The sequence below is a fragment of the Hippocampus zosterae genome, chromosome 9, assembly GCF_025434085.1.
Source record: "Hippocampus zosterae strain Florida chromosome 9, ASM2543408v3, whole genome shotgun sequence".
In the NCBI taxonomy this organism is placed as follows: domain Eukaryota; kingdom Metazoa; phylum Chordata; class Actinopteri; order Syngnathiformes; family Syngnathidae; genus Hippocampus; species Hippocampus zosterae.
Genome location: NC_067459.1, coordinates 23012737 through 23220870, shown reverse-complemented (window position 1 = coordinate 23220870; position 208134 = coordinate 23012737). Strand labels below are relative to the sequence as shown.

General features: G+C 46.4%; 10 protein-coding genes, 1 long non-coding RNA gene and 1 pseudogene across 21 annotated transcripts; 8 read left to right on the top strand and 4 right to left on the bottom strand.

Moving 5' to 3' along the window:
* Positions 1 to 850: 850 nt before the first annotated feature.
* On the bottom strand, positions 851 to 41888 carry LOC127608115 (uncharacterized). Its single transcript, XR_007964182.1, has 2 exons — positions 41667 to 41888; positions 851 to 1272 (listed from the first exon to the last, which is right to left on the bottom strand). It is a non-coding gene; the product is annotated as an uncharacterized LOC127608115 (long non-coding RNA).
* On the bottom strand, positions 2103 to 3059 carry LOC127608111 (transcription factor HES-2-like). The gene is made up of 2 exons (XM_052077026.1): positions 2893 to 3059; positions 2103 to 2808 (listed from the first exon to the last, which is right to left on the bottom strand). The coding sequence occupies exons 1-2, from the start codon at positions 2941 to 2943 to the stop codon at positions 2488 to 2490; spliced, it is 372 nt and encodes a 123-aa protein (XP_051932986.1). The 5' UTR covers positions 2944 to 3059; the 3' UTR covers positions 2103 to 2487.
* LOC127608112 (transcription factor HES-5-like) lies at positions 6291 to 8040 on the top strand (annotated as a pseudogene).
* LOC127608110 (transcription factor HES-5-like) lies at positions 12635 to 14515 on the bottom strand. Its single transcript, XM_052077025.1, has 2 exons — positions 14282 to 14515; positions 12635 to 13349 (listed from the first exon to the last, which is right to left on the bottom strand). The coding sequence occupies exons 1-2, from the start codon at positions 14330 to 14332 to the stop codon at positions 13020 to 13022; spliced, it is 381 nt and encodes a 126-aa protein (XP_051932985.1). The 5' UTR covers positions 14333 to 14515; the 3' UTR covers positions 12635 to 13019.
* Positions 17038 to 29198, top strand: pank4 (pantothenate kinase 4 (inactive)). Of its 2 annotated transcripts, XM_052076963.1 has the most exons (19): positions 17038 to 17205; positions 17770 to 17852; positions 18326 to 18534; positions 18706 to 18889; positions 19167 to 19259; positions 19928 to 20081; positions 20163 to 20344; positions 20429 to 20510; positions 21860 to 21960; positions 23254 to 23409; positions 23607 to 23719; positions 23806 to 23893; positions 23996 to 24147; positions 24861 to 24916; positions 25004 to 25053; positions 25153 to 25257; positions 25589 to 25689; positions 25768 to 25836; positions 26730 to 29198. In XM_052076963.1, the coding sequence occupies exons 1-19, from the start codon at positions 17076 to 17078 to the stop codon at positions 26962 to 26964; spliced, it is 2343 nt and encodes a 780-aa protein (XP_051932923.1). In that variant the 5' UTR covers positions 17038 to 17075; the 3' UTR covers positions 26965 to 29198. The 2 variants fall into 2 exon arrangements, with proteins under 2 accessions (XP_051932923.1, XP_051932922.1); XM_052076962.1 differs by having other exon boundaries at positions 20163 to 20510.
* draxina (dorsal inhibitory axon guidance protein a) lies at positions 32476 to 42202 on the top strand. The gene is made up of 7 exons (XM_052077014.1): positions 32476 to 32887; positions 39096 to 39508; positions 40017 to 40186; positions 40338 to 40458; positions 40551 to 40643; positions 40711 to 40800; positions 40983 to 42202. Exons 2-7 carry the CDS (start codon positions 39121 to 39123, stop codon positions 41093 to 41095), a joined length of 975 nt encoding a protein of 324 aa, XP_051932974.1. The 5' UTR covers positions 32476 to 32887; positions 39096 to 39120; the 3' UTR covers positions 41096 to 42202.
* A 1391-nt stretch (positions 42203 to 43593) lies between these two features.
* agtrap (angiotensin II receptor-associated protein) lies at positions 43594 to 49695 on the top strand. 2 transcript variants are annotated; one of them, XM_052077020.1, is made up of 5 exons: positions 43594 to 43798; positions 44591 to 44625; positions 44806 to 44914; positions 45528 to 45738; positions 47179 to 48082. In XM_052077020.1, exons 1-5 carry the CDS (start codon positions 43661 to 43663, stop codon positions 47250 to 47252), a joined length of 567 nt encoding a protein of 188 aa, XP_051932980.1. In that variant the 5' UTR covers positions 43594 to 43660; the 3' UTR covers positions 47253 to 48082. The 2 variants fall into 2 exon arrangements, with proteins under 2 accessions (XP_051932980.1, XP_051932979.1); XM_052077019.1 differs by lacking the exon at positions 47179 to 48082 and adding an exon at positions 49002 to 49695 and having other exon boundaries at positions 43596 to 43798.
* A 1152-nt stretch (positions 49696 to 50847) lies between these two features.
* Positions 50848 to 68114, bottom strand: rnf207a (ring finger protein 207a). Of its 2 annotated transcripts, none has more exons than XM_052076982.1 (18): positions 67723 to 68114; positions 65558 to 65748; positions 60758 to 60890; positions 60496 to 60640; positions 60145 to 60226; positions 59932 to 60007; positions 59442 to 59567; positions 59054 to 59100; positions 58128 to 58200; positions 57334 to 57402; positions 57143 to 57211; positions 56456 to 56562; positions 53892 to 54069; positions 53586 to 53771; positions 53436 to 53487; positions 53233 to 53350; positions 53016 to 53111; positions 50848 to 52868 (listed from the first exon to the last, which is right to left on the bottom strand). In XM_052076982.1, exons 2-18 carry the CDS (start codon positions 65746 to 65748, stop codon positions 52811 to 52813), a joined length of 1806 nt encoding a protein of 601 aa, XP_051932942.1. In that variant the 5' UTR covers positions 67723 to 68114; the 3' UTR covers positions 50848 to 52810. The 2 variants fall into 2 exon arrangements, with proteins under 2 accessions (XP_051932942.1, XP_051932940.1); XM_052076980.1 differs by having other exon boundaries at positions 67829 to 68112.
* Positions 61456 to 63811, top strand: zpr1 (ZPR1 zinc finger). The gene has a single exon (XM_052076993.1). The coding sequence runs from the start codon at positions 61577 to 61579 to the stop codon at positions 62912 to 62914; it is 1338 nt and encodes a 445-aa protein (XP_051932953.1). The 5' UTR covers positions 61456 to 61576; the 3' UTR covers positions 62915 to 63811.
* Positions 68115 to 68785: 671 nt separating the features above from the next.
* rpl22 (ribosomal protein L22) lies at positions 68786 to 70788 on the top strand. 2 transcript variants are annotated; one of them, XM_052077023.1, is made up of 4 exons: positions 68786 to 68890; positions 69212 to 69325; positions 69986 to 70110; positions 70602 to 70788. In XM_052077023.1, exons 1-4 carry the CDS (start codon positions 68822 to 68824, stop codon positions 70741 to 70743), a joined length of 450 nt encoding a protein of 149 aa, XP_051932983.1. In that variant the 5' UTR covers positions 68786 to 68821; the 3' UTR covers positions 70744 to 70788. The 2 variants fall into 2 exon arrangements, with proteins under 2 accessions (XP_051932983.1, XP_051932984.1); XM_052077024.1 differs by having other exon boundaries at positions 68851 to 68890; positions 69215 to 69325.
* Positions 70789 to 71459: 671 nt separating this feature from the next.
* chd5 (chromodomain helicase DNA binding protein 5) lies at positions 71460 to 103890 on the top strand. Of its 2 annotated transcripts, none has more exons than XM_052076947.1 (39): positions 71460 to 72110; positions 77707 to 77864; positions 80195 to 80410; positions 81303 to 81421; positions 82583 to 82818; positions 82939 to 83051; positions 83139 to 83268; positions 83385 to 83551; positions 84432 to 84653; positions 85338 to 85550; positions 85923 to 86134; positions 87056 to 87187; positions 87261 to 87372; positions 87440 to 87631; positions 88585 to 88785; positions 88864 to 89001; positions 89526 to 89647; positions 89840 to 90013; positions 90711 to 90852; positions 90935 to 91066; positions 91979 to 92096; positions 92261 to 92385; positions 92471 to 92720; positions 93559 to 93731; positions 93818 to 93992; positions 94585 to 94671; positions 94927 to 95015; positions 95383 to 95516; positions 95803 to 95947; positions 96422 to 96581; positions 97140 to 97210; positions 97306 to 97552; positions 97659 to 97808; positions 97915 to 98023; positions 98100 to 98232; positions 99462 to 99657; positions 99901 to 100064; positions 100160 to 100286; positions 101810 to 103890. In XM_052076947.1, exons 1-39 carry the CDS (start codon positions 72044 to 72046, stop codon positions 101926 to 101928), a joined length of 5970 nt encoding a protein of 1989 aa, XP_051932907.1. In that variant the 5' UTR covers positions 71460 to 72043; the 3' UTR covers positions 101929 to 103890. The 2 variants fall into 2 exon arrangements, with proteins under 2 accessions (XP_051932907.1, XP_051932909.1); XM_052076949.1 differs by having other exon boundaries at positions 71461 to 72110; positions 94606 to 94671.
* Positions 103891 to 104333: 443 nt separating this feature from the next.
* arhgef10la (Rho guanine nucleotide exchange factor (GEF) 10-like a) lies at positions 104334 to 207800 on the top strand. 6 transcript variants are annotated; one of them, XM_052076951.1, is made up of 27 exons: positions 104334 to 104757; positions 115010 to 115258; positions 117126 to 117153; positions 122556 to 122650; positions 123193 to 123264; positions 123348 to 123478; positions 125030 to 125125; positions 127530 to 127638; positions 128198 to 128298; positions 128408 to 128485; positions 131338 to 131517; positions 133563 to 133679; positions 136555 to 136647; positions 136847 to 137017; positions 140326 to 140483; positions 142122 to 142294; positions 146374 to 146489; positions 148415 to 148542; positions 161483 to 161583; positions 169983 to 170104; positions 186133 to 186219; positions 193717 to 193925; positions 194003 to 194160; positions 197593 to 197735; positions 201729 to 201900; positions 204308 to 204430; positions 205054 to 207800. In XM_052076951.1, exons 2-27 carry the CDS (start codon positions 115012 to 115014, stop codon positions 205584 to 205586), a joined length of 3741 nt encoding a protein of 1246 aa, XP_051932911.1. In that variant the 5' UTR covers positions 104334 to 104757; positions 115010 to 115011; the 3' UTR covers positions 205587 to 207800. The 6 variants fall into 6 exon arrangements, with proteins under 6 accessions (XP_051932911.1, XP_051932910.1, XP_051932913.1 ...); XM_052076950.1 differs by having other exon boundaries at positions 115006 to 115258; XM_052076952.1 differs by having other exon boundaries at positions 104335 to 104757; positions 115006 to 115258; positions 140338 to 140483.
* Positions 207801 to 208134: the final 334 nt, after the last annotated feature.

Below are 208134 nucleotides of genomic sequence, written 5' to 3'. Positions count from 1 at the left end.
GGAGACAGCTGGGATAGGCTCCAGCACCCCCCCGCGACCCTAGTGAGGATCAAGCGGTACGGAAGATGAGATGAGATGAGATGTACAAGTGTGCCGTACTAAGAATTATTCATTCATTCATTCATTCATCTTCCTAACCGCTTGATCCTCACTAGGGTCGCGGGGGGTGCTGGAGCCTATCCCAGCTGTCTTCGGGCAGTAGGCGGGGGACACCCTGAATCGGTTGCCAGCCAATCACAGGGCACACAGAGACGAACAACCATCCACGCTCACACTCACACCTAGGGACAATTTAGAGTGTTCAATCAGCCTGCCACGCATGTTTTTGGAATGTGGGAGGAAACCGGAGCACCCGGAGAAAACCCACGCAGGCCCGGGGAGAACATGCAAACTCCACACAGGGAGGCCGGAGCTGGAATCGAACCCGGTACCTCTGCACTGTGAAGCCGACGTGCTAACCACTGGACTACCGGGCCGCCTTACTAAGAATTAAAAAAAAAAAAAAAAAAAAGAGACAGATTTTAATCAGCTGTTAGCCTTTGGTTCTGTTCTGTGTTCACTCATGCGGCAACAAACCCACATGGCTGGAGTCACTCGGACCTCAAGGCAGATTCAGAAAGAGGCTCTTGCCAGAATTAGTCAGACCAGTGACTCCAGATGACTTTTGTAGGAGGAAATGTCAAACACTCATTATTCTTTTTTCTTATTATATTAGCATAGGATCACCAAATATGTACATTATAAGAGTCATGTTGATACTTTTTTTCCAGTAATTTAGCTGTTTACCTTTTTAGTAATATATACTTATTTATTTGATAGAATTGAAAAGATGATGAAAAACGTCCACACATTTCAGCATCTATACGGTTATCGGTGTGCCTTGCAGAACAAAAATGTACCGTATAGAGCGGACATTCTGTTTGATTTTTTCATTTACCCGACAATGAAAACAAAAACTAACTATATACAGTATATATGTATTATATTATATAATAGGCGTCCCGGTAGTCCAGTGGTTAGCACGTGGGCTTCACAGTGCAGAGGTACCAGGTTCGATTCCAGCTCCGGCCTCCCTGTGTGGAGTTTGCATGTTCTCCCCGGGCCTGCGTGGGTTTTCTCCGGGTGCTCCGGTTTCCTCCCACATTCCAAAAACATGCGTGGCAGGCTGATTGAACACTCTAAATTGTCCCTAGGTGTGAGTGTGAGTGCGCATGGTTGTTCGTTTCTGTGTGCCCTGCGATTGGCTGGCAACCGATTCAGGGTGTCCCCCGCCTACTGCCCGAAGACGGCTGGGATAGGCTCCAGCACCCCCCACGACCCTAGTGAGGATCAAGCGGCTCGGAAGATGAATGAATGAATGTATATTATATGAGACTTCTGCTTTGCTGAAACCATCAATTTAGATTTTCATCTGTTTAGATATTACTTGTATGAAAAATGACATTAATGACCACAATGTTTTCATATTCGAATGCTTTTTAAAATTTTATCATTGCTGAATAAGCCATATTGATTTTGGCAACAAGTGATGATGCATCACAACGACAATAACAAGTCACATTGCACGCACGGCAAATACAAGAAAAGGAGTCTTCAAAAAAAAAGAAAAGAAAAAGACCCCCAAACTCAAATTTGTTCCAATGCAACTAAGACATTGCAACAGATTTTTCAACTCTAAGCTTTGATCGTGAAAATGGCAGGTGACTTATTGACCTTAAAACAGATCAGAACTTCATGTCCACACAAAGGATACAATCAACAGAGCATGACAAATGATAAGTATGTCACCTCTAAACAACAGTGAGAGCGTCATCAGAAAGTAGCATGCGTTATTCTCACTTTCCATAAAAAAATAAATACATGAAAATCATACAGTTCATACAACATGCGTGACAACAGCATTATTGCCATTGTTCCCATAGGACGTTAATCAACAGTGGGGTAATCATTATGATCAATAACTTCTTGAATCAGAGACAAATTTCCATGACAAAAGAAGAACCCCCCCCTCCCCCACAAAAATACAATAGTATTCATGCAACATGCATGACAAAACATTGACACTGAATGTTTTGCTTTTTTTTTTTCCTCTGTAGGAAAAGTCCTCCAGCAAAATCTTAAGATCAAAATGATCAGAAATAACATCAGCATCATCTAAAAATATTTCTGTTTTAGAAATGAATAAAGATGATTGCAAAAGCAATCAGACCCTTCATGCAACATACATGACAAGATGAAATTATCCCAAAAGATATCACTCAGAAAGAAAAATGATCAGTGCCAATCAGCGAAACGGACTGCTCAATAATATCACAAATTAACATAATCTGTCACTATTTCCATAAATGAAAAGGAGCCAATTGCAAATACAACCAGATGTGATTCATGCATCGTGCATGACAAAAGTTATTCCGCCGATATTTCCCATAGGAAATAAAACAAGTTGAGGTCGTGACGTCAGAGCAGCTGACGTCAGTCGGTCTGTGTCTACCATGGCCTCCAGAGGGCGCTGTGGGTCGAGCGCTCCTCCTCGCTGACGGTGCTGCGACCCGGAGAGCTGAGAGGAGACAAGTCCTCTTCTCTGCTCTTCTCCTCGCAGGAAGATCCGAGCTGCCTGAAGCGCGTCCCGACTGTGGGGACGGACCGGAGTCTCCCGAGGACGCAAACGGTCATCTCCAGAATGTCCGCCTTGTCCATCTTGGCGTCGTTGTGCTGCCGGAGGAACTCGGCAGCCAGGAGAGACTTGAGCTGCTCGATGCTGCTGTTGATTCGCTCTCGCCGGAACTTCTCCACCAGAGGCTTTCGGACCTGCGCCGGGGAACAAACGTGGGATGAGGACGCTTGTCGAAGACGACGACCGTGACCATGATGGGACGATGAAGATGAACGTACCTTGTGTGTGAGAGTCAGGTGAGCGTCTTGCAGGGAGATCGCAGGTGCCATGGCTGGATGTGCGTGCTGGCCGCGCTCAAGTTGCTCTCTGCTGGCTTCGTGCCTCCTACTTGTAGTGCCACATCTCCATATCAATGCCGGCCTCCGCGCTTTCCCACACTGGGAGGGGGCCAATCAGAGAGTGGCGTGGGTGGGAGTGGAGGGGGTGTGGGGGCAATAGTTACATCTCAGGGGAGCAGCTGGACAACTGCGCAACGCAAAGAAGGCTTTATGAGGGTCTTCGAGGGGTCTGGTGGGAAAGTGCTGACCCTGGAAGGAGCACATCTGCTTCGTGCAGGCACACGTCATTAGCATTCTTTTAGGGGGGGGGGGGGGCTATGAGCTAATCGGATCATCGAAGCGCTGCATTCAAATGTCATTTTGGCCTCCGTGGTCAACGTGATGTGTTCACGTGTCTATTGCGAGTCAGCGTTGCATTCAAATGTCATCTAACAGCAAGGTGAGAAGATCACCTCCAATTTGGTTTTCAAAAAGGACACAAAAGAGTTTTTAGGAAAACTAAAGTATGGGAAAATATCGTATGCTTCAATGTGAAGCATATCACGACTGTTGAGGCGTTTTGATGAATGACGTCCAACATTCCAGCGTCTCCTTCACTTGTTGGCCATGAAACACGGCGGTGGGAACCGCTTGCAAAGGCCAAAGGTCAAAGTTGACTCCACGCGCCAAACGCTCCCGGTGAAGTGACGGCGGGCGTGAAAGGGGCTCTCTTGATGCGCTGCATAATGGCACACGCTCGCATTGTTGCTGGTGTGGGAAAGCGCAGCGGAGTCTCTCTCAGAGCCCATGCGGGACAATTGAAGCTGACCTTTGACCTGTCGCGATGTGATCGCGCAATTATGAGCATAAGTTACCACTTTGTGATGCATAAACTTCAATGTTGAGCATTGTTCGTATTTAATGTGACACAGTGTTGTTATTGGGGGGGGGGGAAAATTAATCAATGGATCTTTTGAAAGCTGTAGTATTGGAAATTATAATTCTATTTTATATTCATTGTTTTTTTTTAATACTTTAACAGAATTACACATTTTACCATATGAGCTTTCGTTGGTGTTGATGATGATGTCCAACATTCCGGCATCATGTGTCGAATCAAAGTTGCAAACTCCTCCTCACATATTGCCGGCGAAGCGCGTCGGCGGGAAGAGCTCGTGTGCCCGGAGGTCAAAGTTCACTCCACACACTTGTATTGTTCCGGTGTGGGAAAGCGCAGCAGAGCTTCTCACCGAGCGACTGAGGGACAATTGAAGCTGACCTTTGACCCGTGGCTATGTGATCACACAATCAGGATCCAACTGGATCACAAAGGCTGCAACTCGTTATTATTTTCATATTCATACAATCGTATGATTCTTTTTTTTTCATTTTTGATTTTCCATCCCTTTATTCTAACTCATTACAGTATTTTAAATTGACGGTGCAGATTTTCATTCAGCGCCCGGTTTGCTCCGGAACACGTTTGGAAAACAGGCAACGGTGTTGATCGCTGCCTTCCAAGTTAAAAGCAGATTTTTTCAAATGTTTTATTTTGTCTTCAGATATGACGTGACGAGTGTGTGAAAGTGCAGCGCGAGGGCAAGGAGGGCGCCACCCGCGGGCCGTTATACTCCAAACTCCAAAGGGATTTGGCACACTTCATAAATCGGCTGCCACCGTTGGCCAATGGCGCCCTTTCCCTCCAGATGTCACCTTCTGTACACGTGTGTGTGTGTGTGGGGGGGGGGGGGGGCGTCTCCTCACAGCAGTCACCATCATATGCCAACAAGTTGCCCTCATAAACACACGTTTGTCCGTCGAGGCATCCTGGCTCGCGTGTTTTGTGGTGCATATCTAATGAGGCACACTTGCATTGTTTTTAAGTGTGGGAACCGGAGGAGGTGTGGTGGGTGCTCGTCCCTGAGGAAGCCCCCCCTGGGACAAACGTTTCTTTTCTGTGCAACCCCGGAGACGCGGCTTAACACACACGCTGAAGTCCATTTGTGTGACACGGGCACTGATTAGCATCTCGGTATTGTGTTCAGAGGAATCAGTCGCAAAGTGGTGGCATTTTACTTCCTGTTTCAAAATAAAAGAAATTTTGAAAAGAGTAAATAGGACAAATGCAACACAACTACATTGATTTTTTTTCAGTGTTTCTTGTCATGAGTGGTGCTGTCCACTGTTTGCATGCCATCCCCCTTAACATCATCATGGCGTGTGCCGGGTCAAAGTCATTGTTGGGGTCACCACTTTCCCACACACACGTGCACACACACACACACACACACACACACACACACACACACGCACACACACACGCACACACACGCACACACGCAAGACACCATCTGGAGAGAAAGGGCAGTGGCCGCCGGTCACAGCTGTTTGCTGAAGTGTGCCAAATCCCTCTGGAATTTGGAAGTAGCGGCCTGCGGGTGGCGCTGTCGCGCAGCACTTACACAAACTCACACGTCATCCCTTAAAGTGTCACACGTCAGAGGCTGATAACCGACAATGTCAAATTTAAGAGCAATTTAATCATAGTCTAAAAGAAAAAAAAAGTCTTCATTATGAATGTATTTTGTACTATACGTGATTGTGGACACACAAAAATAATTATAATAAGGCAAACAAAGGTTCAGCGTGAGTAAAACTCAAAGTAAGACACCAAACCTCCCCATAGCATGAAGCTTGACGAGAGGTACATGACAACTGAAAGCAACTGGTCTCATCATTGAGTAATTTCCTCTGTATTGATTTTTGTTTTAGTTCGTTAATTTATTTGATTTTTTTACCAATATTGTCATATTGTTGTTGCTCACGATGGCGCAATCACATCGCGGCAGGTCAAAGGTCAGCTTCAATTGTCCCGCATGGGCTCTGAGAGAGACTCCGCTGCGCTTTCCCACACCAGCAACAATGCCAGCGTGTGCCATTATGCAGCGCATCAGAGAGCCCCTTTCACGCCGTCACTTCACGCCGTCACTTCACGCCGTCACTTCACCAGGAATGTTGGACGTCATTCATCAAAACAAAGGATATCTTATCTTATCTTATATGCTTCACATTGAAGCATACGATATTTTCCCATACTTCAGTTTTCCCAAAAAACTCTTTTGTGTCCTTTTTGAAAACCAAATTGGAGGTGATCTTCTCACCTTGCTGCTAGATGACATTTGAATGCTACGCTGACTCGCAATAGACACGTGAACACATCACGCTGACCACGGAGGCCAAAATGACATTTGAATGCGGCGCTTGGATGACCGATTAGCTCAACGGACATTTCGATTTGACACTTTCACACTGGTTACATTTCCGAAAGGATTTTGGTCATGGCGCACATAGCCCCCGCCCCCCCTGAAAAGAATGCTAATGACGTGTGCCTGCACGAAGCAGATGTGCTCCTTCCAGGGTCAGCACTTTCCCACCAGACCCCTCGAAGACCCTCACAAAGCCTTCCTTGCGTTGCGCAGTGGTCCAGCTGCTCCCCTGAGATGTAACTATTGCCCCCACCCCCCCTCCACACCCCCCCACGCCACTCTCTGATTGGCCGCCTCCCAGTGTGGGAAAGCGCGGGGCCCGCATTGATATGGAGATGTGGCACTACAAGTAGGAGGCACGAAGCCAGCAGAGAGCAACTTGAGCGCGGCCAGCACGCACATCCAGCCATGGCACCTGCGATCTCCCTGCAAGACGCTCACCAGACTCTCACACACAAGGTACGTTCATCTTCATCGTCCCATCATCGTCACGGTCGTCGTTGTCTTCGACAAGCGTCCTCATCCCACGTTTGTTCCCCGGCGCAGGTCCGAAAGCCTCTGGTGGAGAAGTTCCGGTGAGAGCGAATCAACAGCAGCATCGAGCAGCTCAAGTCTCTCCTGGCTGCCGAGTTCCTCCGGCAGCACAACGACGCCAAGATGGACAAGGCGGACATTCTGGAGATGACTGTTTGCGTCCTCGGGAGACTCCGGTCCGTCCCCACAGTCGGGACGCGCTTCAGGCAGCTCGGATCTTCCTGCGAGGAGAAGAGCAGAGAAGAGGACTTGTCTCCTCTCAGCTCTTCGGGTCGCAGCACCGTCAGCGAGGAGGAGCGCTCGACCCACAGCGCCCTCTGGAGGCCATGGTAGACACAGACCGACTGACGTCAGCTGCTCTGACGTCACGACCTCAACTTGTTTTATTTCCTATGGGAAATATCGGCGGAATAACTTTTGTCATGCACAATGCATGAGTCACATCTGATTGCATTTGCAATTGGTTCTTTCTCTTTCTTTTAAAAGAAATGGTGACAGATTATTTTAATTTGTGACGTTATTGATCATACTGGTCTTTTTTTTTGTTTTTTGATTTTGCTGGTCTATGTCCTATAAAAACAACCAGAATAATATTGTCTTGTGAGACGTGTGCATAGTCTGATTGCTTTGGCAGTCATTATTAATCATTTTAAAGCTTTTTCATATATTTTTATATGATGATAGTGTTCGTTCCTTGTGTTTTTGATCATATTGATCTCAACTATTTGCTCCTCCTTTGGATAAAATACAACATTTTGTCATGCACGTTGCATGGATCACATAGGATTGAATTTGTATTTCATATCATTCATTTTGTTAGGTGATGGATATCATCATGCTGATCTTGATTGTCATTATTTTTTATGTATAGGTAACTTTTCCTATGGAGACAAAAGTAATACTTAATGATCTTTTCATATATTTTATATGATAATGATGTGACTTCTTGCTGGATGACTTTTCCTTTGGAAACAAAAGCAATCATGTCTTATCATAACATTCCATCATGCATGTTGCATGGAGATTATGATTGCGTTAGAAATTGAAGTTGTGATTGTTGCTTGATCTTTTCATACATTGTTGGATGTGAAGACAATTATGTTTTTAATGCAATGCAAATGATCATATTGGTCTCTTTTGTCCACTCATTGGAAAATAGTTCTATGGCACGTGACCGTGTCTTTGTTTTGTTTGAACCAATAGTGTTCCGATTTTTGTCTGTTGTAAAGACAAATGTGATTGCGGCTGATTGTGTGACAGCACTTTGCAGAGTTGACCCTTTGCCAATAAACAAATACGTCATTGTAAACACTTCGTGTTGTGATCTGATTTTATATTACAGCTTTACTGCATAGTGTTTTCTTTTTTTTATGGCTTCTAAATTATAACTTCCTCATCCATCATTATATCCAACCATTTTCAATTCAGATCTGTAATTTTAAAAAATGTTAATTTAACGTTTAAATCATTATTATTATTATATTCAGAAAAAGGGAGCGAAATTCAATGCAGTACATTCGTCAATGCCGGAATAAAAAAGAAGGAACGTACCAGCCCGGAAGATACAAATAGACGCACACAACACCGCAAAGCTAGCGCTACGGCTACGAGAATGCTTACAAGCAAAAAAAAATTAAATAGTTAAACGCCGTTTCCACATAACATAATAGCGTTATTAATATTTCGCATAAAGCTTGTTTTAAACATCCAAGTGACAAGAGACTCCCTACTTTAATTATTCGGTGTTCTTCAGTGTAATTCTGTGCTAAACTACACCAGAAGTATCTTTCCAATATTGCGCATGCGCACAGTGACATGAATAGAATAATTTTATTTTCAATTTCATTATAATTATTTTGCCTCTGTAGTATGTGGTAAGTAAACCCTATGCACTCAGAATATTATTATTGCTCATTTAATTTCCCTTGTATTTTATATATTTTTTCTTTTTTTTTACAAAACCTAATTTAATTACAATTTTATCTGATTATAAATGGAAGTGTTGCCTCAGGGCGGGAATCCAGCATAAAAAAACACAACAAACAAATCTCGTGAGTGACCTAAATATGTCCTGTAGTGGTGTTGTTAACCTTAATCTATTTTTTGCCACTTATGACCCATCAAAACAATTTAAATTATCCCCCCAAATTAAAATGATCTCTCATTATAATTCAATAATGTTGTACAGGTGTACCAAATCTTTTGGCCGGTTGGTGTATAAACCGTGTCTAACGTCAACCAGTCAACACTGTTGTAAGCAGTTCTTATTTTGTTTGTCATCTCTGCTCCGTCTTTGCAGATGTTCATCTTTCCCTCCACCCTGCACATTTCCCACCACATGACTGGACATGCTCAAGTGCCGTCAACACCCCCCCGCGCACCCCTTCCCCTTCCACACAGGGCGCTGGGAGCCTCGGTGACACACGACTTCCCACACTGCTGAAAGGCGGCCAGCATAATAGAAGTGTGTCTACTCCCACAAAAGCCTCGGCTCGATTCCCAGGCCTAGCCAGGAGGCCACTTGACTCAACCGCCATCTGCCCGCTGCCCGACCATCCGCTTGTGGGAAACACACGACGGACGCAAGATACACTCACACACACACGCGCGCGTGCGGTCTTATAGCTATGTTACCACAGCAACAGTTAACACAAGACGGAAAGATGGAAGAAGAAGGGTTGCAGGTAAAATAAGGGAGAGGACAGAGGGAAGGGAAGAAGAAGGCGGGATGAATGGATGGGTAAAAGACGAGCAAATTCAAGACGAAAAATGGATGGATAGATGATAGATAGAACAGGCATGAAAGGCGATAGGTGGAAGAAAAGAAAGAAGGATGGAAGAATGGTGAAAAAAATGACGATGTTGATGATCATGGAGAAACGTAAGAAAGTTTGAAGATGAGAAAGGATAGATGGAAGCTAGCCAGAACAAAGGAAAGAATGAGGGATGGCTGGGTGGGAGAAGGAAGAAATAAAGGAGGCAGCATCAAAAAGAAATGGGGGAAGGAAGGGAGAAAGTATGAATAGAAAAAAGAAGGAAAAGGCCTCATCAAAAAGAAACGATGACAAATTAGTGATGTCATCATTTATTTGACTCAAAATCGTTTGATGCCTTATTTAGAATGAACATTTCTGAGTCAATACTTCTACTATTGGAAAAAAATAGCAAAGCATCCTTTCACAAATATATTTATGAATGTTTGCTCGTGAGACTCCGTCGCACGTTTCTGTCACACGCTCGGGTCTCATCTGGGCGTCTCATCGAGTGGGGGTGTGGCGCGTATGGGTCGTGCACACCCAACATTTTCCCACTGACCTTCCAGGAAGCAGTGAGCAGCCCACCTGCTCTGTTTGACACGCCATTCTTGCCATTGTCTCCCCCCCCCATCCCCCCCCCCCCCAACCCCACCATTGACTCGCACCCCTGACCGCAGTACACTGGCCTCTGATTGGCTGCCGAGGAACATAAATGAGACACGCTCTACCGATCCATCTCGTCACGACCATTTGGATTCCAAAGCATAACACATCATGTCTCAATATGCAGATCTCCAACTTCAGGACAGCATCAAGGAGCAGCTCTTTAGGTGAGGCGCTATATATATTTTCGTTTGTTTATTTTTATCTTTATGAAGTCTGACTGGGAGAATTGAAAAATGTAAATCTACAATATTTTGGTTTCCTGGGCTGATTGTATTTTGGGTTTTTTTTGGGTACCTTTTTGTGTTCCTATTTAGGGAACTAAAGTATTAGGAACAACCATTTGTTTCTAATATTTTGATTCCTTTATGTAGAGACACAGGTACGTAAAAATATTGGGAACAAGTGCAATCTTTCGAAATGTTTATGTAGCTAAATAAGGGAATCAAAATATGAGGAACAGCTAAAACTACATCTGACTGTGCACTGTTCCAAAAACGTGTTGCCTTATTTAGGGACACGAGTGAGTCAAAACATTAGGGACAACCTCCAGTTGGATACAGTTAAGCGTTTTAAAAAAAATATTTTGTCCCAATAATTTGTTACGAATGAAGGTCGAAATATTAGGAAAAGTTGTAATTGCATCCAAGCGAGGGATGTTCCCGACATTTTGACATTGGCATGGAGCTACATGGCGGAATCAGATGATGAAAACGTTTTTTTCTTCTCTTCTTCAGGTGCAAGCTGCACACGCTGGAGAAGAAATGCAACGGCGGCGTGGAGAAACTGCGCACCCTGCTGGAGGAGCTGGTACTGCGGCCTGGCCTTCCCTTGGCCGAGCTGCTGGAGAAGAGCAAGTGCTTCCTGACGCTGAGGAGGACGCTGCTCTCCCACCAGGGTTACTCCAAACCCACCCGGGAACTCCTGCGACTTTTTCCTGACGCGGACGAGGATCTAGCACCGCTTTGCTGCTAGCCTCTTGCCCATTATCGACTTCACAGAGACTCATCGCACGTTTTGTTCGCCTCATTCAAGCGGTTTTGGAGGTGGAGAGGCTGTTGGTGGTGGACCTTTGTTGACTTTGCTGCTATTTTTTTTTTCACACAAAGTGTCTTATGGTTGTGTTTCTCTGCAACCTCTCAACTATTTTCACTTTTTTTTTTTAAGGCTGCAAATGTTTTTTTTTAGATTGCCTTCGGAGCAGAATGTGCGGCCGAGCACATTTTCCATATATGTCCTGCCTTGTTTCAAGGGCTCACCTACATTATATACCTTTTATTTTCTTTAAAAGGGACTCTACTTGTTTGGTGTATGCACATGTTGTACGCTTTCACTTTGTTTTGTGTTATATCAGATTGTTTTTTTTTTTAATGAAAGAATAAATATTGCAAATTGCACAATGTATTTGCGCCTCACTTGTTTCACATCGACGTCGAAGGGCAATGTCGGTTTTCGGGGCTTTGGGAGGAAGTCAGACCTGGAGAACGTGCAGAAGCCACAGGAAGTCGAGAGTCAAACCCAGAATTTGAGAACTGTGAGAGTAAGTCTGCCATGCTGTCCCATAGTCAGAAAGTAGGAAAAACACAATTCATTTCTTGCAAAGTTGTCAGCACTCCCATTTGTGAGCGCACTAAAGTTAATACTGTAATACTAAAATAGCAATTATGGAAAAAGGACAAAATCCAACAATTAGCATTGACCCCGCCTTTAATGACAAGCCTGAGGATGTGTCTTTTCTGCAGCTCGGTCAGATGGAGAGTAGATTTTAAAATTCTGTTACTGGTCTATAAATCAATGATGGCTTAAGTTCCGAATACCTCCATGAAATGTTCATAAAATGCAGCAGTTTGTCACTCTGTGAAGCACGTTGCGTTAAATTGTGTATGACATGGATCATATAAATAAAACTGTCCATCCATCCATCCATCCATCTTCTACCGCTTATCCGGGGCCAGGTCGCGGGGGCAACAGCTTTAGCAGGGAAGTCCAGACTTCCCTCTCCCTAGCTACTTCTTCCAGCTCTCCCCGGGGGATCCCGAGGCGTTCCCATGCCAGCTGGGTGACATAGTCTCTCCAGCGTGTCCTGGGTCTTCCTCGGGGTCTCCTCCCGGTGGGACATGCCCGGAACACCTCACCGGGGAGGCGTTCAGGAGGCATCCGAATCAGATGCCCAAGCCACTTCATCTGGCTCCTCTCGATGTGGTGGAGAAGCGGCTCGACTCGGAGCCCCTCCCGGATGACCGAGCTTCTCACCTTATCTCTAAGGGAGAGTCCGGACACCCTGCGGAGAAAACTGATTTCGGCCGCTTGTATCCGGGTCTGTCCTGGACCTGTATTTCCATTTTGCACCTGTGCGCCGCAGAGGCTGCGGGGCAGCTTATTTGACAGATGCTTAATTACAAGTAGCCACGAGGTGACAATAAAAGGCTAAAAAGGTTAATAACCAGTGATTAAAATAATAATAAAGCACCAGAGAAGCATATGTTGTTTTTTCATGATTGCTTTAATGCGAATGCCTTGGTTTGAAAGCAATACATTCATGGTGACGCCTTCACGGAAGGTGTGTCATTCATCCTCTTGCACAGAACCTAAAACACGCATGGATATCGGAAACATGTTCAACATGTAAGGCGATTGCTCCTTCATAGAAGGAAAACTACAAATATACCATTCGACGGTGTAAAAGCGATTCATATCCTGTATATGCACTCCCAGTGGGAATAGCTCCATTTCCTCCGCAACATTATCACTTGAATGCCAATCATGTTTTTTCAACAAAACAACAACAACAACGCAAAAGTTCTTTCGCAGAGCAACGTATAAGCCTTCACAAAAGGCGAGTTGAAACTTGAGCCCAAGTCAAGACGGTCTACCAGGGCCTCCAGGGGGCGCTCTTGGCCGAGCTCTTATCCTTGCCGGGAGAAGTCGCGTCCTCCTCTGGAGGCGGCAGCTGCCCCAAGTGCGTCCCTGCTCGCTCATCGGACAGGAATTGCGCCGCCTCTCTGGCGCAATTGGCATAACCGCGACGGACGCACTGCAGTCTCCTGAGGAAGCAAACGGTCATCTCCAGGACGTCGGCCTTCTCCATCTTGGAGTCGGGCTGCTGCTGGAGGAACTCGGGAGCCAGGAGGGTCTTGAGCTGCTCGATGCTACTGTTGATCCGCTCTCGCCGTAACTTCTCCACCAGAGGCTTTCGGATCTGCACGGAGAACAAACGAGGATGAGGATTGTGGAATTTTCAAACGTTTTAATGAAAAAAATTAAATTATATATATATATATATATATATATATATATATATATATATATATATATATATATATATAATTTTATATGTATATATATATATACATATATATATATATATATATTTAACCACATTAAAATACAGGAGGTGGTTATATACTAGCCTCAACTCGTGTGTTTGTCAAACACAAGAAGTATATCACTGTCACGGTTCTGTTTTCGGTCTGGCCAGCAGGTGGCATGAGCGGACTTCTGTGCACACCTGCTGTTAATCTATGATTAGTAGACTCTGTATTTAAGGTACCAATGGTTTTGTAAGTATGGATTTTGTTTTGTGATTTGGCTTTCGCTTGCGTGTATTTGATACATTTTTTTTTGGTTTGTCTTTGCGGTCCTTATTTTCCTCCCTTACCTTTTGTGCAAGAGCTTTTTGTTATTTGTTTTCGCACCCGCTGGTCCTTGTTTTGACCAGCGCTTTAAGTAAGCTTTTTGTCGGTGCAATTTTTGTATTAAAACTTATTTTTGCTACGGAGACCTTGTTGATGTCTACACTTTGGGATCCAAACTTAATTCCCCTTATCCGAAACGTAACAATCACATATTCTTCATTATTGAAATATAATGAGTAGTGCACACGTGTGGAAACGATGGATAGAACCCCCCCCCCTGAAACATTCCCAAAGAAATAATTGTACTTTAAACTTGATACCATTAAAAAAAAGGATGATATGCAAAGCCATTCAATATCCTTGATGTCCAGTTGTCAGTGTTCGTCCACAGTATTAGACAATTCGCGATACTTGTACATGAACCTTGTACGAGATATCAAGGACCTGGAATAAATGCTGTGTGTGATGATGAAGGCGATGATGCTGATGACCGTACCTTGTGAGTGAGAGTCAGGTGAGCATCTTGGAGAGAGATTGTAGGTGCCATGACTGAGTTTTGCGTGTGCTGTCCATGCACAAAGTGGTCTCGCCCGGCTTCCCGCCTCCTACTTATAGTCCCGCGTCTCCATATTAATGTGGGATTCTGCACTTTCTCACACTGGCAACCAATCAGAAAGAAGCACAGGGAGACAATAGGCACATCTCGGGGGAGCAGCTGGACCAAGGGAGAGGAGGCGGAGGCGGGCTAGGGGTGGGGGGGTTAATGGGGATCTGTGGGAAAGTGGTGCTCCAGAGTGCACTTCTGTTGCCATCAAAGACTTGGATGAGGCAGGCTACGTACACTGCAACAGGGAGTGATCCTTTGAGATGAATGAATGAATGGATCTTTGTTCTTCTGTCTATGCCAGCTACATACAGTGACTGAATAGCATGTCTGCCTCATAGTTGAGATTCAAATCTCAGCCTGGGCCGTCCTATGTGGCGGTACATGAAGAAGCAGTATTTTATTTTTTTTAATTGATAGATTCTGAAGTGAAATGAGGCGGCCCGGTAGTCCAGTGGTTAGCACGTGGGCTTCACAGTGCAGAGGTACCGGGTTCGATTCCAGCTCCGGCCTCCCTGTGTGGAGTTTGCATGTTCTCCCCGGGCCTGCGTGGGTTTTCTCCGGGTGCTCCGGTTTCCTCCCACATTCCAAAAATATGCATGGCAGGCTGATTGAACACTCTAAATTGTCCCTAGGTGGGAGTGTGAGTGCGAATGGTTGTTCGTCTCTGTGTGCCCTGCGATTGGCTGGCAACCGATTGTAAAATGTGTAAAATGTGTAATTTAAGTGACAGAAGTAATATTTCGAATGCAGCCATTGATATGGATTCAGGCTGTTGTGAAAAATGTGGAGAATTTGCGGGATGTGAAATGGTTCTCAAGATCCTGAACTTTGATTGATTTCATGCGATGAAGCGCAGTGAGCGGCGGCCGTCTTTTTCGTGGTACTTTGTAAATGAGGGGGTGAATACAAACAACGTAAACAGTCGCCGGGATTGTTGGCCACATCCTGGGAATCTCGGTCACCTCTGCATTCCTGTTGGCCCTTGCAAGGAAAAAAAAAGGGGTGGAAAAAGCCAAAGCTGGGGAGGTCCCATTGACGAGCAGTGGGGGTGAAGCCGTAAAGCGAGTCTGTGTCATCCATGTGATGTGCAAGCAGACACACTTCTTTTGTCCCGCACAAGTACGTTGAATGGAAGCCAGTGTGGGAAAGCCGAGGAAAGAGACTCACAGCCCCGTATGCACAATAGACAAAATGGATGGGGGGGGGCAGCTGCGGGGTCTCTTTAGATGTTTACATCAAGCGGCTCATTCATTATAATCCGCATTCCCAGCCGACACATATTTGAATACTCTTTTGCTTTGTATTTATTGGAGAAAAAAAAACAAATAAATAAAAGGAACCGACAAGGGGCAACCATCATTTCCACAAGTTGAGGGGCGTTCCTCCGATTTATCATTGATCATATTGACTCCGACTTGACTGGAAAAATAGACTGTTTGGCTTCTTCAAAAATGATGGATAAAAAAAGACGAAACAACTCCGTGGGCGGCGTGACTTCACCCATCCAAAGAATGAGATGATGAGGTGTTTTTTTTTTCTTCAGCCATACACATTACATTTTTTGAACAGGCAGAGAGAGAGAGAGAGAAAGAAAAAACAGCGCGCGTGTAAAAAGGCAATCATACAACCTGAGCAAAGTCTCTATTTTCAATGGAATCATTATTCTGGCTAAATTCCATGTCCACAAGTCGAAATGTAGTCGTTCAAAATCGCTTTTCCGATTTTTTTGAAGCGGAAACTAAGCGGTACCCGATTTCAATTATGGATTCGAAACGTGAAAAAAAAGGGTTCTTTCGATGCATGTCTATTATCGACGTGTAGACGTCGCGTCATTCAAAAGGCAGCGTCGCTTGCTGCGTTTTTTTTTTTTTTTACGGAAGATGTCAGATGGAAGATGGCACGCTGCCTCCTCTCATCCAACTCGCGTGCCGTTTTCCGTGTGTTTGTGTGTGTGTGTGTGTTTGTGTCCCGTCACTGTCGTGGTGTGAATTTCGGCAGTACTTACATGAAATAAAAATAGACCCTGATATAAAACGAATGACATATTAATATGTACGGGTCTTTTATGTAGCTTCAACTTTTTTTCAATACAAATGATGCACTTTACTCCTCGCCCCCTACCCCTTTGCTAAACACTGCTACCCTCTAGTGCTCAATAGCATTAATGATGAAGTGTCAGATGCAGTTTTAAAATCTAATCAGAATGCCAACAGAAATGTCCAAATATGATATGGCAAATACGCTGTGAAGCTTCATGAGAAAACTTCAACTCAAAATATAAAGTAATTACTGTAATCAGTAAAGTATCGTGATAACAACAGCAACGTTCGCTTTAATTCAGTGAAGTAGAAGAAGAAGAAGTAGTTGAACGAGAGTTAATCGATTACACAGTGGTCATCTATTTTGTAATATATTTGCATATTTGCCCCTTGAATAAAATACCGTACATTAGATATCAATTTAAATTCCAAAGTCGTAAATATTTGCTCAAGCCACGTTGGTTTAACTTGATTGAAAAACTTATTCGTCAATATTAAATATTTTTGATGCGAATTTAATATTTAATATTTTGATACGAATTTTGATCAGAATGCGTGTACTGGACCCTGCCCACCAAACCATACGCGCTCGCTGATTGGCCCAGCGGACGCACGCCTGGTGACTCGTCAGCACGTCGACGACTATGGCGGAATGTAGCCAAGCTGACAGCGGCGACGCGAGCCGCCACCACACCATGGATAAAAGCATCATTTTACCTCCAGACGAAATATTCCGCAATTTGGAGAACGCCAAGCGCTTCGCCATAGACATAGGTACCTGACGTTTCCTTTCACCGTAACACCATTCGACTCAAAACTGAAACAAAACAGAAAATGATGTTGCGTTCATGGACCGAGGGCAAAAGTGAAAGTCAGCGTGACAACAGGCTGCTTTAGTCGGAACCCTCTCCCGAGTTGACGTTCAGAAGCTTCTTTTGAGTCTAATCACAAACACGCCGAATTTGTCAAGCACTGTAAGCAACCTCGACGAGCGCGGAGGTTAGCAGCTGAAGCTAGTAGCTGGGATGTTTTATGTTTCCGATTCCGTTTATTTCAGAATCATCTTTATTGGCCAAGTATGTAGAACACACAAGGAATTTGTCTCCGGTATCGGGAATTTCTCCATTGCGAGACTAATAAAGGTTTTCTTATCTTATAACACGCTGCATTAGTATCATCGTAAACAAGGACATGACAAATAGGTATGGATGGACATTTCGTAATGTAAGTGAACCGTAGTGCGGTGGTACCACCCAGTGACAATTGAGACAATGTGCAAAGCATTTGAGCACATTCTTTAGCTAATTGCATGAATCTCTACTTTTGACCTCTTTACAGGTGGATCGCTCACCAAACTCGCCTACTATTCAACTGTTCAGCACAAAGTGGCCAAAGTTCGCTCCTTCGACCACTCTGCCAAGGCAATTATTGTTTTTGTCCCCCCCGTCCAACTTTATTCGCGTTGACCCCGTTTTTGCCTCCGGAGTTGACTTCGTTGTTGTTGTGGATTCCACAAAGTCCTGGTCATGTATTTAATAGTATCTAGAATGTACTATTACTGCTGTATACATGGCAAGTCATTGTTTGACTCATTTAACCAAGTTATGTACCTGGTATGTTAAAATGCTGCTTAAAGATTTGTCTGAACAGTGAACCACAAAAGTGGACCGTGGAACGATTTATTTCTACTTTGAAATAGTTCTTTGAAAAACCCAATACATTGGATGTGGACCCAAACTTCCACTGCTTCAACTTTATTTATCCACTACAAGGAGTTTCTCATTTCCACATGCTTTCTACAATAACATAGTTGCAATGACAACATGATCCCGTTGTGAACAGAACAAGGCTTTAGGAATACCGATGCTGACATTTGTGTTTGTTTGTCTCCCAGGAGGCAGCCGGCGACAAACTGTACGAGATTTCGGTTCAAGAGGAGGTGACGGCGCGCTTGCACTTCATCAAATTTGAGAATGCCTACATCGAAACTTGCTTGGACTTTATCAAAGACCACCTGGTCAACACCGACACGAAAGTCATCAAGGCCACGGGTGGCGGGGCACACAAATTCAAAGAACTGCTGGAAAGGAAACTGAGACTCAAGTGAGTACATTGATGGCAAATGTGTTCACACGCGTGCGCGAGCGCGCACACACACACACACTCACACTTTTTTGGCCTCTATTGTAATTTCCTGTTCTACACTCCTCATGCTGCACTTCTCTTGTGTGGTAGCTTCATGAAAAATGACAAAGTGTTTGTTTGTGTTGTGAGAGTGGACAAGGAGGACGAGATGACGTGTTTGATCAAGGGCTGCAATTTTGTGCTGAGGAACATTCCTCACGAGGCCTTCGTATATGCCAAGCACGCCGACTCCGAATTCCGCTTCCAGACCACCCAGCCAGACATCTTCCCCTACCTGCTCGTCAACATCGGTTCCGGGGTCTCCATCGTCAAGGTACGAACGCTTAACAAACACCAGTGTACAGTGTCAAGCGCCTTCGGGCTCACATTGCGAACGTCACATGAAGAAAGCCAGAAAACGGGTAAGCCGTGAGATTCGCAAATGAAAGCCCGAGCGCAACCTGATGGCAGTGGACAGCAGAGAGCGCTAAAGGACAAAATTGAAGCACCTTCAGATTGATGAACACGGATGTTTTAATGTTCTTCATTCTTATTCCCTAAACACAATGCACTGCAACGTGTCATTTCTTGCTCTCTTATTTTACTGACAGGTGGAATCGGAGGACAAATTTGAGCGTATCGGCGGAAGCTCGATAGGTGGAGGGACATTCTGGGGACTTGGGGCTTTACTCACCAAAACAAAGGTATTTATTTTTATTTAATTTTTTTTAAACTGTCATGCAATTGTAAAATGAAACCGACCGCTTACCCATGACAGCATATAGCAGTCTAAGCTAACACAGCAGTCTACATTTCTACTAAGAACTCCTTGACACAAACGCATGGGCACAAATTCACAACATTCCAAATGAAAGGTTTTCTTTTTTTTGTTTTGTTTTTTTGACAAAAAAAAGGGGTAATACACACTAGATAACACTGTTGATTACAAGCGTAGGACAGCTAACTGGTTGCTGGCTAGCTAGCTACGTCAATGTTTCATTCTACGTCGTCACTCAGGGCTCCTTCTTGGATAGTTTGACTCAAATTCACAACGGCGAACTCAATCAAGTCTTTCACAAATAGCGAACGACTGCTCACAGGTTAGACTACGACTGACAAGCACGGCAAATAACCAGTAGAGCTAAGCGAATGTAGCATTCGATAGCTTGACTCCAATTCAAAGTGCTTCATTCTCAAAAAGACAACACACATTATCTCCAACTTTCATGAACACTGAAACAATCGGTCAAAGGTACTTGGACACCACTGCCGTTGTGTCAGTCTGCTCAGAATTAGTTGGCTTACTTCAGAGGTATTAGCGAGACCATCATCGCCCCGCTGTATTTTGTGTTTGCTTGCCCGCCCCCCGCAGAGGTTTGACGAGCTGCTCCAACTGGCCTCGAAGGGGCAACACACCAGCGTGGACATGCTGGTCAAAGACATTTACGGAGGATCCTACGGCTCTCTAGGCCTCACTGGCGACTTGATTGCCAGCAGCTTTGGGAAGTCCGCCACGGCGGACAAAGGTGAAGCGCAGAGTTTACCCTTTTTGCTCTGCGATGCCGTGGGCAGCGAGTGTAGCTCTGGTTTTGTGTGGTACCTTTCAGAGTTCTCCAAAGAAGACATGGCAAAGAGTTTGTTGCACATGATCAGCAACGACATCGGGCAGCTGGCCTGCCTGTACGCCAAACTCCACCAGCTGTCGCGGGTCTACTTTGGGGGCTTTTTTATTCGGGGGCATCCGGTTACCATGCACACCATCACCTACAGCATCAACTTCTTCACCAAGGCAATGCTGACGTCAAGCCCGAAGACAGATGTCCACATTGCAGTTGTGAGCCACATTTACAATGAAACATTTTTGTGTGTGCAGGGTGAGGTGCAGGCCTTATTCCTGAGACATGAAGGCTATCTGGGAGCCATTGGGGCTTTTCTCAAAGGAGCGGAGGAAGACAGTAAGAGCGTTAGATTAATTTTCACACAAAATATTTCTCTCATATCGGCCCGGTAGTCCAGTGGTTAGCACGTCGGCTTCACAGTGCAGAGGTACCGGGTTCGATTCCAGCTCCGGCCTCCCTGTGTGGAGTTTGCATGTTCTCCCCGGGCCTGCGTGGGTTTTCTCCGGGTGCTCCGGTTTCCTCCCACATTCCAAAAACATGCGTGGCAGGCTGATTGAACACTCTAAAATTGTCCCTAGGTGTGAGTGTGGGCGTGGATGGTTTTTCGTCTGTGTGCCCTGCGATTGGCTGGCAACCAATTCAGGGTGTCCCCCGCCTACTGCCCGGAGACGGCTGGGATAGGCTCCAGCACCCCCCGCGACCCTAGTGAGGATCAAGCGGTACGGAAGATGAATGAATGAATGAATGAATATTTCTCTCATTTTTTTTAGCAATACTTGAACTACAGGCATTGTTTTTTTTAAGCACTCTACATTCCCACTCAGGCGTAAAAAAAAAAAAATTCTGCACAAAAATCTAGCAGATGCTTGCAAAAGTTTAGTCAAGTGTGTCTTATTTATTTTTTACAATAGTAGTGAGAATAATTGTGTGGCATTTCATTAATGCTTTAATTTTTTTAAATGCACACATATGCCCTGCGATTGGCTGGCAACCGATTCAGGGTGTCCCCCGCCTACTGCCCGGAGACAGCTGGGATAGGCTCCAGCACCCCCCGCGACCCTAGTGAGGATCAAGCGGTACGGAAGATGAATGAATGAATGAATGAATATTTCTCTCATTTTTTTTAGCAATACTTGAACTACAGGCATTGTTTTTTTTAAGCACTCTACATTCCCACTCAGGCGTAAAAAAAAAAAAATTCTGCACAAAAATCTAGCAGATGCTTGCAAAAGTTTAGTCAAGTGTGTCTTATTTATTTTTTACAATAGTAGTGAGAATAATTGTGTGGCATTTCATTAATGCTTTAATTTTTTTAAATGCACACATATGCCCTGCGATTGGCTGGCAACCGATTCAGGGTGTCCCCCGCCTACTGCCCGAGGACAGCTGGGATAGGCTCCAGCACCCCCCGCGACCCTAGTGAGGATCAAGCGGCTCGGAAGATGAATGAATGAATGAAATGCACACATAAACATAATTGTTGTACCCCTCAGAGAGAGAGAGAGAATCAAAATTCTGATCCTGTGTTCTTATTTGCTGGACTTTATCCCCCCACAGTGAGATTGTGTACATAATGCATCTTTAATTTGCCTTACTGTATTGTTACTTGTCTCGTGACTATGACATTCAGATCGCATGCCGTATACAGTACTGCTACAGATGTACGCTGTGTATGTTTGATGCAGATCCAAACCAGTATAGCTGGGGGGAGAATTACGCGGGAAGCTCCGGCCTGATGAGTATTTCTCCGGAAATGAATCCCATGCAACGCGCGCGAAGCGGAACGGTGAGCCTTCCTATACGAGTCAAACATCACAATCACCATCTCTGTTCTTTTCTTTACATGACTTCCTTGTAATCATTACGCGTCATCTTTGATTGACTCTCTTGTGAAATCGCATCTGTCCTCATCATCTTCTTTTGATTTTTTTTTTTTTCTGTCTCGCTAATCTTCAGTTCCCCGTAAGTACCTCCGACCAGCCTCCCTCACCTTTATATGCTGCTGACTCACCTCCTTGCACATTTTCTTGTGCGCCGGGTTTGAGTTTTGCACAAGACAAAGTTGCATCTGTCACATTTTCTTTTTTTGCTTTGTTGGTATTTAATACTAAGTGCCGCATGGAAGTTGTCAACAAGCATCGAGAGATAACATTTTAACATTTTTCTTTGGCTGCTGTTCTAATTTCTAAAACGTGATGAAACATAAATCTATATTTCACAAAACCTTTATTAACCGTGCAGGTACTGTTTTGTTTTGCATTTCACTATTCAGCGCTGTCTTACTAGCACAAAAAGACGTGAACCATAGTGTAATAAAACTACACTCAAGTAAAACTACTCATCTTTTAAGAGCAGCCTGGCAGACTTTTCGTAGACGGGGAAGAGGAAGGCGTTTACAAAGCGATTCTGACGCCTCATGTTTTTTTGTATTGTTATGTTAATTAGGTTTAAAATTTAAATCTGATTTTTTTTCCCCTCAAAAATCTCATATCTGATCAGAAAAACACATTTTGGAGAATTTTTTTAATCCATATGGGTTTTTTTTTGTCCCCCGGTTTTATTTTGCATCAACTTCCACAGAGATTATGAAAAATGAGGGGGGAAAAATCCATATTCGTGTAATGTGAAATAACAGCTTTCTCTTAGATTTTGAGGACCACAATGGAAATAAGCACTTGGGCTTGACTGTGTAACCTCGGTGATGCCTGACTGAGGGAAATTTTATTGTGCTGTCTTCTGTGCTTCGATCGATCGGTCGGTCGGTCAGTCATTCATGTTTTTGCAAAACATGAATGCAGACACGATCCTTAATAACTTCACATGTTAAATGTTGAGCAATTGAACATCCTCATTGGAAAAGTCACTAATTTGGCAACACTTTTGCTCGATTTTTTTTTAAAGTAAGCCTTTGCTATGTTTCGATAACTCTCGTTTATGGCTTTATAATTGTCATCATACTTGCAATCAATTAGTGATGCCAAACCAGAATGTTTATTTTATTTATTATTGTTATTATTATTTTTTTTTTTCGGGAATAGTTTGGTTGCCTTTGCATGATCTTGTCCGTGCCGTATCGCAGTTCGACATGCTGGAGATGGACCGTCTGGAGAGGCAGCTGGTGAATCTCCATCTGCTGCAGGACCCGTCTTCCTACATCCCTGACACGGTGGACCTCACCGAGGACGCCCCGGCCCGCGAATACTGGCTGGACTGCTTTGAGGAGGCCCTCGATGGCGTGAGATGACACTTCCAACACAACACACAACAGCATATTTCTGCCTTGAGTTCCACTTTAAGCTTGGCGACTTTTTTTGCTATGATCTCCACCCATGGTGGGTGGGTCTGGAACACATCCCCCCGCTATTCAACGGCCTGTCACTGTAAAGGCACGCCATCTTGACACGTGACGACTCTCCTAATTGTTCCGTGCAGGTGGTGAAGCGAGCAGTGGCCAGCCAGCCCGACATGGCCGAGTCGGTGGAGCGGGCCGAGAAATTCCGTCACAAATACAGACACAAGCTTCAGACTTTGCGCCACCAACCTTTGTGAGACACTCCGACACCTAATTTGAATGCTTGCCGTATGTATGCTTCATCCACGGCTAACGTAGCTTTCTTTCGTCATCACCCAGCGCTTACGGGTCCCTCACGGTCCGAAGTCTGCTGGACACGAGGGAGCACTGTTTAAACGAGTTCAATTTTCCAGATCCCTACTCCAAGGTTGAACTTCAGTCTGCCCACCGCAAATGTTTGTTCTCTTGCACTCATACGTGTTTAATTTTTCAACTCGTCCCGGTCTCTTTTATATGTGTGTGCTTTCAGATCAAACAGAAGGAGAACGACAGCGCGCTCAAGTACTACCAGAAGGCCGTCAGGTCTCTTGAGGAGCTGAGCTGGGAGCAGAGACAGTTTGCGCTCGTCCGGGGCGTCCTGGCCGGGAATGTCTTCGACTGGGGAGCCAAAGCCGTCTCTGAGTGAGTACGCTGCCGATGAGGGGCCAGCACCGCAATGAATTTTCTAATTTAGAAACACGTTAGAAGTTTTGGGATGGTGTTTTATGGGGTGCTGGAACGGATCAATGGCATTTCCACTCATTTCAATGGGTCAAAATGATTTGAGGTTCAAATGGTTTTATACAACTTTTTCGAAATGGTATTTTTTTGCTTTATTATAAAGTGAGCGGGCGGCCCGGTAGTCCAGTGGTTAGCACGTGGGCTTCACAGTGCAGAGGTACCGGGTTCGATTCCAGCTCCGGCCTCCCTGTGTGGAGTTTGCATGTTCTCCCCGGGCCTGCTTGGGTTTTCTCCGGGTGCTCCGGTTTCCTCCCACATTCCAAAAACATGCGTGGCAGGCTGATTGAACGCTCTAAATTGTCCCTAGGTGTGAGTGTGAGCGTGGATGGTTGTTCGTCTCTGTGTGCCCTGCGATTGGTTGGCAACCGATTCAGGGTGTCCCCCACCTACTGCCCGGAGACAGCTGGGATAGGCTCCAGCACCCCCCGCGACCCTAGTGAGGATCAAGCGGTTAGGAAGATGAATGAATGAATTATAAAGTGTGCGTGTGTGTGGATTTGGTATTTTGGTTTACTCGCAGGGGTCACCAACCAGATTTTCGACTGTGCAGGTGTACCTAATCAAGTGTCCAATGAATGATTTGAAGAGTCCTCTTTCCTCTTTCTCATGTGTAGCGTCCTGGACTCAGACCCCGAGTTTGGCTTCGAGGAGGCAAAGAGGCAGCTGGAAGGTAGTAATGTGATCAGAAAAAAAAACAACAAGCTGGTACGCGGCATCAAAATTCTTTTTTTTTTTTCTCATCATGTTCTTCCTTCAGAGCGGCCCTGGCTCGTGGATTCGTACGACCAATGGCTCCAGAGACTGAAGGTCACTTGTTGATCGTAACACACCTCGCCGTCATATTTCTTCTGTCCTGTTTGCTGTTGCTCGCTCGGCAATGAGTGCTTGAATGGTTGTGTCTTACAGGGGCGTCCTCACAAGTGTGCCTTGTTTTTCGTAGATAATAGCGGCGTAGACATCATTCTAGGAGTGATGCCTTTTGTCAGGGAGCTCCTCTCTCGGGGAACGGAGGTAAGACCGAGACCTGGGGCCCCTCGCGTACGCTGCCCCGGACAAAAGCATTGGGACCCCCCCCCCCCCCCCCCCCCGAACTACTGTTTTGGCTAGCGTAAATATATGCGGCGGATAAATGACAATTGGGCTCAGTAGAATATAAAATACAATATCAAATGAATTAAAGAAAAAAAAAAGTTTAAAAATTGTTCAATTCTTTTGACTGTAATTAATGATGTCAATACTCGTCTATGTTTTTATGAAACCCAGATAACCATTCCCATTTTATTTTTCTAGTCAAATGACCTCACATTCTATTCGCAACTGTTTATTGTTTTCCTTTCTGTAGGTGGTGCTGGCGAGCAACTCTGGTCCGGCCCTGAACGATGTCACAAATGGGGAGCTGCAGATTTTGACCGAGAGGATCGCCGCTATGGATCCGGTCATTCAGTGAGTGCCGACCAAGACGCCGGTAAACTCATCATCTGGTCACTTTGAGATCATCAGCCAGCGTGTGAACTTGTGCAGGGCGGGGCTAAAGGACGACAGGTTGACCTTGATTCAGAGCGGTTCCAGTTCTCCCTGCCTGGATCTCAGGTAGGAAGCGATGACCATCACAGCCCAACTCACCTTACTCAGCCCCGTGCTGTATTGCTGCTCAAATGAACGCACATTCTCATAATCTTTTTTTGGGGGGTGGCAAATCCCCCAAATTTCACATTTTCAGCGACCAAATTCCCTCATCAATTCAGACATTTTATTCAATTCATGTTATTAAATCCCAAATATTCATTCATGCATTCATCTTCCGAGCCGCTTGATCCTCACTAGGGTCGCGGGGGGTGCTGGAGCCTATCCCAGCTGTCTTCGGGCAGTAGGCGGGGGACACCCTGAATCGGTTGCCAGCCAATCGCAGGGCACACAGAAACGAACAACCATTCGCAACAACACTCACACCTAGGGACAATTTAGAGTGTTCAATCAGCCTGCCACGCATGTTTTTGGAATGTGGGAGGAAACCGGAGCACCCGGAGAAAACCCACGCAGGCCCGGGGAGAACATGCAAACTCCACACGGGGTGGCCGGAGCTGGAATCGAACCCGGTACCTCTGCACTGTGAAGCCGACGTGCTAACCACTGGGCTACCGGGCCGCCCCTAAATCCCAAATAACAGTTGTTATAATCTTGACTAACAAATAAGCCAAATTTATTTGCATGACATTACGTATCCACACTGGAAATGTCAAAATGTCAACATCATCCATCCTTTAATTTGCTTAACTGAACTGTCCAGTGCACAAACCCAAATAAGCTCACCACTGTTAACATTAAGATGCACCCCAAACTTCCGTTTTTAACATTCTTGACTGCCTTGCAAGCTAAAAAATAAAAATGGTTTATGGATGGATCTATTAACATGCCCCCAGCGATGGACGCAGCCTCACTGTGGTGTACACGTGACGACTCGTTTTGTCGTGTGTCCCATCCAGCCGCCTGGACAAAGTTTTGGCCATGGTGGTGCGCGAGCGTCACACCGACCTGGTGATCATTGAGGGTATGGGCCGGGCCATCCACACCAATTACTACGCGACGCTCAGCTGCGAGAGCCTCAAGATGGCCGTCATCAAGAACTCCTGGCTGGCCGATCGCCTCGGCGGTAAACTCTTTAGCGTGGTCTTCAAGTACGAGGTGCCGGCCGGGGGGGCCCACGCCAATGCTGTGTGAGTGCGCGGATGCTTTTGTGGACTGAACATCGTGAATGTAAGGAGGATGAGTGAATGTTTTACAGGCGCAGGGAAGTATTACATTTCCTGTATTTCACAAGCGTCATTGTTTCGGTTCATTTAGTTCACTCGGCTGGATTTAAGCTCTGGGTCCAAGTGACCAATTTCAATTTATTGCCCGACATCATATTTATTTTTCAGACTATTTATTCACAATAAGCTACCAGGACATGGGACCGCGCCCTCTCGTGAATAGTAAACGTCCGCAAATAGTAGATAGACTCACAAAAGGGGTTTGCAATTGCGTATAGATGCCACAAAATCGGAGTAAAGTAGTTTCAACCATGAGGATCATAAAGCATCAACACTATGCTGCTTCAGGCATTGCGGTTGGCAACCTGATGTACTCAAAGAGCCACTCAGCCATCTCCCACAGAAAAAAATTAATAAAACCACCTTATATTTTCTGCCATGTTCAAAGAGCTCATTAATTCTTGGTGCCGGTGTTGCACATTGGCACTGCTTGTGACGCATATTTTGAACAACGTAAAAAAAAAAAGAATAATAAAATAAATAACATTCCAAATTACATTTGAAAAACAAAAGACGGTTTAATTTGATTTGAAACGCTGATTTATTTTTTCCCAAATCACAGAGGCACTGCAGGAGGACAAAAGAGTCACAGGACGGCTCTGGAGTCGCAGGTTGCAGACCCCTGTTCTAGCATGTACACAATCATTAGCCCATGTTACATAAATTAATGTATTCAGTATTTCAGATATCAAACAAAAACAAACCAGCTGCTGGTGTGGTCAATTATTTTCATATTTGACTTAATGGTGGATGTTTTTTTAACAGGTTTATTTACGCTTGCATCAGCAGACATCTGATATGAATTAATTTTTTGAAACACATTTGGACTAGGCCCGATTCAGATTTGAATTAATTGGATTCAGTGCGTTTATTTCTCTAAACGCTCCCATGACTTTATCCCATTTGTGTCACTTGAAAGTAAAGTAGAGGAAATTGTGTCATGTCAACCTTGCGGCGTAAATCCAGCGTTAGTGGCACTCAGGATTTGGGAAGTTCCACTGAAGCCACCAGTCCTTTTTTTTTCTGCCCCGTGTATTTCTTACTCAAAAGTGCAGTTTATGTGCCTTGGGGCTGATGGAAAGAAAGTATTTTAACTTCCGTGAAGGCTCCATAGACACGCGTATTACTGCACTCCACTGTAAAACTGTCAAGCAGTGGTTCTCAAACTGCCTGAGGGATCCGCAATAAACTTTTGTTGCATTGTTTAAAAAAAAATAAATGTTTAAGTGCACGTGGGGACTGGCGTGCCCCCGGCAAAAAATGAGCACACCAAATCAGTTACTCCTCTTGCCCTTAGCTTTAGGCTCAGTAAAAGATCTAATGTGATTTTGACACAATGGTTATAAAAAGTCTACACACCGCAGGTTTTAGTGACACAACAAAATGGCACAAAGAAAAATCCTGTAGTTTCCCCCACCACCGCTGCCATGAGTACGACCTGTAATCTGTACCATTGAATGAATTCGTGGGGGTGTATGATTTGAAGATATGATCACAATCTGACAGATTTGAAATGTTTTGCAAAGAAGAGTTGGCAAATATTTCCCACATCAAGATGCACCACCCTCATGAAGCCCAAAAAGACAATGCGCTGAAGGTGATGCAACAATTGATTCTTGATTTTCCCTTCAAAATATTTCTTATTTCATTTGATGGTGTCTACCTCACATCTTTGGTGGAAAGAGCTTGAAAATGGTTTATTTTGATTTGTCAGACCACAAAAACTGACAAATGAAAAGGGTTGTGGAGACTTTTTATATTCCATGTGTAATTTGCGTTGAGATTATGAAGGGCTCCTTGGCAAAATGCAGTCTTGAGAACCCCCGGCTGTCAAATGACTCTTGTAAGCACAACAGCCAAGTGCGATATTAGCCATCTCCTCCACAAGGTGGCGGTGTTGTGCCGTGATGAAACAAATTCCTGCTCATCGAGATCACACTCTCGTGTTGATGATATTGGACAGGGAGCTTCCATTCGTTCATTCAGGTGAGAAAGAACAATTTAAGGTGTTTTAAGTAGTGAATTGTGTTTCTCATTTCAGTGCACCTGTACAGTTTTTTTGTGTGTTCTAATCATGTATAGAAAGCACATTTGCGTCATTATTATTCTTCCGATTCACTTTTCTTGAAAAACAATTACCCCCCCCCCAAAAAAAAAATTCTGCTGTGTTTTCATTTGTGAAAGTGGATCACGACTGAGGCCGCCCGCGCACATGATCTGCCGGCTGTATTAAAGCTTGACAAGCCCATATCAGGCGCTTGATGCCTGCTGAGAAGCTGCGGGCTGCAAACGTACGAAGAGGCCCACGGGGGGTCTTCTCTGTAGTTCGTCTTGGTCCACACGCACGCGTACACAAATTCTGCCCGACACTGGCACCGCCGATTTGAACCAAAATTACCCATCACAAGCTGGTGAGTACACTATTAATGTGGTTTATTCTATACTGTTCCCAACTCATCTTTTACACCTGTCATAATGTAGTACAAAGCTTAAAAACATGACCGATGATATTGACTTGCCACTCCTGACCATATGTCATCAATAGGTGAGTGAAGTTATTTAGTTTTATCATGCAGTGGTTAACGTCAGGATACCTACCACTGGAAAAAAAAAATGCCGTAAACCGTACCATTTGCTATTTTTTTGTGCCTGGGCCAAAGCAACACGTTGCGATCTTGTGGCATTTTGGTGCCGAGAACTTTGTGGAAGTGAATTAAGGAGTTTCATTGTCGTGATTTCCTGCCAAGTTGGTGTCCAATCACTTTGTCGAGCAGCTTCATGTCGTCGTCAGGAGAACTTTGTCAAAATGAGTTGAGGAACTTCATGGCGCATTTTGGCGCCATCTTGTGGCTTCTGTAGACATTGATACACTTTAGTTTTTTTCCAATTACTAATTTTATAATAATAATACATTTTATTTATAAGCGCCTTTCAAGACACCCAAGGGCACTTTACAATAACAAAAAACACAAAACAATACGGGTTGAGCAGCGGCCGCCAAAACGCGCTAGCGTTCACTCAACCTGAAAGTCAGAAAGAAACCACAAGGGAGGGAGAGGGGGAGATTTTGTATTAACGTAGGCTTTGGCACCATCTTATGGCACCTAAGGGCCTTGCAGGCAGAGCAGAAAATCGAACTGCTGAGTTTTCTAGGCAGAACGTGCGTGAAACACACCCAAACGTAGCTAACAGGCTTCCATTTCAGAGGCGCCGCTATACTTATTTAGGGCGGCGTTTGATGCATACTAAAGCTCGACAGAGACAAATTTATTTATTAGACAGAGCAAATTGGTTTCCTTCCCCGCGACTTGTGCAAATTTGCGCTTGTGCCTTGTGGCGCGCTGCATTTCAAAGGAGCGGCGCTGTTGACAGTTGAGTCTTGAATTGTGTGGCGGCACGCGCAAATGAATTTCAAATGAAAATGTACTCCCGATCCGATTGCCGCCTTATTAAAAGGGGTAAGCGGCCGATGGGCTTATGAGAACATAAAAAAAAAAACTGACAAAGAACCCCCTCGAGTGACTACGCGCATACACACATGCAATGTCACCATTGCTACACTTCACCAGAGTGACACGCCGCACTTATCTGTCGCAAGCAGGCCGCGTTACACTCAGCTTTAAGTATTTAAATCAAATTAGCTTGTTTGAATAATACTAAGAACTCTTTCTTTCCGTCAGACATTTTCACAGACCCTTTTGGAAATGCCAAACATTTCCCTCCAGATGTGTGAGCAGCGTACATTTGGTGGCTTGCCGGCATTTGTATTGCTCACAGCACGGCGGTGAGTGAGCGCGCATGCTGGATGTCTACTTCCCACTGTGACGCTTTCACCTTCATCTCAAATGAGAGATGCTCGCAGCTACATCCGGCGTGAAGTGCTCGTCTCCCTGCATCACGGAGATGTGTTTGTCCCTGTGTGCTGAAATGAGATCGTCACTCCGCATTTAGTTTTAGGTGAACATCACTGCATCTCTGCACCCATTCTAAAGCTGTCGGTCATCTCCCTGCATTCGTTTTAGGACGCTCACCTCTCCAGTGTCATTGTCTCTTTGCATCCTCTCCAATAGAATCATCTCTCTGCATCCAGAATTTTGGGTGCTCTTCTCTGCATCCATTTTCACTCTGAATCCAGTCTGGTGCAGTCGTTTAACCGACTCGAGTGCAATGCGATTGGCATTCAGCATCCACCGTGTGACTCTCATGTCTGCATTCACTGCAATGAGCACGTCTCTCTGCATCGAGTCTGAGTTGATCTCTCTGCGTCCACTTTGAGATGCTCGTCTCTCTGTATCCTCCCTGATGTCATGGTCTTTATCATCACTCTGCATTTGCTCAGGATGGAGACGTGCTGGTGCGGTATGAGGTGATCGTCTCTCTCTCTGGATCTACATCTACTCTGATGTCATCATTTTTCCGTATCCAGCATTATGCTTTCAACACACCACATCGTCTGCTCTTTGCATCGAGTATAAGATGATCATTTCCATGCATCCGGAATTAGGCGCTCTTCTCTGCATCCAGTTTGAGTTGATTGGCACCCTGAATTATCGATGAGGTGTGCTTCTTTCCAGAGCTACTCTAATATGATCATCTCTCTGCATCCACACCAAAGCACTTATCTTTGCCACACGTCTGTTTTGCGTCCACCGACATACAACTTTCTTTCCGCATTCACCCTAATCATCACTCTGTCTGCAAAGTATGCCTGTCTCCAGTGAAATACTTTTATCGCTTTGCATCAACTGGGATGCTCTTGTCTCTCTACAAGCATGTATGAGCTCTCGTATCTCTGTATCCAACGTGATAATACAGCATCACTGTGCGTCTACTGGGATGTCTCAGCATCCACGACGAGACGCTCTCTTCTGTGCATTCACGCGATGCTGTCATCTCTCAGCATCCACTGGGAGATCACAATGGAAAACTCTTGCTTTTATTCTATCATGAGGTGAGAGAGGAAACAATCAGAAGAGCAAATAAACGTTTTCACGTTTGTAGGGCGGTTGGCTACTTCCTGGTTTACAATATGTATTTTTTTTATCAAAATGCAGATGGTACAACAGTAGTAAATAAGAAGCGATCGTAGCAACCAATACAAATACAATATTTTTAAAAAACTGTCAAAGTAGCGTTCAAGAAATTACAGAAGGTATGATTAGGGGACTAGCTTTTGTAGGGCGGTTGGCTACTTCCTGGTTTACAATATGTATTTTTTTTTATCAAAATGCAGATGGTACAACAGTAGTAAATAAGAAGCGATCGTAGCAACCAATACAAATACAATATTTAAAAAAAACTGTCAAAGTAGCGTTCAAGAAATTACAGAAGGTATGATTAGGGGACTAGCTTTTGTAGGGCGGTTGGCTACTTCCTGGTTTACAATATGTATTTTTTTTTTTTTATCAAAATGCAGATGGTACAACAGTAGTAAATAAGAAGCGATCGTAGCAACCAATACAAATACAATATTTAAAAAAAACTGTCAAAGTAGCGTTCAAGAAATTACAGAAGGTATGATTAGGGGACTAGCTTTGCTCACTGAAATGTCTCCCATGTGACGTCATTTTCTATCGTCCCCACTACGGCAGCGCAATCGATACGCCCCAAGTCAATCGCGGCCAGGCCCCTCCTCTTTTCCGGGCGTGGACGATGACGTCAACACGGCCTGCCATTTCTCGCCGTGTGACTCTCTTACTGCCTGCGGTCTATACGAGAAGCCGCGGCAGTGTGGATGCGCGCCGGTAGCAGCACGGTACAGCACCAGCCAAGGTTTCCCGCCGCCCGCAGCGACGTCACCAGCACGCAGCTGCTCCAAACAACAAACGCAGGTGAGCCACTCTTTTTTTGTTTTACCTTTTTGGTGTGTTTCTTGTGAAATAGCTCAATTATTGTTCCAGTAGCCGTTGACACTCATTTAAACGGAGCTTTTTGTGTGCTCATTTGGTTCTCTTTTTCTGTCGAGTGTAAAGTTTTTAGTTCTCAGATTTCCCCCTCTGGTGCCTAACTCTTGTTTAGAAACAACCTGATGATCAGTTGCACTTCGAGCTAGGAATGATGAAATATTACCGTCTGATAAATTACAGCGTATCATATCAGGGTAGAGTAGTGGGGCGAAGGGACAATAGCGACAATAATTGACTTGATTATAAATGCTTTGGGGGGCAGGGGGGATAGGTTTCTTTTCCTTAACTCTCCCTCCCCCCAAAAAACGTGAATATGCCCTCTCCGTGAAAAAAGGGACTAACTCACACACAAAATACATAGACTCTCTGTACGGGTATATAAAAACATATTTGCTGTACAAATCTACAAATGGGTTCGTCTGCAGTGAATCCAAAAACGTTTCTTTCCCATTTTGACTATGCGGGCATCCACTGTAAGTAGAATCTAATTCATCTCCTTACCAATGAATATCAACTTTATGCACAGAAAATAAGTTTGTAACAATTTTGGACTAGTTGCTGATGTTCTTTTTGTTTTTAATCTGAAAAATGTCGACTTTATGTTTCAGTGTATTTTAAGAACTACAAACTGACCGTTGTATCATAAAACACAATCATTTTCAGTTCACTCTTCACAAATTCACCTGTTTGTTTCTTATTTCCTGATTTTGTACCGTCGCTATAATGCTCTAAGATGCCACAAGATGGCGCCAAAGCTTGGCTAATAGGAAAGTCGTAATTGGTCTCAAGGAAGTACGGTGAAGTGATGCATCTGGAATGAAGGACAAACGTGTGTAGGGGAGGAGCTAAGTCATACCTGGCTTGGTCAGATTTTTTTCTGTGTGGCATTTTCTCGAATATTTGAAGAAAACCTTTCCTCTGGGTACGCCAGCTTCCTCCCACGTTCCCAAATAATTGCCACCCCTTTCAGAAAACCAATTCCTGAATTCCCAATTTGGAATTGAGGACTGCATACTGGGTGGTGTGGCCTTCAGCTTCACACCCAATGAGCTTTTTTTTTCTCCTCTCACTTGGTTGATTGTAGTATCTGTGTTGAACAGGTGTTCCAATTTCACAGGCAGCTAAGCGCAAAGTATGTTGCTGGGTTTTTTTTGTGGGTCGGGGGGGGATCTTCCACTGACATGTTCCGTTTAAAGGCGGCAGCCTTTGATTCCCTCCTCATCTTCTTTCTTCCTCCTCCATCTCCATCCTTTTGTCTATTTGCCGCTCTTGGCTCTGCGGGGAGCCACTGGCGTGTTGGAACTCTCCTCGATCGGGTGGGTGTCTGGAGGATGTTCACCCGCTGTGCATGCGTGCGCACGAGGTCCTGGCGAGCGCTCGATAAGGGCCCCATGTGGAGATTTTGCCGATGCAAACGCAAGGCTCCGCATCTCGGACTCGCCCCCGCATTTGGTTCTTCTCAGGTTCCGCTGCGACTCGTTTATGGACAGATGGAGCATCCTCCTCATTTTTTTTCTGTTTCTGCTCAATTAACAACCAATCCGCACTTATGAGCTGCTAAAATGAATGTGAAAAAGCTGCTGTTGTATCTGCGAAGGCGTTGAAGCCACGGGTGGTTCGCACTGCCGACCGACTCTTGAGTCAGGATGCTATTTGGAGATTCTATAACGGCATCAGCAATGCATCTTGTTAGGTTCATTGAGGACTTATCTTCGAAATTCCTAAAGCCTCGTTGGAGGACTTCATTATTTGCAATCAGCGTGCATAACAAAGTGTAAATGGAGGACTTCATTATTTGCAATCAGCGTGCATAACCAAGTGTAAATGGTCTTCAATGCTTCTATGTGCTCCGTTTAATGATGATTTGGCTGTTTCAAAAAAAAAAAATCATGAAAGTGATTTTGACGTGTCTCACAAAATGTGCCTTGCGATTGGCTGGCAACCAGTTCAGTCTTTCCTGCGCCTATAGATTCATAAAAAAAAAGTAACACGACACCTCATAAAAACAAAACTAAAATGAAGCAATTTTGGAACAAATAAAAACCAACAAAACTGTTCAATAGATGAATCAAAACTATGAACAAATTGAAATCTAAAATTAAAAAATACCGAACTATTCCCTAAACTAGACCTGATCCCAGAAGAGTCGTAAGAACCGATCGATGTCGAGCAGAAAATCAAACTGCTGGACGTGCAGGGCTCAAACAACCAATTGGGGGTGGGGGGTGGTGGGGGGGCTGTGGGAATTGGTTGACAACCCCTCCCGGTTGTACAGCAGTCATCAGCAGAGTGACTGTGGCCTCCGATATCGGGGGAGGGTCTCGAGGGGTGAGGCGTGCTCTTTGCGTCTGCATCCTTTTGTCTGCCGCATCCTTTGGGTTGCTATGAGAGATCCGGAGAAGAGGAGCGGCAGATGGCGGCTGGAGGGTTGCCGTCACAGCAGGTGTTTTTTTTTTTGTTTGTTCTTTTTTTTTAAATCCGTCTCGCCTCATCTTGTCTTCTTGCTCTTCTGTATGTTTTTGTGGTCCCCCTGAGCCACATCAATTTCTTGCAATTTCTTGCAAGATTAACCATCACTTCACACGTTTTTCAATCTGATGCTGGCATCCCGAGAGGGGGAAAATAAAACGCTTCAAGCAAATGTGTGCTGTTTTACCGTCTGTGCGCGGTGATCTAACGCTCAATTTGCAAGATTTCATGATGTTGAGAGCCGGCCGTGCACACTTTCCACCTGGGTCATAAAGAGGGGTGCTTAAATGCAGGTTTTGATGACATCTGTGTTGGGAGAGCCTAACTGGGCCGGGGAGGGTGAGTGACTGTAACGCTGATGTGAAAGCGGGTGCGAGAATGAAAGTCATCAGTTCCACACCAGCGCCCTGGCCCGGCATCCCCGTAACAGATGCTCAACCAACTGCCGAGCGCACGTGAGACGCGCTCCTGGAAAACCACCAGACGCGACTGCATCTTTGCTTGATTCGTATTCATGCGAAGCGCATTGAAAAAGGATGAGGAAAGCTCAAAATGTGGCGCGGCTTCGATGAACGGTCGTAACTTGCGATAATGACAGCAACAAATCCGCCGGAGAAATTTGTGTCACCTTTTATTTTGCTCTCATTGAGGCGCCAAGCTGACGTTAAGCCCTTTTTTTTTTTTTTTTTTTTGCAAATAGACCTTTTTTTTTTACCGGGAGGCCATTTAAAAATAGTGCCATTTATTAAAAGAATGACAGTCTCAATGAGGCTGATGAAAACACACTGGAGAAAAAAAAATCGTGTGTTGAATTTAATTCATTTTATTTCGTCAAATGCTTGCATGAAGTAAAGTCATCCATACATCTGCTTAAAAAAAGTGCTTCCGGATGCACCAAAAAAAAAAAAGCCACGCTTGAAATAACGCAGGAAATCTGCTCTTTTGGATTGTACGATTGTTCTGGTGATTTATAAAAGTCTTTCAGCCAAATGTAGTCCTTGTAATTTTGGAAAATTAATTCCCTCTCGGAGCCCAGCCGACTGGACATGAGTAGAAACGTCTCTGATGAGGAGACCCACAAAAAAAGTGTCAGGACGCCATATCGGGTAAGGACACTGGAAGTCTGCCGTTTTCTTTCGAAGAAAGCATCGTAGGACCATGTTACCAAGTCATTTCCGGGGATTTTTTTTCTTTCAGCCTCCAAAGGTCATTTCACTTGGTAACATGAGATTTGGCAAGCATGTCTTTCAATGAGCAGACCCACAAACATATCTCGAGAAGCCATCCCTGACAAGAACCAGGAAGTCAGCCATTTTGGGAAGAAATTGACCATATGCAGGGTCCCTTCAAACTACCCCTTGAGATTTTGTCCAATTACTGCCCAATTGTTTCTGTGCTCGACCGAAATTGCAAAATTAACCGAGTTTTGGCCACTGTGTGAAATTTGATTACTTGCCATAAAACACAAAAACAAATCTAATAAGTCTGCTCCGTGAGGTCAACAATCTCGTCTGTGATGAAGGCTGCAAACAATTGTAAAAAAAAAAAACAGCTGCCGCTTCAGCCTCTCGCTGTCATGCAAGCAGCTCCGATTCCCTGAGGTCAGATGTTGCAGTTCCCTGAGCTGCACTTGTAACCCGGGCATCCCCCAACATCCTTTGCTCTTGACATCCCCCACCACCCACACACACACCCACACACACACTCATGGGCTGCCGAGCAACTGATAAGTCACTGCTAAAGATTTCCTACTTGATGTGTTAGCATAATGAACCTCCTGCCCAACATGTAGACGTGTGTGCATGAAAGCGTGTATACACACACACACACACACACGCACAGAAGTCATCATGAGTAGATCAATACTTGCACCGCATTGATTTTTCTGCACTGCCATTCATCTTTTAACGCAGTGAAGACAGCCGCGACGACTGTGTGGGAGTTCTTACGCCCATTTGTATACGTGGATAATATGTCTGCATCCGATGCAGTTGGACACCGCTTCAAACTACAATGGTAAAAATAATCAAAACAATGAGTATATGCAGCGGAGCAATGGCGGTTTATTATTTTATGATGCTAACTTGAAAATTAGGGAGATGCAGAAAATCTAAATTTATGACACAATGAGGAAGTGTACATTTTTTTCAAGGAAGCATTTTCTAATCGTAGGTGAATCTTTTTTTTTTTTTTTTTTAAAGACTTATACTAATGAGACCATAGTTGAATGTTTTGTAATAAATCTGATGAGAATAAAGTCAGACTTTGGGAGAAAGATATATATATATATATATATATATATATATATATATGGTCGTAAAAGTCAACATTTAAAAACGTTATTCTCACTGAAAGTGAACAAACGAGCTAGCTGGCTCGATTTGGCTAACATTATCTCATGTTTGCATGTTTCTTTGCAAACATCCTGCAAAAAAAAAAAACCCCAGCTGTCTTTATGCTTGTTTTTATTGAAAACTATATCCACAATTTCTAAATCCTCCAAAAAATTCATTCTGCATGGCAGCCCACATTTAATTTTTTTTTTCTTGGATCCCGCTCCTACTCATTGCCATCAAATCCCTTTTGCGTGGCTCTCTTCTGTGAATTCCAAACAGCTCTGAGGAAGTAAACAGTTTCGATTAAATGGCACTTGACTCTGGATGGATAGTGGTGCAGATTAAAGGGAAAATAGAGCACATCCGTTGTTTTCCTTTGAGACAAAGCAATGCAACCATTTTCTGGCCCATTCGGGTTCAGTCATACCTCACTGAAGTGTTGACTCTGGTAATGAAAACCTGGCGAGCTCCGTTAAAGGACGTGTGCGATGACCCCTTTTATGTCATTTTGCCAGGAAGTCATTTGTGGGAGGAAGCGCAAGTATGTGGCCGCCTCAGTCTGACTGCCCCCCGGGTCCGCTCGAGATAAATGTGAGACAAACACCTTGAGGACAAGGTGATGAATAATGGCCGGGACGTTGTGTTCTCTGCCAAAGCCGAGACTGGGAGTTAATGTTTGGATTTTGAGGATTTTTTTTTTCCTTTTTGGGCCGGCTTATCCTCCAAAGTTCTCGGCCATCCTGCAAGCAGCAATGCCAAGATAGATTGCCTGCTCAGTTACGAATAGCATAGTAGCCCAGGTCATGATGAAACCTTTTCAAAAAATAAGGGCGGGCGGGGAAAGACGTTTTTAGCTAGCAGATGGCATTTTTTGATGAAAGGAACTCACTTGACATTTATGAAGTTGGTCAAAACAAAACATCTGCAATGTAGTCGTAATTTTCCAATCATAAAACATTTTATTTCTAAGAATAAACTTTAAATGGTCCTATTTGAAAAATAAATTATTTTTTACATGAACGTATTTTTAAATTTTAATTATTAGATATCTTTGTGTATATATGAGGATAGTTGGTACAGATAATGAATATGCCATTTTTTGGTACAGATTGTAACTCCACTGTGGTCTGTCATTTATTTGGGTGTAATTCCACAGTTGACCACTAGATGACCACTAGACACTTTTACGTCTGGCATTGTGTAAATATGAAAGACGAGCAGGAAGCTTTTCAACTCTGCCTAAATTTTGAAATAGAAATTTGAATGTCGAAACCTCTACACCACTTTTGGGAGTTGTCACAGTTTTTGCTGTTTGCTGCTCTCAACAGGTGGCGCTGTTGTTTTCGAGAGGTGATGGCGCACTCCTTGCTCCTGACGCTCGTGCTTCTTTCGACGGTGGTGTCTTTTGCCATCGCCGACGGACCATCCGGCATCCCTCGCGGAAAGAGGAGGCGCAACTCTGGTGGACGATCACAGCACCCCCTGCGGGCCGCAACGGGCTACAGCGACCAGTGGGTGCCACGGAAGATCCGGGGCGGCGGGCGGGCGCATCACCCGGCCCGGCTTGAGGTCGACGGAGTGAGCTTGGAGGGTCTGCGCCCGGTACGGGTGGACATGGGGCCAGGTCGAGCCGGCCTGAGTGAGAACCGCTTGATTGGCACGCGCAAAGGAAGGGGACACGGCGAACGGTCGCAGCTCAGGAGACACGGGGGCAAACGGGACAAGGGACGACATGGACAAGGTGCGTCTTGGCGGCACATTCAAAAGGTTTTTTTTTTTTCCCAAGTAGTTTTTGTGGCTCAAGTCAGATCTTTCTCAGTAAGATTTTGGGAAAAAAAAAACAATTCTCACAGGGTTCTTTTTGGATGTAGGGAGAGAATATAGTCTGGGGGGAAAATTGCAACTTTATGGACGCAGGACAGATATTTTATGCGTAGAAAGTCCTCGACCAGTGAAAATATTTGTTTCAAGAAAAAAAGAAATCAGCCATGACGTTTATTCGTCTCCATTTTGAACATTTTTGATTGTTCACAGGGCCAAAATTCATGATTTCACTCTAATAAAGCAGAACATTGTATGGTGCTGGTTTTTGACATTTATTTTTCTTTTTTTTTTATTAAACTTAAAATGTAATTGAAATTGAAATAATTTTTTTTTATTAAGAAATTAATTTCTAGTTAACGAAAAAATATTCCAACAACACGCGGAAGCACATCAAGAGTGAATCTCCCGTTTCTGTTTTTTCACAGAGCCCCTGCCAAGCCTCGTAGTGGACGAGCCCCCTCCTTCTCTGCCCTCTTCTTGGGCCCTTCCTGGAGATGGCCCCTCCCCCAGCCCCTTTGGCTCTGGCTCTTCCATGGTTGTCACGGTGACCGACGAGCATCCCCCAACGCTACCCCCGGCCTCCAGCAAACCACAGGTGACTCGAAAAGAATCGTCAAAAGGTTGAGACATTATCGAGATGACATTATGAGAGACATAATGTGTTTTGGAATGTGGGAGGAAACTGGAGTACCATAATAAAACATCTCCCGTCGGTCGCGTATTGACGAGCCGCCGTCTCTTCTCAGCGGCCCGGACGAGGTAAAAAGCAAGGCGAGGTGATGCCCACGCTGGACATGGCGCTCTTCGACTGGACGGACTACGAAGACATGAAGCCCGCGGACGCTTGGCCGTCCTCCGGGAAGAAAGGTCTGGCTCCGAAATCTAACCGCTTGTTCCGATCCTGAATAGTTTTGGAGGAGAAAAAAAAAAAAGTCTCTTATCGTCACGTCCCTCCATAGACAAAAGACGAAGTAAAAACCTCAGCAGCGGGAACGCGACGGCGGATGCTGACGACATCGAAGCGTGCGACCACCATTTGGACTGCCTCGCCGGTCAGTCTCCATCGTCGATCTCGACTCGCTCGTGAAATGTCTTGAAATGTTGATTTTTTTCAAAAAGGTTCCTGTTGCGACCTGAGACAACACGAGTGCAAAGCTCACAACCGAGGCCTGAACAACAAGTGCTATGACGACTGCATGTGTGAGGAAGGTGAGGATGTACTTCACTTCCGGTTTCCTAATTTCCTGCATGCTCATCTCCCGTAACCGCCAGTTAGCCAAGTCTTGTTTCCTCACTTCCTGTCATCCATCTTGCTGCTCGCGGCCCACCGTTTTATCTTCATTCATACACAAACAATTTCCCAAACGGGACTTGTGGTCGTAACCTCGCAGGCTTCCGTTGCTACGCTAAATTCCATCGCAAGCGACGGGTGACGAGGAGGCGGGGCCGCTGTGTGGCGCCCGAGTCGGTCAGCGGTGACCAAGGAGGCTTCATCACCATCTGAGGAGGACGAGAGGAAGGAGTGCTTGTGGAAGACGGCAACCGTGAGCACTCAGACACGGCTGAGCGTATTTTTAAAGGGGCGGACATTTTGAAGGACAATGGAATGCTAAACCCATAACACCCCAAACCTTATCCTAATCCGACGCGAACTCTCAACCTACCCTGACCCTCACCCTCCATCTCTACTCTCCCCACGACCCAAACCAAACCGTCCCTAATCGTCCCGAACCTCCGCGCGTGAGTGTTTATTTCCCAATTCTTATTTTTTTTTTTACAAATAAATACTATTATCCAGGCGGCCCGGTAGTCCCGTGGTTAGCACGTCGGCTTCACAGTGCAGAGGTACCGGGTTCGATTCCAGCTCCGGCCTCCCTGTGTGGAGTTTGCATGTTCTCCCCGGGCCTGCGTGGGTTTTCTCCGGGTGCTCCGGTTTCCTCCCACATTCCAAAAACATGCGTGGCAGGCTGATTGAACACTCTAAATTGTCCCTAGGTGTGAGTGTGAGTGCGAATGGTTGTTCGTTTCTGTGTGCCCTGCGATTGGCTGGCAACTGATTCAGGGTGTCCCCCCACCTACTGCCCGAAGACAGCTGGGATAGGCTCCAGCAACCCCCCGTGACCCTAGTGAGGATTAAGCGGCTCGGAGGATGAATGAATGAATGAATACTATTATCCTGTCTCCACGTCATCTTTTTTTTACACATCATGAATAAATTTAAGGTATTGAAAATAGCATGAGAAGGCTTGTCAGGAATAATACCTATTTGAACGATTCGCTGTTTGGTTACTCAAGCAGGATGGTTTATTTAATTTTTTAATTTTTTTTGGTTTCCCGTTCGGATTCATTTTAGAAATGTGAAGATTTTGCGCAACAACACACACACACACACACACACACACACACACTCATTACAAGGTGATTCCTCATCCCAAATAGGATATGTAAATACAAAGGTGCAACAGATTTTCTGTTTCGTCTTTAAGTCGTGACTCTTCCGCTCTTTGATCTATTGCGGATGTATTTATTTTCAGTATTGTGCTTTAACAGGATTTGCATTCAATATTAAACTGTTTGTCGTGTAACAAACGAGCGGCACTGAAAATGCCAACCTTGCTTCTCTTTCTAAAGCGTTGACTATTTATCCCCTTAGCAACTATCATTAAAAAAAAAAAAGATTTATTTGTGTGCATGCGCAAGATTGTTTGTCACATTTCAACATTCTTAACTGTGGCAAAAAAAATAAGTGAAAACAGTAAAAATAAAACAACATTTTTATCATACAATAAAGTTGCACCCCGCCTCCTGCCCGAAGACAGCCGGGATAAGCTCCGGCACGTCCGTGACCCTCGTGAGGATAAAGCGGGTTAGAAAATGGATGGATGAATAAAGTAAAACGATTCTTGACAAATTGGAGCGTGAACAGGAAGTTGGTCATTGTCATGCTAGGCATTAGCCATGATATCGCTACATGCTATTTATGTTAGCTTCACTTTGGTCAAATTCATTGATGTAACTGATATTTAAGTTGTCATCAAAACCTAATACTCCACCAAAAAGTTCATTTTTACAGTGCATGATGCCCACAGTTGAGTTGAGTTGAGACTTCCCTCTCCCCAGCCACTTCTACCAGCTCTTCCCGGGGATCCCGAGGCGTTCCCAGGCCAGCTGACATAGTCTCTCTCCAGCGTGTCTTGGGTCGTCCCCGGGGTCTCATCCCTGCGGGACATGCCCGGAACACCTCACCAGGAAGGCGTTCAGGAGGCATCCTAATCAGATGCCCGAGCCACCTCATCTGGCTCCTCTAGAGATGGAGGAGAAGCGGCTCGACTCTGAGCCCCTCTCGGATGACCGAGCTTCTCACCTTATCTCCAAGGGAGAGCCCGGACACCCAGCGGAGAAAACTCATTTCGCCCGCTTGTATCCGGGATCTCGTTCTTTTGGTCACGACCCATAGCTCGTGAGGGTTGGACTCCGCCAAGGCTGCCCTTCGTCGCCGATTCTGTTTATAACCTTTATGGACAGAATTTCTAGGCGCAGCCGAAGCATTAAGGGGGGCTGATTTGGTGGCCTCAGTATTGCATCTCTGCTTTTTGCAGATGATGTGGTACTGTTGGCTCCTTCAAGCGGGGCTCTCCAACTTTCACTGGAGCGTTTCGCAGCCCAGGGTGAAGCGGTTGGGATGAAAATCGGCACCTACAAATCTGAAACAATGGTCCTGAGTTGGAAAAGGATGGCGTGCTCTCTCTGGAGGAGATCTTGCCCCGAGTGGAGGAGTTGAAGTATCTTGGGGTCTTCTGTGCAGCGTCTTCTGTGATGCGGACTTTGTATTGTCTGTCGAGGTAAAGAAGCAGCTGAGCCAAAGGGCGTAGCTCTCAATTTACCGGTCAATCTACGTTCATAAAACTCTTTTCATAAAATATTTCCTTTTTTAATTATATCGGGGAAAAGAAGTGTTAGATTTTTTTAAATGGAGGCGGAGTGGTGGTGGTGGGGGGGGGGGGCGGATGCAGAAGAGGGTAGTGAGGCTGTGCGTGAGTCACATGGGAAACAGTCAGGGTGCCGTCACATGGTTTGTGTTTGCAAGCCGAGGCTAACAAAGAAAAAGACAAAGTTTGCGTGCTGTGCTGTTCTTGATTTAAAAGTGCCAGACAGCTTTGAGCCCCGCTTGCTTCCTGTTATGGAAATTCCTGCCATCAATCTAAAGGTGAGCCTGCTTTATTTGATTTTTGTTTCAACTCTTGTTTTCATGTCCCGTGACGCCTTTTGAAACTTCCGTGCACCTTAAAAAAAAAACAAAAAAAACACGAGCATTGCCAAACAGTATTTTGAATCCCAATGTGTCCAAATGGACGTGACGAGAAGACGACAAATGCCTGCCGAGAGATTCTTGAGGGCACCTTGGCCGTCGTCGCTCATGTCACTGCCCCGCATTAGTCACTTAGGACAAGGCTTGCAAACTGTGGCTTGGGGGCCCAAATGTGAACCTTTGAGGGTGTCAACTGAATCCCACTAATACTAAAGTTAGGGTAATATTTGTCATTGTTTTAGTTGAGTGTATATTTTTTTTAATTGATTTTTTTTTTGTTTGTTTGTTTGTTAGAGGCACCTCAATTCGCAAAATGATTTTTTTAAATTGTAGATTTGTTCTAATTTTATATAGGTATTTTTATTGTTTTATTTATTTTATTCATCATCATAAACATATTAGTCATTTATTTTATTTTTGTTTTCTAACCCCAAATGTATTTTTGTGGATATTTTTTTTCACCACCAGGTATTGTTCGAAAGTCATAAAAAAAAGTTTTTTCCCATGTTTCAGTGTTAATATGTCATCATAATTGTTCAAGCTGCATTTCATATCATCTTTATTGTTAACATTATTTGTTTTGTATTTTCCTTGAGATTACGAATAGCTTTTTACGGAATGATTTAAAACGTCTCTTTATGACTACGTTTCGAATTGTGGCGTCACCGTTCTGATGTGTTTGTCTGTCAGGCCATCGTTCTGGTGCACTGGCTGCTTACAGTCTGGTGAGTGAACACGTTTTTCTTCACCAACTTGAGGAATTTCTCCCCTTGTCCACCTCTAATAGGTCACCAAGCACACACACACACACACACACACACACACTCACACACGCATATCAGCGCACACGCACGATTGCGTTCATTGGGTGTTCCAAGTGTACTTGTGCATGTGTGCGTGTCCAGGGGCTGCATGGCGTGGCTGCCCACCTCGTTCGCCTGGGGCAACTTTAGCGTCCTGGCTGTGGGGGTGTGGGCCGTCGCTCACAGGGACTCCATTGACGCCGTGCTGATGGTGAGTGTGACAGTCGAACCTCAAAACTAATCAGGATGTTATAACGCTCGGTTCTTGTCACCATTTTCAATTATAATGGCCGCCAACTAGCTTCGAGGTAGGATTAGGGACAAGGCTTGTGTTTGCACTTGTAGTCCGGTTGGGGTTAGCACACAGGTGTCAAAGTCAAGGCCCGGGGGCCAGATCCGGCCCCCGCCACATCATTTTATTTGGTCCGCGAAAGCAAATCACGCGCGTCAACTTGCATGATCGAAATATCAAATTGTCATGTAAATAACGCTGAGATGTTTTTCCCCCTCTTTACACCAACTTGAATAATAATTGGATAAATTATGATAAATCAACTGGACTAAGTAATCCATTAATTAGTTTTTTGCAAGTCATAATGCGATGAGACGATGAAACATTTTTGGTGGTTTTCACGATCATAACGGCCCTCCCATGGGGAGACGCTACTCCAAAGTGGCCCTTGACAAAAAACGAGTTCGGCACCTCTGGGTTAGCACATAGCGGGAGGGGTAATGTTTGGAACCGTATTAGGATTGCGAGCTGAGGGTGAGTGGTTTAGGGTTGGGATCACAGTTGACGGTTTTCTCTTTGTGGTCCCGCCCAGTTTCTGATCGGGATGGCCGTGACCATCTTGACGGACATCATCCACTTTGGCATCTACTACTCGCTGAGCGAAATGGCGTCGGAAAAGGGGCGAGACGTGTTCCGCTTCAGCGCCGGCATGGCCATCCTCAGCCTGCTGCTCAAGCCCGCTTCCTGCTTCTTCGTCTACCAGATGTACCGCGAGCGAGGGGGGGATTACAACGTCAACTTTGGTGAGTTTGGAGGCGGCTTCTGCTTCGGCGTACTTTACCCGCGTGAATTTTTTGCTGCCTCTACCGTTGCACGGCGAGAGAGTGTTTGTGTTGGAAATCTCTGCGCTCTTGTCATGCTGTTTGTTTTAAGCTAACACGCTTCATTATTTCCAGTCACAAGATAAATGCCACGAAATATCCGAGGCGCACCACGTGAAGCCACTTTGTTACCGCAGCGACTCGGTTTTTAATGCAAAACAGGGCCGGAAATTGTTTAGCTTCCATGCGTCCTTGCTGGAAAAGCGGCCTAAGTGGACTGGAGACTGGAGTGGGCCCGGCAGACTTTTCAATGTGGCTGATTTCACCGCGTCTTGATGTTTTATGCTAACGTCACCCGGCAGGGGCACACAGCGGGTTTGGGATTTTTATGAGCCGCGCGGCGACTGATGTGTCACTTAATTGGAGCCCCGCCGCATCCATGAAGCGTTGCGAAGTTAACCACCCCCCCTTTCCCCCGCAGGTCAAAACGCTTTTAACGGGCTCGCGATCACTTCAAATCTGACGTCAGGTTTCGCAAGAGTAGCAAGAGTGACATGTACTGCTGAGCCATTCCGATGCATTTGTTGCTCAATATAGGATGTGGATGTGAAACTATTTTTTTTTCGGTTTCAAGGTAATACCCAGGGTTTTAAAAAAATATTTAGTAGACCAGCACATTGGAGAAGTGGTTTGCACATCTGACTTACAGTACAGAGGTCGAGGGTTCGAATCCGGGCTGTGGCCTTCCTGTGTTGCGCGGGTTTTCTTAGAGTACTCCGGTTGTAAAATATCTTCATTGAAATATCTCGAACGGCAGTAATTAATAGACTTCTGAAGTACATTCAAATGTAAGTATGAATCGTTAATACTTAATGATAAATACTAATTAACCTTGAAATATGTATTAAAGCGTACAGAACTTAATAGGAAGCAAATGTATTTTCTTACATTACAATGAAATTCAACGTCATGAATACCTCAATACGAAAAAAAAAACCCTTGACATTTTTAGGTTTAAAAAGGAAAACTTGTATTAATTTTTAATACAAATATGAAAACATCTAGAAATACAAAAAAAAACATGACTGAAAAAACTAAAAATATTGATTTCATCAGATAACACCAGCATCACTGACACACTAAAAGCAAAAAAAAAACAAAAAAGAAATCCCTCTCCCAATATTTCATTTTCAGTGATTGAAAATCCTTTTTTTTGGTTTTTTTTTTAATTAATGCATGCTTTAAAAAAAAACGTTGGTGTGGTGGTGGTCTCTTCCCCGAATGGTTTATTGTGGAAGCTTTCATAAATGTCCTTCCTCGCATGCCCCTTTGACCCCGCGTGTGTCTCGTCCGGGAACGTTCTCATGTCCTCCTTTGTCTCCTTCCCTCCCGCCCCCCCTCTTTTTACCTTTGACCTCTCAGACTTAGAGACCTCAGTGGACAGCCGCTGCACAACGGACAGTGCGGACAGTGCATTTATTGGCCGCCGCTATTGACCGCCCCACCTTGACCCCGCCCCCGCCCCCCCCTCCTCCCTCGCCCAAACCCTTTCTCTCTCTGCCAATCATCTGCCTTCCATTCCCCTCTGCACAGGAAGTGAGCTCATGAACAGGGAAGGACAAAGAGAGCACTTTTTTTTCTCTCTTTGTCATTTTTTTCTATTTATAAGTGTGTGTGTGTATGTGTGTGTGTGTGTGCGTGTGTATCCCTTCACACCTTGTTCTCTCATGTATTATTCAAGATTATTCACGTTTTTTTGTTTTTCTTTCAAGATACAAGCTGTCATTGGCTTTGCAGTTTGTGGAATTCCAAAAAGGAGGCCACAAGCTTTTTTAATCCAGTTCACAGTTGAAGGGTGCTGTCAAACTTAACGTCAAACAAAAGTTAATCACACCATGTGGATTTAATATAAATAAATTGCTTTCTATTAAAAAAAAAAAAAAGGTCTGTTGAGCCTCATGCTATCGAGTAGTGCAAAACGCCATCAACGGGCTAATGAATGGCAGTGGCGTTGCAGCGTTATAACTCTCGAAGCAATATTCGAACGCAAGTGGTGGAGACACACGTAGGCAGAATATATTTATATGTGTGAGAGAGATGTTTGATTCATAATTGTCTATTTTATATTTATTGTGATGCCGTTTGCATATTCATTCATTCATTCATCTTCCGAGCCGCTTGATCCTCACTAGGGTCGCGGGGGGTGCCGGAGCCTATCCCAGCTGTCTTCGGGCAGTAGGCGGGGGACACCCTGAATCGGTTGCCAGCCAATCGCAGGGCACACAGAAACGAACAACCATTCGCACTCACACTCACACCTAGGGACAATTCAGAGTGTTCAATCAGCCTGTCACGCATGTTTTTGGAATGTGGGAGGAAACCGGAGCACCCGGAGAAAACCCACGCAGGCCCGGGGAGAACATGCAAACTCCACACAGGGAGGCCGGAGCTGGAATCGAACCGGAGCTGGAATCGAACCCGGTACCTCTGCACTGTGCTAACCACTGGACTACCGGGCCGCCGCCGTTTGCATATTTCCTGTATTATATTGTCCCCATGTAGTCGTGGCACGCAGAGTAGAAGGAGCGACACAGTGTCCGTTGAATTAAAGCAACAACAACAACAAAAAGTGGCAACAACTGTTCAATCCTTTGCACTTTTTCTGATGATGTCATTACTTTCTGCTTTTATGAGCTAAAATATGAAAGGATGCTATTTTTGTTTTGGGGGTGGGGCAGGTGGGTGGAACACATCAATGGCATTTCCATTCATATAAATGTGGATAGATGATTTGGGTTGTTTTGGGTCGCAAGCGTAGACGGTGGACAGATAAACTCATATGTCAAGGTACCACCGATCGTAATCTAACTCCACTGTGAAAAGTTGCTGATTGAAGGGGTGTCCGGCTTTGTACATATTGGAATAAATCTTATGAATGTGTCGCACTGTCTACAAGTGATGATTTCAAATAAAAGAACGGGCGAGAAATGGCATCTCTATATATAAAAAAAAAGAAAAGAAAACGTGGACAATGTGACAATTGTCATTTTATATATATATATATATAAATTTTTTTTTTCTGTGTGTGTGAGATTTTTTTTTCATGATGCCAACACAGAAGTAATCCAATCCCAATAACAAAAAGCTGCGCTGATTCCACAAGAACGCTGACCAATCCTCCACTCGGTGACAGCGTGTGCCTTCATTGTCTTGTCATGGTGGGCGTGTCCCCCGCTTGCCCGCAGGTTTCCCCTCCATGAGCCGAAACCGAGACGCGTACCAATCCATCGACCCTCAACAGGACGCCTCCACCAGCGCCGCCAACCCCTTCAACCAGGCGCAGGACACCAAGGCACCGCGAGCCTACTGATGCCCCGCGCAGCTAGCGCCACCTGCAAAGCGGGCGGTGCAAGTGCAGCGTGACCGGCCACCTGTCTGCTGTGTTCTAGCGTGTCATTGCTGTCATTATTTTGGAAGCATTTTTCGTGTCAATATTGTATATTGTCTGCTGCGTTTGTTAAAAAGAAAAGTTTATTGTATATGTTGGGCGCTTGATAGTTTGTTGGGCGTGCGCACGCACACACACACACATATTATATTTTCTTGATGTGCTGCTCGTTGGGTTTTTGGTTTTGCACCGGTTCTCCCCAGCCCTGTTCTTTGGGTCTCCCAATCAACTCCCTCCAGCTACTCATGCCTTGTCCAGGTGTGCCTCATTGCCACATCAGTTAGCTTGTATTTAATTGCATGGCTTCATTCAGCCTTTGTCAGTTTGTTATTTGTGTTTCGTAACGTGAAGTTTGTTTTCTGCCGCGATGGTGTTTTGGGTCTTTGTTACTTTGAGCCTTGTTCATTTGGTCAATTTTTGTATTTTCTTCCACGTTGCACACACCTTACTTGTCATTGCTGTGTTTGAACATAAACTCTTTAGGAAGATTACCTCTGCTTGCTGCTGTTCATTTATTTCATATACATTATACAATAAACAGTAAAACAAAGACGTTAGAAAGCACCGAACAGTAAAACCAAGAACAAATCTAAGTCATGCTGAGTTGAATGCCAAAGAATACAAGTTTTGAGGAGGGATTTGAAGATGGGCAGCGAGGAGGCTTGCCGAATGTTCAGTGGGAGGTCATTCCAGAGAGAGGGACCAGCAACAGAAAAGTTTCGATCCTCTCTGAGCCTCAGGTTAGTTCTTGGTACTTCTAAGACTGGTCCATAGACCTGAGGCACTGGGCAGGTATGTAGGTATTTATGGGTACAAATGTTAGCTTTTTATTTTAGCATGAGTGATTCCGAAGGGTTTTTAAAATATATATATATATTGCTAACAAACAATTAATCAAACCATACACAAAACCAGAAAAGAACAGGCAAGATCTGCCCAGATACTCGAATCGGCAAGGATCTCATTGGTTGAATTGATTATTGACTCTCGTGTAAAAGACACTCAAGATTCATTGGGGAAATGGAGGACAAAGATGTGTGTGTGGGGGGGGGGGGGGGGGGGGTGGAAAGGCGCCAAGGATGATTAAGAGCGACCTCGCACCTGTGACTATCCCTCCCCCCCATGCGTCAAGGGCGCACGCAGCCGGTGGCTAATTGAGGCAGGATGCAATAACAGGAAGTTAATTTGTTACGGCGGCCGTGACCGTCCCGAGATGTTGTCATGAGGCGTTCAGGTAAGACTCGTTTTTTAACAATATCGTGGTTCAAACAGTACACGTAAATGACATGCTGATTTTTGATTGTTTGATTTTTGTTTTGATACAAGCAGCAAGTTAAACCGCTAAAGTGGCCTGGATATTGCCGTTTGAGTAAAAAAAAAAAAAAAGAAAAAAGAAAAATATATTCTCAATGTCCAGTTTTAGCGTTTGCTTTTTTAGATGCACATAAAGTAAAAGAGCGGAAATGACACAAATGTTTCCCTTTGTTTTTTTGTTGTTGTTCCAAAATAGTAAAATGACAAAAATGGGTACAAACGCTAGCCTTTGGTTTTTATATGAGCATCAAAAAATGTTTTGTCATTGTCATTATGAGCCTCAATTATTTTTATATGAGCATAAAGTACAACAATAATAAAACAGAATACATATGCTAGGGTTTTATTTAGGATATAAGCACAACATCAAAGAATACAAACTAGATACAAATGTGAGCTCAACCTATGCAAGCCTCACACAGTAATAAATAAAAACATTGAATTTTCCACAACACAAAATAACGTCCAAAACTTTTGGGGGGGTAAATTTCACAGCGTGAGTTGAAAACTTGCCAGCACGGTCATCCAAAATCATATTTATCATGACTAATTGTAAAATTGGAGGGAACAAAAGACGAAATAAAACTCGAGAATCACACTGGTCACCTCATCCAACTGAAAACAAAAAATCATGAGCCAAATTTGTCATTTTTGATGTGAAAAATATCAATGTGCTTCAAAATGTGTTTTCCGAAAACTTTGAAATGTGACTCAGGCAAAGTCTGCTATTGGGCAAACGTAAGCTGCTAATTAAAAAATAAAAGGCTGCTCATTAAACGATCATATGTGTGTTGTTCCTTCTCACTCTCTTCTATTTGCTTTCATTGTCTTCTTCTTTCTTTGCTGACCCAAATTCCCTTCGGTGAAGATGATTAAACATTCATTTTATCTTCCTCCTCCATCTTTAATGCTCAATTACGGCTGTGGAAAACTGGCTGCGTGGCTTCTCGCTCGCCCCGAAACTCCGAAATGTGCAGCCCCAAAATAAACTTGGCGTGGCAAAACCTTCCGAGTGGGAGAATAATAACGAGCGAGTCGGTGGGTGATGAACGACCGCGGGGGAAGCAGGGGGAGGCGGCGTGCAGGAACAGGGTCGTTTGTTACCAGCTTGTCACAAATGTTTTTTTAATGAATGCGCACGTCGGACCTTCTCGGCACTTCCCTCAGGCCAAATCTGCAAGTGATATTTCCACAACTTTCTCAGCCGTCAATGAAATGTAAATAAGCCTTTCCCCTAGTGTTCGTCAACACCTCATTATTATCCACAGCAGCCTGCGCGCTAGTGGGTGCTTGCGCCTTTCGTTTCTTTCGACACAATTATGAAATGAACGAGGGAAGATGATGAGGGACGGGCCGTTATTTGTTTTGAATTGAAATGAACGTTGAAGGTTTGGCATTCAAATTTGTTTGATTATGGCAATTTTGTGTGGGTTTTGTTCGGGTACTCCGGTTTCCTCCCACATTTCTAAAAATACGCACGGCGGGTTAACAAAACACTACAAAATTGTCCCGAGGTAGGAGTGTGAGCGCAAATGGTCGTTCATCTATGTGTGCCCCCCCGCCCCCCACCCCAAAGACAGCTGGGGTAGGCTCTAGCAAACCCGCCACCCTCATATCGATAAGTGGATTAGAAAAACGGATGGACGGGTGTATTTGTTGAGCACCTTAAGCATAAAAGCAGACATGCTGTCATCCCCCAAATCTTTGAAAATTCAACATGAGCAGCATTCAGCCCGTAAGCGACACAAATTTTCACGTCAATCATGAGCAACCCCACACAAAAAGCCTGTGTAAACATTTTTTTGTTGCCATTTTTTTTGCTTGAAGCAGCCATTTTAGGGCTATTCAAATACAAACATACCCCACAGCTTGTTACACTTACCAAATACAAATTTAGTAGGCACGTCTATCCTTGGTAGACCCACAAAAAGAGTCACAAAAAGCCATGCGTGAAAACACTCAGCAGGTTTAATTTTTTTTGTTTTCAGGTTAATTCCAGATCTTGTATGTCAACGACCTCCCCCAAGGCGGAGTTGCGGGCAGCTTTAATTTCTATCCGTGTGATTTCTCACGGGGGATCGTGAGGGTCCACGTGGTGACCCTGTGGAGCGCCAACTCGTTCACAGCGACAATGACGTGTGGCCCCCGTGATGGCGACGTGACCTCGGCCACTTAGTACGGTTTCTCACCTACTGACAGCCCAGCCCCCCCCCCCCCCCCCCTTCCCTCCTGCTCGGAGAATGTCACGTCCGCTATGTGGCGAAGCTCCAGGTTTGGTACGGGGTGAAGCCACTAGAGCACGAGCGGGCGGTTGCTCTTGTCTTGTTCGAGGAGGCGCGTCTGCTTGTCGCTATCGGCAACAAGAAAAGAAAGCCCGACGCGTCATCTGAAATTATTTTCTGGACCCCCCCCCCCCCCCCCCCCACCCCCAAGTTACATTGCTGGGATGCGGGGGAACCTCGGTTTGGGAAACACGGTCGTACATCTAGGGACTTACCCGTCTTGACTCTCCGCTTCCATTGTTGTGTTATCTTCGTAAATCTTCAGCATGGTTTCGGTGCGGTCATCACGGCGCTCTTTGGTCTCCTGGAGCCTACAAAAAAAAAAAATGGACCGGGATATGTGGACGGAAGTAAAAACACGTTTAAAAAGTGGGTGGAACGGAGACGAACGAGAAAACGAATCCAATCGACCCCGGCGGCGCGAGGCACCACCTGGGTTCTAGTCTCTCTTTGACCTTGGCGATGGACAAGATGTAGGGGCTGATCTGCCTGGCGATGGTGGTCAGGTAGGAGTTCTCCTGCTTCAGCTGCATCAGGTCGTGAAGCTGGGCTGCGGGGGTCCGAACGAAACCGATAAAGCGGCGCACGCGTACGGACCAGATTCCAGCTTGAAAGTGCGTTGCCAGAAGACACACCTTCATAGATCTCCTGCTCATTGGTGACCCTCTGGAAGGTCTCCTCCCAGATCTGTGGGGGGGGGGAAACCGCAAGTGTGATATTTATTTTGATTTTTATTTATTTTTTGGTGGGCATCACCGTTTGAAAAGACGCAAGAGAGGAAAGACCTCTTCAAACATGGTCCTCATGGTCTCCACCGTGGCGTGCTGGGAGGCGATCTGGCTGTCGATGTGCAGCGAGCGGTCCAAGATCTCGCCCATTTGGTCCGTGTTGATGATGGAGTGGTGCTTGGTCAGGTCTCGGTGCAACTCCTGGACCTGGTCTTTCAGGCTCTGGATCTCGGTCTGAAGGGTCTGCAGACCACGTGCACGGATGCAGAAGAAGAAGACACGAGTATTTGATTTGTCAGGTTACGACAACTCGGAGTAATTTTCTTTCAAGACGGTTGGAAGCGCGTAAGGCGGTGCACTCGCCCTGTAGGAGTTCTCGTAGTTGTTACAGTGCTTGGTGAAGGGGGTCTCGCGCCCCTCGGCCAGCAGGACCTTGGTGCAGATGTTGCGGTGAGACGTGGGCCTCCGACCAAACACGGAGCCCAGCGGCATCTCACTGAGGGACTGCGAGCGGCAAGACATGGAGAGGGGTGACTGCAGCCTGAGGTGGGGGGTGAGGGGGGGCGGTCAATATCCATATATATATATATACACAGTATATAATCTAGCCATTTTCACAGCAATACAACACAATCAAAAAAATGGAAAATGTGGGCCCGTGTCACCAATTTTAGGATTTGGGACTTTTTCGAGCTATGACATCAAGCAAAGAAGTGTATCTAGCAAAGGGTGTTAATCTGTGGAATAATCTCGAAACGGACCTAAAAATGAGTAAATCGCTTGCTGAGTTCAAAAACAAATTCAAAAAAATAGTACAAATAACCTACACCAATCAGAGTTAAAATGATAAATTCTAAACATTAAATAAAATGATAAATTAGAACTAAGTTGATTAATAGAGAAAGGTATTGAAATTAAAAATTATGAATACAAGAGAAAATTGACACAAGAGTGCCAGGGTGAGGATGTATATAATCCCGATACAAACCAAAAGTTGTAAAAATATCACGGTTAAGGGTAAAGTATGAGCCTTAATGGAGACTTCTTCTTACTTTTTCTTTTCTGATTGATATAAAAACGATTTAGTAGATATAAACACATAACGGGGTAGGACTAGATACGTTTTTTTACTTCATCCTACTCCCTTGAACATAATAACTGTGTGTGTGTTGAATAACAGAAAAGAACATCTGAGTGCAGTCTTTTTCCTGTTTTGGATTTATGTTATATATTTAATTATATATTCAATATTATATTTTATATTCAATATTATATTTTTTAATTTCATGCGGGGCGGCCCGGTAGTCCAGTGGTTAGCACGTCGGCTTCACAGTGCACAGGTACCGGGTTCGATTCCAGCTCCGGCCTCCCTGTGTGGAGTTTGCATGTTCTCCCCGGGCCTGGGTGGGTTTTCTCCGGGTGCTCCGGTTTCCTCCCACATTCCAAAAACATGCGTGGCAGGCTGATTGGACGCTCGAAATTGTCCCTAGGTGTGAGTGTGAGCGTGGATGGTTGTTCGTCTCTGTGTGCCCTGCGATTGGCTGGCAACCGATTCAGGGTGTCCCCCGCCTACTGCCCGGAGACGGCTGGGATGGGCTCCAGCACCCCCCGCGATCCTAGTGAGTATCAAGCGGCTCGGAAGATGAATGAATGAATGAATGAATAATTTCATGCGGTGACGTGCTCCGTGTCAAAATGGTGAACGGGTTGCGCGCTTGTTTTGCGCGTTTTCGACTCTGACGTGCTTCACGCGGTTGCCTCATTTGAGATAAGAAAACCTTGATGAATTTTATCCCCAAATTATAGCAGCAAAATTCTGAACAGGAGTAAAGTAGAAGACAAAAAATATATAAATAAATATAAAAAAAGTATATCAATAAATATAAATATAAGCATAAGAACTGTAAATTCCATATACGATTAACTCATTCACTCCCAAAGACGTATTTAAACGTCTTTGCAGACATGGTCTGGAATTGGCTGGTACTGTTAAAAAAAAAAAGTCTACGTCAATAATTGCATCCAAATGTCATCACCTCGTCGTCAAACTCAACAGGCAATCCCTGCATCCGAAACTCAAGGGCGCCGAGCGACAAACGGGCACGGCAGCTGCGGTATCATAAACTACTCACGCCAATTTATCGATCGCTCCGTCACGGAGGCTTGAAGACGAAAATCTGCAATAAAGAAACTGAGCCAGACTCCCCCGACGCACCTGCGCGGATCCTTCCACTCGCCGCAAGATAGGCCGGTTGCACCGCTTTTAATAAATACTTTTGCCCGCCCCGTGACATCAAGCGGCTCGGAACAAAGCCGCCCCGGCGTGCCAACTCGTAGATTAATTCCGGAGGCTTCTGTGAAATTATGTTAAAAATAGTTCTGGCCGATCCCCAGGCCTCTTTGCGTGTTGAGTGGTGAACAGTGTGATGGAATTACAAGTGGGGAAGGATTGCAACAAGACTTGATTGTTTTTTTTTTTAATCTCGTGTAAGTCCTCGGTAACCGAGTACAAATATTTGGTTAATTAATGTACTTGTTTTTTTCAGATCTCCTTACTTGAGTGTTTGTTTTACTCACTCCTATACATTCTACACCTTTTCTCACTGCACTTAGCAACGCGACGTTGACGAACCGTTCATGGTGTAAGTGATACATCGAGGGGGGCCGGGGGGGGGGTCTGGCGGAGTGATTTCAGAGTGCTAACGGCAATTTGACCAACCAGCCAGATAAGCCTCCCTGCTACTTCCTGTCTGGTTGCTACACAAGCAAATTCCAAATATGGGCAAGCTTTGGGGATTTCAAGTCGGGATGCCTCGCAAAGTGCCAAATGTCCAGCCTACCCCGCCGGTTTTCCTGGAACGATGGCAACGCGCCGACGCCACAATGGTGGGGGTACGCGGAAAACCGAATGTCGGAAATTAGCTCACCTTGTGGCGACGCTGGAAGACCCGGCGACCGACGGGGCGCAGCGCTGGCCAATCAGAAGCAGGGGCTCCAGACAGCGGGCAAACTCACTGCGGTACTCTGTGTTGATCTGATGGGAAGGGTGGAGAGGGGGGGGGGGGCGGGTTGTTCTTACAGTAGAACCTCCACATTACAATTTGGGGGAAATTTGTCAACTTGGAGAAATAGGAAAACAAATGCAGATTTGTTGTATCAATACAGTACAGATCCCGGATACAAGCGGCCGAAATGAGTTTTCTCCGCAGGGTGTCCGGGCTCTCCCTTAGAGATAAGGTGAGAAGCTCGGTCATACGGGAGGGGCTCAGAGTCGAGCCGCTTCTCCTCCACATCGAGAGGAGCCAGGTGAGGTGGCTTGGGCATCTGATTCGGATGCCTCCTGAGCGCCTCCCTGGTGAGGTGTTCCGGGCATGTCCCACCGGGAGGAGACCCAGAGGAAGACCCAGGACACGCTGGAGAGGCTATGTCACCCAGCTGGCCTGGGAACGCCTCGGGATCCCCCGGGGAGAGCTGGAAGAAGTAGCTAGGGAGAGGGAAGTCAGGGCTTCCCTGCTAAAGCTGTTGCACCCGCGACCCGGCCCCGGATAAGCGGTAGATGATGGATAGATGGATTGATGAATACAGTAGAGTACATTGCTGCGCTCAGCACTGACTTTGCTGCTTTGCACCGGTCTGAGGCGATGGGGGAGCTTGACGATCCGCTTCAGTCGCTCCATCAGTTGCTGCGGAAGCGAAAACATCTTCACCCAGATGGACTCGTTCCGTTTGAATGGCGGCTGTCAGCGCGCAGCCACAATATCGCTGCGATGCATTTGATGGTTCTCGCTCGGCGGGATCCACTCACGTAACCCATGTCCAGAAACTCAAACATGTTGGCTGAGCTGAGGAAGGCTGAGCAGGTGACCAGATGAACCTGCAAACACAAAGTACTACGGCTTTGAAGTGAGCAGTAGGGTTTCAAATTGGGGATACAAGATTCATTCATCTTCCGAGCCGCTTGATCCTCACTAGGGTCGCGGGGGGTGCTGGAGCCTATCCCAGCTGTCTTCGGGCAGATGCAGATTTGTTGTATCAATACAGTACAGATCCCGGATACAAGCGGCCGAAATCAGTTTTCTCCGCAGGGTGTCCGGGCTCTCCCTTAGAGATAAGGTGAGACGCTCGGGGACACCCTGAATCGGTTGCCAGCCAATCGCAGGGCACACAGAGACGAACAACCATCCACGCTCACATTCACACCTAGGGACAATTTCGAGTGTTCAATCAGCCTGCCGTGCATATTTTTGGAATGTGGGAGGAAACCGGAGCACCCGGAGAAAACCCACGCAGGCCCGGGGAGAACATGCAAACTCCACATAGGGAGGCTGGAGCTGGAATCGAACCCGGTACCTCTGCACTGTGAAGCCGACGTGCTAACCACTGGACTACCGGGCCGCCGGTACAAGATACAAGATTGTGATTTCAAATTTGATTTTTGAATGGGGTTAAGGTTGAAGGCCAAGGGGTTCAAGTGAACATTTCAAACGACGGTTCTAAATTGCGTTTGGGCTTCAAACAAAGGTTAGAGGTTCAGATTGGGTTTTGGAGCCAACGTGTGTGTGTGTGTGTGTGTGGGGGGGGGGGGGGTTAGGACTGTACCTGAAGTGTTGGCAGCAGTGAGGTGAGGTGTGACAGCTGCTCCTTGAGCGCTTTCTCCTTCTCCTCATGTTGGCTGCACACACACACACACACACACACACACACACACACACACACACACACATACATACACACACAAAAGGGCGATTCTGAACGTGGCCCACATTTCCACAAACTAATCTGTCAACGCTCTCCCGTAACAGCACTCGGGCACATTCCGACTCAAATAGCCTGGACCGGCCTTCCAGGAAACGGCCGGCCAGCCAGCCGTTAGTTGGGCTGGCCCGCTTCCAGGCGGCGGCAATCCCCGCAGAGCGGAACCGGATCGTTTCCCTCCCCAATCCCAAATGGTCAAAATGGTCAATCATAGGGAATAACAAACAACATTGATTGGTCATTCCAATCGAACGCGTCGTCTTTTGTGAGTAACGACGGCAACGGATGTGGCGGCGTCAAATCAAATGATTCATATTCTATTGAAAGGAGGATTTTATCAAAGAATATGGCCGCGTCGTCGAATGAAATGTGCATCGGCACTTTAATATACAGTTTTGAGCCACTTCTTCTTCCGTGTTGTGGAATTTTAATAATTTTAAAAATATTTTGAAAATATAGATGTTGGAATTTTAATGGATTGTGAGGGATTTTTAAAATCAATTGTGTAAAAAAAAGGAATATATTGTCTACCCATGTCACTGTCCAAATATGGTCAACGTGATATTTTTCCACACATCGATATACTAATCTCTCCATAGGTGCTGTTATTTTTAGAAACCACGAATCAATCTTTCGCGTTGAAAATAGTTTGACAACAAATCTACTAACTCTTTATTATTATTATTATTATTTAATCTGAAAAGGCCCACAACGCTCGTGTCCAGTAGTTAACAGTTGGTCGTGATAATGGCGCTTGGAGTCAGACGTACCTCTGTGCAGTCTTCAGCAAAATCTTCTTCCTCTCAGCCAATTTTTCCTGTAACAAAAAATAGCATTCCTCGCAAGGATTAATACATTCTGAGAAGTGTGAAAAGTGTGGAAATATTCACGTTCAGTACTTCTGCCCAAGATCGTTTCTCGTTTCGCATTTAGATCAACAGTGCCCCCCAGTGGTTACACAGTGACATTATTGTTGTGTGGATTTTTCTTTTAGTGCAATAACATTTATTTTTATTGCGACCTTCTGCTGCACGGCACATGAACCACAATGCAGTACCCCCAGTCGCATTTATAGATCAATCATTACCACTACATTTTTTTTAATGATTCAGAAATCAGCTTTCGTGTTTTGGTTGCTATTGAGATGAACTCGATTGCCTGCAAACTGTTGAAGAGAGAGCAGATGGCGCTCTCCTCCTCCTCCACGTTCAGACAGACTTCTCCTATCATGGACCTCAGCAGGAAGATAGCCTCTCGGGTGGACGTTTGGAGCTCCTTCACCACCTACGTTTGTTGGAGGCAGGAGGAGAAGAGGCTTATAAAAAAAAATTTTCTGATGACTTTTTTTGTGGTCATAATTACATTTGAAAACTAACAGGTTTATGTACTTTCAACCCCTTACTTTGTCCAAAAAGGCTTTCTTCAACCTCGACCGGTAACAAAATGATGCAAAAATGATCAACTACACCATCATGTGACTAATAAAGATTATCTTACCATATCTTAAACAAAATGTAAACAGAAACGAGATAAAGCCGATTGTCGTTGAGCTCTTGAATGATGCTATTGGCAGTGGGACAATTTATTTAAGTACAGAGTGTGATTACTTTTGCCACCTATGCGCAGCTCTCTGTGCCAACTCTCTTACCAGCACGGCCTGGTCCAACATTTCGCATCCCTGCATGTAGGCCGTCTCAATGTCAATGCAGTGAGTGCGACTCTCCCTGTAGAGTGCACGCACACACACACACACAAACACACAGAAACAGACACACAGAAACAGACGCACACAGGGAAGGTGATGCCACAAGGAGGACGCTGTTGCGCAGTCAAATAGGTTTTGTGTGCCACGTTAACTCACACTTGCATATCCCTGAAGCACTTGATGCAAAGCATGGACTTGTTCTCGGTGGAGAAGAGGATGTAGGGCTCCTCGTGCAAAACTGACGACACACACATACTCACTGAGTTTTACTCAAAGGTTCCAAATGACTTTCGAGGTCAAGTAATTCTCCCCACAACTTTGAACACCGTAGAAAAAGAATGTTGGGTATAAACGAATGCAATTTTATGCAATCAATGTGATTTAAGTTGAGAATGGATATCAATGCTTCTGAGAGTCTTTAGGCTAGTAGAAAAGGCCTTGCTGACCCTGACCTTTGACCCCTGTCAGACTCAAGAAAATGTGCGAGATTTTCAAAGCATCTCTCACCACACTTCCTGTGCTTGGCTTTGCTGCGCTTAGATAGTGAGACGATGTCGTGGTGGGCGAACATTCTGGCCTTGTGTGTGAGGTCCCTGCAGGCGCAGCAGAGAGGCTGGTTACAAGTGTTGCAATAGAACATCACGCCTGTGTCCTGAACACAAAAGAAAGGGTTGAAAGAAAGAACACCAGGCAAAAATGGATTCATCAGAATTTGTCACAAAAGAAAAGAAAATAACTTGGTTGTTGTTTCGATGTTGTCAATTTGAACCTTTTTGTTGCTCTCCTGGTCACAGTTAGCGCACTGCACAATCTCCTCGGTGTCTGCGTTGTTGTCCACCAGGAACTTAAGCAGACGGTCCTCTGGGGGGAGGCCATTGTTCCCCTTTATGATGGACGGGTATCTGTAAGACGCAAGAAAATATCGACTGTGGACAAGTAATAAACCCATCCATCCAATTCCTTCAGAGATTGAAGTTGTGTTGAGTGCCAAACTCAACTCAATTCAACCTTAAATTTATAAAGCACTTAAAACCAACAACCATGTGTGAAAAAAAAGTGAACATCAATAAAACATAATATATAGTCAATGAAATAAACAGACAAATGAATGAATATAAAAAGTGTCAATATGTTCTAATTTAAATATACAAGAACGATGCTTTCATATTTTCCCCACAAAAATTAAAATACATCGTATACATGTATGCACATACAGTAAAACAGACTTATTACTAATCACATATGTCAGAAAAGTATTTATTTTGTTTTCATAATGAAACATTGTTTGTCATTCAACGTGTTTGTTTAGCACGTTATCATACAACGTGTGCAAGGCAAAGCGCTTTACAGTTAAAAAAAGGGAAGATTATGGTCAAAATGGTCACACGAAAAAAATCAGTACGCCATAAATCAGTTGCAGTACTCGAGAAAATCAGTAGGAGGAAGTAGAGGTTTTACACCACGCCTGACACCGAAGAAGAAAATGCGGAAGAAGCCGTGAAGACGTCATAGCTAGCATGTGCTGACGCCGTGCCGTCGAGAAAATTCTTCCGGGCTACCGCCGAACGACATTTCAACCATTTGAGCCATGTCTGTCATCGCCCAGGAACACGTTCGAGGGGGGAGCGTCTTTAAAGACCTTAGCGCCGACGATGAAGACTGGCAGCCTACCGAGATCGAGAGCTTGTGCATGAACTGCTATCAGAACGGTACGACACGTTTGCTCCTCACTAAAGTCCCCTTCTTCAAAGAAATCATCGTCAGCTCGTTCAGTTGCGATGAGTGCAGCTGGTCCAACACGGAGATCCAGTCCGCGGGGCGCATTCAGGAGCAGGGCGTCTGCTACACTCTCAAAGTCACGAGTAAAGACGATTTGAACCGCGAGGTGGTCAAAATGGACAGCGCCACTACCAGGATACCGGAGCTGGATTTTGAGATCCCCCCGTTTACACAGAAAGGCGCCTTATCCACCGTGGAGGGCCTCCTGGACCGAGCCGTGTCCGGACTGGAGCAAGACCAAGCGGCCAGACAAGAGGCTGACCCCGAGGTGGCCGGCAAAATCCACGCGTTCCTCCTGAAGCTGAAGAAGTTAAAAGACGTGGAGGAGGCTTTCACTGTGGTGATCGAAGATCCGTCGGGCAACAGTTTTGTGGAGAACCCGTCCGCCCCGCTGAAGGACGAGGCCCTGACTGTGTCATGGTTCCGGCGCAGCGTGCAGCAGGAGAAGCAGCTGGGTTTGCGGGCCGACGACGAGCCGGAGGACAACGAACCGCCACCCGGCGACGACCTGGACACTATGCGGAGCGAAGTGCTGGTCTTCAACACCAACTGCCCCGAGTGCAACGCGCCGGCCTCCACCAACATGAAGCTGGTGCAGATCCCGCACTTCAAGGAGGCCATCATCATGGCCACCAACTGCGACGCGTGCGGCCACCGCACCAACGAGGTCAAGTCGGGCGGCGCCACCGAGGAGAAGGGCACCAAGATCACCCTGCGCATCACCGCCGCATCCGACATGACGCGAGACCTGCTCAAGTCGGAGACCTGCTCCGTCTTCATCCCCGAGCTGGACTTCGAGCTGGGCATGGCGGCGCTATGCGGCAAGTTCACCACCGTGGAGGGCCTTCTGACGGATATCAAGGACCTAGTGTTGGCCAAGAACCCCTTCGTGTGTGGCGACAGTGGCGACACGAGCCGCGTGCAGAAGCTGAAGGAGTTTAGCGAGAAGATCGACAGCATCATGGCTGGGCAGATGAAAGCCCACCTGGTCCTGGACGACCCAACCGGGAACAGCTACCTGGAGAACGTGTACGCGCCCGAGTCCGACCCGGAGATGACGATGGAGACGTACGAGCGCACGTTTGAGCAGAACGAAGAGCTCGGCCTGAACGACATGAAGACGGAAGGCTACCAGGAGGACAACTGAAGAAAAGCCGAAGTCCCTCAACCAAGAAACTCAAAATAAGATCGACCTCCTTTTTCACATTCTCATTTTATCGCCTCCCGTCCTTGAGTTGAGCGCTTCTTGAGAACATTTTAATCATGACAACTTAAGTTATACAGAAGCATGGAAACCCGTTTCAGCATTTAGTCGATATTTTACTAGTATGCTTAATTGCCTATGTACTAGTACGCTCGTTACCTTGACGAGTAAGCTAATTGAGCTCGCAAATTGGACAACAAGGATACCCTAGATAGTTACGAGTGAGACGAAACAACTATTTGACACCCACTTGCAACTATTATGAGTATTGACCAACAATCCTACGACATAACATCTCCCGCTTCACTTGCAGAGGTCAACAAGTGCACAATTTTGCCCCGTTAGCAACGTAGCTTTTTTTTCTAGTGTGCCTTAGTCGTTCTACTTGTGCACTTAAAAGAGCGTACGAGTGCATGGAAAATTCAATGCATTAGTGGGATACTGATTAAATACTCCAGAACCATAATTGAGTGGATCGGAAGAGATTCTGATTCACTACGTGGGACTTTTAGTTGCGGTGAAGTGACATTTCACAAGAGTTCGCTCCGGGAGTTTGTCTCGTTTTAAATTTGTCAGCATAATTTATCAGAGCGGTAGTTAGAATTAAAAACGGACGGAACTGGGCACTTTTTTTTTTTTTCCAACAACGCATTTATTGCTCACGCTATTGTTCGATATTTTATTTGGACAATGCCCTACTGGTAATTTTCGGGGACTGTCAATTTCTTATGTGAGGCAATATTTCACGTCGAAATGAGTGTTGTCATATGTTGAAAGGAAAATCTGTTGACATGGAAGTTCAAAAGCCATTTGGAAATAAAGTTGTCTTGAGGTCAACAATTGATCATCTCTGCATTATGCATCAACTCAAACCGATTCGAGTCCGGCGTCATACGTTAGCATTTGATTGACAAACTGTATTTAATATGGTTTGCAGCGGTGTACAATGTATGCAAATCTCTAAACGGTGTTTGAGGAATATACCTTGAATGCCAATCACAACTGTACTATATATGTGTATATATATATCCATCCATTTTCTGAACCGCTTAGTCCTCACTAGGGTCGCGGGGGGTGCTGGAGCCTATCCCAGCCGTTTTCGGGCAGTAGGCGGGGGACACCCTGGATCAGTTGCCAGCCAATCGCAGGGCACACAGAGACGAACAACCATTCACACTCACACTCACACTTAGGGACAATTTAGAGCGTCCAATCAGCCTGCCATGCATGTTTTTGGAATGTGGGAGGAAACCGGAGCACCCGGAGAAAACCCACGCAGGCCCGGGGAGAACACGCAAACTCCACACAGGGAGGCCGGAGCTGGAATCGAACCCGGTACCTCTGCACTGTGAAGCCGACGTGCTAACCACTGGGCTACCGGGCCGCCCCATATATATATATTTGTAAAGGCAGAGGGGAAAATTTTTTATTTTTATGCAGGTATTCCCCCAAAACATTTGGTTTGCAATTGCACATACTGGGACGTATCGTAAACGTCTGTTTTCCATATTTTGACCCTCTCGCATGGCAACGCTCTCGTGTCAAATCAAACGTGTGCAATATTAGCTTGGATCTCAAGTGTAGCTCGCCAGGTGTTTTGTAAGAGCCATTCTAATCAAATGTAATGTGAATAATGTCAACCAATACTTTGACTGAGAGTACATCGTCATGCTCAAGACTGCCCCACACAGCGTGACCCCCACATGTGGCGTTAAAATTAGCGCCACCAGCCTGAAGGTCATCGTAAAGCAGGTGGCGCTCCTTGGTGGGGAAAGAATTGGATCGCCGTCATGTGGCCGCGTTTGATTTGCTGGAAGCTGCTGCTGACTATGTCGCCAAATGCCATTAACTTTGTTTGCTGGATGACCTGCAGGGCTAAATCTGAGACTGGCAAGACTCATCGAGCCCGGCAGCTGTTTCGGCCACTCGGACCCAGTTGGCTGTGCCGAGCGGGGCGAGTGGAAAATCAAAACACGCAGCCGACGCTTGCCAAAAAGACGTGGGATTCTCCCCCAATTGTCCAAGTGTGTGGAACCGAGACGAAGAGGGGAAGGCGGTTTCGCGCTTGGCTCGGATTGCGTCGTTCACAATCAGCCCTTGACCTTTCTCCCCGGGCTGTTAGCACTTAATTTGTGAGACTTAAAGGTGGAACGCTCCAAGTGACTGTTCATTTTGCATGCGCACGTGTGCCGTACAATACAGTAGTCAGTTTTGGCCCAGGCCAACAATATCCTCAAAATAATTGTCTATTTTAAAATGTTCCGGGCTGTGCTTCTTAATCTACAGTTATGAAATTATAAATACAACACAGTAGTCAAGTACTTTCGCAAATTGCGACCTTCATATAGGTAACCCAAAAGGTCATTTTTGTTGTGAAATTTTCCACACATTTTGGCACAGAAACTCTCCACACTTTGCTTTTTCATTCCTAGATATATATATGTGAAGGCTTGAGATACTACATTACGTTCTTGACTGGTGCCAGCAGCCCAGAGGCAAAATCAACTTGTGGAATAATTCCTTTATTTCATTGCTCTGAACCGATATCGTTGTTTTAAACCGCCCAGTTGTTGTTCCATCCCTTACCCGCAGAGGGGGCAGCTGAGTCGGCTGTCGTTGGTTCGGCCCAGCAAGCAGCGGGCGCAGAAGATGTGGTAGCAATCCAGCAGACACGGCGACTGATACTGCTCGTGGCACAGGTGGCACACCAGGGGGTGCACGTTGGCGCAGTCCACGTTGCACAGGTTGTCCAAATTGCTGAGGATTCCTCCGGCCATCTGTAATCAGGACTCGTCATGAGCCGGGGGAGTTTTTCCATCTCCCGTCAAAGGTGCGTTTCATGTCAAATATATTTTATTTTATTTTTTTTCTGCAAGTAGTTGTCTCTCTGGAGCCCACCCACACATCAAGGGCAAGATTAATCAACCTCGTCAATATTTCCTAATACTGTATGCTTGGAGTCAGCCCTTTGGAATTTTGCCATATTGTGATGTCACAATTCGGCAAATTTACATAAGAACCGTCCTCACGCCAAGTTTCTCCATCCAAGACTTAGATGCTGGCCTGGGTGAACATCCACAGCCACTTTCAGTCCACGGCTGAATTGCAATGTATGAAACACCGTTACGTCAAACAAAGCCAGTGGGTAAGCAGAGCTGCGGTGAGATGGCGACACATGCAGATATTAAAATGTTTCACACCATCCATCCATCGATCCATTTTACAAACCGCTTAATCCTCACTAGGGTCGCGGGGGGTGCTGGAGCCTATCCCAGCCGTCTTCGGGCAGTAGGCAGGGGACACCCTGAATCAGTTGCCAGCCAATCGCAGGGCACACAGAGACGAACAACCATCCTACCTAGGGACAATTTAGAGCGTCCAATCAGCCTGCCATGCATGTTTTTGGAATGTGGGAGGAAACCGGAGCACCCGGAGAAAACCCACGCAGGCCCGGGGAGAACATGCAAACTCCACACAGGGAGGCCGGAGCTGGAATCGAACCCGGTATCACTGCACTGTGAAGCCGACGTGCTAACCACTGGACTACCGGGCCGCCCTGTTTCACACCAATTAACACCAATTAAGCGAAATTGGATCGTTTAACGCAGCACAACTGATGATTTCTTGGGGCACAACAATGCGCCATACCATGGCACAGTGGTTGTGAGTCACTGTAAAAGCGTATGAAATGTAATGTTGCCTGTAGTTGACTAGCAGCCAGTCCAGGGTGTCGTCTGCCATTCAATTTCAATATTCATTCATTCATTCATTCATTCATTCATCTTCCGTACCGCTTGATCCTCACTAGGGTCGCGGGGGGTGCTGGTGCCCATCCCAGCCGTCTCCGGGCAGTAGGCGGGGGACACCCTGAATCGGTTGCCAGCCAATCGCAGGGCACACAGAGACGAAAAACCATCCACGCTCACACTCACACCTAGGGACAATTTAGAGCGTTCAATCAGCCACGCATGTTTTTGGAATGTGGGAGGAAACCGGAGCACCCGGAGAAAACCCACGCGGGCCCGGGAGAACATGCAAACTCCACACAGGGAGGCCGGAGCTGGAATCGAACCCGGTACCTCTGCACTGTGAAGCCGACGTGCTAACCACTGGGCTACCGGGCCGCCCTCAATTTCATTATATTCACGTCAAATATTCCAGTTGCACATTTACTACCATGAAGGCAGCCTGATGTTCACCATGCAATCACATGTTAAAGCTACCCCACATAGAAGCTACTTACAGCGTATTGGGTGGGAGCTCAGGACATTTGAATACATACAAAGACAAAAAAAAAGAACAAAAAAGATCTACCTACCACCTTAAATGCTATAAGCAGCGTAGAAAATGAAATGCAGTGTCGTGTAAAAAGTGCTGCCTCTGTGAGTGAAAATGCTCTTTCTCTTCTCCACATTCTGGGCTTTGCTCACACAATTAGGAGCTGGTGACCAAGTCGCAAAGCTCTCGCCCAGCCAGTGGTTGTCACGGTAAAAAAAACCCAAAACTCCCCATTGGACCCTGAACCATGAATATGCAGTGGTCTACTGTACTTTAGCTCACCTGTGACCCAAATTAGGTTAAAACACGAAAGAAAATTGATGGATGTCCCCTTTAATAGTCATGTCACTGGCACACCAGGGAAGACAAACAAACATGTGTCGTATAGTCACAGCTCGCTTGTTGCTGGGCTTTAACGGGAATCAAATGACTCCCACAGGGATTAAAATAAACTACAGGAGCTGCGCTCTTACCTTGACATCTGACCGGCACTTGCAGCTTGAGAAAATCCACAAACGGTACAAAAGAAACTAGCTCTGACTCGACAGAAGTCGGAGTGTCCAGTAAGCGTTGTCTTACCTTTCAGCGGCGCTATCGGCCTGCCCCCCAGCAGGAATGACAACAATGCTTCAATAGTAGGCCCTCGGGTCGCCTCTGCCAGGCAGCTGACGGCACACACCTCGTGCCACCACCACCACCCCTCGCTCACCTCCCCTCCCACCAAAGTGCAACAGGGACACGCAGTTGTCCAAGTGATAACTAGGACTCACCCCAAGTGATCCCGGGGTGCTGCTGAAGGCGTCGAAATGATATCTCAAGAGCAAGACGCGGTGAAATCTCCAATCGGTCAACACCATTTCTAATGGTAGAAAACAAAATCAACAGTGAGCCACTGCGTATTCATGATTAAACATTTGTTAATTTGCCTGTCCTTAGATTTTATGGGGGAACCGATCCTCTCAGTCACTAAAAAATGCACCTATTTGCTTAAAGCGACGCCTTGTTACATTGGTGTCATCTTGAGCCCAAGCAAAGGCTGGCAACTAGTTCGGGGTGTCCCTCGGCCTACTGCCCAAAGACAGCTCCAGTATGTGCGTAACCATCGTGAGGATAAGCGGATGAGAAATTGGATGGATAAACTTTTTATGTGAACCTAGCTTGCTCTGAGTTCCACTCTGGCCTGTTGTTGCATGGTGCTCCACAGGGTTCCATTTTGTGGCCCCTGCTGTTTTCACTGTATTTTTACATGGTATTTTCTTCCACTCCTACACGAATGACAGGCAGATCTGTGTCCCGCTGAGCAAAAAGGATACGTTCTCCTTAAGACCACGTTTGTCACGTCGAGAGGAATTCAAAGCCTAGATGTCACAAAATGTCTTAAATTTCAACTAAAAGAAAACTGATTTTATGTCGTTTAGTCTCAGTGGCCCTTGTCCGTCCCTTCCTGTTGACCTGTTCAAATCAAGATCATAAATAAATTGGAAAAAAGGATATTTCAGCGTAACATCGATGAATAATCTTGAAAGACTTAATCGAGCACCGAATCATCGATGCGTGCTCGATGTCGCGGCCATGTGTTATACGTCCTGCGTAGCCCCTCCTCCTTCCTTTTCGCTGAACGTGTCAGCCATGGCGCCGATTGTGAGTACTTCGGCGACAAAACTAAATTGCCCACACACGATACGGAGGATTTGTTTCTTCCACGGGAGAGCGTGACATGTCGCCGAGTGTCTCTATTGTCCCCCGAGAGAGTTTTGACACTTCTCGGCGACTTCGCTTGTCCCCAAATGTCGTTGCTCACGTTAGCTTAGCCACAGCCACACACACACACACACACAGAGAGAGCCCCCTCGCATGTTTGGTGGAGCAAAGATGATTCGTAACCAATCGATTCGTGTGTGTCTCGTTGATTCTTCAGTTGTGTGTTGGGAATGTAACTGGGAGTGTGTTGTGTCTCGCCAGAAGAAGCACGTGGTGGTCAAAAAGTCCGGTGGCAAGAGGAAGAAGCAGGTCTTAAAGTTCACGCTAGACTGCACGCACCCAGTGGAGGATGGTATCATGGACGCTGCCAACTTTGTGAGTTGGTGTTGATCAGAAATGTGCGACAGCTGTCAATCTTGGGCAGCGGTGGCTGTTGAGTGTCCTACATAGTCACATGACATAAGCCAAGATCAAATGGTTCGCTTCTCCCTTGGCTTTTTGCAACACTTCCCAAAGGAACTGCTTCAACTGCACAGTAAAAGTTAAGGTTAACACTTTCAAGATGGTGATCTACTTAAAGCAGGGGAAGGGAACTTCAATTGATCAGGTCGTGACAGAGCTTACTGATGAGCTGATCGTTTGAATCAGGTGTGTTGGAGGAGGGGGGCTAAAACGGGCAGGATATGGCTCTTGAGGAACTGGAGTTCCCTACCCCTGACTTGGACAATGACAAGCTTTAAATTAGCCGCCGACTGCAAATACGTAAAACATTTATATCGGATGTAATGTTGCCACTTTGTTTTTTGATTGTGAGTACAAGTACTTGCATTTGAGTACTTGATGATCTTGCCATTATGTCTTGCAGTTGTGATGAACATTTGTTTCCTTATTTTATGTTTGCAAATATTATTCAAAAACAGTCACGTTGAGCGTGGCATCATTTTACTCACCTTAACTTTACCACTTTTTAGAGTAATTGTACCTCATCGCTCATATCCGACCCTTAGTTAGGATGCCACGTGCGTGTTCCAACAGGAGCGGTTCCTGCAGGAGCGCATCAAAGTCAATGGCAAAGCGGGAAGCCTTGGCGGCGGTGTGGTGTCCATCGAGAGGAGCAAAAGTAAAATTGCTGTCAACTCTGAAGTTCCCTTTTCCAAGAGGTACGCTCGTGTTTCTCTACCAACCTCCCCCCCTCCCGCTCTGCCGGCATCATGTGACAGAGTTGAGTGTTTTGAAAGTGGCACAGGCACATGCATCTGATATACAAAACGCAATTCGTTTGCTGACTCGTGTATTCTGTTCTTGCAGAGTGTGTGCATATGTACATTGACAGATTGCAAACAATTTCCAAAAAGAAAATCACAGTTGAATGCGCTTTGCTCTTGTTTCCAATCTCGTCACACTGTTTTCAGTATGTTCTTCTGTGTGACCATGAACTGCCACGAGGGGGCGACACAGCAACGTTTGAAAATGTATTAATTTTTTTTTAAAGCCTCGTCACCAAACTGCAACTTAACCCAACCTCTGGAATGAATTATCCATCCACCCATTGTCCAAACCGCTTATTGCAAGTCAAAATGTATTTTTGTGTGTTTTTCCCCTAATAATTACAAATATTGCCCCCCCCCCCCCCCTCCCCAATCTCTGCCAGGTACCTCAAGTATCTGACCAAGAAGTACCTGAAGAAGAACAACCTGCGGGACTGGCTGCGTGTGGTGGCCAACACCAAGGAGAGCTACGAGCTGCGCTACTTCCAGATCAACCAGGACGACGAGGAGGAAGATGAAGACTAAAGCCGACACCGTGTTCAATAAAAGTCCCCAAAGACGGAAGTGTAATCCTGCCTTTTGTTTTCATTTAATTCCAGGAAGACGTGTGGAAGTTTCCAAATACACCTGCAAAGTATTAGACTGCTCAGTCGGGAAGTGGGGTACTGCGTTGTCAGGTGACCATATTTAGGGGTCAGAAAGTAAGCGATGGCTGTTGATGATGCAGTCCAGTTGGTCAACCACAACAATGGACATACTCTATTAAGGCACCAAAAACAGAGTTTTATCTTGTAAAGAGCAGTTGAGAATCATGTGTGTGTGTTGGGGTGGATGGGGAAAATCATATGCCCAAGCAGTAGCAAAAATTATAAAACATGCTTTAGGAAAGTCTGTACTTACAAAGTACATGAAAACAATTGTTTGCCATGTTTAAAATGATTTTCCCACTTCATTGTAATTATAACCCATGTGTATAGCTATCTATATATAATCAAATCAAACGAGTGTGTTTGGGTGCATGATGGGGCATCCCGTGTTGATGCTGCGGCAGCCATGGCAACCAGGCAGCCTGCCCCCCCTTACTCGGTCTGCGTCCGCTTTGGCTTCGGAAATCCTGCAATTAAAATAAAAAAAAATCCGAATTGAATCGCGCATGCATGCATGAGCGATCGTGTATGGATGAGCAGCCTTTGGTTGCAGACTAACTGCTGCTGGGGGGTGTGCGCCGGGGAGGGGTTTCTTTTCGAGTCTGCAGCAGAGAAGTTTGGCGCGCAATTCTGCGGAGGTCTGGCGGGAAAGCTTGCTCAATTGGCGCTCTTTTTTTCCCCATGACTTCGTGTGTGCAGTTGTTTCCAATCCATGTTTTATTCTTATGATTATTTTTGCACTAGTAGTAGAACTCCGCAGGCATCCCTAACTAGTTGTGTCTGAAATTATGGGATGCATCGTCATGGCAACAGACCAGACGTCACAATCTGGGCATGTGTGTTCCATCCCCCCTCCTCCCCGGCCCCCCTTCTTCTCTTTCTCCAATGTGTGTTTCTTTTCTTGTTTTTTTCCAGACTGGCAGCCCCGTCTCTCTTTTTTTGTTGTTGTTTTTGCTTCGAGAGACACATGAGCGGATCTCGGATCATCACATTTGAATGTTTGTTTTTCATCACAGAGCTGCGGATTTAGCGGCGGCTGACGCGAAGAGCAAGAGGAGGAGGACGACGAGGAAGAGGAGGAGGAGGGGGAGGAGAGCGGCGTGCCGAGGGTTAACTTTCACCATTGTTAGCCTAAAAGGGGGCTTTTTGGAGGAGGAGGAGGGGGCGATGAGATCAAGATGCCCGGGTCGCTGAGCAATGAAGACGAGGCGCAGGACGACATGGATTTTGACGACGAGATGCCAGGTGAGGAAGGAGGGAGGGAGAGGCGCGGGGGATTGAGGGGGGGGGGGGCGAGGGGGAGGCGGAGTGCCCTTCAGCTTATTTAGCGACGCTTTGAATGCTGGCCCAAAGAGAAAGGGCTTGTCCGAGAGGGAGGAGGAGGAGGAGGAGGGATAGGCTGCAAAAAACACGCACAGTCATGCTGTTATTTATGCGCGATCTGGCGTCTTTTGTAAGGGGACGTAGAAGAAAGAGCGGGCGGGGGAGGGGGGGGAGTTTATTACATGACGGCAAAACGAGAATTGAAAAAAAAACCCGCTTGCATGTTTTGGGATGCGGTCGGGTCACCACCACCTTCCAATGCAACATTAGCCCCCCCCCCCCCCCAACCCCCCCAAGTTTGGTCCAGCCCACTTGAAATGCTCCTCGTGTCCCCCTTGTTGATTATGCATGTGGACGTGTGTCGTCAACGGCGTGGGGAGCGCAGGAGGGGCGCGGGGGGGGGGGGGCTGCCTCAAAGTTGACTGCAAAGCAGATGCCTTCCTGAATTCAACTTTATCGATATCTTGCACGTTGGGCGTTATGAGCAAGGGTACTGGATGGAGCGACCATTTGGAAGGCGAGGCGATTCCGTTTTATTTCATCCACAAGGCAACTCAATGTGCTTCACACAACCAAAAGTGCGAATCTTTTACAAACAAACAGCTCAAATGCATTAAAAGGCAACAAAAGTAACGTTCTAGGAATTATGAAAAGGGCGTTGACATTGACGGAAATTAAATGCATTTACAAATAGCAGATTGAAAATAATGTAAAAGGAAAGGAAGGAGATAAAAAAAAGCTTTACTGGTGGAGAATTTGAACTTTAACCTCGACTACGCATCGTGAAAACAACCACCGCTGCATACAAAGTGCTGTATATTTTATACGTTGTCTTGTACTTCAATTTAATGTATTTAATAGTGTCACATTCTTATAATGTGCAGTGCATCTCACTTCTACGAATTTTATTTCCTATTCATGAAATTAATCCATTGTAAAGTCACACGCTCATCATAAAAACCCTTGCGTATACAAACTGGATTTTAGAATCACTTCTAAAATCGATAGAACATCCCCCCCCCCCCCAAAAAAAGCTACTACACTGCCAAACTGAAGCAAATAGTGCAAGCAGGGGTGTAGTGGGCGTGGTAGGCGGGGGTACGCCGTCCACCCACTTCTCCTGACACCACATTCAATTTTTATTGAAATGTTTGTTGATCATTGTTCTAATGCGAGTTACGCTCAATAACATTGGCCTGTGATTATTTTGGAGTAGTAAAACATTACATTTAACATTGGTGTTGTAGCCTATGATTGATGTTCTGTATGTATATAGAGAACATCCCAGAATCGCTTACACCCACTTAAAAAAAAATCCCCACTACAAGTGCAAGCAGCTAATGTTAGCCGCACAGGCTTAAACAATAAATGGCTCCGGGTGTAGAATAGCCGAACGAAAAATCACGGTGCAACCCAATTGGTGACACCAAATACCGAATCCGTTGCCGCGCGCTGAAATGAACTCTTGCGAAGTCACCCGGGACGTGTGCCTTTTTCCTCCATGAGGACATTTCACATCACAAACCACCAGGCCGTATTTATTTATTTTCTGGTTCCATATTGAGAGGTGAAATATTGCGACAGACACTCAACATCATGGCGCCCCACCAACATCACCAGCACCCCCCCCCGCCCCCACTCCCACCGCCCTCCGGATTGGAACCATGTCTATTTTGGGCCGCTCTCGGTGAAAGTTGACACTGTTTCAATCCAGCAGCCCGCGCTGCATTCACATTCCGTCTCCTCCCTCTCATTAACGCCTTATCAACGCCGCCATTTGATCCACTCCGGCTAGCCCCGGCAGATTGCTGCATCATCCGCAATAAACCATTCATGCTAATGTTAGCGCGCCCTGTTGCTGCAGTCTGATACTGCTCTCCGCCGTCTCCACTTTCTGCTTTCTCGCTGCTGCCCTTCGTCTCTTCTAATTGTAACCCGAAAGATTGCCCCCGTTGTCAGCAGACCTCAGAATCTCTCATTCAACATGATGCTTAAGTAAGCGTCCGTCTTTGCTGCGGCTCCATTTATGTCCATTTATGTCCGATATGTATAAGAGTGTGTGAGAGGGTTTCATTAGTGCTGTCGGTCGTGTTTGCGTTAGGGATGTTTATGACCACTTTTTTTTTTCAGAACAAATACTAATGCAAGTGCTGATACCTGTAATCCTTTTGTCATATTTTATTTCATCTCATTTTATTGAACACAATGCCAGACAATGTTTTCTTTCTGACATAGATTTTGATTTGCCAATGTGTCAAACGGTGCCAGCTACTGGCAAGGAGGACTCCTCATTCCATATCTTTTTTTTTAATCTATGGCTGGTATCGGCAAGACTACCCGATACCTCGTGATGGGGAAAATGAGGCTTCGTGAATTTCAAGCACTTGTGATATTTTGTATCTCTCAAGATGGTGCACTTGGTTTAAAGATAAAGGCTGTTGCAATTAGAAAACTGTCTTCAAACCAAGAGTGGATCTCGAGGAGTCAAAAACGAGTGCTGACAAATGAAGCTTCATGAAGTGCTTCATGAAGCTTCATTTGAAGTGCTTCATGAAGCTTCATTTGTCCATCACTATCGGTACTTTCAAATATGGCTAGTATCGGCTCGATACTGATACCAGCTATTGGCACTCTTCCATGCCTAGTTTCAGTAGCGTTTGCGAGATATTTTGAGTAAATGTAAAAGAGAAAAAAAAATACAGTCGCACATGTTAGGGCATTTCATTAATGTAACTGAGAGTGTGTTTAATAGTGTGTATGAGAGCATATCAGTGGAATGTGAGAGCGTTTCAATAGTGTGCGTAAGATGGTTTCAGTTCAGTTGAGTTTAAGATAGCTGCGCGAGAGCCTTCCTCGATCACTCTCAACCCTTGCCGACAAAAAGAAAATGCCGGTCCCGATTGGCCGATCGTTGAGATCCACATCTTTACGGTTTATTTTCTTGTGAAACTATTGGCCAAATTTCAAAGCGTACCGACTGTATTTATCATTTAGTCTAGATTTTCCACGCGGGGGGGCCAAGCGTCTTCACTGCGGCGGTGCTGGTGGTCCTCATTAATCTCCGCCGGGCCGTTCCTGCAGCCAGGAAGGTCAAAAGCGACTATGTCGTCTGTCGTGGCTTTGCGAGGCTCGTTATCCCGCCGGCGCCGCGCTCCCGTGACGGATGCAACCTGCCGCTGACCTTCACCCTTTCCCACCCCGCCCCGTGCCGTCACGGCGCACTCAGCCGGCAGAGAGAAGATGTCGTTCCCCGAGGGGACGTCACGGGCCATTTAGCGGCGTAGGGGGGGGGGTGCGCGTGTGAGGCGAGGCAGGTGTTGAAGGCGGCGAATTATCGCTGCCGCTGTCACACTCTGTATGTGAGAGGCTGTGATTTGTGTGAAGGGCTGTCAGCGATGTAATTCAGAATTGTCTCTCACGCACATCCGTTGAAATGCTGTCATACACACGGCTGAAAAACGGGCACACTTTCCATGTTTTTGATCACACACCAATGAAATGTTTCACACTTGTTGAAACGCTCTCTCACATACCCGACTGAAATATCTCAAACGTAACTGCTGAAACTCCGATTTCCGTTTATTATGTAATCTTATTTCAGGATGATGTGTGAGAGGAGTTCAGTGCCGCGTGTGAAAGCGTTTTCAGTAGCATGTGAGAGAGTTTGAGGGGTGTGCATGACAGTGTTTCAGTTGTGTGTGAGTGCATGAAAAAGTTGTTGTGTGTGTGTGTCTACGAATGTGAGAGAGTTTCAGTGCCGTTTCTGAGTACCGGTAGTTTTTTAAAGTGTTTGAGTAGTTTTTTGTGCGAGCTTTTCAGCCTGTGTGTGCGTGAGAGAGACATAGATGGCGTTTCAGTGGTGTATTTAGTTTTAAAGCCTTTAAATAGATTGTGAAAGTGTTTCATTGGTGGAAATGAGCAAAAAAAAAAAAAAAAAAACACTCGGGAATAATTTTGTTGGTTTAGATTTTTAATCTGATCCAAACATTTCAAAATTGCCATGCTGATTCCAAAATTTGAAATTTTTTCTTTTTTTTTTTGTAGCACGTCAAGTTTTTTTTCTCCACAGTTTATTGTGGAATCGCTGAAGTAAGACATGGCAGCTGATTACGACCGCACTCATTTCCAGCTACGTGGCAACTTGTTTGCGCGCTCACAATTGAGACCGTACAGTGAGACGTGTGTGCGGCTCCCACTCGGTCAGTGCTATCAATATCTGGGAAACGGAAAGCTAGCAGAGTAGAAATTACCGTAAGAGGAGTCGTGCTAGCTTTTCTCTTCGCCTTGGAACCACGGGCAAACTAAGTTTGATTTCATTTTATGCTCTTTATTGAGTTTTGGGAGCTAAATTGTATCTCTTCCATTTTAGTGTTTCATTGAAATACATTTCTTTCTTTTGTTTTTTTTTCTCAGTAAATAGAGATCGTATAGCTGAAAAACTCGATGCGATCATGTGATCAGTTTTGGATTCCGCACTTAAAAATGTTTAACACGGTAATCCTGAATGAAGTCCCGTTTGGCCCCTCGTGTATTTGTACCTTGGAGGAGACATCTTATTTATTTCTAAAGCACTTTGAAGACAGCAGCGCCGCTTTGACTTTTGTTACATATATGAATTAGTTGGATGTTAACTAACAGTGTCACCGTCTGATAAACGGCACATTGTGGTTTTGAACCTGTAGCCAAGGGTAGCTCGACCAGAAAAAACAACAACAACAACAACCATTAGCGGGTTCGCTGGAGAGAAGCTAGCAAGCTAGCATACCGCATGGCTCAAATGTAGACATCCAGATGGCAGTTGTGACTAACTGAGCCCCCCCCCCAGTGACTGAAAACAAGCGTCTCCATGTGGCCACTTGAAGAACCGGCGACTCCTGATGTGTCCGGAATGCGATGTGTGACGGTGTGAGTCGGTCTCCCTGCTGCTAGCGCCGCTAAATTGTTTGTTTTGCTCAGCCCGCTTGGACCTGAAGGCGGACGAATGTTGGCAGGTTGATCCCACAGTGCTGTATAATTCATGCCGTGCGTTAGTAGCCATGTCGTCGGTCCGGGACATCGGCGAAGTGGGCCGGCTCGTTTGTACGCAGACACTTTGACAAGTGGCAGCTGGGAATCGCTCAGCAGGCCTGGGGTCCAAGCAAGGGAGTCCCGCGCTCCCTGCCTAGCGCTCCATTTCTCTCAGCTCTGACGTTTTGTTTTCACAATGGCCGCCGGACTTTCACGCGCAGGCCATTATTGTCAGAATCGGACACTGTCGCTCTGGCCGTAAATTCACAATCGTTTCCGTCCCGATCGGAGCGTTCTGATGTCCGCTGTCCAATGGAACTCAAGTGGAACACAATCTCTTCTGGCTGAGTTCCGAGTTGTTCTAATTTCAATATTATGGCATTTGGGAACAATCAATATGCCCCTTTTCTATTGTGCTTGTCCCCATTAAAGTGGCCGTCAGGTGACTTTCTCTTCGCCGAACCTAACGCGCGTACTTTTTAGCAGCTCTAACGTTCTTTTGTGCGTGCAGATGAGGAGGACGCGCGCACGGCGCTGCCCCTGGCGTCTATCGGCGGCTTCTTCTCGGAAGACGGCGACTCCTTCAAGCAGCAGCAACAGCAGAAGAAGAAGAAGAGCAAGAAGATGAAGGAGGGAAAGGTGGCCAAAATCAAGAAGCGGAAAAAGGAGGTCAGTCAACACAGGCCTACATACTCTGGCGCTTCACACTTTCAATGAACTACGAGTCCCGAAGCACGAGTACTGCATATTAGATCGTTCATACATGTACGCTAGCTACTCAAGACGCCGTTCTGTGCTAAATGCTACATTTGAGATTCGCTGGACTACGCAGATGACACATACTGCCATGCTATGTGTACTCTGCTACCTAGCATCCATCGAAGCATCCGCGCTCACACCTGGGGACAATTTCGAGTGTTCAATCAGCCCGCCATGCATGTTTTTGGAATGTGGGAGGAAACCGGAGCACCCGGAGAAAACCCACGCAGACATGGGGAGAACACGCAAACTCAACACAGGGAGGCTGGCGCTGGAATTGAACCCCGTACCTCTGCGCTGTGAGGTCGACGCGCGAACCACTGGACCAACGGGCCGCCCTAACAATAAAACAAGAAATTGAAACAAGATTTGAAGCTAAAATATGCGGGGGAGCCACATCCGATCTTAAAATCATCAATCTAACCAAACCTCGCAACCGAGCGAGTCACGATCCAGTGATCCTTGCCTCATCTTCAAGCACTTCACTTTCGTTCCTTCCTTCCGTTAGCTAGAAAAATCCCACTCGGGATTTCCTTGTTTATCCAACGGGCAGTGAGTGAAACAAAGGCACTACAGTGTCGGCGCCAAGAGAGGCGCTTTTCCGAGCAGGTCTCAGATCAGCTCGCCGTGTTGATTTTACAGTTCAGCTGTGAGGACAAAGACTTGTTTTTGAGATCCGACCGGAATATTCACTCGCGTGCTCATTGGCTGGCTTGTGTGCGCACGGCACTGCGCTCTTCCCCCCTCCGAGGCAGAACCCAATACGCCGGATCATCTAATTTGATTAGACTATCGGCAGTTATCTGATTGTTCTCTCTGCGAGGGGGCCAACCATCCTCCTCTTTTGTCTTCTTTGGGCCCCTCTGTGCCACGCGTGGGTCTCCTGCCATCTCGCCCTCGCCTTCCACCGGCTCCTTTCTTCAGCCTTCCTCCATTTATGCTCCTCAATTTACTCCCCCTACCCCTCCTCCCCCTCTTCTTCTTTTTCTTCTTATGCATAAATGAGATTTGTCTAGACGGCGGTGGCTGGCGGAGAAGCGCGGGCCTCCGCATAATAAGCTCGTCATGCGGAGCAGTGTGATTGGATGGTGCTCTTCTATTAGCTGCTGTGTGTGTGTGCGTATGTGAGTGTGTTGAGAGAAAAAAAATTAAATGGGGGGGGGGTGAGATGTGCAAGCAGAGGAAGTGATGGAAAATGAACAGTGGCAGGGTTTTGAATGTGTGTATGTGCGTGCATTTCTGTGTTGGGGGGTGGGGGGCTGATGAGAATGACAGCAAAAGTAGGGAGAGAGAGAGAGAGAGAGACTGCTCAAATGTGGTCGCCATGGCAACACTGCCAGTCTGCTGGTAAAGGGTTGGCGGGCGCTGCGGCAATACGAGCCTTTCCACTGCGCCACAGAGCGAAAACGCCCGCAAGTGTGTGTGTGTGTGTGTGTGTGTGTGCGTGTGTGTGTGTGTGTGGAAGCAACAGGCTGCAAACACGCACGCACACACATGCTGCACTTTAATATGCACAACATGAAAGAAACACAAACAGAAGAGGCTGAAAATACATGCAGATGTGGGAGGAAGGAAACCACAAATGCATGAATATGCTAACATAGACAAGCGCTCACACACAATGAAGGATGGGACAAACATGCACGCATGCACACACACACACACACACACACGCACACACACACACACACACGCACACACCGTGGATGTGCTCTCTGGCACAAAAACACCTGGCCGGTGTTGAATCATGCAGCCCTCCAGATGTCTCATCGCTTACATGACACAGAGATGTTCTCTTTGTTCTTTTACGTGCAAAAGACTGCCATTTTTATTTTACAAAAAAAATCGATTGATACAAAAAGCTCTTTTTTGCAACTCTCGTTTGAAGCTTACTGTCAAACGAAACATAAAAATAAAAAACGAGAATCATATATTTTGTATTTAAAACAAACTGGAGTTTGACCTTATTATGTGCTAGCTTAATGCTAACATATAATGGGAAATGGCATAGATGGGCTAACAAATAGCATAGAAAACCCATGAAGCGATTTCTTACTAGATGGAGCAGCATGGCTCAGTGACAGAGTTCTTATCTCCCAATCCGGATGTTGGTGGTTCAATCCCTGGCCAGTGCGACATGGTCAAAGTGTCCTTGAGCAATATACCGAACCCCCAGTTGCTTCCCTTGGTCTTTCCTAAAATGGCGGAAATCTGAACAGTGCTCGTTATTTTGTCCTCAGGGAGGCATCCAGGTGAGCGTAGACAGCGACCGGGGGTCCGAGGCGGAGGAGGACGAGGCGGACCGTCCCGAGCGAGGCTCCGGGAGCGAGAGCAGCATGTTCAGTCCCTCCAAGAAGAAGAAAAAGAAGCCCAAAGAAAAGAAAGAGCGGAAGCCCAGGAAGAAGAAGCGGGACGAGGAGGACGACGATGACGACGATGACAACGGCAGCATGAAAGTTAGTTGCGCACACATACCGATTTTCAAAAATCATAACTCATTTTCTGAACGTGTGAGAACCAAAACGTGACGATAAAACAACAATATTGCAATAGCGCACACGCAAAACGATATTAAACACTGGCAATCGAGAGTCTCCTCCCCCAAACCAGATGTCAGTGGTAGTACCAAGACTGACCTGTGAGAGGCAGCAAAGCGTCGAAAATGACAGAGAAGAACGAAAAAGAAAGAAAGCTCTTGCATATTTTGGGCTGTGCTCATCCAAACTGTTGACCGTATGCATCAGGTTTTGTGATTGTATGTATTGAACATGTTTAACATTTATGATTTGCGGTTTTGTAAGCACATCGGGGAGGAAAAAACACTCTTAAACACCCTCCGTTATATATTCACATAATCTTTGGGAGACGCCACAATAGGTTATTGCAGTTAACTCAAACTAATCAAATAAAATGACAATTGAAATAGTTTCGTTTACCAAATAAAATAAAACGAAAACGCTTACTAAAATGAAAACTTACTGAAATTACATTTTGCATTGATAATACAAAGTGAACTGATAGCTTGCAGTGGACATTTTAAACGCATTAATTTTGGTGTTCAATGTCCGTACAGAAGAAGGAAGGTCAAACAGTTGTTTGAGAATTCTATTTGACTTTACTTACTATTTAGTGACCAGACAAATTCTCTCCGTATTTTTTTTTAAATCATAAAAACTCAAACAAAGCGTTTTTTGAAAAAATAAATAGAAACGGACAAAGCTGCTCTAATAATAAAAGTAAAAACAAGATAAAGATCAATAGTAATAAAAAATTCCAAACTATTATGACGCTGATAATCGCCCCTTTTCTGAAATTTATCCTGATTCTCGGTACGCGTGTGTCCCTCAGGAGCCCAAATCGTCCAGCCAGCTGATGCTCGAGTGGGGCCTAGAGGACGTCCAGTACGGCTTCACCGAGGACGACTACAAGACCATCACCAACTACAAAGCTTTCAGCCAGTTTCTCAGGCAAGCTCGCGAGTTTTTTTTTTTTTTTCCCCTTCTGTGTCTGAGGAGCGGCACACACTCTGCCCCCTTTTGTGTCAGCCCAGACCATCCTCACTTGGGGCTGTCTGGAGCAGCTAAAGCAGGCGCGCAGTCAGCAAGAGACACGTGTGGGTTCCCGGGGGCTCGGGCCCAACGGTCTCTCGCGGGCTGGCGTGCCAAAGCTCAACCCGTTTGGCTGACAAATGACAAACATGACACGGCAAAGCTGGTTTCCAAGCACGTGGGGCTTTTGGCCATGTGCATTTCGTTTCATCGTTTGCATGTAGATGCGCGTTAGTAGTAACTGATTTGAAATGACAGCGTGTAGGTTGTCACCTCTGTAATAATATCACACTTGATTTTATGATTCGGTAGTCCAGTGGTTAGCACGTCGGCTTCACAGTGCGGAGGTACCGGGTTCGATTCCAGCTCCGGCCTCCCTGTGTGGAGTTTGCATGTTCTCCCCGGGCCTCCGTGGGTTTTCTCCGGGTGCTCCGGTTTCCTCCCACATTCCAAAAACATGCGTGGCAGGCTGATTGAACACTCTAAATTGTCCCTAGGTGCGAGTGTGAGTGCGAATGGTTGTTCGTTTCTGTGTGCCCTGCGATTGGCTGGCAAACAATTCAGGGTGTCCCCCGCCTGCTGCCCGAAGACAGCTGGGATAGGCTCCAGCACCCCCCGCGACCCTAGTGAGGATCAAGCGGCTCGGAAGATGAATGAATGAAAAAAAAAAAAAACATGGCAACAAAGTAGCTGATATCCAGCCATTTTCCATTGGTTTTCTCATCACAAAAATTCTTCCTAAATAATAATTATAATATTCATATTATAAATAATATGAACCTTTCCTGGTTCCAGGCCTTGGAATCAGCAAGAAATTGAGGAAAAGTCGGCAGTCTAATAACTCGTTAAAAAAAAAAGTTATTAAATTCCGTATTGTGGAAGCTTTTGTTAAACTGAAAAACAGAAAAAGAAAATCTCTCCCAAACCCCAAGTGCTAGAAAAAAAAAAGAAAAGAAAAAAAAAAGACATGTCCACAATATGTTTCGGGACACATAAAGCCCTCTGTGATTACAATTTGCTTTTGAGCAGTGCAATGATTTCCATAATGATCTCTGCTGCTGTCGTCTTGGTTCCCGCCAGGCCTCTCATTGCCAAGAAGAACCCCAAGATCCCCATGTCCAAGATGATGACGGTCCTGGGGGCCAAGTGGCGCGAGTTCAGCGCCAACAACCCATTCAAGGGCGCGTCTGCCACCGCCGTGGCGGCCGCCGTCGCCGCCGCAGTGGAAACGGTCACCGTGGCGCCGCCCACCTCTGTGAGCCAGCTGAACGCTCAGCTGGGGCCCATCAAAAAAGCCAAAACCAAAGAGGGAAAAGGTAAAAGTAAAAATCGCTTTCAGGTTCTTCGTACGGCTCCACTACCATCGCATTGGTTTGTGCCGCTGTGCCTAATAAAGTCTCAACTGAGTATATCGGCGGTCACTTATATGTCTCAAGGGCCCGGGGCTCGAAAGAGGAGCAAGAGTGCGAAAGACGTGAAGAAGAAGGTGAAGGCAAAGAAGACCAAATCGAAGTCGGGCCAAAGCGGGAAGAAGAAGAAGACGTCCTCGGTGAGCCTTTCATTCGCATTCGGCAACATTTTCTTTTCCGGGGTTCAATCCAGTCATCGTACAAATGGTCCTGCGCTCCTCTTTCAGAGTGACGACGACTTCCTGGACGAGTCGGACTTTGACGACATCAGCATTCTCAGTGCCTCGGTGCTTTGTGAGGCCTCGGGGGCCGTCGCCCCAAAGAAAAAGGCCAGGCGGGGACGCAAAAAGAGGAAAAGTACGTCGGAACCCGGCATCGACGATCCATCAAGTCGAAAATGTTCAAAAGTCACCCGTTTAGCCATTCATCCATCGATGCATCCATCATTTGGCAAATGCCTCCTCGTCTTCCAGAGGAGGACGGCGACGGCTACGAGACGGACCACCAGGACTATTGCGAGGTTTGTCAGCAGGGCGGCGAGATCATCCTGTGCGACACGTGTCCGCGGGCGTACCACCTGGTGTGCCTGGAACCTGAGCTGGAGAAGGCCCCCGAGGGCAAATGGAGCTGTCCGCACTGCGTGAGTACCACCGACACTTTCGACTGCACCGCTGTACTTTTTTCAGTACACGAGTATTCTTTTATTTTTCAGAGGACTTTCCACTTTTACTCCCTCCATTTGAACTATACTTTCTACTCCTCACATTGTCAAATTCAATTCAATTCGTCAATTCTTGCTTTTTTCAAAATAAGGCAAATTAAAAAAATGGAGAGAGAGAAAAGTAAAGGTCGGGGTTGAGATTTTCATTTATTAAAATTTGGGAGTCTTATAAAGCTGAAAAAAATAGAGGAGGAATGTGAACGCCGGGAGCATTGACGACCAACAGACTTTGCTAACAGTTAAAAATAGTCGTCGGTGTTAGAACAAAACCTTCAGATTTCTCCAAAAAAAGCAACCAAAAAAAAAAAAGTCCTAAACAGCTGAATCGAACATCTGAACTTAATCAGAGTAAAATGCCTCTGATTGATGGTGGCGGATGTTGGAATGTGACACAGCCCCAGGTACCTCAGGATTTGCCCACTTACGCAATTACTATTGTATCTCTGTTGCTTGTTTGCCTTTCGACAAAGTTAAAAACAAAAAATCCACGTTTTAAAATGATTTATCTTCTCATTTTTTTAATCTTACAAGAACCTGGCGATTGAACACGGGTGTGTAGACTTTTGATATCTACTGTATGTAGTCATCTATTTGACTTTTAAAGGAGTTTGAATGAATAGTTGGAGTAATCCTCCCCAGGACGGGGTATTCATTTCCTTCAGATGCCCCGAAGATGATAGCAAAGGCCTACTTTGTAGCAGTGGAGCTCCTCAACTCACCTCACTTTGTTTCCCTGACCCAAAAAGACACCACCGGATGGCGCCAAAGCAACGCTATTATTAAAACTGTGCGCCCGCAGGAGAAGGAGGGCATCCAGTGGGAAGCCAAAGAAGAGGAAGACGAGGAAGAGGAGGAGGCGGCCGGAGAGGAAGAGGACGACCACATGGAGTTTTGCCGAGTGTGTAAGGACGGCGGGGAGCTGCTGTGTTGCGACGCCTGTCCGTCCTCCTACCACATCCACTGCCTCAACCCGCCGCTGCCCGAGATTCCCAACGGCGAGTGGATTTGTCCGCGCTGTCTGGTGAGCCGACGCTTATTCTCGCCGCAACGAAGACCCCAAGAAAATGCACAAACATTTTCACCGAAATGCAACCAATGTGTGCATAATTGTTGATAATATCTCATAAATACACTTCAATAGTTGTGATTCGTGTGATCTATGTGCATATATGCGTCCATGGTTTGCCACGACGGAGTTCTTTTAACATTTCTACTCAGTTCTCAGAAATGACATGCAAATATAATAGTTTGAACGTCAAAGTTCGATACAAATAACTGATTTTTTTCTCATGTGCCACTAGAGGGCGCCCACATACCGGTGGTCCGACATGAGCTTAAACCCGGGCCGGGGCTGTTCTTTTTCCTCCCGCTACCTCAGTTTTTTTTTCTTTTTTATCTATCGATCTATTATTTGAGATGGCAGAAGAAAAACATGAAAAATAGCATCGATTTACTACTAAGCTTTCCAGTACGATCATTCTTTTTGTAAATGTTTTTATGTGCTTTCCAAAATATTGGCCGCCCATTGCGCTGATGAAAACTCCCGACATCTGAGTGCAATTATGCGCTGCCTCCTATTTATCAAAGTCGGAAATAAATCGAGAATTCCGTTTCTGCACTTCACATGAAAATGACAACCATGGAGTTAATCCACTTTTGTTCTGACTGTCTCACTTTTCATCCCCCGCATTGATGTTCTTTGTAGTGCCCGCCCCTGAAAGGCAAAGTGCAAAAGATCATGCACTGGATGTGGGGTGAGGCCCCGCTGCCCGCCGAGCCGCCGGCGGCCCCGGACGGCCACCCCGCCGCCGACCCCCTGAGCAAGCCGCCGCCCCTCAAGGGCCACCCCGAGCGGGAGTTCCTGGTCAAGTGGGCCGGACTGTCCTACTGGCACTGCTCCTGGGCCAGCGAGCTGCAGGTGACACAAACCCCCCCACACACAGATTTAAAACCCGAGCTTGAAACCACCACCACCCTTGGCATGAAATCCGTCTTTGAAACCGACATCTTTATTTAAAACCCCAAGCCTGCCTCGAAACCCTACTTTCAACCCTTAATCCTTTTTCAAACCCCTCATTTGAATCCATGGTCCTGGCTTGAAGCCCTACTTTGAAAACCATTGCCCTTGTAGGAAACCCTAAACCTGTCAGGAAGTTCTAATTTGTAACCCTAAACCAGTCTTGAACACCCAACCTTGGCATGCAACCTTTATTTGAAACACGATTTGAATCCCTATTTTGAAATCCTGAACCCACGTTGAAACACTGCGTGTCTGCATGCGCTTGGGCAGTTGGAACTCTACCACACGGTGATGTACCGCAACTACCAACGCAAGAACGACATGGATGAGCCACCGCCGTACGATTACGGCTCCGGCGAGGAGGAGCTCAACAGCGACAAGCGCAAGAGCAAAGATCCGCAGTACGCCGCCATGGAGGAGCGCTTTTACCGATACGGCATCAAGCCCGAGTGGATGATCATCCACCGCGTTGTCAACCACAGGTACGGCCACTGCCTCCCGCTGAGCTGGAATTCTTTCACTGGCCTCAAAAAGCTTACTTTAAAAAGCTTCCCCGTTGTTTGAAATCCTAATAAAGCTCCGTAATGCTTTCTTTGAAACCTCAACCTTGGGTTAAAACTCCAATCGGACACCTAAGCCATGTTTGAAACCTTAACCTAGCTTCTTAACTCTTGTTTGAAACCAGAATATACACGCTGAGTTGGAACAAAAAATTATTTTTTTCTTCCATATTCATATTTCATGGTTTTAAAATTGCTCCTTAATATCACTTATATTCTGTGCGTAAGTAGAAGTTACACTCGCGTTACTTCCTGAGGCTGCTGAGGAAGCATGGCCTGCCCCAGGAGGTGCTACGACAGTTCTACACGGCAGTCATCGAATCAATCCTGCGTTCTTCCATCACGGTTTGGTTTGGGGCCGCCACAAAAAAGGACAAAATCCGACTTCAACGGACAGTTAGGACGGCAGAAAAAATCGTTGGCACCGCCCTACCCACTCTTGAGGACTTGCACACTGCAAGAATCAAGACAAGGGCACGGAAAATCCTCCTGGATCCCCCGCACCCTGCCCACCACCTTTTTCAGCCACTCCCCTCAGGCAGACGCTACAGATCCATGCGCACCAAATCCAGTAGACACTTAAACAGCTTCTTCCCTTTAGCCATTAACTCCTTAAACAGTCACTGACGTAGTCACTCTTCTTGCACCACAAAATGGTACTACAAAACTACTAGTATACTCTAAAATGGTTCAATGATTTTGTTGTTTACGATGATACTAGTGCAGTGTGTTATACCAGAGACAAATTCCTTGTGTGTTGTACATACTTGGCCAATAAAGATGATTCTGATTCTGATTCTGAAGTAAAAAATGTGCCCTGCCGATGTGCCCGCGTGTGCTTAGCTTTGACAAAGACGGGGACGTGCACTACCTGATCAAGTGGCGAGACCTCCCTTACGACCAGTGCACGTGGGAGGTGGACGACTTCGACGTGCCGGAATACGACAGCCATAAAGCATCCTACTGGGACCACAGGTACTCCAAAATCCCAGTTGGCATCACAGTCATCTGTCTAAGGCAGGCAAAGAGCCACGTTTTTGTCGTCTAGGGAGCAAATCTTAGGCGAGGACCAGCGCCCCGCGGTGCCGTCGAAAGGAGGACCCGAGCTGAAAGAGGATCAGCCCAAGAGGGAGATCCCTCCGGACGCTCCCATCATCGACGTAAGCTCACGAGATCAACGAGAAGAATTTCCTCCGCCATCGCCGTGACTAACCGCGGCTTCCGCAGCCGACCATCAAGTTCGAGCACCAGCCGTGGTATATCAACGCCACCGGGGGGACGCTGCACCCGTACCAGCTGGAGGGTCTCAACTGGTTGCGCTTCTCGTGGGCGCAGGGCACCGACACCATCCTGGCCGACGAGATGGGCCTGGGCAAGACGGTGCAAACCATCGTCTTCCTCTACTCGCTCTACAAAGAGGTCAAGCATATTCTACACACCAACACACACACAATTCGGATCAGGGTTTTTCTTAAGAGTTGAGTTTTGCTTTTTCAATTTTGGGGGTTTGTGGGTGGTGTTTTTTTTTTTTTTTCATTTTAGTTTTATTCATTCATTCATTCATCTTCCGAGCCGCTTGATCCTCACTAGGGTCGCGGGGGGTGCTGGAGCCTATCTCAGCTGTCTTCGGGCAGTAGGCGGGGGACACCCTGAATCGGTTGCCAGCCAATCGCAGGGCACACAGAGACGAACAACCAACCACGCTCACACTCACACCTAGGGACAATTTAGAGTGTTCAATCAGCCTGCCACGCATGTTTTTTTTGGAATGTGGGAGGAAACCGGAGCACCCGGAGAAAACCCACGCAGGCCCGGGGAGAACATGCAAACTCCACACAGGGAGGCCGGAGCTGGAATCGAACCCGGTACCTCTGCACTGTGAAGCCGACGTGCTAACCACTGGGCTACCGGGCCGGCCATTTTAGTTTTAGTTTTTGCTTTTTGAAAATTTTGCGCATTTCCTGTTTGCAACACAAAATAAACGTTGAGGTAAGTGCGGTGTCATAGATATACAACAAAAGTATATGACACACTTTAGAAAAACAAACGTTCACAAATCACGGTCCACAAGCATTTTTAGCAAAGTCAATTGTCTGTTTCCTAATTATCGTGAGACGTCGTTATCATAATCAATGTCTTGTCTTGAGCGAATATCATGAATTACAAATCACATTTTGACAAATTAAAGGAACATTTTCTATTTCACAAGTGTGTATCGATCTGGTAGCCCCTTGCAACGAATCACTTCTCAAGTAGTAGCTCTCAGTTTCAAAAAGGTTGGTGAGCCCCGTCCTTGTGCTTGCCAATGTGTGTCCCCCCCCCCCACCCTAAAATTCAAACTGTGTGTGAATGTGTACGCTGCGGTCATCCAGGGTCACTCCAAAGGTCCCTTTCTGGTGAGCGCGCCGCTGTCCACCATCATCAACTGGGAGCGGGAGTTTGAGATGTGGGCCCCCGACTTCTATGTGGTGACCTACACCGGCGACAAAGACAGCCGCGCCATCATCCGGGAGAACGAGTTCACCTTCGAGGACAGCGCCGTCAAGCTGGGACGCAAAGCTTTCCGCATGAAGGTTCCGCGAAGCCCTCGTCTACTGTCTCGTTAATAAAAAGACGAGCTTGCGTCTCCAAGCGTTTCTTGCGTCTCGCAGAAAGACACGCCCATCAAGTTCCACGTGCTGCTCACGTCCTACGAGTTGATTACCATCGATCAAGCCATCCTGGGATCCATCACTTGGGCTTGCCTGGTGGTGGACGAGGCCCACAGACTGAAGAACAACCAGTCAAAGGTAAAGCTACAACGATGAGGGATCGGGCTTTCCGCTCCATAACCCCCCCCCCCCCAAAAAAAAGAGCCTGGAGGATGGAAGACAAAGTAATGGATGGAGATGGCTGATGTAATGACTATATTGTTTTTGCCCAAGTGATCAAATCATTATTTTTGGCGCCATCTGGCGGCGTCTTGGGGTTATTGTTAGGTTTATTTCTTTTTTTTTTCACTGTTTTTTGAGATGTCCTTTTTTTTGGGGTGTGGCGGGGTGGGGGGGCAGTCCTGCAATGCAACTTACACACAGTCACAAGTAACAATGATTTTTTTGAAGAATGTTTTTACTTTGCTGCCGATGCAGCCACTTATAACCGCCGAAGTCTACTTTGCCGTGACGGGTTTGCCTGTTTGCCATTTGGGTAAAGTGCTTGTATGGATATTTGGATGCCCATGTGTAAATTGTTGGTGGTAAAAGGGGGCCCCAAAATTCGACTTTGCTCAGGGCCCCCTGAAGGTGTACTCTTACTGTAAGCTTGTCCCGTGCAGTTTTTCAGAATCCTCAATGGCTACAAGATCTACTACAAGCTGCTGCTAACTGGAACTCCTCTTCAGAACAACTTGGAGGAGCTTTTCCACTTGCTCAATTTCCTCACGCCGGAGCGATTCAAGTATGTCCGGCCGCTTCAAATCCTCGTTGTTACGTTTACTCAGTCGGCATGCATTACACCCATTGTGGAGGTTCTCGTGAATAAATCCCACTTTTGTGCAAGTCAGTAACTGACTTTTCAGTGACAGGGCAGCAACTGTGATTAATTGTGCATCGTATGGATTCTTTATTTTTTTTTTTTAATACCGCACAGTAATCTTGAGGGCTTCCTGGAGGAATTTGCCGACATCTCCAAGGAGGACCAGATCAAGAAGCTCCATGACCTGCTGGGCCCGCACATGCTCAGAAGGCTCAAGGCGGACGTCTTCAAGAACATGCCGGCCAAGACGGAGCTGATCGTGCGGGTGGAGCTCAGCCCCATGCAGAAGTCAGTGGGGCTGCAAAATATGTCAAATCTATGGAAACCACAGGTTCTCGACATTTTCGGAGTCCGGGAGAGGAGGTTTTCCAAGGACCTCCTCATAATAATAATAATAATAATAATAATAAATTTTATTGATAAGGAATAAAATAGTTTAAAAAAATATTTCAATGTCATGATCAATTCAAAAATTTTGAAGGTCAAAACATTTTTAATTCCACAGTAACAAAGCTGTTTTTGGTCGACATGAAAAGTCCCAAATCTGGTAATAAAGATGGATTTTTCCAAGTTGCAATATTAGCACCTGGAAAAGTCTTAGTTTAGCAATCGAAGAAAGTCATATTTTAACACTTGCATTTCAAAAAAAGCCCCTTTATTTTATGTTACTTCCTTTATTCTGGAAAATAAACAAGACTAGACGATTAGACACGGCTATGGCCTGAATAAATATAGGCTCCTTCCCTCACTTCAACAGAGTTCCTTGGCCACAGGGTGGCATTAAAATAGGACAGGTGAGTTTTTCAGCCATTCACGGAGAATTAAAAACAAGACATGGGCAAATATGTAAAGATGCAGCACAAATATGTGCAAGTTCGCTGTTAAACGGCCCAGCGCTATACTAGGGACTAGTTGGTGAATTGTGTTTGTTCTATTGGCAGCCCCGATGCATACAGTTGGTGACTTTGTGCTCTCGCCCCATCAGGAAGTACTACAAGTTCATCTTGACGCGAAACTTCGAGGCCCTCAACTCCAAAGGCGGTGGCAACCAAGTGTCCCTGCTCAACATCATGATGGACCTGAAGAAGTGCTGCAACCACCCCTACCTCTTCCCCGTAGCTGCTGTGGTGCGACTGCATGTCGAAATGTTTTCTTGAAGATCCGCGCGGGGGTGTGGGGGTCACTGACGTGGGCGCTTCTCTCTTGTAGGAAGCTCCCGTTTTGCCCAACGGCTCGTACGACGGCAGCCAGTTGGTCAAGTCGTCGGGAAAGCTGACGCTGCTCCAGAAAATGCTGAAGAAGCTCAAGGACGAAGGCCACAGAGTTCTCATTTTCTCACAGGTAAGGGCAGGCAAAGTAGCACGTCGTTCTGGAATTGGCCCCATAAGAATGTTGCCAAAGTGGATCTATCGTTTCTAACCCAAAGTGCCGCAAAAGTGTTTGTTGACGGAATGACGTCAACAAACACGGTGGGGGGCGGGGGGGGGGGTGCACATTTGTGCAAAGGCAGCGGGCTCCAGACTAACTTTCTTGACATGGAGGGACAGTTGCCCCAACTTAAAATATTCGGAGCGCAAGTAGAAACATTTGCGGTGCACACTTTCAGTCAAGTAGCACAGGAAATATTCATTCATTCATTCATCTTCCAAGCCGCTTGATCCTCACTAGGGTCGCGGGGGGTGCTGGAGCCTATCCCAGCTTTCTTCGGGCAGTAGGCGGGGGACACCCTGAATCGGTTGCCAGCCAATCGCAGGGCACACAGAAACGAACAACCATTCACACTCACACTCACACCTAGGGACAATTTAGAGTGTTCAATCAGCCTGCCACGCATGTTTTTGGAATGTGGGAGGAAACCGGAGCACCCGGAGAAAACCCACGCAGGCCCGTGGAGAACATGCAAACTCCACACAGGGAGGCCGGAGCTGGAATCGAACCCGGTACCTCTGCACTGTGAAGCCGACGTGCTAACCACTGGACTACCGGCCGCTCAGGAAATATTCACTCCGCTCCTTTTCACCATATTCTCAGCAAATTTACCGGTCACACAATTGTGAGTCCATGACAAATGTAATTGCACTGTTGTAAATTTAGGAGCAAAATGTACACACAGTTTGGAGCCTTCACACACTTTCTTGTTTATCTCAAAAAGGGTTCCCCTTTTGATTTGTTTGTTTGTTAATTTGTACTGATTATCCAGCTGTGCATTTTCCGTTTCATTACCATTAAATATCGTTTGGGATATTTGTGCAGATGACCAAGATGTTGGATCTGCTGGAGGACTTCCTAGAGTTTGAGGGTTACAAATACGAGCGCATCGACGGCGGCATCACCGGGGGCCTGAGGCAGGAAGCCATCGACCGCTTTAACGGTGGGTTTTGCTCAGTCGCGGGAGAGAAACGACGACGTCAAGGAATTAGGGACTGTAATTCATGGGAGCGCTGCCTTTGTTCATCTGCGGTCGGGTTGATGTGTTCTGTAAATGACGCTGAGGTAACGCGCGGGCAGAATTACCTTTGCATTCTCGGGTTGCAGCACCAGGCGCTCAGCAGTTCTGCTTCCTGCTCTCCACTCGAGCCGGAGGCCTGGGAATCAATTTGGCCAGCGCAGACACCGTCATCATCTACGACTCAGACTGGAACCCTCACAATGACATCCAAGTAAGCCTTAGAATCATCCGTTTGGGGGAGGGGGGGGGGGGTTGGTATGTTTAGTCTACTTCTGATGACGGTGGCTTCTTTTCAGGCTTTTAGCAGAGCGCACCGCATCGGCCAGAACAGGAAGGTGATGATCTACCGCTTTGTGACGCGGGGCTCGGTGGAGGAGAGGATCACTCAAGTAGCCAAGAGGAAGATGATGCTGACCCACCTGGTGGTGCGGCCCGGCTTGGGCTCCAAGACGGGTTCCATGTCCAAGCAGGAGCTGGACGACATCCTCAAGTTTGGCACGGAGGAGCTGTTCAAGGACGAGATGGAGGCGGCGCGCAACATGGGGGGTACGGCCGTACCACACTGCACAACAATTCCTATTTTTCTTTTCCCATTTTTCACCACATGCCATTTTGCACATGGATAAATCGAAAAGGTCATGAAGATATTAAAAACAGTCCTTAACTCATTCAGTACCAGCCAATTCTAGACCAAGTCTGAAAAGACGTTTAAAAACGTCTTTGGGAGTGAATGAGTTCATTCATTCATTCATTCATTTTCCGTACCGCTTGATCCTCACGAGGGTCGCGGGGGGTGCTGGAGCCTATCCCAGCTGTCTCCGGGCAGTAGGCGGGGGACACCCTGAATCGGTTGCCAGCCAATCGCAGGGCACACAGAAACAAACAACCATTCGCACTCACATTCACACCTAGGGACAATTTAGAGTGTTCAATCAGCCTGCCATGCATATTTTTGGAATGTGGGAGGAAACCGGAGCACCCGGAGAAAACCCACGCAGGCCCGGGGAGAACATGCAAACTCCACACAGGGAGGCCGGAGCTGGAATCGAACCCGGTACCTCTGCACTGTGAAGCCGACGTGCTAACCACTGGACTACCGGGCCGCTGAATGAGTTCATGTGATTCGTAATTGAATATAGATATTCAATAACATCTTTTTGTTTGTCTATTTTTTGTAATATTTCCTAAACATAATATTGTGTTCTTTCATGAATTATGTAGCTTATTTGGTTTTTGTGTTTTTTTTTAAATTGTTGCTAACCCTTACACCAGGAACTATAACCACAATAAAAAGTAAAACGCGGCTAACCCTTACCCCCCCCCCCCCCCCCCCCCCCCAGTGATTTGATTGAAATGTTTCTTTCTGCCCCTCCGTCATCGTCAGGCGACAACAAAGACGGCGAGGAGGGCAATGTGATCCACTACGACGACGACGCCATCTCCAAGCTCCTGGACCGCAGCCAGGACGCCACGGAAGACACGGAGATCCAGAACATGAACGAGTACCTCAGCTCCTTCAAGGTGGCCCAGTACGTGGTCAAAGAGGAGGACGGAGAGGTGAGGAAGAGCAATTTGTGAGGGCACAAAAAAAAAAACGCCAAGTTAGTTCAGCAAGGCCTTTGGCATCGCGTGTACGTGTGCAGGAGGAGGTGGAACGCGAGATCATTAAGCAGGAAGAGAACGTGGACCCGGACTACTGGGAGAAGCTCCTGCGCCATCACTACGAGCAGCAGCAGGAGGATCTGGCCCGCAACCTCGGCAAGGGCAAGCGCATCCGCAAACAAGTCAACTACAACGACACCACCCAGGAGGACCAAGGTAGGCGCCGCCAACCAAGGCCAGCGTCGGATCTGCGCTTGCCCGTTTGCGCCCGGGGTTCATCTTTCATAGCGGCGCGTCCGAGTCACGTTTCGAATGGAGGACATTTTGTGCATTTACAGTGGAACTTTACGATTGGAAAAGGGGGCGGGGTCCTGTTGTTTGATGCCGCGTGGAAGGCGCGCTGTCCATTAGATTCCATTACATACATACCTGCTCTTATCAAATTACCGCTAGTCCATTTTAGCTTTTGCACCCTTGGATTGTCATACCGAAGGCAGTTTCATCGGCTTCCACGACCGGAACGTCAGCACAGAACGTGCGCGTATTTCTTCCGTCCTCCCGGCTTGATGAATTTCAATGACAGCTTTTGACCTCCATGAGTGTGATCTTTCAAGTACGTGAGTTCCGCCATGAGGACTCTCCTCAAGCGCTCAGCCGCCGAGAGAGGTTCAACATTTTTTGGAGAGCACCCTCTCCGACTTGCTAAAAAGCCAGGGCGCGCTCGCTGAGCTGGCCGGCGCGACGCCCCCGGGGGCGGCATCCGACGGAAGCAATGTACTTTTGTCGTCTCTGATGTGTGGGTGCTCAGAGTGGCAGGATGATGTTTCAGACAACCAGTCGGAGTACTCGGTGGGGTCCGAGGACGAGGACGAAGACTTCGAGGAGCGGCCGGAAGGTATTCCGCTCCTTTTCGTTAGGGACGCTTTATTAGGCACATCGAAAAATGGTCGACGAAAGCATTTTTCCCAGTAGATCAGTGGTTAAGTGTACCCGTTGAAGTGTCATACAAAACAACGTTTACATTCATCAAACATGCTGCAAGGGTGTAACTGTAAATAAATAGAAGTTCCACCCCCCACAATTTTGCGAAAATAGCAAAAATTACTAAAATGCAAGCCGTAAAATATATTTATCATTTGTATTGTTGCAGGTGGACGCCGACACTCTCGCCGTCATCTGAGGAACGACAAAGACAAGCCCCTCCCCCCCCTGCTGGCCCGAGTCGGCGGCAGCATCGAGGTAAAAACTGTACCAGGACCTTCCGTGGAGGTGTCGCAAGCATGCAAAAGTGTTTGCCCCTTTCTCTTTTGGGATTAAAAAAATTTTTTTTTTGCCCTACTTATCGTATGATCATCAAGCTGATTTTAACGCTAAATAATCTTATCTAATAAGAGGCAAAAAAATGTCTGGCCTGTTGTGAAAATGTATTATATCCCTCATTTCATAGCTTTTATTTTTGTTATTCAAGCCAATTTTCTGCGCTGGGATGAAACAAGAGTCTTGACTTTTTATAATTCGATTTAGGGTAAGAAATACGGATGATTGCAGGCATGGGTCAAAAAAAACCTTTTCGCTGCACTGTACGTGTGTCCGATGTGATGTTCAGGTTCTTGGCTTCAACGCCCGGCAGAGGAAAGCCTTCCTGAACGCCATCATGCGCTGGGGCATGCCTCCCCAGGATGCCTTCACTTCCCACTGGATCGTGCGGGACTTGAGAGGGAAGAGCGAACGCGAGTTCAGGTGAGCACTCCATTTATAGAAATCAACATGTATTGTATTGTATTGTATTTTGGAGCGGTTTCATCGCCACATTAGAACACAAATGAAAAATACACTTAAGACGAAGGAACAATTCAGCATTCCAATACAGTTGATCAAAGAGAGCCAAGTTTCCCAAATGACATAATTATTATTATTATTACAATGCAGGGAAATTGAAGGTTTCTGCCATTTTGGGGTCGATATTTCACCGTGAGCAGTTCATTTCAATAACTACACGTCGTCATTGTCATTGTGATGTGACCAGGGCCTACGTGTCTCTGTTTATGAGACACCTGTGCGAGCCGGGCGCCGACGGGGCGGAGACGTTTGCGGACGGTGTTCCGCGCGAGGGGCTGTCCCGACAGCACGTGCTCACCAGGATCGGGGTCATGTCGCTGGTCAGGAAAAAGGTCAATGCCAACTCCACCCAACATATGACGTACAATCCCGATCTGGGCGTATAGGCTCGGCCACAAAATAAAAATAAGTGAATAAAAAACGTTTTTTTCCTGTTAAGAAACTGATATTTGAACACAAACAGCGCAGCCACACATGTAGACAGACACTATAGCAATACTCGCAGGGATGTATTCTTTATCCTCTGAAATACGACTAATAGTACAGTAGTTTACTGAGCTATTGCGAAACATCTTTTTCCTGTAGGGGTTTGTATGTATTATACTGCCGCCTGGTGTCCAAGTTGTGTACATCAGAAGGAGTTCTTTTGAATTCAAGCATGAAATCATGACATGCAAACTGATTCATTCTCCAAATTCGATTGAATGACGTTATTACTGTCTGCTATTATATGGGCACTGTACTGTCGTGTGCATTTGGTGTGACTGTCGGTGTGAATGTTTTTGTTGTCCACATGCGGATGGCAGGTGCAAGAGTTTGAGCACATCAACGGAAAGCTGAGCTCGCCGGACCTTATCCCCATTGGCATGGAGCTGAAAAAACTGACCGAGAGTGTCTCGTCAGACCCTAACACCCCGATACAGGCAAGCCCGGTCGCCACCCAGCCCGGGACGCCCAACCCGCCAGGTTAGCAAAAAAAAAATAGCACAGATAATATTCATTCATTCATTCATTCATTCATCTTCCGAGCCGCTTGATCCTCACTAGGGTCGCGGGGGGTGCTGGAGCCTATCCCAGCTGTCTTCGGGCAGTAGGCGGGGGACACCCTGAATCGGTTGCCAGCCAATCGCAGGGCACACAGAAACGAACAACCATTCGCAACAACACTCACACCTAGGGACAATTTAGAGTCTTCAATCAGCCTGCCACGCATGTTTTTGGAATGTGGGAGGAAACCGGAGCACCCGGAGAAAACCCACGCCGGCCCGGGGAGAACATGCAAACTCCACACAGGGAGGCCGAAGCTGGAATCGAACCCGGTACCTCTGCACTGTGAAGCCGACGTGCTAACCACTGGATACCGGGCCGCCGTATGATTTTTTTTTTTTTTGGGGGGGGGGGGGGGGCACTGGGCAACCCGGCTCTGTGGCAGCACTGCTGATAGTGGCTGAACGGTCTCATTTCCCATTCTCCTTGAATGCAGCAAACGTCATTCCTTTTCAAGTTTCTTTTGGGCTTTTGTAGAGAAGTTGGAGGGTCCCGTTGAGGAAAAGGGCGCAGCTGAGCAAGACGGCATGAAACAGTCGGAGCAGGAAGTACGTCCCTTTTTTTTCTTCTTGAAATGGAAAACACGTATGAAATTGTTACACGCTCATTTTTATTTTATTGCATCGTTTTCGCATCCGTGCAGACATGTGCGGAGCTGGCGCATGCATGCGAAGAGGAGGAGGAGGAGGCGAACCGACGTAAGGAGAAGGAAGCGGCCGACGGCGACCAGACCAAGGCGGCCTGCGAGGAGAAAACGGGAGGAGATGACAAAGAGGACAAACCGGCAGAGAGGACGGTTAGTCAGGACTCGCCTAAAAGTGAGAGTCAGCCCAAAGAAGCGGAGAAGCCTCCTGAGGGAGAAGACGGCGAGGAGAAGGAAAGCAAAGCAGGTCAGGATGGAATGGAAATGGACGTCACAAGTCATTATTATTATTTTTTTTTTACCTTTTCCGTCTCCTTTTTTTCCCTTTTTCTTCCTGTGTGTTGTTGGTGCAGATGAGGTAAAAAGCGAGGACGCCGCCATCGCGGACACTCGCCTGAATGGCGACAAAGACGCGCCGGATGAATCGGAGGATGCCCGGAAGGAGGACAAGAACGGATTCAAAACCAAGTTCATGTTCAATATCGCCGACGGAGGCTTCACAGGTGACCGAGCGCCCGTTTGGATGGGACGCCTCGCTGCCGTTATTTGTCGCACGCGAAGCGCCGATGCCAAAGCAAAACTCCAAATCCGTGTGTTCCCCGTCTCAAGAGTTACACACGCTGTGGCAGACGGAGGAGCGGGCGGCTCTGTCGTCCGGCAAAATGGCCGACATCTGGCACCGTCGGCATGACTACTGGCTGCTGGCGGGCATCGTCACGTATCCTTTTCCTTTCGAGTGGGCATTTGGTGCTGTTGCGGCACTTGCGTGTTGCCCCCCCTTGACCGAAGCGCAGGCACGGCTACGCGCGCTGGCAGGACATCCAGAACGACCCGCGCTACGCCATCCTCAACGAGCCCTTCAAGACCGAGATGCACAAGGGCAACTACCTGGAGATGAAGAACAAGTTCCTGGCCCGGCGATTCAAGGCCAGTGGGGGATGCATGGGCAAAGGGAGGCGGCGGGGTAGGGGGGAGGGGCGGCGACGCCGGTTGCCAGGGCCGAACAGTACAAAACTAGCTTGAAACCAGGACCCTAATTCCAAACCTAGGTTTGCAAATACTAACTATCGATGGGAACCTGATCCTTGGCTTCAAACCCTAATTGGAAACCTGAACCCTTGACTGGAACCGTCATGACTCTCGAAACCCGAGTTTGAAACGGTAACCTTTGCTAATTTGAGATGTCAACCCTTGTTTGGAAGACCAACCTGGACATAAAAAATATTCATTCATTTTCATTCATCTTCCGAACCGCTTGATCCTCACTAGGGTCGCGGGGGGTGCTGGAGCCTATCCCAGCTGTCATCGGGCAGTAGGCGGGGGACACCCTGAATCGGTTACCAGCCAATCGCAAGGCACACAGAAACGAACAACCATTCGCACTCACACTCACACCTAGGGACAATTTCGAGTGTTCAATCCGCCTGCCACGCATGTTTTTGGAATGTGGGAGGAAACCGGAGCACCCGGAGAAAACCCACGCAGACCCGGGGAGAACATGCAAACTCCACACAGGGAGGCCGGAGCTGGAATCGAACCCGGTACCTCTGCACTGTGAAACCGACGTGCTAATCACTGGACTACCGGGCCGCCACTTAAATAAATAAATAAATAAATAAATAATATTCATTCATTCATATATCTTCCTAACCGCTTGATCCTCATGCGGGTCGCGCTGGAGCCTATCCCAGCTGTCTCCGGGCAGTAGGCGGGGGACACCCTGAATCGGTTGCCAGCCAATCGCAGGGCACACAGAAACAAACAACCATCCGCACTCACACTCACACCTAGGGACAATTTAGAGTGTTCAATCAGCCTGCCACGCATGTTTTTTTTGGAATGTGGGAGGAAACCGGAGCACCCGGAGAAAACCCCACGCAGACCCGGGGAGAACATGCAAACTCCACACAGGGAGGCCGGAGCTGGAATCGAACCCGGTACCTCTGCACTGTGAAGCCAACGTGCTAACCACTGGACTACCGGGCCGCACCATTAAAATAAATAAATAAATAAACAAACAAACAAATAAATAAATAATAAATAAATAATTAGTTTGAAACCTTCACCCAGACTTAGAATCCAAGCCCCTACCGAGGATGCTTGAAATCTTGTGGTCGTAACGCAAAGCTATGTTGCATGTCTTGCGGTGGGCGCAGTTGCTGGAGCAAGCGCTGGTGATCGAAGAGCAGCTCCGGCGCGCCGCCTACCTCAACATGAGCCAAGATCCCGGACACCCCGCCATGGCTCTCAACACGCGCTTCACCGAGGTGGAGTGTCTGGCCGAGTCACACCAGCACCTGTCCAAAGAGTCCTTGGGCGGGAACAAGCCGGCCAATGCCGTGCTGCACAAAGGTCATCCTCAGGATTCATAATGGCGTCTGTCCTGTCTCTCTGTCTGTCTCTCTGTCTGTGTCTGTCAGCTTTGAGAATTTTGCAGCTAGCAAAATTCTGACAGGACTCAACTGACTGTTTTTTTTTTTTTTTTTAGTTTTGTCTGAGCTGTAACGGCTTCACAACATTTCCATTCGTTTTCATGGCGAAAGATGATTTGAGATCCAGCTGTGTGTGTGTGTGTGCGTGTGTGTGCACGCGCAGTGCTGAACCAGCTGGAGGAGCTCCTCAGCGACATGAAAGCCGACGTGACGCGGCTGCCCAACATGCTGTCCCGCATCCCGCCCGTGTCGGCCCGCCTGCAGATGTCCGAGCGCAGCATCCTGAGCCGCCTCACCAGCCGAGGTGGTGAACCCCCCCCGCAGCAGGTGCGCCGGTAGACATTTACATGTCATACAGAATCGCCGGTTTAGCATGAAATAAATGTTTTTGTCTCTCTTTTTTTTTTTCTTCTTTTGATCAGACTTTCAGCCAGGGAGGTTTCACGTGCTCCCAGCTGTACGGAGGCACATTTGGCGGTGCGTTCAGGGCCTCCGGGGGACAGCCCATGGTCAATTACAGTCAGATGCCTCTCGGGCCATATGTCAGTGGTAAGAAAAAGCAACTCCGGCCCTTTTGATTAAAAAAAAAAAAACAGGCACATCTATACAGGACAGGGGAGGGGAGTTGTGGTTGTGGGTTGGTGGTTCACACCATTCACAGATCTGTGAGCTCCATGGCCAACTTTTGCATCGTCCACGCGTGGAGGTCCGCTTTGCGCGCTTTGGTGTCCTGGATGGACTCCAGTAAATCAGTTATGGCTTCTGCCTTGTCAACGACGTGCGGATTTTTAAGGTAATGAGATGGGCCGCTTCGCGTGGTGGCGAACTGTGTGCCTCTGCAAAAATACCAAAACAAAGTCCAGCCGCTGCGCCGATTTAGACTTGCGCTGGTCAGGAACGTAAAGCCAAAGGTGTGGAAATGACCTCGGCACCTGTGAAAACCTGTGTTGAAAAGTTTTGTTTGAATAAGACACCTGGATGGAAGAGCCGTGATTGATTTTGAAACATAGCACACGGTAACACAATAAGCTGAACGGGAAAATCTTCAGAATAGTCGTCGTGTTGAGGTACCGGAATCGTTTTTCTTCATTTTTTTTTCAAATCAAACTCAAGGTACCAAAATGACCTTGGCAACTGTCGGAATTGGGCGGCCCGGTAGTCCAGTGGTTAGCACGCCGGCTTCACAGTGCAGAGGTACCGGGCTCGATTCCAGCTGCGGCCTCCCTGTGTGGAGTTTGCATGTTCTCCCCGGGTCTGCGTGGGTTTTCCCCGGGTGCTCCGGTTTCCTCCCACATTCCAAAAACATGCGTGGCAGGCTGATTGAACACTCTAAATTGTCCTTTTGGGATTCAGGGTGTCCTACTGCCCGATGACAGCTGGGATCGGCTCCAGCACCCCCCGCGACCCTGGTGAGGATCAAGCGGTTCGGAAGATGAATGAATGAATGAATGAAAGATTCTGAAGTGAAATGAGGCGGCCCGGTAGTCCAGTGGTTAGCACGTTGGCTTCACAGTGCAGAGGTACCGGGTTCGATTCCAGCACCGGCCTCCCTGTGTGGAGTTTGCATGTTCTCCCCGGGTCTGCGTGGGTTTTCTACGGGTGCTCCGGTTTCCTCCCACAGTCCAAAAACATGCGTTGCAGGCTGATTGAACACTCTAAATTGTCCCTAGGTGTGAGTGTGAGTGCGAATGGTTGTTCGTTTCTGTGTGCCCTGCGATTGGCTGGCAACCGATTCAGGGTGTCCCCCGCCTACTGCCCGGAGACAGCTGGGATAGGCTCCAGCACCCCCCGCGACCCTCGTGAGGATCAAGCGGTTCGGAAGAACTGTCGGAATTGTTGACAAGTGCAAAAAAAAAACATGTACAGATAAAAGCTCTATGACAAGACCATATAAACATCTCAAAGTTGCATACAAGTTTTCAGGAACATTTTGTTGAAGTTACGGTAATTGTGTTAAAAGAACAGAAATACTTCAACTTGCGAGGTCTGGTGGTTTCCCTTTCAGTCTTTGTTTTTTGTTGTTTTTTTCTTCCATTCCGTCTAACATGAATCCTTGGAACGTTTTCCTTCAGTGTCCAACGGTCCTCCCAGCGCTCACCTGGACAAGAAGACCTTCGAATCCCTGCGAGATGCGGCCACACCCGACCTGAAGTCCGGCAAAGCCAGCGATGTCATCTGCATCGAGGACTGACACGCTTTCCTCCTCCTTTTGGTTTTCATTCGCAGACGTATTGAATCTGAAGAATTGCACTTTTACCTTTGCAGAGGTTTTTTTTTAAAACTTGATATATTTAACTGAAAAACCTCCGGCAAGATGTCAGGACTGAGGTAAAATGTGACTTTGTCCTCTCTTGTTTTTTTTTTTCTTTTTCCAGTGGACATTTGAATGCAGTTTTCCTTCATGTGTTGTTGTCATTCATGTCGTGTTGATTCTTTTTTTGAGAGCCTCTTCATGGATGCAGTAAATGCCTGAAAGTGCGCCACCGGCTGGTCGCGACGGTCTTTACCTCACGCGGATGGTCTCATCGGTGACACCTGCAGGATCTCGATATATTGCAGCGTGTTTTGAGTTCGATACTTGTGATGGTTTCGGTTTTGAATGTTGGCAGCACTCTCAGGACGGTGGTGGGCAACCGAGGGCTGCGGGGCCGTATGTGGGCCCTCGTTGGAACTGATTGATTCGCCTTGGTTTGTGGGACTGCTATTCTGTGAGTGAAGGATTTTCCTTGATGTTTATATTGATTCCCCAACACAAAAGATGCCTTTTCTTTTATGCTTTGACCGTTTTTAAGACTGCGATGGGACCATCAAGGCTGTTTTGTCCTCAGTCCTCCGCCAAGACTTTTGTTTGTGGTTTTGTTTCAAATCAAGAATGCTGTCTGCTTTCTACGCTTGAAACCCTAACTGGCAACCCAGTGTTGAAATGCTAATTTGGAAGCCGGCTGGTTTTAAGACAGAGATGGGACCGTAAGAGCTCAGTTTGGCCACAATCCCGTTTTTTTCAAATCCAGAAAGCTTTCTGTTTTCTAAACAGTCATCCATGGCTTCAGTCATCTCCAGTCGTTTGTGTTTTTTTGAGATTGACTTCCCCTTAAAGACTGCAATGGCACCATCAGTGCTTGCCTCAGTCCTCTGCAGTCATTTTATATACCGGTATATATATTTTTTTCAGGTTAACCTGCAAACCCAAATTCTGTCTTGAACCCCAACATTCAAACCCTAACTTGGTTTTATGACAGCTGTGGGAGGTTTTTGGCTCATTCCTCCATGAGCAATTTTGAACTTTTGTGCTTTTTGTGTCAAATCATACATGCCCTCCATTTTAAAGTCTGCAAACCCCTCCACTGTCTAACGGAAACACATGCCCCGTAGGAAACACTCACCCGGATTATTTTAAGACCACGATTAACATGGGCTCCAATTTCCATCAACTCACGATGTTACGGTTTAGCTCCACAATGCGTAAAATGTGGTATGTAAGAATTGAAATCATGTCCTCTGTGAGATGATTGCGGTGGAACGGCAAGTCAGGTCACCCTCCGCCATCATTGTCTTGATATGGAAGCGCAAGAAATCCACAATCCCCCTGCCAGCATATTTATTTCATCAAACTGTATTTGTAATTTTTTTATGCACTATTTATTGTTTTTGTTGTTGTCGCAAACGACTGCTTTGCAGACAAAACCTCAAACGTGTAAATAAAGCGTCTAAATTGAATTAAAAAAAAAAAAAGAATGTCCGCCGCGCCGTGACCTTGAGGGGACGTCAGCGACAACCTGTTCTGATCACATGCAATCAAACTGGAGTCGGGATGAATGTACTGTCTACTAAAAACAAACAAACCAAGACTTCAGTCTAATGTTATAATAAAATCTTGCGTATGTACATGCTTCTAATGAACATGGCTTCAAAAGCTAAAAAAGTAAAAGAAAAAAAGACCATGACGAGGCACCTTTGGTTGCAGTGAATGCACAGCTTCTGAAGCTTTTTCTATGGCGGTTCACTTTGGGCTCGTGGGGCGTCCCAAGACGCACACGCACGTTCTTCTTCGGACTTGTGCTGTCAAGTGACTGGACGACCAAGTGTGAACGGTCATCTTTTGATTTGTACTGTGGATTTGTTTCATTGTGTTTTAATAAATCTTCCGATGACACCTTTGTGTTTCCCGTTGGCTTCACGAGCTGAGGAAAATAGCACATCCCATTCAATGAGATGAGTAGTTGTACTCTTGCAGCAGTGAGAAATTTGTGAAAATTCCCAAAGGAACTTGTGGTCAAGGTGTTTTGTGAGCTTTTGGGGAGAACATCCATCCTCCAATCCATTTTCCGAAAAAAATATGACCATTTATAATAATTAAAAAATAATATTTATTTTTTATGCTAATTATAATGCCGTTAATGCCGAAATTATGACGTGTGCTTCTAATTATACTAGGCACAAGTGTAATTATTTATTTCTGTTGTGTGTGCGTGTGTGTTTGCGCGTGTGTGTGAATAAAATGTGTATATAAAAATACCTTGATTGCACAATAAAAGTGATGCGAAACCCGGAAGTGGCCGCCGAGTCAGTTTGGCCGTGATTCCCTCCCACCCGCGTACTTTGGCTCACAACCTCCCCCACGATTGGTCCAAACTGCCCCTCTGACGCCTCCCATTGGTCACTTGCGAGCCTTCGGCCTGCCTCGCCATTGGCCTGTGTCGCACGAGAACTGATCTCTGGGTCGCGGAGCTTTTGTGAGGCTGTCTGGACAACAGCAACGCGGGGTCGCGGACGGTGGGAGGGAGAAAAAGCGAAGAAAGGACTGAAAGGGATGGAACCTGGGTGGGGGGAGCACCGCTGAAAAGGGGGAGATGGTTTAGCAGAAAGAGGCGCGACGACGCAGAAGCGTAGCCGGCTAGCGAAGGTGGCGTCCGAGCGTGGAGAACTTGCAAACCGCAAACTAAACGAGGAGCCTCCAATGATGAAAGCTGACATTTTGAGGGGACTTGACCTGGATTAAAGCAAACCAGAGGACGCAGAGGTGAGAGGCTTTCTTATTGTTATTTATTGTAATTTTTTTCGACTTTTTGTATTTTTTAGAGGCAGCACCTTTGTTCAAGGAAGGTAATCATTGATGGGGAGGGAATAGTGCTGGCTGGTGGGTGCTTGGGGGTCCAATGGCCTTGTTTTGGGGGTAACGTCCCATCGAGGAGGGGGGACTCCCAGGAAGGATGAGACTCACGGTGTCTGGACGCCTTACAACAAGGCCTGCACTCGGAGAGTCCTTTCTTGTATGTGTGTGTGTGTATATATATATATATATATATATATATATATATATATATATATATATATATGTATATGTATATGTGTGTGTGTGTGTGTGTATATATATATATATATATATATATATATATATATATATACACACACACTCACAATAAAAAAAAACAAACTATGTGAGTTTGTTGTTTGTACAAATTATGAAGCAATCAGGAGTATTGGGAATGGCAGTCTCTTTTTAAACATACTGTACATTGTTCATTAACTCAAATATTGACATTTAAAAATATACAATGATGATTCCATCCAAGCGCGATGACATGTGACTGTCCTAGCTCTCTGCTGGGGAGAGAAGGGTTTTACAGACTCTACAGGTACTTGTGGCCTTCCAAACACAGGTCACATCCAGTCCCCTACAAAATTATTGAAACGGCAAGGTAAGTTCCCTTGATGTTGTTGTATACTGAAGACATTTGCGTTTCAGATAATAAATATGCCAGATGTTTGTGCAATAGCTGTTGTGGATTTTGCCTCTCAGCTTCAAAATGATTTGCTTTTCTCTCCAGTCTTCATGTTTGCTTAACAGCAAATGCACTTTTCACAGGTGAACCCAAAGCCAAAGGCATGCAGTATTTAAATACCTGTGCAAAAAAACAAACAAAAAAACCCAGGCGGTCACATGTTTGGAAACTTTTGCTCCTTTGAAAAGTGGGTGTGGGTGCTCAATTCAGAGTTGCTTAACACATCTCAATATAAAAACTGTACCATGAAATCAAAACGGAAATCCTCAATTTTTGCCTCACGTTAATCTTCTGAACGGAAAACCAAATGTCTTCAGTGTACAACAAAAACTCATCTTTGGAGATGGATGTCACACTGTGTCTTTGAGACTCCCTGGCCGGGAAGTTAAAGGGGAAGAAGCAGAATCCCGATTTGCATTTCCTCCATCTTACGGGGGGGCCTGGCTGGCTCACTGTATCACATTTTTGTCTTCTTAGTCACAGCCCAATCCATTCACACCCCCCCGGAAGCTTGCACTTGCACAGGCCTCCATTGATGGGCTTGAAGGTTCGCTTGACAACAGCGCCGAGCCGGCAAATATTGCCCAACGGTTGTGGGTGCACTTCACACAACAAGGAAATGCAAAATTTAGCGTTTGGGAGACTTCCTGGAGGGTGGCGAGAGTGTGTGTGTACAGGATTTTTTTGGGGGGGCAGTTTGTCCCACCAATGTTGAATGTGTTTCTTCTTCCACCTCGTAGTCATTCAAACACGCCTGTACGGAGCGTGCGTAGTCAACAAGACAAATGGTTTCCCCAAACTTGAAAAAGGCAATATGAATCTAGTCTAATTGACTTTTTGGAGTGATAAAAATGACACGTAATGATGACAATATAAGCTTACCTCAGCTTCAACCTTAGTGTGACTTAGCAGTTGGATTTGTAACTCCATACTAAGGCCCGACTGAAAAATCAACTGGGACAGTTCATCGGCCGATATTAGTTTAAAAAAATATATATATTTTTGCAGATTGCAATGTAAAACAAAGATTACATTCAAACACCCACCAAATGACCAATTATTCTCTGGTGTAAAGGCTAAATTATTTTAAAGTACCGGTAGTCATACTACCGGGCGGCCTGGTAGTCCAGTGGTTAGCACGTCGGCTTCACAGTGCAGAGGTACCGGGTTCGATTCCAGCTCCGGCCTTCCTGTGTGGAGTTTGCATGTTCTCCCCAGGCCTGCGTGGGTTTTCTCCGGGTGCTCCGGTTTCCTCCCACATTCCAAAAACATGCATGGCAGGCTGATTGAACACTCTAAATTGTCCCTAGGTGTGAGTGTGAATGGTTGTTCGTTTCTGTGTGCCCTGCGATTGGCTGTCAACCGATTCAGGGTGTCCCCCGCCTACTGCCCGGAGACAGTTGGGATAGGCTCCAGCACCCCCCGCGACCCTAGTGAGGATCAAGCGGTTTGGAAGATGAATGAATAGTCATACTACCAATATGGCCAATATACGACTACTACTAATGATAAGGATAGTAATAAATGGCAGTTTTTATTAAATGTTTTAAGATCGAAGTTCCTCTTGACCCGCTCACTGGTTAAAATGCCTTGCCATAACCTCTGTTGCACATTGGCGCTGTATACGCTAGCTAAAATGGACTAGACTTCCATCAGTGAGGGGGCGGGGGGCTCAGCCGTCAAGGTGAAACGAGTGTCGGTCATAAAAGGGCGCCATAAATACAACAAACAGAAAGTCTGGATAGAAACTCGAGTGTTTACAATTTTGTCACATCCAGTTGTTTCGATTCCTATGGCACAAGTTGACAAGATGAATACAGTCCTTGTGTGTGTGTTTGGCCAACACATTCAGGCACATCCTTGGCTTGCCACAAGAGAGACACTGCTATGGGTGCAGTGCGCCATTGTTCTGAAAGCACAGATGGGTGACCTTGTCTTGAATGTGACAGCAGCAGCAGCAGCAAGGCTGCAGCTCCCCTCCAACACATCCATCCATCGCATGAATCAAGTTATTAGCAAGGCCGCATTGCCAGAATGCAGCAAGTCAAGTGAAAAAAAAACAAACCCCAAAACACACACTGATGACAGGCGCTCAATTTCGACTCCCTGTGAGAATGATCGTTTTTGCCTAAACATGTGATTCACGTGTGACGTCACGTAAATTTACGTTCGCCTATTATTTAGGCTTGTTTGCCCGCTAATTATGTGAATAATATTCATCTTCCTAATCGCTTGATCCTCACTAGGGTCGCGGGGGTTGCCGGAGCCTATCCCAGCCGTCTCCGGGCAGTAGGCGGGGGACACCCTGAACCGGTTGACAGCCAATCGCAGGGCACACAGAAACAAACAACCATTCGCACTCACACTCACACCTAGGGACAATTTAGTGTGTTCAATCAGCCTGCCACACATGTTTTTGGAATGTGGGAGGAAACCGGAGCACCCGGAGAAAACCCACGCAGGCCTGGGGAGAACATGCAAACTCCACACAGGAAGGCCGGAGCTGGAATCGAACCCGGTACCTCTGCACTGTGAAGCCGACGTGCTAACCACTGGGCTACCGGGCCGCCATCTGAATAATAATAATAATAATGTACTTTCGGCAAGTCGCGGCTTACGTTAGTCCAGAAGCGGACATGTTTCCATGACATATGATGTCATGCCTTGTTCAGCCCTTTCAAATTTCTTTCTTTCACGGGCTCCTCTCAGCATTTGTTTTCTGTGGACCAAAGGCGTATCCTACTTTGTTTATCCTGTGCTATGATATATTCCAAAACAATTCATAATTACTCTGAAGTCAACGTACGCTCATCGTAGTGAGTCATGGTTTATGATGCAACTGGCCTTGTGTGTGTGTGTGTGTGTGTGTGAGCTCCGAGGTTGTTGAGGTTTGGACAGCCAGCCGAAGACATATTGGGTCTGTCCTCAAGAACTTCGCCCGGCTTTTAAGATAGCTGAATGATCATTTCAAGATAGGAAGTATTTTTTTTTTTTTTTTTTTTTTTTTTTAGACAAGCGGAAGGAAACCCAGCGGAATCGTCAGCTCCCTTTTGGGGGCCTCGTCTGCTGAGTCTTATGCAATTGTTTGTCCCGAGGAAAGTCCAAAAAGTTGCATTTCCTCGTCTGTGACTTTCACTTACACGTCGCTAATGATGTAATGTCCAGTGCCCTCATTTGTTCTCTTACAGGACTTTTACGGCCACTTGCTGCACTCTTGCTTTTTTTTTTTTTTTTTGTGCCTCTTGTGGCAGATTTACAGCTGTTTGTAAAGTCTTAAGTGCTCCTCATTTCAAGCGGGGGCCAGCGAAAACGGCTTCAGTCTGCCTGCCGCTTTCGACCTGGCTTGTGTTGCTGCCGGGAATGGCATTGTTGCATTCTAGTGGCACGAACCTACGACAACCGTGAGCTCGGCGTGCCTTTGCACGAGAAGCGAACCCCTTCGGTCCATTTGTCAAATCAAACTACAAAATGTTTTCATACTTCCAGCAGTATTTTTTTTTTACAATTTTATTTCTGCAACATTTAACGTACTTTTGCAATTATTTAAAAATGTTAAAATACGGGTACCGTGAACCGAGCCCTAATACCAACCGCAAAAATCCATGCCATAATCCTAAAAGGCTTGTAATTACCAATAGCGGCCACCTGATGTCGCCAAAGCACTATTTCTTGATATTGGATCACAAATGCGATGCGGAGGTTCACAATATCAGGACGTATTTTGGGGTCTTCGGTCTTCTCCTTCTGTCCTCTTCAGATTTTTGAGCCACAGCATGCATGCCATTGCGCGAGCCGCATTTAGCTGTCAAATTTTCAAAGGTACATAATACCTGTATTACTATACAGCTATGCTTGGCGGAAAATATAGATACCGCATAAGATCACGGCAATTCTTGCCGTTTGCGAGTTAATCGTGCCCATTTGAATTTCAAACACAACTTTTAAATGTGCAGCCGAGGGGATTTGTAAAGAGTTCGGTTTAGCTCAAATTGACAAAGCGTCATATAACAGCAGCGACGCTTTACGTAAGAGCACGTCACAGTCTCCCGCGGCGCCTCATGTACGTCGTTACATTTCAAGAGATTGAACAAATCCCGTGTGAGGCCTGCCAGTATCCACTTCCCCCGGAAGCAGAAATCGGCAGAGGGCAATGTGTGTATGCAGATAGTCGGCCACAAAGTTTTGTTCAGCTACGTGACTTGTTGGACCAGGTCACTCGGCAGCGCCAATCCACTTTTTAACACATTTGCTCAACATTGGGAGGACGTTTACTTCATTTTCCAAGAGTCGTATGTAGGTCAGGGGATGGGTGTGTAGAAGTTAGTTTCATCTCCATTCTGTCATCTGATCCCCCCCCCCCCCCCCAAAAAAGATGAAGAATAGCTCTTTACTCTGTTCACTCCCGAAACTGTTTGTTTTGTCCAAGCTGGAGTCCTTTTATGACTCCCACCGAAGCCTTTCATCTCCCAAAACCTGCACGGATTCACCTGTCAGGTTGATACTTCAAACCGAGCCTTAGAAACTCTCCAAGGACTGTGCCAGCTTGAGCGTGGATCAATTTTAACACACTTATTCTATTTATTTATTTATTATTATTTTTTTTTAGCGCGTCAAGTGCACTTTAAAACTTTTCTATCTGCCATTCATCCTTCCATTTTCAACACCGCTTACCCGAAACAGTTGCTGCAGCCTATCCCAGCTGACTACGGGCAAAAGGCATACTACACCCTGAACTGGTCGGTCGCAGGGCACACCACGAGTAACTGACACGCCTAAATTAATTTAAGTAACTGCCGATATAATAGATTAAACCATCAGTAAACCACAATCTATGATCACATCGGTGCTTTGTTGCCATCTACTGGCATTTGTACACAATGGCAATTATCAGAATCCGATTTATTGGCCAAGTATGTAAGCAACACAAGGAAGTAACTTTCCGCTTTACAACCTGTCCAGAGGGAAAAAAAAAAATCAAAATAAATGCCCCTTCCCGAACATTTCAGGAGTTAGGTAACTCAATTCGATGTGAAAATGAAACGTAAGAAGATACGGTGGAAGGAAGAGACAAACCACGCATCTTAATGACTTCATTCTGGACAGTTTCCTCACAATTGTCTTTTTTTTTTACTGTGAGCTAAAAAAAAAAAACATTATGTGGACAAAAAAGCCATAGACAAATGTATGTTTGTAAAAATAAGCCTGACCTGGACTGGAAGGCACCAGCCATTTTGTTGCTATGTGAACATATCCATTATGGCTGTCACAGCGCAGGTACATTCCACTGCAGGCTGAGGCGGTTCACCTCGGCTCACGCATCCAGAAATTAGTCAGCAAGGCGAAGGCGTGAGGACACGTCGGAGCTCGTCGTCAAAAGCCAAAACTTGTGAACTGTCTACATTAGAGGTGGAAGCAGTCACGCTCGCGCGGTGACGCGGTTATGACTCTTGAAGGGACTTTGTGTTTTGAAGTCACATGGGATCGGACGATGTGGAGTTGAAAAGATTTCATATTTCAGCAATGTTGGATTCCCTGTAAGAGCATTTACAGCTCAAAATCATCTGCGGGAAATAGAAATATTGGAATGAAACGTCCAAGAGCGAGTATCCATCCAGTGTCAATAAAATAGTAAGTCTCAACACAGACCCTTGTGGAACACCACGTGACATTGCGCTAAGCTCAGACATTTTGTGCTACTACACGAAAAAATGGTGACCCAGGCTAAAACCCAGACAGTGTCCCTGACCTGTAAAATACACTGCAGGAGACTATTTTAATCTCGGAGCGAAAACCGTTGCTCAAGAGCTTCTGAACAGTGCTCAGCAACATACTCGCATATATCTACCGACAACCACTTTCCATATTTTGTCAGAATTGAAATCTTCCATCCTCCAGTACCCAACTCAAAAGTTTGTTCTGCTTTTATTTTCGACTCTCCTTTCAGCCGTTCTGCCACCAAGAGGAAGTGCCATACCACTTTCACACGAGTGGCGTCAAAGCACAGAGCTGTCAGCCGCGGCCCAAATGACCCGCGAGCTAATGAGTAGCGCGGTGACGAATGCAGGAACAATGCTTTTCTGCAGGCCCGCCCGACGTTTTCTCCTCACAGAAGGGTCATTGTTGCTGGCTGGGGGCAGCGAGTGGGCCGGCCGGAGAAACTTGGGGTGGGAGGGGGGGGGGGTTAGACGAGCCGTGGAATGTCCTCTGCTTGTAAACGGAAACCATTTCTGAAGCCAATTTCACTCTTTGCTTCGCTGGGGTTGATTTGATTAAAAAAAACAACAACATTAGAGCCGCACACGGCCGGCGATTCCGACTTCAAAGTGGCCCCGCAGAACTCTAAACGGCACCGTCAAAAAGCAACAGTGGAACATTACGAGCGCTGTAATGAGATTGTGACGGACATTTTAGATAAAGCAATAAGTGCTGACGACATTGGTTTCTTTTTGCAATCGAGACACGTCCGTGTGCCCCGTAGCAAGCAGCCAAAGAATGCTGGTGCATGGGAGGCGGCTCGGCGCTGATTAAAATGCAAAGCAGATGCGATGGTCTCGCTAGGCGCTACGCTAACACGAGCAGAGAGGTTGTCGCATAAAATCACATTTTGTAGCGCGGAGAAATAATTAGCGTGGTCGTTAAAACTGTAAACCGCGCTCTCGACTTAGCAAAAGTAACATTTAACCGCGGGACCCTTTTCATGGGCAGGAATTGTTCTGCTTTGTTGAAGGAACAACGTGATTCAATTGTCAATGGGGGTCAATGGTCCATTGTACTTAAGCACCTCATAAACCCGGACTTTTTCGTTAACCCGCCCTTTATGTGGTAACCAAAATGGATGCATTCCTGAGTTTAAAAATGAAAGAGAAGATTTGAGAGAGAATCTTTTGAGAGCGAATTGGCCACGTATGTTTTGGGATACCCTACCTTCATTCATTCATTCATCTTCCGAGCCGCTTGATCCTCACTAGGGTCGCGGGGGGTGCTGGAGCCCATCCCAGCCGTCTCCGGGCAGTAGGCGGGGTACACCCTGAATCGGTTGCCAGCCAATCGCAGGGCACACAGAGACGAACAACCATTCACACTCACACTCACACCTAGGGACAATTTGGAGTGTTCAATCAGCCTGCCACGCATGTTTTTGGAACGTGGGAGGAAACCGGAGCACCCGGAGAAAACCCACGCAGGCCCAGGGAGAACATGCAAACTCCACACAGGGAGGCCGGAGCTGGAATCGAACCCGATACCTCTGCACTGTGAAGCGGACGTGCTAACCACTGGGCTACTGGGCCGCCCAGATACCCTACCTGTTTTTCATTCATTCATTTTTTAAATAGTGACGAAAAATGTATTGGGTCACATTGACCATGACGTTTTTTGGTGTACTAAAAACAAACATAATTGAGGGTTAAAATAGCAAGTGTGGTCCCGGAAGATTGCCGCATATAATCATGAAGCCGTTTTACCCTCTCAGGAAGTCGTGTTTTTTTTTTTTTTTTGGACCGATGGCACTGTCAGAGCACTCGCACTGTCATTAGTGTCTGTGGGGACGTCTTAATTAATCCGCCTCTAAGCTGCCTCGGAGCTTTTGATTCAGCTAACAGACTTGCTAACCACCACATGTCACACCATTCTTGCTCATTTTGCAGTCTTGCGTTGCACTGCTTCTTCATTTCGTGTAGAAGATTTACTTTGCCCAAAAAATGTCCGTGTCAACAACCTGTTTGCTGTTGCGCAATGTTTTTAGTAGGCCTTTTTTTTTTTAAATCAGAAAAGCATTTTATATGCCTTTGTTAAGAAGCTTAGGACATTCCGGTCCCTGCAATCTGTCCGCCTCGTTCCTTCTCTCCAGTCGACTCTTTATCAAAGAATGATGGAAATAACGGTTTACTTCCTGTTGTTGGTTTTGTTGCTCGGAATGCTGAGGGCTCAGTGAGAATCTGCTCTTCGATGGTAGGCAGTGACTCAGCGAGGTTGCGTTAGAATACTCACACATTTGCATAATCGTTAATTGTGGAATTTGGATGAGGCTTGCGGGGGGAATGCAACGTGCTGGTTTTCTGCAGAGTCGTATTTAAATGCGGAGCTACCGTGACTTTGCTCCAACCATTGAAGCCATCCGCCACCAAACCGCATGTTTTTCCTCCGCAGAAAGCGCAGTTGCATGCATGCAAAACCCCACAGGATGTACCTGACTGAGACTCCAGAAACATTGAACGCGCCCTGGACCTCCATTTATGGCAACAAATGTTCTGCCCAGTAATATTTGACTGAAAAAAAAAAAACGATAGAAATTTGTAACTAGAAAGGCGCTGGTGAGAATTGAACGCGTGACCCCCGGTTATAATAGACCCACTGTTAGTATCAGAACTTTGCAATGGGAATGTCACAAAGTCAACCCAAAACATTTCTTGACACTAATATGTTCTAAGCGCCTCTGCTAGTCTAAACACGGCATTCTGATTAATGATGCGTTTGTGAAATATGATTTTCCGTCCATCTCAAGCGGCGGCCATTTTGCCAGTTTGCGCAAAGGACATCACCGTTTGTCAGGGGCTCAGTTAACAACCAATCACGGTTGACCTGTTTTCTGAAACTGAGCCATGATCGGGGCTCCATGGATTAAAAACAACATTTTTAAAAAAACTCAACGCAACTGTATTGATATAGCACTTTGAAACAGAAAAAAACCCAAAACACTTTCCGCTAGCTTAATGCTAACATACGATGCAAAACACCATCGCTAGTTGTGGTGTTAGTCACGCCAGGAGGACACTTTCCAACACCATTTCATAGTGACGGAGGCCCAAATGGCCTCGTAACTAGACTACTGCTTCCACGCTCTTTATTTACCGTACTTTTACTTTATGTTAACTGTTTTGTTAAGCGCTTTGTTACAGCTGCCGCTGTTGTGAAAGCGCTATATAAATCAGCGTGTATTGTATTGTATTGTATTATTGTTGGCACCACTTCCCCTTTCAAGTATTATTATGATTATTAATTTGAAGATGAATGAATGAATAAAGGGCGGCCCGGTAGTCCGGTGGTTAGCACGTCGGCTTCACAGTGCAGAGGTACCGGGTTCGATTCCAGCTCCGGCCTCCCTGTGTGGAGTTTGCATGTTCTCCCCGGGCCTGCGTGGGTTTTCTCCGGGTGCTCCGGTTTCCTCCCACATTCCAAAAACATGCATGGCAGGCTGATTGGGCACTCTAAATTGTCCCTAGGTGTGAGTGTGAGTGCGGATGGTTCGTTTCCGTGTGCCCTGTGATTGGCTGGCAACCAATTCAGGGTGTCCCCCGCCTACTGCCTGAAGACGGCTGGGATAGGCTCCAGCACCCCCCGCGACCCTAGTGAGGATTAAGCGGTTCAGAAAATGGATGGATGGATGAATGAATGAATTTATTAATTTTTAATTTTTTTTATATAGCTGGCCATGGTAATGACGGCTTCTAACATTTGCTCTTTCTCCATGTGCGCATCTCCTATAGGAAGCCATGTCCGCCGCCTTGTCTCAGCAACTGCCAAAGCAGGACAAGGAGGTGGAGGAGGAGGAGGAGGAGGAAGAGGATGAGGAGCAAGGCGAGGAGTTTGTCTTTGACGACAGCGAGGACGACCAGGGGCCTCCAGGGGTGGCCGGCGACTCGCTTCAATTGTCAAATCCGGAAGTCCCACAGACGTGCGAGGACGCGACGCAGGCTGTCAAAGACGTCACGCCACAGGAAGGAAGCGCCAGCCAGGATGGTGAGGCCATTCCTTTGCCAGCATATCGGATTCTGCATTTGAAGGCTCGGGGTGGGGGGGGTCGGCTGTTGTTCTGAAATAGATTTGTGTGGATGACAAGAACACACATTTTTTTCCCACTCCTAATCGATCCAAGTTGGACTTTGGTGACGCAAAGGGGAAGTATAGTGGGGGGCCTGTTATGTAAGAATGAGCAAGTACTTTCCCTCCCTCTCCAAATGACCCACGTTGAGACATCGGGACGCATGACACGAGTTTAACCCGTCGTTAGGTTTGTCAGATGCAGTCAAGTCATCGAAACGAGCGCACAGCTGTGCACACATCCTCTTTTCCCCTTGACCACTCTCGTTCCAAATAAGCCCGCCGGTCTTCTACGATCACTTGGCGACCACCAAACACCTCTCATGTTATTATGACATGGCCGGTGTGTTTCGGGAAAGAGACTCGACGAGATCTGTAAAATAGAACAGGGTTTAAAATTTTTTTTTTTTTTATTGTCACCTTCAAAAGAGCAAATCGATCTGCTTCCTGGATGATGGCGAATTTCTAACCAAAACGATCGCAGTGAGTTTTCAGTCTTTGAGACACTGAAAACGGATGTAAGAAGACCGAACATCCAAGCAGTAATTACCACTCCTCTGCAATTTATTAAGTCCGTTCATGCAGCTCTTATACGGTGAAAGAAGTCGATGCGAATCGAAACGACGGCCGCCGGCTATCTCTAAGCGGGGCTCTAACCACTGAGCAACGAGGCCTGCTGGCTTTGGCAGCATGACTTTCAAAAGAGCGATTTTCTGTTCTGTTTACCACGGCAGCAAAGAAAAAAATCCCCAAACAAAACAAAAGCTAAATCCTATAAAAGCGTATTTCCTCACAGCAAACTGAGTTGACACAAATCCTGGTTTACAAGACCAGTGGCCGAAATCCCTTTTCACCATAAAACCTCTTCTGCGGCTCACGTCTTTTTTTGAGTGCCACGAGCTCATATATGTACTCACTACAGTATTCGTGAGAGCAAATTTCCAAACACTAAATAGCCACCATTTGCCATCTATTCGATAAATCGTTGCGTCCTACGTACGACTCCACCAAGGCTCTCACCGCCGAGCTTCAAGGCCATCTGCTTGGGTCAATATGACTTTCGAAACGGCAAATTAATCTGGTTGCGACCTACATTTTCTCCAAATTACGATTAGCGTGACCAACATGAACAACGGTAAGCAGTTTAATCACAGCAGGAGGCGAAATTAATTTTCGTGCATGCAAGGCCCCACCAAATTGACTGGAAATGATGTATGGCAACGTTTGGTTACAGATTTTCTTTCAGCGCACTGAACTTTATGCACATGAATCATCTTGAGTTAATGTTCCATCTGCAGCCTTATACAAATCATAATGCACACTTGTCCTCTTTGTACATGCAAAGCTGCGATCTGGGTTTCCTCGCACGACATTTATCTTGTTTTGCACGTAGGCTTACGACACCGCAAGGCCTCGCTGAGAATCGGACTTACAACCCTTATGAGAACTAGTTGACAGCCAGTCGCCGGGCGGATTTTGACAAACAACCATTCGCGCTCACATTCACACCGAGGAACAATTTGAAGTATCCCAATCAACCTGCCATGCATATTTTTTGGAATGTGGAAACCGGAGTACCCGGAGAAAACCCACGCAGGCACGAGGAGAACATGCAAAGTCCATACAGGAAAGGCCGGAGCCGTCTGCCAAGAAGCGGACCACCGTGCCGTCCCTTCTCTATCCTGTTTTTCTCAAACAAAGCTTCAGTTTGATCAAGTCCCCATTTTAGTAATCATTTTCCCCTGCTTAGAAAATAACGTGTCTTTTGTTTTCCTCTTTTTGACAGACGTTCAAGTCGCTCATTCAGCCAGCGGGTAAGTTGCTCTCGCAGCAGAGACAATTACTAACATTTAGTCCACATGCATGGAGATGTCACTTCCACGCCGCAGCATTTACGAGATATAGCGACGCGTGTTTGCGACACGTCCATGCCAGATGGCGGCCGCCTTGGGTGCAAAGTGACAGTAAGGACACCGGAGAGGGAAATCAATGCATGACTTCGTCTTTAAATATGATTTGAGATGACAAAGACACCAGCATGTTGGCGTGGCTGCGGCTTTGCGACTTTTTTTTCTTTTTCCACGCTGCATATTGCCTCTGTTTATCCCTCGTAGTCCACCGCTTGCGATAAATGTAAAATTATGTCTTTGAATCAAAGGCAAAGGCATTCGGAAAAACACGAGAGAGCTGAAACGTATGGGGGGGGGTTCTAAAATGGCCTAAATTTCATGACGTCACCGGCTGATAATTCTCAGGCATTGCAGCAATAATAAAAAAGGTTTTGATTCCGTAATCTTCACAATTTACATATTTTGCACCATAGAGACCCATTATAATTCATATTTCTGAATGCATCGTAAACCTAATGTGTAAACATGCATTTCACGCGATTTTTACGTCAATCGCTTTGTTTTCGCTTGGACAGACGTATGCATGCCACATTGTTGGGTTGAGGTCATTCCAATTGTGCAACTTTTAGGTGGTGCCAGAGGATCGCAAATGAGTTTGCCTTTTTGCAGGAGGCTTCAAACCAATGCATTTTACATGAACACGTCCGGTCGGGATTGTTAGTAGGGCTCGGTTGGGACCTCCAGACACAATTTTTTTTTTCCTTTTGCCAAAAATAAAGAATAAAAAATCCCAAAGAACTAATAAAAACTTTATATGTATGAATAGCACAGATGCCTCTGAACATTTTGAGTGTTTGAAAAAAAAAAATTTTGTATAACACAAAATACATCATACATCGAGAGGAGCCAGATGAGGTGGCTTGGGCATCTGATTCGGATGCCTCCTGAGCGCCTCCCCAGTGAGGTGTTCCGGTCATGTCCCACCGGGAGGAGACCCCGAGGAAGACCCAGGACACGCTGGAGAGACTATTTCACCCAGCTGGCCTGGGAACGTCTCGGGATCCCCCGGGGAGAGCTGGAAGAAGTAGCTAGGGAGAGGGAAGTCTGGGCTTCCCTGCTAAACCCGGCCCCGGATAAGCGGTAGATGATGGATGGATGGAAAATACATCATTACAAAAATTGTAAAATGCGTAACTTAGGGTTTTTTTTCATATGAAGGACCCAAGGGTTAAATCTGTTTTCCCAAAAGGTGGGCTTTTAGGAAGTGTGCTCAGAAACCTTTAGTCTTGTAGACTGGATTCCTGTGGACTTTCCCGTGCTTGGAAAAATGGCCCAGGTGTGAGTCTTTTGGGGTGTAGTCTTGTTTCCTAGATTAGCGGCAGCTACTTGTTGGCCAGAGTGGTTTGAAAATGTCAGTCTAAATGTACTCATGTTGCATCTACGCAGGATGTAAATGATGAAAATTGTAATTGAGAACGACTGTATGTAGCACTCACTTTTCCACAATTTTTATCAGGCGTGAATCAAACGGCGGCCGGTGACACACTTTGGCGTTTCACACGAGTCCTTCCTGTCCCCCTTTATTAAAACTGAAGCTGGTATGTTGTTTGTTTTGAACTATGCGAAATATCTATGTCCCCTCGACCAGAATAAACGGCTCTGGAGCCTGTTCCCATTTAATGCAACGTGTTCTCCTGGCGGCCCAACAACATTAGTGATGGCATTGGAAGAGTTGGAGGTGACGTGCAAAAAAAAAAGCATAAAACACCGACACCTATGACGCAACAAATACCTCTTCAATTTAGAATGCTCGTGTCTTATTTTCGCCTGCCAAACTCTCCTTGCCTTTCGAGACCCACTCACGTTTTTTTTTGCCCAATTTTGTGTTTATTTGTGCTGCTTCATTTGCTAATCACTTGCAAATCCCTACAGCAAATCTACTTCCTGTTTACATTCTTGTGACAAATAAGAGAGTGAGGTCGCAGGGTTTGTTTTGCGACACATTTTGGGGCTTTGGAATTTTACGGAGCAACGAGTGAACTAGGTTAGGAAACGGACGTTGTGTGCAAACATTCTGCTGATTCAGACGAGAGAAAACACCTCATATTATTCATTCATTCATTCATTCATTTTCCGAGCCGCTTGATCCTCACTAGGGTCGCGGGGGGTGCTGGAGCCTATCCCAGCTGTCTTCGGGCAGTAGGCGGGGGACACCCTGAATCGGTTGCCAGCCAATCGCAGGGCACACAGAAACTAACAACCATTCGCACACACACTCACACCTAGGGACAATTTAGAGTGTTCAATCAGCCTGCCACGCATGTCTTTGGAACGTGGGAGGAAACCGGAGCACCCGGAGAAAACCCACGCAGGCCCGGGGAGAACACGCAAACTCCACACAGGGAGGCCGGAGCTGGAATCGAACCCGGTACCTCTGCACTGTGAAGCCGACGTGCTAACCACTGGAGTACCGGGCCGCCCCTCATATTATTATCAAAATTAATTTGTTTTCTTCAGTTCACAGTTTCCTAAGGCCAAAAATTACGTGGTGGGTAGCAGATTTCATATCTTTATAGTCATGGTAGCTTTGTTTGGGGTCTTGAAAGAGGCACGGCATTTATTTGTGTGGAGACCTAAATTTGGGAGCCCACAAGATTAAATCAAGTTGGTTGTATGATTAGGGTTAAATAATTGAGCATGACATGCCGTTTTGAAACACTTCTGATACTCAATTTGAATGAATATCAAGTTTTATAAAGGATCGTCGGAGATAGGCACTCAGAAATAACGACAAGACACTTCTGGCTACCAACAATAGGCACTTTATTGGTCCCACACAGAAATGATAACACAGTTCAAACAAGTTGTATGAAGCTAAAGAACTCTTACCGTATGCCATTAGGGTGGAGAGCCAACACCCTCAGCAGAGTGAGCTTCAATACGAGCTGGGCGTTCGTACGTTAACCCACAGCGGACTCTGCTGAGGAGCATCGCTCCCCTCCTTTTATCCTCTAAAGTGTGTGCATCGGGAGGGGTGAGTGGCCATTCTCACTGTTTGTTGTGTAATCAAGTGGCATTGATCACAATCAAGTTTTGACAATTCAAGCAAAGCAGACTATGAAATCGTCAAAGCAGGCTAAATAGTTTATCTCTGAAGTCGTCAAAGCGGGCTCCAGAGTCCATCTCTGAAGTTGCTTAGGCAAGCAAGTCACCAAGTCATACAATCATCTCAAAGCAGTTTTTCACTGAAAAGATATACATTGATTAAAGAAAACATCACAAAATATCTTAATATACCACATGCAGAATATATGCACTGGGTAAATGTTAGCGGTTCACAATTAAATCAACACAAGCCCCGTGCGTGCGTTCGTGCGTGTGTGCGTGTGTGCCAGGAGTCACAAAAAGGTCCTGGCTATTTCTCATGCCGGATCATTTGTGCTGAGTCCACAATTTCCACGTTGCCTCAGTCACTATGTTCTTAAAACGCCGAGCTATCAATAGCAACTTCCCACCGTTGAGGTGTCGAACGTGTCAGCACATTTTGGAAAAATATCGCCAAGATTACTTTGCTATTGTTATTGTCGATATACGTCTTCTTTTTATAGCCGTAATTAAACAGAAGGCAGCTCTTCTCCCTTTCCTCAAGGCCAACATTTACTTTTGTCTCCTCTTTTTACCCGGTGACGGATAGTCTTCATTAAGCACTCAAAAAGGCAACCATGACAACTTGAGTGTGTGTGCGGAATGTCGTGTGACTTTGCTTTTCAGCACTTTATGTCCTCCTCCGCTCTTTTTCAAGTTCACGCCCCTTCGAGAAGTTCATTTCAAGTGCGTTTATCTTTCATATGAAGCCCTCTCGTCACCTCGGCTGGATATTTGCTGCACAAGCAAAACAATTCAGTGGGTGTGGTAAAGAAGCAAATATGCCGAATGGGAAAACGGATACGAATTCCTTTTTACGTTTCTACATAAAAGTACATTTCAGTCTTGACTTGTTTACTTTCAGTAAAGGAGTAGAATCAGTTCATCAATATTTTCCAGAGACATTTTTTCCACAAGTTACGAGACCCGGGCTTCAAGGAGGACTTAACAATGTCAAATTGTGAGCAAGATTTGAACGTAGCCTGAGTTCACTGACCCTTCGCCCCTTCAAGTCTCTGAGCAAAGCAGACCACTCATTAACGTGTAGAAGTGGTCACACAGAACACGTATGCAGCTTCAACAAAATGGCAGTGCTACCAAAACTAAGCTAGCATTAGCACTGTAAACAAGCCAACGCCAGGCACAGCTGCCATGCTGATAGCATGACTTATTTGAACATAGCTGTACAAAAACAATAAATGTTATGTTTTTTTTTAAAATATACAATCATTTAAAAATCAAAGCGAGGTGCCAAACCTACACGACGTCAATCAAAGCTGCTGTTAATTCACTTCAATATAGCATCCACGGGGGTCCCTTGGCTCTCCTTCTCTTTGCCGGTCTTATGTGGATATTCCACCAACGTTTCAGCAAAGCTAATGAGGCCCACATGATCAATATCTCCAGTCTGCCTTCTGTCACAGATCATATTTATCAAGTGCTACTCTCAAGTCATAATGAGAGTATTAACAAATACGACAAAGAGGGATTTTTGCGTGTGTGTGTGTGTGTGTGTGTGTGTGTGTGTGTGTGTGTGTGTAAAAGTGGTCCCCACAAATCACATAAACCGGTCTGTGTGTGTGTGTGTGTGTTTAATGTGGACGTCCTGTATAAAGACAGAATGTGAGTACTTTTGCCACATCTGTTGCCACTGCATTGCGGGATTAGTTCAAAGGGAGGAGATGTCAGTCACTATCAGGCCTGAAAAAAAGTGCAGCTCTCTGCGCCGGAGGCCAGGGGGCAGCAGAGGAGGAAGGGCGGCGCTCTGAATAAAATGAGATGGAAGTCCGAAGGGATTTGGCTTGCCCTTTTTGCCTGCGCTCCGCCCCGGTGTTATTAGTATTGGAAGGATTCCCACGCCTCCTCTTTGAGCTTGCCGCTCTGCAGACAGTTTGACTTTGAATAGATATTCAAATGGTTTGGGAGCATCATTTGTGGTATATTGATGGAATACTTATCTGGTCTGATCATTGGCAGAATAAAATTCCGATCACTGATTAATCATCCAAAATTCATTACAATTATATGTCTTGAATGAAAAAAAAAACCTTTTTTTTTTTTTGGTCCCTTAATGCTGACAACAACAACAGAAGAACAGTTGCCTCTTTTTCAATATAATTATACATTTTTTAGGGGGGGGGGCTGGGGATTACTGTACTCTTTAATAAGGCACCTGGCGCTCCCTATTCACCTAACTGTGCTGATGTTGTGCCGCCTCACAGGCTCCCTGCAGCAGCACAGCTAATAACGTTTGAGGGCGATTCAGGAGTCGGCGATACGGAAACGGCAAAGCAAAGCTCTGGGGACATCCCCGAAGGTACGCAACGCAATGACTTTGTCAACGGGGAAGTATTGCCGGTGAAAGCCGCTGTAGATTAAAGGCCAAGCTCGCCTCGGGATTCCGGCTCATTCCGATATTTGGATTGGATTCGCTAAACTGCCGCTCGGCTAGACTGCGGTGGGCGACGTCGCGATGACACGGGCAGCGGGTGAGCCAGATCCGAAGAGGCAGCAGCACCATGGGTTCATCTCGCACTTTATTGATTTCTACAAAGAGAAATAGGTAGCAATCTCTATGGAGCTACGTAATCCGCTGCGAACACTTGATGCCCATACGGGCATGTGACCAGTCTGACGACTCCGTCGTGAGGATCAATAGGAAAACCTTTCAATGCAAGCAAACTACAAAAAAAAAAAAAAAGTTGGACATGGGAGGAATTCATTACAAATTGATATTTTTATGACCGTCTAATTTGATTTCAGATCTTGTCACCAGTGTGTGTACAATATTGCTCTTCTGTTGCCAGGATCGTACTAAAAATCAATCTTTTAACGATTATTGTTGCATTTCTCCACCAGCCTCACATGAAGTTGAAGCTGACGTCATCTATGACGACGTCCCGTGCGAAGAGCCCCTCTCTCCTGATGAAGGTGTGTAAAAGATGTGCCGAGAGTCCACATCGGACCTTATGTGGGATGTCGGTTTGGACGAACTCTGTGCGTGTATTCTGTAGATATGCTCTACGAGGACATCCAGCGGGACTCCTGCGGTCCATCTGTTGCAGGCAACGGGTGGAGCTCCAGCGAGTTCGAGAGCTATGACGAGCAGTCGGATAACGAGACCAAAATGCCCGCACGCAGCAAGGTAAAGACATCTCCACCCCGTGCGTCGATTGGTGAAACTAGTTTCAGGGGCAGATTTTTTTTCCCCCCTACTTTCTAAGATGAGTGATATTTTTGGGGTGAGGTGGGGGTGGGGTTGTATTCTGAACCTCTAAAAACCAACCATATGGTGAGTTTTTGGCAATTTAAAACGGCCATGTCCAAAGTCCGGCCCGGGGGCCAAATCCGGCCCGCAGTCGAATTTCATCCGGCCCTCGGCCCCTGTCATAAAATCAGTGCCGTCTGGCCCGCAGGTTGGTTGACTGAGGTCTCGTCGACTGGTGAGTGATGTTTCATAGAGTACTGCTTCCCTCTAGTGGCTAAATGAGTAATAGCATTCACTAAATGAGTAATAGCATTTAGACACTAGAGGGCAGTATCACTCTACGAGACATCACTCACGAGTTAACAAGACATCACTCCGTGTTTATATTGACTGATTTGTCATATTTCAAATGATCCTTGTAGTTGTGGATATGTGTATTGCTTGTTCATTTCCCTGTTGTTCGAGTCAAAGGTTTTGTGACTATTGAAAAGTCATGGTGATACATTTTATGTTTCAAATCAATCAATTTGCACTCAGGAGACTTCTGTTTAAGAAAAAGTCAAGTGAATAAGCAGTTACATGTGATATACCTGTTTGAAATGAACCAAAAGAAATTCTTAAGATTGTTGAAATTAAAATAAAAATGGAAATGTGAAACAGACTGGCTTACTAAAATTTGTTGAACAATATTGTTGTTCAATGTAAAGAATGTCAGCCAAGGTCGGCCCCCCCGACATTTTACCACATAAAATCTGGCCCCCTTGGCAAAAAGTTTGGACACCCCTGATTTAAAACCTCTGCCGCAACTCGATCTACTCATCAGTACCTCTTTCATCCACTGGATGGCGCTGTGGGCACATCTCAGCATTGGGCCTGTGTAATCCCTCTAAATATGAGCGAGTTATGCTGAGCCTAATAGACATTTTTTTACCCACCTGCGGGCATGTGTTGTTATTCAAGGGAAGCTCAATTGATGGCAGCGCGAAGCGGGGAAGCAAAGCTTGATTTTATGTGGACACAGATGCACTTGCTCAGGTAATTAGAGCACAGAGGCCGTTGGGAAAGGCTTTGCACTTTTCAGTCTGCCGAGCAAGAGGAGCAGACTACAAGAAGGGATGTCGCAGTAATTACTGAGGAAACATTAACTATTAGGTTTTGTAGTTCCAAAACACTTTGCCTTTCATTAGTTTCACTCGATTAACTTTTTTTTTCTGCTTTCTAAATGTGGAAGTTGCCAATTTTTTTTTTTTTTTTTGCATTCTTTTTCCCACACTTGACCTTTTTGACTGCCAGCCGGTCTCATAAATCACACTCCCCTGAAAAACTACTCCACGCTTTCACTTATTACTCATTATTCTGACTCGCGTTTTTCTGTAGCTTTGATCATTTGTCTCGCTGCCGCCCTCCCTCGTTCTCTTTTTTTCCCCATTGCCTCCCACTGTTTTCGCTTAACGCTGGCTTCCTCCCCCCCCCATGCTTCACCTGTAGCTGTCCCCCGAAGTGCGGCGGCTGAGAGAGCGCTGCGCCAGGACCAAGCGTGAGCTGGCTATGAAGCTGTCTGGCAAGCACAACTATGACATAAAGGTATCTTAAAAATGTGTTTACATGTTTGCCAACAAGCTCAGCTGTCTCTCGGCCATCCTAACCTTTTCCTGGATGCCTTTGTGGCCTACACATTCCTGGTGTCGTAACGATCGAATAATGCATATTTTAAGGTAAAATGTGTGCTTATTTTGAAGCAAATACTGTATGTATTTTAATCCGTATCCGGGCCAACTCTAATCTAAAATGTCGTGAGAAAAACTGAATGGGTAACACAAATGAAGTGCTAGCTTTTTCAGAAATCATGGCTACCATTCCAAGTGTTAGTCATATGTGTAATGATTTTAAAGGCACAATTATCTGAAAAAGCTCGTCCCTGAATTTTAATCTTGCTAATTTGCTCAGCATAACCAGCTCTAATTAGGTACTTGTATTACAATTCCCCGAGCTACATAGGTCCTCCAAACCCATAGTGGGCAGCATATCCCAGCAGCTCCTATATTTGGTTGTTCTACTTCTTCCTTTCATAACTTTGCTGCTGTGAATCGCGAATTTCTCCATTGCGAGACTAATCAAGGGTTTCTTATCTTATCTTATATTACGAGTAAGCCAATGTGAACAAACGAAAACTGTCATGTGTTCAGCAGGAAGTCCACCCAAAAGTTAGTTGATAATGGAACTGGGACAACATCACCTCGTCAAGAAGGAAGCGGTACTGCTAGATAAGACACAATACAATACAATACAATACATGCTGATTTCTATAGCGCTTTCACAACAGCGGCAGCTGTAACAAAGCGCTTTACAAAACAGTTAACATAAAGTAAAATAATAAACACAACACATAACATAAAACACGGACAGTCGTACAGTCCTAACCACTTTTCCGTCACACGCTTTTTGTTGTTTGAAGCAGTTTGAGATGAAAGAGGAGAGAATCAAAGTGTCCTTTAACCACACGTTCACGTTCACACGTTAACACGTTCACTATTTAGTAATCATTTGCTTTGAAGCTCACAAACTGCATCTATAGTCAAACTCAATAGGGAGTCGCTAACTCTTTAATCCCACATTCATAGGTACCCAATTTATCACAAAGTTGTGCTGTCGGAATAATTAAAAGCTTTGAGAGCATCTGAAGTATGATTAAATAATTAGCCGCTAGCTCTTTAAACTTCATTAGGGCAATGTTTTACCCTGAAAATTATGTATTGTATGAAGGGAAAACAACGTTAGTGTGGAACTAGACTTGTGTTGACAGCCGCCCTTTTCAAAAATCTAGCAGACCAGCTAAGAATGTGGCCAAAGAAGAAGAGCCGCTAGCACTTTATTTCCACATCCATAGAGTGAAGACCATAGTACATGAAAGTTAAGTTGTATGAAGAAGAACAGCTTGACTTGCCTTAACAGCACTCAGATTGTGTGTGTGTGTGTGTGTTGGGACGGGCAGAGCGCACCTCTTCCCTTAATTTCCAAATGCAGCCTATGTTCTATTCCCAAACCAATCAGGAGCTTGTGCTTGAACTCCTAGAATTTCAAAAGTTTGGACCAGGCTAGCTCAGGGCAGAATACGGTGATAAAAGTTGATGTCCAGCTATCCTAATTTCCTGAGCATGACAAGCTATATATAATGGAATGCGCCAACATTTCACTATTCAAAGTGCTTCTGTCAGATGAGTTTAACTGCAAACAAGAATAGCTTGTTAAAATTAGCGCCTGATCTGGAAAAGCTAGGTTTGTGCACGCTGTTTGTACCATGAATGCTCGCTTGCTTAGCAATTGAAGTGTCTCATGAGCTTTTAAATTTTTTTTTTTTAAGACCATGGTTATTTCGCTCTGATGTCAGTATATCATTTTCTTTAAAAAAAAAAAAAAAGCAAACAAAAAATAACAACTAATGCTAACTTCAACACATGTCTATAGCATTCACTTAGCATTCTTGCTGCTGGAGGCTGTAAATTTCCCCAGTGTGGGACGAATAAAGGATATCTTATCTTATCTTATCTTATGAATACAGTCGATATATGAGACTTGCCTACCCATGCTGTTGAACCTTTTAGATATGAAAGTTGCACCCTTGAATGTTTTGTTTTTTGTTTTTCTTTTGTGTGTGCACATTTAGTTCCCTAACCGCTAACGTTCTTTCAATGAATGACCTATTTTCCCCGGCATACCATCTAAAAATATGACAATGATGTGATGCGGCAGTGTATTCTGCGCCACACGTGGCGTCTGGTTACGGCTCTCAGGGGGTGGACTCTGAGGACGCATTCAGCCACAAACACAACAGCTCTCCCAGCGCCGCCATCATCTCATTCACCGGTCTGATTAGGACTCTCGGGGAAGCCGCAGATGGCGAGATTCCCACCGTGATCATGTCCTGTCAGTAGACTGTGGAGCCAATGACGGAGCTTTGATGCCCTCCTCCCCTTGCACCCTCAACTAGGTGCAGCAGCTCATGAAGGCGGCCAGAAGCAACACCAAGGATGGACTTGAAAAAACCAGAATGGCCGTCATGCGCAAAGTCTCCTTCCTTCACCGGAAAGACACCATTGGTAACCGACTCTAATGTCTTTATTTGATCTTTAGGCTAAGCCGTTTGGCTCTTGGGGGGGCAACGAAGGGTGCGGACCGAGGACAGAACCCTGGGGAACACCAGATTGTATTGTCCTGTTATCGTTCGAGTTCTAAGGACAGCAAATCAGAGTATTTAATGCCGTCCTTTATTTGAGCTTCTGTTTCTAATCTGTAACACACAGTTCATTCAACTTGATTCTTTTACTTCACAATCCCTCCCCGTTTCTTCTGGTGTTCCCCAGGGTTCTGTTTTAGCCCTATAGCCTAACTGGGGCTCTGGGCTTCAACCTGCGCTTTGATCTGACGCCACTATTTTTTCCCCGAGGAATCTTTAGTAACTCTCTACATGTCATGTCTTAAGTTTGAAAAGGTGGTTAATTTCCTAAAATGTTTCTTAGTTTATTAGATTGCACAGATACCCCTAATAAATTATGGCCTGCAGGAGGTTTCGGTTTGGTCCAATTGTTATCTGTGTGTGTGTGTGTGTGTGTGTTGCGCGCATGTTTACGTTTGCATTTGTGTGCTCTTTGGGAACAGAGGAAGAGGATGATGCAGGCTATCTGGATGTGGTGATATCGGACGTGACTCATCCGCCGCCGCAGCTGAGCGCCATGCCGGAGGGCCTGACCAGCCACCAGGTTGTGATTTTTAAACTTCCGTCCTAAACTTCCTTTCCACTACACGATGATGTATGGTCACATCCATCTTATCCGCTCGGAGCGTCACCGAAGCCTGTTTTCTATGCAGGTTGTCAGGCGGCACATTCTCGGTTCCATCATCCAGAGCGAGCGCAGCTACCTGGAGTCCCTCCGGAGGATCCTGCAGGTGAGCCGAGGCCCCCTCTCCACGGCCTCATGCAACGGAAATGTGTCATGTGATTAATGGGATCGCTCCTCTTGCCGCATATTCGTCTTTACTGCCACCTTGAAGAGTAGAAATGAACAGCACGGAGGCTAGATGTAATCCAGGACTTAAAAAAAAAAAACTAACAACAAAAAAGATGCACCTATTCACCCAATGGGCACATGCACCCAGTATTAATGCAATTTCTCATTCATTCATTCATTCATCTTCCGAACCGCTTGATCCTCACTAGGGTCGCGGGGGGTGCTGGAGCCTATCCCAGCTGTCTCCGGGCAGTAGGCGGGGGACACCCTGAATCGGTTGCCAGCCAATCGCAGGGCACACAGAGACAAACAACCATTCGCACTCACACTCACACCTAGGGACAATTTAGAGTGTTCAATCGGCCTGCCATGCATGTTTTTGGAATGTGGGAGGAAACCGGAGCACCCGGAGAAAACCCACGCAGGCCCGGGGAGAACATGCAAACTCCACACAGGGAGGTCGGAGCTGGAATCGAACCCGGTACCTCTGCACTGTGAAGCCGACGTGCTAACCACTGGACTACCGGGCCGCCCGCAATTTCTCCTCACTTGTTATTAATTATAATTGTCACCTTGCGCAATGGGAATGAACAGAAAACTAGAAGTAATACACAGAATCAAATTTTAAAAAGTCCACGACACACTTGATCACCCGGCGGGCATATGCGCTCGTGTCCTACAACTAATGCCATCGCTCCTCTTGACACTTATTCATGACACCCGCCGCCTTGCACAGTAGAAATCAAACAGAAGATGATCCCGTGACAGCTTTATGACCGATTGTTAGCGCGGGACAAACAAACAACAGAACCAGATGGGACGCTTTGTGATGTGCAGATTGGTGGAAAAATGTCCGTCTTGTCACTGCGGCCAGTCGAGTGGCAAAAGGTGGCGCGTCCATAAGCCCAATTAGGCACTGAAGGTTGTGATGTTCTTCACCGCTGGATGGATTTTTGTGTGTGTGTGTGTGTGTGATTGATTGCAGAAGAAAACAAAGAAAGGGTGCACTTTGGCTCCAGTAGCCCGGTACGCATTATGTCCACTTGAAGACATGTGCCAGACGCCTGCCTTGAAGCTTTATCAACATCTCACTGAATGTGCCGAGAGGCTTTTACCTTTTACGCCTCACTCACCTTTACTTCTCAACAAGTTTGAAATCGCTTCGGTCCACTTTTTTCCTCTTATTGTGTTGGAGTCTTTGTTGATTAGAACATCTCCAACTTGATGCTTTTGTGTGCTCAATTAATGGGTCTCACACACACGCACACAAACTCACTCACAAAACAAACTACTAGAAGGTTTTATGGCAAACAGTTTTGCAGCTTGCGTGTTTCTCACATTTGCCTCACATTTATGGGGTAACATTTTTTTGTGGGAATCCCGCGGGAGTCAACTTGACCTTTAATCACGGGATTGGGACAATGTCGGATTATACAATAGGGGTAAAAAAAAAAAAAAAAAAAGGTCTGATTTGCAGCTTTTTTTAAATGAAGCTGACCTCCAGAATGGGAGCGGCACGGGAGTGGCAGTGTTGTATTTGTTCACATTTTAAAATGTAAACACTTCAAAACGCATCTCTTATTATGAATGTGCCGTTTTGACTTGACTTAAATGTTGCATATTGATCTTGATATTTTTACCTCTACTTTTAAATCGCTGAATAGTTACTAGGGCGGCCCGGTAGTCCAGTGGTTAGCACGTCGGCTTTACAGTGCAGAGGTACCGGGTTCGATTCCAGCTCTGGCCTCCCTGTGTGGAGTTTGCATGTTCTCCCCGGGGCTGCGTGGGTTTTCTCCGGGTGCTCCGATTTCCTCCCACATTCCAAAAATATGCATGGCAGGCTGATTGAACACTCTAAATTGTCCCTAGGTGTGAGTGTGAGCGTGGATGGTTGTTCGTCTCTGTGTGCCCTGCGATTGGCTGGCAACCGATTCAGGGTGTCCCCCGCCTACTGCCCGGAGACGGCTGGGATGGGCTCCAGCACCCCCCGCGACCCTAGTGAGGATCAAGCGGTACGGAAGATGAATGAATGAATGAATACTTACTGTGAGGAATCCTTAACGTGATCAGGGTCTTCGCATAGATGAGTATCATCCATCCATCCATCCATCTTCTACCGCTTATCCGGGGCCGGGTCGTGGGGGCAACAGCTTTAGCAGGGAAGCCCAGACTTCCCTCTCCCTAGCTACTTCTTCCAGCTCTCCCCGGGGGATCCCGAGGCGTTCCCAGGCCAGCTGGGTGACATAGTCTCTCCAGCGTGTCCTGGGTCTTCCTCGGGGTCTCCTCCCGGTGGGACATGCCCGGAACACCTCACCAGGGAGGCGTTCAGGAGGCATCCGAATCAGATGCCCAAGCCACCTCATCTGGCTCCTCTCGATGTGGAGGAGGAGCGGCTCGACTCGGAGCCCCTCCCGGATGACCGAGCTTCTCACCTTATCTCTAAGGGAGAGCCCGGACACCCTGCGGAGAAAACTCATTTCGGCCGCTTGTATCCGGGATCTCGTTCTTTCGGTCACGACCCATAGCTCGTGACCATAGGTGAGGGTTGGGACGTAGATCGACCGGTAAATTGAGATGAGTATCATGAGTAATTAAAACCAAACAACCTAATCATGAAAGGTAATTTCAGCAAATATATTTGGAAAGTGTGCATCAAACTGGTAGCCTTTTACATTTGCCAGTACGCAGGAAGTAGCTCTCAGTTTCAAAAAAGGTCGGTGATTCCCGGTTTAGACAATTAAAAGGTAGAACATAATATTGAATGCCTGATTGATGTCGTTTCCATGTTAGGAGTACCACCGACCTCTGCTGGAAGCCGACCCGCGCATCCTGAGCCCTCGCAAGATCCGACCCATATTCTACAGAGTCCGGGAGATCACGCATTGCCATTCCGTGTTCCAGATTGCGCTGGCATCACGCGTGGCTGAATGGGACAGCTGCGAGAAAGTCGGAGACTTGTTTGTCGCCTCGGTCAGTGTGAAAAGTGACTTTTCGTGTGCATTTTCGGAGGGGGGGGGGGGGTATTCATCGCTTTGATCTGGGTAGCGCGGTAGATCCAGTGGTTTGCATGTTTGCCGCACAGTTTTGAGCTCGGAATATCTCAGAACTGAGCATTACCTCAACCAAGGAGGATCATTCGTTTGTTTTGCGCATTCGGGAGTTTTATATCTTTCACTGCATCGTGTCAACACGATTTGACTTCTCGGCGAATAATGCAAAGACTGTCGCTTGAGTTACCCGCCAGCCAAATGAGGACAAACGGATAAAGTTTGAGCTCAGTCACTATCTGGCTGTCATATACTGCCAGTGTTGCTAACCAAAACTGAGGCACCTTCCCTGCCAATTAGAGGTCCAGTCGATTGTGCTCAGTGTGTATAGTTGTGCACATTTTTTTTTTTTGTTTTCCTTGAACCGGCGGTAATTAAAAAAAAAACAAAAACACCCCCGATAACCTCTCATAACAGAGCATTACCTGCACTGAGGTGGCTTGTTTATTTGTTTGCACTTGCAACTTTTTTTTTTTTTTTTAAATTAAACGCTTCAGACTGTTCTCTTCCATGGTTCACGTGAGCTGCAGGTAGTAGATTTAGAAAATTGGCCAGGGGAGGTCGGGGGGGGGGGGGCGGGGGTCATGCATTCTGGCTCTAAAATGGAACACATTCAGCAGGACTTTGTCATTGTGGAGCTCAGCACCCCCATTAGGTCCACTCATTATTTGTCCATCAGCGTCAAGGGTTCGACCCTCTAATTCTCTGCTGGGCATCATGTAGTGCTGCTTTATTGCTGTCCTCAGACCGAACGCCAAATGAGGCCTCGGTGGAAAAGAAAAGAAAAGAAAAGAAAAGGAAAGAAAAAGTGCTGGATGGAATCGACTTCTTTTCATACAGGGTGAAAGCGCAAGGAAAGCATTGGTGGGGAGTAACAAAGTGCAAATACTTAAGAGTATGTGATGAGATTTTTTTTTTTTAGGTATCTGTACTTTACGCGGGCGGTCCGGTAGTCCAGTGGTTAGCACGTCGGCTTCACAGTGCAGAGGTACCGGGTTCGATTCCAGCTCCGGCCTCCCTGTGTGGAGTTTGCATGTTCTCGCCGGGCCTGCGTGGGTTTTCTCCGGGTGCTCCGGTTTCCTCCCACATTCCAAAAAAAACGTGCGTGGCAGGCTGATTGAACACTCTAAATTGTCCCTAGGTGTGAGTGTGAGTGCGAATGGTTGTTCGTTTCTGTGTGCCCTGCGATTGGCTGGCAACCGATTCAGGGTGTCCCCCGCCTACTGCCCGAAGGCAGCTGGGATAGGCTCCAGCACCCCCCCGCGACCCTAGTGAGGATCAAGCGGCTCGGAAGTTGAATGAATGAATGAATGATTGTACTTTACGCAAGTACCGGTAGTTTATTTCCGTCAACTTGATTCTTTTTCTCCCACCATTTGAAAACACAGCAGTGCATTGTACTTTGTGAAAATAGTCTCCAAGCTCAAACGCTGCGGGCGGCTACATGAAAAAGATGTCACCGTTGGGAAAGTCAATCGCCGTTGAGAATATTTCCCATTCATACCCTTGTTTAAGACATTCTGGGATGTTGTCAGCTCCAAGAATGATTCTTCATGAATGTGTTGCCAGCAACTTCTGGCATTGAAAAATTCACAGTCTCATCGTGAGCCTAATGTAGCATTTTTCTTTTTTTTTGTTTTTTTTGGTCAGTTTTCCAAGTTAGCTGTATTGTTTTGAACTCTTAAACATCAACACGCAACACTTAGTTTTCTTTCTTCTTCTCTATACGCGCACAAAACGAATAAAACTCATAAATCAACGCGCCGCTTTATCTGCACTTCTGCTTGAGAGCGTGATGACTTTAGCCACCAGTAAAGACTGTTTTCTGAAACTCACTCTGAAAGCGCCCGCCATGAACTCGTGGCCAAACACTTCAGCGCAGCTCTTTTTATCGCAATCATCTCCTCGGTGTGTTTGCGCGGCGAGTAAACACCTCCTAAAGACGCTTGCTCCTCGGTGTGTTCTCAGTTCTCCAAGTCCATGGTGCTGGACGTGTACAGCGACTATGTGAACAACTTCACCAACGCCATGGCGCTCATTAAAAAGGCCTGCCTGTCCAAACCGGCCTTTCTGGAATTCCTCAAGGTGAGCTTTTCTGTTTCTGAAGGAGTTTTTTTTTCCTTCCCCCCCCCCTCAAACAAAGATGTATCATTTGTTTTCCTGTGTAGCGTTTGCAGCTGATTGTGACTCGTTGCGCCTTCCCCCCCAAGGCAGATGGCCGTTTAATAATGCATACATCTTGACTTTGTAAGGAGACAATCTAATACTTTCCACAACTTACCTTTTTATGTGCTTTATAAATGTCCCGCTCTTGTGGAAATAAGTCCTATTAGATGTAGACACATTTTATGGTTTGGGAATGTATACCCCATTTTCTCAAATAGCGGCTAGGGGCAGTTTTTACTAGGCTGCAGCAGCGGGTGTTTATTTGACACAGGTCGACGGAGAATGGTTACTTCTGTGTTACAATGGGAAATGGATTACCGCCTCACATTATTCCTTTTTTTCTGGTCCCTTTATTGCTAATTACAGTCAATAAAAGTAGTTTACTTGAAGTTGAAGCTAACAAGTTCAAGCTAAGCAAAACCACTTGTGTTACTTTTGTTCCGTCGCTTTGAACGCATTCGCCTGAATCGGAGACATGCTAACCAACAACAACAACAACAATGGAGGCCATTGGAAGGGGTGGAATGTTATTCAGCAGGAGATTGGGGGGCAGCAAAGAAAATGTAGCGTTGCAGCCAAGTGGATAGTATGGACTATATAGTAAGCAGCACGCCAAACCGAATTTAGAGAACCAATCTCGTCATCAGTGGTGACGCTGACAACAACAGTGGAGGGCAAGGTAAGAAGTACGGATGTTCAGTAGCGCTTTTTTTTTTTTTTTCGTACGCCACCACTGTTGCTAACCAAAACACAGCTCCAGTGAGATGATTCCTTAGCGTTCTGACCAAGCCGTTACAGGATATGTGGACTCTGGTTTTCTCAGTTTCCGTAACGGAAGCTCTTCCCGATTCTTGACACTAATGATGACTTTGCTAACATAGCAAGGGCTTATCTTGCCTTTTGCCGTTTCAAAAAAAAAGTGCAAAAATACTTAATTTATGAAGAGCGAACTGCGAATAGGCGGGGGCTGACTGTAGACAAAGTGTTTTTTTTACTATTGCGCCTTCCCATTCCATTTCGGCAGCTCCACCACTCTTAGTGATCCCCCGAGGAGAGCCGCGCTCAAGCTAACGGTGGTGGAGGAACATTAGCGCCTTGTAATTTCCATGGCGTCGAGTCGCATCTTTTACTGGGGTCCGCCGCTTACGTCTTCCTGTCGCCCGGCCACATGGAAGTGACGGCACGACGAATAATAACAAATCATAAACCAAGCCCCCCCACCCCCACCCCCCCGGGTGTCCAGACTCCCATTTGCCGGCTGGCGACTGTGACTCTGCTTGATGCCTCCCATAAATGATTACTGGGAGCCGGATTACTGCAGGCGCGGCTTTTTGTTTCAGCAGAGAAATTCAGGTCCTGTCCTCAGTGTTCAGTCAGGTGAAGTATATTATTGTGTGAGGCACTCCCGGGGCTTTGTCTGCCATCTTTTGTCGAGCCGCCGAGTTTGAGCATCACTGGCTTGATTAAGAAAGCGCAGTGTCCTCAATCACTGCCGCTTATGTATTTTCTATTATTCATAGCATTTTGAATGATCGAGAACCGTCTCCAGTGGTCACAAAGTCACCTGTTCATTTTTGGTTTTGTGAAAGCTTGAAATGTCGCAAGATGGTGTCCCTTCCCTGGCTAATGATAGCAGTGTCAAGGGCGTATGTTGAAGTCCCGCAGCTCAACTGTTTATGATCTTTCTTGGATGTAGGAAAGTGGTTGACTGTAGCCTGGGTTGTTAACGGAAAGTTTTCACTGCATGGCAATGTATGTTTTGGAATGAACACATTATTTATAGTTTGCTGTATATATTTTTGGTTTAAGCTATTTATATCGACAAACCGTTTCTCATGGATAGCGGGTGTTACTGCATTGATCTCACGTGGACGGCATTGACACGTTGCGGGTAATGCCATATGATTTCCAAATGATAGGACACGTTCCTCCCTAAACTTCATTCATTATCCCGTCAGTCAGCTTTCCCCTCATTCCAGAGCAGACGCATGTGCTCTTCTTCTGTTATTAATCATTCAATAAAGTGTCAAACAGCAGAGAAAAGAACAAGCACCAAGGACAGATGTCGTCAATAACCTTAATGGCCCATTATGATGTCTTCATTCACCGACAGGAACGTTACCAAACTCTGAAGTGTCTCACTCCAATTATTGCTTATCACATTTTTACCCGATTAGAGGTTAGGCCTTCACAAATTTGGCCTCGCGTCTTCACGCAGAAAGACCCCAAGTTAGCTTTTTTTTTTTCCTTTTACAGATTTTGTGTTGGAGCTCATGAGATTGTGAAAGTGATTTGACACGGGTGTCAAATTTGTGTGCAGGGATAATGTGACAATGATCCAGAGTCTCATAACAGCACAAACTGGGCTGGGCTTAGAGTCAAGCTATTTTAATTGGCTTTGAATTTTTCATTGTATGTTTAAAGCGCCATTAAAAATGGATGAAGAGATGCAATGAGACACTCTCGGTGAACACACGCGCCGAAGGTATATGCAACTTTGTCTTGTGTTGCGTTGGGAAACAAAAAAAAATCATTTAAAATACTTGGAGCATCTAACTTTGACAAATTATCACCGGCTTTTAGGTTTTCCATTCCATTCTGGGTTTTTATAAGCACCTGGAGTCCGATTTGCATGATTTCATGACTCGTCATCACCGATTAAGAAGATTTTTAGCCATAGCTTTTGAAATGCTGAGGAGCCAGGGAAGCAGGTCCTATCTTTTGAATGACAATGTTCTATTGTTGTTAACCCTGCCCCCCCCCCCCCCCCACTCCCCCCCCCCCACCCCCGCAGAAGAAGCAGGCATCCAGCTTGGACCGCATCACTCTCTACGGCCTGATGGTGAAGCCCATCCAGCGATTCCCCCAGTTCATATTGCTTCTGCAGGTATGCCCGCGTTGACTAAACCAACAGGGGTAGAACGACATCACATTTTTTTGACCAGCCAACATTACGGTGATGACGGTAAAGTCAGCGTCGACTGATCCACAATGTCATTGAGATTTTTTTGAGTCGTCATCTTGCTGTCCGCACGTTTGTTTGCCTTCAGCCTCCAAAGACAATTGCTTTTACTGCCTTATTTCAGGACATGCTGAAGAACACGCCCAAGGGCCATGTGGACCGACTGCCGCTGCAGCTCGCCCTCACCGAACTGGAGACGCTGGCCGAGAAGCTCAATGAGCAGAAGCGGGTCGCCGACCAGATTGCGGAGACCCAACAGCTGGCGCGCAGCGTCGGCGATCGTCTGCTCAGTAAGGTGACCAATCACAGAAAATACCTTTCACTACTTTTGACTGCCCTTCACACCTGCAAATGAAAAAATTATCACACGGCATTCATTTTCGATAGCACTGCTTATCAAGGTTGCTGGTGCGCTGCAGACGTTTGCTTCAATGAAGCAAACATGATTTTGACAGTATATCATAGTGAGGACGACACAAAGATGACTTTAAAAACTACTGTAATTGACTTTTTCCAAAGACAAATAGATGCCTGTATGTATTGCTATATTGTTAGTCTACATGTATTGCCACACCTCTTGTGTCAAAATATGCCATTCATTAGCCCATCTGTGCCATTTTGCAAGATGTGTAAGTATTATTATTCATTTCATTCATTCATTCATCTTCCGAGCCGCTTGATCCTCACTAGGGTCGCGGGGGGTGCTGGAGCCTATCCCAGCTGTCTTCGGGCAGTAGGCGGGGGACACCCTGAATCGGATGCCAGCCAATCGCAGGGCACACAGAAACAAACAACCATTCACACTCGCACTCACACCTAGGGACAATTTAGAGTGTTCAATCAGCCTGCCACGCATGTTTTTGGAATGTGGGAGGAAACTGGAGCACCCGGAGAAAACACACGCAGGCTCGGGGAGAACATGCAAACTCCACACAGGGAGGCCGGAGCTGGAATCGAACCCGCTACCTCTGCACTGTGAAGCCGACGTGCTAACCACTGGACTACCGGGCCGCCCAAGTATTATTAAGTGATTTTTTTTTTAAATTCGCAATTCTCTTTGCTTTATTTTTAATTGGACAGCAAATTTAAAAAGTAGTCGCATAAAACAAAAATACACATTTTAGCACATTTGAAAACTCAAAATGATCAATAAGGGCGGCCCGGTAGTCCAGTGGTTAGCACGTCGGCTTCACAGTGCAGAGGTACCGGGTTCGATTCCAGCTCCGGCCTCCCTGTGTGGAGTTTGGATGTTCTCCCCGGGTCCGCGTGGGTTTTCTCCGGGTGCTCTGGTTTCCTCCCACGTTCCAAAAACGTGCGTGGCAGGCTGATTGAACACTCTAAATTGTCCCTAGGTGTGAGTGTGAGCGTGAATGGTTGTTCGTCTCTGTGTGCCCTGCGATTGGCTGGCAACCGATTCAGGGTGTCCCCCGCCTACTGCCCGGAGACAGCTGGGATCGGCTCCAGCACCCCCCGCGACCCTAGTGAGGATCAAGCAGTTCGGAAGATGAATGAATGAAAAAAAAAGATCAATAATTAAAACTGATTGTTTGTCTACATGCACCCTATCTGCAATTGACATGCGGACCAGTCCAGGGTGCACTCTACTTATCTTGCCAATAGTCAGCTAGGATAGACTCCAATTATCCCACAAGCCGAATGAGGATTAAAACTGCAAGAAAAAAGATATATTAGAGAATTTATCTGAATGTTTTGGAATTGTGCTGCTGCCCTGGAGGAGTTGTCCCGTCACGTTGTTCCCCTACAAGCTAATACTTGAGCACTCAGTTTTGCTTTGAGATGCAATTTATCAGCAATCAGCTCCAGACAGTTGCCAGAATTCAAATCATCGCCGCTGATCTCTAGCGGGGAGGTGTTTTTTAAAAATTTTGATAAACTCCTGAAAATTAGTCTCCATTAGCAACCCGAAATGAGGTCTCGCAGCCGATCTTGTCAACAAATGCTGCACTGTATAAAAAGAATTAGACGCTAAATGAAACATTTAATTGGAAACTGTGAAGAGCGTTCTCTTTTTACGCCCCCCCCCCCTCCCCCCATCCTATGAAACACCTCAACAATCCAACCCCCTGGCTACTTCCTCCTCCCAGTCACCCGATGCATTCCGAGCCTACAAGATGAGCTGATCGGGCCGATCCACTTTTATTCCTCGTACCCAATTCACTGAAGTGACACTGCAGAAAGGGAGACTGCCTCTTCTTCTATTGCCCCTATAACTGTCCAATGAAATATTCATTCTTTGCCTCACCCCGTCTATGCTGGCCACATGGAACTGATAACAGTCAGTGTGAATGCAAAACCCCCACCACACACACACACATTCACGCATACACACACACCTATAAATGCGACACAAAGCTCTTTGTGCCCTGTTTCTGACGGCTTTAAGAATACGGTTTTACAGCAAGGAAATCATTAAAGCACCAAGCTTTATGGGCTCTCGGGCCTGAGGCGAACCGCCGGGTAGACATTGCGGGAGGAGGGACGTCCTCCCAAGATGCTTCCCCGCAATGCCGAGGCGTCGTTTTCACCATACAAACGTCACATCATGAAAAGCTTGACATCCATATTTGAATGAACACTCTACTGCTTGTAACATTTAGTCGCTGTGGTGTTATAACTCTTTCAGCAATGGATGTTTGACCGCCACGTAGAGCCAATATAACAATATTCAGGCATATTTTCTTGTTCTGTAGAACATAAAATGCAAATGCAATAAAGATGAGCAATTGCATGTAAATGGTTCGTCAATGCAATGCTAATTAACTGAGGTCATAATGGTATTTATAGTGCAGGTAGAACTAATCTCAATGTACATTAATGGACTACAGCCACGTTAGGTATGTCAAACGTAGGTGGCCAAAACATGACTAATTCAAAATTAAGCGACACAAACAATCTTGCCTTTTTAACTGATGTGCTGCTTTTAATATTGTGATATGACGGCGACCATATTGAGGCAATTATAATATCGCGGTTATCATTACATCCCAAATGTGCAAAACCTGTTTTGATAACTTGTCATAATGTGGATGAGGGGACTTATCCGCACGCCAAATAATTTGCCTATTTTACGAACCGGCATAGTGCTTGTATTGCGAAAAAAAAAAGAAGAAGCTTGAAATCCGAATTTGAATTACCTCTTCGCCGCTAGCAGCATTGAGAGACCAGTTTCAGATCGACGCTTAGAGCATAAAAGCCGACTGACGTATTGATTTTAGACACTCATAAAAGGAGCAGGACAAAGAGATAAAAAAAAGCTTCCTCTTGAATGAAACTCTTATTGGGTGCTAAAATTGTATGAAATGTTTATAAAATGTAGCAAACCTGATATTCAGCTAACTATGTGTATTACACATCGATTTAAAAAGTAATCAAGCCTGCGCCTTCAGTGTAACTCACTGTATAGAGAGTATCGTTGAAGTTGACAAAATCTCCATTCCCTTCTCTCTGAGGTTTTCATAGAGTCATCGTCTTTGTTCATAAAGCAAACATGTATGCTCAGTCGATAGAAAACTGTAGACCAAAAACAAAAAAAAAACCACATGCATCGTTTTGTGACTCCTCCTCTGATCTAATCCATCCAAGTGTCCCTCGCAGCAACTCAACCTGGAGCAGGGGTCTCTGGTCCAGTGCGAGACGCTCATCGAGACCGTGTACGGCGAGCGGGGACAAGTCCTCAAGTCCAAGGAACGCAAGGTCTTCCTCTTTGACGACGTCTTAATCTGCGCCAACATAAATGTCAAGTAAGTCCAGGCGGGGAGAAGCAAATTTCCCCTTTCTTTGCTCGTCCACTTGTGGAGTTTTCCCTCGGAAGGCTGGCAGCGAATGGCAATGAAGTTGCATGAGGCTCTGATGTGACGGTCGGACAATATTCCCGGCGTAGTACAGCAAATGTCTGCGAGGGGTTTGGAGTACTTATCCGTGCATGCAGGGGTTCGGTCGGCTTTTTTAAACAAAATGCTAGAACGCCCAACGAGAGCTGCAGGAGTCCTAGATTAGGGACTTGGGCTCTTTCCTATGAAGCATCTGCGACAGAGCCATCCGTAAAGCAGGGAGAGGGATTTTCTATTTGGGATTCTTTTTTTTTTTTCTTTTCTAAAGACGTTTGCTTACGGCCCTCTTGTCACAGCAATTATCGCTCCATGTCGCATTCCACTCAAAAATCCCAAAGTTGACTTTGCCTGCCCTCTAGAATCTCGACACACTGAGCGCCATGTTGATTGCCTGCGTGATTGCACGAATACATGAATGACAATGAGCTACTCTTCGCAGCATGCCTCCTTCCACTTGTCGTTGGGAACATGTCTGATGAGCCACATCCTAATTATAAAAAAAAACATCCATGTTAAATTCCGAGGAGAATTTTCTTCAATGCTTATGAAAAACACGGACGTAAGCGGAGGGCTAAATTGTTCTCGATGAATGTTAGGTTCCTTAAAAACAAAACTCGGCATCGGCGTTGACAAAAATTTTTTTTTTCGGTTCATGGAATTGTCCCGACACAATGTGCATAGAAATCACTAAAGTATCTTCAATGCATACAAAAATGTACGTGTTAGCTTCAATGAGGACTGTTGTAATTACCAATACACGCATGTTGAAACACCAAACTGCCTTTTACTTAAATTTGTTCGTTACAGTATCTTATGCACGTTGAGGACTCACTTATTGGGTATTATTTCTACCAAAATGTCCGTTGCCTATGTTTTGGGCGGCCCGGTAGTCCAGTGGTTAGCACGTGGGCTTCACAGTGCAGAGGTACCGGGTTCGATTCCAGCTCCGGCCTCCCTGTGTGGAGTTTGCATGTTCTCCCCGGGCCTGCGTGGGTTTTCTCCGGGTGCTCCGGTTTCCTCCCACATTGCAAAAAATATGCATGGCAGGCTGATTGAACACTCGAAATTGTCCCTAGGTGTGAATGTGAGCGTGGATGATTGTTTGTCTATGTGTGCCCTGCGATTGGCTGGCAACCGATTCAGGGTGTCCCCAGCCTACTGCCCGAAGACAGCTGGGATAGGCTCCAGCACCCCCCCGCGACCCTAGTGAGGATCAAGCGGCTCGGAAGATGAATGAATGTCCGTTGCCTATGTTAAGATATCCTTTATTTGTCCCGCAATGGGGAAATTACAATCAGAATTCGGAGAGGAAAAAACGCTGGGTAGCTGAGGACCAAACTTTCTTTGGTGTGCATAAAACCACATACATACATAAAACCACTTCATTAAAGACTCCAAATTTGACTTTGTTGCTTCCGAAATGAGTTACAAAATACTTTTCGTGACTATATTGATGTTCTTGAAGACTTAATTGTCAAAGCCCATATTCAAAGTGGCAGTTGCGTGGCCCCCCCAACCCGTTGCTCAAGTTGTCATCGCCCACCACAGGGGGTCTCCAGACATCAGCAGCCTGGTCCCGGTGGGGCCCAAGTACACCATGAAGTGGAGCGCCCCCTTGCAGCAGGTGCAGGTGGCGGAGGTGGGTCAGGAGACCTGCCAGGGCAAGGACGTCGTCTTCCAGCAGAATGCGAGCAAGCGGCAAAGCGGCGCCCACGCTTCAGGTGAGCCCAAGCTGAGATCAAGCGCGCCTCATCCGTTTCATCCATTTGCCACATGCGTCTCCGTCAAGTTCAATCCAGCTGTGTCGACCATTTCCCCCTGAGGGCTGCGTACATACAAAATGGAGACGCAAAGGCCGCGTTGAAAATATTTGACTTTGTTTTATTCAGCTCGATTATTAAACCAATTCGTTAATCCATTTTGTATTATCCCAGTGGTGACTTGAGATGTGTGGGCCGTTCGTTGTTTGGCCAACCCGGAGTTCATCTCATCACTTGGACTGACCTTGGGAGTGACTCAGCGCGGCTAATCAGTTTCCGTCCTCAAGTGTCCCGCGGAGGGCTGTCGACGGGTCCGCTTTGCTTGTCACTCTGATTGAGGACGGTGTTTGCGAGAAGGGATAGCGATGACGGCCACTTGTTTCCGCGCCAGCCCGCGGCCCCGCTTTATCTTGAAGAGAGATGCGAGGGAAGACGGGGGGGCCCCCTTTTGCCGCAGTGTCACCGCCATCTCATTTCACTCTCTGATAGACCACAAACACATCCAAGGCGCAGTCATCAATCTGCCGAGATTGTGCCGCCATTTTCCGGGCCCGATTAGGGAGCCCCGCGCTTTCCATTGGAACTGGCGGTCAAGGAAGTGGTCTAACCCACGCTGCATACGATTGGGATGCCGACGCAGTTTAACCAGATTTCAGACGAATGTGACAGTGGGCATGTGATGATCCATCAGGATTGTACTGTAATCATGTACAGTAAACCCCGCAGGGCAATGAAACCAAGGCTATGGTGGATTTGATCCACATTTATATGTGGTCCACGTCATCGTATTACTTTCATCAATATAACAGGGCGGCCCGGTAGTCCAGTGGTTAGCACGTGGGCTTCACAGTGCAGAGGTACCGGGTTCGATTCCAGCTCCGGCCTCCCTGTGTGGAGTTTGCGTGTTCTCCCCGGGCCTGCGTGGGTTTTCTCCGGGTGCTCCGGTTTCCTCCCACATTCCAAAAACGTGCGTGGCAGGCTGATTGAACACTCTAAATTGTCCCTAGGTGTGAGTGTGAGTGCGAATGGTTGTTCGTTTCTGTGTGCCCTGCGATTGGCTGGCAACCGATTCAGGGTGTCCCCCGCCTACTGCCCGATGACAGCTGGGATAGGCTCCAGCACCCCCCGCGACCCTAGTGAGGATCAAGCGGCTCGGAAGATGAATGAATGAATATAACAACAGTGTACATGAAACCCTCTGAGCCTTTGAAAAAAAACCCCAATCAATTAAAGGCATTATTATTTTCTTCGTCTTTATTAGATTTCTTTAATCACTTCCCTGGGCCGCAGCACAGCTATGCTGCGTGGGGAGGTGATTTTCTTGCAGTTCTTTCTAAGCACAAAGATTGTATGCGCCTCTCCCTGTGCTGACTTTGAAGGGAATGAGATGAGCTGCCACCATTGGCCCAAAAGGAAGTTGGCAGTGTTCACTCCCACAACGGCGCAAGCACTCTTTTCTAATTGCGCTCATCTGAAATACCAAATGAAAGCACACTCCTCCCATTGCACACAGTGACAACGTGCTTCACGGTAGACCCGCACCACATATGAAAATAGTGCCCGACATTTGAAGTCTCAGTCTGTTAAATTGAACGGAAAGCTTGTCCACAGCTTCATTGTGCCTTTGGTCATCTTGACAAAGTGCATTTTGCTTGCCAGTTTACGTTGCAAACAGATTGATCAACAAAGGTATATTTTTTTTTGTAGTAAATCAATTGTCATTTTGGAACGACTTAAAATTTCCCGCAGTATGCCCGATCATCTCCCATGGCACATGCACATATACCGTGGATGTGTCCTGAATAACCCGATTGTGCCTCGCGCCTGTAATGTATGATCATCGCCACATTGCACAATACAAATTTATTTTTAGGAGGAGGGAGAAATAAAACTCAACGTCCTAAACTTGCTCTCCTCCTCCGATTACACCCCCGCCTCATTGTGGGCGCATTGATCGTCTGCAGCAGGCTTTGGATGCGGATCAGACGAGGTTTTTACATTCACCCGGTCCCGTGACGATGCTTGAAAATCCCCGCGGAGGACCTGAACATCGTCACACCTGCGCGACTTAGTTCGAGAAAAGCCGATGTCGCGACCAAGCGCTCAGGGCTGGCGGCTGCCCGCGCACGGCCATTTGCGAGCGTGAAAACCCACGTCTGGGCCTCACAGGATTACGCTGGATTACAACTCAGCACATTCACCTCAGGGAGGGTTTTTTACCATTTTGGTTCATTCACTCGGGTGTGTGTTCTGTCTGAAACAAGGACAGGTTTCTTTGAAGTATTTTGTTCGTGTTTTATCTCTCAGAAAATGCTCATCACCTTGAAAAACTCCCTGATTATCCGACCCTGAAAAACCTCAAACATAAGGCATAAAGCTCTACTCAGTATGTATGTATTCTTTTGTGAAATAAAATGTGACTGCTGACTGAAGAAAATATATTCACCTGTTTGATTTGGAAGTAAAAAGGTGAACTTCACACTCAGCAACAACAGTTTGGCAGTAAGTGAAAAGAGGCTTCAAACTAATTATTTGAACTCCAAGTTTAAATTTACTGTCAAACTAAATGCTGTGTAATTAAAAGCACGACTACCTTTGCAATAGAAAAGTCCGCTTAGCTTTATGCGAACCAACAATGCGTAGACGGGCAGACAAATTGCATCGGTGTTGTGGTCTTATAACCCTTTAAACAACGGACATTTAAAAGAATTATGTGGCGACAAATATCACAGATGGATTCTCTATCCTCTGCGTAGAACAGCTAACATTTGCAGCTCTCTGAGCTGTAACTGTACATCCATTCCTAATGTCTCTATTGTACTTGTAATTTGCAGAAAAATATCCATGGAAATTAAGCAAACATGGTAGCAAAATCAGTCTACATCTGATGGAAGTGTCCCGAAATAAGATGGCGGCGCAGGTGGTTCTTAGGAATTCCGTATTTCTGAAAAAAAAAAAAAAAAAACGTTAATTCCGCCAGCCCGTGCACCAGTCCAAGCGATTCTCTGCCAACTTTCTCCCCCCCGCCTATTGATTGCCTCGCACACATGACGCCTGCCGGTGGCTTCCTTTGTCCGAGGCGCCATTAAACAGCAAAGCTCTACGATAGAGCTCCTTAAATGAACATCTCAAGTACATCCAAACATCCTCTCGCTTCCATTCACGAGGATAAACAACAAGTCCCCGAGGAGGGGCAACTAAGCCTGCGCATAGCCCGTGATCTTCATCTTTGTTGATTACATGCTAGTGTTGACGGCGCGCGACACCTCTGCAGTCAAATGCACCTCGCGGATTTAATTAGGCGCCGGCGGGAGACGGGGGAAAGCGCGCCATCGATTGGCGGCAGTAGGCGAGCGAGACTTCCAAGGCCGTGGATCGATGCCGTGTTTTGTGTCTCATAAGACACCCGCGTTCCTTTTGGCCCGGCAAAAAGCATCGTAGCCCCGAATAACAATTTCTGCGTTCCGTGGCTGGAGCTCCACTCCGTAATGATGACTATCGATACGGCCGCAACACGCCCCCCCCCGCGACCTCATATTCACATAATGTATAAATAATAAAGAAAGATGGCGGCCCGGTAGTCCAGTGGTTAGCACGTCGGCTTCACAGTGCAGAGGTACCGGGTTCGATTCCAGCTCCGGCCTCCCTGTGTGGAGTTTGCATGTTCTCCCCGGGCCTGCGTGGGTTTTCTCCGGGTGCTCCGGTTTCCTCCCACATTCCAAAAATATGCATGGCAGGCTGATTGAACACTCTAAATTGTCCCTAGGTGTGAGTGTGAGCGTGGATGGTTGTTCGTTTCTGTGTGCCCTGCGATTGGCTGGCAACCGATTCAGGGTGTCCCCCGCCTACTGCCCGGAGACAGCTGGGATAGGCTCCAGCACCCCCCGCGACCCTAGTGAGGATCAAGCGGCTAGGAAGATGAATAAAGAAAGATAGAAAATTGGCTACTCGAAAAAGATAATATGTCTTGTCCCCAAAGTGTTTTATTGTTCCTCCTGTGTCATCTGTTTTTAGTCTGATGGCCATCTTGAATGTTTTAGGGAAATCCATCCTTGGTCCTCCACGGCTCTACCAAGAACTGCAGGAACTTCAGCATGACCTTTGTGTGGTGGAGAACGTGACGCTCCTGGTGGGCACCCTGGAGGGGACGTACCAGGTATTGGGATCATTTTCTAGACGGTTATTTTTTTTTTTTTTCTCCCCCTGTGGCCTAAGCCCCCCGTCTCCCGTAAAAATATTGCTGTGGCGCCTAGGATCTGTGTTGAAATGAAACTGTCTTTATTTTGTTATTTAGTAGCGCCGTAACCTTGTCTCATAGAAAAAGTGCTTTGCTGCTAACTTGTGGCACCGATCGGCATATGCCATCCATTTCAGAGGGGTGTCGATAAAAACGGGGGGTTTACGCTGTACTTCATGACATTTCTGCTGAGTGCGCTGGAGATACCTCTCATGTAAAATATGTACCTTCGCTCCACAAAGTTGTGAAACACTGCAAGCGCGCCTTGTGTGTGTGTGTCGACATCGACAAGACTGATGCGAGTGGCGTACGCGCTATGCCGCCACTTCTCCCGCAGCATTCAAATCGGGACACTTCCCAGTAGTCTGCCACAGACACAGTCGCGTTGCGTAACACGGGCGGAAAAAAAAAAGCGTGGAGGCGATACCTGGCCATCGCACAAGAGTCTCTCCACATAATGGTGGCACCTTTGCCTCCATGTGCGAATAGAGCACAGTTGTCCTCAGGACTGCCGGTCAAATCGGCAAAATAACCAATTCTCTTCAGGAAGTGGATTGGATTCTATTTCATGAGACTCGCCGCATTCATCCTTTTTTTGTTGTTTTTTTTTGTTTATTGAACATAAAACATATACAGTAATAATTTGACAGAAAATTAAGATTAAGAAAACCTTTATTAGTCTCGCAATGGAGAAATTCCAGATTCACAGCAGCAAAGTTATGAAAGGAAGAAGTAGAACAACAAAATGAAGGAGCTGCTGGAAAGGCAGCCACTCTCGCGGTGCCATTTTGAAGTCAAAAATAATAAAAATAACACAAGACAACACATAGGACACAGACAGTCGTGCAATCTTCACCACTTTTCTGCATACACTTTGTTGTCTGAAGCAGTTATAGATGAAAGAGGAGAGGATCAAAGTGTCCTTTCACCAGTGGATCAGAGACACCATGCTGAAAAATGTGCACACGTCTGCTACAAGCAAAGTTTTGAAAGCAAACACGAAGCTGTAGCGTCCATTGACGAAAAGAGATTAGTTCACTTCTGTCCCACATAATCCGCTTCAAACTCCAAGCCGCGACTCCCAGCTCCAAATCCGCATCGGCACTCCGCGCCAACGCTCCTTTCTTCTCATATATCAAATAAGGTAGATAAAAAAGTAAAAAGAAAGAAATCAGTCTTCATTCAACACAGTTATTATGTTCAAGGGAGTAGGATGAAGTAAAAAACGTATCTAGTTATGTGTTTATATATATATATATATACCCCGTTATGTGTTTATATCTACTAAATCATTTTTATATCAATCAGAAAAGAAAAAAGTAAGAAGTCTCCATTAAGGCTCATACTTGACCCTTAACCGTGATATTTTTACAACTTTTGGTTTGTATCGGGATTATATACATCCTCACCCTGGCACTCTTGTGTCAATCTCAGATTCACCCGACGATGTGATACGTTTAGAGGTCATTCAAACCGTGCCAAAGCCGACCCGAGATCGAAAGTTGGGTACATTTGCCATGTGTGTGTTTTGGAATAAGTACTCGGGGAAAAAGTTGGTACTGGCCTGGCATGGTGAATAAGTGATTGATCCTTGCCAGCCCATGATAAGATGTATTTAAAAAAGATGAGAAGTAATCTGCAAAGTTAAAATGGAGTGTGCAACATATGCGTGCACGTTGATCCGAGGCGACACAAAGCCTTCATCTATCATCTTCCAAAATGAGTAGCCGCTTTTTTTTTTTCAAACTGTGTCACATTCATTTGATGATGCCACGGCGTGCCATTTGTTCTCAAACGCTTACAACAAGCTTGTAACTCATGTTTACTTTTGTCTGCCTTCAAAGAACCTGAACACCACGGTGGCCCAGGACTGGTGTCTGGCTCTGCAGAGACTCATTCGTATCAAAGAAGAGCAGATTCAGAGTGCCAACAAATGTCGCTTACGCCTGCAGCTGCCCGGCAGGCCAGACAAGTGAGTGCAAGAACACATATTGTTGCTTTGGCTTCCACATTTGCTTCGATCGTGGGACCAAGTACATTTACAATTTTCAAACTGTGCAGATTGTTTTTTTTTGTTGTTGTTTTTGGTTTTTAATCTACCATACTGTGTGGTCACATGACATTATTGATAGACATGTTTGTCGAGGCCCATGAAACCATGCCTGAAAAGTTTTGAAAAGTCCACTGTTTTGTTTATGAAACACCAATTATGCCCAAAAAGAATGTCCTCTTCCCCCCCTCAAGATTTTATTCATTTATTTATTTCATGAAGTGTCTGCGGACGTTGTATCGGTCTGTCGTGGTGAAGAAGGAGCTGAGCCAAAGGGCGAAGCTCTCAATTTACCGGTCGATCTACGTCCCAACCCTCACCTATGGTCACGAGCTATGGGTCGTGACCGAAAGAACGAGATCCCGGATACAAGTGGCCGAAATGAGTTTTCTCCGCTGGGTGTCCGGGCTCTGCCTTGGAGATAAGGTGAGAAGCTCGGTCATCCGGGAGGTGCTCAGAGTCGAGCCGCTTCTCCTCCACATCGAGAGGAGCCAGATGAGGTGGCTTGGGCATCTGATTCGGATGCCTCCTGAGCGCCTCCCCGGTGAGGTGTTCTGGTCATGTGCCACCGGGAGGAGACCCCGAGGAAGACCCAGGACACGCTGGAGAGACTATGTACCCAGCTGGCCTGGGAACGTCTCGGGATCCCCCGGGGAGAGCTGGAAGAAGTAGCTAGGGAGAGGGAAGTCTGGGCTTCCCTGCTAAAGCTGTTGCCCCCGCGACCCAGCCCCGGATAAGCGGTAGATGATGGATGGATGGATGGATGGATGGATGAAGTGTCTGCATTCGGAATATTTTGTCCATATCCAGGGTCCTGGGGAAAAAAAAAGTCCTTGTGATTTTTAAAAAGTTCAGCCAAAAAACGCTCACTTTTTTGTGATTTTGGACATTTCCAGTTCCTCGAAAGAATTTTAACTCGAGGTTTTGTTGGATTACTACCAAATTTCAGACAACTGTTAACAGAAAAAAAAAATGGCTTCGCTACATTGCAGAAAGTATTTTTTGGCACTGTGTGAGCCTGCCAGTAAAGGCAGAATACATACGACGACATGGCTCTTTGATTGAGTTAGGGTTGGCTTTTTGTTTTCAGTTTCAGTTATTAGTGTGGATAAGTGCTCTAAATTGCTTCACAAATTGTGAACTGAATCGTAAATGGGTCGTGTGACTGCCCATGTGCACGCTTTGAGACAAGCGCAGCTGACAAAAAGACTATTTTTGACTTTTGACAAAAATACTTATTATTTCCAATTTTTCTGCTTCCGGAGAAAATTGAAAATAATGGCGGCTGATAATGCATCCAATTTTCTGGCCTCTGGTGGGTGCAAGAGCAAGACTGTGGCATGGCGAGGGCCAAAAGAAAGACACCGCTTGCGATGTGGACGCTTGAGTCTTTCTGGAAGAAATTAGAAGCTCCCCGTGAGGAGTCGAGCCAACACATCAGCTGACTGCAAAGTTGCTCTGCGGAGGTTGAAGGCAACAAAACGGACATTTCTTGCCCGGTGATAGAAGCCAACCCTGCGTGCGCGCTCACGACGTAATTGTGCTGGGCCGGCCTTGCACCCTGCCTGCCGCCGCGAGTGTGTTGGGTGGTGACAGGTTGCACAGCGGGCACCCCAACCTATTCTGACGCCGCCAAGGGTGCGGTGATGGCAGATTGCAAAAGGGGGAGCGTCGAGCAGCAGGCAGGCTCACAGCGGCGCACAAACAAACTCACTGTTAGTTTTTTTGGGGGGGAGGAGCGGTAGTAACAGCTAGGTTTACAAAACACTGAGAATTTAAGAAAGTGGCAAAATACACACACACTAAACTAAAATTTCTTTAAAAATTAAATGGGAAATACTCGGGGAAACATATTTGAGACATAACCCAAATTTCATGCAATCATTTCGTGTCGTGTTGCACTCGATGAATGAATAACCCGACCTGAGTTTCAGCTAGGCGGCCCGGTAGTCCAGTGGTTAGCACGTCGGCTTCACAGTGCAGAGGTACCGGGTTCGATTCCAGCTCCGGCCTCCCTGTGTGGAGTTTGCATGTTCTCCCCGGGCCTGCGTGGGTTTTCTCCGGGTGCTCCGGTTTCCTCCCGCATTCCAAAAATATGCATGGCAGGCTGATTGAACACTCTAAATTGTCCCTAGGTGTGAGTGTGAGTGCGAATGGTTGTTCGTTTCTGTGTGCCCTGCGATTGGCTGGCAACCAATTCAGGGTGTCCCCCGCCTACTGCCCAAAGACAGCTGGGATAGGCTCCAGCACCCCCCGCGACCCTAGTGAGGATCGAGCGGTTAGGAAGAGGAGGAGTTTCAGCTACACCGACATCCCATTTGTGGGATTTAGCTGTTGGTTTGCGGCAGTTGCTCCTGTACTGCCTTTCCAAAATTCCCTAGCTTGACTTCCCGTTGACATTTCCTGCATATTTCTCGCCTTGCTAACAATGTACAAAGGCCTACTTGGCATGTGTCTCAAACAACTCGGCGAATGACACGCACAGAGCATGGGACCACATTTGGGGACTTCTCTGTACCGAGCGGCTCACTTCCTGTCTGTCCGCGAGCGACGCTCTGTAGTCGGGCTGGCACACTGCAAACAGAGAGACTACGTGGGGAGAATCCCGACTCGCCTCCCCAAAGGCAACGAGCGGCCTCCGCGTGACAGTGGTTCATTAATACGCCCTCGTCTCGCGCCGCTGCGGGAGCCCACCGATACTCACTTCAAATTTCACCCGACGCTATACCGTCGCTTTATCTTCCATTTGCTAATGACGCCACATTGGGAGTTCATCCAGGCAGAGAGGCTCGTCTAAATAATGTTGCACATCAGAGGCTCCTTGTGATCTTATCTCGGTGACCGCGCACCGCTGTGACCTTTCGCCGCGACTCCCGTGTGGAGTTGAGAAGTGTGGATGAATAAATGGACTCCCGTCCTCCACTTGCCGCCATCTGACGGTTCAGTGCAAGGAAATAGAACCGGTGTCTGTCACCGTGGCAGCCACAGGTACTCTAGATTCGATGAGTACTTCTGCACAACTCTTGAGGGGGCTGATTTAGTGAAGGTCAAGCAAGAGGGAAAAAAAAGATGAAACAACATTGACTGTCAAGTTCAGCTTTGAACAAATCTCTCTCTTGGAAACAACATTCTGCTTCACTCTATGTGGCGATGGAAACACTTAGTGAGCTTGCACCCGACAGCCCTGAGGTGCTCTGGGACTCTCAAAGGCTTCCGAAAGGTCTTGAATATACTTTGGTCCAAGCCCGGCAGTAATATCTTAAAATCTCTTCTTTGAATCGCCGGGACCGGTGTGATGTGGTCCAGTGTCCGTTCTGGACCGGTTACGTGTGATGTATTGATTTTATTTAATTTTAATTTTTGTTGTATTAAAGTCCAAATCATCGTTCGTCATTGAAATGAATAGAAGTGCCATTAATCTGTTCCACCCTCTGAAAAAAAAACACCACAAAGTTTTGTAATAAGAAAAATAGCACTCTATCATATTGTACTTATAGTCATGACATAATTAAATACATTGTAAAGACTTTAACATTTTTTGCATCACTTCAATGGACATTGTGTTTCTCCTTCTGCTGTGTTTGGCTTGGTGAACGGAGGACAAGATGATACAGAAATACAGATAAACACAAATATGTCACAACGACAGTTGTGTTGGTCATTCGTTGCAGAGGATAAAGAAGATACCAGTCCATCCATCATCTACCGCTTATCCGGGGCCGGGTCGCGGGGGCAACAGCTTTAGCAGGGAAGCCCAGACTTCCCTCTCCCTAGCCACTTCTTCTAGCTCTCCCCGGGGGATCCCGAGGCGTTCCCAGGCCAGCTGGGTGACATAGTCTCTCCAGCGTGTCCTGGGTCTTCCTCTGGGTCTCCTCCCGGTGGGGCATGACCGGAACACCTCACCGGGGAGGCGCTCAGGAGGCATCTGAATCAGATGCCCAAGCCACCTCATCTGGCTCCTCTCGATGTGGAGGAGAAGCGGCTCGACTCTGAGCCCCTCCCGGATGACTGAGCTTCTCACCTTATCTCTAAGGGAGAGCCCGGACACCCTGCGGAGAAAACTCATTTCGGCCGCTTGTATCCGGGATCTCGTTCTTTCGGTCACGACAGAAGATACCTGTGTGTATTGGAATTTTATATCTGTCTGCGTGGTTTGCGCAACCGTTTATGTTCAAATAGCCATTGCTTTTGAATATTGTTGTGGGATTGAGTTGCGTCTACTGCCAAAATAAAATTTTTGCTTGCAAGTTAAAGCAAAGTATTGACTGAATGGCAGCTTGTATCTCGAAAACTGATTAGTCAGATTACTTGTATCCCAGAGCACCACTTTTCTTCCTTGACGCCATTTACTATTTTCCCATTAGCCTGCGCGTTGGCGCTTTGTAGTGGCATTTTCGTCACAGGAAGAGCACAAAACTATGTGGATAGTTGTGGTCAGTTTCCTTTTTCGCCACCTCACTGAGATTTGGTTGTACAGAAAAAAAAATAACAAACCACAAAAAGACTGGGTTTCACTATATATATATTTTTATTATTATTATATTATTTGTCCGCCAATAAAACTGTGCATCAAGTCAGTCAGTGCCTGCTAACTCGACAGCCCCCAAAAATAGCTGACGGCACTTTGCCCTGCAAAATCGGCAACCCAATAAAAATTGACCCAAGCGCAAGTTTTGGGAAGGACAACTTGAGGGAGACGCAGTCAAAAGATCAAGCCGCTCTCTGTTTTCACTTGCGTTGCATTATTAAAGAAAGCGGCCATAAAGTGGTGCGCATGCATTATTTGGCGACCCCACCCAGAGACGAAATGGAGATGGGGGTGTGTGACTTTTAGCCCCGGCAAAGACATCCAATGTGAATTCTTGCATTAACTTTTCATAATGTGAGTAGAGGAGGCAGAAAATAATTCAGCGCCGGTGCCAGCAGGGTCAATGGCTGCGGGCTGCTTTCACTCCAAACACTGCCGCAACTTCAAGACGCCTCCAACTTGGAAGCTTTGCCACGCTGCTGCTATTCTTCCAACCGCCCCCGCCCTTGCGACCACAAACATCAAAAGAAACAGGTGCGGCGTTTTGAAGGGGCCGATTTGAAGATTTGATGAATGGCGGGAAAGGTCGACGCAGGCCGAAAATAGACTCATTATCTTACATACGCTGTGGCAAAGTTCCTGCTTTCTAATGGTGGCTCGCTGAAAAACATTTCCCATTGAGATCAATTATATTTAGAAGGATCTATCATGAACTCTCTCCGTCATAAAACTTTGAACTCGACAGACATTGTGTGTAGTGATACAACTGACGTGTATTTACGGTGGTACGGAAGTGCTGCCTCCGCAAGTGAAAATACACACTCGTCTTAACTCGTGTGGGGCAAGATAAGATAAGATAAGATAAGATAAGAAGATAAGATAAGATACCCTTTATTCGTCCCACACTGGGGAAATTTACAGCCTCCAGCAGCAAGAATGTATGTAGAAAGAAGAAAGGAGAAAGAGAAGTAAAACAACAAACATCTTTCAATTAAATACAATATGAACACAAATGGATAAATCGCAGTACTATTTACAATTTTCCTTCACATCATTCATTCATTCATTCATTCATCTTCCGTACCGCTTGATCCTCACTAGGGTCGCGGGGGGCGCTGGAGCCTATCCCAGCTGTCTTCGGGCAGTAGGCGGGGGACACCCTGAATCGGTTGCCAGCCAATCGCAGGGCACACAGAGACGAACAACCATTCGCACTCACACTCACACCTAGGGACAATTTAGAGAGTTCAATCAGCCTGTCATGCATATTTTTGGAATGTGGGAGGAAACCGGAACACCCGGAGAAAACCCACGCAGGCCCGGGGAGAACATGCAAACTCCACACAGGGAGGCCGGAGCTGGAATCGGACCCGGTACCTCTGCACTGTGAAGCCGACGTGCTAACCACTGGACTACCGGGCCGCCCTCCTTCACATCATTTAATTATTATTATTATTATGATTGTTATTTTTTTATTCATCAGCCTGACAGCAGTCGGTAGGAACGAACGTCGGTATCTCTCCAAGTTAGCCAGTGGTAGTTTTGCACCAGCGCGTTTGCAGTCTGGAGCTTGAGCGGTGATCTCCTTCCTTGAACGCGGTCTCTTGAGTACACAGAAGTTGGCAATACCGCCGCAAAAAGTGGCTACGTTTGTTGCTGGTCGCTTGAACCCCCATTTCTTATTTATTTCAGGGCGTTTGGCTCTTTGCGACAGTGCTCCATGTCCTCCAACAATAGCGAGAGTTTCCTGTATCCAAGCAATTAAAAAGTTACTTTTCAGTGCAATGTCCCCCTTTTAATTCACAGTGATGCTCTAACGCAGCATGTTTCCGTGGCGATGCCGGCGTCAAGTGGATGTCGGCCTGCCATTCTCCACGCCGTCCGCCCTCATGCGGCCATGTCATTGTGCATCAGTGTCACGCGTGCGCCCCGCCGCTTGCCTGCCGCCATAAATCCCTTCACCTTCTCCATCTTTCCCTTCATGCTCTCCGTCTCCCCCTTTTACCTCACAACACCTTGCATCACGTCTTTTCTTCTACCGGTGTGGCGCGCAAGTACTGCGGCTGTCAGTCATCCAATCAGAGGCTGTTATTTTTGAAGGCCCCTGTGGGCTAGAGGTGTCGCCATAAGAGATCCAACCGAGAGAGCTGTTCCGTTTTTTTTTTGTCCCACACCTCCTCCCGTCTCTTTCTCTGAGTTTCACAAATGGCCCAGGCTATATTTAGACGGCAAATGGTGTGGATGACACTTTTGCATGTCCGCTGCATCATCTTCTGGTGACGCTCTTGAGAGACGGCAAGTGTCAGAGAAGAAAAACATCCTAAAATTAGCATGCGATTATTTAAGTGACAATAACAAGTTTATTTATTTTTTTTACATAGTTTAGCACGATTTATATCCTGGTTCCGCGCCACCTGCCTATAACCAGTGCAAGCTAATGTTGACATTGCAATGGAAACAAATAGTGAATTTATGTACAATATATGTTTCAGGGTATGTACTAAAATATGAGCAGTAATCAATCGACCACAATACTATTAGCAAAAAAAATGAAATCCTTTTTGGTGATGTGTAATAAATATTTCACTGTGACTTGATTAAAAAAAAGCTGTATTTAGCTAGCTATTTAGCTGTAACGTCAAACTTGAAAAAAAACTAAGCAAAAATTTTACTACTTTTAGCTAGCTAGCATTAGCTAGTAGTAGCCTTACAAACTACATTTATTGGACTTCCAGATGATGTTTTGGACTTTCTGAAAAGAGTTTTACTTGAAACATTTAATGTTGATGATGGTGGCAAATCAATACAATTATTTGATAATGTTATTTTTTTTCAGCAGTACAAATGTAGGAATCAACAAGCCGGTTAACGTGGGTTGGCATTGTCCTTTGATGCTATACTGCAGTGTCCAACATTAATGACAGAGACCTGAAGTTTAAAAAAAAAAAAAAAAAAAGGGGTCCACATTCAGAGGTCAGGAGGCTGAGTAAGAAAATGATGAGCGCGTTTTAGGTGGCCTTTGCGGTCACCCGTGCTCCAACCCCATTAAACACCAGTAAAAGATGTCAGGCTTCTGAAAGAAGGAGCACTCTCGGAAGATGTTTGGAAGATGTGAAAAGTCGTCTGAGAACCGCTTTTAGTTTTTCGACATATCCACTGAAAAAGATCCCTTGGATTTAATTCATCCAAACATGTATATCGGTTGCACATGATCAAAGTACAGTAGACCGTAATTTTCCCGTGATTTCCTCAAACAAAAACTACCCAAAAAACATGTTAGTGTTAGTTTAATACGTTTTAGTCATGTGCAACCAAAAATCAAGGAAATTACTTTTTTGTTCCAGTGTATCCTACACTGGAACAAAAAAAGTACAAAAAAGTACAGTTATCAAAAAATAAGCATAAATAGAACAGACGACGACGGCACAAATCAATAATATTCATTAGTGGAAACCAAAAAAAAAAAAAACAAGCAAAACGTAATTGACCATATTTGGATGGAAAAGGTTTATATCACACAGAGACGATATGTGGGTTTTTGGTTTTTTTTTTGGTCCTATTATCAACTGGGAACAGGCTGTTACGTACTTCAAAAGTGTCTTGAAAAGGTTTTTCAGTCGAAATAATTAATGATGAAAATAATGGTTCCGTGCACTTCCTGGACTAAATAAACAAGACAATTGCCTCTCGTAAAGTTCACCAGCTCAGACAAAGAGGCCGTGTTGGAGCACGCTGTTGTTGTTGTTGTTATTTGAGCCTCCGGTAAAATCTATTTACATTATTCAACTCTACTTTTGACGTAGCGCATATTTGGATGATGTTACATTTTAAATGATGGCTTTAGCATGGAAATATATGCATGGGGCACTGCTGTGTTGAGAGAGCCACACCATCTGTCTCCTGAGAACTTTAGTCAGATGAATTGCTTTTATTTATGACATTTTTTTTCAACGCCATTGACTTGTTAAGGTTGCACACACACACACACACACACACATACACATACCTGTAGCCCCCTGGAGGTGTCGAACTTTGTGAATATTTGCCTCTCTGTTTCTTATTTGTGTCCGGGGCATTCTCACCCTACAAATCTCACTGCAGGAATGCAAATGCAGTTGCCAAAAATTGGCAAAGAACAGAAATGATGTTCACTTTTCCAAGTGGTTCGAATTGGGCCAATGCTTGAGACCAATGCTGGGGCGCATCCATGACTTTAGGGCTGTTCACACGGCAAGATTTGGTCCGGTGCTGCACCGGGGCTGCCCCAGTAGAGCGTTCACACGTGCAAATTAGCTCCGGGGTAGCCCCGGAAAAGAGCTTATACCGGACCAAATTTGACCCACCTCAGGGGAGGCAAATATTTGCTCCGGGGCAAATGCTCGTTTGCGAGGCAGCACCGGTGTAAAGGTGCTCGTGTGAACGCAACTGAATTAAATTAGCTCCAGAGCAAATGCTTGTGAAGAGTACGTATGGCGAGAATGCGTTGCTTTCGTGCTCTGTCGGACTTCCGTAATGTGTTGATTCATAACGACACAAGACTTGGCTAGTAACATCTTTCCTTTTGTAGGAGACTGGACTGTCTCGGAGTTGTTTGTTTCTTTGTTGTTTGTTCACAACCCCCCGCCCCCATAGAATTTATTTTGTGATTTCCTCTCTTGATTTTCTGTTTGGCGCAATAGTGTTTGCTTTTCTGAGTGTCATTGAAGTCATCGTTCATTTACGTTTCCTTGGGCGGTCACTCTCGAGCAGAAGGCACGGAAACCGAGAAGGAGAAGGACGTGCCGGTCCAGTCGTCGCTTGAGTTGTGTATATACAGTACGTTTTAAAAAGAACCAACACCACGGCTCGTTTGTTTTCTGTGGTTTTGCTCCACTGGAGAAACTGCCGTGTGAACGCAAGTGGGGAAGCCCCGAGACTGTACCGGGGCTGCCCCGCTCAGCGGCTTTGTACGTGTGAACGCTCCACACAATTTGCTGCGGTGCAAAATATCCAGCAACAAACTATCTCGGTGCAGCACCGGAGCAAATGTGTGCCGTGTGAACGGCCCCTTTATGTGGCAACCTATTGCCAAGAGAACACACACCAGCGCTCCAAACGAACAACTTCGGACCTTCTGCGGATTTAAAACACAGAAACTAAAAAGTCATTTTAAGATAAGATATCCTTTATTCGTCCCACAATGGGGAAATTTATTTTAAAACCATGAACATCAGATTGTGGGTCTGATCCACTGGAATGTGAATGCAGCTCAGCAGCGGACTGCAGTCAGATCGTACTTAGCGGCTCAGCGGCAGCTACCAAACCTCAGCTTGCCGGCCGACCTTGTCGCTACGGGCTCGATTTTATTGTGGAGCTTACAAGTAAGCAGGAGACCCAAAACTTGACTTGGACATGTGAAGACAGAAGGTCAAATTGGGCTTGCAGCACATGATGAAAAGCAGCGGCGCGCACACGTACGCAGTGAGAGTGTGTGTGCCTTCAGCGAGGAACAATTTACTGTGTCCGGCCGGGGCTGCGTGATCGTCACAACCTCTCTTGAATGACGACCACTCGGCTGCACTCGAACACTTTGGGGTGACGAGCACGCAGTTGCCCCGCCGACAGAAAATTCAAAGTATTAAACTTAAAGTCCCATGAAATGAAAAATGTACGACCAAAAAAAAAAAAAAAAAAACACCCTCTCCTTTGGTCTTTCTTCTTGCCATCGAAGTGCTCCTTGTGGTGTTCAGCTTGCCCCCCCCCCCCTACCGCACCCCTCAACAGGACCAGGTTATTGTTGTGCATTTGAGTGGTTTATTTGTGATTTTTTTTTTGATTTATTGATTTTCTCCACCCATCTGATCAATCTTTTGATCAAAGCAAAAATTTCTTTTTTTAATGAAAGGATTTGAAGGATCAAAATGCTCTTACGGTCAAAATGCCCGATGAAGAAATTAAAGTGACAACAAAGAAAGTGTAAACGTATTTTTGCCTTGATTTCAGATCTCTCATCTTGTTTCAAGTTTAGTTTTTTTGCACTGAATTGTTCTTAAGGATTTTTTGTCACCATTTTTTTTCCTAAAAACACTTGTTGCCAACTCACCTTGAAAACGACATGCATCCTTTATGACAATTCTCGGAAAAGTTGGAAAAAGGCATTCTTGTAAGATACTCCCGCCCCCCCAGCAAAATCAAATGTTTTAAATTTATTTAAAATTAAATTTAAATTAAAAAATAAATTTAATTAAAATTAAAGTTTAATTAAATAAAATAAAATAAATTTAATTAATTTAATAAAAATTAAATTTTAATTAAATTAATTAAATTTATTTTATTTTATTTTTTTACCCTTTCAGGGACAACCGTTACTACATTGGACAGCTTATCATGTTATCAAGTTACATGAGTGCATGAATTGGTTCAACAAACAAGACTTCTTAGTTTGAAATTTCACAAATGGCTTGAAAAATCCATTTTAGGAGTGATTTCAAACCGATGCGCTAGTCCCGCAATTACCGGTTAAAAATAATCACACGAGTGCACCGCCGGTCAGACAATAACGGTGTTCATGATGTTGGAGCTTTCAGAGCCAGAGGTAGCCCAAATTTCGGTGGAGGGAGCTGCCTTCAAATTTGTTATGCAGGAAAAAAACACAGCGGAAACATCAGAAGCTTTTTTTTTTTTTTTTTTCTGTTTTGGCCCACATTGCAGCACATGCGCAAGCTTGCCAGCTGCCTCTTTGGCCACTTGTCAATCCAGCTGTCCAAAAATCACACAGCACATTATTAATGTATCGCTCATCTGTGCACTTTCCATGACTAGTTTGTCCCGTTTCCGGCATTAATGCCCAAGGGCTAAAGATTAATGAGTGATTGTTTCTTATGAGCGTCTGTCATTCACCGCAGGTTGGATGTCGTGCCGACACGCTCCCCCGGTGTTGTCCTTTGAAATCTTTTGATCTGTGGCGGGCGATATACTGGTGCCATCTGTAGCCTTTCCTAGGCCCCGTTTCAATGAGGGCGGACGAGCTACCAAGCCGCCGCCCACTAGCATTTTTTTTCTCCTACCAGAAACAGAACATTTTATTGGGCACTATGTGTCATTTGTTTCTTTTTGATCATGCTAGCTCCAGTATGATCAAAGTACATGCTTGAACAATTGTCATTGATCTATATTTGACAGCACCAGAAACTTTAAAGCGCTCAGGGACTTTCTGTATGATTGAACACCAAACGTTGTCCTACTATTGGTCACTTAAAAAAATGTTAATGGTTAAACGATTATCTGCACCAACCTTTGTCTTCTCCTGAAGTTTGGTTTCTTGAACATGTTCTTTCACAGATCGTTTCAATTTTTTCTCATTCATCAACAAGTATTTACTGGTGTAGTGCTGATTCAATCCCTTTAGTTTAAAAAAGGTAAACTCCTGCAAACTCTGGGCGACCCGGTAGGCCAGTGGTTAGCACGTCGGCTTCACTGTGCAGAGGTCACGGGGTCAATCCCGGTTCCGGCCTTCTTGTGTGGAGTTTGCATGTTCTCCCCGGGCCTGCGTGGGTTTTCTCCGGGTGCTCCGGTTTCCTCCCACATTCCAAAAACATGCGTGGCAGGCTGATTGAACACTCTAAATTGTCCCTAGGTGTGATTGTGAGCGCGAATGTTTATCTGTGCCCTGCGATTGGCTGGCAACCGATTCAGGGTGTCCCCCGCCTACTGCCCGAAGAAAGCTGGGATAGGCTCCAGCACCCCCCCGCGACCCTAGTGAGGATCAAGCGGTTAGGAAGATGAATGAATGAATGAATACTGCAAACTCTGGGTAGGTAGGAAGCAAGTTTTATAATTACCTATAGATGTCATAACATTAGAGGAGGGAATGTCAGGAATCCAAAGTCTTTAGTCTCCCCCTGATCTCTAATCCGATTTGTCAATATGTTGTCCAATCAATCAAGTGCCCCCCGCCCCCTTTCCTTGGATATGCCCCAAAGTCTTTTTTTTTTTTTCTTTAGACTGCACACTTAACGTGTGATCTCAAAGCCACCGCTGGAGGTATTTAAAGACCCGGCGGGGGGGTCACGCTCTAATCATTTGGCCGTCAGAAGCCACGCCAACGAGGCCCTCAACAATAAACAAGCCAAAGCCTTGACAAGGCGTTTTTAAAGCATCTTCCCCCGTCATCAAAAGTGAGATTTGCTTGTGCGTTCAGGCTGGATTTACTGTCACAACATTCAATTCCATTTAGTGACATTGAGCACGTGGGGAACGGATCTCTTCTAAATGTGACAAAAAAAAAATACCATCTGAATCCAAAATATAGACTGTACCAATGTCAACAAACTTTTTTTTTTTGTGCTCCTAAAGGTCCGGTCGTCCCGTCAGCTTCACGGTGGTCTTCAACACGCCAAACCCGCTCAGCAAGATCTCCTGGGTCAACCGGCTGCATTTGGCCAAGATTGCGCAACGTAAGAAGATACATATATTTTTATACACCCGCACACACACACACGCAAACGTACAAATTCAGCTCATTCATGTGATGTAGCCTAATAACGATAAATAAGTCAGCCCCCCCCCCCCCCATAAATAAAGTCAACAGTCAGACAGCACGGTGATCGACTGGTTTGCACGTTCACATCATCACAATACAGAGATTGTTTCGCTTCAAATCAGGCTTTGATCTTCTTGCGTGGAGTTTGCATGTTCTGCCCGTGCCCGTGTGGGTTTTCTCCGGGTACTCCGGATTCCTCCCACATTCCAAAATCATACACGGCAGGCTGATTGAACGCTCTAAATTGTCCCTCGGTGTGAGTGTGAGCGTGCATGGTTGTTAGTCTCTGTGTGCCCTGCGATTGGCTGGCGACCAGTTCAGGGTGTCCCCCCGGCTATTGCCCGAAGTCAGCTGGGGTAGGCTCCGGCACGCCTTTGGTCGTCGCGAGGATAAGCGGATCGAAAAATGGACGGATGGATATTGAGAGATTAAAAATAATCACATCAAAGTTACAAATATAAATATTTGTATTCATTTTCCCTGCGATTGGCTGGCAACCGGTTCAGGGTGTCCCCGCCTACTGCCCGAAGGCGGCTGGGATAAGCTCCAGCACCCCCCACGACACTTGTGATTTATGTAGCTGAAATTTAAGGCCATTCATTTTAAATATTAGCCCCATACGTCTTGATGACAATCTCTCTTTTTTTTTTTTTTTAAAACAACTTTTGACTCTCTTACTCCTGCATGCTCGGGCGTGAGTGTTTGCTTTTCTCCGTTAGGTCGGCTTTGGCGAAAAGCAAGAGAGGGCCAAGAAAAGGTTGCATTCTTCATCCGTTGATGCGCGCGCGGAGCGTTTGTTGGCAAAGCAATCCGTGGGCGCAGAGCCGCCATCCCTTTAGCGCGCAACGTCAACCTTGGATGGGAGCCGCGGGCTCTTGACTCACCGCGGCACATCTGCAGGCACTCCGGTGGAGCGCTCGGGCGGCTCGCAATCCCCTCTCCCCGCGGCTCGCACCTTTTTATCAGGCGCGCGGCAGGCGGCTCGAGCGGGGCGCTGGCGTCTGTGCGGCGTGCGGGTTACGGGTGATTGTCGCAGCCAAAGTCATGTCAGAAGAATGTCAAATGAGTGGCAAAATAATTGGAGTTTTCCGTGGATTAGCTGCTTGTACTTTCATGTATTATTAGCATTATAGTCATCATTGTATGATATCAACAACAACGTAACTACTATTCCTCCACCTTCAATACCGCGCAAATTTTTTAAAAAAGTTAATCAAGTCTAAGGGGGAAAAAATAAAATAAAAATCACATTTCAACAAAAAAAACAAAAAAGAAGTGAAGATATGAAAAGTAGCCCGGTAGTCCAGTGGTTAGCACGTCGGCTTCACAGTGCAGAGGTACCGGGTTCGATTCCAGCTCCGGCCTCCCTGTGTGGAGTTTGCATGTTCTCCCCGGGCCTGCGTGGGTTTTCTCCGGGTGCTCCGGTTTCCTCCCACATTCCAAAAACATGCGTGGCAGGCTGATTGGACGTTCTAAATTGTCCCTCGGTTTCAATATGGGCGTGGATGGTTGTTCGTTTCTGTGTGCCCTGCGATTGGCTGGCAACCGATTCAGGGTGTCCCCCGCCTACTGCCCGAAGAAAGCTGGGATAGGCTCCAGCACCCCCCGCGACCCTCGTGAGGATCAAGCGGTACGGAAGATGAATGAATGTATGAATGAATGATATGAAAAGTGATCGTTTTCAACAAAAGACAAAAAAGTTCAAGCAAAGTACTTCCCATAGCTGAGATGTATTTTGTTAGGATGAAAAGTCCTACGATAATAAATTTAATGATATCGTTCATTGTACATCCATTTTCCGACCCACATATTCAACCCAGAGAACACGCTTCATACTGCGTGAGATGGACGCGGTCACCACTATTCCAGCGTGCCGCACGACCTTGCGGTCATGAAAAAAATAAAATAAAAAAAAATACAAGTGCAGATGCCTTTCATAAAATGACAATAAAATACGTTTTTTTTTTTTATATTGCGCCATCAGCAGCTTTTAAACTTCAATGTCACTCAGTAAGGCGAGACAAGTTGAGTTTGACAGCACCGTTCATCGAGCGGCGAAATCCGCACGGGGTCAAAGAAATACTTGTGAAAAACAAGAGTCAATGAAAAGATTAAAAAAAAAAAATGAATCAACGTAAAATCCCGACATAAAGTAAAAGGTCACAGCCAAGTTACAGAGCAGAGATTATTACTATGTGGTAAATTAGAAACACAAAGTGAAGTTGACCTGGCCAATTTTTTTTTTCTTTTTTTTTTGGGCTGAGCCGAAATGTAACTTAAAAGATCTCATCCTGGAACGGCCTTCATGCAGCGTAGTTCTCCACTGGCACTTTTCTTTACACTGCACATGCTACACGCCAGTAACTCATATTATATTTGTGCATTTTCTGAACTTTGAAATCATTTCCTGTTTTTGTGGAACAAATGGATAGAAATTTGGATAGAATATTATTATTTCAGGGCGGCCCGGTAGTCCAGTGGTTAGCACGTGGGCTTCACAGTGCAGAGGTACCGGGTTCGATTCCAGCTCCGGCCTCCCTGTGTGGAGTTTGCATGTTCTCCCCGGGCCTGCGTGGGTTTTCTCCGGTGCTCCGGTTTCCTCCCACATTCCAAAAACATGCATGGCAGGCTGATTGAACGCTCTAAATTGTCCCTAGGTGTGATTGTGAGCGTGGATGGTTGTTCGTCTCTGTGTGCCCTGCGATTGGCTGGCAACCGATTCAGGGTGTCCCCCGCCTACTGCCCGAAGACGGCTAGGATAGGCTCCAGCACCCCCCGCGACCCTAGTGAGGATCAAGCGGCTCGGAAGATGAATGAATGAATGAATATTCTTATTTCAGTATGATTCACCAATTCATCAAAAAAGGAAATGACAGATGAATATAATTTTTCAAAAACGAGGACATCGTCCATGCTGTCGGGATCGCAATCAGTATCGGCCGATCTCACTCATGGATGATCGGAATCGTCGGAGGTCATATTGAGACGTGAAAGTTGACACATTTGTGGCTGTAATTTGGACTGCGTGAAAGCGGCAACAATCGGAACGGGGAATCACCCCGATCCCTTGAAGTCCGTTTTTGTGGCAGTTTTGAGGAAATGAGAACAGGCTCTCGGGGGTTCCCACCGCAGGCCCATTTGGGAGTTGATCACCACCATCACGGTCAGCTTGGCAACATTGCGTGAATTGTTTTCCGCCGACATGTTGCCTTCCCGTTTAAGCAAATGTAATTACAACCAGGGAGTTGTTGCTTTAATTTCACGGATGGTGCACCCTCGCAGGGGGGGGTTTCCTCAGCACTGTCAGTTATTCGGCCTTCAACTACTCTGTGACACATTTGTTTCGCTTTTATTATTTAGTTATTTATTTTACGCAGACATTTGTGGTTGATTTTCATCACTAACACATTTTTGATTGGCAGAACATTACCGATCAGGAATCTGTGGTCAAAGGTTTGATCAGCGCTGCAGGCAATTAGCAGCACCCCCCGCGGCAGACTTGGGGCTAAATTGCCGTTTAACGATGTTACGCCCCATCCCAGCGTCATGACTGTTTAATTACAAAAAGTTACAGCCTGTCGTCTTGGCTATTTTAGTTTAATCTTCCACATGAGTGGCAAACTTTGTTCCGCCCAAGTTGGATGGCATGGAGGAAAAAAAAAACGGTTTAGCCGTGCTTATCTGTCAAGGACACCTGGTTCTTATTTGAGCTAATTTTGGGCGAATCGTAGTAGAAACAAGTCCATTCATATTTGATTACTGTAGTGATTCTCAATGTGCGGTGCGCTTGCTCCCTCTAGTGGTATGCAACAGAATCACTGAATTGATCACTGCATAATGTTAGTTACTTTTTTTTTTCTCAAAGCAGGACTGTGCATTTCTTAAGTGCACTTCAGTATTTAGTCAGAATATGGGGAAAATAAATCAAAGCTTTCCTCGCATCGTGGTGTAAATTGACTGAACGTCTTTGACACGCTGCACCGCCGCCGTTTGCCAGCGGTCTTTATGAATTCGCCTGAGGTGTTGCCTAATTAATAGGCTTTGCCACTCGCGGAATTAATCGCTTCCCCGTCGAGTTGGGGTCTAGGTCTCAGACGGCGGCGAGGCCGATGCATGATGGGAGGGGAAACAGGAGACGGGGGCTGTTGGGATGATTAAGACATGCAATCAACCCCACTGCAGGGAACAGAAAGGGCAAGCGGGGGGGGGGGGGGGTGCTTGCCAGCGGCTGCCTTAATGTGCTCAAGCATCCCTCCTGGTGAATAGTAACTCTAAAATTATCCATACCAAAGCTTTGGGCCAATTAAAAGATCTGATATGAGCGAGAACTGTGATCACACAAATCCCTGCAAGAATATAGGAAGTACTTTATTTGATTTTATTTTTTTTTTGCAAAACAATAGGCATATAGGCGGCCCGGTAGTCCAGTGGTTAGCACGTGGGCTTCACAATGCAGAGGTACCGGGTTCGATTCCAGCTCCGGCCTCCCTGTGTGTAGTTTGCATGTTCTCCCCGGGCCTGCGTGGGTTTTCTCCGGGTGCTCCGGTTTCCTCCCACATTCCAAAAACATGCGTGGCAGGCTGATTGAACACTCTAAATTGTCCCTAGGTGTGAGTGTGAGCGTGAATGGTTGTTCGTCTCTGTGTGCCCTGCGATTGGCTGGCAACCGATTCAGGGTGTCCCCCGCCTACTGCCCGGAGACGGCTGGGATGGGCTCCAGCACCCCCCGCGACCCTAGTGAGGATCAAGCGGTTAGGAAGATGAATGAATGAATGAATAGGCATATATACCTGTATACCTGTATATATTTGGAGAATATAGTGCATACTATACTATAGTATATATATATAGTATATATATATTATATATAAATAAGATAAGATAAGATAAGATATCCTTTATTCGTCCCACACTGGGGGAAATTTACAATATATACTATAGTAAAAAAATTTTTTTCGGGAATAAAGGTGTCGGGCGTAAAAGGTGGAATACACATTGGGAGTACAGTTCTATTTTTCAAATGTATTATTTTGGCCACCTATGACTTTAATATCATATTACGACTTGATCTTGGAAAAATACAGCTGTCTGTATCCTGACAAAATCCCCACGTAAATTTGCATTTACGTGGGGGAATGCTTACGTAAATGCAAATTCAACACACTCCCTGTTAATCCGCTTCATGTTAACCTGCCCCATGCCCACGCCCACCAAATCCACGACTCTGCGCTGCCTTCAAGGCTTTTACCTGTACTTTTCACCAGCGCCCCAGATTCAGATTGCCGGGTTTCCATGGCGACCGCACGGGTTTAAACAACACCCCCTTAACCTCGCACGCTGCACTTATCTGTCCTCTTTTGTGCTGTTATCTGCTCGATGAATCAACTCATTTTTCTACGTTTTCTTTCTTCAACTTTTCATCCTTCCGAGCATCATCGGCAGCAAAACAAAGCGGCTTTCAGTGGGCGTGCGTTTGAAGGATGTTTGAACAGACCATAAATTAGTCTGTCAAACGGCTGCGATTATCTCTCACACACACACACACACACACGCGCCCTCCCTATATATAGCCCCCATCCCCCCAACCCTTTATCTCGCCACGCTCAAATGTGGGAAATGTTTATGATGAGTAAACATGATCATGGATTTAATTAACAGATCCACGCACTCGCGTTGATCCATGCTGAAATATCAATTGCATTGGTGTATTTAATTAGTCTGTATCTTTGGCCTTCGTGTCACGGGGCGGGCTGGGGTGGAGATGGGTGGGGGGGGGGTACTGACAAAAGAGCCTGTTCTGCAAATGAATCTTTATGATGAAGGCTCTCCATCTTGTCAGTTAATATTCTGCATCGCCACGTTTCTGCCACATCCATTTGAAGCTGAGAAGATGGCCGTCGCCTTCCACATTGAATGCTCAGAAGAAACACAAACGTTTCAATGGCACAGAATTGGTTCTTGTGTATGTCTAGTGAAGGACGTGACGTTTCCAAGTGCTCTATAAATACAGTTGAGTTGAGAAACATTGGACATTGTAAATCGTTGTCACGGCTACATGCTAGCAGTAGCAGCTAACATCCGTCGCGCAGTAGTTAGCGTGGTGATTTCTTCTCCTGTCTTTTGGGCAAAACAACTTTAATTACGTTGCCGCTATTCAAGAACGGGGATTTCGCGTGTCAGTCCGCGCGCTGAGTTCAATACGTGTTACCGTCGAAAAAAACAACAAAAAAAAGAATCGGAAAAAACAAGACATTGAATTAGAATTGCACGGTGTACCGTGGAAGTGCGTTTTTGGAGATTTTGTCGTGGCTCACGGGCGAGATGCTTGGTGTGTGTGTGCGCGTGTGGATGTGCGCGTGTGCCCGTAACCTTGACTTTGACGATACTTTCGCGGACAAATTCCACGTTAAAATTAATTGCGGGCATTTTGTTCAATTAAGGCCAAAGTGTGTTTGTCCCCAATCGAAAAAAAAAAATGCTGATTCTTGGGGTCAGTGTCTAAAGGTTAGCCGTGTGTCCTTTGGGTACACTCTTCTATCTTTGAAATATTCATGCCAATAACATTAAATAATGCATCCGTTCAATTCTAATTGCATTGCACACTTGTTGATTGGTGGTTACGCCTCCGCAGACACGGCCCGGTCACGGCAGTGTCCTGCAATTACCAGCAGGCAGCTGACACGAAGGCCTTTCATTCATTCATTCATCTATTCGTGGCAAATCCATGCTCATCGCAATGAAGTGCGTGCGTGTCATCGGTCTGTGCATTTGTCCTCGCACGGCAAACGTCGACGAGAAATAGCGTCATCGGTGATTCAATTCCATGATGTCTCCTGCTAGTTCTTCACAACGTACAATCTAAAGCGAGCAAAAATCTCTTTTGTGTTCTTTTTTTTTTTTTTTCCTCCCCCTCCGCCTATTTCACAAATACTATTTGACAAAGACGCAACGCAGAAGTTGAAGTAGTTTTGTTGTGGGGGGTTGGGAGGGGGGGGGGAAAGTCCTACAATGCGTGTCTACGGGACACGTGCCGCAATGTGAGGGCTCGTTAATGTTGTTTACTCGGATTCATCATCATTACCAGGTTGGGAAGACTGAAGGTCAAGGCTAATTTGTCTTGCCACCTTCGTCTTGTCTCGCGAGCTGCGACGCCACAACAGGACGGCGGCGGGTGCCGCGCGGCTCCAAAGGTGTCCGTCAAAAACTTAAACGGGCGGATCGATCCGAGCGCGACACATGCCAAAATCACATAGCGCGGCCACTGAGAACAAAATCACGTGCAATGAACTTTCAGGAGACTTGTAGAATGTCATCGTTCTGCTACGCCGTCACGATGATTGATTCTGATTGATTTCGACCCAATCGAGGTCGCTTACGCAACAGAAATGACCGTGCGGACAGACAAAGCCCCCGGCGGAGGGCGGGTGAGCTACAATGGAGGGGCTATATTACGACAAGGGGCGGCCCGGTAGTCCAGTGGTTAGCACGTTGGCTTCACAGTGCAGAGATACCGGGTTCGATTCCAGCTCCGGCCTCCCTGTGTGGAGTTTGCATGTTCTCCCCGGGCCTGCGTGGGTTTTCTCCGGGTGCTCCGGTTTCCTCCCACATTCCAAAAACATGCGTGGCAGGCTGATTGAACACTCTAAATTGTCACTAGGTGTGAGTGTGAGTGCGAATGGTTGTTCATCTCTGTGTGCCCTGTGATTGGCTGGCAACCGATTCAGGGTGTCCCCCGCCTACTGCCCGGAGACAGCTGGGATAGGCTCCAGCACCCCCCGCGACCCTAGTGAGGATCAAGCGGTTAGGAAGATGAATGAATGAATGAATATATTACGAGAAACGTGTTTTTAACCCCTGTCCATTCTGAAATGTGTCAGTGGGTGCAGAAGGCTAAACAAATGTTTTAAACCATTCTGGTCCTGTTTTCTCTGGCCTCGTGTGTGTGTGTGTGTGTGTGTGTGTGTGTGTTCTGCAGAAAGGGTGGTCCTCGCTTTGTAGGCCTTTTTACTCTGTCCTCACTGTGCCACAAGTGCAGGAATGTGTGTGTGTATGTGTGTGTTCTGCAGAAAGGGTGGTCCTCGCTTTGTAGGCCTTTTTACTCGGTCCTCACTGTGCTACAAGTGCAGGAATGTGTGTGTGTGAAGCTTGTTTCATCGTCTTCTTATACTTTTTCCTTTTCCGTCCGCCCCTCGGATTAAATTCAGAAAGGCGCTTGAAGCATGTCAACTTGGCCCTTGCTTCCTTTTGTGTGGAGAAAAAAAAAAAAGGTCTCGTTTAATTCATTCCGTCTATTTCTTTGCTTTTTTTTCTCAGGCGAGGAAAATTCTCCCGGCTGGTTGTACGAGGAGCACGAGGGCAAGCCGACGGCCCCGTTTTGGTGCCCCCTTCTGGCCTGTCACATGCCCGTTTTTGCTACCAAGTCCCCCGAGAGAAAGGTAATGTCGTTTGTCTCTTTTTGCCGCTCCTTTCCGCCAACGTTTCGGGACAAGCGCCAACTTGCACGATAAAAGTAAACCCGATGAATACAAATTGGGCCGTCGTCTAAAACATCCACTGCGTTAGTTGGTCTCGCGCGAGGTTCACCCCCCTCCGCGGCGTGTGTGCGTCATATGACGAATAGAATGGTCTTCTCCTCAGTTATTTGTGATCAGCGCCACAATCTAAATGGTTCATGTTCAGTCAGTTTGACAGGCGGATCAGCGTGTACATGCAATATGCAAAGGGTTGAAACGGCGCGCCCCCCCTTTCCACCCTTTCCTACAAATCCATTTTGACACAGAAAAAAAAGGTGTTGATTGAATAACGCACCTCTGCAAGCCTATTTTTCTCCTCGTCCTCTGCCAGTGTGAGAAATGAAGCTCTGCGCTATATTAAAATGACCCCCCAGACCCCCTCCAACTCGCCGCCACTCCTTCCTGCGTTCAATGCCCTTCCCCCCCCCATCTTGTGCCTGCAACCAGTTTATAATAATAGTAATAATAATAATAATACATTTTATTTATAAGCGCCTTTCAAGACACCCAAGGACACTTTACAATAACAAAAAACACAAAACAAATACGGGGTGAGCAGCGGCACACACACATTGGCTAGTTGTTTTTGTTGTAATTGTGCTGACAAAGACTAATAGCCAATATGGGCGATAAGCCAGCCTCACTGGTTCAAAAAGTCTCTTTCAGAGTGTTCGTCTTTGTCCGTCAAAGCTCACCTGGCTTGCAATGGTTCTTTGTGGATCTTTGGAGGGATTTGATTTGATTTCTTTCTTTCTTTATTCATTCATTCATTCATCTTCTGAGCCGCTTGATCCTCACTAGGGTCGCGGGGGGTGCTGGAGCCTATCCCAGCTGTCTCCGGGCAGTAGGCGGGGGACACCCTGAACCGGTTGCCAGCCAATCGCAGGGCACACAGAAACAGACAACCATTCGCACTTACACTCACACCTAGGGTACAATTTAGAGTGTTCAATCAGCCTTCCACGCATGTTTTTGGAATGTGGGAGGAAACCGGAGCACCCGGAGAAAACCCACGCAGGCCCGGGGAGAACATGCAAACTCCACACAGGGAGGCCGGTGCTGGAATCGAACCCGGTACCTCTGCACTGTGAAGCCGACGTGCTAACCACTGGCCTACCGGGCCGCCCTCTTTATTTATTTGGTTGTTTTCAACTGCTGCCGTTCTCCCCTTCCGTAGTCACCCCATCTTTTCTCTGAAACAGATTTTGTCCGATAGAATTTCACGTCATGGCTCATGAAAGGCAAGGGCCTATTTATTTATGAATCTATTTATTAGGATTAGTTTGATTCCAATGACCACCTTAAAAAAATGGGACCACCGTGAAAACGTGGTTCTAAAGTCCGCCCATCAAAATGATGATTAAAGATCAATGATGAGCTTCTTCCAAGTGGTTTTCAAAGTCTCACTTTGCGGAGAGCCTGAAAAGTGCTCTTCCAGGGCACATTTTCAATTCTTCTAATACAGTTATGCCCGCAGGTGAGTACTGAGCACGGCGGGTGATAGCGGTGGAATCAATGAGTCGGGGGGGAAGTAGTCAAGTTACTTGAGCCACCGGAGAAGAATGTTAGAAAGTGATCACACAATTACCTTAATGGCTGCGGGACATCCGAGCGTGAATCAATGTTTCAGCATTCCATTAAGACCTTTTCGCCAGACGCCCCCCCCCCCCCCCCCCCCTCTGCTTGCCTCAGCACTGAGAAGCCAAGGTTAGGTGAGGCATCCGCTGCAAGTCCGCTCGGTGCGGCCAGGGGATTTCCCAGAAGGCCTCGCCAGACGTTTCCTCACCAAACGCGCGTTACACCTGACTGGAAGCGGCGGCAAGTCAATTAATATATTTCCAGTCGGCTCGCGCAGGATTCCGCGCATCTTCTCCACTCCCCGGCACAAGGAAATAACGCACCTGAGCGTGCCGGCAAAGGCCATTGCTGAACTGTCAACTTACTCTCTGAGATGCGTCCAGCGTCCGATGCAGCTCACATGTTGTTTGTGAAGAAACGACGTGGCGTTCTTTCACTTGAAAATGACTTTGAAATTGTGTGCCTGGCTCAATCCTGCGCCACAGAAACAAAGATGGCACACTGCTGCTTTGAAGTTTGGCACATTGGACAAGTGTTTAGCATATCTGCCTCACAGCTCTAAGGTTCTGGGTTTGAATCTGGGCCCACTTGCAAGTTTTGCTTTTCGTCCAGGTACTTTGGATTTCAAAATACTTTCAATACACAGAAATATAGGATACTTTACATACCATGTTTATGTCTTCAGGGGAGGTTTTGTTACCATGGCAACTAAGGCCCGAGCGAGGCGACACTTTATACACGACATGTCAGTCACGCGTTCATTCATTTTCATGCAGATCTGTGCATGCGGTGCATGTAGCAGACTGAGTGCCAAACACAAGTGTACAAATTTGTCCTCAAGTGGACATCTTAAAGTTGGATTTAATCTGTTCATAATTGTGGAAGGAGGAACTCAATGTTTGTTATAACTTTGCGCAGTTGGGAATTCTGTTGTGGACAATATAGAGTCCTGAAAATCGTGTCGTTGCGGGAATGTGGAAAAATATTCAATTTCAAGTAGGAATGGTTGGAATTGGTTAAGAAATGTCAAAGACTTGGGTGAAATGCGGGATACTGAAAAATGAACACATTTGTGGAATGTGAACAGTAGTTCCGAACATGTCCCGGCTCAACATTTTGATTTCGGAACGCTCCGAATAGGTTTGAGATTTCAATGTCGTACCTTTCATGGAAAATGTGCAAAACGATCCTGAATAATTATCCATATTTCGAATCGCGCGTCTAAATTTCCCCATTGTGGGACGAATAAAGGTTATCTTATCTTATCTTATCTTATCTTAAGCAGAGAGAATGATAATAACCCACGATTCATTTTGCGAATCAATTTATGTAAGTGTCCATGCAAGGTAGTGCGAGATGTATGTCAACGTGGAGGGATGAGGTTGGGGGTGTGGGGTGGGGGTGGGGGGGGACTTGCCTGCACGTTAGCCGCAGTATTACTTTCCCATTTTTGACTAAAGAGAAGGTGGCATTAAATGGAGTGACTCTAAGCCCTTCATGCAGAACAGACGGTGATTAGGGGTTTAACTCAGCAGTAGCGCCCCCCCCCCCCTTAACCCAACCCTTCTATATCTGCCTCTTCACCTCCAAAAAAGAAATACAAATAAAAAAAATTAATAATCTGTCATGGATGTACCAGGTATCAGTACTGGCCTGATACCGACCGTGAAGGACGCCGATACTATGTACTGATACTTTAAAAAAAAACATTGCGAAAGTATTGAAAGACCGAAGGGGCCCAAATCATTTCTGACAGAAAACTGTTCCGGAGCAGGCGCGGCACAAACAACGTGCGTCTCTGTGGTGACTCGGCTAGGAGAAGCTCGGCGGTAACCGAAGAGAGACGTTGAGCGGGCCAACTTGTTAGCCAGCGGAGATAAACCTTATCACGGCGGCTCTGAGTGAGACGGACTTTCTATTTATCTCTTTCATTTTCTCCCTTCCTCCCCGGCAAACTTTCCCTTACCGTCTGCGTTATCGCCGCTAATAGAGCGAGCGCATGGTGATTGTTTTTTTTTCGCTTCTTCTGCCCACGCTGCCCTTTTGAGAGATGGAAACATCTTCGGAGCGCTGATCAAGCGAAGCAATTCAACGTTTACGCGGAGTAAACACGCAGCCCCTTTTTGAACTTATGAACTGACGGGTGTGAAACGCTGTTGCGGACGAATAAAGTGCGCCGCCTTCTAATTTAATTTAATTTTTTTTTTCATTCGAGTAGGAAATCCGGACACTAAAACGGCATTTCGACAAAAAAATAAAGCCGCGCCGACCTGCCTCACTCGGCAGGGTTCGATGTATTTCCTCATGCTGCAACATCAAACAACTCCCGTGTACTAAAAACAAGAGTAGTACTACAGTAAGACGCACAACGTATGTCTCCATTTCTGCTGGGTGTTTTATTCATTCATTCATTCATCTTCCAAGCCGCTTGATCCTCACTAGGGTCGCGGGGGGTGCTGGAGCCTATCCCAGCTGTCTTCGGGCAGTAGGCGGGGGACACCCTGAATCGGTTGCCAGCCAATCACAGGGCACACAGAGACGAACAACCATCCACGCTCACATTCACACCTAGGGACAATTTAGAGCGTCCAATCAGCCTGCCACGCATGTTTTTGGAATGTGGGAGGAAACCGGAGCACCCGGAGAAAACCCACGCAGGCCCGGGGAGAACATGCAAACTCCACACAGGGAGGCCAGAGCTGGAATCGAACCCGGTACCTCTGCACTGTGAAGCCGACGTGCTAACCACTGGACTACCGGGCTGCCCGCTGGGTGTTTTAATCTTTGAGTAAAAGCCAACTGGGGGGGAGGTCATTGAACAGCTTAACGCATGCTCGGGGATGCCAGAATCACATAACGTGCCGGTGCGGGCTGCAAGCAACGTGAGTGACGCAGTCATCCGAATCATTCACGGCACGCAAACCGCCCGCCATTCGGCGCATGGATCGTTTTTCTTCGACCGTGACGTTTTAATGATCGCGAGAGGCCCGACGTGAGGTTATTTCCCAATAGAGTGAACGCAAGCGGTTCTGATTGTCGCGTCGAGAACTCGGCTGGATCGCAGCTAGCTCACCTAGATCAAGCTAGCTAGATCACCTCCTAGCTTGTGTCGCTCCTCTTTAGTTCAGGTCCACTCTCGGCGAAAGCTTGGACTCCAGTCATGGATTTAGATAGGCAACAGCTCTGTCCTAGCGGACGTTGTATCGGTCTGTCGTGGTGAAGAAGGAGCTGAGCCAAAGGGCGTAGCTCTCAATTTACCGGTCGATCTACGTCCCAAACCTCACCTATGGTCACGAGCTATGGGTCGTGACCGAAAGAACGAGATCCCGGATACAAGCGGCCGAAATGAGTTTTCTCCGCAGGGTGTCCGGGCTCTCCCTTAGAGATAAGGTGAGAAGCTCGGTCATCCGGGAGGGGCTCAGAGTCGAGCCGCTTCTCCTCCACATCGAGAGGAGCCAGATGAGGTGGCTTGGGCATCTGATTCGGATGCCTCCTGAGCGCCTCCCTGGTGAGGTGTTCCGGGCATGTCCCACCGGGAGGAGACCCCGGGGAAGACCCAGGACACGCTGGAGAGACTATGTCACCCAGCTGGCCTGGGAACGTCTCGGGATCCCCCGGGGAGAGCTGGAGGAAGTAGCTAGGGAGAGGGAAGTCTGGGCTTCCCTGCTAAAGCTGTTGCCCCCGCGACCCGGCCCCGGATAAGCGGTAGATGATGGATGGATGGAACAGCTCTGTTGTCAACTCATTAAAATCATCTACCCATCCAAGACGTTTTGTTTCTTTGGCTGTAGTCCGATTCGCACGCTTTGAGGCACTGAAGGAATCTCTGCTTTTTACAGTAGGGGGCTGAGATGCGCGTAGTGAGTCCCAAACTCCTTGGCTGAAAGCCTCGTCTTCCTTGGAAACTCTTAAAAAGATTTCCGCCACCCAAAGCTGTGGAGACCGTACAAGCAGTCGAGGCACATGTTCTCCCCCCCCACACACTCGCGCCCCGCTGACTTGATGAAGCATTAGGCGAGGACGGCCGCGCAATGACAGCTCTCTTCTAATACCTCGGGGGGGTGGGTGGGTGTGAAGGGTTGGGGGGGATTTCATCATGTACGCTTTGAAGTGCGCAATGACAAACCGGTTTGGGCTGCATCGGGATTAGGGAGCCGGCCCACTTTCTCTTTCCACATCTTTAGTATGCCGCACTCTAGATCACTGTTGTTTATCGATCTATTTATCATTTGCTAGTTCCGTTTCCGATTGGCATTAAAGCAACCTTTTTCAGTTTTGGATTTTTTTTTTGTTTTGTTTGAAGCTGCAGTCGGCCCAAACTTGCGTTTAGACGCTCACGTAACGGACGGCCATATTCCCAAGGTCATGCCCTTGGCCACGCCTTTTTTAAAGGTACAGTGTCTAGAATTTAGGGCCATCTAGTGGTGAACTAATAGAATGCAACGACTTCAGCTTGAAGGCCATGCATTTTGAAACGGTGCCTCAGGAGGACCATATTTCGCAATTCTACCAACGATTCAGCAGTGGCGCAAGGAAAAAATCTCATCCCAAATGATTTCTAGTAGTCCCTCAAGTATGAGGCTTTTATTACGCACGCTGTAGTCATGTTTAGGAACTATTATCGCTAAGTTTGTCTCCTTTGGGTATTCCTCTACAGGAAGCTGCCATATGTAAAATAATAAGAATTTACTTCACCTACAATCATTTATATCTCAAAAAAAATAACAATGATGATTTCGTCAGACATTCTTTTGGCATATTGTTGAAATTTGGGGGTTTATGAGATAATGAGCTTTGAATAATCAACAATAAGATAAGATAAGATAAGATAAGATATCCTTAATTGTCCCACAATGGGGAAATTTACAGCCTCCAGCAGCAAGAATGTATGTAGAAAGAAGAAAAGAAAAAAAAAAACAACAACAAACATCTTTCAATTAAATACAATTTTTACACCCTTTAAGTTACACATGCAACAAAAGAGATTCTGCCGTAACTTTGGACTTGTCTAACAGTAATTACACCCCTGTTTTATCGCTTCTTTATTATTTTATACATTATAGTGCAGGTCGCGAGGTCCAGACTTGTTTACAGGGGCACGTGTAATTAGGGAGGGGAGTGCATGTCGCGCATCCGTCATCACACCGCTGTTGGAGTGATGACACAGCGGCATCACATCTTGACCATAGCCTCCGAAAATGGGCTCGTCTAGCAGCTTCCGAGGGGACCGCTGTCCAGTCTCTGACGGATTTATGAAACTCCCGAGTACGAGATGAAGGAAGATTTGTGTAGCAAAGCCAAGATCTTATGAACAAAAAGACCATATAGAAGGAAGGCCGCTGCAATGGATCACTTTGGATTTATCCTTTTTGGAGCTTTTCTCAAGCCTTACCCCTCTGTTTCTCGAAGGTCATTTGATTTTTTTTAATGTGTGTGTGTGTGTGTGTCTATGTGTGTATATATTCATTCATTCATTCATTCATCTTCCTAACCGCTTGATCCTCACTAGGGTCGCGGGGGGTGCTGGAGCCTATCCCAGCTGTCTCCGGGCAGTATGCGGGGGACACCCTGAATTGGTTGCCAGCCAATCGCAGGGCACACAGAAACAAACAACCATTCGCACTCACACTCACACCTAGGGACGAATTTAGAGTGTTCAATCAGCCTGCCATGCATATTTTTGGAATGTGGGAGGAAACCGGAGCACCCGGAGAAAACCCACGCAGGCCCGGGGAGAACATGCAAACTCCACACAGGGAGGCCGGAGCCGGAATCGAACCCGGTACCTCTGCACTGTGAAGCCGACGTGCTAACCACCGGACTACCGGGCCGCCTGTGTGTATGTGTGTATATATATATATATATATATATATATATATATATATATATATATAGCGCTGATTGCTAGAGAGATGCAACTTTCTCATCACTGGTTATGAATTTTATGTAAAATAGGGTCTGCAGTGAGGTCATGTTTGGCCGGCTTGCTCGCGGAATACACACGCCGCCGCGGCAGTCTCTCTCAGGCAACAGTTGCTTGTGTGTGACTATCGAGATGAAACCTGAAATGTATTGGAATAAAAACGCATAAATAGAGACCCCCAAGAGCCTCCACCGCCGTCAGCATGCTAATATTGTCATGTCATCATGACCCGCGGTGCGACTAAATCTTTAATTAATTCACTAAACAGCTGGAACAGGGATGGAGAATTGGATCTGGGGGTTTCAATTTGCGACTGCGATGACAGCTCTAATGACGAGTCGATTCCCCCTCGCTCCTCCAATAAGTAATTTTTCACTGTAACCATGAACTGGAATCACGTCAACTTTCCCTGCCGTACAGTGAGGCCCCCACTATTTGGGGTTGGGAGGGGATATTAGGGCCGAGCCTTGCCGCAAATTGCAAAAGTAAATCATTGATGCCCCCCAAAAAGGGGTTTTAAGTTGCATGTCGCTGCTACGAGATGGTGGATCAGCATCTTAAGTGGAGAGAATCATAAAGCATCACCCACCACGCATTTAAAATGTACGCAGTCTTGAACCACGGAACATAAATGACGCCATTCTGTTGTTAAATGATTCAACGCAAATAATCCACCTTCGCACGAGGCTCGTTGGTTGGAATAGCTAGCATACTAGCCTCAATACTGTATCATTCATCGCAAAAATGTGACCACGCATCGGTAAACAAATATGCATGCTAACACACGATACAAACTGTCGAGTTAGTCATTAAACTCACCGGAGTTGAGATTTTGCATTCACCCAAAATTTGAAATATCGGCAAACTACAGACGGGGGAAAAAAAAGCACGGCCAATAATTAAACCCAGCAACGACAACACCATGATTCCACAAGATGGCGCCAAAGTAATACGTTTTGTGTTGTGTGTTCCGTTCTAAAATAGCAAAGTTTGTGTTTTAAAATATATACAGTATATATATTGCGCGTCGTCCCGCACGCGGTCTGTCCTTCCGTCTGTCCCTTTTCAAAACGTACCTACTTCACCGCGCCGCCACTGCGCGCCGCCACTGCGCCGCTCAGGCAGTGGCTCACTACGATCGCGCGGGCATCTTAGCGAAAAAATGTTGTCTACCCACAAGCATTGCAATGAAATTGTTAGTTATTTAGTAGAGCTAAACATCTCTTTATTTTCGCGATAAGCAATGAAGATGAAGAAAAAGTTGAACCAAGCAACAACACTTTTGTGGGCCGAAGGCCCACCTTACCAGCCTTCCGCAGGAACTAGCTGATGAGCCGCCCGGAGGGCGGCGAACCAGCTAGTACATTCATTCATTCATCTTCCGAGCCGCTTGATCCTCACTAGGGTCGCGGGGGGTGCTGGAGCCTATCCCAGCCGTCTTCGGGCAGTAGGCGGGGGACACCCTGAATCGGTTGCCAGCCAATCGCAGGGCACACAGAGACGAACAACCATCCGCGCTCACACTCACACCTAGGGACAATTTGGAGTGTTCAATCAGCCTGCCATGCATGTTTTTGGAATGTGGGAGGAAACCGGAGCACCCGGAGAAAACCCACGCAGGCCCGGGGAGAACATGGAAACTCCACACAGGGAGGCCGGAGCTGGAATCGAACCCGGTACCTCTGCACGTGAAGCCAACGTGCTAGCCACTGGACTACCGGGCCGCCCCCCAGCTAGTACAGTATATATATATATTTTTAATGCAAATGCCAAACTGTGAATATGCAGGTGTTAACTGTACTAGCCAGGCAACATGCAGAGGACATCATCTGTTGCCTTGACATTTAGCTTGCCCATTACAGAGACACTTTTCGCAACGCCTCAGAGTCGACTAAATTGGCCTCCCCATATCAAAGAAATTGTCCACCCAGAGGGCGAGGGACTGCAAATGGTCGTAAGATGTTTATTTGGCATGTTCTTACCCTCTTATGCAACAATGTGGAAAGAGGGCTTCCAGGAAGTCTTTCAGAGCATCAGAGCGATTTTCATTTTCACTTGGCAAGTTGCACTATAATTTCGACATGCGCGGGCTTCAATATGTTCAGAATAAAGACACTTTTCAATTTAAAGAAAGCTTTTTTTTTACCTGTTCTCAGAACTCTTGCCTTGTTTTTTTTTTTTTTTTGCATACACTGATTCTCCAGTAACTTTTTCAAAAAGTAGGCATGCAAGAGGGCCATGGGGTTTTCATTTAGAATAGTCATCGATGCTCAATTTGAGCCTTGCAGCCCGCGGTACGTTTCTCATTTGCAAAACTCTTTTCTCAGTACTTTTTTTTTTGTGGTAAGAAACGTAAACAAAAGCAAAAAAGACATTTCGCGGCAAATTTACTGTTCTGCTTGCTATGTTTCTTCATATGAAAAGCTTCTTTTCTCCAATTTCTAGTCAGAAACGGCATTTTTTTGTGAAATCACCCAGTGTTCCCGGTTACCAGAGAATGCGATTGCCGCATGAAAGTCAAGGGTTAGTGATTATATTGTTAATGAATACAAAAGTCTGTGGGGCTTTTGCAGTGCATGTGTGCGCGTGGAATCATGAACACACAAGGTCAAGAGATAGCGATGTTCACTTTGCAGAAATCTATTCCTCATTTCATTTTTGTCTTGTTTTATTTTATTTTGTTAAAGTCAGTTTCTTTGGTATGTGCGCATGTATTTGTGTGAATGCGCTTTGCAAAATCCTGACAAATTTGCGTCGCGTTTACTGGGCAAGCTGATGAAGGACACGATGGAAAAAAAGGCCTTGGTGGCAACTTGGAGTGCGAGCGTCTTCCCTTTTGTTGATGTGAGCTGCGGCGTTGCCGTGGAGACGAGGCCGGGGTGGCGGGGAAGGGGTGGGGTGGCTGCTGGGCTGTTGTCGACATCGGCACGCTTTTCAGCCCATCTCGCTGCTGACAGCTGCCCCTTGAGGAGTCGACCACGGGCCTCGTCTTCCTCCTCTAACGGTTTCATTGTCTTCGTACGACTTTGAGCGCAGGCCGTGCAAGCGCAGCGGGCGCTTGGGCTTTTGATCTACGCATTGGCCTTGCCGACGGAATTTGAATGGGCGGCTTCCGGCGGCGCCCGCGCCCCAAATGGCCAAATCAACAACGTCAAGGAGCAACCTTGATCTTCGCAGCCATGCTGCGTGAGCTTCATTAGGGAGCGAGATGTATCGGACGTACCGTAATGAGCAAACAACAATTTGCTGGCCCAGCGTGACGGTTGTCAATTGTGTGTGTGTGCGTGTGTGTGTGTGTGTGTGGAACCTCTATTCCAATTTTCCCCACCCACTGCAGCACATCATTGTGCCAAGAGAGTTCATCAGGTGTGTCATAGTAAAATATATTTTTGGACATAATTGGTCTGAAAATGTTTGAGGATCGGGCGGCCCGGTAGTCCAGTGGTTAGCACGTCGGCTTCACAGTGCAGAAGTACCGGGTTCGATTCCAGCTCCGGCCTCCCTGTGTGGAGTTTGCATGTTCTCCCCGGGCCTGCGTGGGTTTTCTCCGGGTGCTCCGGTTTCCTCCCACATTCCAAAAACATGCATGGCAGGCTGTTTGAACACTCTAAATTGTCCCGAGGTGTGAGTGTGAGCGTGGATGGTTGTTCGTCTCTGTGTGCCCTGTGATTGGCTGGCAACCAATTCAGGGTGCCACCCGCCTACTGCCCGGAGACAGCTGGGATATCGGCTCCAGCACCCCCCGCGACCCTCAAGCGGCTCAGAAGATGAATGAATGAATGTTTGCGACAAAATCATTGCTCATCACACGATGCCAGCCACATCAAGGGGGACAAACACAACCGTGAAACGTGACGGAAGGAGGTATTGTTCACCTCTTTCAGCCAGTTGCCATTCACGCAGCAGAAAACGGCGACCTGATTGAGACGTTTTGTGAAATACAAGCCTTCAGCTTGTGTGTGGTCCAACTTAGGAGCAGACATTTGAGATATCAAGCAGCAGTGAACTCACCGCAACAAGCAGCAGTTTGGCAGACAATTCTTCAAAAAAAAACAAAAACAAGCTGCCAAAATATAAATGAAGAAAAAAGGGAATTACACATTGTGGATTTAAAACAAGCACATCAGAAGAAGCAGGACAATGTCCACTGTATGAAGCCAAAAATTATTTTTTTAAAAAGTGCTGGGCCGGGCAAGCATATTTTGTTTACATACCCCAAAATACACAACATCTTTATTTAATTGATGTACAGAACATTGAACATAATAATAACACAGCAGAACAAAGAGCATAAAACAAGAGTACAAGCGGAGCAACCATTCGTACACGCACGTTGTTTGAAGCGGTTAGAGATGAAACAGGAGACGTCATGATCACAGCACGCGCTAAGCAGAAACTGTTGCGTCCATGGACAAATACGGAGATGAATGATGACCATTCAAATTACACCGAGAGCATTTTTGCTGTATTCTGCAATGTTGCACTCGCCACGGGCGGCCCGGTAGTCCAGTGGTTAGCACGTCGGCTTCACAGTGCAGAGGTACCGGGTTCGATTCCAGCTCCGGCCTCCCTGTGTGGAGTTTGCGTGTTCTCCCCGGGCCTGCGTGGGTTTTCTCCGGGTGCTCCGGTTTCCTCCCACATTCCAAAAAAAATATGCATGGCAGGCTGATTGAACACTCTAAATTGTCCCTAGGTGTGAGTGCGAATGGTTGTTCGTCTCTGTGTGCCCTGCGATTGGTTGGCAACCGATTCAGGGTGTCCCCCGCCTACTGCCCGGAGACAGCTGGGATAGGCTCCAGCACCCCCCGCGACCCCGGTGAGGATCAAGCGGTTAGGAAGATGAATGAATGAATGCACTCGCCACGCAAGTTTAGAGTGCACGGACTGCAGTCATGCTTTGAATGCTGCAGCCGCCCGCCTTGCATGTCGCCCTGAAGCGGCGGCGACACCATTTGGTGAGGGCGGGGGTGCCATCAACCAGTCAATTGCCACTTAATAAAACTGTGGAAATTTTCTATTAGTGCTTGTTAGGGCGTGTAAAGAATGTTGTTGCGTGGAACCGGAGGGCCGGGCCGGCGGGGCTGGGCTGTTGAAAAGCACTCTGAATACAGAGTTAGAAAAGAACTGAATTTCATATGCAGTATTATATTTTCTGAATGATTGTTTTGCCAGGCAATATACAAGCAAGGGCCCAGAACATTCGGTACACCAGCTCTCTCCTCAATTTCAAAGACATGCGTGCTAGCTGTATTGAAGACTCGAAATTGGCCACCGGCGTGAATAAGAGTGTGAATACTTGTCTGTCCTTATGTGGCTGGCAACCATTTGTTCAGGTGTGCCCCTCCTCCCATAGTCAGCAAAGCGACACAAACGCAGCCCAATTTTTAGCCGACAGACATGTCGCAGACCAATGTAGTGTCTCGACGCCAATTTTGAGTTGTCTTGACGCGTCGTAGCTCACGGCGTGTGACATACATAGCCAACGACTGGTCGTGAGGCGTCCTAAAGCTTCACGACGACAAAAGCTTGCCATGTCAGAATTTTTCTTCATCTTGGCCATCGTGGAAATGTCTTAAGTTGTTCTTGGACATTGGGCGCTCTAACTAATGACGAGAGACTGGACGTGGGGCACACAATTTAAACTCGTGCTAATTTGCTAACTACAAAGCGAGTACAGTAGCTGATTAGCTAACATGGTGTCAACAAATGTGTTACATTGTCCAAACCGCCCTCTCTCCACAATTCAGGAACGGGTCCATAATCCTTTTTAACCCCCCCCCCCCCTTTTTTTTTTGTTCTCAGCTGGAAAACAAATGCACTTGCACAAAATGCTTCCGTTGACATGACTGAATATTGACCGAAGCAAGCAACGATTGGGCAGGCTTATGGTCGGTGACAGACCTGTAGTATGAGGTCTCGCCCGGTCCAAGACCCAGACGATATTCATCTGTTCGTCTGACGGCGCAGTCGTGAACGACAAAAAAGTCGTATCATTTGACAAAGCCTTCACTCACCCCGTGACTCTGAAGACAAGGCACAATAGAAAATGGATGGATGGGTACTCTGGCCCTTCTGCCTCACAGCAATGAGTCTAATCAGAGTCATGGACGCTCCTTTGCCTCCCACCTGTCTCCAGCATATGGGCCCATGGTAACGGGGGCAGGGCAAGACCATGGGGGTCTCCGCTCACCGCCAGCTGCGGGGGCTGCCCTGTCGTCACATCGACAAATCCCACTTTAATTAGCCCACCTGCCCGCTTCATCACCCTTTTTCGTTCCGCCGCGCCGAGCCGCCGCAGCCTTTTGGCAGCTGAAACCCACAAATAACACACCTCGCACACACAACCCTATCTGGCCAGGCACCTCCAATGAGCTGTGAATGGCAGTCCGGTGCCTCGGGGCGTTAAAAATGCTGGAAAATACAAAAAAATAAGTTTGAGTAGTCGTAAAAGAAGAAATAGATGATGCTAGGCTAACCGTTAGCTTGCGTGGTTAACTGTATGATGGCGGCCAACTCATGGGCTAATAACCCAACCACAAAAATTATTCATTCATTCATTCATTCATTAATTCATCTTCCGAGCCGCTTGATCCTCACGAGGGTCGCGGGGGGTGCTGGAGCCTATCCCAGCTGTCTTCGGGCAGTAGGCGGGGGACACCCTGAATCGGTTGCCAGCCAATCGCAGGGCACACAGAGATGAACAACCATGCGCACTCACACTCACACCTAGGGACAATTTAGAGCATCCAATCAGCCTGCCGCGCATATTTTTGGAATGTGGGAGGAAACCGTAGCACCCGGAGAAAACCCACGCAGGCCCGGGGAGAACATGCAAACTCCACACAGGGAGGCCGGAGCTGGAATCGAACCCGGTACCTCTGCACTGTGAAGCCAACGTGCTAACCACTGGCCTACCGGGCCACCACAGAAATTATTATTATTTTTTTTTTATATCAGCACCGGCGTCCACTGGAAGGCCGCTGCTCGGGTGTCCCACTGTGTCTCTCTTGTGCATTAACCTCCATAGGTTAGACTTTTATGTCGGCTGGTAATTAATCAATTATAACAAATGTCCTTGTCGTGACGTGATGGAGGACTAGCAGAAGGCGAGAGGCTGAAAAAGTTTGCCGGAGGAACAAGTAAGGTCGAGTTGTGCTTAATCACGCAGGCAGTCGAGATGTGCGGGCGGTTGAGGGGGGGGGGTGGGTGTTGGTAGGCGTAGCGGATGGAGCAAACGGCAGGCTGTTGACCTTTTTTGTTTATAAACACACCCCGTAGAAGAGAAAAGGGGGCAGATCCTGTTTGCCGAGGACGATAAATCATATGTGATTGATGCTGCCCGGCGAAGAGGACGACAGAGAAAGGCAGACCACCCCCCCCCCACCCCCTCCCCCAAACCCCTTTTCGCTCATCCCCCGCTCGCCGATTAGCCACGCTGCTTGTTGCGTGGCCCACATTTGACATTCCCACTCAAAAATCATAATTCTCAGCCCACTGCAGATAGATAAGTTACCTTGAAGAAGAGTTTCCATAGCGAGTGGGGTGTGGGAGGGTGCAGATGAGGTGGGTATGCATTGTCTGCAGGGGCTCCACCACCTCCGCTTCATTCCAGCCTTGTTAATCATCGGCCGCTTTGGATGTTTTCCGGCCTGCGTTGTGTGTGTGGTCTGTGTGTGGTGTGTGTGTGTGTGTGTGTGTGTGTGTGTGTGCGTGCGTGTGTGTGTGTGTGTGTGTGTGTGTGTGTAAAATTGTAGTTTGTAAACCGCCGTAATGACTAATAGATCCTTGTAGATGGTGGTAGTGGTGCATCTAGGTCAGCACAGCTTTTAAGTAGAAGATAAAGGTTAGGCAGTTTGACTCTCATCTCAGCTCGCGGTGTCGGTTAATTACAGAGAACCCCTGCTATTTACACTCACACAAACACACACATAAAAAAAAAATCTGTTAATAGGTGAATTTTAGATTTTTATAATGCAGAGAGTCAAGTATGCAGGGCCACCGTATGACAAATAATGTTAATTGTTCACTTCCCTATGCTGGCAAAATAGTGACGTGCTCAAAAGTGGTGAACGTACACACAGAGAGCAAAACCTTGAGTGCAGCCCTTTTAGAGTGGAAAATTCCAGATATCGCCTCGTTCTGGCTATGCCCTTGTTGTGATGTGACCCAGTGCCAGTTTTCCTGTCACTTCCACGTGTGGTTGCCCTCCAACGAGGCTGGACTGTCATCAGTCACTCACAGAATAACAAAGTCCTTCGCAAAGGCCCAATCGCAAGCTTTGAACCAAATCGAATTTGCGGAAAGTCTTCGAGCCAGCGCCAATGTGTGTGTCGCTTTGATAAAATGCAGCGAGACAGCTTGGAAACAAGAAGGAAAGGGGGGAGGGGGGGGGAAAGAGAGCGTGGTGAAGTGATGTATGAGAAATCAATATTGATTTTGTCTCCTGTAGCTCGAAGCTGCCATCCACAATCCTGTTCACTGTGCGTTGTTGGGCTTCTCGGCAGCCAGCACATCCTTACCTCAAGGCTTCCTCTGGGTGAGTAACGCACGCACGCACACACGCACACACACACACACACTCACACACACACATCCTGGCACACTCCACAACAGTAACTCCAATCAATGAGAGGATAAAAGAATCAACTTTTCTGCTGTTTATCATCATCGTTTCAGCTTCAACCCGACAACCATTAATTTAGAAACGATTCTGTGTTCTCATTTGCATTGACATTGAAGCAACGCGATTGCTTCAAGCTTTTTTGGGGGGGGGCGGGGGGCACTCCCAGTCAAAGTTTACTGTCCAACTAAACCTACAAAAAGAGAATTGCGAGTTAAGTCAACCATATGACTTTGGCTTACACAAAAAAAGTCAATGAAAGTCTGCACAATGCCTAAATTCGAACTATTCATTCATTCATTCATTCATCTTCCGTACCGCTTGATCCTCACTAGGGTCGCGGGGGTGCTGGAGCCCATCCCAGCCGTCTCCGGGCAGTAGGCGGGGGACACCCTGAATCGGTTGCCAGCCAATCGCAGGGCACACAGAAACGAACAACCATTCACACTCACACTCCCACCTAGGGACAATTTAGAGTTTTCAATCAGCCTGCCACACATGTTTTTGGAATGTGGGAGGAAACCGGAGCACCCGGAGAAAACCCACGCAGGCCCGGGGAGAACATGCAAACTCCACACAGGGCGGCCGGAGCTGGAATCGAACCCGGTACCTCTGCACTGTGAAGCCGACGTGCTAGCCACTGGCCTACCGGGCCGCCCAAACTTGAACTATTGAAATTGTATTTTATAGAGTTTCACCGATCACAATCTTTTGGGCGATCATTGATCTTTAAAAAAAAATTTTTACATTAAACCTCTGCGCAGTGAGATCAGATTGGTGTACAAGATGCGTTTTTCTTGTTGTGATCAGTCGATCGCCGATCTTCCATAATTCCCGGCCGATCGATTGGTGCACTCCAAGTATTTATTGATGTAAAATGCAGTTTTTCTTATTAAAAACACATTAGTGTTTTCCGGGGGGGCTGCAATGGATTCATGGCATTTCCATTCTTTTAACAAGGGAAAGACGATTTGAGATTTGTGTGTTTTGAGTTACGAGCCTGCTCACATAACCCATTGGGCTCGCAAGTCAAGGCGCAACGATGTATCCCAAGGCCAAGTGCAGACAGATGTTGCTAGGAAACTGTGAGTTAGTAAAACCTGACGACACTAAGTTGTCGGGATGTGCTGCTGAATCTTTCTTGACGTGCTCGGCATCCCACATGGCAAAGCAAAAGGCGGACTTGTGGGAGTTCGGCTGCCTGGAAAGCAAAAGGAAGGCTCACTAAGAAAAAAAAAATATATACACATACATATATGATGTATTTATTTTTGGAACGTTTGTAGTGGGTAGGTTGGGAAGCTGGTCAGGTAATCCTGTTTTGGCCCAGAAAGCTAAAGCTAAAGCTGGCGTATGCTTGCCAAGAGAGAGAGCGCGGATCAGCGTCCTCACTCTGAAGGCTTTGTGGAGCGGAGCACATTGACAGTCATTCCAAATCATTTGGCCACTTTTACTTCAATCACTGAATAAAAACACCCGCTCACCTTCAAGTTAGTCGCCCTGCCATCATCGACGCTCTCCGTTTGGTTGCAGCGGTGCCCACGCTCTCCTCTCGAAATTTGTCGTCGTCGTCCACCATCTTCTCGCTTGCTCTGATCGCTGCTTTGAATGCGGCATGTTTTTGAGGGGGTGCGCTGCATGGCTTCGACAGATGAACATTTCATATTGCGCGAACAGGGAACAAAATGGTCACCGAAAGAGCATTGCAAAAAAAAAAAAAAGTATGTCAGGTGTTTTTGAAGTCTCAACATGAGGTACTTTTTCAATGGTGAACGACAGCAGTTGTCCCGAAGAAATTAAAAATGTAAATGTAAGTTTAATTTGAAACTTCAAAAAAACATTTAGAAAAAAACCTACAAAATAAGCAAAAAAGTTTGATATTGAAACGAGAACGTTGGACCACATATCTTTTAAATATATATGAAAATATTCGACAAAGAAATCTAATAAAATAGATGAATACTGTCCCCCATGATCTACGACATTTGAATATATCGCTGGTGTCAGATCGAAACCTCCTGTGCCACAATTTGGTCAATTTCATGTATATTTTTTTTTTGCAAATCTCTGTTATTGGTAAATCCACATTGGTGAGGCATTTTCACAAATGATTGATCACTGTCAAGTGTTGAAAATTCATTGTTCTGTTTTGGGAGTCTCCCGCACAGTGATGGAAATATTGTAATTTTCCGGAGGTGGCATTCGGCCATAGCTTCAACACAGCTTTTGATTGGTTGTTTTTCCTGAATGGCGGTGCTTTCTTTAAAATCAAATTACAGGCGACCAAATGGGGCTGGAGACAAATGAACCCCCCCCCCCCCCTCCCGCCCCCGCAGATAATTTTCCTGATGCACCGCTGTCAGGCCATGCTTTCATTCATTCATTCATTCATTCATCTTCCGAGCCGCTTGATCCTCACGAGGGTCGCGGGGGGTGCCTGAGCCTATCCCAGCTGTCTCCGGGCAGTAGGCGGGGGACACCCTGAATCGGTTGCCAGCCAATCGCAGGGCACACAGAGACGAACAACCATCCGCACTCACACTCACACAAAGGGACAATTTAGAGCGTTCAATCAGCCTGCTACGCATGTTTTTGGAATGTGGGAGGAAACCGGAGCACCCGGAGAAAACCCACGCAGGCCCGGGGAGAACATGCAAACTCCACACAGGGAGGCCGGAGCTGGAATCGAACCCGGTACCTCTGCACTGTGAAGCCGACGTGCTAACCACTGGACTACCGGGCCGCCCCCATGCTTTCATAAATGTGATTAAAAAAAAAGTGTCGGTTAATTCGACTCGGCTCAGGAGATAACGTCACCTCAGATGTTCACCCAAAGAAGAGTGGGCCAAATCAGGATGAGGAAAGTGGAAGGGAATTTAGCACAATCGCGATCCCAGACTCCATCCAGACTTCATCAATGTCATCCCCAGTGCGACAAACCCGCCGGCCAACGCAGGCAAAAAACGAACCATCGGCTGCACATTAACTTTGGCTGATTCACAACTCTGGATTCCTCTCGGTGCTTGGGTTTTATTTTGTTCCAACCGCTGCACTTGACTTTTTCATTATATTCATAAAAAAAATCTGGTCATCTGGGGTGTTGTCCAGCCAAAGAACTATTAACCTCTCGCAAGCACTTGCCAGGGAGAAAAACGGGCGTGCGCAAAGGGTTGTCACTCTTTTCGAGCCGCGTTATTTCCCTAAGCGCACGTTATTTTCATGACCGATCCCCTAACCGGGCCGCTGTGGGGATGCGCCCACTCTCGCGTCGCCTTGACACTCAATCACTCCAAAGGTTCTCTCTTTCCTCCCCGTTCCGGCTTGCAAAAATCAAAGATCTTAAAGTAAGGAGCCTCTTCCATCTCAGCCCCTGCTAGGAGTTGATGCGCCGTCTCATCGCTTGGCTTGTCCACACTGTCGCTGATGACTCAAGGGTCAGCAGTGATTTTCAGTCACCTGTTCGTTCCCATTTTTTGGGGGGGTGGGGGGTGTACACGGGTGTTAATATTCATTCATTCATCTTCCGTACCGCTTGATCCTCACTAGGGTCGCGGGGGGTGCTGGAGCCCATCCCAGCTGTCTTCGGGCAGTAGGCGGGGGACACCCTGAATCGGTCGCCAGCCAATCGCAGGGCACACAGAGACGAACAACCATTCGCACTCACACTCACACCTAGGGACAATTTAGAGTGTTCAATCAGCCTGCCACGCATGTTTTTGGAATGTGGGAGGAAACCGGAGCACCTGGAGAAAACCCACGCAGGCCCGGGGAGAACATGCAAACTCCACACAGGGAGGCCGGAGCTGGAATCGAACCCGGTACCTCTGCACTGTGAAGCCGACGTGCTAACCACTGGACTACCGGGCCTGTTTTTTTGTGAGTCATATTAATGACTCACAAAAAAAAAAATACAGTGCGTCAGTGCCTATAGACAGTTCCTAGGCTCCAAAGTAATAATAGCTCTGAACAACGCGATAAGAAGGCCAACTTTCTCCATTATTCACTGAAAACTCACCTATTCGCTGTTGTTCTTCTTGCGTAATATTATAACCAATATATATTGCTGCGGTGCCATCCGGTGCCATCTTTGGACAAATCAATCTTGCTCAGCTGAGGAGAGGACCTTCATTTTTACTGTTTGGGTCGGCATCCCAGTCTTGTGTGAATCGTGGAGATTTATTGTACCCTGATTATTTACTTTTGTATTTTCATTTGTGTGTGTGTGTGTTGGCGGAACCGAAACGCATCAGACAACTACTGGTCGCCCTCGTCTCTGGCTCGCTCACGCGGCTCCACGGTCTCGCGCCCTCCAAAGCAATCTAATTAAAGCTGGCGACGCGTTTGGGAAGCCGCCGCCTCCCCCCCCCGAGCGGCAAGCGGGACTCGGTCCTGATCGTGACTCCACATCGCTAGGTTCCCTAGATGAGTGGCGAGCGCTTGGCCAGGAACGTGGCGCTGGCTGTCACGCAGGGGGTGGAACGTGAGCGTGTAGGTGGAGAGGCGCCACTTGAAACCATCTTTTTCTTGAGCCCCTCGCGGCGAGATAAGTCCTCGCTATCTTCTTCGCAGCCTGTTCAACAGACCATTATTTGTTCTGGCTCATCCTCCAGAGCCCACAGGATCTCTCCTGTCCAGATCCTGCCGGCTGATACAACTCAAACAAATGATTGCATGCAAATAAGGGTGAGCGTGGAAGAGCGAGGCTAAAGACTATATTTAGCTCCTGTCAGCATCGCCATGCCGTGATTTAGGCGAGGAACAAATCCGCCGAGAAGTGCCCTTGCATTTTTGCGCCAACCTCCGCTGAGGCGTCGAACAGTTAGAGACAAATGAAGCGCTATGGAACTTTTCACCATGGCGTCGTCACGTGCCCATCCGGGTGGCCAAGAGATGTAGCGATTTCCAATGGCGTCACACAAACTTTGACCGAGGCGGAGCATTGGACCAAATTGAGACACTGGAAAGTGAATACAGAGATTTGTTTCTAAATCCAGTACACATGTTTGAAGGTAATTGCTCTGCTCAAAATATGCGCAACGGCTGAGAACTCTGCAGTGCTCAGTCGTGGAGTATTAGCATTAAAATTATTTTCAACATTTCAGTCTAAAAATCACGGTCCAGTCATTTTTTGTTGTTGTTGTTTTAATTCATTTCAATGGGCGGCCCGGTAGCCCAGTGGTTAGCACGTCGGCTTCACAGTGCAGAGGTACCGGGTTCGATTCCAGCTCCGGCCTCCCTGTGTGGAGTTTGCATGTTCTCCCCGGGCCTGCGTGGGTTTTCTCTGGGTGCTCCGGTTTCCTCCCACATTTCAAAAATATGCATGGCAGGCTGATTGAACACTCTAAATTGTCCCTAGGTGTGAGTGTGAGTGCGAATGGTTGTTCGTCTCTGTGTGCCCTGCGATTGGCTGGCAACCGATTCAGGGTGTCCCCCGCCTACTGCCCGGAGACAGCTGGGATAGGCTCCAGCAACCCCCGCGACCCTAGTGAGGATCAAGCGGTTAGGAAGATGAATGAATGAATGAATAATTCATTTCATTGGGACAGTGCCTATTCATCAACACAAGAGTAAACGGTGTCAATGCATCGCACATAGCATAAATGCTAGTTTTCATCCGTCTAGCTAGGTCTCCCTAGCATCCCCAAGCTAGGTTTCTTCACGTAAACGTAACAGAAACATATGATGAATTTCGGCCTTGCAATGAGTCGTCCCACCCCCAAATATATAAATCCCCTTGTTCACATCAGCGGTGGCCCAACGCATTGCATTCCCACTCGGTTAGCTAGCTGGCGAACTATACGCTCCCTGGCAAAGTCACTTACGAGCGCGTTATTTTCAGCCATGAGTGGTGGAAAAGCGAGAAGAGAGAAAAAAAAATCTGTTTCGATAGCCGCTGAATGGACCAGGACTTTTGAGCTGCCGTAGCTGCTTTTCGAGTGCCCCGTTGTTGCTATGTGAGATGTATAAAATGGCAGGCTTGAGCGAAATGTATATTGCTAATGCTAATTTATATTAGCATTCCTTTTTCCAGTCGGTCATGGGGCTACTTGATCGACACACCCAACAGTGTTTAAAAAAAATGAGAACTCTTGATGAGAAATGCCGCTTTTTTGGATCGGCTATATGAATCTGAACGCAAACCAAGATTGTTTTGATCTGCTTGTTGTGATGTCACTTGTTGTTACTTTGACCTAAATAATGTTGGCACTTGGGAATTTAATCTTCTAAACTCACTCAGGAGCAGCATCACCTGGAAAGTTCTTTCTTTAATGAAAATGCTGACAGGTGAAGGATGTCCAATCAAACACTCATGGTATCCATCAAAAGCGGTCATTACGATACATTTTTAACGCTGACTCACCTGCCTTGACATGCATGTGCCCGCGCGTGTTTTTCTTCATTTACTCTGTCGATTATTTCTCCTGGCTCGTTTTATTTCTTTAGTGCGGGGTGGCAGTTATCATTAATTATAGCGCGCATGTATATCATTTTTAACTGTGGAGTACTACACTATATTCGAGGCGTTCTGTCTGTTTCTGCCATTCAACTGCATTTCTCAAACCAGAAGCGCCAAGGCCGGGAAAAACGAATCAAAACACCTTTAATCCAGACATCATCTTTTATTATCCCTCGTAGTCCACCGCTTGCGATTAAATGTAAAAATTATGTCTTTGAATCAAAGGCAAAGGCATTCGGAAAAACACGAGCAAGCTGAAACGTATGGAGGGGTTCTAAAATGGCCTAAATTTCATGATGTCACTGGCTGATAATTCTCAGGCATTGCAGCAACAATAAAAAAGGTTTTGATTCCGTAATCTTCACAATTTACATATTTTGCACCATAGAGACCCATTATAATTCATATTTTTGAATGCATCGTAAACCTAATGTGTAAACATGCATTTCACGCGATTTTTACGTCAATCGCTTTGTTTTCGCTTGGACAGACGTATGCATGCCACATTGTTGGGTTGAGGTCCTTCCAATTGTGCAACTTTTCGGTGGCGCCAGAGGATCGCAAATGAGTTTGCCTTTTTGCAGGAGGCTTCAAACCAATGCATTTTACACGAACACGTCCGGTCGGGATTGTTAGTAGGGCTCGGTTGGGATCTCCAGACACAATTTTTTTTTTTTTTCCTTTTGCAAAAAATAAAGAATAAAAAATCCCAAAGAACTAATAAAATCTATATATGTATGGATAGCACAGATGCCTCTGAACATTTTTAGAACACAAAATACATCATTACAAAAATTGTAAAATGTGTAACTTAAGGCCTTTTTAATTTGGAGCACACAAAAGGGTTAAATGTTGTGTGTGTGTGTTGCAGTCTGCACCAAACCGGCTTCTTTTCCTTTGTTACTGGCGCATCTGAAAATGAGATCATTTCCAAGCAGCCTCCATTCTCTCTGCAGGTGGCCGCCGGCGGGGAGGAAGCCTCTCAGGGCCAGATTGAGATCTTCTCGCTCAACAGGCCCGTGCCAAGGGCCGTGAAGAGCTTGCAAGTGGGCTCCGCCGTCCGCTGTCTTGAATACGTGCCGGAAGCTTCTCCCAGCGAGGAGGCGGAGGCCGCAGCTCACAAGGGAAACGCCGCCAGCATCTGTGTCGGATTAGATGACGGACGGTGAGACGATGAAAGATTTTTCAAACGTTTTACGGCGAACCCCCTCGTTTACCTCATTTTATCTTTTCCCTCTTCAGAATTCTGGTCTACGGCAGCGTGGACACTGCGGCTCAGTGCCTGGTGACCCTCAGCAACCCCCGGGGCTGTCCCGTGCTGTGCCTGAAGCACTCGCCTTGCTTCCTCTTTGCTGGCTTGCGCGACGGCACCTTGATGGTTTACGGGAGGAAAAGCGGCGGTAAGCTCTCTTGGCGAACCCGTGCTAAATTGCTTTTCCAAATACAAACGCTTATCGCTCGCTTTTCTCTTGTGTGTGAATTCCCGAATGATATTCAACGCTCATGTAAAATACATTTCTATGACCGCAGGTGTCCCGTGTTAAAATCTTTTGTGGTGCCCGTTTGCATTGTATTTCGTCTGCTGTGATGACTAAACCACGAAAAGAAAGAAGCCTGGTATCCATGGAGACTTGATTCCACTCAGAAGGACTCCAAAGTGTGTTTTAGTTGATGCCGCGTTGTTATATTGTGATGGATTTTGATGAGTGTTATTCACCTCTTTTACAAATATTTTGCTAAATACTCAACAAATCAAAGCTGTCATGGGAGAGGCTGCATTTGCTTTTTATCAACAAGCCAAAGTGGCGTGTTCAGGATAAAACAATATCAATATCAGCACTAAAAAAAGTCTACATGACACCCAAACGAGTTGTAAATGCCGGGGTTCTCCCACCGTAGACACACACACACACACACACACACACAGCAGCCCCAAAGCATGATACTGCCACCACCGCGCCTCACTTTCGGCTATTTGTTCTTTTGGTCAGAAGCAGTGTCGCATCTGCACTAAACTTACCTTTTGGAATTATGGCCCAAAAGTTCAACCTTGGTTTTATGAGAGCATAACAAAATCTCTTGTGGGAAATGTATTACGTTGCGATGAAACAGCCGTCATCTATTTTATGCGATCAATCTTGGTGGCATTTATTATAAAGAGGTTTCCACCTTGCAGACTAGAAATGAACACGACGACGGGAACAGCAAACTGCCCCCCCCCAACCCCCCCACCCCAAAAACAAAGAATCCCGACAGCTTGTTTAATCATATCCCTGATGCAATCGCTCCTTTTGCCGGGTATTCAGGATAGCTGCCAATTTACACAAAACAAATAAACGGCACTACAAAAACGAATGCACAGTCAAAAATGTTAACGGCCCAGTCCATCAATCATATAATTGTCATAAATCTGCTAGACACTATTGCCAGATAGCTGACATCTTGAACATTCACAACACAATTGGTGTAAAAAAAAAAATAAAAATACAATCGCTCCACTCACCCGTTATCCGTGATACCACCCGGCGCAGTGGAAATTAGCCAAAGAAATTCACCACCCGTATTTTGCGGAATCTCACACTCGTATGGAGCCTGCCATAACTTGAGGCGCGCCTCACCAAATCGCTGACGGACCACCTTTGCTTTTGCATTGTCTTTGTCATTGCAGAAAGAGCAGCTTGCGCCAGAAAACATGTCAGGTGCAGTGAGGCGTTACACCTTCCCGGATGCCATATCACATCAAACAGGCCTCTGCTGCCTCTCCAGAAGGAAAAAAAAAAAAAGAAGGGAGGGGGATGATTAATTAAACAGAGGAAGGAATATTAGTAGGTTGATGTATCAACAGGCAGGAAAGATGACCGGGGAGGCTCCTGGCGCATCTGTGAAAGATTCATAGTCCCGAAGGTTTGCGAGCTGCACTCCAGAGTTTAGAGAGTGCACAGCACACTGTTGCCAAATGTGTTGATCGCATCCACAAGTGATTTAAAAATAAGGCAAAATAATTTTTTTTTAAGTGGCCAAAATGATCCCGACATCACATTGTGCCACCGTAATCACACAGCAGTCAGTTTCATTTTTAGAAACCTAAAAAATTTTGGTTTCTAAAAATGTTCTAAAAAAACTAAACCTAAACCTAAAAAAAAAACTAAAAAATTCCCGATTTCCCCGGAATTCTGGGTTTTTCAATTTTTTTTATGAAAATCTCTCCGGAGAATTGAAAAAAAAAATTGCCTAAAATGAATCCGGATATTCGTTGAAAACATTGAACAAAGACGCGTTTGATTTCGTTGATTTGCTTTCACGAGCGTAGCCATGTTGAGACACTAACAATAGTAACGGTAAAGAGATTTTCGTCTCTTTATAAACACACTCGCTAAACCCCAGTGGAATGAATAAAAGACACCGTGGACATATCGGTTGTCGTAAAAAATATATATTTGGACAAAAAGGGAAACACTCAGATTGGCAGAAAAACGTGTCCGTCCGACTTCGAGTGTCATCTATGCTAGCTTAGCTTAGCTTAGCTGTTGTCGTGTGTGTTGAAATCCAAAAGACACGCTTGCTCTGCTCCGCACTGCTCCAAATTTTAGTTAAATGGCCGGTTGTGCCCACTCTCTAATTCGACTTCATTAACGCGCAGCAAAGGAAACGCTGACGCCATTCCATTTATCATCAGGCGCCTCGTGGCAGCCGCTAAAGTGCGCCTCGTGATTAATCCCCTAAGGAGAAAAAAAAGGTCCACTTTCTTCACACGCTATCCAAGCGAAACTGGAGAGAGCTAGCGGCCAAGTGGGAGATCAAAGTGAAAACGTTCACGTTTTTCCGCCCCTGTGCTTTATTACACAATATTAAAAGGGCAGTGTGTCATTTCTTCACAAAATGCAGTTTAGCATGAAATCGCCGGGCCAGCGGGTCACAGAGATGATGCTCAATACCTCGTTAACTTGCTAACTTAGATCCATTACATACACAAATTAAATTTAAAAAGCGTTCCTAATGAAAGCAACATGAAGCTGAAATGATCCGCACATCTCCCTTTATTTGATCGGCGTCAAACGAGTGAATACTACTGTCGATGTTATTTTCGATGCGGCATAGTGATTTGTTCAAAATTGTTTCTTTTGATGATTAAAGTCATCGTTGCAAGACAAGTACATTTATTTAAAAAACAAACCAACAAATTTCAGTACATTATAAAGTCTGTGCGGCCCGGTAGTCCAGTGGTTAGCACGTCAGCTTCACAGTGCAGAGGTACCGGGTTCGATTCCAGCTCCGGCCTCCCTGTGTGGAGTTTGCATGTTCTCCCCGGGCCTGCGTGGGTTTTCTCCGGGTGCTCCGGTTTCCTCCCACATTCCAAAAACATGCATGGCAGGCTGATTGAACACGCCAAATTGTCCCTAGGCGTGAATGTGAGCGTGGATGGTTGTTCGTCTCTGTGTGCCCTGCGATTGGCTGGCAACCGATTCAGGGTGTCCCCCGCCTACTGCCCGAAGACAGCTGGGATAGGCTCCAGCACCCCCCGCGATCCAAGTGAGGATCAAGCGGCTCGGAAGATGAATGAATGAATGAATATAAAGTCTGTTTTGCATCATAGTGTGTGTGTTTATATTTTCAACATTTTCAGAGGCTGCGTGTCAGTTCCTTTTCTTTTGCTGTTTGCGGAAAGGCTCGATCGCCGGTGTTGACTGTAAATTTTGAACGACTCTGGATTTTTTTTTTTTTTTTGGACGGTCCGAACAACTTAGACGTCAACATAACGGATAGTGTTTGAGGTTCCAACCTCTTCCTAAATGTACAATTTATCCATTGCGTATATTTTATTATTTCCACAGAGGATCTCTGGGATCCCGATTCCAGCAGAAGCGTGAACTTGGGTTCAGATCCAGTGCGGACCCTCTTGGTGCTAGACGACTCGGTGTGGGCGAGCTGCAGGAACTTGGTCACGGTGGTTGACATCTGCAGCCTCGACACTCAGGTAATGAAGTCGCCGTCGGACGCATCGTTTATATATCTTATCTTATTTTATTCCTGGAAAATTTTTGACACGATGTGAATGTTTGTGGTATGCTTTGAATTTCCGTATCGTTTCTGGGGCTGCTTTGCTACATCTAGAACTGTGGTCTGTTGGAATCTATGCGGGGTCCAAAAAAAAATCTGTTTTGGGAAAGTCACATGAGCTCTAATCTGTATATTTTGACGCTAAAATGAAGCATGCGAAGAAAAGAATATTCTGGGAAACATGGAGCTGTTCCGGGGCTGCTTTGCTACCTCCAGCGCCGGTTGTCTTGAATTTGCGCCGGGTGCAAAGAAATCTCGACACTGTGGAGACTTTTTGGAGTAAATCGAGCTTTTATCATGGGTCCTCTAAGAGGGTAATGACCCAAAATGCACGTCCAAAGAATGTCCTGAATGGAGTGTGACAGGTTGGTTAGCGATGATTCCTTCCTCTGAGGTGAGGACTTAATGAGCCGAGGTGACCACTCTCCTCTGCCGCAGAACTAAACGGGTCAACGCATGGTTACTTCTGAACTAACCTCGTCTTCCTCACTAATACGCTCTCGCGAGTGCTGACTTGACACGGTGCCGGCAAGCAGAAGTTGCGGTCAAATAGATCATTCGACAGGCCTCAGAGGCTCGCCGGCGCGTATCGTCTTGATTTATTATTTTTTTCACCTCCGCACGTCAACGTCAATTTTGCCGGGCGCCGACGCTCTTCTCGTTTGACGCCGCTTATCCACGAAGCCTCCGAAGGGATCGGCGGCAAGGTGCGCTCGGCTTTGGGCGTACGAGTGGCTATACAATCAAGTATATTGCTGACAAAGCTGCACACCAATCGAGCGAGGATTGCGAGGCATGAATAAATCATCAGCCATAAGGATGGAGATACCCCGTCATAAGCTCCGACAGCCTCGGGATGATTTTGAAAGTCACGGGGATTACGTGTCCTCTTGTTGTAATATACTCGCGCTTGGTGCAGTCAGAAATTGGTTGGCGACTGAAGTGAACCGACCGAAAAGCTTTGCTCAAATTCTCATCGACTTCTGTTCGTTTCCTGTCATTCACGTTAAAATGGATAAAAGCGTGATTGGCTTGCGTTTATCATCTCAAAGTAGGAATGGCCTCGCGTTGCTTTTTGCTACGCAATGAACCCCATTTATGATCCATTTACATGAACGGTCACACCTCGGTTTTCGACCATAATCCGTTCCAGAAGGCTATTCGAAAACCGAAAAAAAAAAATCTTTATTGAACACGTCTGTTCACAATAGAACACTACACGAGGAAGCGTCACTTTCTCGTGTAAGGAAGGCGAGAGGAGTCAAGTGACGCATTCAAATGCGCTCAGTTTGTTCGAGAACCGAAATTCGGTCGTCATCCGAGACATAAAAACCCTTGAACCACAAAACAAATAAACAGCACTACAAAATTTCAAATTGAAAAAAAAAATTCCACAAATTTTGAAATTGGTGGAAAAATTTCAAAATTTCTCCACCAAAAATTTTGACATTTTTGGTGGAAAACCAATTTGGTTGAGAACAGAGACGTTTGAAAACCGAGGCTTGACTGTATATGTAGTAATTCAGAATAATTTCAGTGTAATAATGCTCAAAATAAAACGGAATCATTTATATCGTAATTGGGGTTTTTTTTGTGTGTGTGTGTGTTTTTTTTAGTTTGTGTGCAAATTACACTTAAACAGGCTAAGTTGCTTTTGTTATTACAATCCAAAGAATTTTGTCTTATCCGCATCATTCCAAATGAGCACTTTGTTGTTCTGACATGGACACGACAGGAATGTTAATACGACAATGGAGTTGTATTTCATTTTCATGTTGTCACCTCTGAGTTTTGGAGAAACGTCTCTTTGAAAATTCAGTGCTCCGCATGTCTTGAGCAAGGAGCCATTTTGGGGGTCGAAATATTACCGTAATGACCATACACAAGGCGCAACGGATCTTAAGGCGCGCTCGGAGCTTTTAAGAATTTTAGGTGCGCCTTTCAGTGCGGAAAATTCTGTACGTTTTTTTTTTTTTCCAGTCGTGGACTCTTCCTTTTTTTTCTTTCACTTTTCATTTTCTGTATGTGGAACAGCCACGTGCCAATACTTTATATTTAGAATACTTTATTATAATACTCCCTCGTCCACCGAATGCATCTCGACTGCTAATTGCCTCACATTCAAACCACCGTCAGAAGGTTCTTCCTCTGCAAGACTCTTGCTGAGCGATCGTCTCCTCGGTTGTGCATCGAGGATGTTTTTTTTTTTTTTTTTTTTTTTTGCTCGCTCCTGAGCCGCCCACTGCTCAGGAGCCAATTAGAAAAGAAAACACATCAAAGCCGGCGTTTCAAACAAAGAAGCGCCCGCCGGCAAGGGCGCCCAAACAGGTGCTTAATCCCTGTCGGCGCGGCGCGGCACGTGATTTCGGCGTTCTCATCTTGGCTGGCTCCTATTCACCCCCCCCTTAATTGCGCGGCCTTCGAGCTGACAGCGATACGAGCCGTGAGACGACACCCCGCAGCGGGCCTTGTCACGCCGCCGACCGCAAGGGCTGCTTGTGTTGCCACGATAAGGATAATTGCGCTTAATTTTTGAGCCGCTCATTAAACATGAGGAGCCCCGAGACTGTGCGCCGGAGGAGACGGGAAAGTGACGCAAAAACATGCCACCGGCGTCGGATGCGCGCTAAATTCCAGAATTGGGAAAGCAAATATCAGTCGTGCACAATGTCATCGTTGACAAAAAAAAAACTCTTGTGCACCTTTTTTTTTTCTAATGTGTCTGCTAAAACTTTTTGGGTCAGTTGGGTGCATTTCAAGGTGTCCTTCAAAGACAAGCCTGTCTTAAATGGTTTATTATTATTATTATTTGGGGCGGCCCGGTAGTCCAGTGGTTAGCACGTCGGCTTCACAGTGCAGAGGTACCGGGTTCGATTCCAGGTCCGGCCTCCCTGTGTGGAGTTTGCATGTTCTCCCCGGGCCTGCGTGGGTTTTCTCCGGGTGCTCCGGTTTCCTCCCACATTCCAAAAATATGCCTGGCAGGCTGATTGAACGCTCTAAATTGTCCCTAGGTGTGAGTGTGAGTGCGAATGGTTGTTCGTCTATGTGTGCCCTGTGATTGGCTGGCAACCGATTCAGGGTGTCCCCCGCCTACTGCCCGGAGACAGCTGGGATAGGCTCCAGCACCCCCCGCGACCCTAGTGAGGATCAAGCGGTTAGGAAGATGAATGAATGAATGAATTATTATTATTTTTGGTTAATTTTCATCCAGCAACATGAAATTTGGTAGGTATGGTTATCATGAGTAGACCCACAAAAAAACAAAAAAAAAAAACAGTCTGGAGAAGCCATGCCTTAAAAGACACAGGAAGTCTTCACTTTGGTTTTCAAGTGGCCACTTAGGGCATTTCCGAGTGCCTTGTACTGACTGGCCTTCAAAACGTTTTCTGATTGCTACCGAGTGACACAGACAGGGGTGCACGGGCACGCCTCTCCAAAAAAAAAACAAAGCTAAACCGCAGCATAAAATTGCTTCCATCCATCGATTTTCCGCGTGCTGAGGCTCCCAGCTGTCTTCGGGCAGTTGGCCGAGGACACCCTGAACCGGTGGCACACACACGGACGAACAACCACCCACGCTCACACTGACACCTCGGGACAATTTCGAGTGTTCAATCAGCCTCCCATGCATGTTTTTGGTACGTGGGAAGAAACCGAATTACCAGGAGAAAACCCACGCAGGCACGGCGGAGAACATGCGAACTCCACACAGGAAGGTCAGAACCGGGATTGACCCCGTGACCTCTGCCCTGTGAGGTTGACTTGCAAAAATTTGCTGCTTTCTTTTTTTTAATATTTTTTTTTCACTTTTCATTCCATTTCATTGGACCTCATGAGTCTGATGCGGGTGTAGCGAATACAACGGCCAAAGTGCGCGTCTTTCCGTAACGGCTCTTTTTGTGTATTACAGACACTGGAGGTTCACCCGGACCCGGCGGTTAGCGTGTCGCACGTGGCGCGCGCCGGCGGCGGCGTGTGGATGGCGTTCTCGGAGGGCTCGTCCATCCGTCTCTTTCACACCGAGACGCTGGAGCTGCTGCAGGAGATCAACATCTCCACGCGTTCCTCGCCGCTCAACACCGGTAAAGAGCTGAAAAATCCACTCCCTTATTTTACAAGGCTTCTTGGAAAAGCCCGGAAAAAAAAAAGTGAGGAGAGCAAGTTCAACGAGCAAAACGCGTCTCTAGTGACCATTTGTTTAATAACCGGCACTTCCGACCGGTACGATGCGTTTTATTTCAATGTTTTTGTCACGTCGTTCGATCAATATTGACACGCCGCCATATTGCATCTCTGTAAAGCTTTGATGGTTTCTATTGATGGATGACATCACCAACTGAAGGTCCGGGTACCAAATGCAGGCCCGCGAGACATTAGCGTTGCCCCCCCCCTCTTCACACACAATGATATTCTCATCTCGATCAAGTTGCCCCCGCTGCTCCTGCACGTTGGGGGGGGGGGGGCGACATGAATAAGTAAGCACCCGCGACACGGCGCGGCCAACGCGGGTGAAAGCTGGAGGATTAATATGAATGAAAGAGTCGCCCGAGAGCCGCCGAAAGAAGGGCTGCCTCGTGGGGGTGGGTGTGGGGGGGGGGGAGGGCTGGGGGTCCTTTGAGTTGATGTGACGCTCTGTGTTTGTCCTACTTTTCTTTTTTTTTTTTTTTCCCGTCGGCTCGTTTCATCTCGTCCGCTCGGCTGTAAATCCTCTCTCGGCATCCCCCCCCCCCCCCCCCCGCCCCCCGCTCGCCCTCCCGCTCCCACCTTTTCTTCGGCTGCGGTCCATTTAAGATGCCACACGTAACCCGTTGTCAAGCATGAAATATTGATGGCAAAGTTTCCCCCGTCGTTGCGGCGGCGGAAAACAACAGCAAGCAAACTTTAAGTCAGCTAATGACAAGTGCCTAATATATGCGATATTTTATCGGAGAGCATCCGAAAGCTCCGAGAGACTTTTTTTGCGCGGTCTTGGCGTGTTACCAAAATGTCAATCTTGGTGACGCGTAAAAAAAAAATAATGTATTGGGTGCAATGTGAAGCCATTTTTAAAAACAAAACATTGCGCAATAATCTCATGAAAGATTGAGGTTGCCAGGTCTGATTTGTTTACAAAGTTTCATGAGTTTTGGTGCATTTTTAGACCGATCCAAAGTAGTTTTGTTTTCTAGGTGAACCGCGCGTCGCCAATAATAATCAACAGCGGTCGCCAAAAAAAAAAAAAAGTATTGGTTGCACCGTGAAGCCATTTTTAAAAACAAAATATTGCGCAATAATCTCATGAAAGATTGAGGGCGTTGCCAGGTCTGATTTGTTTACAAAGTTTCATGAATTTTGGTGCATTTTTAGACCGATCCAAAGTAGTTTTGTTTTCTAGGTGAACCGCGCGTCGCCAATAATAATCAACAGCGGTCGCCCAAAAAAAAAAAAAGTATTGGTTGCACCGTGAAGCCATTTTTAAAAACAAAACATTGCGCAATAATCTCATGAAAGATTGAGGGCGTTGCCAGGTCTGATTTGTTTACAAAGTTTCATGAGTTTTGGTGCATTTTTAGACCGATCCAAAGTAGTTTTGTTTTCTAGGTGAACCGCGCGTCGCCAATAATAATCAACAGCGGTCGCCGCACGGGCCCTGATAAACATTGTCGCTCGTCTTGCAATCTTGTGAGCGACAAAAGCAGGCATTACGCTCGACGTCTCGCTGGGAAGTGCAGAAAATCAGCCGGATACAAGGTCTGATTGTTCAGCCCTTTGACGGCTGTCTGAAAGTGTGCGCATAATCGTACGCTTTGAGTGCGCCATTATCTCGTTGAGCAGCATTTCACACGCGACAAACGCTCGCGTGGCGTGTGACCATGCGCGCTTCCCATTTCAGCCCCAAACAAATGTGAACTTTTACTTTTTTTTTTTTTTTTTTCCTTGGGTGAAGTTCGAGTATATAAAACAAAGTACTTGACGGCTAATAGAATTCCGTTGCTCGGCGTTGTGTAAAATGTGTTTAATGTTACACTTTCCAGGTTTAAAAACTGCAAATAATTGGGGACGAGGGATTTAAGATGCTTGACGTCAGCATTGAAAATCGTTGTTTTTTTGTTTTTTTGCTCCCTCTGCTCTTGCAAAAAAAAATCCATTTGTTGTGATTGTTTTATTCTTATCTGTTGCGTCCAAATAATTGAAATGCCATTTATTGTGGAGGCGAGGTGCTCCAAAAAGTCTCAAAACAGGAACAGTAGCTGCACTATTAGTAGTCGTGGGCACGAGTAACTTGTATTCTTTGGCGTTGGACTCAGCATGACTTAGATTTGTTCTTGATTTTTACTGCTTGGTGCTTTCTACCGCCTTTTATTACCGATTCGTCTTACTGTTTCGAAGGCGGCCCGGCCGTGGCAGTTTCGAAGTTTCCACTGCCACGACTGAAAATGCAAAGCAGAGCAACGAGCTGCGTCGCTGCGATTGTTTTTGAGCTTTCCTCTCCTGGTTTTGATGTTTCAGGTCAGGCGACCATGCGAGTCACCAGCCTGCTCATCTGTCAAGGACTCTTGTGGGTCGGCACCGCCCAAGGCCTCATTGTCACCCTGCCGGTTCCCAAACTGGAGGGAATACCCAAAATAACAGGTCAGGTGCAAATAACCGCTCCTTTCGATAAAACGGATCGTTTGTAAAATAACAAATCGTTCATACGAAAATGGCGTTCCCCCAAACAAGGCATTCTGGCCCATGTAACGGGACACTCCCCAAAGTAGTCCCAATAAACAAACAAAACAAATCCCAGGCGGCCCGGTAGTCCAGTGGTTAGCACGTCGGCTTCACAGTGCAGAGGTACCGGGTTCGATTCCAGCTGCGGCCTCCCTGTGTGGAGTTTGCATGTTCTCCCCGGGCCTGCGTGGGTTTTCTCCGGGTGCTCCAGTTTCCTCCCACATTCCAAAAATATGCATGGCAGGCCGATTGAACACTCTAAATTGTCCCTAGGTGTGAGTGTGAGTGCGAATGGTTGTTCGTCTCTGTGTGCCCTGCGATTGGCTGGCAACCGATCCAGGGTGTCCCCCGCCTACTGCCCAGAGACAGCTGGGATAGGCTCCAGCACCCCCCGCGACCCTAGTGAGGATCAAGCGGCTCGGAAGATGAATGAATGAATGAACAAATCCCACAGTGCCAGATCATTTTTACAATCGTCATAATCCCCCCAAAAGACGCAAAACAATACAGCTCCTCATTTTGAATGTGGCGAACTCCTCCAGGAAAAGGCAGGATCTCGCTGAACGGCCACAGCGGGCCGGTGGACTTCCTGGCGGCCGTCACCAGCACCTTGTCTCCGGACCTCCTGAAGAGGGACTCGGTGGCGGATGGCCCGGACTCGGCCTGCGGGGGCGAGGATCCCAGCGATACCTCCTCCCAGGAATCCCTGCAGCACCCGGGCGAGGGCCGGGTGGCGGGCGGCGGCGGCGGCGTCCTGCTGCGGTACAAGCTGCGCTCCACCTCGGGGCTGCCCGGACGCCCGCTCACGGCCGCCGCCGACGAGGCCTCCGACTCGTCCCTGGAGTCCCTGGAGCACAGCGTGGAGGACGGCTCCATCTACGAGCTCAGCGACGACCCCGAGACGTGGGTGCGGGGGCGCCCCTCGGAGAAGGACGGCAAGGCCAAAGACAGGGTGGTCTCGGCCGCCGTGGTCTCCGGGGGCCGAGGGTTCCGGAGGCTGCGGGAGGGGGCGCGGACGGCCGGGGAGCCTTCGGAGAACGTCCTTCTGGTTTGGCAACTCCCGTTGACTGTCTAATTTAGAACAACGCGCTTCACCTCCATCTTGGAGGCTCACGCGTCGAAGAAGGGAAACCTTGGGTTTTAGCATTGACGAGTCCAAGGACTATAAAATCATCGACCAATAACAGGTAATAATTCCCAAGAGGACAGGTATCTTTAAAAAAAAAAAAAAAAGCAACTCTGAGAGCACAGATAGCAGAATTGTCCCGCTTTGCCTGACGGTTGACTCGCAGCTCGGAATCGGCATTACCGCCACCTGCGGGACAGGAGTAGAACAATGCCAAATGAATTCCATGCCACTTTGTTTCAAAAGAAACCCTTGTGATGGGAGCGGGGTGGGGGGGGCTGGGGGGCGCATTTTCGCGACCCGGCTGGGAGCCCGCTTGCCAACGGTGGCTTCATTCGCGCTTGTCTCAAGACGGAACGCGCCCTCGCAGCTGCTCACGGGATCACGCCGATCAATGACCACTAAACAAACCAGATGTACTTTATTGCACATGTCTAATTTTGATGTTCTAATTTTGTTTTTGTTTTTTTAACATTTGCGCCAACTAAAATTGTTTGAGCATGTCGCACTTGCTTTGATCAGCGTTGAGCTAATGAAAGCTTATTTATATGAAGGAGGTTTGGTGCAACGAACGCACTGGCGAGACGAATGAGGATACTACCAGAAAAAAGTTTCAAAGAATTCATTTGGTGGGGTTTAAAAGGGACACACTTTTCAAAATAAAAGGAAAAGGAAAAGTTGCTTTTTTAAATTGACATTTTTCTTTATTTTGGGATAAAAAAAATATTTTTTTAGAATAATAAATTATGGAAAAAAAATGCCCCCCCCCCTTCTTGTTTCCTTTTTTCTCTGAAAATAACTTTTTTTCCCCCCATCAACACTCTTTTCTGGTGAAATTCTGACATTCTGCTCCCAAGATTCCACATTCGATGTTGTCCCGCCTCCTTGAAAGTTGACGTGAGTTCCGTTCGGAGTGGTCATCCCCTCCCGCAAGCTCCAACTTTCCTTTGTCTCGAGCTTTCCATGTTTTGACTCTCTGTGACTTATCTCCACTACCTAAAAGGGTACATGAATGAAAATCCATTTTGCCTTGTGTCGTGTTTTTGATATGGAAAATGTTTTTTGGGGTTTTTTTTTTGCACATTATGGGCCTATTTGCACCAACCAACGCATCTTTAGCTAAACGTTGCATGACTATTTTCCCAATGACGGATGTTTGTTTTCTGTAAATGAATGCGTACAAGCTTGTGGGCGAGGGGGGGGGGGGGGTCCGGGTACAGAGTCAAAAGATTTTGTGTTTTTGAAAAAAGAAACAATGTACCGATGATAGTCGTACTTTCTGGAATGGTGTTCTTTTTGGAATGGGGTGTTTTGGAAGCTGGTGTAATTTTAAGGGTAAAAAAATACACTGGTTGCGATAGAATGGTTGTGTGTCAAAAATACGATAACGTTATTTTTTAGGAGGCTATTTTTGCGCCCTAAACACTGACTGTTCATCATTGTCTAAATGTGATCCGAGGGATGATGATCATTTTGTCCTCTAAAAATGTTGACTCTATTTTCTTTTTTCTCTCCCCAAAATGTGACTTTTCTTAGAACAGCGGGCCTATTTTTCTTTTCTCCAAATTGGATGTCCTTTGTGAGTTTCAAATGTCAATGTTCGACTTGACTTGTGCGTTCACCTGCCGGGCCGCAGTCCATCCTCTGCTGTTTTGTTTTCCATCGTTCATCTGTCAGCATTTCGTCATGATTTCATCAGGAAATTCTGCGAAAGGAGCCGTCGCCATTGCCGTCCTTCTTGCCGCGGGAAGCCAACTCCGGACGAACGGCGGAAGGTTACGCCGCTCGGCATGGCCGCCTCGAGTCTTGACATAACCTTGGGGGCGTGCGGGGCTCGCCGCCTTATCCTTTCATCATCCATCCATCTGCGGGAATCGTTCCGCCGAAAAGCCGACGCAAATCCGCTTCGCCGGCTGTCATCTAAATGTAAATGCGCGTAGCAAACGCGCACGACGCCGACTCGTGTGCCGCGACACCCTCGTGGTGAGTGCCGAGGTGTTTGGGCCTTGCCGTGTTTGTTTTCCTGCGAATGAAATATGCATGAGTCCGTCACAAACGGGGACTGCGACGATTGAACCTTTTGTATCCATGAACATGTCGTGTTTGACTTGGAAGCGCACACAAATATCACTAATAATAATTAAAGCTGGAGCTGACTTGGTACCTTTTTGTGTTTTATGGTGAGTCGTCCAACTTTGACGCCTTGTTCTGTCTCCAAGCGAAGATGAAAACCTCAAACGTTTCGCATTTCGGCGTCAGGCCAAAACCTCCTATGTCACATTCTGGCAAATTTCAACTATTTCCACAAGTTGTGTATGCGCGATATATACTTCAACCAAATATCTTGTCTTTGGCCAGCAGGTGGGGCACACCCTGAACTGTTTGGATATGCCTACCAAATTTGAAATTGTCTTGAGGGACTTGATTACAAAAAAAAAAACAAACAAACAAACAAAGCAAAAAACCTGCCCAAGACTTGTGAAAGACCACTGGAAAT

Excerpts from the sequence above, each read along its gene's own strand:
- arhgef10la (XM_052076951.1), top strand. The coding sequence starts at position 115,012 with ATGTCCGCCGCCTTGTCTCAGCAACTGCCAAAGCAGGACAAGGAGGTG. Across the intron at positions 128,299-128,407 it reads AGGGCCTGACCAGCCACCAG|GTTGTCAGGCGGCACATTCT; the intron begins GTTGTGATTTTT and ends TTTTCTATGCAG. Across the intron at positions 148,543-161,482 it reads CTGCCCGGCAGGCCAGACAA|GTCCGGTCGTCCCGTCAGCT; the intron begins GTGAGTGCAAGA and ends GTGCTCCTAAAG.
- LOC127608111 (XM_052077026.1), bottom strand. The coding sequence starts at position 2,943 with ATGGCACCTGCGATCTCCCTGCAAGACGCTCACCTGACTCTCACACAC. Across the intron at positions 2,809-2,892 it reads ACCTGACTCTCACACACAAG|GTCCGAAAGCCTCTGGTGGA; the intron begins GTACGTTCATCT and ends TCCCCGGCGCAG.
- LOC127608110 (XM_052077025.1), bottom strand. The coding sequence starts at position 14,332 with ATGGCACCTACAATCTCTCTCCAAGATGCTCACCTGACTCTCACTCAC. Across the intron at positions 13,350-14,281 it reads ACCTGACTCTCACTCACAAG|ATCCGAAAGCCTCTGGTGGA; the intron begins GTACGGTCATCA and ends TTCTCCGTGCAG.
- rpl22 (XM_052077023.1), top strand. The coding sequence starts at position 68,822 with ATGTGTTATACGTCCTGCGTAGCCCCTCCTCCTTCCTTTTCGCTGAAC. Across the intron at positions 68,891-69,211 it reads TGTCAGCCATGGCGCCGATT|AAGAAGCACGTGGTGGTCAA; the intron begins GTGAGTACTTCG and ends GTGTCTCGCCAG. Across the intron at positions 69,326-69,985 it reads TCATGGACGCTGCCAACTTT|GAGCGGTTCCTGCAGGAGCG; the intron begins GTGAGTTGGTGT and ends GTGTTCCAACAG.
- pank4 (XM_052076962.1), top strand. The coding sequence starts at position 17,076 with ATGGCGGAATGTAGCCAAGCTGACAGCGGCGACGCGAGCCGCCACCAC. Across the intron at positions 20,511-21,859 it reads CAAAGGAGCGGAGGAAGACA|ATCCAAACCAGTATAGCTGG; the intron begins GTAAGAGCGTTA and ends TGTTTGATGCAG. Across the intron at positions 23,410-23,606 it reads TTGAGGAGGCCCTCGATGGC|GTGGTGAAGCGAGCAGTGGC; the intron begins GTGAGATGACAC and ends TGTTCCGTGCAG.
- rnf207a (XM_052076982.1), bottom strand. The coding sequence starts at position 65,748 with ATGGCCGGAGGAATCCTCAGCAATTTGGACAACCTGTGCAACGTGGAC. Across the intron at positions 58,201-59,053 it reads TTGCTGAAGACTGCACAGAG|CCAACATGAGGAGAAGGAGA; the intron begins GTACGTCTGACT and ends GTGTGTGTGCAG. Across the intron at positions 56,563-57,142 it reads GACCGGTGCAAAGCAGCAAA|ATCAACACAGAGTACCGCAG; the intron begins GTCAGTGCTGAG and ends CCTTCCCATCAG.
- zpr1 (XM_052076993.1), top strand. The coding sequence starts at position 61,577 with ATGTCTGTCATCGCCCAGGAACACGTTCGAGGGGGGAGCGTCTTTAAA.
- agtrap (XM_052077019.1), top strand. The coding sequence starts at position 43,661 with ATGGTTTGTGTTTGCAAGCCGAGGCTAACAAAGAAAAAGACAAAGTTT. Across the intron at positions 44,626-44,805 it reads CACTGGCTGCTTACAGTCTG|GGGCTGCATGGCGTGGCTGC; the intron begins GTGAGTGAACAC and ends GTGCGTGTCCAG. Across the intron at positions 44,915-45,527 it reads CCATTGACGCCGTGCTGATG|TTTCTGATCGGGATGGCCGT; the intron begins GTGAGTGTGACA and ends GGTCCCGCCCAG.
- chd5 (XM_052076947.1), top strand. The coding sequence starts at position 72,044 with ATGCCCGGGTCGCTGAGCAATGAAGACGAGGCGCAGGACGACATGGAT. Across the intron at positions 87,373-87,439 it reads CGGACGCTCCCATCATCGAC|CCGACCATCAAGTTCGAGCA; the intron begins GTAAGCTCACGA and ends CGGCTTCCGCAG. Across the intron at positions 90,853-90,934 it reads TCTTCCCCGTAGCTGCTGTG|GAAGCTCCCGTTTTGCCCAA; the intron begins GTGCGACTGCAT and ends TCTCTCTTGTAG.
- draxina (XM_052077014.1), top strand. The coding sequence starts at position 39,121 with ATGGCGCACTCCTTGCTCCTGACGCTCGTGCTTCTTTCGACGGTGGTG. Across the intron at positions 39,509-40,016 it reads CAAGGGACGACATGGACAAG|AGCCCCTGCCAAGCCTCGTA; the intron begins GTGCGTCTTGGC and ends GTTTTTTCACAG. Across the intron at positions 40,187-40,337 it reads CGGCCTCCAGCAAACCACAG|CGGCCCGGACGAGGTAAAAA; the intron begins GTGACTCGAAAA and ends GTCTCTTCTCAG.